The 288,358-nt window shown below is 41.8% G+C and overlaps 1 protein-coding gene and 1 long non-coding RNA gene across 3 annotated transcripts in view; one reads left to right on the top strand and one right to left on the bottom strand.

Annotated features, from left to right (window-relative positions):
• The window catches only part of GCC2 (GRIP and coiled-coil domain containing 2), a 120,410-nt gene extending 99,236 nt beyond the window's left edge, over positions 1-21,174 (bottom strand). Inside the window, exons 1-5 of the mRNA XM_089681284.1 lie at positions 21,104-21,174; positions 13,932-13,988; positions 6,625-6,709; positions 1,300-1,364; positions 730-834 (exon numbers count right to left, since the gene is read on the bottom strand). Coding sequence (XP_089537410.1) covers positions 730-834; positions 1,300-1,364; positions 6,625-6,709; positions 13,932-13,988; positions 21,104-21,109 — 318 coding nt within the window. The 5' untranslated portion in view covers positions 21,110-21,174. The remainder of the gene's footprint in view (positions 1-729; positions 835-1,299; positions 1,365-6,624; positions 6,710-13,931; positions 13,989-21,103) is intronic.
• Positions 21,175-62,348: 41,174 nt separating this feature from the next.
• Positions 62,349-250,240, top strand: LOC149459383 (uncharacterized). Of its 2 annotated transcripts, XR_016313291.1 has the most exons (5): positions 62,349-63,170; positions 145,052-145,084; positions 204,630-204,826; positions 205,771-205,953; positions 248,794-250,240. It is a non-coding gene; the product is annotated as an uncharacterized LOC149459383 (long non-coding RNA). The 2 variants fall into 2 exon arrangements; XR_016313292.1 differs by lacking the exon at positions 145,052-145,084.
• The last annotated feature ends 38,118 nt before the right edge of the window (positions 250,241-288,358 follow it).

The raw sequence follows: 288,358 nt of genomic DNA, 5'->3' as shown, positions 1-288,358 counted from the left end.
AACATGGCATGGTTGTTGGTGCCAAACCGGCTTGCCTGTGTATTTCAAAAACTGCTGGTCCACTGGGATTTTCACACACAACCATCTCTAGGGTTCACAGAGAATGGTCCAAGGAGAAAATATCCAGTGAGCGGCAGTTATGTGGACAAAAATGCCTTGTTGATGTCAGAGGAGAATGAGCAGACTGGTTGCTGCGACATTCAGACGGTAGGGGCAGAATATGGCTTAAAACATGAAAGCATGGATCCATCCTGCCTTGTATCAACGGTTCAGGCTGGTGATGATGGTGGTATAATGGTTTGGGGGATATTTTCTCAGCACTAGCAAGATGTACCTAATAAAGTGACCAGTGAGTGTAGATTGCCATATCAATCAAAAGTGTCTCAGTTTACATAAACGTATAGATAAACCATGTTTGACGAACTATGCATGGAAAGCAGAATGCTATGTGTTAATCACTGCAAGTTTTGTGAACCATTAATACATAACATACGTGCCAAAAACCTAACAAATAAAAAAGAAGTTCTGAAGTATTTCAGGTCTATATAGCATATGCGGTCTTGTTTAGAATAGACAGCTACTGTATAGGTGTTCTGATGGCCAGCTGGTTCAGCACACCAAATAATGTTTGCTATGGTTACTGAAGGTAAAAATTTGCACATTAAAAAAACCAAAACACTTTTTAATAAGTAAAGCTGATGGACTGTTAATAAGGTAAGTTATATTTACCTCAGCTTCTTCCTTTGTTTTAGCATATTCTTTCTTCAAAGATATTAGCTGTTGTTGATTTTCCGCTTTTTCCAGCAGCACAACATCCAGTCGTTCAGTGAGTGCCTAGAAGAATTAAAGTAATATATGTTGTTGTCTCAAGATCAAGAATCAACACAATTCAAATGTAGACATGTTGTCCAGTACATTGCTTTTTGGCAAAATTAGTTGCCTTTTCAGAAAGATAAACTAGCCTACAATTTTGCAGCACTTTTATGCTAACTCTATACTTTCCCTATATTGTAAACAGAATTAGAATTACTCCATACCCCAACAACCAGAACAAAATGACCAGTCTAGCAACACTGAACAGACTACTAAACACAAAATATTGGCACAACATTTACTAATTGGCAGTCCTATATACTGATGCCTATAGCAACACAGTTTACTGCATTGGCACTACACGAAGGCTACCTATATCTGCTATTACACAATAAGAAACAGGTTGAGAGAAAGTAAGAGATATAGTGGTAGAAAAAGAATGGTACTTAAATACAGCACTTGCATAAAAAAAAAAGAGCCTTTTACCTGCACAACACCATCTGTCTCTTCAACTGGTTTTGATTTTACAGTTTCTATTTCTTTTTCCAGCTCTGCAAATTAGATCAGGTACAAAGCAATGAGAAAAGCAGTGGAGAAAAAGAACACATTTTGACGCTTCATTATTAATGATATAATAAGTAGTACATTAGGGATATTCACTTTATAGTTAAATAACTGATCATGTTATGATCTGGATGCTATGTATAGTTTTCTACAACATGCCCCATTGCAATTCTTAGACGATGTAGACAGAGACCCGCTGAACCATTACCCTTGAGGAGCTAAAAATAAATAAATAAATAATATAGTCCAGACCCCCATTACAATAAAACCCTGGGAAAAGAGATTAAAAAAAAAAAAAACACAAAAAAAAACAAAACAATTTTCTTTAGTTTCTCCTCTTAGAACTTAATACTGCCTTTAATCTCTGATTTGAAGTAATTAGCTAGGGCACTGTTCCTCATCATCGTTGCCATTGTCATCATCATCAGACGCTGCTAAGGCATTCAGTTGTACAGTGTGGAAGTATTTTTGCAGGTTTTTGGTTTAGGTGAGGAGCTGATGACCTGCATTCAGCTGTCAAAACTCACAGCCAGTCTCTGGGTAAGGAACTCAAAACCATGAAAAACACTCAACAGGGTTGCCCATCACCACACCTGTTATTTGTTCTTACAACTGAGCACTTGGCATCAGCTTTTCACTTTGAGAGTGATAAAGCAGGATTTCAGAGGAAAGAAATTGTGTAAAACTGAGATTTAGATGCAGATGATGTGCTGCTGTTTCCAGGCAACACATCCTCTTCCCTTGCATCCCTCACAATTAATTTCATAAGTTTGGCTCACATCTACACTCCCTCCACTGGATCCTTTATCATATACAGTTAGGTCCATATATATTTGGACACAGGCACAATTTTAGTTTTTTTTCCAGGTATTTACCAAAACATATTCAAGCTATATAATGGATATGGTCTGACAGTGCACACTCTCAGGTTTAATTTGAGGGTATGTACATCCAAATCGAAGGAAGGGTTTAGGAATTGCAGCTCTTAAGAGTAGCCATCCCCCCTTTTTCAAGGGACCAAAAGTAATTGGACAATTGAATCAAAAGCGGTTTCATTGCCAGGTGTGAGCTACTCCATTATTTCTTCATCAATTAAGCAGGTAAAAGGCCTGGAGTTGATTCTCAGTGTGGTATTTGCATTTGGAATCTATTGATGTGAACCTACATCTTGTGTTCAAAGCAGCTGTCCATGCAAGTGAAACAGGCCATTGTAAGGCTTCAAAAATGAAACAAATCCATCAGAGAGATAGCAGCAACATTAGGAGTGGCCAAATCAACAGTTGGGTACATTCTGAGAAAAAAAAGAAGTGGTGAGCTCAGCAATATAAAAAGACATGGATGTCTACGGAAGACAACAGTGGTGGAAAAATCGCAGGATCCTCTCCATGGTAAAGAAAAACCCATTCACAACATCCAGGCAAGTGAAGGACACTCTCCAGGAGGTGGGCGTATCATTGTCAAAGTCTACAATCAAGAGAAGACTTCACAAGAGCAAATTCAGAGGGTTTACCACAAGGTGCAAACCATTCATAAGCCTGAAGAATAGAAAATCCAGATGAAACTTTGCCAGAAAACATCTAAAAAAGCCAGGCCAGTTCTGGAAAAGCATTCTTTGGATGGATGAAACTAAGATTAATCTGTACCAGAATGACGGGAAGAAAAAAGTGTGAAGAAGGCTTGGAACAGCTGATGATCCAAAGAATATAACGTGGTGGAGGCAGTGTGATGGTATGGGCATGCATAGTGTCACGTACCTGATTGGAGGCTGAAATGACGAGGTCGGCCTCATTTGTGTCACTAGCCCTGACCCCACTAGAAGTGGAACAGAGGGTGTCTAGGGTTCAGGGGAACAAGAGAGCCAGCAGATGTTTGCAGCTCTTGCAGTTGCAGACTTTGGAAGACTGGTGAACCTCTGATTTAGGATCAGTAGTGATATGCAGAGCTGGTATGGTAGATCGCCAGGTGTGCAGCAGAATAAGACAGGAAGCTGGGAAGGGAGACAGGAGCAATGTCATAGGAATAGCCGGGGTCATCAACGGGCGGACAGCGAGGTACCAAATCATAAGCAAGCCAAAGTCAAGAGCAGAGCCGAAGTCAGGAACAAGTATCAAGCAGGAGAGTAATTAGAGTAAGGTCAAGAACAAGCCAGGTCAGCAACAAGGAAATCACACAGGAATGAGCAGGAAACGGGGAACAGCTGAAGACCAATCAACACTCAGCACAGGCATCTTTTAAATAGTCCGTCTGGTGCCAATCTTCGCCGTGCGTGTGCGAGATTGCGCATTTCATGCGCATATCTATTTGCTAGCCGCCTCACGGGAAATCCCTTACACATGGCTTCCAGCAGCACAGGGTCATTGGTGTTTATTGATAATGTAACAATAAGACAGAAGTAGCTGGATGAATTCTGTAGTGTTTAGAGATATACTATCAGCCCAGATTCAACCAAATGCAGCAAAGTTGATTGGACAGCACTTCACAGTACAGATGGACAATGAGCCAAAACACACTGCAAAAGCAGGCACTTTTAAAGGAGAAGTGGAATATTTTGCAATCTCTGAGTCAATCACCTGATCTCAACCCAATTGAGCATGCATTTCACTTGCTAAAGGCAAAACTAAAAGGCAGAATGACCCACAAACAAAGAACAACTAAAGACAGCTGCAGTTAGAGCCTGGCAAAGCATCAGAAAGGAGGAAAACCAGTCTTTGCCTGAAGTCTGGAACCCATGGACATTACCAGTCATTGCCAGTAAAGGATTCTCAACAAAATATTAAAAATGAACATTTTATGATTATATTAATTTGTCCAATTACATTTGAGCACCAAAAAAAATGGAGGGACTGTGTATAAAAATGGTTGCAGTTCCTAAAATTTATGTTTGATATTTATGTCCATCCCTTGAATTAAAGCTGAAAGTCTGCACTTCAAATTAGTTTGGATTGTTTCGTTTTAATTTATTTTGGTAGCACACAAAGCCAAAAGTATGAAAATTGTGCCTGTGTCCAAATATATATGGATCTATCTGTATATTGCCCAGCTGCGCAGGAAAAAAAAATATAGACTTAAAGAGAAAGTCCAGGCTAAATCTATCTAATCCTAACCCTGCTCCCACACTCTATACTTACCTATTCTCTGGGCGCTCCGGTCTGTGAAGGGCTCCCAGCACTGTAATTAGGAGGGACAGCTGACAATGGATGCCCGATAGTAAGCCTATAGGTGATGTCTTCCCCCAGCCATTGCAGCTGTTGTCGCTGCTCTCTCCCCTCCCCTGAAGCTGCCACTGGGAGTCCATCTTGTGACTGGACCAGAGCTCCTTCAGGATAGGTAACCATAGACCTCTTTCTTGTACAGGTGAGGGAAGATTCACAATGCTTTGCTGCACTTTTACTACAGTGCAGCTAACCCGTGGTTTTTGTGTGGGTTAGCTACACTTTCTAATAGACTTCTATGAGATCCTGTGGTTTAAGTACAATTTCAAAAAGCGGATCAAAACTCCCGCATGCTCCATTTTGGTGAGCTTTCTGAAACTGTGGGAAATAATAGAAATCTATGGGAAAGTGCAGCTAACCCAAACAAAATCTGCAGGTTAGCTGCACTTTTCCCAAAACAAAGAGGGACTGCACTGGAGCAGTGTGAAGTTGCCCTTAGTATAAGAGTTAGAATGGGTTTAGCCTAGACTTCCACTTTAGGGGCCTTTCACACTGATGCTCATTTGTGCAAATTAAAGCGGGACTGCATCCAATAGGGGAAGTTCCGCTTTTCATCCTCCTTTCCCCTTCTCTCCCACAGCTTCAGTCGGCTTCCCACTGTGTGGATCACACTGCACTTTGTGAATGGTCCCACAGTCTCCTAGGACCTGAGATGTGTCCCAAGAGGTTGAAGGCAGGGAGGAGGGACAACTCCTGGTGGAATCGCCTAATCGATTACATCGTAAACAGGAGCATGTACCTGCCCGAAACTAGGTGCCCGCTCAACTCCCACCGAACACCCTCCCCTTCCCAAAATTAACTATTAATATTGTCAGAGGATGGAGGAGGATTCTTAAAAGTGGAACTTCCCCCTTTAGGGTGAAATTCCACTTTAAACAATTTTGAATTCATATATTTTAGTATAGTGCAGTTTCAACATCGATAGTAATATTTTTACATACAACTGGGTATAACATAAATACGCTTTGTATGTGACTTCTCCTGTGAGTCCTAAACAATGTTGTATTACACTTACTGGCAGACGACATGCTGTACGAAAAAAAAAAGAAGACATTTATGAAGCTGTACCAGACAATGCTTTATCTGAAGAAACTTTTAGGCTACATTCATACCAGCGATTTAGTCTGGTGCAAATTGTAGTGGCATCCTGCTGCGGCTCTGAGTTGCTAGATATGTCTGTTCTATATTTGTGGCTATTCTGCACAGCCACTGACTGACCGACTGACTGACTGACTATCTGCGGTGATCGCTGCTGGATGCATTTTATGTGTATTCAGTAATACAATTTGCACCAGCCTAAATTGCTGGTATGACTGTAGCCTTAAGGCAAAGAGGGAGGGTGGGTTGCGGTTTGTTTTAATTTGTAAAACCTTTAATAATGACATCTGATTAAAACAAAATAATAATTATACCAATAATGTAACATGTCATATTGTATTCAGTGGATGGAGAGTTAGAAGGGTGACATGCAAAAATGAAGAGACATTGGCCCATTTCCAACCAACCAGTAACATGATAGAAAATTTTCGGGTAGAGACTTCTACATGAACCAATGTACATTGCTGAAATCCCAGTATGTCATGCCTGCACAGCACATCCAACCCAAAAAAGGACCTTTTCTCTCTTTTTAAATATATATAAATTACAATATCCTAGCATGCTATCATTTTAGAGAAACTCAACTTTCAAATATAAACAAAAGTAAATAACATTATTTTTAAACAACTACACTGCAACTTGTGTACTGGGAAATAAAAACACTGGTATCTGGTTCCAGAAACAAAGATACTAATTTGCTACACAGTACACTGAGTACAGCATGCTTCTTCATTCTTTTGAAAGATACAGTTGCAGCCTTAGCAACAGTAACATAATGTGAACCTGTATTATGTTTAACGGTTGATTTCTCTCTGTGTTCTCTAAGTTGAGTGCTAAGGCATGCTCTCCCAACCAGTTTAAAATAGTACTTTATTGTAGACTGAAGCTATGATGTAGAAAAAGGAAATCATGGCTCTTGAACACACTGGCCTCCTACCTGTACATCTTAATTTTACTTTTTGAATAATCATCATCTGCTTCTTTGCAAATTTGATGAGGTCTTCTTTGGGCAGGGTGTCCAGCTGTAAAATGTGGGTTCAAATAGGTTCAGAATCAAACATATATAACATCACAAGTTAGTGTCAGACACAACTAGACACATTTAACAAATTTCATGGTGAAAATTTAATAAAAACTAAGTGATTAATACATTAAAATCTAAATCATACTGGCCTTATCCACTTGCCCTTCAGAGGATTTACCCCCCTTCCTGACCAGGCCATTTTTTGGCATTAAGGCGCTGCGTTACTTTAAAGGACAACTGCGCGGTCATACAACGCCACACCCAGGTGAAATTTATGTCGTTTTTTCCCCCCCACAAATTGAGCTTTCTTTTGGTGGTATTTGATCGCCTGCGCGCTATAAGCAAAATAAAAAAAAGACCAACAATTTTGAGAGAAAAAAAAACAATATTTTGGACCTTTTGCTATTAAACATATCCAGTAGAAAAAATAAAAAAATCAAATTTCATCAAAATGTATTCTGATATATCTTTGCCAAAAAAAAAAAAAAAAAATCCCAATACGAGTAAATTAATTGATTTACTTTACAGTTATAGCATTTATAAAACAGCAGTATAGATACTGGGAGGTTTTTTTCCCCCTACTAGTAATGGCGGCGATCAACGACTTTTAGCGGGACTGCGACAGGCATTCCGACACTGGGGGGGGAGGGAACTAACTTAGTGTCACTGACATCCCCAGTGACAGCAATACAGTGATCAGTGCTAAAAAACAGCACTGACACTGGGCAGGAAGGGGTTAATGTGAGTGGCAATAAAAGGGTTAACTGTGTGTAAGAGTGTTTTACTAGGGGGAGGGGGGGGTGCTTCACTGTAAGCACACTGATAGGGATGGCTGAATTGTGCACAGCCATCCAGAGCAGTGTGCCCGAGCTGACAGGGAGGAAGACTATTTGTGATTGTCAGCAATCATCAGGCGCCGGCGTGTAATCAATGGCTGGGTCCCAGTCATTGACATCCGCGGCCACGAATGGCAAAGCAGGTAGGGTGAGCGCGTGCCCCCTATCCAGAAATGCAAAATCATGTATATATACACACACGTGATTTTGTGCACCCGTGCTGCCGTGTAGCAGTATATCTGCTATATGGCGGTGTGTAAGCGGTTGTAATGGTCAGGAACACCAACAAGGGCTATTTATCCTAATGTCATGTCACACACACACGTCAAGGCAGGCGTCCATTGAGAGCGCAAATCACATTCGCTGGTGATGTCACCGGCTGCCACACATGTAAATATCTCCTTTTTATAGGCTTACCAGTAGGTACAAGATAAAAAAGTGGAGTTTACTACCGCTTTGATCACTGTAGCAATAACTTATCTGTCATGCTTTATACTAGCCAGCTGGTGTCAATGATGTGTAGAAGGAATGAGGGATAGGACTGACAACTACAGGCTTCAGAAAATTATTATTATTACTGCCGTATGACAAAACAGGTTTAAAAAAACAAACAAAAAAAAAGCAAACAACTTTCTGTTAATCCTGTTTTTTTACATCATTTACAACCACATTAATATGCTCTGTTTAGCCAAGAAAGCTGTCCTGACTTTAGTGCTATTTAGTAAACTTTTATGATGCTATATGGAGGTTGTACACATGCAGTATTACACGGATTATAACACACTAAAGGTGCAGATTAGCCTTCTGTGGATTTAATAAACAAATAAGCAGTTATTAAAAGCATCGGTATCATGACGGTTTTCTGGATTCTCATTTTTACTCCTATGTAGAATTAGTAAAAATCATATGATACAGCGCTTTGGCAATTAGTCGAAGATAAATAAAACTACCAATACTCAGTAAAATTATACATTTACCAACAAGTGGATAACCAGTAAGATAAGCTTGGGCAAATCTGAAAGACCATTATGTTTATGCCTGGGTTCACACTGATGTGGTGCGGAATTCGAAGCGTTTTCTATGCGAATTCCACACTGCATCACAATTGCACCCCATTCATACGAACCGCTGCGGCAGTGTATGTTAAGTTAACACCCCAAAATCGGTCAGCAAAACGCAATCTACAAAATTGGATTGCATGGGTGTGAATACCCATGCGATCCAATTTTGCACATGGCGTTTTGCGGATTCTACTGCATACTAAAAAAAGGGTCCTGCACCTTTTTGGTGCGGATGCGGTGCAATTTGAGCCATACAAAATGTATGGCTCCAATCGCACTGCACACAATTCGCATGTGATTTGCACAGGAATGCGGTGCGGCTGTGCGAATCAAATACGATATACCGCACCGCATGTGTGTGAACCCAGGCTAATGGTTAGACCGGCCAATTACATGTAAGAAGAAAGTGGATTCTGAAAGGCAAGAAGTCAGTGGGGACCTATCCCGCTGGAATTCACTCAAAAGGAGATTACAGCTTGAATGTGCTTGTGCTTTAAAAGGAGCCTCTCTCAACTGGGGTTCCATCTGAGTTCATCAGGTATGCCATGGTATCATCACTGAAAGGCATTCAGATCAGATCGAGCTGTCACTGCTCTGAACTGTACAGGTGAAACGCGAAAAATTAGAATATCATGCAAAAGTTCATTTATTTCAGTAATGCAACTTAAAAGGTGAAACTAATATATGAGATACACTCATTACATGCAAAGTAAGATAGTTCAAGCCGTGATTTGTCATAATTGTGATGATTATGGCTTACAGCTCATGAAAACCCCAAATCCACAATCTCAGAAAATTAGAATATTACATGCAATCAATAAAACAAGGATTGTACATAGAACAATATCGGACCTCTGAAAAGTATAAGCATGTATATGTACTCAGTACTTGGTTTGGGCCCCTTTTGCAGCAATTACTGCCTCAATGCGGTGTGGCATGGAAGCTATCAGCCTGTGGCACTGCTGAGGTGTTATGGAAGACCAGGATGCTTCAATAGCGGCCTTCAGCTCTTCTGCATTGTTTGGTCTCATGTCTCTCATCTTTCTCTTGGCAATGCCCCATAGATTCTCTATGGGGTTCAGGTCAGGCGAGTTTGCTGGCCAATCAAGCACAGTAATCCCACGGTCATTGAACCAGGTTTTGGTGCTTTTGGCAGTGTGGGCAGGTGCCAAGTCCTGCTGGAAAATTAAGTCAGCATCCCCATAAAGCTGGTCTGCGGAAGGAAGCATGAAGTGCTCCAAAATCTCCTGGTAGACGGCTGCATTGACCCTGGACTTAATGAAGCACAGTGGACCAACACCAGCAGATGACATGGCTCCCCAAATCAACACAGACTGTGGAAACTTCACACTGGACTTCAAGCATCTTGCAGTGTGTGCCTCTCCATTCTTCCTCCATACTCTGGCTCCTTTGTTTCCAAATGAGTTGCAAAAGTTGCTCTCATCAGAAAAGAGGACTTTGGACCACTGAGCAACAGACCAGGTCTGTTTTTCTTTAGCCCAGGTAAGACGCTTCTGACGTTGTTTGTTGTTCAGGAGCGGCTTGACAAGAGGAATACAACATTTGAAGCCCATGTCCAGGATCCGTCTGTGTGTGTTGGCTCTTGATGCACTGACTCCAGCCTCAGTCCACTCCTTGTGAAAGTCCCCAACACTTTTGAATGGCCTTTTCCTGACAATCCTCTCCAGGCTGCGGTCATCCCTGCTGCTTGTGCACCTTTTTTCTTCCAACTTCTTTTGCAATTACCTTTTGAGGCTTTCCCTCCTTATGGAGGGTGTCAATGATGGTTTTCTGCAAAACTTTCAGGTCAGCAGTCTTTCCCATGATTGTGATTCCTACTGAACCAGACTGAGAGACCATTTAAAGGCTCAGGAACCCTTTGCAGGTGTTATGGCTTAATTAGCTGATTAGAGTGGGACACTTTGAGCCGAGAATATTGCACCTTTTCACTATATTCAAATTTTTTGAGATTGTGGATTTGGGGTTTTCATGAGCTGTAAGCCATAATCATCACAATTATGACAAATCACGGCTTAAACTATCTTGCTTTGCATGTAATGAGTCTTATATATTAGTTTCACCTTTTAAGTTGCATTACTGAAATAAACTTTTGCACGATATTCTAATTTTTGGAGTTTCACCTGTACATCGGCACAGCAGGGACAGTAATCCACAGAGCAGTGGAAAGGGGACGCGCTTGCCAATTACTGACCTCCTCTGCCTTTCCCTACAGTGCAGTACCCACCAGTGCAGTTGCACGTACAGTACTGCAGGTTTTTAAAAGGCTATATGCGTGTGTATATATTTATGCATGTACAGTCAGGTCCATAAATATTGGGACATCAACACAATTCTAACATTTTTGGCTCTATACACCACCACAATGGATCTGAAATGAAACGAACAAGGTGTGCTTTAACTGCAGACTGTCAGCTTTAATTTGAGGGTATTTACATTCAAATCAGGTGAACTGTGTAGGAATTACAACAGTTTGCATGTGTGCCTCCCACTTGTTAAGAGACCAAAAGTAATGGGACAGAATAATAATCATAAATGAAACTTTCACTTTTTAATACTTGGTTGCAAATCCTTTGCAGTCAATTACAGCCTGAAGTCTGGAACGCATAGACATCCCCAGACGCTGGGATTCATCGCTGGTGATGCTCTGCCAGGCCTCTACTGCAACTGTCTTCAGTTCCTGCTTGTTCTTGGGGCATTTTCCCTTCAGTTTTGTCTTTAGCAAGTGAAATGCTCAATCGGATTCAGGTCAGGTGATTGACTTGGCCATTGCATAACATTCCACTTCTTTCCCTTAAAAAACTCTTTGGTTGCTTTTGCAGTCTGCTTTGGGTCATTGTCCATCTGCACTGTGAAGCGGCGTCCAATGAGTTCTGAAGCATTTGGCTGCATATGAGCAGATAATATTCCCGAAACACTTCAGAATTCATCCGGCTGCTTTTGTCAGCAGTCACATCATCAATAAATACAAGAGAAGCAGTTCCATTGGCAGCCATACATGCCCACGCCATGACACTACCACCACCATGCTTCACTGATGAGGTGGTATGCTTAGGATCATGAGCAGTTCCTTTCCTTCTCCATACTCTTCTCTTCCCATCACTCTGGTACAAGTTGATCTCGGTCTCATCTGTCCATAGGATGTTGTTCCAGAACTGTGAAGGCTTTTTTTTAGATGTCGTTTGGCAAACTCTAATCTGGCCTTCCTGTTTTTGAGGCTCACCAATGGTTTCCATCTTGTGGTGAACCCTCTGTATTCACTCTGGTGAAGTCTTCTCTTGATTGGTGACTTTGACACACATACACCTACCTCCTGGAGAGTGTTCTTGATCTGGCCAACTGTTGTGAAGGGTGTTTTCTTCACCAGGGAAAGAATTCTTCGGTCATCCACCACAGTTGTTTTCCGTGGTCTTCCGGGTCTGTTGGTGTTGCTGAGCTCACTGGTGCGTACCTTCTTTTTAAGAATGTTCCAAACAGTTGTTTTGGCCACGCCTAATGTTTTTGCTATCTCTCTAATGGGTTTGTTTTGTTTTTTCAGCCTAATGATGGCTTGCTTCACTGATAGTGACAGCTCTTTGGATCTCATCTTGAGAGTTGACAGCAACAGATTCCAAATGCAAATAGCACACTTGAAATGAACTCTGGACCTTTCATCTGCTCATTGTAATTGGGATAATGAGGGAATAACACACACCTGGCCATGGAACTGCTGAGAAGCCTATTGTCCCATTACTTTTGGTCCTTTAAAAGTGGGAGGCACATATGCAAACTGTTGTAATTCCTACACCGTTCACCTGATTTGGATGTAAATACCCTCAAATTAAAGCTGACAGTCTGCAGTTAAAGCACATCTTGATTGTTTCATTTCAAATTCATTGTGGTGGTGTATAGAGCCAAAAATGTTAGAATTGTGTCGATGTCCCAATATTTATGGACCTGACTGTATTTAGTGTGCGTGGTGTGTGTGTGTGGTGTGTGTTACTTTTAATCATGACTCCTATTCCTGTATGATCAGAACAACTTTTTATGGCTTGTTTATAATAGCAGCAAGAACTGTCCCCTCCTCGCCAACTGTTTTAACCACCAAAATGCAGCACCATCATACCTCAACCATGTGCAATGCAAGCAGTTGCAGGGTAGTCTCAGCGTGGCTTTATTCCCGACGTTGAGCTCTACAGGGAGTAAAATTCCTGCTGCGGCCGCAGTATGTGTATGACCCCAGCCGTTAAAAGGGGGAGCAGTTGGTGGATGGCAAAAATGTGGCTCAAGCACTTGGATTTTACCATCTCCCAAAATCACGTGTGAATGAGCCCTTAGGCTTGGTTCACATCTGTGAGGGCCATTAAATTTCACTGTGCTGCCCTAACCACAGAAAGCCACAGAATGGAGCAATCCTAAGCCCTGGTTCACACCGAATGTGATTTCAAAGTGGTGCAATTTGGTCCCATTTAAAGCGTGACTTCAGACACGTGCCATAAAAATATATTAGATGCAACTTCAGGTGCAATTTTTAAAATCACATGTTGCACCTGAAGTCACAGCGGTGTGAACCAAGGCTAAGACAGAAAGTGTAATACTGGCCAGATTGCAGGTAAACATAAAGGAGAATAGCACAACAAAAGAAAAATAATGCAGCCACCATGTTTAAGGATAGGTACGTTGCAAAAATTAAATATTCGTTTTTGGGTTCACATGCGCTTTAAAGTGTTACTAAACCCAGGAGCCTGCATTCACTATATCTGGTCTTCAACAGTACACAGAATATGGAAGTGCAATTATTTTAGTAAATATAAACTACTAAATACCCTTTCTCATTAGCAGTTAGAGCAGTCTTGTGACTTCAGCAGAGCGCTGAGTAAAGCTTCTGGAAGGAGTTTTCTTTCTGCTCTAGGAGGATGCAAAACCCCTGATCCTCTGTCTGCACAGTGCTGATTGGCCCTGTGCTGATCACATGCACTCTCCCAAGAAAAAAAAAACAAAACTCTAGCAATACACACCAAACTGAGCATGTGCATGTGGCTACAGGTTCAGTCTGTCTTATCAGGAGAACAAGAGGAGGGGCAGAGAAAACAGGATCCTTTTACACAATGTGGAGTATAAACCCTTAGGTTCCACATGAGTATAACAAGCATGCTTTACTGCATATACAAACTGATCTTACTGTTGTGGGTTTAGTAACACTTTAAAAAATAAACAGTGAATACAGCTACAGTGCAGAAAACATCTGCGGCATGCTCACAAAGTAAACACCTTTTAGCTTATTGGAAAGCATAATATAAAATGGAACACATAGAAATGTATTTACCTTAGACTTGCTGGTGCCTGGGGTAGCTGGAGATGACACTCCATCCTGACCAGCATCCTAGGTAACAATTAATCAGAAACATTAGGATTCAATATTATAAAAATGCAAACATTTACATAAAATGGCACCCTAGCCAAAATGTGTTGTTATAAAAGAAAATGGTTAGAATTTTCACCAGGCTTCTATTGCTTCCTGTCCTGAGACCCCATGAAAAGTGATGAATCTTCTCAAAAGGTAGGGAACTCCCAACTTTAGGCCAGAAAAAGTGGCACTATCAGTTTCTTAAGTCCTGTTCCACTGGCAACTTTCCCAGGACAGAAAGCAAGGAGGAATCTTCCCAATTGAGCCACAGATAGTAAACAAAAGTGACAGAGGTTCTAAATCTGCACAAAATAATAAAAAAGGCTTTCACTAGAATTCTACTTAAACTAGTACCATTATGTTTTAAAGATCAGTATAAAACATAAATTACATCAACAACAGGGATGATCCACTACATAGAAGCAAAACGTTTAAGATTTATACAATACCAGAATAAAATTAAATGATACATAGTTGTCAACGTATCAACCAAATGAGCTAAAAAACTTAAAACAAATAGAATTAACTCTAAAACCAGATAGGATAAAAAATTTGAAAAACATGGTTGTCCACAGTATCCATATTCCCTGCTTCATCGGGTAAAAAGATGAAATATAAATTAGTAACTATATGTAGCTATGCTGCTTTTGTTTCCAATTTTTTTTCTCCAGCATTTTTCTTAAATTGGAAGTGTGTTTTCTTCATTTCACCATAAGGGTCCATGCACACTGGGCTTAAAAAACACTGCTTCTACACCAGTTGTGTTTTTTCCCGCAGAAGCAGCTCAATTTTATCCTATGTGTCCAAGCACATTGGGACATCTAGAGGCATACTTTAAGCTCAGTGTTTAGATGCAGAAAAAAACAAAACCTTCTGGTTTGTGTTTTTGAGAGGAGTTTTCTGGCAGAAAAAAAAACAAAAACTTTAAAACACTCCTAAAACACCTGTACAAGAATGTTCTAATGCCAAAAGAACTGGTGTTTTTAACCCCAGTGTGCATGGACCCTAAATCACATAAAACCAGCAAAAAAATAGGTTAAATACTGAAGCCTTAAAGTGGTTCTAAAAGGCTGAAGTTTTTTTTACCATCCATGTTTGCTATAAATCTGAACCTTTACAAATCACTTTAAAAACTTCCCAAACCTCATGCTTATCCCCCACGCCTCCAATCCATTTTTTCTGGCAAAGGGAGGGGGGAACCTTTTTCTGTTCCCTGTTAAAGTGGTTGCAAAGACTCAAAGTTTTTTTACATTTATGCATGAAAGTACAAAACCTTATGTGTGCAGAAGCTCCCCCCAAATATCTACCTGAGCCCCATCTCGATCCAGCAACATGCATGAGCAGTGGCTCTCCAGGGCTCTCCCTCCTCATTAGTTGGGGCACTCCGGAGGAGGGAGGGGCAAGGAGATGCAGCGGGGGACCCAAGAAAAGGAGGATCAGGGCTGCTCTATGCAAAACCCTTGCACAGGAGCAGGTAAATATGACATATTTAAAAAAAAAAAAAAAAACAGCCTTCAATATCACTTTAAGCAACATTTTTAGACATTGAGAATGGATGCTAAGTTTACTTGAAGTAAATGAAATGTAATAAAGAATCATATACCTGTGTTAACATGGTTCAGAATTGCATGTTCATAAAATAGTTTCAAGCATAGGCGAAAGGTACAGAGGGAGATAACAGGGTTGAAAGTCTGTAGTAAATTACCCTAAACTACACAAAAGGTCTGTTGGTTGGGTTAGGAAAGCATGGTCCACTGTTCTACGTTTCTTCATCTACTGCACACAAAAAGAAAGCCATAGGCTACAACATATACATTATGTAAGAAAGAAAGATCCTGATCAGGTTTCCCTAATATCCAACAACCAACTAATGTCTTTGAGTGCATTTTTTTCTTTATGAATTCTGTATTTTACAGCAGAAAAAGGTTTTTACATATTTTCCAAAACATCTAACAGGATTATAACAAGGGTAATACTAAAAAAAACACCCAAAAGGGGGTGCAGTAAAAATACAGCTAAACAGCCATCTGCAAAAAAATGGGCCTTAAGTCTTATCATATATAAAAAAAAAAAAATACAGAATAAGAAACGTATATGTTATACATCCAGCAAGAAGGGTAGTGAAACAGGCGTCTATGCGTGCAATAATTAGAACAGAGGAGTCCTGTTCTGCAGAGTCCCTTTTGCCTTTGGGATACAGATACTCTTCTGTGTATAAGGTAAACTAGCATGCAGCCCAAATGTATACAATATGCTAATATTACTGTATATGAGTAAATAGTAGTCCTTAGTTCTTAGCTTTTTCATGAAGTATTTCATAAGTTCAAGCAGAACTTCACCCTCTTAATCAGCACTGACTATCTGTAATTCTTATGCTGCTAGTATTAGTAAATAGATAGGAATGCATATTATATTTACTGGTTTTAAACTTTTTTTTTACATTTCTTCAGTTACTGCTTGGTTTCCAGTACTATGTAAATGATGTCATACATCCCAAGAGTCTTCAGAAGGGGTTTTCTCAGCTAAGCACACCATTTTGCCTGCATACCTGAACTTAGGGCAGATGGATTCCAGGAAGTAAGTGCTACATGAATCATCTGCACTTACTGAAGTTGGCCATGGACAGAAATGCTAGAGGGTGTTTTTCAAAGCGATTTCTCTGCAAAATAAATCCTTGAGACATGCATGGATTAGTTTGCTCTGAATACTAAAAATTAATTATACAGCATTTTGGTTTATGGTGCTCAGATGCAGTGTAGTTCTGCATTAAAGCATATGTCAGGGCAAAATACAAAATAAATTTGCAGTGCATCTCTGTGCAGCCAGGTGCCCGCTGGCTCTGTGGTGTGTCCTCTCCACCATGTCCCTCCACTGTGTTGTCAGCTGAGAGGAGTGACATTTTGTTTGTCTGCCAGCCAGCTTCTCTCCTCTCACTTCGCTGCTGTGCCCCTATGTGCTTGCTTTGTAGACTGCATGGTGTCAGCCTGTCCAATTTTGTTTTGCTACACTTCTCAGACCCACCCGTTCTCACATCTCTACAATATAAAGGCTAATCATTCTGTAGTTTCAATATAAGTACTGAGAGAGCTAGGAAACACAGAACAGTTCAGAATTCCCGACACAATCAACAGATTTTTGTTTTTAAGTTATCAAACAGACATAGTAGAACACTTAGAGTGCAATATTTAAAAGACCAAAAGCAGCAAACAAGAGAGGTTCACACTTAGTATTTACATACACTTTAATCACAGTTACTGCATACATTTATGCCTCTTAGCAAAGATTACAAATGACAGCTATGGTTCTATAAATGTTTCTATGGCCTTAGATCAAGGTATGCATTATTTCTCTGCAAAAAGATTGCTACAAGGACTGCTTCATATGCACACAGACAGAAGGACTTAGTCTCCAGTACAAAAATACATTGAAAAGAGGGCTGTATGTAATTGTGCAGGCTTAAACTAGTTGCTATGGGAAACAGAGGACCAGCCGCACTTTTGTGTTGCAACAACAGACTGCTGTGTTGATGCTCTCCAATTCATTTTCAATAGCACCCAATTTTAGTTATAGCATCTACAAACTATGTCATTTAAGCACCTATAGATGCTATACTAGTAATGGCAGTGATCAGCAACTTGTAGTGTGACTGTGATAATATGGCGAGCAATCTGGCACTAACAGACACTGGCTGGGAGGGACACTAACGGACTGACACTGATGTTGCTAGTGACAGTAACACAGTGATAATACTGTAAACTGTACTAATGACACTGGGAAGGGACAATCAAGAGGTTAATTGTGTGCCTAAAAAGTGTATTGGGTGCTTTTTCTCCCTGTACTCAGAGTTGATTTCAGTGAAATAAACAGCCAGATCATAGTCTACGTACAGAGTTGTGTGTTTGTACACACAATACTCTCTGTGCTGTGATTGGCCACAGCTGATCAGCAGATATAGCACCAAAATTACTGTATGAAACCTGCTGACAAACTCGTGCTGTCTCCAATCACAGCAGAGGGCCCACGCATACCTGCCAAAAAACACAAAGTGCCTGGTTGTGCCTTCTGCTAGCAGTAAATATATTGTTAGCGGGTAGCAAGTGGTTACATAATATAAGCACTGTCTTGCAGTGTGGTGGAAAAAAGACATGAGGCGGGTGTGTTATATGGTCCACTGAAAATAAATTGGCATGATCAATGCAATGCACATCAACATGTATGCAAGTCTGACTGAGACTTAGAGAAATGGTCCTCAACCACTGGGACTGTGACCTTCCACCTGCTTGAGTGGCAGCTTTCTTAGTGTCAGGCAAAATGTTGGCCAGGCTAGGGCTGGTGTTGTCGATTTCACTTTTGAGAGCAATATCTGCCTGCTTCTCTCAAAGTCCTGGTCAGCCACTCTGTTCTCACTGCAGGGTGTGCTGCCTGCCCTACAGCAGAATGCTGTTTCCAGAAAGCATAGCCTCCCTGCAGGAGACCAGAACAAAGTTAACTGGTGCAGGCACCCTAGAGGAGTGAGATAAACCACTTTTACACAACCCCGAGCGAGATACAAAGGATTCAGATAGGAATTACAGCTAGGGATTTAGGGAAAGTATACCATCTTTCTTTGGGGGGAGATTAGTCAGGGGAGGGTGGGTTACCCGGCTCTCCCCGGGGCAGGGGTGGGCTGTTTCTATTCAGGGGGGATGTATGGGTGCTGTTGGGGTACTGGGTTTAGGGGGGTGGGGGGAGGATCTTTGGTGGGCTGTGGTTTTTTTATGAGGAAGTAGCTGTATGGGTGTGCATGCCTATTCTTTTCTGTAGTTGTGTATTCATGTTTTTTTGAAGACACCCTACCTTTATGTTTTGGTGGCACCTCCTCATGTACTGCACTGTATGGGTGGGCTGCCCAGACCATATTTGTTGTATCAGGGATTACAGCCAGCCAGTGCTGTCCAGGCTAGTGGCATTCATTCTGTGTGGATGAGAATATAGGTAGGGCAGAGTGTTTATGATACTGACTAGTGGTCATAGATGCATATGTGGGAGTTGCTGATGGATGAGAATAAGGCAACCCATAGATGATTTTCACTGTGTTGACGGGGGAAACCCTCCCTCAGCACTATTGTGTTCTGCCGGTAGGGAGACCTTCTAATCAAAAATGTTTTCCTGCTTTGGGTGGAATAGGGAAGGGTCAGGTGTAAAGTTTTCACTGTGGTTTTCTCACTATGGATTTTCATATTTTGCTTGTCTTGGTTGCCAGTCGGCCAAAAAAATGAGAAATGTAAAAGTCAGCTGTCACTAGAAGAGAAATCAAGGGGAATTCCTCCAATGGGCATAACTGGACTGGTGACAACTGTCTAAAGCCTTGGTGCCAAACCTGCAACCCTTTGACACATTTGTGTGGCCCTCGCAGACCCTAATCTGGTTTTCCCTATTACCTTGTCGTAGCATTGATTTGTAGCAGTCTCGTGTAATATGTCAAACAAATCCTATAGCACATCCGCAGTCACTGACCGCCTCCTGCACCGCGCCCGCAGTCGCTGACCGCCTCCTGCACCGCGCCCGCAGTCGCTGACCGCCTCCTGCACCGCGCCCGCAGTCGCTGACCGCCTCCTGCACCAAGTCCGCAGTCTCTGACCGCCTCCTGCACCAAGTCCGCAGTCTCTGACCGCCTCCTGCACCAAGTCCGCAGTCTCTGACCGCCTCCTGCACCAAGTCCGCAGTCTCTGACCGCCTCCTGCACCAAGTCCGCAGTCTCTGACCGCATCCTGCACCAAGTCCGCAGTCTCTGACCGCCTCCTGCACCAAGTACGCAGTCTCTGACCGCCTCCTGCACCAAGTCCGCAGTCTCTGACCGCCTCTTGCACCAAGTCCGCAGTCTCTGACCGCTTCTTGCACCAGGTCCGCAGTCTCTGACCGCCTCTTGTACCAAGTCCGCAGTCTCTGACCGCCTCTTGTACCACGTCCACAGTCTCTGACCGCCTCTTGAAACACGTTCGCAGTCTCTGACCGCCTCTTGAAACACGTCCGCAGTCTCTGACCGCCTCTTGTACCATACCCATAGTCATTGACTATATCTTGTGTATCTGCTGTCTCTGATAATACCTTTGGTGATGTTGAGGGCCACACTTGAGGCACCCACCTCAAGAAAGAGGACCACTACTGGTCTAAGGGCTTGTCTACACTAGAAAATGGGGACTAGTAAATCCCTGCTGTTGAGGTCATGGTTTTACTGCCCCCAAAACCACTCCCCTACTAGCTGCAAAGGGGTGTGTACATATGCCAACAATTATCCCTGTTGAACATGACCCATTTAAATGAATGGTTCCACATGACCAAGTGCAATGCACACAGCTGCCGCATGCTGGAGTGCAGTTCAAGGGGCTCCAACACCTCCTCATAGCTTATCAATGCTTGATTAGCCCTGGTTCATATATATGCAGTTACCCTGCCGCTGTGTTGTTCTGGAAAAGCAGCCTACGCATTTGAATGGGCTGCTATACCCACTGAAAATGCAGGAAAAAGGTCCCTGCACTTTCAGAAAATGCAGCTGAAGTTTCAAGTGCGTGGGGGTGCCCTTAGGATAAATAGTCCCCCCCACACATCTCCTATACTATATTATTATTATACAGTATTTATAAAGCACCAATAGTTCGCTCAGCGCTGTACAATACAAATATACTATATTGTGTTTTTTTCTGCATGTGTGGGAATTACACACCTTTGTACAGCTCGCTCCAATGTGAGCCTCACCTGAAGAGTGATCAAAATGCAGATCCCTCTTCAAACAGCAACACTAGCTCTAAGAGGATTTCCCCTCACTTCCTGCTGTGTTTCCAGGACAGGAAGTGAAGGGTAATAGAACACAGGAGGCCATTAAAAAAACAGTGGTTTTAACCCTTCCCTTACACTATTAAATACAAATATGTTAAGTACACATTCAGTGACGTCAGTTACAGAGAAGAACACTCTGACAAGTCCCAATAACATAGCAGATATCCCGATAGTGAACCAGGCAGAACAGCAGCTGTACAGTCACACATAACCTCACAGCTATGAGTCCCTGTACAAATACCCTGCACACGACAACCTACCCCCTATATACTCACCTCCATTTCCGTAATCACCACAACACTCAGACACTACAGGATCCCTCCACTTCCGGCTCCGTCACCTGCTACACGTAAAAAGCACCGACACGCCCCCTTTTCGAGTGACGGCATCACACTGTGCACCTCCTACCCTGATCGTTCTGGGCCGCCTCAGTGCAGGTCACGTGCTCGCCTGTGTGTAAAACTGCCTGAGAATGGGAGAGCACGTTCTGTGAATACGATATTAATGCCTGAAATTGTTTGGGAACCGTGAAGTAAAAGAATAAACCGGGTAGCTAGATACAGGAGGTGGGAGAGCTTACATTCACCATCAAGGGCAGACTGACAACTCATGGGGCCCCCGGGCAATAGGGGATCATGGGGCCCCTGTGTCCTTGGCCAAACTCAAAAAAGCCTATGAAAAAGGTACCAGGGGCATCTCATGGGGCCCCCTACTGACCCCGGGCCCTCGGGTAGTGCCCCTGTTCACCATAACACTCCCCCACAGAAATTCAGATGAGGTGTCCCTGTCATAGATGTATCATTTGGAGTTGGACCAGTGTTTCTCAACCTTTTTTCACTCAAGGCACCCTTAAAAATTATGGACAGTCTTGAGGCACTCCTAATAGTTTTATATAAAGCACAGGGGCGTCCCTAGGCAGGTGTGGGGGGGTGACACCTATCACACGGGGTCAGGGGCGGACTGACCATTTGGAAACTCTGGCACTGCCCGAGGGCCCTGGGTCAGTAGGGGGCCCCATGAGATGCCCCTGGTACCTTTTTCATAGGCTTTTTTGTTTGCGCAAGGACACAGGGGCCCCATGATCCCCTATTGCCCGGGGGCCCCATGAGTTGTCAGTCCGCCCCTGCACTGGGTGACACTGGACCCACTCCGCGAAAAGGTAAGTTTTAAAGCAAGCCAACGATCCCCGCAGGATGGATTGGATCTGCAGATTGAGGATAATGGATCAGAGTCCAATCCATTATGCTCCCCAATCCACAGATCTGATCCATCCTGTGGGGATTGTCGGGTTGCTTTAAAACTTACCTTTTCGTGGAGAGATCTGTTAACCCAGTATAGGTTGCAAGCCGACGATCCCCACAGGATGGATCAGATCGGTGGATTGGGGAGCATAATGGATCGGACTCCGATCCATTATGCTCAATCCGCAGATCTGATCCATCCTGTGGGGATCGTCGGGAGGGGGTGTCACCAAGTGTTACAGCACCTGGTGACACCAACCCTAGGGATGCCCCTGATAATGCAGCAACATCCACACATGTAGGACACCCCACGTTGGAGGTGATTTATTCTTCCAAAGCAAATACACTTTTGCAAACTGGTACTGACTAGTATTCCATTGTTTCTCTTCTCCCACAGTTTTTCTCCATCACTGAGCTAATGCGACCCCAGCACTGATGGAGAGGGGCAGGGGATAGTCAAACTTCTGTGCAGGCAGCTGACATTCTCCTCATCAACTGATGATGTCATTGGTTGTCAGGATGCTGGCAGCTAGAAGGTCATCATGGTGCACAATGAAAACCTGTGTAACTAAAAGGCAGGCTCATTCCACCCGCTGGCTTGTATACAAGTTTTGGGCAATTTTTAGACCTTTTGCCAAGGCACCTCTGAAGAAATCTCAAGGCACCCTGGTTGAGAAAGGCTGAGTTGGACCAAAGTCCCTCTGTCCCTCTTTTCCTCGTCATTTTGGGCTGATCTTTATAGTTGTATAGAAAATGCACTTTTTATCTTTCAAAAAGTATTTCCCAGTGCTAAACCTTTCATCCAATTTTAAATTGCTGCATCTGTAAATTTCGAAAGGGACGTACTAAACTGCATATTGGGATAATGGGATGATTGGCTGCAATGCTCAACGCTCTCATTAGGTGTCAGTATATTTTTATACATATATATGGAAATGATTTTGTTGTTACTCAAAATGTTTCTCTTTTCTGCAGTGCTTGATACTTTGTTTGCAAGTAGTAGTGGCTAATGTTTAACTCTTTAGTGAATATAGCGAGTGCTCAGAGAATCAGCAGCTGGAACACTTCAAGGGATCACTGGACCTCATGTCAGAAATATTATATATATATAGTGCAGCGCTGTGATATAGGTATTAAAAATTAATAAAATAGTTCATATAATCTTTGTCACAGTAATAACATCAAATATGTGCAGGCCTTCTCCTCATTAGGTGACTGGAATCAGATAGTAAAAATGTGCACTCACCGACCGCACATTTTAAATGCGCCTGTGTGTAATATCATCCAGAAGACCAGCCAGTCATGTTAGGGAGAAATTAGTATCCCTTAAAGATAATGACAGATATAAAATCGAATCTGATAAATTAAAATTGCATTTAGAAGGAGTAGAGAAGGAACAACAAAGTAAGAAAAAGAAGAAGTTCCTGAGGGATTTTAATGATTATTCCAATCAAGTGGTCTTCGATTGGCAGAAAATCAAAGACGCACTCCCCCCAGAGCAGGGTTCTGTGCCTCGGGTTCAGGATCCGAATCTTAATATAAATGGAAATAGAAATAATCATAATCAAAATAAAAAGAAAAAGAAAGGTCCTAATTCAGGGAGACAGGGCCCTCCTAATAACCGGGGTGTCCCCCTACAGGACGAAAATATAGGGTCTAGAGAATATTACCCGAACATCCCTATGCATCTAACTAGGGATGGGATGTATAGGAATGATAATGCCCCAAGGGATAATTATCATCAACACCCGCTTCCTCCAAGAACCCCTCAGAGGCCCATGGGGAATCCACAATATTATCACACCGAGTACTACCCACCACGGAGCCCTAGGGAGTATTACCCCAATAGGGGAGCTTGTTCTTACCCCCCTCGGGAGTATGGGTCTAACAATAATCAGAATGATCACTATATTTACAATCAGAATCGGCCTTATTATCCTAAGCGTCAGGAAAATAACAGACCGGGTAATAATTCCACGAACCAGGGTAGTACCAAACCCCCAGTACATCAAAACTCCCAACAACATAATCAAGCTAAACAGTCTTTTTTAGGGACAGGTCAACCACGAAAAAGGAGAGACATAGAAGGGGAAAGAGAGGAGGAAGGAGAACGAGAGGACACTCCAAAAAAGAGACGGGTTTGAAAGGTCAGGGTATTTTTAACCTGAGTGGTGTTGAGCTGACTAGTGAAGAGCTCGACCTTCTTGATAAAGGGTTAAAATATACCCCTGCTACACGGATGAATAAATTTAATACCTATGTGGATGTGCACAAATTTATTAGACAGCTGTCCCTCAAAAAATATTTTTTTAATAGACCTAACTTGGGGAATCAGTCTCCCTCGGGCATAGTTCACTCTAATTTAAAAAACGCATCCACCTTTAATCCCCCTCCACAATCACATTCCTACTTAAACGTCTTCAAGGAGAAAGTTTTGAGGGATCTGGAAAACATGCCTGTAAAACGGGTATACGATAACCCTAGTGATAGGTTGGCCACTAAGACTCTCCTGGAGAAGAGAGATCTTGTGATCAGGCCAGCTGATAAGGGTGGTGGAGTGGTGGTCTGGAATAAGGCAGACTATATGGGGGAAGTCAGTAAATTGCTGGAGGATGATTCCACCTATAGACTTCTACCTGGGGATCCCCTTACAGGTTATAAACAGTCTCTCTTAGCCATCATCAAGAAAGGTTTTACTAATGGAATTATAAACAAGAAGGAGAAGGCTTTTCTATGCCCGGTGGCCCCGAAACTTCCTATATTGTACATTCTTCCGAAGGTACACAAAGACCCGGTACACCCTCCAGGCCGACCCATAATTAGTGGGATAGGGTCATTACTATCCAGGATTGGGGAATATATTGATTTCCATCTGCAACCATTGGTTGCTGAGACTCCTTCATTTCTTAGAGACACCAAGCAGGTCCTGAATGAAGTTGACACAATAAACACATCACCTGGTATGTTTCTGGTTACAGCGGATGTTAGTTCCCTATATACCAGCATTAATCATACAGATGGCATGGAGGCTACTGACTTCTATCTAACAAATTGCAGTCACTTGTCGGGAATACAGAGGCACTTTATCCTTGATCTGTTACACTTTGCTATGTACCATAATTATTTTTGGTATAATCAGTCTTATTATCTGCAGATCAAGGGTGTTGCAATGGGGGCAAAGTTTGCCCCCAGCCTCGCCAACCTCTTCATGTCCAGATGGGAGGAGGATGTCATCTATGCCAGAGATTGGCCAGAACTGGTTTTGTATAAGCGATACATTGATGACATCCTCCTCCTCTGGAATGGAGAGGAAAGTGCGCTTAATAATTTTTTCACGACATTGAATAATAACACTCTGAATATTCATCTGACTTATACTTATAGTCGACACCAGATCGATTTTTTGGACCTTACACTTAAGAAAGATAATGGGAGGATAGTGACTGAGTCTTTCTTCAAGGTATCCGACCGTAACAGCTATATCCCTGTGAGTAGCTGTCACCATCCGAATTGGCTTGGTAACATACCGAAGGGCCAATTCACACGGATAAGACGAAATTGCACGGATCTGGGGACATATTGGTCTCAAGCGAATATCCTTAAAAATAGATTCCTTGAGAAAGGATATAAGGAACCTGAGCTTGATGAGTCTTTGGCGAAGGTTGCGGGCTTGGACAGGAAAGTGATACTTTCACACAAACCACAAAGAAAAAATGAGAGAATATGTCCTTTTGTAACAACGTTTTCAGTGCAATATAAACAGGTAGGAAAACTTATAAAAAAGAACTGGGATATTTTGAAGATAAACCCTGTCCTTTCACAAGCCTGAGATTATGTTTTGGAGGGCTCCGGCTATGAGAAATCGTATTGCACCAAATGTTGTGAATCCCCCTGTGAAAGCTTCTTTCTTCGGGGATTTAAAGGGATTTTACCCATGCAACAAATGTATTACATGCAGGTGCGACAATACTCGTAAAAAGAAAATTGACGAGTTTGTCTCAACATCAACTGGGAAGTCTTATGGCATTAAGCAATGTATAACGTGCAATAGTAAATTTGTAGTCTACCTCCTCAGTTGTCCCTGTAACAAGCAGTATGTGGGGCGGACAACCAGGCGCCTGCGGGATCGTCTGCGGGAGCACGTAGCCAACATCAAAAAAGGCTAAAAGGACCACTCATTGTCCAATCACTTCAGATTGTTTCATAATAGTGACCCTACCTCTTTAAAGTTTGCGGGTATAGAGATGGTGTCACCGTTTTGGAGGGGACTTCATAAGACCAGGACAGTCTCGCAGGCTGAGACCCGTTGGGTCTATGAATTATGCACTCTCTACCCTCATGGACACAATGTGGAGGTGGATATCAATTGCTTTATTGCCAATAGCTAGGACATAGATATTTCTCCCATTTTTTCAAGTTATAGTGTAGTGCAGATTTTTAAATTTTTTTGAGATAATTTTAAGGTTTATTGTTTATGGTTTTACCAATATATGCACCACCTTGTTGGGCCTCTCTAGTTTTTGGATAACGTAGAAAGCTATAAATGGCAAAATGGGATATTTTTCAGATTATAGAATTATTATATCTGTGTAATTAACACCTCTCTTGTGTACATCAGCCCTTTGTATACCATCAATGGGGTACCAGGATATTATGACCTATAATTTTGATTTTTATTATGCCAATAGAGTATGCCCCAATTCAGTAGAGGTGCACTTTTTTAAGATGTTTAAGATGTTTATATACGAATTTGGGATCCTTAATGTGATTTTTGATGTAGATTTCTCATGGTTTGTTATTTATGCCTAGATCTACTTTTTTAATTTCATCTATGGGTAACCGATTACAGCCCCTATGCCATGGGTATAATAACAATTATAAAGAGGGGTTCTGGCTTTTATAGCACCTTTTTGGTGCATTTCCACATATTTGGTATTCGAACAAGTGACTCAATGCTGGGCCTCTTTGTTTGTGGAGGTATGGTATATGCATACCTCTGTAATAGAATTATCCATCCCTCTAGGACCATCTATGGGGAACCAACATTGGAATATGTATCTGTCTCTCTATTTTTCGATTTCTCAGGCAGCAGCTGCTAATCTGCATAGCCTGCTGTGTTACAATCCATGGCAATATGGCGGCGATCGGGCGGCGCATGCGCAGTTTGACACTGCACAGCCACGATCCACGGCAAAATGGCGGCTATTCGCGCATGCGCAGTACCGCTTTTCGGACTCCGGACGATAGAGCGGGATTTTCGCGCATGCGCGAACCGCATTTAAAAGGAAGTCTTGCTGTCACACTGCTAGTGGTGTCCATCCTCTGATGAAGTGCATTTAGCACGAAAGACCTCAGGAGGAGCCATTAGCAAGTGTGACTTCCTGACCACTGAGACCACAAGGAGGTCCAGTGGTCTCTGATCTTTTACCACTGCCTGGTTAGTACAAAGTTTTTTGTTCTCATACTTACCTGTCTGCTGACTGGCTTATAGTGTATGTATGCACATGTGACCCTGGCTGTGTGTGTTGCTCCAATAAAGTTTTGAACCTACCACACTATTGGCGTTCCCCTTTTTTCCTTGACTCTCCTGTTGGAGGGTTGCAGATCTACACCTTCCAGTGTTGGGGTACCTGGAACCAGAGGGGGGATCCCGGTCTACCTATCATTGGGGGCGAGAGGATCTCTGGATCTGGAGTTATTGCTACACCCAAGGTTGATGTTGGCGCTTAAGAGGGGGACCCAGGTGTTTTTCTGGAGCTGCATGACTGGCTGGTCTTCTGTATGATATTACACACAGGCGCATTTAAAATGTGCGGTCGGTGAGTGCGCATTTTTACTATCTGATTCCAGTCACCTAATGAGGAGAAGGCCTGCACATATTTGATGTTATTACTGTGACAAAGATTATATGAACTATTTTATTAATTTTATTAATTTTTATTAATTATTAATTTTTAATAACTATATCACAGCGCTGCACTATATATATATAATGTTTAACTCTTCATTAACTGATATATGTGCAGCTGTAAAATGGCATCATAGTAAATTATACAGAAATAAAGGAAATATTATTCAATATATTAATAGGAATAGATTTACTGATTTCATACAGTACACGTATGTGTAAAGCACTACATGTTGAACTGTTTTATTAGGAACCTGGAAAATTATGTTTAAAAAACGAAGAAGAAAAAAAATGAAGATTAAACTTTACAAACGCTAAAGAAAGAAATAATGCATTTCTGATAACAATGTGGTTTTTATTGATCTGCAGGGGGATTATGACTGGAATATAATGGTTACACATCAAATACAAATTAAGTTTCACCTTTTTAGATAAAAATATGGGTAAAATTACTTCTGGGGATTATGGGGGGAATATCATGGTAACTCTTAACATATTTCGGATAAGCAAATGCATATAATTATTTTTCTACATGGGGATTATGGGTGCAGTTTTGTGGATACACATGCCAAGTATCATATTTGATCTATTTCTGAAAAGATTATGGGCATAGTTTTTTTTCTACATGGGGATTATGGGTGTAATGTTATGGTTAAACATGCCTAGGAACACATGTGGCCCCTTTCTGATAAGGATATGAGAATAGCAATTTTTTTAGATGGGGGTTCTGGAGGGATTATTGTGAATACACATGCCAAGGACCATATTTACCTATTTCTGAAATTATTGTGGGTATAATTATTTTTTAGATGGATATTATGGGTGGAATATCATGGTTAAACATGCCTAGGAACACATTTGATCTGTTTCTGATAATAATATGAGAATAGTTATTTTTCTACATGGAGATTATGGGTAGATAATTGCAGGTACGCATGCCAAGGACCATATTTGAATTGTTTCTCCTAAGAATATGGATATAGTTATTTTTCTTATTTTTCTATATGGAGATTATGGGTGGCAAATCATGGCTATACATGCCTAGGAGCACATTTGACATGTTTCTGATAATAATATGAGAATATATATTTTTCTACACGAGCATTATGGGTGGATGATCGCAGGTACACATGCCAAGGACCATATTTGACCTCTTTCTCCTAAGAATATGGGTATAGTTCTTTTTCTATATGGGGATTATAGGTGGAATATCATGGTTAAACATGCCTAGGAACACATTTAACCCCTTTCTGATAAGAATATGAGAATAGTTACTTTTCTACATTGGGATTATGGGTGTATTATTGTGGTTTAACATGCCTAGGAACACAATTGACTTGTTTCTGATAAGAATATGAGAATAGCTATTTTTTCTGCATGGGAATTATGGGTGTATTATTGTGAATAAACATGGCAAGAACCTTATTTCACCCATTTCTGAAAAGATTATGGGCATAATTATTTTTCTACATGGGGATTATGAGTGAAATATCATGGTTAAACATGCCTAGGAACATATTTGACCCATTTCTGATAAAAATATGAGAATAGTTTTTTTTCTACATGGGGATTATGGGTGGATGATTGCAGATACACATGTCAACGACCATATTTCTCCTAAGAATATGGGTATAGCTATTTTTCTATATGGGGATTATGGGTGAAATATCGTGGTTAAACATGCCTAGGAACTCATTTGACCCCTTTCTGATAAGAATATGAAAATAACTATTTTTCTATATGGGGAACAGAAATAGAAATAGTATTGTATTTTTTAACATGCCTAGGAACACATTTGACCTCTTTCTGATAAAAATACGAGAATAGTTAATTTTCAATGGGCATTATCGGTGTGTAATGATGGATACACTTGGCCAGAACCATATTTGACCTATTTCTGAAAAGATTATGGGCCTAATTATTCTTCTACATGGGGATTATGGGAGGAATATCATGGTTAAACATGCCTAGGAACACAGTTGACCCCTTTCTGATAAGAATATGAGAATAGCTATTATTCTACATGGGAATTATGGGTGTACTATTGTGGATACACATGGCAGGAACCGTATTTGACCTAATTATTTTTAAGTAATTATATGAGCATAATTATTTTTCTACATGGGGATTATGGTTGGATGCTTGCAGATATGCATGCCAAGGACAAAATGTACCTGTATCTCCTAAGAATATGGGTATAGTTACTTTTCAGTATGGGGATGATGGGTGGAATATCATGGTTAAGCATGCCTTGGAACACATTTGACCCCTTTCTGATAAAAATATGAGAATAGTTATTTTTATACATGGGGATTATGATGTATTATTGTGGATACACAAGGCATGAACCATATTTGATGTATTTCTGAGAAGATTATGGGCATACTTATTCTTCTACATGAGGATTATGGGTGGAATAGCATGGTTAAACATGTCTAGGAACATATTTGTCTTGTTTTTGATAATAATATGATAGTTATTTTTCTACATGGGGATTATGGGGGGATTATTGAGAATACACATGCCAAGGACCATATTTGACCTATTTCTGAAATAATTATAGGTATAATTATTTTTCTACATGGATAATATGGGTGGAATATCATGGAAAACATGCTTAGGAAAACATTTGGCTTTTTTCTGATAAGGATATGAAAATAGCAATTTTTTACATGTGGATTATGGGTGGATGATTGCAGATACACATGTCAAGGACCATATTTGACCTGTTTTTCCTATGAATATGGGTATAGTTATTTTCCTACATTGGGATTATGGGTAGAATATCATGGTTAAACAGGCATAGGAACACAGTTGACCCCTTTCTGATAAAAATATGAGATTAGCTATTTTTCTACATGAGGATTATGGGTGAAATATTGTTTTTTAAAATACCTAGGAACACGTTTGACCCATTTCTGATAAAAATATGACAATAGTTATTTTTATACATGGGGATTATGGTGTATTATTGTGGATACACATGGCATGAACCTTATTTGACTTATTTCTGAAAAGATTATCTTCTACATGGGGATTATGGGTGGAATATTATGGCTAAACATGTGTAGGAAAGTATTTGACTTCTTTCTAATAAGAATATGAGAATAGCTATTTTTCTACATGGGGATAATGGGTGGATGATTGTGCATTCACATGCTAAGGAATGTCTTTGACCTTTTTCTAATAAGAATATTAGAATAGTTATTTTTCTGCAATGGGATTATGGATGGAATATTGTGGATACACAAGCCAAGGACCATATTTTACCTATTTCTGAAATTATTATGGGTATTATTATTTCTGTATATGGGGATTATGGGTGGAATATAGTGGTTAAAAATGTCAAGGAACACATCTGACTTGTTTTTGATAAGAATATAGGAATAGCTATCTTTCTAGAAGGGGATTATGGGTGGATTCTTATGGATATACATACCAAGGGCCAGATTTGACCAGTTTCTGATAACAATATGTGTATAATTTTTTTTTCTACATGGGGATTATGGGTGGAATATCATGGTTATACATGCCTCGTAACACATTTGACCAATTTCTGATAAGAATATGAGAACAGTTATTTTTCTACAGGAGGATTATGGGTGTATTATTGTGGTTTAACATGCCTAGGAACACATTTGACTTGTTTCTGATAATAATATGAGAATGGTTATTTTTTTCTATATGGGGATTATAGGTGTAATATTGTGGATTCACATGCCAAGGACCATATTTAACCTGCTTCTCATAACAATATGGGTATAGTTATTTTTCTACATTTGGAACATGTGTGGAATATCATGCTTAAAAATGCCTAGCAACACATTTGACTTGTTTCTGATAACAATATGAGAATAGTTATTTTTCTACATGGAGATTATGGGTGGAGTTTTGTGAATACACATGCCAAGGACCATATTTGACCAATTTCTGAAAGGATTATGGGTATGTTTTTTTTTCTACATGGGGATTGTGGGTGTATTATTTTGGATACATATGCCAAGCACTATATTTGACCTATTTCTGATAAGAACATGCATATCATTATTTTTCCACATGGGGAAAATAGGTGTAATATTATGTTTACACACCACACATAATACATTTGACCTTTTTAGATATGAATATGGGTAAAATTACTTTTATTTATGGGGGAAATATCATGGGTACACATCCAGCATAAAATATGTAACCTATAGGAATATGGGAATTATTATTATTATTATTATACAGGTTTTATATTGCGCCAACAGTTTGCACAGTGTTTTACAACATGAGGGCAAACAGGTCAGTTAGAAATACAATTCAATACAGGAAGAATCAGAGGGTCCTGCTCACTAGAGTTTACAATCTAAAAGGGATGGACAGGTGATACAAAAAGTAATAATTGGGGAGGGGGGGGGGGTGAGTTGATACATAAAATAAATGTACAGTTGTTAGGTGGAGGAAGAATAGGCTTCTCTAAAAAAAAGGTTTTTCAGGGATCGCCTAAAAGTGTAATATACATTTTTTTTATGTGGGGATTATGGGTAGAGTGTCATGGTTACACATCCCACGTAATATACAGTCATGGAAAAAATATTGGCACCACTGCATTTCTGTCAGATAATGCACCACTTCGCCCAGAAATTTGTTGCAATGACAAATGTTTTGGCATTCTAATGTTTATTTCTTTTGTTTGTATTGGTATGACACAAAAAAGTGGAGAAACAAAAAGCCAAATCTGACATATTCAATGCAAAAAAAAAACCAAAATAGACACCCATAATCCCCATGTAGAAAAATAGCTGTTCCCATATTCTTACGAGAAACAAGTCAAATATGTTCCTTGGCATGGTTACCATGATATTCAACTCATAATCCCCATGTACAAAAATAATCATGACCATAATCTTTTCAGAAATAGATTCAATACGATTCTTGCCACATGTATTCACAATAATACAGCCATAATCCCCAAGTAGAAAAATTATTTTCTCATATTTTTATACCAAACGGGTCAAATGTGTTCCTAGGTATGTTAAAAAAAACAATATTCCACCCATAATCCCTTTGTAAAAAATAGCTATTTTCATATTCATATGAAAATGTGCCAAAATTACATAAATAAATAAATACTTGTACAATTCACCTCATAAAGTAACTATATATCAATATTCAAAAAGAAATTCAATTCAAAAAATATATAATAATTCAAAAAAGTAAGAAAAAGTCCCAGAAAAAAAAGTCCAAACAAAATTAATATAAGTTCAAACAAATTCCAAAAAATATAAGTATAAAAATGAAACTGGGAAATCCTTTTCAATCCTTCCTTTCTCACGATAAACCTCAAACAAAAGAAAATATCACATAGTGCATTATCTTTATAATATAATAAAATAAAATATTCGTGACGACACTCTGGTGATTATCCAATATGAAATATATTTTATTTTTTTTTAAATAATTAGTGTAAAAAGTGAACCAAGTGCATCAATTTAATTAATTAAAAAATATATAAATTAATTAGTGCAACACACTGTGTACTGTGAATCACTCTTCCAGTGCTCCAAAAACAAATCCACACTGTGCCACTTCTATTATAGTAAGGAATATATACCCTTACCAACACTCCTCCAAAAACCTGCTTTCAATAATTATCCTATGGATGAGATCCTCCTAAAGTGCTCCCCCAGATTCCACTGTATTCAGGGCACTATTCCAGCAGGATTTTCCATATCTCCATATCAATGGCACCATATAGATAGAAAGCATATGAGGGACAAATAGTGTAATACCGCCAAAGTAAAGTACAGAAAAGCTTTATTAAAACTGCTCACATTTCAAAAGATTTAAAACCGCTTCAAATACCATAGAAACCGCCAAGCTACCATCCAGGGAGCATCCAGGGACCGACACACAGTCTTTATCCTCTTTTCCCTTTAGTAAAATGGCCACCAGTCGACTTCCGGTTCCGGTATGCGTCCTGACGTCACAGCCCTTGACGCGTTTCGTCATCGACTTAATCATAAGGGATACGGACGTCAAGCTAGACAGTTCTATTTATAGTGCTCCTCCCTACAGCGTCCAAACAACAGCCGCCATATTAGAGAGGGGAATGGTGCCCTCACGCTCCAGTCCTATATATCGGGATATTACAGAACTACATACAGGATTTCACATGCGGAACAACAGCCGCCATATTAGAGAGGGGAATGATACCCTCACATTCCAGTCCTATATACCGGGATATTCCAAAGCTACATACGAGATTTCAAATGCGGAACTATTACATCTACTAATATTTTTTTAAAATCCTTATATTTCATGTCTGTAGTTAAAATAAAATATCCACACACATGATTAAATACATTAGTAAATTAATAAAAACTACTCTAAAACAACTATACAACTTAATAATCTTTCAGTACCAGAAGAAACCATGTATAAAAAAATATATATAAATATAAATAAAAATAATAAATCTATTAACCTCAAGGAGTCTAATCTTAACCCTAAAATACCCATTATATAAAATATACATACATATTACAATATTATAATACACCTATTAATCTTTCATATAATGGGATATACTTTTTATAAAATATATATAGGAAAGTGTATATATATATATACACATATCCAAGGAATATAATATCCAGTGGGCATAAAAATCTTTTTTCATCCAATAAATTATATATATAATGAATCTCTACATAATTTAGCATACCGAATTCATCGACTAAAATCGACTAACATACATAATCATTAAATTTACAAAAAACCATATCCTAATTCATTATTCAAAGAATCGGTATCCAAATATATATGTATATACATAAACTTATTAAAATAATTAATTAAAATATTTCAAGACGCTCCAACATGATCCCCCTATCTTTCCATTATCTAATTTATATGTTAAAACAACTATATTCACAACTCCATCAACCTGATCCTCATATCTGCCTAATAAAGATCAAAAATTTGAAATAAAGCAGTTCAGATCTATATCTACATTTAAACCTTTCGGTCTCAATGTTTGTAATTCATAGATCCAGAAGGTCTCATTTTTTGAAAGGGCTATGATTTTATCCCCTCCCCTCCAATGCGTATCAACCGTGTCAATTCCACTAAATTTTAGGCCACTCGGGTCACAGTCATGACGATCTCTAAAATGTCTCGAAAGACAATGATCTTTTTTACCCTTTTTGATATTATTGATGTGTTCACTCAACCTTTTATGTAATGGCCTCTTCGTCCTACCTATGTATTGTAAATGACACGAACATTCTAATAAATAAGTAACATAGGGGGTGGTACAAGTAATAAAGTTCTTGATACTGAAACTAATACCCGTACTACACGAAATAAACTTTGAAACCACCCTAGTCCTGGTATTGGTAGTTTTACAGATAAGACATTTTTTACAGGGATAAAACCCAATAAAATCAAACATATGTTTTTTGTTTACTATGGGAGGAGAAATAATGTTCTTAACATTTTTTTATATTGGATAATCACCAGAGTGTCGTCACGAATATTTAATTTTATTATATTATAAAGATAATGCACTATGTGATATTTTCTTTTGTTTGAGGTTTATCGTGAGAAAGGAAGGATTGAAAAGGATTTCCCAGTTTCATTTTTATACTTATATTTTTTGGAATTTGTTTGAACTTATATTAATTTTGTTTGGACTTTTTTTTCTGGGACTTTTTCTTACTTTTTTGAATTATTATATATTGTTTGAATTGAATTTCTTTTTGAATATTGATATATAGTTACTTTATGAGGTGAATTGTACAAGTATTTATTTATTTATGTAATTTTGGCACATTTTCATATTGTTATCTTATATCTTCAAGGGTGAAGGTTTTATTTGTGCTATGGGGAATTAAGTTTTGCTGCATATTGGTTTTTCTAATTTGTCACTTATTACACTTAAAAAAGTGGTAGTTATAGATATATTTTCATATTCATATCAGAAACAAATCAAATGTGTTGGTAAGCATGTTTAACCATGATATTCCATCCATAATATCCATGTAAAAAATAACTATACCCATAATCATTTTAGAAATAGGACAAATATGGTCCTTGGCATGTGTATCCACAATAATATACACATAATCCTCATGTAGATAAGTAACTATTCTCATATTTTAATCAGAAAGGGCCAAATGTGTTCCTAGGCATGTTAAAAAAAATATTCCACCCATAATCTTTATGTAAAAATGGCTATTCTCATATTCTTATCAGAAACAAATCAAATGTGTTGGTAAGCATGTTTAACCATGAAATTCCACCCATAATATCCATGTAAAAAAAAAAACTATACCCATAATCATTTTAAAAATAGGACAAATATGGTCCTTGGCATGTATATCCACAATAATATACACATAATCCTCATGTAGATAAGTAACTATTCTCATATTTTAATCAGAAAGGGTCAAATGTGTTCCTAGGCATGTTAAAAAACAAACATTCCACCCATAATCCCCATGTAGAAAAATAACTATTCTCATATTCTTATCAGAAACAAGTCAAATGTGTTCCTAGGCATGTTTAACCATGATATTCCACCCATAATCCCCATATAGAAAAATAACTATACCCATATTCTTAGGAGAAACAGGTCAATTATAGTCCTTGACATGTGTACAGTGAGGAACAGAAGTATTTGAACACCCTGCGATTTTGCAAGTTCTCCCACTTAGAAATCATGGGGGGGGGGGGGGGTCTGAAATTCACATTGTAGGTGCATTCCCACTCTGAGAGAATTTAAAAAAAAATTCAGGAAATCACATTGTATGATTTTTAAAGAATTTATTTGTCTTGCACTGCTGAACATAAGTATTTGAACACCTAAGAAACTGCAAGAATTCTGGCTCTCAAAGACCTGTTACTGTGCCTTTAAAAAGTCCACCTCTACTCCACTCATTAATCTAACTTAGTAGCACCTGTCTGAGCTCTTTAAAGACACCTGTCCACCCCACAGTCAGTCAGACGCCAACTACTACCATGGGCAAGACTAAAGAGCTGTCAAAAGACAACAGAGACAAAATTGTGGACCTCCACAAGGCTGGAAATTGCCAAGCAGCTTGGTGAAAATAGATCAACTGTTGGAGCAATTGTTAGAAAATGGAAGAGGCTAAAGACAACTGTCAGTCTCCCTCGGACTGGGGCTTCATGCAAGATCTCACCTCGTGGGGTATCACTGATGATAAGAAAGGTGAGGAACTACAAGGGAGGAGCTGGTCAATGACGTGAAGAGAGCTGGGACCACAGTTTCAAAGGTCACTGTCGGTACAACACTACGCCATCATGGTTTCAAATCATGCATTGCACGGAAGGTTCCCCTGCTCAAGTCATCACATGTCCAGGCCCGTCTGAAGTTTGCCAATGACCATCTGGATGATCCAGAGGAGGCATGGGAAAAAGTCATGTGGTCAGATGAGACCAAAGTAGAACTTTTTGGTCTAAACTTCACTCGTCGTGTTTGGAGGAAAAAGAAGGATGAGTTGCATCCCAAGAACACCATCCCTACTGTGAAGCATGGGGGTGGTAACATCATGCTTTGGGAGTGCTTTTCTGTGAAGGGGACAGGACTACTGCACTGTATTAAGGAGAGGATGAATGGGGCCATTTATTGTGAGATTTTGAGCAACAACCTCCTTCCCTCAGTCAGAGCATTGAAGATGGGTCGTGGCTGGGTCTTCCAACATGATAACGAGCCGAAGCACACAGCCAGGATAACCAAGGAGTGGCTCTGTAAGAAGCATATCAAGGTTCTGGAGTGGCCTAGCCAGTCTCCAGACCTAAATTCAATAGAACATCTTTGGAGGGAGCTGAAACTCCGTGTTGCTCAGTGACAGCCCCGAAACCTGACAGATCTAGAGGAGATCTGTGTGGAGGAGTGGGCCAAAATCCCTGTTGCAGTGTGTGCAAATCTGGTCAAGAAATACAGGAAACGTTTGACCTCTGTAATTGCAAACAAAGGCTTCTGTACCAAACATTAACAGTGATTTTCTCAGGTGTTCAAATACTTATGTTCAGCAGTGCAAGACAAATAAATTCTTTAAAAATCATACAATGTGATTTCCTGAATTTTTTTTTTAATTCTGTCTCTCAGAGTGGGAATGCACCTACAATGTGAATTTCAGACCCCTCCATGATTTCTAAGTGGGAGAACTTGGAAAGTCGCAGGGTGTTCAAATACTTCTGTTCCTTACTGTATCTGCAATCATCCACCCATAATCCCCATGTAGAAAAATAGCTATTCTTATATTATTATCAGAAACAGGTCAAATGTGTTAAACAAATGTATTTAACCATGATATTCCACCCATAATCTCTTTGTAAAAAATAACTATGCTATATAAGAATTTTAGAAATAGTTAAATATGGTCCTTGGCATGTGTATCCAAAATAATCCACCCATAATCCCCATGCAGAAAAATAGCTATTCTCATATTCTTATCAGAAAGGGGTTGAATGTGTTCCTAGGCATGTTTAACCATGATATTCCACCCATAATCTCCATGTAGAAACATAAATATACCCATAATCTTTTCAGAAATAGATGAAATCTGATCCTTGGCATGTGTATTCACAAAACAGCACCCATAATCCCCATGTAGAAACAGAATTATATAAATTTGCTTATCCGAAATAGGTTAAGAGTTACCATGATATTCCCCCCATAAACCCCATATATAAAACAATTTTACCCATATTTTTATCTAAAAAGGTGAAATTTAATTTGTATGTGTATATATATGTGTATATATATGTTTAACCATTATATTCCAGCCATAATCCCCATGCAGATCAATAAAAACCACATAGTTATCAGAAATGCATTATTTTTTCCTTGAAGTTTGTAAAGTTTAATCTTTATTTTTTTTTCTTCATTTTTTAAACATAATTTTCCAGGTTGCTAATGCAAAAGTTCAAAATGTAGTGCTTTACACATACAAGTACTGTATGAAATCAGTAAATCTATTCCTATTAATACATTGAGTATTGTTTCCTTTATTTCTGTATGATTTACTATGATGCCATTTTACAGCTGCACATATATCAGTTAATGAAGAGCTAAACATTAGCCACTACTACTGGCAACATAGTATCAAGCACTGCAGAAAAGAGAAACATTTTGAGTAACAACAACATGATTTCCATATATGTGTATAAAAATATACTGACACCTACAGAGAGCATTGAGCATTGCAGCCAATAATCCAATCATTCCATCATCCCAATATACAGTTTAGTACGTCCCTTTAGAAAGTCATTATAAAGGAATAGTAGCGATTAAAACAAAAACCTGTAGGTTTAAAGTGTTACTAAACCCACAACAGTAAAATCAGTTTATATATGCAGTAAAGCATGCTTGTTATACTCACTGTGGAACCTAAGGGGTTAATCCTCTGCATTGTGTAAAAACACTGTTTGATCCTGACTTCTCTGATCCTCCCCTTCTTCTAGTGTCTCCCTCTTATCTCCTGATAAGACATATCGTGTGGAGATACTCTGCACATGCTCAGTTTAGTGTATATTGCTAGAGATTTTTTTTTTACTTGGGATAGTGCATGTGATCAGCACAGGGCCAATCAGCACTGTCCAGACAGAGGTCAGAGGTTCTGCATCCTCCTAGAGCAGAATGAAAACTCTTCCTACAAGCTTTAAGATGTGCTCTGCTGCACACTGATAGAAGTCACAAGACTGCTCTAACTGCTGATGAGAAAAGGTATTTAGCAGTTTTTATTTACTAAAATAATTGCATTTCCATCTTCTGTGCAGGGGCGGACTGACAATTCATGGGGCCCCCGGGCAATAGGGGATCATGGGGCCCCTGTGTCCTTGCCCAAACTCAAAAAAGCCTATGAAAAAGGTACCAGGGGCATCTCATGGGGCCCCCTACTGACCCTGGGCCCTCGGGCAGTGCCTGAGTTTCCAAATGGTCAGTCCGCCCCTGCTTCTGTGTACTGTGGGAGACCAGGTATAGTGAATTTAGGGTCCTGAGTTTAGTAACAATTTAACTAATCTTTTTTTTCTATAATTCTCCTTTAAGGTTGTGTGTGCTATGTTACATCATTTTGGTAACAGGTGTCCCTCATTGCCATCTCAAAAAGTTGGGAGGTGTGCATACCTCTCTGGCGCATGGTTTTCCATCTTAACCACTTGACCTCCAGAAGGTTTTACCCCCCCCTTCCTTCACAACCACAGCATTATTTACTGGAGCTATTCAGCACTGTGCTACTTTAGCGGGTAATTGCGCGGTCATGCAACACTGTACCCAAATTAAATTTATATTTTTTTTTTTCACAGAAATAGAGCTTTTCTTTGGTGTTTTTTGCTCACCACTGGGTTTTTCATCTTTTATTATATAAACAAAAAAAAGGATACAAATAGCAGGAAAAGCCGGCAACTCCAAAATCATCACGAAAGCTTTATCAGTGATACAGGAGTGACATAAAAGCACGCTGACATGTTTTGACTAGTAACCTTGATCACAGCATGTGGTCACTCCTGTATCACTGATAAAGCTTTCATGATGATTTTGGAGTTGCTGGCTCTTCCTGTTTTTTCTATCCTGTATCCAGTGTTTGGAGGACAGTTTGGAGCCTGAGCATCCGCTCTGGATCCTACTGCTAACTCAGGTGTGTTTCCTGTTTGAGCACTGCTTCTCTGCTATCACATAAACGAAAAAAGACCAAACATTTTGCAAAAAAAATTTTTTTCAACTTTCTGTTATAAAAAATATCCAAAAAACTCAAATTTTGTCATAAATGTAGGCCAAAATGTATTCTGCTACATGTCTTTGGTAAAAAAAATCCTAATAAGTCTATATTGATTGGTTTGTGGGAAAGTTATAGCGTCTATAAACGACTGCATATATATTGGAATTTACACAGCTTTTAATTTCTGACGGCCTATCGCATTTCTTGAGGTGCTAAAATGTAGGACAGTATAAAAAAGCCTCAAATGACCCCTTTTTGGAGGGTAGACACCCCAAGGAATTTGCTACCCCAAAACACATTCTGCTACTTCTTCCGAGTATGGGAACACCACATGTGGGAGACATTTTGGCAGCTTAGCCATCTGCAAGCGCCCACAATTCAGTGACCACCTTTAGGCTTTTAAAGGGCTCAATTTCCTCATGACACTTCCTTAATACCATTCACAGTTTCGGAGGCCCTGAAATGCCAGGATAGTACAAACCCCCCCTTCCCCCCAAATTATCCTTTTTTGGAAAGTAGACCCTCAAAGGTATTTGTTAAAGAGGCATGGTGAGTATTTTGCAGATCTCATTTGTTGCCACAAGTTTTTGGAAAATAGAGAAAGAAAACAAAAATGTGTTTTTTTTTTTCATTTTTCAAAACCTTGTGACAAAAAGTACTTACCATGCCTCTTATCAAATTCTTTGGGCTGTCTACTTTCTTAAAATGAGTCATTTGGGGAGATGTTTGTACTATCCTGGGATTTCAGGCCCACCAAAACTGTGATAGGTAGTGTAAAAGTGACATGAAGAAATATACCCTTTGAAAACCTGAAGGTGGTCATTGGTTTTGGGGGCCTGTACGTGGCTAGGCTGCCAAAAAGTCTCACACATGTGGTATCTCCATACTTGAGAAGTAGCAGAATACGTTTTGGGGTATAATTCCACATATACCCATGTCATGTGTGAGAAATATCTAATTAAAGTGACAGCTTTGTTGAAAAAAATATTTTTTGTTGTCATTTTCCAAAAAATTGTGGCAAAAAATAAAAGCTTCCATTGACTCTCAGCAAATAGCTTGGGGTGTCTACTTTATGAATAGGGGTAATTTTAGGGGGGTGTTTGAACTGTCCTGTCATTTTATGCCAACATTAAAAGCTTCCACCACACAGCCACATCCACTCTTCTAATGTTGGGCACACATGTAATGTTATTTTTTTCATGCAGCCTGCCAGATTCCTTCATTCATATTGATCGATATGGATGAAGACATTTTTGCTAGAAAAAAGTGAAGCTGAAGAATAGGAGCTACCGCCTGCTGATCACCCTATGCTCCTAATGCTGGGAATACATGAACAAAAAATAAATAACCTAACAAATTCCTCCATTTACATTGATTGATGTGGATAAAGAAATCCAGGCCAGAAAAAAAGTGGAAAAAGTATATGCCAAAGAATTGGAGCTATCGCTCACTGACCTCCCCATGCTGTTAGTGCTTGGGAGTACAAAAAAAACAAACCTAACAGATACCTCATTTACATCAATCAATGTGGATGAAGAAATCTTGGTCAGATTAAAAGAGAAAAAAGTATATGCGTAAGCTTAGGAGCTATCGCCTACTGAGCACCTCAGGCTCCTAATGCTTGGGCATATGATTAAAAAAATAACCTAACTGATTCCTCCATTCACATTGGTCAATGTGGATGAAGAAATCTCTGCCAGAAAAAAGTTTAAAAAGCACATGCCAAAGCATAGGAGCGATCTGCTCACAGACCACCCCAGGCCCCTCATGCTTGGGCATACACAATTTTTTAACTGAGGATGAGAAATATACTCCTGGAGGCACTGATGTATGTATTCTGGGAGCAACACCCTGCTGCTGTCAGAATAAACAGATCAGTGCTGAAGCTGATTGGCATTCCTACAAAGTAAACAACAATGGTTAACAATAACATACAGTAACATAATAACATTAACACAATAAAACAACAACCTTTTTTTTTTTCAACATTTTTTGTAATTATTCAGAAGCATACATTTTACAGCCGTTTGTTTTAGGGCCTCTCAAAATACAATAGTTTTTTGACTATTTAACATCTTTCGAGACCCTTGTGTATGAATTGTGTACTCTAGACTGTGCCATGCTGTACCCTAAACTAATACTTCACTAGTATGTGGTAGCGAAGGAAGCAGTCCTCGATGCACAGACCAAGTTGGCCAGGACCGTATGGACAGAAAAAAAAAGGGTGTCTCGTCTTATTCCATGTCTACTACAGACATAACATCTTCTTTGGGGTGACCTTTGGAATGGAGTACCAGAGAGGACAGCTGGAAAATGCCTCTCATGCAGCCAACTAACTGCATCTGGATTTGAGGTTTGGGCCACAGCACCTTCTGGATACAAAAGGGCCATGATGATAGCTTCCTGAAATTTTAGGAAGGATCCACTTCTTCCAGTTTCTTTGTAAATGACAAAAGCATTATATACAGACCAATTGAAATAAATCGACACCTTTTTGTAACAGTGTCATACTCTGTGGAACACTAAATACTGCTTCATCATTTGGTCATTGAAGTCTACGCCTCCCATATTATTATTTTTATTATTTTTATACAGGATTTATATAGTGCCAACAGTTTGCACAGCGCTTTACAAAATATAAAGGGAGACAATACAGCAGCAATACAGTTCAATACAAGAGTGTTAGGTTGGCCCTGCTCCTTGGAGCTTACAATCTAAGAGATGCATGAAGATAAACAACCTTCAGCCTTTACAACCACTTTAATATGGGAGGAGTAGCCTTCAACAACCAAATGATGAAGCAGTATTTAGTGCCCTCAGCCCCCTCAATACTTATCTGAGCCTCATCGCGACTCACCGATGTGACTGACAGCCTCAGCCTCTGCCTACTCATGAGGAGAGAGAGGGGGCAGGGCCAAGTCATGGCGCCATGTGTGAATAGAGCAGCGAATGCCGCCATAGCAAGCTGCTTGCTGTGGGGGCACCCAACAGACAAGAGGAGCAGGGAAATCCTGCGGGGGACACGAGAAGGGGAGGATCCAGGTTACTCTGTGCAAAACCACTGCACACAGCAGGTAAGTATAGACATGTTTGTTATTTACTTGTTAGTCACTTTAACCACTTCAAGTCGAGACACTTTCATCCCCTTCCTGCCCAGGCCAATTTTCAGCTTTCAGTGCTATCACACTTTGAAGGACAATTGTGCGGTCATGCAACACTGTAACCATATGAATTTTTTAGCATTTTTTTTTAGACAGATACAACTTTATTTTGGTGGTATTTATTCAACACTGGGATTTTTATTTTTTTGCTATATAAATGAAAAAGTCCACAAATTTTGAAAAAAAAAGTATTTTTCTTATACAATTTTGCAAATAAATTATTTTTCTTCATAAATCTTGGCCAAAATGTATTCAGCTATCTTTTTAGTAAAAAAAATAATAACCCAAATTAGTTTATAACCAAAAATTATAATTTTTCAAAATTTTTTTTTACATTTTTATTGTATTTTTTTTATATTATTATTTATGGGTTTTTGGTTTTTTTTTAAACATACTGTCACCCTAGCAGTACAGTGTCGTTATAGTGACACTGTACTACTTGTGGGGGGTGATTAAATTTTTTTTTTCTTTTTTTACACTGATTGCTTTTACACCCATAAAGGCTGTCATTTCTATTTCAAGCAATCATTTCTATTTCTCTCTGTCTGCATTCTTGCAGCCATTGAGAAATACTGTGAGAGCTGTGATTGGTCACAGCTTGTCACATGGTACAAGGCTGTTGTGAATAGCCTTGTACCATGTGACCTCTGTGATCATTAGTAAGCAAGTGACATCTTGTTTTCTACTGCTTATGTGATCACTGATTGGCTAATCAGTGATCACATGAATCGGGACCTCACACAGAGGTCCTGTACAGCGATCGGTGCCGCGGGCTCAGGCGGTGAATGAGGGTGACGTTTAGAAACGTCAACCCACTTCGGTAGTGCTCCCGTCCGGCTGTTTATAGACATGGGCTGGAAGGGAAGTGGTTAAGATTTTATTCGTGGACACAGAGAGGCTTTTCAATGACACCAGATGCCGTCCAAGTTTGGACTGTTGTACCTGCGGGACAAAAGCATTTATCCTTCTACTTCACTGCGATAATTCACCATTCCACAAGCAGGCTTTCTCCCCTTTTCTAAGTAATTCTGCACATTACAGCACATGGTGCTGTTCTAACGGGAGCGTTTGCGTCTTGTCGCGTTGCGTCGTGGCAAGACGGACGCCTCCGGACGAGTCAGAAGGCGTTGAAGCCTCCTATTCTCGTCTATGGTGCCGCTCCGCAAATGCCCGGCCGGCGTTTGCGGTGCAGTTGCGACGCGGTTGCGGGGCGTTTGCGGAGCGGTAACACCACTCAAACTGCATTATAGGCGTTTGTGGGGCGTTATTAACGCTCGGCAAATGCCTAGCAACCACCGCTAAACCGCGCATGCGGCGTTTGCGGAGTGTTAAAAAACGCTCCGCAAACGCCGGACCAACGCTTGCCAAACGCTATCGGGGCGTTTGGCAAGCGTTGGTAAAACAGCCAAGTGTGAACAAGCCCTTAATGAGCTGTTTTGGAAAGCCCTGGCAATTAGGCCACAAAGTGCCACAGCAGCCAATTTCAAGATTGAGTGTCTAAAAAGTGGCACACATGTATAGAAGTTGTCCATGTACCGTACAAATGATACCCCTTCTGGAACAAGGGCGACACCAAATCCCATACTATCTTGCCACTGCTCCCCATGTAGTCTGGGCATTCGGGGAGCTCCATTTCACTGTCTCTTCCCTCATAAACTCTAAATTTGTATGTATAGTCTGTATGTATATGCCTCTCACAGGGTGTATACATTTTGGCCCTAGATCTGGCATGCTTGCTGGTGAGATACTGCTTGATTGCAAGGTGGCCAGTGAAATGTATGAGGGACTCATCTACACAGATGTTTTGTTGGGGCAAATTTCACATCTGCAAATTTCTCAGAGAGGTAGTTTATGAGTGGCCAAATTTTATAGAGCTTATTATATTCATGGTCACCCTAAGGACGACAGTGTATTATCACTAAAATGCAGGAAGCCCATTATTGACTGATATTGTTTCCTGGCCATTGCAGCAGAGAACTGGGTATATGATTAATTGGATCTGTGCACCAATATGACCGCAATTCATTATTTTTTGTAATGCCCATGGTAACGGTTAGGCCCAAAATTGTTTTACATTCGGAAATTGTGATAGGTTTCCATGCGAATGGTGTGGCAAGAGTTGAATTTGGATGGGCAGCGTTGTATTGTTGTGCATAAAGATTGCTTCGGTCCACAATCAATTGATACAGATCGTCTGTGAAAAACAGCAAAAAAAATTTGCTGTTTCCACCTGAATTCCAGGTTGGGCTGTGAATTGGGGGATAATGGTTGCTACTGAATCTAGGGGCTGTCAATCAGGATTTGCAAGCACCTCTGGAAAGACACTATGGGCTTTACAGGCCTGTGCACAATTTCTTGGCGGCTGCAGGACTGTTCTAGTGCTAGCCACTTCACCTGCTTGGACTGCACTTCTGGGACTCGCCACATCCCCATGATACACTGCAGTGCTGGTTTTGTAAAAGGCCAGGATATACTAGGCCGCTGGAGCTTGCCAGTCCACCAAAAGCACTAGTACTGGCACCATGTTTCATATGAGAAAAATCATGCATTCCCAGCCAGAGACGGACTGACAACTCATGGGGCCCCTGGGCAATAGGGGATCATGTGCCCCCTGTGTGAGGACCCACACTCAAACCACACCCAAAAAAAAGCCTATGAAAGGTACCAGGGGCAGCTCATGGGGCCCCTTACTGACCCTGGGCCCTCGGGCAGTGCCCGAGTTCCCAAATGGTCAGTTCACCCCTGTTCCCAGCACTTCAGCTACCTGGGGGTCAGGTACGCATGATCTTAACAGGGACCTCTTCTCCATTGTCTAAGCTCCCTGTCGGGGTGCCGCTTCTTTTTATAGGTTCATATTCTGAGCCCGATTCTGACAGTGAAGCATCTTCTTTGGGCAAAGTCATTGGCTAGGACCCGCTGACAAACTTGTCCTACAGCAAATGGCTACAGATGTTACCAGGGCTGTGTGTGCATGTGCCTGTGGACCCTGAAGAAAGCAGGTACAGTGCTGTACCTGTACTGGCCGCACAGCCACAGTACATTGCAAAAAATTCCAGTCTCTTGGTCTCTTCAATTAACCACTTGACCCCTAGGCCAACTCTGACATTTCTCACATACATGTAAAAATCTGCATTTTTTTAGCTAGAAAATTACTTAGAACCCCCAGGCAGCACTTTAAAATCCTTTACAGGTTACCAGTTTAGAGTTACACAGGAGGTCTGGTGCTAGAATTATTGCTCTCACTCTGACATTCACAGCAATACTTCACATGTGTGGTGCAATCACTGTTTACATATGCGTGCGGTACCAACGTGTGCACTGAGGGCAGAGGGCACTTTAAATAGTTTTTTATTTTATTATTTATTTTGCTTACATTTTTTTCCCACACTATGCCTTTATTTTTTTTCTGATCAACTTTATTGTTATCACAAGGGATTAACAATATGGGCTGTGACAGGCCCTCTCTATGGAGAGACCCTAGATCTCTCCTTTGGCTCCCAAAGAATCTAATCAAACCAAAATTGATCAGATGCTTTACAAATCGGTAGCAGCTTGTAAATAAACAAATCGAAATCGGAAATCTTTGTCGCTTCCAGTTTCTGACATCACAGAGTGGGAGGAACAATGGAAGTTTCTCCTGCTCTGTCTAGTGCACCTGATGCAGACAGTTGCATCAGTCCTGGGCTCCCCGGTGGGATGGGAGAACCTGGGAAAGGTGGTGGTGGACCCCCTTCTTCCGCCTGTAAAACTGATTAAGAAGTTGTACAGCCATTTGTTTTGCTCTTACATAAAATAGAATTGCTTGCAGAAAAGAACGATACCATGATCATGACTGTAGCTTCAGCCATGATCCTAGTATAGCCACCTCAGTACAAGGCAATATACTACATAACCGGACCGTGGTATTGAGATGGTTAAAGGCATGTTCCACATTTTGTAAGAACATGAATACATGCACCCATATTGAAAAAAGAAAAAATGTACATTTATCAAAGCCCAAGTTTAGTTATAAAAACCACAAGGGACTTAACTGACTATCCATGTCATGTGTCCCCTTGTTTAGTTAAAATTCTTCTCCTCCGATCCCCCCATGCCAGCCACCATAATCTTCCAGTGTGGTGGAGGTTAATAGAGCCACAAAACTTGTCAAATGCACTCATCAAGGGTTGCGACTTTGCTGAAGCTGAGCTCAGCACTTCTCACGTGTAAGTAACCGGCATCTCCCAGGGGCGCCCCCAGCAGAAGCAGCACGGATCAGTGCGAGGCTGAACGTTAATAATCAACAAGGGACGTCAATCAATTTCTAGTGACCTGTCACGGTGGATGTTGTACCTTCTGTGTAGAGTCCGGGCTGTTAGGCCATTGTGCCACTAGAATGATTGTACAAGGTGTGCTCCCAGCTGATTGAGTGAGTACCTGGAGGGGATCCTGCTATCGTAAACGCATATAATTGAAGGGGATATCACCGCTTTGGGAGGATATCATCTGCAGAGGAGATTTAGTAGTAATATAAAAGATTTATTCTAGGTGAAAAATTGTGTTATTTTTCTTATATTCTTGGAATATATGAACAAGGTACACATAAAGAAGTAGGGAAGGTAGCTTGAGGTGAGGCAAATGCTATTAGTCTGCCTGGGGTCTAAGGTAAGGTTATTACCCCTATACAAAACGGGAATGCGCATGCCCATGTACCAAAGCCCACAAAATATGACCTAACTTATTATGACTTTATTAAGTAATGTAGTTGTTGTATGTACTGTTTTTACTTACATGGAGAGGAAAAAGAGGTCCCAAAAATATCCAAATAATCTGAGGATAATTCTCACAAACAAATCATGGCATCAACATTACAGGGGTCTAAATTGGGTGTCATAATAATGCTTCTCACCAATGCTCCACATGTACATGAATGTATCTCCAAGGTTGAGAGTTCAAAGACACAACAAAACACACACACACACACACACTAATCCACCATCCCAATCCTGTTGCTGCAAATAGATCTCTGTGTATGCTAATGGAAAGAAAAAAGAGGTATTCATGGGATCCCCAGCCTAATCCCCACAAAAACCATATGAACCCACGAAAAAGTGAAGGAAAATTTGTGCAAAAAGTGAAAAAATACCTACATGTTTTGCTCAATACAAGCTTCATCAGGGGTGCCAGTAAATCATATAAACTGCAACAAACACCACATGGCAAATCGCAATTATGATATGTTTCTCCTCTATTTATAGATAATCAATAAAGTTATCACGCACCGTCATAATGTAATCACGTCAGGAGGTCTGCACATGGGCAGTTAAGTTTTGCCATCTAAAGACCAGCTAGGAGAATGCAAGATCTAAAAGCAAACCAAACAATAATTTTAGCAGCCCTTTTAATGCTGGCCTATTGGTCAACATAATTTCATGGCTGCATTTCCTGTTTTTTTCTATATTTAAGGGGCCACATTCTTTTATGCCCATTAACCAACATACCAGAACTACAGAATACAAATGAGTAAGCAAAAAACAGGTAAATAGTTGAAGAGCTATTCATAGAAGAATGGCGGATAGATAAAGCCTTCATTTAACTCGTGGAGAGTGCAATCCAAGACTAAATATCCATCTCGCCTCTGTTTTAAGCAGTTTCCTTTCCAAGTCACCTTTTCTCTGACCCAACTTAACCTGCTGGACAACCCAAAAACAAAGGCAATCCAGTTTGCCATTGTGCTCCTCCCATATATGTCTGGCAATTGGTCTGTCCCTTTTAAGTATCACATCGTATACATGCTCCAGAACCCTACTTCTCAGCTGGAAAATCGTCTTGCCGACATATAAGAGTGGGAAAGGACACTTGGCCACATATATGACACCTTCTGTGCTACAAATATAAAAGGATATGATGTTAATTATTTCAATAATTTTTAGGGTTCATAAAACTTTTCACCGTTGGTATGTACGTACAAGCCTCACAATGCCCACATTTAATAGCAATAGGTGCCATTCATCCATGTACCCACTTTCTCCTCTCTCTCAATCTGTCCAGAATTCAACAATGATTCCCTTAAGATGCTATTCACCTTCTCAAAAGACCTCTTCAAACTATGCAGCTTATATCCTCTCTTTTTAAACCGATCAAATAGTTGAGCACTCTCGGTTTGTAAGGTTCCCTCTGAAGAGCAATTCCTTCTTGCTTGCATGAGTTGCCCAGTGGAGATGATTCTCTTCAGAGAGGTGGGATGATGACTTTCCCAGTCAAGTAAGCTGTTAGTTGAAGTTTGTTTATGATATATTGTGGTACTAACCGTACCATTGCTCTCTTTCATTATTTTGAACTCTTTTAAAATTGAGACTATCTTTTTGAATGTTTGAAAAACATTCCTAACTCATTGTTGTTCAAGTGGGTTACAAAATCATCAAAATCTCCTTCAGACCCTGCCACAGGATGAACTCATCATCTATGAACCATGCCCATAACAAAATGTGTGATGTATAGACCTCCAAATTCTCTTTGAAGACCAGCGTCTGCTCCCACCACCCCAAAAAGAGGTTGGCATAGAAGGGAGCACATGCAGTTCCCATCACAGTCCCTCTCTTTTGTTGATATATCTTGCTGTCAAAAATGAAAAAGTATGCTCCAACATAAATCTTAGAAGTTCTAAAATGAACTCTGTATGTGGTTGGAAAGCAACACTCCAAGTTTTGAGAAAATACTCACATGACTGGAGGCTCAATGTATGATCGATTTTGCTGTATAGAGCCTCTATGTCTAGGCTAACCAGTAGTACAACATCAGTAAGAACCACACCTCTACTGTATTAACAAAATCTTGAACGTGGTGGCCCTCTTAATGATTATAGATAGAGGCAGGGGCAGAATGACTGTTTGGAAACTCGGGCACTGCCCTAGGGCCCGGGGTCAGTAGGGGGCCCAATGAGATGCCCCTGGTACCTTTTTCATAGGCTTTTTTGAGTTTGGGTAAGGATACAGGGGCCCCATGATCCCCTATTGCCCAGGGGCCCCATGAGTTGTCAGTCCGCCCCTGGATAGAGGAGAAGCATATCAGCGTCGTCATTTGCCATGTGGTGTTTGTTGCACTTTTTATGATTTACTGGCATCCTTGCTCGCTCATATTGAGCGAAACATGCAGGGTCTTTTCTCTATTTTGGTGCACTCATTTTCCTTCACTTTTTTGTGGGTTCACATGTGGGGAGTAGGCTGGGGATCCCATGAATGCTTAATTTTCTTTGTCCCTGACCCTTTACAAAAATGCAGTGGCTGAAAATGCATAGATGTTAAAAGAAAAGTGTAGGATTGCTTTTTCCCCCTAATTACATTTACCTAGGTGGATGCAGCATCAAGCCAATGCTGCATCTGTTCTCTGCTGGTTCTAAGTGTGAAAACTCGGCAATCATATGACTGCTGATCACTGAGTTCTCACCACAGTTCTCACTGGAGTGAGTGGAGGGCTGTGGAGGGAGTGGCTGGCTCATTCTCTCAGAGAATCCCTGAGAGGCTGCGCCAGGTGCCAGTCCAGACTCTGGGCTGGATTCCGGCTTTAAAGTTGGGATCTTTGCCCAGTCTGGACTGGCTTTAGCCTGCTGTCAGCTGAAAACGTGTCACAGGAGTGCTGAGCAAACTGCATATAATCCACAGGAAAAGTACAGCCAAAAGAGCTTTGACTGTATGTCTCATTTAAGCAGGCCTTAATTACTTTACTTTAAATTTGCATAATGAAAGTGGGCCATCAAGCCCTAAACCAGACTTCCTGACTTGCACCGATCCTCTGAAATGCGTCTACCACTGAGCTAAACAATCCCAATATCACAGTAAAGACTTCACATGAGACATTTCTGTGTTCTCAGTGTTCTAGCCTGTGTAGGGCCAGGCAGTGCATTTATCATCCTAGGAGCCAATGAGCTGTGCTGTGCTCACCACAAAGAGTAATGGCCTGCCAATATTCCTGCATAGAAAATGAATGACTGTAAAGATTTTTCCATCCCAGTGTTCCTCCTGAGGTTGCTAGGAGTTCCTTGAGCAGTGAGCAATAGTGATTTGATCTTTCACCTACACTGCCCAACAATGCAAGGGGGCAATTTTCCATTAACCACCAATGTGAAGGTTCACTTCTACACTGACCTCTAATTTAGAGGACCTCTTATATTAGGGTGTCAAATACGCTAGGTATAGAATATTAATTATTCTTTGATATTAAGCTTTCTTTAAATTATTGATCAATGTAATGTACCTTGAGCTGTAGGTATAATCATTTTAACCACTTAAGCTCTGGAAAATTCTACCCCCTTAATGACCAGACCATTTTCTGCTATTTAGCACCGCGCTACTTTAACTGGTAATTGCGCAGCCATGCAATGCTGTACCCAAAGAAAATGTATATAATTTTTCATACAAGTAGTGCTTTCTTTTGGTGGTATTTGATCACCACTGGGTTTTTTATTTTTTACGATATAAAAGAAAAAAGACAATATTTTTTTACTTTCTACTATAAACTTTCACTATACTAGTAACACTGGATAGGAAGGAGTTATTATCCAGGGCAATCTAGGAGTTAAATATGTGCCTAATTATGTGCATTATGTGTAAAGTGTTCTGCTTTTTAATGATGATCTCTTAGTTTCTCATCCCTACATTGCAGACATAAGAAACAGAGAAGTCCTTCCCTCTGTACAGAGGAGGAGGGCACGCCCCTAGACCCGGAAGCAGGCAGCGATATACGGGCTTGCCTTTGCGGGCCGCCTATCCGCAGCAGATTGCAACTGGGCAGTCTGAAAGTGGTTAAAAAGTGACCATTGTACTGTAATGTAGCAGCCCAAAGGCAACTGCATTTCTAAGCAGAGACTATGGCACTGTCCTCAAAAACCAGATCCTTAAAACCAGTCATTGTTCCTAAATATCAATGACATTTGGTAACTATGGAAGATAATAAGGAACAATATTTCATGATATCATAGAAAAGAGTTTTTACATTCAGATGAACCTTTGTTTTTGTTCAAATTTTCAGGTAATATTTATTACTATGTTCAATCTCCCTGATGCTATCAAACCATTCTAAAGTAGAAGATGGTAGAATGTATTGGTTAGCTAAGTGAATTCTACGCACAATCATTGCTGGAGTTCCCTGAGAACCTGAACATTTTTCTAGGGATCCTCAGAGGCATAAAGGTGGAAAAAAGATGAACAATCTCAAAACGAGGGATTTTATAGTAGATTTGGCCAGCACCTAAAGTGGAAATAGACTAACCAATTTAATAATTCCCAAAAAGAAATCTTGGTAGAAAGATCCCTCACTCGATCCAGCACTGTGCCCATCTGTAGCGGCTCTTCTTGCTCTCACAGGCTCTGCTGAGGCAGCTGAAGCCATTAGCTCCTGTTGCTGTCAGTCAAATCCTATGATAAGGGAGTGGAGGGTGGGACCAAGCCATGCTGTCTGTATCTGGGTGTTGCTACAATAGGAAGTGACTTCCTATGGTGGCACAATGAGAAAGGAAGGAGCCAGAAGCGCTGGCAGGGCACCTGAGAAGAGGAGGTTCAGGGTCGCTCTGTGCAATGAAATTGCATAGAGCAGGTATATATATCATATTTTTTATGTTTAATTTTTTTAAGTTTCCTTTACAATCACTTTAAAGTTGAACATTGGAAACAAAAAAGAAGGCCCTTGTAGTGGGGCTCCTGAACACTGCAATGATTAATGATTGTTTTGTCTGGGGGAACATAAAAAGCAACCATAATATTACCTTAGGCTTGGTTCACACCTACAGGTGTGTTTTTTTGCTTTTTCCCATGTATTGTGTATAGGAAAGCCCATTCACTTCAATGCTGCTTTGCTACTCGTGATATGTATGGAAAAGTCCCTCACTCTTTCAAAAATGCGGTGCACTGAACCACATGGTGCTGTGAAACCATATGGTTTGGTGCAAGCCTTTGCAAATGTGCGGGGGTGCCACTAATAATTAATGGCACCACCACTCATCTGCTAAAGGGCAGTGTGTTTCTGTGTGTGTCAGGAAATTGCACATTGGTAGAATGCATTGGTCTAGCTAGGTGAATTCTTTACATAATTACTGCTGGAGTTCTGATCACATGACCTTAGGACATGTTATAGCTGGCTGACCAGCATGTCTGCCCAGGGGCAGACTGACAATTTATGGGGCCCTTGGGCAATAGGGGATCATGGGGCCCCTGTGTCCTTGCCTAAACTCAAAAAAGCCTATGAAAAAGGTACCAGGGGCATCTCATTGGGCCCCCTACTGACCCCGGGCCCTCGGCAGTGCCCGAGTTTCCTAATGGTCAGTCCGCCCCTGTGTCTGCCTATACTCTGTACATCAGCTTCAATAGAGATAATGGCTATAACAAAACTTTGCACTAATGATCAAGATCCACAGAGTCTCTGACAGGTGCCTTGAGTTTCTTAATATTCTTGACAAACAATGTTCACCAAACACTGTGAAAATTGGACATACAACATAGAAATTATGTTTTTTTGATGGTGACAGCAGTGGGCCAAGCCTTTGCGGTGTGCATCAGCACAGCTTATAGTCTTGATAGGGAAGCAAGTGACATTGTAACAACACAAGACAACAGTTGGGAAACAGGGACAGAGCATTGTCACCATATGACAGGAAGAACCTGCACAAACATCTTCATGACAAAATCACCCAGCTATTAATTTAATGACAGCCACAGATTTGAAAAGAATGAAAAATACTTAACACATTAAAATTTGTAGAGATTTGATTGATAAAGTTTATGTATTCTTTAAGGAGGCAAGATAGCCAAGAGGGTAAAGTGTGAGCAATATACAGTGGTTAGATAAAATATAGAAACATTACATGATATGCAGGTGTGAAAGTGATGACATGTTTTACGTTGAAAGCAGATGTGATGTAACATTCTTTTGCTTCCTCTGTTTGATGAGCAGGGCTTTTTTTCAGTAGGAACGTAGGGGAATGGAGTTCCTGCACCTCCAGCACTAACTGTATGTAATCGCAAGGGGTGCTGGAGAGTCTATTGCTGCTGGCTGCTGGAGGAGGGACTGTTGTTTTGTTTCTGGTAGGGGATCTATTGTTGCTGGGGGCCTCATGTTGCTGGGGGGTCAATTCTTACTGGAAGGGATCTACGTTTGAGGAAGGAGTCTATTGTTGCTGACTGCTGGGAGATCAATTGTTCCTGGTGTGGATCTATAGTTGCTGGGGGAATATTTTGTTGTAAAGAGGTATGTTGTTGCTGGGGGGTATTGTTGTTGGGGGGTCTTTTGTTGCTGGGGGATATATTGCTTCTGGGGTGTATGTTGCTGCTGGCTGCAGGGGATCTATTTTAGTGCATTTCTTGTTATTAACACATTCAATAGAATTGACTTATCATCACAAAATGATACTTGGTTCTGTATTCTCTAAAAGGGGCAGTACTGGGAGGTGGGTAGGGGCTGGAACCAAGGGATGGGGCTCTGAGGTGGGTAGGGGTTGGCACCAAGGGATGGTGCTCTGAGGTGGGTAGGGGTTGGAGACAAGGGGTGACTCAGAAGGGTGGAGTACCTGCATCTGTTCTCTGAGAAAAAAAGCCCTGGTGATGAGACACTTATCTAACAGGTGGAAAGCCTCACTTTCGTCATTCACTGCATGTGCTGCTAGCAATACGGAGTCGTGTCAGAGCTTACTGAGCTTCAAAGAGGGCAAATTGTTGGTGCCGCTTAGCTGGTGGCTCTGTGACTGAAGTTGCCAATCTATTTGCCATTTCAAAATTTCAAAAGTGACTGCAGAGCCCAATCTCAGTCTTAGGAAGATATATTGTCTGTATCTACATTCTGAGACACAGAGCAGTAAGTTGGAAGGAAAAAGACTGCAATGCTAGAGACATGGACTTCTTTGCTCGTTTTTGTGGAACACGTGACATTTTTACATTGTGATTTATCAGTAATAGTGTAACTGTATAGTTAGAGCAACAATAACTGTGCAAAGCATGTGGGCAGATAACAAGATTTAAGCATTTTAATATTCTAATAGAGTACACTTTCTGAGTTAAGAAAAAAATCAAATCAATCACAAATATTTCTTTTACCAATGCACTATTTTTAAGCTAAGAAATAATTTTGTTGCCATCATTGCGCTAGGAGATTTAATAGCCTGTCTGTTATTTTCACACATTATTGATTGTGTACCACTTCTGCTTAAAGCCTTTTTCATCTGATAGATAGGACTAGAACTTCACCAACCCACACCTCTTAGAGCAGTGTCATAAAACATATTTACTGTTTCCCATAACAAATTTCTAGAGAAAAGTGACAGCTGTTGATGTATCTTAGTAAGGATGCTTGACATGATTTAGTGATTTCATTTTCTCATCTGATGCATAAGAATTGCAGGAACAGTGATGTTATACTTGCCTGTTTTCCATCAGCGATTCAAGTAATGAGTAAATTACATACCTGCAGAAGCAGATAATAAGATAGAAATGCCACATGAGCCTAAATTAACACACAGTGACTGAGATAAACAAGTTCTGTTTACACTATTTTATGAATTGTCAGACTGAAGGATCTAAAAATGACGTGTAAGAGAAACTATAAAGGGTTTGGGTTAATTCTATCAATTTTTTTCTTTTAAAGCTGATACGTTATTAGGGCCCATTCATACTGTTGCACTGCGTTAGTACAAGCATGTTGATGTGAGTTGCATTAAGCCAGCCTTTTCTTTTGAACGGGCTCGCTAATGCACCAAAAAAAGTGCATGTAAGGTGGAGTTCCAGCCGTTTTAGTGTTTATTAAAAGTCAGCAGCTAAAAAAACTGTAGCTGCTCACTTTTAAAAAACACATACTTACCTGTCCTGGGGTCAGAGCAGGGGCGGACTGACAATTCATGGGGCCCCTGGGCAATAGGGGATCATGGGGCCCCTGTGTCCTTGCCCAAACTCAAAAAAGCCTATGAAAAAGGTACCAGGGGCATCTCATGGGGCCCCCTACTGACCCTGGGCCCTCGGGCAGTGCCCGAATTTCCAAATGGTCAGTCCGCCCCTGGGTCAGAGGCGTAGCTAGGATATTTTGCGCCCGGGCACGAATGGCCACCTCATGACACCCCCCGCTTCATATGGTCCCTGTAGACACCCCCCTGTCCCGATCACATTGCCCCCCCCTTCATCCATGGCACTACTCACCTGGCTCGGCTCTCCCCTCGTCCCCTCCGGCACATGCCTGGCTCACTGTCCTCCTCTCCGCTCCTCTCCCGGCCAGCTCCTTTCTCCTCTCATAACTTACTGTGGATGGCAGACGTATCAGTTGACATGTCTGCTGCAGCCGCTACAGTGATCTTGTGACCTCATTTTGGTGCCCCTGTACCTTGGTGCCCCCCTAGCTACGCCTCTGCCTGGGGTCCAGCGATGTTCTCACCCACGCGGTCCCTTCTCCCCTTCTATCCGCCATGGTGCCAGCATCTCAACTGTGGACACCAGGCTGTGACAACTTGTAGATTCACAGCCTGGTGCCCACTGCACATGTGCAAGTCGCGCTGCACCTTCTAATTGGTCTGAAAGTTCCCAGGAGTCTGCGGGAGGGAGGAGGAGGCCAAACTTCTAGTTCACTTCACCATGGTGAACTGAGCAGGAAGTGGGAGAGAGTACCTGTCAAAAACGGGTATCCGCTCCCCCCCTCCCCTCCAAAAGGTGCCAAAATATGGCAGTGGAGGGGGGGAGGAGGCAAATAAGCGGAGCTTCCGCTTTTGAGTGGAACACCGCTTTAACATTTTTGCAGCACAGAAACACTCGGATAGATAGATAGATAGATAGATTTAGGGTATATTTTTCGCAAACCTTCCTGGATTTCAGCCTTAAACTGTGTTAAAACCTAACAACCTATTCGCCCTCTTTTGGTCTATTAGATTTATCATTAAAAGGTTTTGTTTTATGTATTTGACTTCCTGTCTGAAATTATGTAAGCTGATAACTTCTTATGCTGACTGTTATCAGCATTTTTTACAGGTCTCTATGTGTCTCTACAAAAAAACCTCCCTCTCTATCTTATTTAAAAGAAGAGAGTGGAAGGAGTTCTGTAGTTCTGTGCTTTCTGGCTAGGGTGTGTTTATGTTATAACAGGTCATAAACCTGAGATAACAATTGCTTGATGCAACCACACAACGTGTTCATGGTGGCAGGCATATGCCCGCCAACTGAGAGTTGTTAGGGGATACATCAATAAATCACATGATATTTGTCCAGTTCTTTACCAATTGCAAATTTGCAGCAAAAATTACAATAAAATTAATGTTACAGCATGCAAACACAATAAAATACCCAAGTTTTTGATAAAATATAAAAGATGATGTTGAATTGAGTAAACAGATACCAAATTAAAGACTCAAAATTGCACACACCTGTGCAATGGCAACAAACTACAGTACATAAGATCTTTTATAGGTGACGCTTTAGAAGCCTTTACATGTTTTTTATTGTAGAGTTAGCCATGAGTTATGGCTCTAAAATGAATGTGCTCACTCTGGTGTTCATGGTACCTCACTACCTCCCTTATGTGTGGTGCAAGTATTGCTACATGTGTTGGGGGGTGGGGGGTGGAACAGGGGTACTTTTAATTTATTTACAATTATTTTTATGTATTGTAACAATTTTTTAACTTACCTTTATTTCTATCACTGGGGGGCTAGTTTTTGGCAAGTGATATGTACTCTGCATAAATACATCAGGAGTCCATTTGACCTCCAATGTCTCCCCTGCATTTGTAGCTAATCAATTGTAGATTATGGGGCCCTTCTCACCACTGTAAACGTGACTGGGTGACTATAGAGCTGCCCAGATCACTTGTACTATACAGACGATCACTGGCTGTAAAAATGGTGCCAAGCTCATGATACAACATTAAATATTGTGCTCTTGTCAGTTTTGTTACATCTTTGTGAATTGCTAACTCTGCATTAATGGGACACTTTGGGTTAGTTTGTCATAATGATCCCTTATTGTGACAGTTTCTTATTTTTCAGCAACATATCAACTTTTAATATGGAGATCTTTGTATGACTGGTGTAGTTAACGTGCGTTAATACAGCTTTTTTGATCTGCTGATCTGATTTGTAGATCCAACAGTAAATACAGCTGCTACCGAAATGGTTAAAACAGAAATAAAAATAATACTGTAAGGTATGAGATCAATATGTTCCATATTCCCAAGGAAGCCAGTGACCCATAAGACCCCGCACTTGCAGCTTTTAATAAGCATCATATGTTTTACTACATTTTTCTAAAGTATTAACACTTTTTCTATATCATAACAAATGGCCTGGTGAATGTAATATCTTGTGAAGCCTTGTCTAGACAGTTTTATTCTAGTTTATGATGCAGAAAACAAGACAGATAGTAAGATTAAGTGCTTACATGTGTTTTTGTAAGACCCGAGGAAACTGGTTATAAATGGAAACCTCGTGTAAGAAAGCCCAGGAATAAATGCAGGGACAGATTCATAAATCATCAGGAAAAAAACGTAGACTGTCGCTGTGACATGAATTACCTTTCATGTCCATCCAATGTGAGTGTTTAAATTACCAAGGCTTAAAAAAATTACAACGGCTGGCAAAGTGGATTTTTTGCTGTTCTTCCAGGCAATGTGATGGCTGTATGATTCATCCACCGTTAATCAGAATATTGTATGTTTGCACACACGGCCTTTACCTAGAAGCTTTTTTCTGTTAAAATTCACAAAAGGGTTTTTTTTTTTTTTTCATTATGTATGTCTATATGCAATGAATTCTATGCATAGCTGGGTTAATATTTAGTTATGATTTTAATTTTTAAGATACATTCATCAGTTACATGCACATATGCAGCAAAAGTTTTAGCACATATCAGTGTTTAGTGGTAAATAACGCCAAAATTCAAGTTCATTTTATAAGACTGTCCAAGACCTTATTGGTGGAATGAAACCCCTGCATTCTATAGAGAGGCAATACCACTGTAAACTTAATTGTGAAGACTGATGGTGAAGACAGCAATTGTTTGATGCCCAAATCAGTATTTAACTGCCATAGTATTGTGATGTCATAGTAGTAATATCTACAAACCATCTTAAAACAGTAATATTTATGAGTCATTAAAAGGTAATAATACTTTAATTACTGATTTAAAAAAGCATTATTATATAATATTTATAGATACATGCTATGTTGTTCCAAAATCATTTTGTACATGGAGAGCATGATCAATGGACATTTTGGAATGTACTGATCACTATACAGAGAAAAAAAAAGATATGCCTAGCAAAAAACTGGTAAACATAGAAAGCTAGTAATTCATAAAAAATATCCAGATTCTATGGTTCACAATATGACCTACCCAATTTAGTTCAAAAGAAATGCAGTTGCTGGTGGGGTCATGAGAATGGGTGTACTATACAGTACATAAACAATCTCACATTCAAAATTGATCAAAGTTTGAAGCATGTGTGTCATACTTGGAATGACAGCAACAATTACTGCAAAGGACAGCCAAAGTTATTTTCCTGATATATGGAAATTCTGCTGTATCCTAGTTGGAGAAATACAAATGGATATGGGCCAAGGCACCTGTAAGTCAGTGCCTAGGACAGCAGGATTAGAGGAACAACCAAAAGCCTCAACGTGAATAAACTGTGATAATGTTTATGAGTATATTTCAGAACTGTAAGAGAAAGAGGGTGCAATTGGATGTTCAGAAAAGTTAGAATGGTCTCAACTGTTCAGAAAACCTGAAACCATCCCTTTTTCTCTACTGGTTGATGGAATGTACAGTTAAACAATAGATGTACTTAGAAATCATATAATATTCAACCTCCAATAGTACATTCAAGCAGAAAGTTTTACTAAAATAATTACATGATAGAAAAGGCTAAACTTGTAAAAGAGGACATTAGCATTCTGGTGTGCCTAGGACAAAATGTCTATACTTCTTTTATTTTGATCATTGACTCTAGATGAGGAATAACTTGCAACTAACAGTTATAGAGACTTTGAACAACAATGATATTCAAGTAAAGGTCACTTGGAAGCTTCATAAAAACAAAACGTGGAAGATCAAAATTCACATAATGACAACATGAAGGTATACCCCTATTTCTGTGGTGTTCCTGTAATTTTAGCTGTTTTCATTTCATATGTTTATGCTTCTGCTTTAAAAATCTTAATTAATATTATTATACAGGATTTATATAGCACCAACAGTTTATGAGGCTCTTTACAATATAAAGGGGGGGGGGGGGGCAGTACAAGTACAATACAGTTCAATACAGAAGGAATAGGAGGGCCCTAATCATGGAGCTTAACATCTAAAAGGAGGGGAAGGTGGTAAAAAAGATATTAGCTGCAGAGGATGATCAGATGGAGGTGACTCAAGTACAGTTCTTATGTAGAGGTGGGGTAGGCTTCCTTGAATAAATGAGTTTTCATGGATCGCTGGAAAGCGGAGCGGGTAGGAGCTGACCAGACATACTGGGGCAGGGAGTTCCAGAGGACGGGAAGGCTCTGGAGAAGTCTGGAGGCGAGTGTGGGAGGAGGTAACTTGGTCTTGGAAGGAGTGGAGAGAACAGTTTAGGCATATCTGCATATTTTTGTAAATATAAATATTTGCACATTTATATCTGCAGATGAGGTTGTGACGTAACTGGTAGTGATGTTGTGGATGGCTTTGTACGTTGTGGTTAGATTCCTCTGTAAGAATAAACTTTATATTATTTCGTATTGTTTTTTAGGGGGCTTATTTGGAATAATGTGTTCTGTATGTGAACATTTAGATACTTAAATTTACTGATATTCATTCTGAATATATTTTAATATTATTACCTGTCTATAAAACTGTTCTCTGGGACTGGCTCCAAAATATGTACAGCCAACAGGTTTGAAAATCAGCCAAATGCTAATTAAAGAGGTAAATGTCAGAGTCTGATTTATATTATCTTTTTCCTTCTGTAGCGACTTAAGTCACTGGAGTGTTTCTGTATTTTCAGTGTGAGCACAGAAATCTTTTACAAAATGTATAACTGAGCAGCATACTGCATGGCTGTTTATGACAAGGTCACTGGTACAGCTCAGAGAAAAGATGACAAAGCAAACTTAAAAGTGAATATAAAGCAGATAATCCGCAGGCTAGAACTTTTAATTTAGCTAATGGAAGTGTATTGCTGCATATACAGGAACATTTTAATATTGAATAATTGTTAGTCCAAACAACCACCATGTACTAACAGCAGCTCCAATGTCTCTTTCTGACTCTAATTGTATTTTTATTTATTTTAACATTGCAGTGCGTTCTTGCTAACCAGGCTATTCCTATATCTCTGTAGCACTCTCCTAATTTAGCTAGGCAGAGCTAGATCCTAATGGTTAGACAGGAGCTGAAAAGCAGCTCAGGAGTAATAGCTAGGGGTCAAATTGTGGTCAGGGCTGGGAGGCTCTACAAGTCAGCCCCTTTGGAATTTTCCTCTGTTCTGAGTATTTTGGAGGAGGGCTTTGGAGGCAGTAGGTGGGCCTGAGGAGTGGCTGGCTGCACTCTTGAGGGACCTCAGCCAATCCCCAATAGAAGGCTTGGCAAGGGGCTGGACTCCCTTAAAAAGTGCTGGAGCCTGCTCAATGGCAGGAGTCGGGTGGAAGAAGGAGAGGAGTGTGGAGAGGAAGATGTGAGGCTGGAGGAGGAATGCTGCCAGGAGGCCTAGTGGAATGGGGCCTGCCTGCAAACCTGGAACTGGAGAGGAGGAAAACGTGGAGCTCGTTGGCCCCCTGAGGGAGGACCACCTGTATGGCAAGGAAGGAGCAGCCCAGCGTATAGCCCTGGTAGCAGAAGCCCTGGTACAGGAGAGGATCTGAGTGAGTACACCTGCACCCCCTGGGCGGTTAGGGGAAAGAGCACTCTGGTAGGAAACCAGATTAGCCCCCTACTAGTGACTGTTCACCTATTAAAAGGGACAGGAGCTAGATCCCCTGCTTAGAAAAAGACCTCCAGACTGCTTGGTAAGGAGAAGTTCATCTAGGGTCTGGGGTGGTACATCAAGGAGATGCTGGCTAGCTCTCCAAAAGAGACTGTGTTGCAGAAGAGAAGCTTGTGAATAGTTCCAGGAAGGTTGTCCTCAGTTATCGGTTCCCTTGGGCATCCTAAACCCCTCTTGCCCTATCCCAGTTCTAAATCTCCTCAATAAACAACAAAACAAAAGCTCAAGGACTAGTTTCTGAATCTGAAGCAAGCTTGCATGAAGATTGCTGAATACCTGGCTGTGCAAGACTATAAGGGGTGAATTCATCAGCAACCCCTAAGGAGGTAGTGCGACATCTCAGACAAGTAAGTTTCTGAAAACATTTGTTTAAGTGTCACCTCTCCAAATATGCATGCCACAGGCCACTTAAGCCATGTACCACGGGTCTCCTACTGGATCCTCCTTTGCTCAGATCCCCCGCTCATGCTTTCTGCTCCTCCTCTTCTCAGTATTCTTTTCAATAAAAAGTGAGTGACGTGTGCATGTATTTTAGCAAGTTCATATACTGTACTGTATATACTTTTCTAAACAGTATACTGTATATTTGCTAACCATATATCAAATATATAATTGGTTAACAGGTTAAGTTTTTCAGCATACCTAATCAAAGCAGCGTGCTAAGCATGGGATGGCACACCAAACAAACAACAAGGCAGCACATGGGCAGCACAGTGGCTAAGTGATTAGCACTTCCGCCTAGCAGCACTAGGGTTGTCGGTTCGTATCCCAACCATGGTACTACTTGCCTAGAATTTGCATGTTCTCTCTGTGCCTGCGTGTATTTCCACCCACAGTCTAAAGACTTGCTGGTAGCTTAATTGGCTTCTGTCTAAATTGGCCCTAGTATGTGTGAATTTGAGTTAGAGACCTTAGATTGTATATTCCTTGAGGGTAGGGACTGATGTGAATGTGTAATAAAAATATGTAAGGCATTGCAAAAGTTAATGGCAATATATAAGTACACTATATTGCCAAAAGTATTGGAGCACCCCTCCAAATCATACTCAGGTGTTCCAATCGCCTCCATGGCCACAGGTGTATAAAATCAAGCACCTAGACATGCAGACTGCTTCCACAAGCATTTGTGAAATAATGGGTCACTCTGAGGAGCTCAGTGAATTCAAGCGTGGTACACTGATAGGTTGCCATCTGTATAATAAGTCCATCTGTGAAATGTCCTTGCTACCAAATATTCCACGGTCTACTGTTAGTGGTATTGTAACAAAGTGGAAACAACTGGGAACAACCGCAACTTAGCCACAAAGTGATAGGCCATGTAAAATGCCAGATCCGGGTCATGCTGAAGCACACAGGGCACAGAAGTCGCCAACTGTCTGCAGAGTCAATAGCTAAAGACCTCCAAACCTCATGTGGCCTTCATATTAGTTCCAACATGACTGTTCACCAGTGCACAAACCAAGATCCATAAAGACAGGGATGAGCGAGTTTGAGGTGGAGGAACTTGGCCTGCATGGAGTCCTGCCCTCAACCCGATAGAACACCTTTGGGATGAATTAGAATGGAGACTGCAAGCCAGGCCTTCTCGTCTGACATCAGTGCCTGACCTCATAAATGTGTGCTTCTGGAAGAATGGTCAAACATTCCCATAGACACACTCCTACACGTTGTGGACAGCCTTCCCAGAAGAGTTGAAGCTGTTATAGCTGGAAAGGGTGGGCCAACTCAATATTGAACCCTTCGGACTAAGACTGGGATGCCATTAAAATTCATGTGTATGTAAAGGCAAGCGTCCCAATACTTTTGGCAATCTAGTGTACCCGTAATAAATAAATAATAACATAAATAAGGCCAGGTACAAGATAACCTTTGACATAACCCATTGCCTTCTTACCAGATGGCCATGGCCAAAAAACATTCACACATTCCTCAGTAACTTCCTAAAAAGAACCTATATTGATTTATGATACAGAAAAAACTATGTTTACCATTGATATTCAGGCCTAAAAGAGTCTAAATATGAATTTTTATAAAATTTTCAGGTTTATTTCTTTGTCAGTACACACAGAGGAAACACAGGAAATACTCACAAGGAAACACACCAGCTGAAGGATAACAGGGGTTACTAGATTCTTTGTTGTGCTGTTTCACCATTGGTTGCTAGGGGATAGTATAACATAAAGCTAGAAGTAATATTATAATAGTAGCTGGGAAATGTAATTTAAAACAGGCTGGATAATTTAATGTTAAAACCTGCTGATGCCGATAAATATTACAACGTATAATGATACTAAGAAATCACAAGCTTTGGGTATTTTCCCTGTCCTTACTAGTGCTGGTACATTGTCTTAGTTTGTACTGGCTCAAGCTGCTAGGCCAAATTGGTTTCTGCGTCTGACCTGTATTGGCTTTGGCTTCTGATTCTGTCTGTTTGTATTGGATTTGGCTCTTAATTCTGTGTGTCTTATTTATTAGCTTTGGCTCTTGACATTGTCTGTCTGTACTTGTATCCTTTTGCTTTTGGTTAAGACACTTTGTGGTTATGGCTGTGTGTCTGCTGTGTGCTTGTAGTTAGTTTAATACTGCCAGTTAGGACTTTTCTAGTACTGCAAAAATCCAACCACACCATCTGTCTCAGTGGCATACTCCATGGCTGTTTAAGACAAGATCACGGGTACAGATCAGAGAAAAGATAAATATAATTCCAACTGCAACATTCATGGTTCGTGAGAAGACCAGGGTCTTCCTGTCCTCGTGCCTTGATGAGAACCATCTTCCAAGGGCTAAAACATTTAGTCCTCCCAATGTATTCACACCTATCCTTAGCCTATTTATTAGACAAACCCTAAGAATGAATCCTTTCACCACTGTAAGGAAATATGTCTTATTAACTGTCATCCATTTTGTATAATGCCTCCATTTTAGATGTATGAACAAGTTAGTTTCACTTGTAACTTCTTTCTCGTTTTGTGAAAATAGTTATATTTCACTGTAAATGGAACTACCTTATATGGTATCCCTCAGTTTCTGTTCTTCATGTAACTATATTGATAAGAATGGAATGTTTCATTGGTCATCCTAAGATTAAGCAACACCCACTGCGTTCTGTATAACAGTTCTTGTCATGCATTAAACTTTCAGAGATTTAGCTTTGGTGTCTGGAGCTTTATTTCTCCCAGGCCTGGTGGGAAAATAATCAAGGACATTATGGGCTGTAGACATAGGCTGATTCCTATCAACCACCAGATTCTTAAAACTCTACTTACCACTAAAATAAACTTCTCATTATTCCTAACCCTTGAAGAGGGCCTTGCATTGAGAAATACTGCCTGTTAGTTAGGCTATGGGACATCACTATTGTCTAAGTGAACACCTCTTGGACTGGACTCTATAATAAGAAACTTTTACTATTTGTTGTAATTCTTTTTCTTAGGAGCTTGTGAGGTCTACTTTAACCATAACAATAAAAAAATTAGCTTTCTATTCGGGGCGTGGCCTAACGCCGATGTGAGCGGACATACACAGTTCACCTGGGCTCCTCCATCCTAATCGCTAGCCGGCTGTGTCTATAGAAGAGTGGCCAGAGGGACTCCCTAAGCTCGGACTGTGTTTGGTGGGTTGGGCTGGGCAGAGGAAGACGCCAGGACCAGGAGATGTGGATGGATGCAAGCGGGAGAGTGGCTGTTGGTTCTCCGGGGTCCCAGGCGGTCTTAGTAGTCCTTCTCATGAGGACCCATCCTGCTGTCCGGAGACCCGTGGTCTGGCCTGGTGCATGGTGGGAGAAGGACTGGCAGTGAGCTCAGTTTCAGACCAGCTCCGTGGATCCCGCTGGAGGACTCACTTCATCTTCCCTTGGCTCCTGTCACTTCAGCTGGGAGGAGGTGAGAGAGCGGTAAGCCGGCAGAGGTGGAGGGATTGGAGAGGAGACTGGTGGATAAATTGAAGACCAGTGAAGAGGTGATATTAGTTTATCTGGAAGGGTGGACTGTGCAGTGTTAAACGAGAAGCAGTATGCCATCTTAAACTATGTATGAATAGGAGAAAATGACAAGGAAAAGGGAGATGTGGTTCAGGAGGCCAGTGGTACACAAGTACAATGCACAGTAAAAGATAAAAGTAAAGAAGTGGCAGCAAAATTAGAATGATTTGCACATAATTCATACAATCCGCCCCATAAAACTGGAAATGTGCAAATAATCTAGACAGTCATCTTCACCATTAACATCTTCTAAAGGCCCTAGTTTATATAGCGGCTCCCCTAAATTGGCATTAGTGCCCTGCACTCCAACTACAGCAGGAATGCCGAATCAGTCTACTTTGGAAGTCTCAATGATAGAGGAACCGTCATTGAGAAAATTATTGGTGGCAGTGAATGGGTGTAAATCTACTTTGTCTGAAATGACTGACCTGTTGAAATATATTAACCACTTGCCTACCGGGCACTTTCACCCCCTTCCTGCCCAGGCCAATTTTCAGCTTTCAGCGCTGTCGCACTTTGAATGACAATTGCGCGGTCACGCAACACTGTAGCCATATGAAATTTTTATCATTTTTTTGAGACAGATAGAGCTTTCTTTTGATGGTATTTAATCACCACTAGGTTTTTTATATTTTTGTTAAAGAAAGCAAAAACTACTGAAAATTGTGAAAAAAAAAACAGATAAAAATCAATAATGGTGGACGCTATGTATTTGTGTATTAGCAGGTACATTATGTATATTGATGAACAGGACAGAATACCTACACTCTACTATATAGGGTGATTATGGAGTCACGGTTGAGAGATATTTGGCGAGAATGACATCCAAAGGATCAAATGTTTTCATGCTGTTCTGGCACCTATTTGTCGCTCTCCAGGATAGATTTAGCACTGGGGAGTTACAGTATGATGCCCTTAATAATTGATATAAGGTATGAGGCTAGAGGTCTATCAGACCATTCTCCGTTGATTTTGACAATAAGGTTGGATCGTTATCAACAACAAAGGGAATGGAAGGTAAACCCCTATTGGTTACAATTAATAACAGCTGAGGAGCATATGAATAAAGCCCTGGGTGATTTTCTAAAAGATAATAGGGCTTCATCGCTCCAAAATGTGGTGTGGGATGCACTTAAAGTGTATTGTAGGGGGCTTATAATTGAGCAGATCTCTAAATTAAAAAAAACTAATAGGGATTGGAAACTGTCAATTATGAAAGGAGTGATAGAAGCTGAGAAAATGTATATAGAAGAGCCAACTAAGGACAATTTGGAGAGATGGAATGAAATGCAACAGATATATAGTAAAATTTCCTTGACAAGGGCTGAAAAGAAAAGCTTTTTATGAAACAACAATGATATGAAGAAGGAGAGAATAAAGGGCGCATGTTGGCCCTCCTAGCTAGGACTCAAGAGGGCACGGCAAATATGGTGACGTCAATTGGGACCGGGACTGGGAGGTTCACTATGTGTCCAAATGAGATTATAGATGTTTTAAAAAATTATCTTTCAGATATGTATAACTCTAAAATAGGGAAGGGGAACACGGATATGAAAAAATGTATCCAAGGTCTAGAAATCCCAACCCTTTCAAAAGGGGATAGAGATATGTTGGAAGCCCCTGTCACTATAGAGGAACTGCGAAACACAGTTTTAACTTCCGCCAATCATAAAACTCCAGGACCAGATGGGTTATCAGCAGATATATGTAAACAATATGGGGAAGTTTTACTTCCAGAGCTCCTACAGGTGTTAAATGGGGAGTTTGAGATGGGAGTATTGCCAATGTCTGTGACAGAAACCATAATTATTACATAAGGAGGGAAAGGATCCCCTGCAGCCCTCATTGTATAGACCAATATCCTTGCTGTGTGTGGATGTTAGGTTGTTAGCAAACGTGTTAGCCACTAAATTAGGAAAGATAGTACATACATTGATTCACACAGATCAGTCTGGGTTTATCCCAGGTAGATCCACAGCTTTGAATATTATGAGAGTATTTTTAAATTTGCAAATTCCAATGGAAGAGGAGGGATTGAGAGCTATTCTCTCCTTAGATGCTGACAAAGCATTTGATAGCGTGGAGTGGAGTTATCTGTGGCAGGTAATGTTGGCATTTAAATTCGGCCCGATGTTTATGAAGTGGGTGCGGCTGCTTTATACCCCCAAGGCAAGGGTAAGAATTAACAATGGGTTATCAGAGTATTTTTTATTGGCACGAGGGACAAGACAGGGATGCCATCTGTCGCCACTGCTATTTGCGTTGGCTATGGAACCTCTGGCTATTTCTATCAAAGCAGTGAGGGAGGTAAGGGGTTTCTGTAGGGGGAAGGTTGTGTAAAAAAATCTCCCTGTACGCGGATTACATACTTTTGTTCCTGGGGGATACAGGGCATTCACTAACGGTAGTAATGGATATTATAAAGTCTTTTGGCTCCTTTTCTGGATTAACCATAAACTGGGAAAAATCTATTTTGCTTCCACTGGACTCACGGATAGAGATAGTACCTGAGGGTGCTAGGCACCTACAGGTAGTGGAAATTTTAAGGTACTTAGGAATAAAATTAACAGCAAACCCCAAAACATATATTTTGAATAACTGAGTGCCCTTGTCATTGAAATTTACATAATTCACCTGTATGGATCACAGGAAAGTGGTTCAGGAAGATAGATACTTTATTTAGGGAATTGGTGAGGAAAGGAGGGCAGGCCAGAATATGTCTTCGAGTACAGTCCACAGGCTGCATCCAAAAAAAAATGAACATAGCATAAATACCCAACAAGGATCAGCGATGTACTGGTACATCACTGGTCTTTGAATGGTTATACCAGGATGATGCCTACAGCTGCAGGCATCATCCTGGTATAATTTCTTTCAGCCAGCGATCGGCTTTCATATAAAAGCAATCCTAGTGGCTAATTAGCTGCAGGATTGCTTTTACAAGCAGTGGGAGATGATGCCCCCCCCCTCCCCCGCTTCCTTTCACGACCTTCTCGGGCAGTATGGCGCAACCTGAGAATGCAGCCGGTGTTTCTGCCAGCTGACCAGAGAGCTGATTGGAGACAAGAATGGTGCCAATCATCTCTATAGCCTAAGAAACCAGAAGCTACAAGCATTTCATCACTTCAGTTTTGCAGGATATAAACAGCGCCATTTGTAAATTGGGAAAGCATCTGATCACACCGATTTTGGTTTGATTAGATAATGTAAGGGAAGAGGTGATATCTAGAGTCTGATAGACCCCAGATTTCTGAAAAAAGAATATATGACAATGCCCATTGAAGTTATAGGGGATATTTGCATTCCCTGTGATAGCATTAAAAGTGATAAAAAAAAAATGAAAGGTACAGTGTAAAAATAATAAAAAAAATCAAAATAACTTAAAAATAAAACTTGCCCCTCCCATGCGCGCACACCTGTGTGCACAAGCCCTATGTAAACAGCGGTTGCACCATACATGTGAGGTATCACCGTGCATGTCAGATCAAGGGCAGTAATTCTAACACTGGACCTCCTCTGTAAATCTAAAATGGAAGCTTTTAAAGGCTTTTAAAGAGTTGCCTATGGATATTAAAAATGTATGCAGTTTGTCGCCATTGCACGGGGCATGCGCAGTTTTAAAGCATGTCATGTTTGGTATCTATTTACTCGGCATACCATCATCTTTTATATTTTACCAAATAATTGGCCAATATATTGTGTTTTTGTGCATTAAAAGTAAAAAAAGTGTATTTTTAAAAAAAATTTGCTTTTGAAAAATTGCTGCATGAGTACTATGTGCCATACAAAATTGTAGTACCCACCATTTTATTCACTAGGGTGTCTGCTTTAATAAAAATATATAATGTTTGGGGGTTAAAATTAATATCTTTGCAAAAAATACAGATTTTTTTCATGTGAACAAAAAGTGTCAGAAAAGGCTTGATCTTCAGGTTGTTAGAAGAGTGATGTGTGGCATTAACTTCTAATGCTGGGCATAAAACGCCGCCACCCCACAAAATGACCCCTTTTTGGAAAGTAGACACCTCAAGCTATTTGCTGACAGGCATGTTGAATCAATAGAAGAATTTATTTTTTTACTACAAGTTTTTGAAAAATGAAAAAAAAATTTTTTAAATGATTTATTGCTCACACATGCCATGGGTATATGTGGAATTACTCCCCAAAATACATTCTGCTACTTCTCCCGAGTATGGGGGTAGCACATGTGAGAGACGTTTTGGCAGTCTAGCCAAGTACAGGACCCCAAAATCTAATAAGCACCTTCAGGCTTTTAAAGGGCTTTATTTCCTCATTACACTTCCTTACTACTTATCACAGTTTTGGAGGCCCTGAAATGCCAGGATAGCACCTAACCCCCCAAATGATCCCTTTTTGGAAAGTAGACACCCCAAGGAATATTGATAAGAAGCACTGTAAGTATTTTGCAGATCTCATTTGTTGCCACAAGTTTTTGGAAAATGAAGAAAAAAACCACAAACATATTTTTTCTATTCTATTTTTCTATTTCAAAACCTTGTGAGAAAAAATGAGATCTGCAAAATACTCACCATGCCTCTATTTAAAGTCCTTGGGGTGTCTACTTTCCAGAAAGGGGTCATTTGGGGGGGTTTAGTGCTATCCTGGCATGTCTGGGCCTTCGAAACTGTGATAGGTATTGAGGAAGTGAAATGAGGAAGTTACGCACCTTTAGGCTTTCAAAGTGGTCATTGGATTTCAGGCTCCTGTATGTGGCTAGACTCCCAAAAAGTCTCACACATGTGATATTCCCATACTCGGTAGAAGTATCAGAATGTATTTTGGGGTGTAATTTCACATATACCCATGGCTTGTGCAAGAAATACATAATTTAAATGACAACTTTGTGTAATTTAATGTTTTTGCCATTTTCCAGAAACGTGTGGAAAAAAAATAAATCTTCCATGGACTCAATATGCCTCTCAGCAGATAGCTTAGGGTGTCTACTTTCCAAAAAGGGGTCATTTGAGGGTGTTTGTACTATCCTGGTATTTTAGCACCTCAAGAAATGTAATGAGCAGTCAGAAAGTAAAAGCTGTGTAAATTCCATTATCTATACCATAGTTTGTAGACGCTATAACTTTCACGCAAAGCGATAAATATACACTTACTGGGATTTTTTTAACCAAAAACATGTAGCAGAATACATTTTAGCCTAAATTTATGGCAAAATTTTAGTTTTTTTGGATATTTTTTATGACCGAAATGAGAAAATATTGTTTGTTTTTCTTCAAAAATGTTTTTGTTTATAGCGCCAAAAATAAAAAGTGCACAGGCGATCAAGTACCACCAAAAGAAAGCTCTATTTGTGTGAAAAAAGGACATAAATTTAATTTATGTACCGTATTGCATGACCGCGCAATTATCCGTTAAACTAACGCAGCGCTGTATAGCAAAAAAATGGCGTAAATTGCAGTATCTATACCAGGGGTGGACAAACTTTTTGACTTGAGGGCCGCAATGGATTCATATATTGGACCCGGGGGCCGGACCAAGAGTAGATGAATGATGTGTATGTGTCATCCATAGTAAGTATAGTAATATTCCCCCATAGTAAGCATAGTAATTAATCCCCCATATAGTAATTCATCCCCCATATAGTAATTCATCCCCCATATAGTAATTCATCCCCCATATAGTAATTCATCCCCCATAGTAATTCATCCCCCATAGTAATTCATCCCCCATATAGTAATTCATCCCCCATATAGTAATTCATCCCCCATAGTAATTCATCCCCCATATAGTAATTCATCCCCCATAGTAATTCATCCCCCATATAGTAATTCATCCCCCATATAGCAATTCATCCCCCATAGTAATTCATCCCCCATATAGTAATTCATCCCCCATAGTAATTCATCCCCCATAGTAATCCATCCCCCATATAGTAATTAATCCCCCATAGTAATTCATCCCCCATATAGTAATTCATCCCCCATATAGTAATTCATCCCCCATATAGTAATTCATCCCCCATAGTAATTCATCCCCCATATAGTAATTCATCCCCCATATAGTAATTCATCCCCCATATAGTAATTCATCCCCATATAGTAATTCATCCCCCATAGTAATTCATCCCCCATAGTAATTCATCCCCCATATAGTAATTCATCCCCCATAGTAATTCATCCCCCATATAGTAATTCATCCCCCATAGTAATTCATCCCCCATATAGTAATTCATCCCCCATATAGCAATTCATCCCCCATAGTAATTCATCCCCCATATAGTAATTCATCCCCCATAGTAATTCATCCCCCATAGTAATCCATCCCCCATATAGTAATTAATCCCCCATAGTAATTCATCCCCCATATAGTAATTCATCCCCCATATAGTAATTCATCCCCCATATAGTAATTCATCCCCCATAGTAATTCATCCCCCATATAGTAATTCATCCCCCACAGTAATTCATCCCCCATATAGTAATTCATCCCCCATATAGTAATTCATCCCCATATAGTAATTCATCCCCCATAGTAATTCATCCCCCATATAGTAATTCATCCCCCATAGTAATTCATCCCCCATATAGTAATTCATCCCCCATAGTAATTCATCCCCCATATAGTAATTCATCCCCCATAGTAATTCATCCCCCCTATAGTAATTCATCCCCCCTATAGTAATTCATCCCCCCTATAGTAATTAATTCCCCATATTAATTCATCCCCCATATTAAGTCCCCAAGTCCCCCCTGTGTCAATTCACTTACCTTTGCTCCGCGCTTTCCTCTCGCCGTGTTCCCGCGCCGTTCCGGTCTTCAGGGCGGACTGTGAGAGGAGCCTAGCTCCCCTCCCCTCACGTTCGTCACGCTGCCCCGCATACACACATCCTGACAGCCACATCCGCGGGCCGGATTAAAAGGTCCGCCGGGCCGTAGTTTGCCCATTGCTGATCTATACCATAGTTTGTAGATGCTATAACTTTCACACAAAGCAATCAATATACACTGATTGGGATTTTATTTACCAAAAACATGTAGCAGAATACATTTTGGCCTAAATTTATAACTAACTTTGAGTTTACTATATATTTTTTTATAGCTGAAAGTAAAAAATATTGTTTTTCTTCAAAATTTTTGGTCTTTTTTTGTTTATAGCGTGAAAAATAAAAATCGCACATGTGATCAAATACCACCAAAAGAAAGCTCTATTTGTGTGACAAAAGAACGTAAATTTCATTTGGGTGCAGCATTACATAAGCCATCTCAAAAGCCGGAGACGCCGGCTGCTATCGGAACGTAGTGACGTCAGTCTGAAGCTCCTTCCTACGCGTTTCATCACTAGACTTTTGGTAATATAGTGTACATCAAACACCTACATAAATACAAAAAAAAAATCATTTTTGTACCTGCCTGACCCAGATGTCTTCTATGTCTGTTTCATTATAACATTTTAAATCCCAACTCCATAAAATTAAAAAAATGTCCACCCTTGCAGTGATGGAACCTTTGTGCAAGGAGGAACAAGATGAACACTGCCAGAGCCCTACAGAATTACCTCCAATAAGCCACTAGTGTGAATGTCTCTGACCAAATAATCAAAAACAGAAAAACAGACTTCGTGGACTGGGTAATGTTTAGGAACGTAAGGATGCCCCATCATTTGATTGAAATTAAAATTATCAACCTACAGAGGACTGAATTCAAAGACACCCCAAAAATTAAAGTGAAAAAATGATGCAGCATGCTTGTCCATTTTGAAATTTAAGTGCAGCAACTCAAAATGGTACTCAGTAGTTTGCATGGCCCCCCACATGCTTGTATGCATGCCTGGCAGCGTCGGGGCATGCTCCTAATGAGATGATAGTTTTCACTATATGACCACTTGTTTGCAACTCATGGCGCCCATTGACATTCATTGAAACTCCACTCTAGCCACCTCAAATTTGAAGGGCAATTTCTAAACTGCGACTGTGTTATAAACCACCTAGCGGGGCCCCTAACAGTCCACAGGACAGGATTCCCCAAGGCGCGGAGTCTAAGCCCCAGTCTGCTTGTTCACCAGAGCCCCTGATGGTGGGGATGGGCTTGGAGCAGACAAGGACCAGGTTGCGACCCCTGAGTACCCCCGTCTGTGGCAACGGGACCCGCCAGAGGTATGTGCAGGTAGAGAGCCTGATGTGAAGAGGTGGAAGACGGGATCTGAGCGGGATGGATGGATGGCAGAGTAGTAAGCGTGGTCAACGAGCCGGGTCAATAACAGTGGGGTCAGCGTAGTACAAGGCGGCAGGCGGAAGAATAGTCAGGTCACTTGCAGGGGTCGGCAACAGGGGTTCAGATCAGGTACGGAGTATGCAGAAGAGAAGTCAGACTAGCCAGGGAATCAGAGCAGGAGAAGTCAGCGGTGGTCAGGTGCAGGCAGGGTCAGCAACAAATCTAGGATCACAGGAACACAGGAACACAGAAGAGACCATACGGCAATGGGTGTTAGTGCAGGGCAGGTTTAAATAGTGCGCCCTGCCCTGCTATTGGTGCCGGGTGAGCGGCCGCGATCGCGAGTGCGCATGCGCGGCCGCCGCCGTACAGGTCTCAGAGTCCGTCGGATAGGATGGATCGGTGCTCCGCGCATGCGCGGAGTCACTTGCCGCCGCGATCCCTGACATTGCCCCCCCCTATGGGCATCCTCCGGATGCCCAACTGGCTTCTCCTCCGTGGGTGGTTGCGATAGAACTCCCGAACCAGTCTAGGGGCATGGACATTTTGGGCCGGTTCCCATGAATTCTCTTCAGGGCCATAGCCCCTCCACTTGATTAGGAACTGTGTCTGGCCGCCTCTTTTCCTGCAATCGATGATTGCCTCAACCTCGAATTCTTCCTGTTCGTTAATGGTTATAGGCTCAGGAGGCCTGGATCTTCAGTCCGGGAAGGGATCTGGCGTTGCTGGTTTCAGTAACGACACATGAAACACTGGGTGAATCTTGAAGTTTCCTGGGAGTGCCAGCTCATATGCCACCTCATTGATCCTCCGTTTCACCCGGAATGGACCCATAAATTTTGGTCCCAACTTCTTCGAGGGGCAAGACATCCTCAAATTGGTAGTAGCTAGCCAAACCTGGTCTCCTGGTTGCAAACTCAATTCACCTCTTCTTCTCCTGTCGAAGGCCCTCTTACTGTCTTCTTGGGCCTTTGACATGGCTTCTTGGAGCACCTTGTTATTGGTGGAAAAAAACTCTAGCATGTTCTGCGTAGCCGGGACCGGGCTTTCCGGAATTAGGTCAGGTAAAAATGTGGGGTGAAACCCGTAATTAGCGAAGAAGGGGGATTGCCCCGTAGCAGAGTGCTTCGCGTTATTATACGCGAACTCCGCTAATGGCAAGAGTGCCAGCCAGTCGTCCTGGAGGAAAGACGTGTAACATCGCAAGTACTGTTCCAGCGTCTGGTTTGTCCTTTCTGTCTGCCCATTCGTCTGAGGGTGGTAGGCCGATGAAAGGGACAGCTTGATTCCCAGAACCTCGCATAGTGCTTTCCAGACCTTGGATGTAAATTGGGCCCCTCGATCCGAGACAATGTCTTCTGGCACACCATGGAGTTTCACTACCTCCTTCACGAAAATCTGTGCTGTTTCCATAGCTGAGGGTGTATTTTTTAGCGGCAGGAAATGGGCCATCTTCGACAACCGATCTACAATTACGAAAATCACTGAATGATCTTGAGATAGTGGGAGCTCCACTATAAAATCCATGGAGATCATCTGCCATGGCCAATCTGGTATAGGCAATGGTCGTAGTAGACCCCAGGCCTTATTTCTGGTGGGCTTGTTTCTCTGACACGTGGCGCAGGTTCTCACATAAAGTTCACAGTCTTTCGCCATGTTTGGCCACCAGAACGTCCGCTGGAGTAACTCTAGAGTCTTCGCGTTTCCAAAATGACCTGCTAGAGGATGCTCTGGGGCAGTGCCCCAGTACTAAGGTTCAGATCTCCTCAGGTACAATGATCCGCCCTTCTTTCCAACAGAGACCCTCCTTAATCTGTAGAGATACCCCAGGTGGGCTTGGCATTCCTATGGATGCGGATTGAAGCCTGGAGCGTAGCTCTGACTGGAGAGCGAGGAAGTTTCCTGTGGACAGGATGGTGTCTGGTCGAGGAACTTCTCCTGGGTCTTTGAACATACGTGAGAGAGCGTGTGGCTTTGTATTCTTGGACCCAGGTCAGTACGTGATGTGGAAAGCGAATCTGGCGAAGAAGAGTGCCCATCTTGCTTGGCGTGGTCTCAGCGTTTGGCTGTCCTCAGGTATTCTAGATTCTTGTGGTCAGTAAAAATCAAGATTGGATGTAGGGCCCCTTCCAGTAGATACAGTTGTGACCAAAATTATTCAACCCCCACTGAAATTGAGTGTTTTGGCCAGTTTGACATTGCTTTTGATCATTCAGTCATCTTGCTTACATTTACATTAAAGAGGCACTTGTAGGTCAGACAAATATAACATAACAGTTATAATGAAATAACCACAAATGTCTTTTCTGTGCTCACAGCATTATCAGTTTTATTCAACCCCCAAGTGACATTCAATCTTAGTACTTAGTACAGCATCCTTTTACAGTTATAACAGCTTTTAAACGTGAAGCATAGCTTGACACAAGTGTCTTGCAGCGATCTACGGGTATCTTCGCCCATTCTTCATGGGCAAAGGCCTCCAGTTCAGTCACATTCTTAGGCTTGCGCACTGCAACTGCTTTCTTTAAGTCCCACCAGAGGTTCTCAATCGGATTTAAGTCTGGTGACTGCGATGGCCACTCCAAAATGTTCCAGCCTTTCCTCTGCAACCATGCTCTAGTGGACTTGGAGGTATGCTTGGGATCATTGTCCTGTTGAAAGGTCCAACGTCTCCCAAGCCTCAGGTGTGTGACGGACTGCATCACGTTTCCATCCAATATCTCCTGGTACTGAAGAGAATTCATGGTACCTTGCACACGCTGAAGCTTCCCTGTACCTGCAGAAGCAAAACAGCCCCAAAGCATGATTGACCCTCCACCATGCTTCACAGTAGGCAAGGTGTTCTTTTCATCATAGGCCTTGTTCTTCCTCCTCCAAACATAGCGTTGATCCATGGGCCCAAACAGTTCTAATTTTGTTTCATCAGTCCACAGAACACTATCCCACAACTTTTGTGGTTTGTCCACATGGCTTTTGGCATACTGCAGTCGACTCTTCTTATTCTTTGGAGACAGCAAGGGGGTACGCCTGGGAGTTCTGGCACGGAGGCCTTCATTACGCAGTGTGCGTCTTATTGTCTGGGCTGAAACTTCTGTACCCACATCTGACAAATCTTTTCTCAGTTCCTCAGCAGTCACACGGGGACTTCTCTCCACTCTACGCTTCAGGTAGCGCACAGCAGTCGAAGTCAGCATCTTCTTTCTGCCACGACCAGGTAGCGTTTCAACAGTGCCCTTTGCCTTGAATTTGCGAATGATGCTTCCTAAGGTGTCTCTTGGTATGTTTAACATCTTTGCAATCTTCTTATAGCCATTGCCCTTCCTGTGAAGAGAAATCACCTCTTCTCTTGTCTTCCTGGACCATTCTCTTGCCTTCACCATGTTTGTAACCACACCAGTAAATGTCTAGAAGGAGCTGAGTATCACAGTCATTTTAAAGCTGCCTAATTGGTGCTTATTATGCTTGATTGCTGCTCGGTGACATCCACAGGTGTTTTCAATACCTGATGGAAAGCACCTGTATGAACCTCTGTTCTTCAGAGTGGTAGTCTTTAAGGGGTTGAATAATTGTGGCAATGAAGAAACCACATAAGAACCATTTACTACTGTATTACATAAACAATTGATGTCATTTTAGTTGCATTTGGGTAGTTACAACGTCCTTGTAGGATTTGATTCTGAATACAATTCCAAATGTACACTATAGTCCCTAAACCCCTTTACAGCATTGGGGGTTGAATAATTTTGGTCACAACTGTACCTCCACTCCTCCAGCGCTGTCTTGATAGCCAGAAGCTCCCGGTCGCCAATATCATAATTTCTCTCTGCAGACGTCAACTTCCTTGAGAAAAATGCTACCGGGTGCATAATTTCCTTGGTTCCCTTCCGTTGGGACAGGATGGCCCCAATTGCGTTCTCCGAAGCATCCACTTCCAAAATGTACGGCAGGGAGGAGTCAGGATGGCTAAGGATAGGGGCAGTAGTAAACAGTTTCTTCAACGTCTCAAATGCTGCTTGAGCCTCGGGCGTCCATCGAAAACGGGTTCCCTGTTTGGTGAGCTGCGTAATGGGAGACACTAGGCCTGAAAAGTTCTTAATGAATTTCCGGTAGAAATTGGCAAATCCTATAAAGCGTTGTATGCCCTTCTTGTCTGTGGGTACTGGCCATTCTAAGATTGCCGAGACCTTCTGGGGATCCATCGCAACCCCCGTGGTGGAGATGACCAACCCCAAAAATGCAATGCTGTGCTGCTCAAAGCTGCATTTGTCAGCTTTCGCATACAGCCCATGTTGGCGTAAACGTTCCAACACCTTTCTGACATGACCCCTATGGTCTTCCAGAGAAGGGGAAAAAATCAAGATGTCATCCAGTTATACTACCACAAAAACGTCCAGATAATCTCGGAATATGTCGTTAATGAAATGCTGAAATGTGGCTGGGGCATTGCACAGTCCGAAGGGCATGACAAGATATTCGAAGTGCCCGAATCTTGTGCGGAATGCTGTCTTCCACTCGTCCCCCTCTCTGATGCGCACCAAGTTATATGCGCCCCTCAAGTCTAGCTTGGTAAATATGGCTGCCGTCTTTAACCTTTGGAACAGTTCTGGGACCAAAGGGAGGGGGTAACGATTCTTAACTGTAATCCTGTTCGAGTCACGGTAGTCGATACAGGGTCTGAGGGACTTGTCTTTCTCTTCGACAAAAAAGATTCCCGCCCCGGCCGGTGACGTGGAGGGACGGATAAACCCCTTCTCAAGGTTCTCGTCAATGTACTCCTTGAGTACCTCCAACTCTCGCTCTGATAGGGGGAAAATCCGTCCGAACGGAATCTCGGATCCGGGTAGGAGGTCGATAGGACAGTCATAGGCCCGATGTGGAGGGAGAGTGTCAGCACCCCGCTTACTAAAAACGTCTAAGTAGCCGTGGTAGGCCGGGGGAATGATCTGGACAAGCTCGGTGTCCCCGTCGATACAGAAAAGCGACTGGGGAACCACAGAGGTTGGGGCGTGACAATGTTCCTGGCAGTAAGATGATGGAAACTGGATAGACCCCGTCTTCCAGTCAATTTGGGGGTTGTGTGCCTGCAACCACGGGAGTCCCAGGATAACTGGAAACAGAGGGGATGCGATAGCATCCAAACGAAGGAGCTCCCGGTGATGGTTACCCACTGTGGTACGGATAAGTGGGGTCTCCTGGTCCACCAGCCCTGACTTAATACGTGACCCATCTGCTAAAAAGATATTAAGCCCGTGTTCCCTGGTCTGGAGAGGAATGTTCTGTTGGGTGGCAAAATCTAGATCAATAAAGCAACTACAAGCCCCGGAATCGATAATTGCTGTTGCTGACACGGTTCTCCCTGGGAGTAGAAAAGACACGAGTATGGCTACATAATTGGCATGATTACTATGTTTAGAGGAAACGGTAGAGAAAATGGAAGTGCACTTACCCAATTTCGCTGGGCAAGAACGCACCACATGACCAGTTCCCCCACAGTATAGACAGAGGTTGTTCTCCCGTCGTCTCTGGCGTTCCTCCACTGATAGTGAGGGCCGTGCCCGTCCGAATTGCCTAGGCATTGGTGTTCCCCCAGGATCCAAGTTCGCATCTCTTTCTGGCAGGGTTTGGACCGGGGTGCGGGCTAGTTCCCATGAGGGTCCTGGTTCTGGGCTTGACCTCTCTAACCTGCGTTCCCGCAGTCTGTGGTCGATCTGTATGACCAGGGTGATGAGATCTTCCAGAGAGTCAGGCAGATCCACCCTGGCTAACTCATCTTTAAGTGTTTCAGACAGACCCCTGCGGAACTGGTGGCGTAATGCGGCATCATTCCACCAGGTGTCCCCCATCCAGCTTCTGAAATCAGCTACATATTCTTCCACTGCCCGGCGGCCTTGCCGGAGAGAATACAGGGCCGATTCCGCGGATGCTGCCCGCTGCGGATCGTCATAGAGGACTGCCATCGTGTTGAAAAAGTCGGTCACGGACCCTAGGTGGGGGTCGTGGGTCTCCATCAGCCGGTGGGCCCAGCCCTGGGGCTGATCCAGGAGTAAGGAGATGACGAAACCCACCTTCACTGTTTCAGAAGAAAATGTCCGGGGCTGTAGGCTAAAGTACAACTGGCAGGCGTTCCGGAAGGCCCTGTTCGATCCCCGCTGAAGCGTTCCGGCAACGGTACTTGGGGCTCTGGTGGAGGCAACGTGAATACTGCCCTGCTGGGGGGTTCTGTTGGTTCTCCTGCTGCCGTGGTGGAACCCGAGCATTGGGATGGAGCCGCAGGTGCGGCCAAAGTCTGAATCCGGCCATCGAGGTGTGTGTAATCCTCCTGCAGCGATTGGACTAGGATTGGATTAGTGTCGCCAAATGCCGACATATGTCTTCCAGTGGGGATGGTCCTCTTCCAGGCTCTGTCATGGCCGTATGGTTCTGTTATAAACCACCTAGCGGGGCCCCTAGCAGTCCACAGGACAGGATTCCCCAGGGCGCGGAGTCTAAGCCCCAGTCTGCTTGTTCACCAGAGCCCCTGATGGTGGGGATGGGCTTGGAGCAGACAAGGACCAGGTCGCGACCCCTGAGTACCCCCGTCTGTGGCAGCGGGACCCGCCAGAGGTATGTGCAGGTAGAGAGCCTGATGTGAAGAGGTGGAAGACGGGATCCGAGCGGGATGGATGGATGGCAGAGTAGTAAGCGTGGTCAACGAGCCGGGTCAGTAACAGTGGGGTCAGCGTAGTACAAGGCGGCAGGCGGAAGAATAGTCAGGTCACTTGCAGGGGTCGGCAACAGGGGTTCAGATCAGGTACGGAGTATGCAGAAGAGAAGTCAGACTAGCCAGGGAATCAGAGCAGGAGAAGTCAGCGGTGGTCAGGTGCAGGCAGGGTCAGCAACAAATCTAGGATCACAGGAACACAGGAACACAGAAGAGACCATATGGCAATGGGTGTTAGTGCAGGGCAGGTTTAAATAGTGCGCCCTGCCCTGCTATTGGTGCCGGGTGAGCGGCCGCGATCGCGAGTGCGCATGCGCGGCCGCTGCCGTACAGGTCTCAGAGTCCGTCGGATAGGATGGATCGGTGCTCCGCGCATGCGCGGAGTCACTTGCCGCCGCGATCCCTGACAGACTGTGCCTTCATTTTTAATATTTCAGAGACATACTATGCATCAAAATGTAGGTCTGGGTCTTGTGATTCTTACAATATAAAGCTCTTCAGTGTAGGCTTTATAATTTTTTAAACTACAACTGTTTGAAGATGGCAACTGCCAGTGAAGTGAGCAAGTTAGAGCAGTTTGTTTTTAACCGCTCTTCTCTGCCCTTGCTGTAGAGTGAGTTGCCATAGGAACCCAAGTGTGTGAGCAGGCAGCAGAGTGACAAAAGCTGGAGTGTGAGCTGAAAAATAAAAGTTGAAATTCATTTCTCACTCTATCAAGCTTGCCATGTGCACTTTTTAAATTTGATCAATCAATTTGTTAGTGTAATGTTTACTATCTTTACTCACTCCAAACACTCCACACAGTTACTCTGCCCACTCCATAAAGTTACTCTGCCCAGTCCAACCTTTTCACAGTTACTCCAGCCACTCCAAACACACAATAGTTACTCAAGCCACTCCACCCAGTTACTCCGCCCACTCCAGTTGTAGACTACTGGTGGAGGCAAGAACACTTCACACAATTTCCCCAGAAATTGTAGCTTTTCTAGTTTTCTTATGTTCTGGGCCTGTTCTAGAGTGGGACAAATCTGGATTGAGGTGTCACCTGTATCAACACCTGTCTACAGCTATCCCTCTCACTCTCCCCTGAGCTTGCATTGTTGGGTATACAGGACGATGAGCAAAGGCCTTGCTATACTAAATTGCTCCTTTTTTACTTATTGTACTATGTAAAAAAGGAGATACTGTGTAATTGGACCTTCCTCACCCCCCCCCCCTCCTCATTAGCAGTGGTGTATTTACGGTGAGGCAAACAAGGCATTTGCCTAGGGTGTAAATTTTTAGAGGAGCAGCACCACTCCCCGGAAGAAGGGACCTGGTGAGCAGCTGCGGACTGACCCTTGCAGGGCTGCCATCAGAGGGATACCACCGATAGTCCAGTAGGTGGCTTGGACAGCAAGAGGATCGGTGTGATGGGGGAGGGCAGATGAAGAACGCTGCCCTGTGTATCTCCAGCAGCTGAAAGATGGTTTCTCCCCCTCTCCCTCCTGCTGTCTTTCTGCTGCTGGAGGGAGAGACTGACCTGGCCAGATCAAGGGGGTGCCCTGGTGTATTCCTGAGTGGCCGCTGAGCACATGAGACAGGATCACTGATAGATCATATGGGACTGCGCGTACACACACACACAATGATTACCACCCCCTACCTCCTCTTGGCTCTTTCCTCTCCACTTTTTCTAGGAAGTGTAATGGGGATTTTGGGAAGGGGGGTATTTGCTAGGAGAAATTGGGTGAATATATGCTAGTATGGGAAGAGAGAGGGAGGGAAGGGTGAGAGGGAAGAGAGAGAGAGGAAGAGGGGAGAGGGAAATAGAGAGAAAAGAGAGAGAGAGGTGGGGAGAGGAAACAGTGAGATGGAAGAGAGAGAGAGAGGAGAGAGAGAGGGGGGAGGAGAGAGGGAAGAGAGAGGGGAGATGGAGATAGAGAGGGAAGAGAGAGGGGGAACAGTGAGATGGAACAGAGAGAGAGAGAGAAAGAGAGGGGAGATAGGGAAGAGGGAGAGATGGGAGAGAGAGAGAGGGAAGAGAGAAAGAGAGAGAGAGGAGAGAGGAGAGAGGGGGGAGTGAAAGGGACAGAGATGGAAGAGGGAGAGGGGAGAGAGAGGAGAGAGGGGGGGAGAAGAGTGAGAGAGAGGGAAGAGAGAGGGTAGAGTGAGAGGGAGAGAGAGAGGGGGGGGGCGCAAGTGAAAGGGAGAGAGAGGGGAGAGGGAGAGATAGAGGGAAGAGAGAGAGGGGGGAGAGTGAGAGGGAAGAGAGAGGGGGGAGAGAGAGATAGGGATAAAGAGAGATAGAGAGGGACGAGAGAGAGAGGGCTGAGTGAGAGGGAAGAGAGAAAGAGGGGAGAGAGGGAAGAGTGAGAGAGAGGGAAGAGAGAGGGAAGAGGGAGAGGGAAGAGAAAAAGAGGGGGGAGAGAGAGAGGGAAGAGTGAGAGAGAGGGAAGAGTGAGAGAGAGGAAAGAGAGAGGGAAGAGGGAGAGGAAAGAGTGAAAGGGAGACAGAGGGAAGAGTGAGAGGAAGAGTGAGAGAGAGGAAAGAGAGAGGGAAGAGGGAGAGGAAAGAGTGAAAGGGAGACAGAGGGAAGAGTGAGAGAGAAGAGGGAAAGTGAGAGGGAAGAGTGAGCAAGGGAGAGAAGAGAGAGGATGAGAGAGGGAGAGAGAGGGAAGAGAGAGAGAATCATATATATATATATATACACACACACACACTCATTGAACTCTCGCTCTCTCATTGGGGGGGCGCACAATTTTTGTGTTGCCTAAGGTAGAACAAAACCTAAATAGACCACTGCTCATTAGTGTAAACCAGGGCGGAAAGTATGATAAGGTTTGGCAACCGTGAATGGCACAATAAACAGGTTATCTTGTTTATGTTTTCTTTAAATTGGTTGCATTGACCTTGACAGTGTAATTGATACCTTTTCTGGGAGTTTTCTCCCCCCCTCCTTTATGTGAACCCTGTCTCTGTTCTCCCTGCATTTGAATGGTTGCACTGCCTTGATTTGTATCTCCTGTTACATGTGTTTAGATACTGTTGTTGCTCTGTACTGCCTTGTATTGTTTTGTATGTTGCTATTACTGTACTATGCCATTATTACAATTAACAATGATCCTGAATGTTAAAAAATAGTACAATTTTCGCTCAAATTTCCCACCATTAGTGGGCCACAGCATCGACCGATTTTCGAGCGAAAATTGAATTTGAGTGATTGGGCATGTTGGAAGTATTTTGAAAAGTGAATGAATTTCTGATCAATGGTGGGAGAATCAAATGAGAAATGTAATTGAAAAAGAAATGAGCATGAGCTCTGACCTGGAAAGAAAATTCATTTCTTGGCGATGAAAAATTAGGAACATGAGGTGAAATTTTTAGGCTTAGTTGGTCTAAAACTCATTGGTGGCACCATCAGATTACAAAATGCACAAAATTTCTGATTTTTTAAAGAAAATGTTTGGAATTCGACCTATGTATGGCCTGCATAATGTTGTCATGTTTGCTCTGCCCCCCTTGGTGCCGCTGTTACTAGACATCCTCTTACAGACACACAGATCCAGAGAAGGGGAGGGGGGGGGGGAGTAGGACTGACAGGAACCCAAGCTTGGGAGAGAGTTTCTGATTTTTTGGAGTCTGTCAACGTGCCTGGGCGCAGCTTCAGCTCTGTTTTCAGTGGCAAAAGAAGTCAGGCATGGAATGGTGGATAAATTCTTCAGCATGCTGGCAGCCTGGTGTCCCCTCCCACACTGCGCCCAGGGCAGCTGCCCCTCTCCCCCCCATTGTCCCAGCCCTGGCTGTGATTGACCAATCACAGTTAGCAACACAATTGTATACAATGGATGGCAAGAAAGGGAGCCATCCATTGTTATGTGATCTGCTGTGATTGGTCACAGTGAGTACATGGTACTGGCAGTGGGCCAGTATAGTGACCAGTCAATCTGCAATAGCCCAAGCAGGAAGGTGTTAGGCATTTCTAGACCTCCTAAGATTTAGAGGTTTAACTGTGAGGTGAGCATATGTGAAAAGCATGGAGGAGAGGGTTTCTCACTTTGGTCAAAAGGATTCTGTTTGGCACCAGAAATTTAGAAGGAAGAGGAGTTCATGTAGCGGACTCTCTGCTATGTTCACACTGGACCTACAGTATATAAATGTTTTGAACATTTTAGACACTAATTGCATTGCGTGTTGGGATTGTATACTTTCTCTACATGATTACATGATGGCACTAATTTGAAGTGCGGTGTTTACACCAATTAATGTATTGTTTCCACCAGTGCATTGGTTTGGCACTGTCTAGAGCTGCACAGTTTAAATTGTCCTTATTTACACATTGGCTGTGGGTAAAAAAACTTGTTTATTTTCAGCATTGTGACTCCAGTTGTTGTGATAGTGACTGCCCCTTCCTGAGACATCTGTGCCTGGCCTGTATATAACAAAGACAATCACTGCGGACAATCTTCATCAGATAGCTGAACTCACTGAACAACTGGAATACACAGATGTCTTTATTACATGCAGAACGTTGTGGCAATACAGTAAGATGTAGCAGAATTGATATAGATGTGTTTAAGGAGGTCAAAATGACTATTGACTTTCCTAGCCCTAATGTGTGTCTTATAGGGTAAGGAAAAGAGAAATTACTTTATAAGAAGAGAGAGGAAATACAAAAAATAACAGGTAGTACAAATAATAGTCACAAGGTGGCAGCATAACCAAAAACAATTGACTAAAGAATGGTACAAGCTATATACACAAATTCAACTGCATTATCCATAGACTGTGGAGGCAGCACACTCCCTGTCTGGTATTGTCAAATACCACTATATTATTGACATAAATGATAGTTAAGAAAACAGAAATAAAAGTGCAAGTGTCATAGAGTTCAACGTGTGAATTTGACTTAATGTTCTTAATATATTCTCCTGCTGGATGTCCGAAAATTTCTTAATGAAGTACATATAAGAAAAGTTCAGTTCCCAAAAAACAAAAGCAGTACGAGTTCCATGATAGGTTGGATGAAAGTCTCTACAACACCTTGTCTTGCAACCTTCACACGCACATTGCCTATCTTGCAGGTAGTCCCATGTGTAGCAATCGTACCCACAGAGATGGACGCTGTTCAACCATTTTGCTCCAACCTCCATCTTGGCAAAGGATCGTTCATCTTGTACAAATATATCTTTCCTCATCCCCCTCCTTCTCTGCTCATCCACAGTGACATGTGGCCTGAGTGATGAGAAGTGTCACAGGCGGCCAAAGCACAGCAGAGGGCTCTGAGCTATAAAACCTCACGAGCTGGGTGCCGCACTGTCTAAGAAACTGTGCAATCTGGCACGTCGTAAAAGTCCCTCACTGAACTTCAAAAGACCATCCAAGGGGTCATAAAAACAGACTTACTTTTAAAAACTCACTTTTCATGTTAGTTGATATCTTCACGTAGGACAAAACTACCTAAACATGGAGCCTATATTCGGAAGGCTCAGTTTGAGGCCATTCTCCTGGCATGTGACACCCCTTAGCTGGCATACATAGGAAAGCAGAAAAGTATATCTCTTGAACCATTCAACTGCATATTTCATGTTTCATATCTTCCCGTTCCGCAGATGCGTCTGCATATTAATCTACCCGCGGGTGGAATGTCAAATGTACCTAGGAAAAGTTGTGAACCAAAATATAAGCTACGAGATATTCTGGTTGTACTTAGGTCTCCTCCCAACACCCCCTCCCCAAATAAGGCAATTGGTTCTTTGTTGTAAGGAGCCACCCCGCTGAGATTGTAGAAAAAGGGCTGTTATGCTTAGTGTGTGTGAGGGAAAGCAGAGTCTCCCTGTAACATCGAAACTGAGTGAGAGACCAGAAATCCTTTTTGAGCTCATAAGACTTGAAACTGCTTAAGCCAAGGCTTTTTGGCAAGTACTTTCTACCTAAACTTCTTTCTGTTATCTTTTTGCTGTGTTATTGCTCTCTGTATATTTATATATATATTGGCTACATCTTTTCTCTGTAAATATTTTTATTGCACCCTTTTGACCTTTTAGTAATAAATCTTTCCTTCTGAAAGTGTTGAACTGTTTCTAAAGCTCTTTAATGCAACTTAAGAATTTGTGCCGCTAAAGAGCGCTACTATGTGTGTTCAACCTTCTGTATAGCCTGTCTGCGGTTACAGTGGTATACGGATGTTTATCCAATCATCTTAGTGTTATTGCTGATATTGCCGAGTTTCCTCTTTCTCTGTACTAAAAGGAGGTGGTGGCAATGTGAAGGGTTAATTGCGTAATTAACCTGACCCAGTAACAATCGCGCTCAGGCTGCCGGGTGCAGGGTGAAGCTGGGCATGGCATTGTTACACACATGACATCGCAGTTTTAGATTGGCTAGTCCTTCGGTCACGAGTCTGGTGAGAAGGTCAGGGATCTGACGTTGCGATCTTCACACCATGGGTCAGTCTATTCTTTCAATAGGAGACTGAAGAAGTGAGTGGTTTTGTTTCTTCTGCATGATCCAGCAGGAAGTCTAGACCTTGTTGACCAGGAATAATTTGCAGAATCACTTGTGGACACTGGCTTGATGTCTAGATTTGCAGGATTGATGTCCAGTGGAGCATGATGAACTTCAGGCTTGAATGATTTCCTAATCCCTTCTACTCTATTGCTGACACAGATGTAGAAGAATTTTGTCTGGCAGTACATTATCCCAGGATTACATTTGATGTAATCTACCTGAATGTTGAGTTCACGTAGTATGGAGTCTATTATTTCCACAGCTAACAAAGTCCCAAAAGGTTCAAGCCTAGGAATTGTATGGCTTAAGTGCTAACTTAGCTTCTCAAACAGAAACCCAACATGGGTTTGATTGCAAGAGTCTATTATTTTAAGGTAGGCAACAACTGCTTTATCCTCACTGGATGCATCTGAGAAAATGTGAATCTTCTTTCTCTGACTTATAGTGAGATAAACAGAAGTGTGGCAATGTGGTATGTGAATCCCATTTAAGGCATGTAGAGATTGTTTCCAGGATTGTTTCCAGGATTCTCATTTGGATTATTTGTCAGTTAGCAGTGGCGAGTTCCAGTTCTTTGTAGTCTCTGGTAACTGTCTGTCTAAGTAAGGATGTATGCCTTGTATAGTGATGGGCGCTAACAACCCCAGTGGAATTTATAGAGAGAACAACGCGCATGGTAAATGGTTTGCATGTAGAGCTAATTTGAAAGCCAAATTAGTATTTTATTAAGTTCCACGTAAGCCCAGACTTCTCTGTACAGGTGGTGTATCCACTCCTAGATTTAATTCTTAAAATCACCAGGCTGAAAATGCTATCTTTTGGAGTCTGAGGTTGGATTCAGAAAGCACACCTTGTGTCCCCTTGAGTCTGTTTATTGCTTCCTCATCTGCGGGTAAGGATGTAAGTCCCTTGTCAACATAGAAGTCTCTCTTAACAAAATGCTGAGCATCTGCTCCATACTCACTTTCGCCATATAAAGCAATCCTTCATAGACTGTATGTTGCAACAGCAGGTGAGGGATTTTTACTGGAGATATGAACTTCCATGTGGTATTTAATAACATCATTGTTTATGTCATTGTCACAGTGCCACAAACCTTAGGAAGTTTCCATGGTCCTCTCTTACAATAAAACAATGAGACTTCTGTTTAATGTCAGCTGTAATTAAACTGGCTCTTTTCTGAACCTTATAAGTGCTCCTACAAGGTTGTTGGTTAAGTTAGGACCGGTAAAAAGGACGTCATTCAGAGATACACTTTGATAGTTGGCACTGGAGTAAAACCAGGGGCGGACTGACCATTTGGAAACTCGGGCACTGCCCAAGTGCCCGGGATCAGTAGGGGGCCCCATGAGATGCCCCTGGTACCTTTTTCATAGGCTTTTTTTAGTTTGGGCAAGGACACAGGGGCCCCATGGGTTGTTAGTCTGCCCCTGAGTCAAACACTACCTTGATTTGTTTTGGCTTATGTGGATGATACACTCTGAAGAAAGGGAGATACCTGCAATTGTTGTGTTCTTGCTATGTTGGAGCCAACTCAGCATGATCATTGTTGAATATCTTCTTAAAGACAACAAAATGGCCTTTCATTTCAGGCTTGTTCTTTAGTGTTCACTGGAATGAGACAAATCTGGATAAGATTGTCCAGACAATTATATGAAGGCTGGCCCCTTACAGCATGAAGGGATAAAGGTGCAACCTAACTGTTGGAGTCATGCATGAAGAATTCATTATTCATTACTCTGATGAATTCTCTGTTCTAAACTGACAGGGCTATTTTATTGTCATCAGGCGTAGTACAAAACATGGTACTCGCTATATTGTCATCACAGAGGATAGGAATGACATAGGGTACTTGGATGATGTCTATAGGCTTCTGCTTCACTTCATAATGATAAGGACATGGTTTGACGTTATTGGTATGTCCACTTCTTAGACTTCAGATGGTTTGTGAAACCTGTCCAAACACACTTCACCCACTATTACCCAGCCTAGATCAAGTTTTTATGCATCTGAGGCATTGTCAGGATCAATCAAAAAAGCTCCTAAACAGCCACAAAACACTACTTCCTCCCTAGGAAGTGAATAATCAATTATGTGTACTTTTTGTGATGAACTTCTAAATACACCCAATCTATCTTAAAGATTCAGTAAACCCACATATTCCAAAAGGTGATAATCAACTCTGAACCTAGAATAATAAACCACCCCACCAATATATAATCCGAAATAATCAAATATAACAATCAAAATAATAAAATAACAATAGAATAAAATAAAAATAAAATAAGAATAAATAAAATAAGTGTCCAAATCTCCAAAAAAATATAATATAATATAAAATAAATGTCCAAAATTCCAAAAAAAGTTCAAAGTTCTTTTTGTGTTCAGTGAAGCAAAACGATTCCCAAAAATACCTTGATATCCTCAAATAAAAAGAAAAATATCATAGTGTAATACCCTCAAACATAAATATATATATGCTTCACACTGTGCAAACTCAAATCACATCAAAAAATAGTGAAAAATCAATAAATTAAATAAACGTTTTTTTTGACTTTTCACTATTTCACTATTTTTTCACAAATTAATGGAAACCAACCAAAATGAGGTCAGACAGGAAACATGAAGATGAAGCTTCTGAAGCTTTTTTGGTGGACGGAAAAGTATAACCTTTTCGCTATCCAGATTGAGTCCCAGATACAAGGTGAGTGGACTTCAAGTGCAAATTCAAGATCCATCCAAATTCGTCCAGGATCTGATTTGCAAATGCGACATTGAAGGGATTATGTCTGCTAATTGAGATGCCAGGATCTTAGTTAAGAATATGTATTAGAAAAATTGGCCTATAAGATCCAGGAAGAGCATGGCTGGAGCTAGAGGGTGCAGGGGTGGGCTGCACCCCCCATATTTTAGCTCCCCCACAGGCAACTTAACCCCCCCATGGATGTTATGCCCAGGCAGGGTTGCCAACCCTTCATCAGGAAAGCTGGAGCAGATGGCTGCACCTGTCAAGTCTGTGACACTCACAATGCACAGCCAGTTTACTCCCGCTCTCCTCCCAACCACAAATAGGAGAGGAGAGAGGGCTCCATCTGTTCTACCTCCTCCTTCCCCTGTCCCCTGTTTCTGCCCTGCTCAGACTGCATGTCCCAGTGTGAAGCCAGTGCTGTGCATGAGAAAGGGGTTGTGTGGGCAGGAGATTTGAAGTACAGCAGCCAGGAGCTACATCATGGCTGCATGATTGATGCCCCTGTGCGAGTGTGCAGATACCAGCCTTGGGTAAGTGAGCAGCTCACTGAACTCTCCACATCTTACTCCCTTTTTTTCCACCATCTGTCTCCCTCCTCTGCTCTTCAAGGAGCTCCACAATTTTGCCCAATTGATTTAATGTCCAGTTGGCACTTAGGGGCAACTGAACTCTAAATTCTAAGAGGGAACTCTGCAAGGCTCTGATGTAAGGGGGCACTCCACCGGATTCTCATGTAACTGAACACTCCACTGGATTTTGATGTTAGGGGGCACTCTGCCAGATTCTGATGTAAGGGAGCACTCCACTGGACTCTGATGTAAGAGGGTACTCTGCCAGGCTCTGCTGTAAGGGGGAACTCCTCTGGATTCTGATATAATGGGCACTTTGTTGAATTCTGATGTAAAGGGGCACTCTGCTGGATTCTGATGTAAGGGGGAAGTCATCTGGATTCTGATGTAAAGGGGTACTCTGCTGGATTCTGATGTAATGGGGCACTCTTCTGCATTCTGATGAAGGGGGCACTCCACCAGATTCTGGTGTAAGGGGGCAGTCTGCAGGATTCTGATGAAACGGGGCACTTTGCCAGAATCTGATGTAAAGGGGCACTCTGCCAGATTCTGCTGTAAAGAGGCAATGTGCTGAATTCTGATGTAAGGGGGCACTCCACTGTCTTCTCCACTCTGTCAGGCTCTGATGTAAGGAGGCAGTCCACTGAATTCTAATGTAAAGGGGCACTCTGCCAGGCTGTGATGTAAGGGGACATTCCACTGTATACTGATGTAAGGGAGCACTCGCATGAACAGGAAAGGAGAATGAGCTCCATCTGCTACACCTCCTTCTGCCCCTATCCCCTGTGTCTGCCTCACCCACACTGCATGCCCCGGTGTGCAGCCAGTGTTCTGCTCTTCCAGGAGCTTTACAATCTTGCGCAATTGATTTAATGTCCAGTTGGCACTTAGGGATAACTGAACTCTGTTGTAAGGGGGGACTCTGACAGTCCTATTATTTGCAAGTTGTTCTTTCTGGAATGATTTTCAAGATCCTCAACTTTGCCTAGTAAGGATTGGTGTATCTTAGCTTGATGTTGAAGAACATCATTGTCATACTGTAATATGTCCTCCAGCAACGGGATCCTGTATTCAGTGTCTGTTAAGCACTTGGGACTATTCTCTGATCTCCCTACAAATCTTCTCAATCCCTGTGACACTGCCTTGTCCACTGTATCTGTTATGGTAGGAGCGAACAGTGCAGCCACTGGTTGTGTTAAACACGCATGTGAGGGATCTTCCCCAGTGCCTTAGGTAGCTGAGGAGTGAGAGCACTTATTGCCTTTCAGTGTGGAAGCAGTGTCTCTCATCTTGAGAGTGGGGTCCGGCTCCATGTTTTGCAGCTGCCAAGGTGGGAAGTGATATCAGGTGTGGGTTTGTGCCAAAAAGTTGTCCATAAGTCCTGAGGTAGCTGCAGACGGGCCCTCAATGGCAGCTCCCATGCAGGATTTGTATGCAGGTGTAAGCCAGTCTCATCACTCCTCCATAAAGGGCTGCCGGAAGCCCTTTATTTCTTTAATTATGACAACTGAGGTTGTTTGGGCTGTCTGAGTAGATAAGAAGCCTAGCTCAAGCAGATCTGGTGGTTTTGGGCTCTATATAAAATCCCAGTCTGCTCAGCAATTTTGCTCCACCCTGGAACCAGCTATTGTGTATGTGAGATTGGGGAGTTTGGAGTACCTATTTAGTGAAATACAGTGTTTGGTAAGGTATAGCCTGTGTGGCAAGAACTTTATTTGTAGAGGGTTAGCTGCCATGCCAGCAGAGGGTTGTTCCAGGTCTGTTACCTGCCTGTGTGTTAGTGAGTCATTAAGTGGCAAGATTTGCAGTTTTCTGTTTTTGATCCTGTACATACTGTATATAGTCTTTTTAAATAAAATTGCATGTGTGTTTCACAGAGAATTGTTATTTTCTGTGCCTGTTTAGAGTGTTGTGAACTCACCCAGTAAGTCACACACACACCACTGTTGAGCTAATTCAAGAGAAAAAAATATATATATATATATTTCTGTGCAAAAGTTTTTGACAGGTCTGAAAAAATACTGTACATTAAAAATGCTTTCAGAAGTGGAAGTGTATATATATATTTTTTTTTTATTATCAATTAACAAAATAATGGAAAGTAAATGAACAGAAGAGAAATCCAAATCAAATCAATATTTGGTGTGACCATCCTTTGCCATCAAAGCAACATCAAATTTTCTAGGTACACTTGCTCACATTTTTAAAAGGAACTTGGCAAGTAGGTTGTTCTAAACATCTTGAAGAACTAACTGCAGATTGCCTGTGGATGTAGGCTACCTTAAATCCTTCTGTCTCTCCATGTAATCCCAGACAGACTCAATGATGTTGAGATCAGGGCTCTGTGGGAGCCAAACCATTACTTCCAGGACTGCTTGTTCTTCATTACGCTGAAGATAGTGCCTAATGACATTGGTTTTTTGTTTGGGGTTGTTGGCATGATGGATAAGTATCTGCCTGTATTTCTCAGCACTGAAGACACCATTGATCCTCACCAAATCTCAAACTCCATTTGCAGAAATGCAGCTCAGTAAGTATTAGGTCTCCTTGGCCGACCACTGCATCTATGGCTCTCAATGTTGCTCATTACTTTGTTTTTCTTCAAAAGAGCTTGAACAGCAAATCTTGAAATCACAATCTTTGAAATACTTGCATAGGAGAGTATCACGTACCTGGTGATGGAGGCCAATGGAGAGTGGGACAGCGGGAGTCAGGCCCAAAGTTGCACAGGTCACCTGTAGGAGTGCTGGTTGGTGGTCCACTCAGAAGCACAGCTGGTGCACGGATATAGGTCTGCAGACAGGGGGCGCCTGTGCGTGGTATGCAAGCCCTTCCAGGATTTGAATGTTTACTGGGTAGTCGGTTCAAGCCAAGGTCAGGTACCAGGTCGGAATCAGAGCGGACGTAGTCAGATGGGAAAGCCGAGGTCATTCACAGAGGAGCGAGAGAGAGTATCCGTAAGCCAAGAATGATTATAAGGTGGGATAATTCAATACTGGGTCACTGTGCAGAGAGATGATTGAAATTGTTTAGATTAGTAAATTGCTTTAGATCCACTTTAAGGAAAACATATAAAATTAAATCAGGGATTCCTAAAACTAGACTGAAAAAAATTAAAAGACAGGAGTAGTAACAACTTTCAGCAGCAGAAATGTATCAAGATTCATTTATGCTTGCATCATTAAATACTGTAACCAGCAAATTCCCCATCTGGTGTGTTCACCTTTTGTACAAAAAACATAGCACCTTTTTCCTGAAAATGCTGCATTTTGTTTTTCATTTTTTAGGGACTAGTTAACAATTTTTCAGTATGTGAGATATTCATTGCACAATCAAATTAGAAGAAATAGCTCCCAGCAGTGGTAGCTAAAAAGGGCCCCTTAGTCCCTTTTCTCAGGAGGATATATCATTATTATTTTCTGGAATTTTTCTATTTTCTTTTAATGCATCTTTGTAACATATGCCATGCTGTAGGCCTGTCTTACTCAGATCATTTATTCAAAATTTGTAGAAGAAGGCTAATCTGATGTCACAGAATGTCACTCATGTGTCTATTCCATTTGTATGTGTCTGTAAATAGCACCAGCCTAGGTACTGATAGTCTGTTTACTTATGTTGACACAATGGTTCTCATCTGTCTTCAGTTCTTATATTATTCATTTGTTATTTTCATTATATGTGGCATACAAACCTTTTTAGCTTTATTCACTAGATCAAATGCTCTTTTTTTTTTTTTTTTTTAATCAAGCAAACGTTTATTGAGAGGAAGAGATATGCAGCCACATCTCACATTCAACAACAAAAAACCATAGGACAAATACACAAACGAATAAAGCATTATACAAATTATACAGTCTTTGCCGCAGGCAAGGAAAGGAGGACCAGCATAAGAACAACCAACATAATAAATTTACAAAAAGTAATTATTCCACCTCCTCCTCGTCACAAGTAGATGTGGAGTCAAGCCATCTCTCCCAAACTTTGTGATACTTAGCAGGGCATCCTCTATGCATATAAATGACCTTCTTATATGGTAAAGTACTATTTACTGCAGCTATCCATTGTGAAAACGTAGGCGTCAGTGCCTGCAACCACATACGGGCAAGTAGAAGTCTAGCCACAAATAGCGTCTCATGCAAAAAAAAGAGTCTGAAATTTGTCAGTTTCTGAGCTAGGAAGAAGTCCAAGCAGACACTGTTTAGGGCACAGGGTAAGGGGAGAACCCATTTCTTCATGAAGGAACTGGACCATCTGGGACCAGTAGCCCCGTATGAGGGGGCAAGACCATAATAAATGAAGAAAGTACTATCAGGGTCTCTGCATTTAGAGCAAAGTGGGCTATATTGCGGCCTGTATTTAGACAGTCGAATTGGTGTCAAGTAGGTTCTATGTATAATATATAGCTGAGTAAAAAGGTCCGACAACCTCGAGGAAACCATCTTAGTCGAAGAACACCTCCTCCCACATTTCATCATCCAGCTCCCCCACATCCAGCTCCCCCACATCCACCTCCCAGTGGGTTTTAAGGCGATAAGCCAATAATGATGCAGAAGGTAGGAGCAAAGCATTATAGAATGTGGATGTGAGTTTCTTAGATTCCGTGCTCATAATCACATCCAAGAGACAATTAGAATTGAATTGTAAAATAGAGTTACCAAACTGGGCCCGCAGAGCATGACAGAGCTGGAAATAGCGAAAAAACATAAAATTAGGGAGATCATATTCCCGCTTGAGGAAGATCCCACAAAGGGATATGGGAATGGATATGCGGAAGCTGCAACCTTCCAGAGGCCAAGGACCAAATTTTACAGTGATGATACAACAATCCCCTCCGGCCCCCCACAGCCACAAATTCCCCCCCCCCGCAGTAATAATTGAAAGGGATTAACAACCCAAAAGAAAGCTGGGGCACACACCAGTGCAAGGTATCTACTGCTATCCCCCTTGTCCAAATGGAAAAAATGAGATAACTGGGCTGCCAAGTAAGAAAGATTTATATCCGGTGCACTACCCCCCAGATGTTTTTTAAGAGCACGCCAGGACAATTTATGTTGGGTATTACCCCAAATAAAAGAGTTAAGCAGAGAGTCAAGGGACTTAAATACCCGCAGCGGCAAATATATAGGTGCGTGCCAAAGAATATAGAGAAGTTTAGGAAGAAGCACCATCTTAATCAAATTTACCTGTCCCATAACCCCTAGGGCAGGCATGTCCAAAGTCCGGCCCACGGGCCATTTACGGCCCGGGGTCGGTTTAATACGGCCCCCCAACAGCCCTCCCTGCTCTGTGTAATGTGGCCCTCCCACGGCCCTCCCTTCTACGGCAGACAGTCTTCTGCTGGAGAGCAGAGGGCAGTGCGCATGCCTGACTGCGGCACGTTCTCCCTGGTCTGTGTAAATGCGGCTGTCACATGGCCCTCCCTTCTGTGGCAGACAGTCTTCTGCTTCAGAGCAGTGCGCATGCGTGACTGCGCCGCGCTGGGAGCGACAGAGGGCGGTGACGTCAGGGCCGGGCTTCCAGCGTGAAGTGTGTTTCTCTTCCCCTCCCGGCTGCCGAGAAGAGACTTCAGCTCCAGCTACCTTTTTCACCCTTCACATTAGTGCAGGTAAGTTTTTTTAAAATTTATTTTCAATACATTGTGAAAACTCAGCTGTCAGTTGATCTTAATGTTATGAAATGAAAAGTATGTCGTTTGCAATTAACTTGGCATAAAATAATTTATTTGCATTTAATTGTAATGGTTCAAAGAATGTTTGGAAAAATGTTCGGCCCTCCACCATGTTCACTTCATCCAATCTGGCCCTCTTTGAAAAAAGTTTGGACACCCCTGCCCTAGGGGAAGACGGGACCAGGCCTGCTTTCTAGACTTTAGCATAGGATAAAGGTGTTCTAAGTTAAGTCGGGAATAATCCGCAACGTCACGAGAGACCACAATCCCGAGATAAGTAATATTACTGACCCTAACCAAAGAAAGACTAGCCTGTTCCTTAGTAGGGGTACCTAAATCTAAAGGGAGAATCTGAGATTTCCCCCAATTTATACAAAGCCCTGAAAACCAGCCTAAATCCTCAATAAGCTCAAGAGCAGCCCCAAGCGAAGGGCCCGCATCCTCCAGATACAAAAGCATGTCATCAGCATAGAGACTCACCGTCTTGGTCAATAGAGCGGAATGCAAACCATGGATATCAGGATGTAGTTGAATGGCTATGGCCAAGGGCTCCACTGCCAATGCATACAATAGGGTAGATAAGGGGCAACCCTGACGTGTGCCCTGAGAAAGGGGAAAGGAGTCTGACACCCGACCGCCCACGAGGATCCTAGCCGTAGGAGCGTGATAAAGTAGTCTAGGCCATTTAAGGAACTTGGGCCCAAAAACCAAAGTTGCGTAAACATTCCCATAAGTACCCCCACTCCACGGAGTCAATAGCCTTGGCTGCATCTAGGGAGACCGTGACCCTAGAGCCTGTATTAGTATGGGTATCTTGCAGATTAATGAATAGCCTCCGGAGACTGAATGCCGTATTGTTAGCTGGCATAAACCCAACCTGATCCGGATTAATTAAATCTAGTGTGACTTTATTTAAACGCAAGGCCAGAGCCTTAGCCAAAATCTTAATATCCAATTGCAGGAGAGAAATGGGGAGATGTGACTCAGGGAGTGAAGGGTTCTTCCTGGGCTTAGGGATAAGAACAATTAAAGTTTCACACATAGACTGGGGAAGATAGGCAGATTCAAAGATATGTTGATATAAAGAATGTAGACGGGGGATTAACGAATCCTGAAAATAAGTGTAAAACTCCAAAGGGAGTCCATCATAGCACGGCGCCTTTGAGGGGGACAGGTGGGCCATAACCTCGGAAATATCGTCCATGGAAATAGGAACCTCCAAAAGAGCAACCGGGGGGTGGGGGGGAGGGTAGGAAAAGGTATGGTTTGTAAAAATTGAGTGAGCTCATCCAGAGAATCATGAACTGTGGAAGAATAGAGATTAGAAAAAAAGTTTCGAAACTCCACCGCCACCAGGGTCTGGGTCAGTGATACTAGCACCCAAAGCGCCCTTCACAGAGATCATGACAGGGGGTCGAAGATCCAAATGGGCCAAGTATGCTAGAAGGTAACCAGCCCGTTCTCCATGTTTGAATATTCTCTGCCTAGTAAAAAAAGTATGTTGCTTAGCCTTCTCAAAGAGAAGATGATTGACCAGATGAGCCTGCAACCTGACCAATGAGCAGGCCTCACTCGAGAGTTTCACTTGAAACGAATGTTCTAGGTCAAGTAAACGCTCCTGTGCCTGTCGAACAGCCAAGCTGGATGTAGATTTGTATCTGGAGATGCGGGACGCCAAAACGCCACACGCATATAATTTAAAGGAGTCCCAAACAGAACCAAAGTCAGCTGAACCCACATTATCCGCAAAATAGCAACTCCAAGCAGTCTGCACATCCTCCAGATTTGGGATAACAGTCAGCCAGAAAGGATTCAACCTCCACATATAAATAGGGGAGGAAGAAGGCTGGCTGAGTGTCATCCAGTAAGGAGCGAGGGGCAAAACCAGATGCCCACCCACATGGATAGTAACGATTTAGATATAAATATATAATCTATGTGAGACATCGTGGAGTAGGAGGCTGAAAAACAGGAGTAAGTCCTAGTCATGGGGTGCAAATATCTCCAGGTATCCACCAGCGCAAATTCCGTCAAAAGCTTACCAGACCGGGTAACATGGGATGGAGTAGGAGTAGAGGGGTCATAATCCAGTTTATCTAAACTAGGGTCTATAATCATATTAAAATACCCCAGCCATACTGTAGGGATACCAGGATGACATGCAATGAACAACAGACCATCATTGAATACCGCAAACTGAAAGGGGGGAGGGATATAATATGCCAATAGCAACATTTCAAGATCATTAAGAACAGCATGTAAAAAAGGAACCTACCCTGCGATGTCAATAACTGAAAACGGACCGTCTTAGCAATCACTATGGCAACGCCATGGGAATTGGAGGTGTGAGATGGGGAAACAGTTCTCATTGTTTGAACACTGTTTGTGCAGAGTAAATTAAATGTTCTGGACTGACATTCTGCGGTTTAGCCACAAGATGCCACTGTTTTCCTAACACAGCCTCAGAATGCATAGCTATTTCTATATTCATGAAGCGGTGGGGTTTTCACTCAGAGTTGAGAGAACAGGAAGAGGAGAGAGAGGAGCCATGTTTGGAGGATGGTGAATGAAGGAACGTGTGAGCAGAGAATCTGATGGCATCCAGGTGTGAGAGCATCCCTCAGTAACCAGAGCTGCAGCTAAGTGAAGATGATTGTGTCCAAGACCCTGATCCTGTTCAGAGAAAGGAAGATTGCTGCCAGGAATGCTGATGAGAGCAGAGGAACAAAGCAACATACACTGCGATACCGCATGCTTGTTGGAGAGATATTTGTTCTGTTCAGAGTCACCAGTGGATGCAAAGCAGACCCGGGTCGGTAAGATCGTGCACGCACCTCATTTCAGTGTTGGCGCCTAGAGACTGAGACCAGGCCTATAGTTAGTTAGGGTCTCTGTTTGTGTCAGACCACAAGTGTTATTACTGATCATTGGAAGGACTTCATAACTGAAAGCGACATTTCACATTGGAGAGCTGATAAAATTCCACAAACTCAAGCCAGACTGGCGTTTTGCTCAGAAGGAATACTCAGGCACGTGCTACATGACCAGTTATGGGAGAGGGAATACTGTAGATTTGTGTAAGATTGTAAGCTGTTGTGCTGCACCGCAGGCTAGCCCATACCTTACACCTATACACTGATTCTTGCTCTTTTAGGGTAATAACGGGTAAGGTGTGGCAGCTTAGTTGTGCCCGCCAGTAGGTAAATTACTACACCTTCTACCTTCATCCATCAGGAGGCGCCGTGCTATGCAGCACAAGAGTCTCAGCCTTTGGGCTGGGTGTATGTAAATTTATTGTATGTTCTCAGCATTGGTGGTTGTGTTTATTTGCCACATCTAAGTAAAATTCTGTTGTGGCAAAAGCTGGTGTTGGGGTTGCTTTCCTCATCCGTGATTTCACTGTATCCTGGGGAGCCCACCTAGGTACATGGCGTACAGAGGTATGGGTAGCCTGATACAGCCAACAAATCCAGGATTTTTTAAGGGCCATCTGAAGTTGACCGGTGACGTTGGTTTCCACAAGGACCACCACATCAGCCCGCAGAGATTTTAGATGGGACATAACTGCAGTCCGCTTAGGCCGAGCTCTCATACCGTGGACATTCCACGTCAGGAACTTAAGGGAGGCCATGGCACTATAAAAAATAAAAGATTGGGCAGGCGAATCCTCAAGTGCAGGACAAAGCATACAATAGAATCAGGAGACAGTACCAAATACAGGTATACGCCAATCTGGGATATAGGTAACCAAGCCCCATACATTGCATATGATGATATTGTGAAATCAACAATGGACAGCACAACATTCCTCTCAAGTTTGCCAACACAGTAAAAAACAAATTGGAACAAATAAGAAAATATAGACTCTGGAATAACATGGAGAAGGGAGCAAAACAGTGCATCCCCCTCCAGTTGGCCAGGGAAACCACACATAATTGATGTTGCAAAATAGAAAATAAAAAACACCAGAGCACCAGAACACCAATGCCATATCTGAGTTCTACGGACAAAAAACAACATTCACTCCCAGGGCATGGGAGCAGAACTCCAGGTACTAGGGCAGCGAACAATTAGCTTAAAAGCAGTACACAACTCAGGCTGCAAGGTGTCCCATTGAGAGAATAAAAAAACAAAAATAAACCCAGGAAAAACAAAAAATAATAAAAAAATAAAATAAAGGAGAGGGGAAAGAAAAAGGAAAGAGGGGGAAGAAAAAAGAAAAAGGGAAAACATAACAAGAAGGAAATGTAAAATAAGAAAAAGAAGGGAGAGAGAGGGGAACAAAATAATACAAAGTAAAAAAAATTGAAAGAAGGAAAGAAAGAAAAAAATAAACAAACAAAAGAAGGGAAAAGAAAAATAACAAACAGGAAAAACAAAGAAAAGAGACTTGAGGAAGAAGGGAAGAGAAAAAGAAGACCAAGTAAAAGGGGGAGACACCAAACACCTAGAGAGGAAGGGCCCAGGACTCACAAAAAAGGGGATATAGGAGACAAGGAGAAAGGAGCTGAAGCTGAAACACAAAACATAGAAAAGGAGTCTGTGACTAAGACATTCTGGAATGGGATACTTCCCTTCTCCCTGGTAAGACGAAGAATAGTATCACGGTCCCGGTACTTAAGAAATTTAGCAATAAATGTGCGTGGTGGGGCCCCCTTAGGTGGAGGTCGAGAGGCCAAGCGATGGGCGCGCTCCACCAAGAAGGTAGGGGAAAATGCCTTTCTACCATAGGTAGTAGTAAGTAGCGACTCCAAAAAGGATGCCAGGTCGGAGCCGTCAACATTCTTGTGCAGCCCGACAAACCGGAGATTGCATTGGCGAAGCCTGTTTTCCATCTCATCCTGCTTTTGCAGCACCGTATGGAGCTGATGTTGCAGGCGTTCGGTGGTGACTTGTAATGGCAGCAAATTGTCCTCCACATGACTAAGCCACCTTCCACCTCCATAGCGCACTCTCAGAGTTTCTGTTAATCCTGTCAAATTAACGAGATATCGATCTTCACCTCCCCAATCTTAAAAGTTAAGGTACTCTGGCAGTTAGAGATTGCCTCCAGCACCTTGCTAGTGTCAGACTTCACTGGTTCCTCCGAGGCAGAGGCCTTGGCTCCATCTTCTACCGTGATGTCCCGCTTCCTATGGCGGAACTGATCGAGTTTACCGCCTGCGTCAGCACCCTTCTTTGGCGGGGACATAGTACCAGGAGATGTAGAAAAATTTAGCGCGGCAGGTGTTAGTGTGAGCAGGATAGTAGTTAGGATCAGCAAAAACGGATGATTCTCAGACGGAGCTCCCAGAAGTGCACCCTAAGTCATGCTGCTCCAGGACAAGCCCCCTCAAATGCTCTTTTTTATGTGTTATGTAATGAAATAATATTTTTTTCTCAAAGTACACTATGGTATTCATATTTATTATACTGTGCGTTTTTTCCTTAAAAAGTATTTTCAAATCTATTCATCTTCATAAAAATTATATTGTGACTGAGTCTAATGTTACCAAATGCAACATAGGGCATGTTGTTTCATGAATAAATATCACATGAATTGTGAAGTTGCCATTTTTTTCTACTGTCCTTACCTAGATCAATAATCACAATTTACGTCTTAACATATGTATTGTGCTAAAAAAGAAATAATTCAGATGAATGCATTTTGCAAGCTTATAAAAAAGTGAAATAAAATTAACCCAAAATCATTGCAGTTTCCCTTCAAAATGCAGTATGCATATAGGAAATTGATGAAATGTCTTGGTGGAAAATAAATTTAAAGAATTAAAGAAAAAAGAAATTGTGTTGTGCTGCTGCTAATCAATAATCCTGTTGAGAATCAGTAAATAATAACATGTGACAAAATAAATAATATGTGACAAAATAAATAGCATCAATATATATAGTCCATTACAAATTCTGATCACATATGAATTCACATATATAAATACAGTCTGTGAATTGTGCCGGCTATAATCCCAAATTACACTGCTATTCCAAGACGTAATGAACAAATTCAAAGTTGTGATCCGCCTACTGTTGAGTGAGCTCAATACCCCGGTGCTGTGAGAATATTCACTTAATGTGCATCACCACACTCATGTGTATAGATAAGAGCCTTAAGGTATTGATCTATTAGGTAAACAGGTCAAAGCATGCTTTTCCCCTTCATTGGAGGTCTGCATAGACATCTCAGTATTGCTCCCAGGTCTCCCGCTTTCCTCCACTGCACATACATTGTGTCTGGGTCCTATTGGATACTTTCCCACTGCTATAGTTCTGCAGGACAAAGCTCAAAACAAAAGGAAGCCGCCATAGTGCAGTATGTTGAAAAAAACAGCTAGTTTAATAAAATTTACACTCACATATAGATTCAAAACCACTAAAAGTAAATACTGATTCCATGTATTCACCATTAGACTTCCCATAATATCTCCAGTGTTTCGACTCTCCTGTCACCAAGCTCCTCCCTGAAAGAATTGACCACACTATCCTATATGTTAACAAGTATGTAACCTATTGGTTGTTGGATCTGTAGTCCACTCCTTTTTTCATTTCACATGTGTTATGCTGCTATAAATAATGACCAGCATATAGGTGACTGCCCCATATTTTTGCAGCATCTCAATATTTATATGTAATTTTGGGAACACTGGCCATTGTGTGGCATCGAAATACATCTGATTAATCACAATTTTTGTATTTGCTGGAAGGGAATGCGATTTTGTGAATGCATGACCAACCTAAAGGTACAGACATTAGATGGTGGTTGGAATACCAAAAAGTCTTTTGTAAGAAAGTTCTTTTCACAAAAATGCCTGTTCAATGTAGCTTAATATAGAGGTTTGGGCCTATGGAAGAAGGAATGGGTGTTCTCAACATACTACTTCATTGTTAGCATACCTCAGGGCTGAAAAAGTCAATAGTGGTTGCTCAGATAAACCCATTTCTTCCAGAAGACTTGTCTAAGGAATGTATTTCAGGGCTGAGAAGTGCATACAGATATACAATAGTTGCCAATATAATCATAACTGTCCACACAAGGCAGAATGTCTGTAGGACCTTCAGTCAAAATGTATGATAACCAGGTAGCTAAAATAATCTTCAGAGAGTAACCAGCTAACCTAATTAGCTATGCATTAATTCAGAACATTTTCAATGCTAAGACTAACAGCAGATGGTGCCTGTGCATCTATCATATATGGACTTGTAGTCAGATGATGCCTCCAGTGGGCTGTATGGATTCTTTCAACCCGTTTTAATTTCTCTCATTAGGCAGAAACGTTTAAACTGTGCTGAGCATAAAAAAGAAAATAATATTTCTCTTCAGTGTCTGTATTTAAAATGGTAAAAAAAATGTAAATGCAAATCACACAAGATAGCATAAGGAAATAATGCATTAAAATGCATTTTTGTTGGATAAAAACATTATTTTTTATATGAATACTTGTCACTGTCAGAATTTGTGATACAAATGCAGGATGAAATTTTGCATGAATTGGGCACCATGAGTGTGGCTGGTTATACACTAATACAATTCCATGTGAAAATTTTCAAATACTTGTTCAATATTCTAATATTCGAGTCAAATTGAAATTTGTTTTCAACTGTGGTGATGAAAAAAATTTGAAGGGGCAGGGTGGAATTTTTTTTTCGTATAAACACATTTCTAATTGTGAATTTTGTTTTTGTTTAGGAAAAATCATACATATTGTAATGAAACCTATTTTAACATATCTGTGATTATGTTATGATACAGGATTTATATTCAATTACATTCAAATCTGGACAAAATGTTAAGAGCTTTCAAACAAAACTAATTGGCATTAGAAAATTAGATGACAAGAAAGAACGTTCTAAGAATGTTCTAAGGATAATTTTCATAGGAAAGTGTATAAAATTCTACTAGGATATGGCCAGATTTAGTGTTTAGTGCGAGGAACCTGTCACTGCTGGCTTTTGGCATGGGGTTGAAAAAGTGTTAAGTAAGTACCCTGCACGCCCCCACCCAACCTTTAACCTGACCAAGGCACCTCGACCTCCCTTCAGTTGAACCCTAAAATGTAACCCATCCCACTTAATTTCAAACATAACCACCCCAACACTTATCTGTTAAAGTGGTTGTAAAAGATGAAGTTTTTTTTACCTTCATGCATTCTACGCATGAAGGTAAAAAATCTTCAGTGTGCATTTCCCACCTCAGCACCCCCTAATACTTACTTGAGCCCAATCCTGATCCAGCAGGGTGCATCAGAGCAGCGGCTGTCCGGTCTCTCCCTCCTCATTGACCAAGACACAACAGTGGGAGCCACTGGCTGTCAACCACAGCCAGTGTGGAGGGGCCAAGCTACACTCTGCACATGTTATGCAGCAGCTTCCTTGGGGGAGGGGTTCCAGAAGCACTGGCGGGGGACCCATGAATAGAAAGAATGCACTTTGCAGAGGTAAGTATGACATGTTTGTTTGTTTATTTCAAAAAGCTGAACCTTTATTATCACTTTAACATAGCCCTGAAACATTTGTTATTAACTAAAGAGACTCTGTCACTTTGCCTATTCAGGGAAAAGTTACAGAGCAAACCCTGTGTAAGATCGATGGTGTTGCACCTTACACAGGTCGATGATGTTGCCCCACTCTTCACATGGTAGTGTTTAGCCTAGTGATTTACAGCTCAGATCGGAGTACTGCATTCTGGGAGGAGGTGACTCCCTCATACTCAGAAGTAGTGTGGGGCTAGATGTTCGAGTTGAACATTAGTTCGACTTGAACATCGGCCATTCGTGTGTTCGCCTGCCATACTCCACAATGCACTGCTCCCTGACAGTGTATTGTGATTGGCCAAAGCAGTGCACCACAGGTCAGATGCACTGCTTTGGCCAATCACAGCTCATGATGACGTCCCGGTGCAGCTGCCTGACAGGAGCCAGCGTCGAGAGTGGAGCTTTTTCTTTTTTTACTTTTTTTGGGTCGACGGTGGCGGCGGGCATCATGATTGACGTTGGATCTACTTCTGGGGACATTTTTTATTTTTTTTAATAAAGGACATGTCAAAGACTGTCTACTGTCATTTTTTACTGTACACTTTTTTTTTTAGAATGAGTAGCTGTACCATGTACCCGATACTCATTCACATGGGAGGGGCAGGATCTGGGGGCCCCTCTGTTAAAGGGGACTTCCAGATTCCGATAAATCCCCCGTCTGTAGACCCTCACAGCCACCGGCCACGGTTGTAGGGTAGAGGCCCTTGTCCACATCCACATGGGGACAAGGTGCTTTGGATGGGAGCCCCGGTACCCCAAAGCACCACCCCATGTTGAGGGAATGTGGCTTGGTATGGTTCAGAAGGGGGGGTGCTCGCTCGCTCCCCCCTTACCTGACCTGCCTGGCTGCATGCTTGGATAAGGGTCTGGTATGGATTTTGGGGGGGACCTTGTTGGAAGACAACATGTTTCTATATCAGACATTTATGGATTCTTACTGCCTGATTATCAAAGAACCATTTGGCCTGTTGAATGTCATGTTAGAAAGTAATTACAACAGGGCGTGTATAACATAAGGCTGCATACATAAAATCCTAGTCCTGGGAGTTCACACAAACCCCCTAGCGGTGGGGCATTGAGATAAGAGAGCCTCAGCCCAGATTCTCTGGTGACATGAAGATTAAAAGGACAGATTACATGGCTTCAAGCCAAAAGGAAGAAATCGGTTGTGGACTGAAATGTTGACCTGGGTCATAGCATTGTTGGCAATATAGCAGTGCTCGCTGGTGGAGATGACATACTTCCAGGAGGATGGCTGGGGTAATACTATACTTCCTAATGGGTAGGGAGGACAGCCCCTTATGAGTTATGGATGTTCGCTCATTGGACGGAGAACTACACCAGGCAGGTCAATAGTGTGTGTGTGGGTGGTGCCTGAGAGAGCTTTTAAACACAGTTCTGGCCATGCTTCCTTCTCTCTTTGTTCCCACTTTCTACCTGGGACCCAGATAAAGGATACTCAGCTTTGAGGAGGAACTTGCGTAAAGTATCATCTTTGCTTTTATTTCTATATACTCTGTAATATTGATTTAGATTTCTCTGTTAGCATTTTACTTCCTTCATAAATAAATAAGACCTTGCTTCTTTGAGCATTGTGTTTGTTATTAGAGCTAATATTGCAGTATATTACATCCATCAATATTGTCAGAGCTTAGATATCTATATTAATTAATTATAGGGACCGACAAGATAGTACATAATTTTAATATAAATAGGGGGATTCCAGAAACACCACACCCACAATTTTTATTTCAGACCCCCACGCCATTTTTTTTTTTTAATTTTGGCGTAGGGGTTCCCCTCAAAATCCATACCAGACCGGAAGAGCTTGGTATGGTTGGGTGGGGGGACCCAATTGTTTGTTTTTTTTTATTTTTTTATTGCCACAATTCTTTTTGCATTCAGCTGTCAGTGGGGAGCTGAAACATTAAAGAATGTTTTTAGTAGCTGTACGGTATCTTACCTCATACTCAGATGCGGTAAGATTCCGCTTAGTGAACTGTCCCCTCTGTTCAATGTTCGCAGTCGAACTTTTGTTATGTTTGAATGTTCAACCAGGAACTGAACAGGGAGGTGTTCGGCCCATCACTACTCAGAAACACTGAGCATTTCTCGAGGGCTCTGACAAAGCAGCAAAGGGGCAGAATCTCTTTAACCCCTTGATGCCGATGTAACACAAATATGCGGCTTCACAGAACTGGGCTTCTTTCCGTGGTGCCGCATATTTGCGTACCTACGCGCTCCCAGCACAAAGACTGCGGTGTCACTGAGAGCCCTGGGTCCCATTCTACCGAACGGGACCCGGGACTCCCGATTCTGGGTCACATGATCGCTGTCATAGCCTCTGATTGGCTATCATAGTGATCAGTCACTGTACAGCCCAGCCCCCTTGTTTTTTTTTCCTCTCTATGAATGGAGGAGAGAGGAAAAAAAAGAGGGAACAGAGGCAGCTGCATAGTGACAGGGGAACACTGACATCTGGAACAGAGGCAGCTGCACAGTGACAGGGAAACACAGATTGGGACCCAGGCAAGGAACAGTGGCAGCAGGAAACTGACAGAGGGCAGGACACTAATGGGCACACTGCAAAGATGTCATTTTTGGAATTACATTTCCCCTCCTTGATTGCTTTTTGTGTCAGATGATACACCTCGGCAATATAGTAGACTGGACAGACCTAGAGCTCCTGAGCTGTCATTTCTAGAACCCCACCTCCATGGGCGGTACTACAGCAAGCAGGGATGAAAATACATCCCTGCTTGCTGTATAGAACTACAGAGAGGATGTACCAAGACCGGTGGCTGGGGGAATGGGAGGAATAGCAGCTGCTGGTCTTACAAACAGGAAAACAAAGAGAATTAACAGTTTCATTTGAAAATCAGGCTATTTCAAAACAACTACTGAGTGAAACAGAAGATGGATGACATATTTAATGAAAGTAGGCACTCAGCAAAAAGGACATGTAAAAAATGTTTTGCCCGGGGTTCTGCTTTACTGGATCTGATCTCAATATAGCAATATGCACGAGAGCAGCGGCTTTCCTGAGCCTCTCTCTCTCCTCAGTGGGATCCATTGGCTAGTGAGGAGGAGCAGGGCTGAATCGGGAGCATGCCCGCATGAGTGCCCCCATAGGAAGTGGCTGCTTACGTGGGCACTTGCTGAAGGGGTGGAGCCAGGAGCGCTGACGGGGGGAGGAGTAAGGATCAGGGCTGCTCTGTGCAAAACCATTGCACAGAGCATGAAAGTATATTATGTTTGTTTTTTTTTCTATTTTAACCTTTAGAATCACTTAACCTAGTTGATTCTTCTTTGTTGTGTTGAATGAGGGGAAGAGAGGAGGACTGAGACACTTCCAGAGTCCTAGTCATTTCCAAGTATGAAATGCTGAATCCCTCAGAATGTGGTGGAGAAGGAGGCTTATGCCAGGGTCTGGAACTCAGCTGAGCTCATAAAGAGGATTATCTGTTCATAAAGGAGACATATGTATTTAAGTATTAGGCTGTGTGCTGTCCTACTAATGGTTTGCCAACAGCTAGCTAAAAAAAAACTGACAGAAGCAGCATTGTGTTTCATCCCAAAACTGAATTTACTTCTGTGAATAGTTCTGTAAAACTGCAGTACAATTACATAAACTGAAGTTACAATATCCTTGTGTACGTCTCTCACAAATGCATACAATGAACACATTTCTTGCAAACAGCTACTTACAAAGCACATTAAATACATAAATGCAATTTGGATATATACATGACTTTAACAAACACAAAAAATGAACTTACAGGCATATATGTATCAAAGGGAGAATAGAGGAGAATTTCGCTGGTGTTCTTCAGGAAGCTAAAATGGCTGCAGCGGTAGATGGGAAATCTTTATTATTACATTCCCTATTCTTGTTGAAAGGAATAATAAACACAGGTGCAGTTGGAGTAGCAATAGATGACATACTACTCAACACAATGATGATATACAGAACAGTCCCTGCCTGGTACAAATATATACCACTACTATATATCTTTGAATTATGGTAATGTTTAAGTAGGTAACTCTTTCTTCTGGAAAAGGACTGCTATATCTGAGACAGGTATACTTTAACAATCTCCTGATTGATGATTTTAACCTCTGCTACAAACATCTCCTGTGGGACACATTTGATAATGACTGTTTATGCTTCAGTAGGCACAGATGTAAGTCTTGAAACTGAAAGGTGCAGCACTAAAATCTATATTAAATCCAATAATTGTCCGATAATAAAGATACTGATGTGTAAATCATAAAATTAGGAATAAATAATATAAAATATAAATGTTCATGAAGTGACAGTTCGTGCTAAGTGCCACTCAAATCTGTTGAGTACTCCAGTATTCAGTGATGTGCCAAAAGGTGTGGTAAAAATACGCATGTACGTTGTATAGCCAGAGGTCCCCTTTAAGGATGGAATGGATGAGGTAAGCCTGGTACAGGTTCTCCTTCCTCTGAATGGTGTGCAGCCCTATGGATGTTTCCTGGATATAGAAGGATCTATTCCTGCCAGAGGTCCCCTTTAAAGGATGGATGGGTGTTTACAGCGTGTAGTGGAAAACTCCCTCCTCCGGGTTCTGTGGGAAACTGCAGCAAACTTCCAGGGTGGGCTCTGCAAATTAATGGTTCTAAAGGACCTGAGTAATATACCAGTTAAACTCCCTCACAATAACCAATTTTTGGCTAAAGCAGTCAAATCGCTCCTTGACAAGAAACATCTGGTCATTAGACCAGCAGATAAAGGGGGGGTGGGTGTAGTAATCCTTAATAAATCTGATTATATGGTGGAAGTAGCACCAAATGTAATCATATGATATTCAGAATTTTAGATCATGTACATAGTGACGCATACTCAGCCTGTGTTGGCTCTCAGATATGAGGAAAGCATCTCCTTCAGACATGCAATTCTATTCGCTGAATGCTAGAGGTCTTAATATCCCTGAAAATGGTCCATGGTCCTCCAGGAACTCCACAGACATTGAGTTCACATAACATTCATACAAGAGACACACTGTAAGCAGACGACTGCCCCGACACTGACTAACTTCCCCACAATGTATTATGCCTCTAATCCCTCAACCAGGACAAGGTAAGTTGCTATTCTTTTTGCATGGACTGTCAAATTTTGTCTTGAGGACCAGAGGATTGATTCTCAGGGTCACTACATTTTCCTTAAGGGTACTATCGAAAAAATACCAGTCACACTGGCGAATGTTTATAGCCCTAACGAGAAACACATGGCTTTTTTCGGACTGTAGGTGAAGAATTAGCATCTTTTGCCTCTGGAATGTTGATCCTGGGTGGAGATTTGAATCTTTCTTTAAATCCGTCATTGGACTCTTCCAATGGTACCACGTCCATCCCTTAAAGGGCCGTTTGCTCTATAAAGCAACAACTTTCTTCTTCATGATACTTGCCGATTTCCACACCCGGTAAATAAAGATTTCACATACTTCTCAGTGCCCCACCAAAAATATTCCAGACTAGATTATTTCTTTATTACCCAAACAGATTTGTCACGCCTGTGGAAAGCCACTATTGAACCAATGACCCTCTCAGATCATAGCCCTATCATGATGACCCTGGACCTTACGAAACAAGGTCATACCCATAAAATCTGAACGTTTAATCCTGCTATGCTCAAGGACTTGCCCACGCAATAAGCTATTCATACAGTGCTTCAAGACTTTTTCCATAACAATAATACTACAGGGATCTCTCCTCTCACACTTTGGGAGGCTCACAAAAGTGTGATCCGCGGCGAATGTATTCCCCTAGCCACTAAATTTATGAAAGAGAGACAGGCGCACGTTTCTTCTCTACTGATGCAAATTCATGCTTTGGAGGCTGCACACAAGTAAACATTGGTTCAAATGACCTTAGCCGAGCTCACTTCAGCTAGGAAATTGCTTTTGGAGGAACCAGGGGGACAAACCCGATGTCATTTCACACTTAGTCATACCTTTTACTATGAAAATGCCAATAAATCTGGCAAACATTTGGCCAGGATGACGAAAGCTAAAAGGGCAGAGCTCACAATACACATGATTCATGATGCTAGAGGTCAGATGTTTCAAAAACAGAGGATATAGCTCACCAGTTCCTTCAATTTTATCCGAATTTGTATAACCTGAGACCCACCTGTGCATCAGATGCCCAGAATGAATGCAGACAGTGGCTTACCTCACAATACCAGAGTAGTAGTGGTTTACCGAACGTCTTGGAGTGGACAGCAGTGGCCCTAGAAAAGCCTCTCACTGTAGAAGAACTGGGGAGGCCATAACTTCATCTAAACCTGGGAAGAGCCCCGACCACGATGGCTTAACACTTCAATATTATAAGAGTTTCTTAGATGTCCTGGCACCTTACTGGCTATCAGCGCTCAATTCCCTTACAGATGGTCATTCTCTGTCATCGCATATGCTATAAGCTTATATAACCGTTATCCCCAAGAAAGGTAAAGACTCCTCCCAAGTGATGAATTATAGACCTATCTCTCTACTTAATGTGGATTTGAAATTGCACACCAAAATTTTAGCAGCCAGACTTCTTCCTTTACTATCACATCTGATATCTTTGGACCAAGTGGGTTTTGTCCTGGGTAGGGAGGCAAGGGATAACTCTGTAAATGACCTTAATAATCACCATTGGCTTACTAGTAAATCCTGTCCTGGTTTTTTCTTGTCCATGGATGCTGAGAAGGCATTTGAAAAGGTGGCATGGGATTTCATGAAGGAAGTTCTTTCTGCGATTGACCTGGATCATGATATGCAATCGAGGATTTCTGTGCCACCCGGTGCCACAGGCAAGAGTGTGAGTAAATGGTCTACTGTCGAACGCTTTCCCTATCTCCAATGGAACATGACAGGGGTCCCCCCTCTCCCTGATTCTTTTCATTATTACCCTCAAGCCCTTTCTGCCCAGTATCCGCTCTAATCCTGATATTCAAGGTGTACGTATAGCGGGCCATGAATATAAAACAGCGGCTTATCCTGATGATGTACTCTTCTTCCTTATGAAACCACAAACTATGCTTCCAAATCTATTACGTGACTTGAAGGTGTATGGGGAGATTTCCAACTTTAAGGTGAATCTGTCAAAATCTTTTGTTCTCAGTGTCTCTTTACCTTCGGACTTGGTCTCCAAATGTCAAGATACTTTCCCCTTCATATGGCGAACGACTTCTATCACATACCTAGGCATTCAGCTTCCCACTAATCTATCTGAACTTTATCCAAAAAATTTTTGCCACTCTTAATATCTCTCCAACAAGACATCAAGATGTGGGATAGGCCCAGGATACTGTATGTTATGCAATCGATCCCTATCTGGCTACCCAGTTAATTTTTTAAGAGCTTATACAACTTAATCAACTCCTTTATATGGAGTAAGAGACCTCCACGGATTAGTGTGAAATGTCTGGTACGCTCGAAACTCAAAGGTGGTATTGGTCTTCCCAACTTTAAACGATACCACCAGGCGTGTCATCTTGTTCGATTAGTGGACTGGCATATTCATGGTAAGACTAAGGACTGGATTTCCCTGAAACAAGTCTTTTCATTATACTTTCTGACTGCCGTCCCATGGAATACGCACTCTTTCCCGACAGATACCCTAAATGCACACCCTCTGATTGCGGAAACTTTACGATGCTTCTGGGTGCTGTGCAGCACCTCTGCCATATCCTCCATTCCTGGGCCCATGACCTTAATTTTTCAAAACCCTGAGTTCTTGCTGGGTCTTGCCCGAAGTTTCAACAAACGTGTGGCCTTCAACAGAGCCCTAGAGCTGGTGAATTCTTTGTCAAGGCGGATTTGTTTCTCAGCAGCTCCTCTCATCCTGGACAGAAGAGAAGACCTTCCCGGTAAATCATCCAAATGACTTGGGTAATCATACCCAAGTCATTTGGATGGTATATACATTTAGAGACAATCCATGTGGGCAGAAACACTATCAGGACTAGGAAAAACAGTCCACACATTATTTTCCCAGAATGAAGGGGCAAGACTAGCCAGGACATCTTCTTTAGAGACTGTATCACCTGCTTCACTCACTCTTCGAGGTTTTAAAACACCTGCTTCACCTCCTTTATTTGTATACGGTCCTTCAGGCTTGGAATGGAATCTTCTTTATCCTGCTTGCATGGATCCAGGTATTAGCTTGTTCAGTTAGGACAGCCATCCGGGTCACCGCAACCACTGTAGTTGGTGGTCCAAAGGGGTATTCTTGCTTCTTATTCCGATTCAGTTGTTTAATGACCACAACATCACCCGGTACAATGGAGTGGGTTGGTTCCTGTGAAGGCAAAGGAAGAGTGCAAGCTACTTTGCCATAAACACTGTTTAATTTGTCAAACACGTTTTTACAATACTCTTCCTGTATTTGCTCCAGGTCCCCTCTTTCTATCACTAGGGGCTTTCTAGCCCAAGGAGTGGGAAATAGTCTACCCATTAGGATCTCAAATGGAGAGAGACCATTTGTCTTAGAGGGAGTCATTCTGATCTCAGCCAAGTCTGCTGGCAGTGCATTTTTCCACTTGTGATAAGTTCCTCCTGTGGCCTTCCTGAGCTTGTCTTTGATTGTCCTATTCATTCTTTCCACTATTCCTGAACTTTGGGGATGATAGGGGATATGAAACTTCCACTCAATCTGGAGCAGTTTCACCAATTCCTGACATACCTTGGATGTGAAAGCTGGCCCGTTATCAGAATATATCTGAACTGGGCACCCCCATCTTGGAATTACTTCCTGAGTCAAGATTTTGACTACAGTCTTACTATCCTCTCTTGTTGTCACAAAGGCCTCTACCCATCTGGAAAACATGTCCACTATTACCAGCAGATACTCCCGTTGTGTACCCATTTTGGGCATGTGAGTGAAATCAATTTGCAAGTGTGTGAAAGGTGAGGAAGGATATTGCAAATGGTCGCATGCGGGTTTGTGAGGAACGTTAGGATTATTCCTTATGCATTCAATGCATCTGGCCACAAATCCCTTGCAAAGCAAAGGTATCTGCAATATAAAAATCTTTGGCTATCAGTTCTGCAGTAACTCTCCATCCTCTGTGTGCTATGCCATGGTACTGTGAAATGAATAAGGATGCACCTCCTTGTGGGATCAGCTCTTGGGAAAGTATCCTGATGGATGATTTCAATACAGTCATGTGGAGAAGGTACCTCATCACCCTCCCATTTTAATCTCAATAAGGCATTTAAAAGGGGGGCGGGCCGGAGGTAGGGGAGCCATATTTGATTACCAGAGATGAGTTACTAAAGAGGATAACTTCATATCCACTGAGTCGCTGGGCAGACATGTGTTGTGTGTGTAGGTTCTTTAACAAGAACATTATATGATGTGTGGTGTGTAACTCCATAGGATGACCCATTGTAAATGGTGTAGCCATCTCTACTGCCATGGCACATGAGGCCAGGGCCCTCAGACACGCATGTCCTGTACCGGCATTGGAACTACTTTGGAAAAGAAGGCTACAGGTCTCAGCTTACCACCATGCTCCTGTGCTAGAACCCCTGGCATGGTTTTACAGTTGTCCCTTGCAAACAAATGAAACATTTTACATTAATCAGGAAGTCCTAAACCAGGATCTGTTACCATTGCAGTTTTAAGATACACAAAAGCATCAACCATTTCATCAGACCATTTTACAAAGTCAGAGTTTTCAGGCGAGGTTGCTTGTCTCAGGATGTTGTCATAGAATGAACAGTCAGGTATCTATTGGCGGCAGTAACCAATCATACCCAAGAAGGCTAGCATATCCTTCTTTGCTTGTGGGCATGGCAGACCGACTAGAGCCACAGCTCGCTTGTGACTGATCCTTCTTTCTCCATGAGACAATGTGAAACCCAGGTATTCCACAGTTTTCTTACACCATTGCAATTTCTTTCTAGACACTTTGTGACCTGTCTGTGCTAAATGTTCAAGCGATTAAATTGAGTCTTCCTCACATGACACTCTATTAGAATGACAGAGCAATAAGTCGTCACAATACTGAATCAGGATGGAACCATGGCAGGGTGATCAACTCTGTAAGGTAGCCTGGAGCGCTATAGAGTAGACTGCCGGCGAGTCTATATAGCCTTGGGCTAAACGGCACCAGGTTAACTGGCGCCCCCTGTACATCCAGGCCAAAAGTAGCTGTGTCTCTTTGTCAACTGGGACAGAGAAAAAGGTGTTTGCTAAATCAACAACTGTAAAAAACTCTGCATCCGCAGGAATTGAGGTAATAGGAGATGAAACATCGGGTACAATTGGGGCAGTGGGGACTACCAGATTATTGATGGCCCTGAGATCTTGTACAAACCTATAGGTTCCATCACTCTTCTTTACAGTATTGATTGGCGTATTATAAGATGATATGATTGGTTTCAATATCCCTTGCTTCAAAAAGTGCTCAACCATTGGGGCTTCAGTGTGATCATCAGTGAGAAGTGGGAATGCTGGGACATTACCTTCCGGGCCTCCTCATGTCTGGTGTTGGTTCCAGGGTAGAGGGTAATGCACAGTGGCTTGGGAAGGGGGACCTTGTGTTTGCTGTGTCTGTTGTAGCTGTGGCTGTTGCTGTTGAGGCTTTGGTGGATGTGGACATTGATTCCTCCAGTGGCCCTCCTGGCCACAGTTGAAACAATGAGTGCACCTAACTCCCCCCTCCTGTCCTCCTCGTCTCTGTCCTGTCCATTTTGGTCTTTCTCCTCTCCCCCACTTCCTATACTCTCCAGTATTATCACGGGGTCTGGCATACACTGGGTTGTAGCGCTGCAAGCTTCCCTGATAATGCAATGCTGTAACCCCCTTCAAGTCAAAACAACCTGCCGCATCCTTCTCCATAGTCTTTCTAGTGAAATCCTTCACTGTTAAACTTGGCCATTCAGAAATAATTTGCTTCACCATGAGCCTGATTCATTCTTCAAACCAGAAATTAATGTTTTAATGAATAAGGGACCCATTGATCCTTCAATAGACAAACCTGCTTCTTCCTTCCACACTTTCATAAACCTTTTGAAAAACTCCACAATTTCTTCCTTACTTTTCTGTTTACATGCCACAGCTGTGGGGAGAGAAGACCTTTCACTAAAGACCCGCATCATCTCTGTTGTTAATTGAGTCCACATAGTATTTTGCCCAGCCTCAGTATTGAGTTCATAGGCACTGGCTGCTGTGCATGGTCCTTGTCATATGGAACTGATCATTTGCTCCTTCCCGAGGAAATGGGGAGGCGCTTCCCATTAGCTCAGTCCATTCTGCCAGATTATCTACAAAGGGGTTAACAAGGAAATAGTCTGTCCCACAGACCCTAGCTACATAAGTTTTACATGTTTCCCCAGGGTTGGGGGGAGGGTACTCCTTACTACCTTTTGATCCCATTCTACAAAAACAGTCAATTATGATTATGGTTTGCTGGCAGCCATTGTCTCACCTTACAAGGCTTTCAGCAATCTTACAACTCTATGAATGGCAATCTTATATTCTATATCATGCAGTGATAAAAGAGGTCAAGCAAAAGAGGTTAGGAGTCCCTCAGATCATTCACTCCACTTGGTCTTTCCCAAAAAGACCTATTTACTCAGTCTACCAAAGACAATTAGTACTTCCCAAAAGTACTGCAGACAAAACTACTGTTGTATGCCAAACACAACTTTCAGCAACTAAATTTAGCTATAAAGAGATGCAGTATTGTCAGAGCCGAGGCAAGAAGACACAAATTGCCTTACCTCGGATGATCACCGCATCCCACTGCGCTGCCACCATCTGCTAGAAAGGGGTTAATTTGCCCCTCGGATGATCTGGGAGACCCCTCAGAATTCTGGGAACACACAATAAAGACCAGAAGACAGGTAGGCTCTATGTGTGTTCATTTAATGGTAGCGTGTGATGGGATTAAATACAAACAGTTACTAAGGGAAGGATGGCCCTCCATCCAATCAGAATATTACAACCAATATCAATTCAATCAATCAAAGCATTATTAGCTAGGAATATTCCATAAAATGATCTCATTCTAATAGTTGTTAATATGTAACAGACTAAGCTAATTTCTGTAGTTTGCAGAAATCAAAGTTCAATACTTGTAGCTAGCTTAATATTAGAGAGATCGGCTCTGGTTGTCATGACCTATTAAAGATTTGAATAAACAGTGGCTAGAATAAACATTCAGTATTAATTAGACTAAAGTTATTAGCTGTGAGGGAGAAATTATATGTTGATATATCAGAATCATTAAAAGTAGCATAAGACAAGAAAAAGTGAGTAACCCTTTCCTCTACACCCTCGACTAGTTTTGACCAATAGATCGTCTTCAGGAAGTACAAAATCCGCCATATTGAAGAGGGTAGTTATACCTTTCAATCACCAATTGAATTTCCAATTATATTGCAGCTATGGCACTCTTTTTTTTTGCTATAAATGACTGCAACATTGCTGAATACAGCCAGTGCCAATCATAAACATACATAAACAACAATTTTATAATATATATATATATATATCATTTTGAAAAAGGTCACTGCATGATGTTCTTAAAGGAGAAGGTTCCCTAATGCATGTTAATACACACAAGTAGGGTAAATGCATTTATAAACAACAAAATTAAAAAATATATATATATTTTTTAATTATCCCTGCTGTGCCTCTGCATTCAGAAATAACTTTAAATGTTTTAATATGAAAAATGATGTATATTAATCTCAGAAAAAAATTGTATAAAATACTTAATATTAAATAATACCAAAATTGAAAACATTCTAAATTTAACCCTATCCATAATGTCATTATAGTGGATTAATTACCATATTAAACCATGACACTATGGGGGGGAATTACCCCCATATATTAAAGGTGCAAAATACTATATTTGCTGTAAATATCACTATGTGCCTACGTTACATATTTATATGTCAGTGGCGATCAAAATAAATGTAAAATACCCCAACAATATAAATCTATAAATTGAAAAAAAATTATATATATATTTTTTTATAAAATGTAATACAATTAATTTTATTTGTAAGTATCAAAAGACCTCAATATTCAGTAGTAAATACAGTTTCTTTAGAAATTTCACCAGAAAACAATTTAGTTCGATTTAACCCTTCTGGCGCTAATGTTTGGAGTTCATAAATCCATAGGGTTTTGTTTTTTGAAATTTCTGTAGTCATGTGTGATCCTCGCCAATGTCTATCTACTTTATCTATGGCAAGGAAGGATAAATGAGAGGGGTCTTTTTTGTGTACCAATCTGAAATGGTTGGTTACACTGTGCTTAGGGCAGTGTTTCTCAACTCCAGTCCTCATGGACCCCCAACAGGTCATGTTTTCAGGATTTCCCTCAGATGAAACAGCTGTGGTAATTACTAAGGTAGTGAAACTGATCAAATCACCTGTGCAAAATAATGGAAATCCTGAAAACATGACCTGTTGGGGGTCCATGAGGACTGGAATTGAGAAACACTGCCTTAGGGTAACCTTTTTTTGTTCACTGATCCTCTTTGTAAGTTTACGGGTCGTTCTCCCTATATATTGATAGCCACATGTACAGATCAACATATAGGTTACATGTTTAGTCTGGCAAGTGATAAAGGGTTTGATGTTATACTGTCTATATGTTTGATGGGACGTAAACGTTGTCATCTTTCTAGGCATTTTTTGAGTGGTTTTGCATGGTCCACATTTTCCACATCTAAAAAACCCTCCTTCTTGAAAAAATGAAAAAGAAAGTTTTTTTAGGGGGATTTGGAATATTATGTACCAATTTTGTCCTCAACCCAGGTGCTCTCCTATAGATGAATGATGGTTTTCTGGGGAGTATAGTTTTTGTGGGATCCTTACATAGGATAGGCCAGTGTTTCTTAAAGCTTCGCTCCACAGCTTTGTACTGTTGGTTAAACCCTGTAATGTAGGATAGTTCTCCTTTATTTGTGGATGGTCTACATTTTTCTTGGAGTAGAATGGCTTCATCCAGAGTACCTACTTTTTCTCTTACTATTCTAAGTTCATCTACAGAATAGCCTTTTTGTTGGAATCTCTTTATGAGGACATCAGTTTGTTTAATATAATCTTCCTGTGACAGGCAATTTCATTTAATCCTCATAACCTGTCCTTTAGGGATGACCTTTTTCCACTGAGGGTGATGACAACTTTTAACAGGTATATAACCATTCCTATCTGTGTTTTTGAAAAATGTTCTGGTCCCTAGTGTATTATTATGTTTGAATAGGGTGAGGTCAAGAAAATCTATAGTACTGGTTTGAATATTAACAGTAAACTTAATCCCATATTTTTTACCATTAATGTGGGAAATAAATTGGTCTAGTGAGTCTTTGTTACCCACCCATATCACCAAGATGTCATCGATATACCTCTGGTAAAGGTGTAAGTGAGGCCATATCCTTCAATAGATCTCTTCTTCCTCCCATTTATTGAGGAACACATTGGCCACACTGGGGGCATACTTAGCCCCCATGGACACTCCTTTTATTTGATTAAAGTATTGGCTGTCATACCAGAAAAAATTGTTGGTCATTGCTAGATCAAGAGCTTCCTGAATGAAGGTTTTTTGTGTTTGTGGAAGTTCAGTATACTTGTCTAGATCACATTTAATTGCTTCTATAGCATATTGCTGTTTTATATTTGTGTATAACGACTCAACGTCTATTGTGACCAACAAACTGGAGTCATCTACTTTGAGATCAGTAATTTTATTTATAACATCTTTGCTATCCTTTAGATATGAGGGACTTTTACTCACCAAAGGTAAAATATACAACAATATGCTATAAAAGCAATTAATTGGGTGCTAGGCAGCTGCAATATAATTGGAAATTCAATTGGTGATTGAAGGGTATAAATACCCTCTTCAATATGGCGGCTTTTGTACTTCCTGAAGACGATCTATTGGTCGAAAGTAGTTGAGGGCTTATGACACAACTTCCGCTGACATCACCTCCGGTATTTGGTATTTGGAACACACCCTGGAATGCGGTGGCCATCTTAATTCCCATTCATATTATACAAAGCTGAATACACCTAGTGCCAGGAAAGGCACTTTTTTTGTGAGTGGCATTTCTATTGTTTGACCCCATATTAAAGTTTTATCCAGTTTTACACTATGGGATGTCTGGTTTTGTTTTGATTTATGCTGAAAATATGAAATACTGCCTGTGGAGGAGAGGAGTTGCCTAACATTGATGCAGATCTAGTGGAAAGTTATTGGTTACTACCAGCAACCATGGTTATAAGGGTGAAGGAATATCATCCATCAGGACCGGATTGCAAACTGTCCCAAAAAGCCCCAAAAAGCGAGTGTGACTTACCTAGAGATAGGTGGTCATGAAATGACGGTGAGTTTACATCAATGTGGGGCACCAGTGTGAACACAGTGAAGAATTTGTCATTTCAGTATGGAGTATCACCATTAAAGATACAGCACTGTTGCACCAATTATTCACATGTTGGGACTGAATATTAATATTTTATTTGTTATTTGCTCAGTGTTATCACTTTAAAGATTGCACAGTTTATGTTGTCAATTTGTGACCTTAGCTTGGTTCAATTTTGAAATATACAATTACAAATATAACCACTCCTACAAATAAATGTGAAAAATATTCAACAAACAAGTGTGTGAAATATTAAACAAACTGCTGCTGTGCAATAAATATTCAAATCATGCAATTCATATCTCAAATTTACTGTGATAATTGTATTGCGTGATACAACATATAAAAAGAATGTCCACCATAAATAGCAAATTCGTGTGTCTTCTTATCATGCAACACCAAAACAAAAGGGTATTGTGTTTTTCCACCTCCATATAAATTTGATGAACTCACCAGAGCTCCAGGCTGGTAAAATTATAAGCCAGTTATAAGCGCGTGAACTCTGGGAAGGATAAATCAGCTATAAGCGTGTGAACTCTGGGAATAGGTACCTGAAGCAAAAACCACTTCTCCTCTCAGGCACCCTTCCAGGTAGCTCACAGCTAAGAGATCCTCCTTGTCTCAACCTTTCTGTTGAGCTTTCCCTTTATATCTCATAAGGTCCCATGGATCAGGAAAGAAAGAGGAAAAACTCCCATCGTGTAAAACCATATGGAATCTTTATAAAAAAATTGAAATCTCCCCTGGAGGACGTCGAATGACGAAACATGTAGGGCGGGGTTTCGATATGCGTCATCACGCATGGTGGATCGTAGTGTGAGACTGGAAGCATTGGCCAGAATCGATCCTTTCCTGAGATTGCATGTTATACTATTGTCAGTGGTGACACTCAGATATGTGAGTTTTATAGATTACATTTTTTAATCTAAGGGACCAAGTGCGAAGTACGCTGGGTTCCCTGGGATATCTAGCAAGCATTTTAAATATCTTTTGAGACTCTTCTCAGTTGCAGGTACTGATTCAAGCTACTTTGGGAGGTAGAGCTGGATAGAAAAGTTGGGTAAGTGTTCGCAATTACTGTCAGTAGAGGTACTGGGTTAAGTAAGAAGCTTTAATGGACCCCTGTGCCACAGGGAGTTTATGGTTGTCAGTTACTAAGGTAAGAGAATCATATGATGTAGAAAGATTAAAATTTGTTCTGCGTAGATATCCAAAATGTGTTGGTTGAAAAGAGTGGCATTGCTGAGGGTTGAGGAAGGGTTTTCAAGGGAAGCCAAGGAAATGCTGTCAGTGGAAGTGGAGAGGTATGCCTTTCCAAAAAGACCCACATTTTAAGAGTTTGACAGCATAGATTCCAGATCCCATTCGCTGCCACCACTATGGGACAAACAGCAGGTAAGCAAGTGTATAATCCATATGCAGACGTTCCTGCGTTAAAAATGGCTGCGTGTATAAGTGGGTACAATCAGGAAGAGATTGATGCAATCCTCTTCCCACCTGACTCTGAAAAAGCATTTGGATCGGATACAGCTACTGATTGATTAAGGGAAATCAAACGCTTGAAGAAAAGACAGGTTGATCTGGAGCTGCATGGCCAGACTCTGTCTGAGTACTACAGAGCAAAATTAATTCCGGGGGGTTTCCAGATTAGAAATCAGCCCACCATCGGACGTCATAAACAAGATTACTGTGAAAAATGGTATGAGGTTTCCACTCAGAACTCACTGAACTATATGTTACTAGTTATTGAAGAGGTCAAGGTTTAGCTGTGCCAAGTGAAACGTGAACTTACAGTGTTGGAATTACCAACATAAGATACAGAAAATCAGACCTCTTCCTTGCAGGAGATTGACAAAGAGATTACCACATACACCATAAAACAGAAGCAGTCTAAAAGGGACAAATTTAAACAGGTAAACCAGGAGTACCAAGAAGGTAGAGTTTACCCATGGCTAACCAGGATCTCTAGACCCAGGAGGAGACTACGTACTCGACCTCTACCCCAGAAGCCAACAAAAGGAAGCCCCCAGATTTCGTCTGAGAGTGAGCGACTAACAGAGAATCCTTCTACAGACAGTGAAGTTGGCACATCTGGTCGCTCCACAGCAATTGTTGCTGACAGTAGCACACCCCTTTTTCAAAGGGTCGGAGACGGCACAGAACCAGGAGGGGCAACAAGAGGTCATGGATACCAAACACGCAGCAACCGCCAACGCACGGGCAGACGAGTCCGGTAGTTAATCTATCATCCCGGCACATCACAAAGGGTGAGTCCTGTCTCTTATCTAAAGGTCTGTCATTCTCTCCTGTGTCAAGGTTTAATGACTTACATTTTGAAATAGAAATGTTCAAGTTTGAAAGGACATTGAAAATCAAACAGTTTTTTTATACACAACCACTAACTATGCCTTTGTCTACAGGTCATTTGTTCAAACTTAAAAGCAAATTCATGCCCCCTGGACAGTACCAATCCATTGATTGCTACATACGCACTCTGAAACACGATGTTCTCTCTGACATGCCCATGAGGAGATGCACTAATCTTAGTCCTGAGGAATTTAAAGCCCTAAGGACACTCAGGGATGATAAAAATATTATCATCAAGCCCGCGGATAAGGGCGGTGCTATTGTGTTCATGGACTATAAAAACTATAGGAAGGGCATGTTATCAATGTTAGCTGATACTAGCAGTTACCTACAACTCACTGTGGATCCTACACAAGGCATCATGAACACTCTAAGTTCTCTCATCAACATCAACCAAGCCAACGGCTGGATCTCTAATGAGACAGCTGAATTCTTGATGGACGACCACCCAAGACTACATGTGATATATGGGTTACATAAAATTCACAAGGGCACAAACCCTTTAAAATTTAGGCCAATTTTTTCTGGCACAGGGTCAATCACCCAACCTTTGGCTCAGCTACTGGACTTCCATCTTCATCCATTGGTTCAGAACCTGCCGGCATATGTCAGGGTCACAAGGGATTTTTTGAATAAACTCGGGGGATTCTTGGCATTTGATGTAAATTGGAAATTAGCAACAATGGACATATCGTCCTTGTATACAAGCATACCTAATGAAGCAGGTTTGGTGGTGGTTAGACATTTCTGGTCCGGATCGAAGGCCCAGAATCTTCCGTGTGAATATCTTATTTATTGTTTATGTTTTGTACTTGAAAGCAATTTTTTTGCATTTGAGGGGACCATCTATGCCCAACTATGCAGCACTGCCATGGGCAGTTCTGCTGCCCCCTCCTTTGCAAATCTGTTTGTTGGGTATATGGAGGAGCACAACATTTATGTCATGTCTTTGTTCATTGATCATGTCAAATGCTGGCTAAGATATATAGATGATATCTTCCTTATCTGGAAAGGGGAAACACCTATTTTTTATGAGTTTGTTGATCAGCTTAACGGCATCTTTCCTGGTATCATTTTCAACCCCGAGATATCCCCCAACAGTATTACATATCTTGATGTGAGGATCACTAACAATCAGGGTACACTGCAGACATCTGTGTTCTCAAAACCAAAGGACAGGAACACCCTACTACATTACCAGATCCCAAGCATCTCCGTGATAGCCTGCCTATCTCACAGTTCAAAACGGTGTTACGCATTTGTTCCTGTATGAGTGACAGGATAGAACAACTTGAGGCCATGTATAGAAAATTTGTGAAATGAGGTTATCCTACTCGAGTACTTGACCAGGCATTAGCCAGAGCTATGGCAGATTTTGAAGGCAGCCCTAGGGCGGCCAACAGGCCGCTCTTTATGCACGGCTTCAATCAGGCATCTGAGCATATTGAACAAGCGGTCATGCGTAACATGAACATCCTTAGAGCTGATGACACTCTATCACCCGACTTAAAGAATCCACCATTGATGGCACATAAGCGAGGTAGATCCCTACATGACTTATTAGTTCAAGCGGACTCTAGGACCAAATACGCTAAGGCAGTATTTAAGTTCTCAGAAAGACAGGGTTGCTATAAGTGTTACAATTGTAATGTATGCAACTCATTGATCTGTGGGGAATATTTCACACATCCCCACAGTGGGAAACATTACCAGATACAGGGTTACCTGAACTGTAACACCGATTACTGCGTTTATATTCTGAAATGCCCATGCTCACTAGTTTATATGGGCAAAACAAAAGGTCCCTTTAAGCGGAGATTTCAGAAAAACAGGAGTGACATTAGGACAGCTCTAGTCAAGAGTACCAAAGGTGAACCCATTGATTTGAGCAAACCCGTAGCAGTCCATTTTATTTCGGCAGGACACTAGGTATATGAATTGAGGGGCATGACCATCGAACACTTCAGTTGATCGGCGAGAGGAGGAGATCGTGACAACTTCCTCCTCCGTCGTGAAGCTTATTGGATCCATAACCTCGACACAACACAACCGAGGGGACTTAATACTAACACATCATATTTGTGCCTTTTGGATCGCAGATGAACTTTGGTTATGATGATTCCTCATGATTGAAGTGTATATAGTTTTGTAGATAACGTTTGGATTAGATTTTTCACATTTGCACTATTCTAAGTGGTTTCTCTCTTTCTCCCTGCAAGCAGGTGAGCTGTGTCACCCCTACACATTCCTTTTTTTTCCATGTCTAGCCTCTTTTCCATTTTATCACTCCCTTTTCTTCCACTTCTCCCCAGCTCCATTCATGAACTGATTATCATCATTCTCAGGGCTGGATCACACTATGAAGAACGAGATGCGTTCCAGATGTGTTTTTTTGTTTTTTCCCTGTGCGTTTTGACACGGTTTTTGGCATATCTGGTGCGTTTTAATGCATTTTTTATGCATTCCAAAGTGTTTTTTATGCATTCTAGTCCGTTTTTTTCACCTCTCTTTTTTATTCAATTTAGATGGGGACATGTGTGATACGGTGCAATTTTGGGTGCACTTCGGTGCGTTTTGATGCGTTTTGCTGCATTCCAGTGCAGCTCTGTATGAGTGAGATGCGGCGTGTTCTGCTTTTTATCTGCAGCTGGAACACACTGGAACTACGAGCACTGATGTGAACTATGACATTGACAATCATGTATAGTATACTACTTTATCTTTGGAAGCAGATGAAAAGTAACTGAAATGCATGTGGTGTGAACTAGCCCTCAATCTGTTTCCTTTCTGTTCTTTTTTCTTCACAGATCCCACCCATTGGTTTGTGTGGTGTCGGCACCATGTGTTTCTATGACACTGGCGACTTGGGTTTCCATGATAATGGTGACCGGTGCAGGAATGTCTTTAAGTGCATGCGTGAGTAGTAAACTCTCATGGTGCATGCAGGTGACATGCGTCGCTATGAAACTGTCGGCCACTGCACTAATAGGACCACTGTAGGTGTGTCCCCATTGCAGCTCACTTGGCATTCGGAGACACCCCCCCATATTTCTAGGCAACAGTCTTTATCTTCTGTCAGGGACATATATGCTGCTGGTCGTTGTTTCCAGAACCCAGCACTGCTTTCAGCTGACATTTTATTACAATTCGGGGAGTACCATGATACACGTGATCACAATGTTTATATCCCCGGGAATGCAATTTATGTACATCTGATTATTGTTTTATTTATTTTCGCAGTTTGTAATGTTTCTATTTACATTGATTTGAATACATTTTTGGAGGGAACATGACATCATTGGGCTGGGCCAATCTCATTTCACTTCACTCTGATTGGTGGATGGTTTTCTTAAACAGCAGGTAAGATCTCATGGTGTTATCACCAGTATGTGATAATAGTGCTATCAGCCTCACCCTACCTCAGGACATGGCTCCATATTTTCTCTTGGGAGGTTAAGAGTCTCCAAAATTTTAGGCAAGCCAAGGATCAGAGATCGACTGCCTTTCTGTTTTGCATGGCCCATAGTTGAAATGAATAGTCCTGGGGATCCTCTATCCCTTGCTTTAAGCAATATGCATTCCTTCTCTTTCTAAAAGTGGACCCCACATAGCACAGCTCTGGGTCTTTTAAGGTGAAAGTTTTTGGGACCAGCTGTTCTATGCTGCAATCTACTTCAACTGGGTCCCCAACAGGTCTGTCTAGTAATGCATGCAATAAATACAACAGCAGGTCATTAGGGCCTGTGTATTCCCCTTAAGCTGATATTATTTTGTCAGTGCCTGTTCTCTAGGTCATGTAGATGTGCTCATATTGATTCTAGTCTAAGCAATGTATAATGCTGTACCTCCCCAGAAATACCTTACAAGAAAACCAACATCACATGGTTTAATGTCCACAGATCAAAAGCCTATTCTTCAACAAGATGTCTTGCTTTATTATATTCCGTGATGACCATATAATATAATGAACCACCTCCTATGACATTGTTAACATGCACACCGTGTATCCACCACCATTCAATCCTGCGCTCACCTACACTTTTTGACCTGTCCTCTTACAGGTCAAAATTGCTTGTTTCCCTTTTGTAAGGGTCATTCACTGGTATACTATTTCCACTTTCTGTCCTGTAGTGAGCTCACACACAGACGAGTATCCCCATAGTGCAGTATGTATAACAATGTGGTTTATTAAAATAAAATTGCACTCACATAAATAGAAGTAGAACAGGCATAATTATAAACAGCGGGGCTGCGGCTCCCGCGTCCCTTCTGGTTCCTGCTCTCCCTGCGCCCTGGCTCTGCCTACACGCGTATCATCATGGTCATGTGACTTCCTCAGCAGTACTACTGAGGAAGTCAAGTGACCGTGACGATATGCATGTTCTACTTCTATATGTCGCAAAATTGTTCATTCCATGCCTAGAAGACTTGGTGCTGTCCTTAGAAATTATGGAGGTCATACAAAATACTAGATGTAGTAGTTTTTGTTGTGGAGTGTATTCATTTTTGCATCAACTAATTTGAGTAAAACTGAAGATTTTGTAATCTAGGTTATATTATTAACCTTACTTTCATGTAATGAGCTAAACAAATGTTCTATACAAAGAGCATTTTTCTTACATTTTTGTGGGATTGTTAAGGCAACCTTGAATCATATGCAAAAGAGTCACTTGTTAAAAGATTCACCATTTTATTTTAGCAAAAAAATATTTTTGTTGTAACACATTAAAGTGCATCACAAAATAGTACATACTTGACCAATATCAAGAACAATAGTTTATAACAAAGTATCTACTACACACATTTAGTGGTTTATGCAGTATATGCCCGGTGGTATCCCTCAAAAGCTGATTTCCACATTGCAACCCCAAATTTGATTGCAGATACAGTATATATTCAGCCTGGGTCCAATGCGTTTTGAATACATTAGTATAGATTCTTCTTCAGGGAAGGGATACCACTCTATAATAATAATTATGGTCAGTAAAACAACAATCAATACATATCCTTACAATTAAATAGCAATGAAGCAACCATGCAAAATGCATGACTTACATAACCACCACAAATAATTCAAAGAAGATGCTTCACTGTGTTTAAAAGGCAGATTTCCTCCATAGCCGAGGCCATCAAATGACGTGCAAGGACAACTGGTGCTGCATCAAAAACACTGTTGCAATGAAATTTATATATGTATTAGAGATGAGCGAATTATTCAAAAATTCGATTCGGCTGATTCGGCGAATTCGTGGAATAAATTTGATTTGAGTCGAATATATTCGCTGCGAATTTAACTTATAAAAAGGGTGTTTCTAAGCTTCAGAGAGCCTTTATATTAGTGCAGAACACTGTACCTTTAATTTAAATGCCCTTGGAGTCTGCTGGGGAAGAGAAATAATACTGTCAGTCAGTATGACATGCAGATGAGTGCCGTCGATCTTAGAATCACCGCACACTTCACTCATTTGGGCAGTCACGGGGCCAAAACCAGAGTGTGGAGCCACAGTGTGGCGGTGGAGGCAGCAGCAATGGGAGGCCATACAGCACCCTATGAAAAAATGGAACCCACCAGCAGTGTGAGGAGACCTGAAAGTGGCACATGGCAGAGTGTGGCGATGGAGACAGCAGCAATGGGAGGCCGTACAGGGACCCATGACACACTCTGGACCTGGCAGCAGCATGAGGAGGCGGTACAGGGGCCCATGACAGATTACAGGCCTGGCAGCAGCATGAGGAGTCGGTACGGGGGCCCATGGCAGATTACGGGCCTGGCAGCAGCAATGGGAGGCCATACAGCACCCTATGACAAAATGGAACCCACCAGCAGTGTGAGGAGACCTGAAAGTGGCACATGGCAGAGTGTGGCGATGGAGACAGCAGCAATGGGAGGCCGTACAGGGACCCATGACACACTCTGGACCTGGTAGCAGCATGAGGAGGCGGTACAGGGGCCCATGACAGATTACGGGCCTGGCAGCAGCATGAGGAGTTGGTACGGGGGCCCATGGCAGATTACGGGCCTGGCAGCAGCAATGGGAGGCCCGTAATCTGCCAGCACCCTATGACAAAATGGAACCCACCAGCAGTGTGAGGAGACCTGAAAGTGGCACATGGCAGAGTGTGGTGATGGAGACAGCAGCAATGGGAGGCCGTACAGGGACCCATGACACACTCTGGACCTGGCAGCAGCATGAGGAGGCGGTACAGGGGCCCATGACAGATTACGGGCCTGGCAGCAGCATGAGGAGTTGGTACGGGGGCCCATGGCAGATTACGGGCCTGGCAGCAGCAATGGGAGGCCATACAGCACCCTATGACAAAATGGAACCCACCAGCAGTGTGAGGAGACCTGAAAGTGGCACATGGCAGAGTGTGGCGATGGAGACAGCAGCAATGGGAGGCCGTACAGGGACCCATGACACACTCTGGACCTGGCAGCAGCATGAGGAGGCGGTACAGGGGCCCATGACAGATTACGGGCCTGGCAGCAGCATGAGGAGTCGGTACGGGAGCCCATGGCAGATTACGGGCCTGGCAGCAGCAATGGGAGGCCGTACAGGGACCCATGACACACTCTGGACCTGGCAGCAGCATGAGGAGGCGGTACAGGGGCCCATGACAGATTACGGGCCTGGCAGCAGCATGAGGAGTCGGTACGGGGGCCCATGGCAGATTACGGGCCTGGCAGCAGCAATGGGAGGCCCGTAATCTGCCAGCACCCTATGACAAAATGGAACCCACCAGCAGTGTGAGGAGACCTGAAAGTGGCACATGGCAGAGTGTGGCGATGGAGACAGCAGCAATGGGAGGCCGTACAGGGACCCATGACACACTCTGGACCTGGCAGCAGCAAGAGGAGGCGGTACAGGGGCCCATGGCAGAGTGGCGAAGCGTAAGCAGCTTAAATTGAAGGCCATACAGAGGCCTATGTTAAAAATAATAACATGTTTGGGGCATGATTCATGGCGGATTTAGTCAGTTGTGTCAGGAACTGGTGGTTTGAAATCCAGACTAATCCACGCCTGATTCATTTTCACAAACGTGAGTCTCTCCACACTTTGGGTGGACAGTCGTGTCCTCTGCGGAGTTACAATACCTCCTGCCGCACTAAACACGCGCTCCGATGCCACGCTACTGGCCGGGCATGGCAGCCTTTCAAGGGCAAATTCAGCTAGTTGGGGCCAAAGGTCAAGTTTCGTTGCCCAGTAGTCAAGGGGATTGTCTACCTCGGTTGGCAGGGTGCTGTCCAAGTAGGCCCAAGCCTGTCGTTTGAGGTCCTGCTCCAGGTCCACCTGATGCTGCTGCTGCTGCGGCTGGTTAGTAGTTTCCTCACTGCGCTGGTGAAGAAAGCTACTCATCGACTGCAGACTGAGGCAGCCGCTGCTGGTGGAGCTGCCACTGCTCCTACCACCCCACCCCTCCCCTGCTGCCATGGCAGCGGAACGCGAGCGCACAGGGCCCACAGTGTCTGAGGATGGACGTTGGCGCACAAAGGCAGAGACCAACTGACTACATAGGTGGTTTTTATAGTATGTTATTTTGGCCTCCCTCTCAGCAGGTGTGAAAAAGGCCACCATTTTTGAACGGTAGCGAGGGTCCAACAAGGTGGACAGCCAAAAGTCATCCCTCTGTCTGATGGTTATTATTCGGCTGTCGCTACGCAAGCAACCGAGCATGCTATGGGCCATTTGTGCCAAGGAATGCGAGGGACTCCCTGCCTCCATCTCCACAGCATACTGCCACGGTGCGTCTGGGTCCTCTGTCTCCTCCTCCTCCTCCTCTACCAGATGCTCCTGCTCCTCCACTCCTGTCCGCTGAGTGGAAAAACCACCCATTTCACTCAATAATTCCTGAGCACCAATGTCCTCCTCTACCTCCTCCTCTTCTTCCTGTCCTGCCCCCACAGGGGTCATGTGGCGTTGAGATCTGTGCGCCACGTCTACCGCACCCTGACCAGCCATTGTTAACAGCATTTGTTCCAGGACGTGCAACAGAGGAATGACGTCGTTCATCCCATAGTCCTGCCGACTCACGAATAGCGTGGCCTCCTCAAAGGGCCTGAGCAAGCGGCAGGTGTCACGCATGAGCTGCCAATGGCTGACATCTAAGTTACACAGGGGAGTACCTTTATCCGCTTGTAACATCAGGAAATCGGTGATGGCCTTTCGCTGTTCGTAAAGGCGGTCTAACATATGTAGGGTTGAATTCCACCTTGTTGCAACGTCGCAGATCAGGCGATGCTGTGGAATTCCGTTCTGCCGCTGCAGCTCAAGGAGGGTGTGCTTTGCGGTGTAGGAATGGCTGAAATGCATGCAAAGTTTACGTGACATTTTAAGGATGTCTTGCAGTGGGATGGTGGATTTTAGGAACCGCTTGACAACCAGATTGAACACGTGAGAAATGCATGGCGCATGGCACAACCTTCCTTGACGCAGAGCAGACACCATGTTCTTTCCGTTGTCGGTCAACATGGTTCCGATTTTCAGTTTGCGCGGAGACAGCCATCTGTCGATTTCTCTGTTCATTACACTCAGAAGTTCCTCCCCTGTGTGACTACGTTCGCCAAGGCATACCAGGTGCAGCACAGCGTGACACCGTTGCGCCCTGCACATGTGATATGCCGGTCGGGTAATGGGACTTGGCACGGGGGTGGCGGCTGAGGACACGGCGGAAGAAGAGGTGGTAGAGGCGGACATCTTTGCTGGACCAAGGACGTGCAAACGTGGAGGCAAAAGCGGCGTGACCTGTCCAAGTTGCTGGTGCGGCTGTGCCGGCACCACGTTCACCCAGTGGGCCGTAAATGACATGTACTGTCCCTGACCGTAGTTACAGCTCCACACGTCGGCGCTGCCGTGCACTTTGGCAGAGACCGACATGCTCAAAGACTGGCCCACCATCTCTTCTACATGTGAATGCAGGGCTGGCACTGCCTTTTTGGCGAAGAAATGCCGGCTTGGCACTCTCCACCGCGGCTCGGCACAAGCCATCATTTCTCGGAAAGGTGCTGAGTCCACCACTTGGAGAGGGAGGGACTGCAGCACCAGCAACTTGGACAGGAGGACGTTCAGCTTCTGCACCGTCGGGTGCGTGCTCGCAAACTGTTGTCTCTTGGAAACGGATTCCAAGAAAGACTGCTGACGGAATCCGTGAAGAGGAGTAGCAGGAGAAGGAGCATCTGAACGAGAGGAAGATGCCAACGAGCGACAACTCCCCTCAGCAGAGGTGTTGGAGCCTTGACTGGCTGATAGAGGGCGATTGACGTCGGGTGACGGAGCAAGTAACGGAGCGGGTGATGGAGCGGGGGCTGGGGCAGGCAGAACCGCCGTATCTTTATCACGGTTTTCCCAGGCCACCGAATGGCGACGCTGCATATGCTGACGCAACGCTGTAGTCCCAACATGGGCCCCCTTGCCACGCTTGACTTTCTGGCCACATAGTCGACATACGGCTACATTTACTTCCTCGGGCGGCTTGACAAAAAATTGCCACACCGCCGAGTAGGAAACTTTGCCCCCGCTACTCCTCACTGGCTGACTGCTACTTCCTCCGTGCACACCGGCACCACTACTGGCCGTGGTGGTAGGCTGCAGTGGAGCTGGTGCTCTACTCCGTGGCCGTTTGCCTCCACTGACACTGCTGCGACCCTGCTGCCTCCTGGGCAACCCACCGACTGTTTTGCTCGCTGCCAAGCTGGCACCCTCTTCTCCTGATGATGCGGAAGCAATAGCCTGATGACGACGAGGCTGCCAAGTGCGATCAGCCTCATCATCATCAATTAGGGTCTCCGCCTCACTACTAGCCCCCTCGGCTGCGTGTGGGTCAGGAGACAGACCTGTCTCTAGACCGGCTACCGTGCCACTCTCCTCGCCAGTACTTCTTCGCTTGGCTGCTGAAGAGGCGGATGTCTCCCCCCGTTCCTGACCGCCCTCTGTTAGCTCTTCCTCACTGTACAGTGGGGCTGAGCCCACAGCATGCGATACTTCGCTTGGTGAGGGAACACCAAAGGACAGGGGCAGGTAGAGGACACGTGATTTCAGTGGGCTTGCTCCCGGGCCATGCCAACTAACGGTTGTGTCTGACGTACCCACCGACTGTTGGCTGTAGGTGTCAGAGGTGACCTGGGAAGAGGAAGATGACCGAGCCAACCAATCGATGACGGCAGGGTTGTCGGTGGAGACACGACCGCTGGATGACACCGGGAGCACTGGCCTCTGGCTGCGACTAGTGCTGCCTCGACCCCTTCCTCTGCTGCCACGTCTGCTCGCTCCTGAAACATTGCCTCCTCTGCCACTCCTCTGCGTGTTGTCTGACATACTCTTTAATTCAACGATTCTGTGTCCCTGAGTAACAATTCTGTGTCCCTGAGTAACGATTCTGTGTCCCTGAGTAACGATTCTGTGTCCCTGAGTAACGATTCTGTGTCCCTCAGTAACGATTCTGTGTCCCTGAGTAACAATTCTGTGTCCCTGAGTAACAATTCTGTGTCTGTCCCTGAGTAACGATTCTGTGTCCCTGAGTAACAATTCTGTGTCTGTCCCTGAGTAACGATTCTGTGTCCCTGAGTAACAATTCTGTGTCCCTGAGTAACGATTGTGTCCCTCAGTAACGATTCTGTGTCCCTGAGTAACGATTCTGTGTCCCTGAGTAACAATTCTGTGTCCCCGAGTAACGATTCTGTGTCCCTGAGTAACAATTCTGTGTCTGTCCCTGAGTAACAATTCTGTGTCCCTGAGTAACAATTCTGTGTCCCTGAGTAACAATTCTGTGTCCCTGAGTAACGATTCTGTGTCCCTGAGTAACAATTCTGTGTCCCTCAGTAACAATTCTGTGTCCCTGAGTAACAATTCTGTGTCTGTCCCTGAGTAACAATTCTGTGTCCCTGAGTAACAATTGTGTGTCTTTGAGTAACAATTCTGTGTCCCTGAGTAACAATTCAGTGTCCCTGAGTAACGATTCTGTGTCCCTCAGTAACAATTCTGTGTCCCTGAGTAACAATTCTGTGTCCCTGAGTAACAATTCTGTGTCTGTCCCTGAGTAACAATTCTGTGTCTCTCAGTAACAATTCTGTGTCCCTGAGTAACAATTCTGTGTCCCTGAGTAACAATTCTGTGTCCCTGAGTAACGATTCTGTGTCCCTGAGTAACAATTCTGTGTCCCTGAGTAACGATTCTGTGTCCCTCAGTAACAATTCTGTGTCCCTGAGTAACAATTCTGTGTCTGTCCCTGAGTAACGATTCTGTGTCCCTGAGTAACAATTCTGTGTCCCTGAGTAACAATTCTGTGTCCCTGAGTAACGATTCTGTGTCCCTAAGTAACGATTCTGTGGCCCTAAAGTCTCTGTGGCCCTAACTCTGTCCCTAATACACAGAGGTCTGTCTCTCTTGAATGACCGGAGGCTAATGGAGAATTCTAAGATGGCCGCGATTTATAGCTCCACCATTACACAGTGCTGGCTGGCTGGCTGCTGATTGGCTAATGCGATCACATGTCATGAATGAATGCATTATGGGTCAGCGCGCCTTGTCTGCGCGCCTTCCCAGAGATCCCCGCTCCGTCGCCACACATGTCGCCGCCATTTTTGGGAAAATTCGATTCGTGCATCCGAAGTTTGCTAATTTTCGGATTCGGCGCGAATCGAATATTTCCTAATCTTCGAAACGAATTCCACTTCGTCATGTTCGATTCGCTCATCTCTAATATGTATAATGCTGTAAGTAATATGGAATCTTAAAAAAACATCAGATATATGGGATATAAGATAACGTGTCCTTTTATTGGACACATGAATAAAATAGTAATCCACCAAAATGGACTATATATTTGCGTACAATAAAAGTTGTATTATCTATATAGACAACACAAAATATATGAACTATAAAAATTTGAAAACTATTTTTATATAATCTGAATCATTACTGACATTTGACTCACCATAAACTTTGCAGCAATGTGAAAATGTTCAAGTCAGGCCTGGCTTTGCCGTTCAGACAATGGCCCTTCAAGGGGCCAACTGCATGCATAGATTATGACTGCTCTCAAAATAGGATTTAATATCAGAGACTGTATGTAATGATGCCAAAGGTGGCCTTTTATAGAATCCCAGGTGGGTGTGATGCATAGATTTCCTCCCATATGTAGAGTAAATCTACTAGAGAGGAAGATGGCGCCCATCATGCGGTCCCCAGCGTTCATCTCAACTGCGCAGGTGCAAAAGCACCATGCACATTGACGTCATATCTGACTCCGGAATGACATATTTCTGGACACCAGGAAAGGCGCCATGTTGGAGACCGCTGCTGACACGGAAGCACTGCGGACTGCACTGAAGTGCACGAGAGACAGGGGAAGGACAGCCACAAAAAAGGGTCCCCCAAAGGGTGTTTGTGGCTTTGGGGAGCAGTGGGGAGCCATCTTCCTCCCTGAATATATATCTGCATAAACCACTAAATTTTTGTAGTAGATACTGTGTTATAAACTATTGTTCTTGATATTGGTCAAGTATGTACTAGTTTGATGCACTTTAATGTGTTACAACAAAAATAATTTTTTGCTAAAATAAAATGGTAAATCTTTTAACAAGTGACTCTTTTGCATATGATCCAAGGTTGCCTTAAAAATCCCACAAAAATGTAAGAAATATTATCTTTGTATTGAAATAGGGATGATGGCAACCATACTCTAAATTACTCTGATTGACTTATTAAACACATGTTCTATAAAACTCAGTTTTGTCAAAATTGTGGAAATTGTTCTTGTATTCATTGAGATATTGATTAAAATCTTACTTTTCAAAAGGAGTGTACTCATTTATGCTGAGCACTGTGTGTGTGCCTATATATATATATATAAAATATATGCAGTATGAAAAAGACCCTCATATATCTCTTCCTATTCTATAAGGGGAGCCTAATAAAGCAAACTATGAGATGAATTATAAAGATCTCAATAGGAAGGAAAGTTGAAGGTGCGAAATACAATACAATATAAAATAATCAGAGAATAGAGAGTATGAATAAAGGCTGTAAGAAAAATTTCTAGAATGATGTGGAGTAAATATTCCTAAATTGTAACATATGCTGGACAGTAAAAATGGGGTGTATTGTAGTTCTGGCTAAAATACAGGAAAGAGTATATGGAAATCTAGTGTAACACTAACCCCGTAGGAGTTGGATTATTTTAGAGCTCCCTGTTGCTCTGGACCCCTCTCTGAAAGCCCAACCCTTGCTGACACCACAGTACTCTCTTAACTGGAATTATTTACCACCAGGAAGTAAACTCACACACTGATTGGAGTAAACTGGTAAGAGGTTTATAGCAGATTTAAATGTAGCTTGTTTACACAGCATAAACAAAATCAGCATATGCAGAGTCAGCTATCACTTGTGTCAACTATAAACCATGAAAAGACAACACTTATCACAGAATCACAGATAGTGTTAACAAGCCTGCTTTTCAGAAGCTAACCCAATACCTTCAACCTGAGGTGGCTTTACAGTCCCCAGTGGGCAACTAGAACTATCAAAACAGGCAAGGCTAGCTCACTTTGGGTCCTCAGGACCCGATGGCAGGGATGTAGCCTGAAATAAAAAGCTCTTTACCTTGGACGTAACCAATGTCCCTTAAAATACAGTGAAGAATCTTCTGTATGTGTGATAAGGCCCAGTTGGTGCACAATGAGAAGAAATGTGAATAGTGATTCACTGAAGAACAATGCAATAAAGCCAAGCAGGAACAGAATTCCCCCTAAAAGTGGCAGTGGAGTGGGGTAATGTCCCTTCAAGTGCACTGGTCACTAGTAGATTTGAAGTAAAAGGGTGTTGAGCTGGCAAAAGTAATTGTTGATACAGGGTACCTCCTCTCTGGACTGCAAGGCTATTGGCACAATAGGAAAAGGTGATCTGGCGTATCCTTGCAGGCTTTCTCTCTCTCCAGATCCACTCAGACTCTCCGGTCTTACCTATAGCATTATGTCAAGTAACCTGCTGGCAGATCAGCTCTTTGGATCAAGCAACAAGGTCAGCGATCAGCAGATTCTTCTTGCCTCCCTTCTCTCTCCTCCCGTTGCCTGATCTGGTTCTCAGGCAATCAACACACTCATCTCTCTAGATCTCTTCCTTCTCACTACCTGTCCAGTCTCCTGAGCTTTGATGTAAGCCCCTGCCCACACGCCAGCTCCTCTGGGAAATACAGTTTCCAAATGCACTGCTTCTTAGAAAAGTCTTGCAATTTAGCATACAAGTTACATAGGGCTGTTCTTCAGCATGTGAATGCTACTGTTCTGCGGGACACTGCCATCTTGCATTGGCTTCAACATCCTGCCTCAGACATTTATTGCAGGGTGTTACACTAGATATAAATGTATACCAAAATGGCAAGCTTAGCAATGATCTGGAGGTTCTTATGAAACCTAATTATACAGTATATAAAAAAAGAAAGAAAGGTAGATAAATGACAAAAAAAAAATGGATAGCCGGTATGTAGGAGCCAATGAGATGGTGAATCGATAGAAACTACAGAAAGAAAGAGTAGAAAAATGATAATGGTAATAGTACTGGTAATTGGTCAAAAACAGTAATGAAAATTCATAGGGGTCCATATTAATGATTCCAAAAATTGTTATTATGTGATAGATAACTGCCACTTAATAAGAAACAAAAAAACATGAATGGGAAGGAGAGGGGAAACAATCCTTGTACAAAAAAATCTAAATAAAAGGGACCAAATATAAAATGGGTCAGTGTTTTTATAAAAAGAATCTATGCTTCAATATGGAATAAGGACTTCAGGTTCTCCATTTAAACCTCCTGGTGACAGACTATTAAGTTTGAAAATCCAGTATGTTAGTCAAGGTCACCATACTGATTGTGTGGGATGTCGACTGCTATTTTTTTGGGCTGTGAAGTCATCCCCTCAAATTAGAGGAGGTTGGGAGCCATGTATTATGCTAGCCCAAAAGACTGTGAAGTGTGTATTTCAGCTAATGGGACAGATGTCTCCAGTTGAGACTTAGCTGTGAAGGTCACCTTGTGCCTTGGTGGTTTACTGTCATGATAAAGTGGCTAATTTGACCTTAGGCTCGTTTAAGTTGCCAAATACCTGGGTGATAAGTTTTTGTTATCTTTATGTATTAGGCTAGGCTCACAGCAACCATGAACTTCAGTGGCTTTCCTTACCATATATGATGTTGACCATTTTTATTTTTGTAAGTTTATGGAGATATATGGCTTGGCATTACCCCAATGTTATCCTAAAATGTGGTGTATAACTTTCTCTTGTAAAATGCTTTTCAATACAAATGATTGGAAACGAAAATCCAGTATGTTTTTTTTAATCTTTTTCCTTCAGGGAGGGTATTTGGTATAGATTGGATGGCTGTGACTGGCAGCAGAGAGGGGTCTTATCATATAAAGGAAAATGACAAGGAATATTATGTGTCAGAACTTTTTCTTTTACACTTCTCCTATGCTCTCCAAATCTTGTTAGGATAGTTCATCCCATAATGAGATATGCTCTTGATAGAACAAATTTTAGGGATCAAGGCAGAAGACATCGGGCCTTTCTCTTTGTCTTTAAGCTTGCTGGGAACAATAAGAATTTTATATTGCATTTTCTTTTCTGAAAACCCGATTTGGAGCTGACTGAAAATGTTCCTGTAATTTTGGATCATTCAGTACGATGCCCCACTGTTTAGAGATGGATCTTTTAATCGCCCAGTGTTTACTGTTGGACTGGGTGAGGAAGAAGGCTACTTTCCCTCAAGTTGTTAGGTCCTTGTGATTGACCTGAACTGTAATGAAGTACATATCTTGGTACTACTTCGAGAGGGCTTGTTCAATGTCCACCTCTTTATGACCCTTTGTCTCTTATAGTCCTTGATTGAACTGCAATTACACTTTAAGTGACAGAATTGGCTATAAGGTATATATATGATCCATCTTGCATGATGACAATTGACTCCATGCAGGTATTAAGTCCATGCAGTCGGCTTGAAATGTGTGCGGGAACAGATCTTAAAATGTTGATCATGGTAGAGTCTCAGATCCAAGAAGATTAGCGTGGTAGGATCTGTAACTAATGTGAAATTTACACCAAATGGATTGTCGTTGCAATATTTAAAGAACTCCTCAATGGTTAACATCACCTTCTCAAACTGTAATCACATCATCTATGTATCGGTCATAAAATGCAAGATGACATGAAAAAGGATTATGGGCCCAGATATAAAAATCCTCCCAGTATGCCATAAAAAGGGTGATGTAGCTGGGGGCAAAAGTAGCACCCATAGCGGTCCTGCGGATCTGCTAGGAGAACAACCTGTCTGTCCTCCAGTGGCCAAGACTTGTGCTGACACGCCCCCTGCACAGTCATTCACTGGGAAGATCAGTGTGTTTTTCCACACCCAGCTCTTTAAGCTCCCTATACAGCAGAGAACAGGGGTCATGTGATTTTTTGTATATCTATACACAAACATTGGCCTTTCTGAATGGATTGTTTTACAAGGTAAGGGTTAAACTTTAAAGGCAGGGAACTTCTGCTGTGCACTATACTTTACTTTTTAAAATAATGCTGCAGATGAATCAGGAGATTTAATTTCTACTTTATAAAATTTCAGTAAATGGTATATGGTTCATTTATATTACATCTGCTTAGCAAGCAAGAGCTTACTGCTCTCATAAATTTAAATGAAAATTGAAAGAATGAGTCAGAATAAATACTGTTTATATTCATTTGACAGCATGAATGAATATTTGCTTATTCATTTAAAAAATTAAAGTCACCTGTGAGGCTGAAAAAAACCCAGCAAATATTTACATTTTTGTCATTATTGTTCTAGCTGTTGCTTTAGTTTTCATTAGAAATTTGGTAAAACTGTAAGGGCCTAACAAACTCGTTAACTTGTAATGCAGTTACTGAACATCATGATTCAATGGGAACTGCATTAAAGATAAAATCCAGTCTGATAGAAGTATTTAGCTGTAATATGTGATGCCTGTTGCTGTTCAGGTATTCTTTTAAGCTTTTACTTTCAGGTATGGAAAGTACGGAATGAGCAGAAGATTCCAGAAAGGGTGGTAAGGGAAAAAAAGGGGGAGGTAAGACAGAGAAAAACTATAATGGAATAGAATGTATGCATGAGGAAGATTCAGTATCTCAATGTAGCACATGTAGGATTATGACAAAGAAACACTAAGTGACAGATTTGCATTAAATAGTGCAGTTGAAATTGCTAAAACAAAGAGACCAAAGTATACAAATTTCTCTTGAGTTAGGTGAGCTTTAGCAGCCAGGGGACCAGTGCTAGTGAAGGTCCTTCTGGGATGGTATAATTCCTTCCGCCAGCAACTCTGGAAGGAAGCGCTAGAGCGTGAGCATCTCTGCCAGAGAAAAATTCTCCCTTCCATCCATGAAAGGTACTGGTTGCAGTATGAAGTGGAGGTGATGTTATTGGGGGGGGGACAACCACACGAGGAGCTGACGGCTGAGTTAAGCAAGCTGGTCCGGGTAGAGATGCAGATGGAAAGAGCTACTGATGGAAGGCTTTGGCTATGGGGGCTTGCAGCTGTTGTATGGGAGGCTGTCAGAGGACCCTGACTTGGATTCGGATTGGTGTTTAAAGGAAATAATGGATTACAGAGACTGGGTGCTGGACATCTCAGAAGTGTTCTGGGCACAGGAAGATATAGAGGTCCTAGCTGTTCAGGAATGGGAGCTAGAGATCACCTAAAAATGGCTGCTAGACTCTGCTCAGCAACTGGGCAGGGTTCCCTTTGCCTATGACTATCGGGAAGTATCAGTCAACAGCGCTGAAGTGTCGTAGCAGAGTAAGAGTGTGCTTTGCCCACCTCTACCCGCAACTATGGAAGCGGAGCTCCTATGGCGGATGCAGCAAATGTTGACTCACCTTGACAAACCTTTTTCTGCACAGGATGAGCTTGGATAGAGGAAAGTGTATGTCAAGCAGCGGGATAGGAATATGGGAGATGAAGCAATGGCTCATCTCCTTAGCGGCAGTACAATGACCCGTGAACGACGGAAGCCATCTCTCCTTCCCAGAAAGGGCCCATGCCAGGGAGATGTCATCTTTGCAGCTGGATGGGTCTTCAGGAAACTGGGCAGCCAGCTCAGCTCCTCAGTGGTAATCCACGGGCCAGGAAGAGCAGAAAGCCATACTCCCTCCCCATGACAAGCCAACATGCATCCTCCCACCCCAACGGCAGATTCTCTGTCACGGGGAAGAGGTGGTCGTTCCTTCCTCCCTGCGAGAGCTTGAGGACTTGGAAGCGGAGGAAGTCATCACCTACCGTATCTTCATGGCTCCAGGGATTCAAGGCAAGCAGCCCCTCTCCCTAGCAGCAGACCAGGCCCCAGAACAGTAAAGACCTTCTAGCTGAAGTGCTGGCAGGCAGACAGAGGGCCCATGACCTCTGCCCCACATCTACTGATGACAACTCTTCCCTGCGACCAAGAATGGAGATCATGTGGACCGATTATGTGAGTTCACTCTGCCTGGCTAATGCATGTTCAGACCATTTGAGGGTCTAGAACCTGGGTTGTCTGCCTTGGGGGGAGGGGTGACAGGCCAGACTGGGACAGGGGCTTTTGAAAGGGACTGCAGACTAGCCTGCATACTGACTATGAGCCCTGGCACTTGAGGGGGATCTATTCTTTGGGAGGTGTGTGCCTTGGGGACCTTCGGAGTAGTTTTACTTTGGATTCAAGTCCATGTCTCCCTAAACACACAAATTCTGAGAACTGGAGGACCCGGATACAGATTTGGGGCCTCTGTATTTTGTTGGGGTATAGAATCAACAGCCCAAACCAGCACTGACTGCTTCAACCCCCTCCTAGACCCAAAGCAGAAGATTATAATTGTCTCAAAACAACCTGATCCTGGGGTCTCCTGCTGTTACCTGTGATGGGTTTATTATGGTGTTATGTGTTTACTGTTATAATGTGTACCTGTGTGTGCCTATCCTGTCTAGGTGTGAAGTATCTTTCTCCCATTGTGTAATTTCCCCATTGTGTGACTCACAGGTGTGAATTCCCATTGTTAAATGAATAACCTATTGTTTCTGGCTGCCTGCTAATCCTCCTGATGTGATTAGTCAACTTTACCTCATTAACTAACCATTGTGGGATGTTTACCCCAATGTGTAATATTTGTTTTTATTGCTTATGTGGGGACTGCCCCAATTTAGGAAGTGTATAAAAACCTGTATTTCTGTTCAAAAAAGCGATTCCTTTAGTTTTACCTCAACATCTTGTCTGTGTGTAATGCTTGGGGTAAAGGGCTGGTATTAAATATCTGTCTGTTGGAAGGGTTTCAAGGGCAGGAGGCACTATTTGGTGGAGGCACCCAATGGGTAAGTATCGTATGAAATTTACGTTGATTATAGTGAAAAATGAGCAGAGGGAAATGTTTAAAAAAAATGAACCATCTATAGCTATATTTAGATACTCTGTGGACCAACTCGCTAGGTGCACACAGGCCTTTCACTTTCTTCACTGTATACAGGTGCCTCCTGGTCCCACAATACATACACCTGCTCAGGATGCAACATTTTGAAGGGAACACTGGTGAGCTTGTGTTCCATTCCACCACACCAGCTAGGCTCTGCTACCCATCTCCCAGTGACAGAGCTGGTTCCGTACCATACAGCTAGGTCCCCAGGGTCTCGCAGGTCCCAGTTGCTGGGTCACCAACCACTCGAGAGGTAGGCCACAAACTGCTTCCCTCACTATACACAAGACCAGTCACCCCTGCCGGTACCAATCACCCACTCTCTGGGTATCATATATCCTTCTCTTGTGCATGTTGCCCCTAGCAATGGCATATCACCTCTTCACGATGTGTGTGTGCATTAAAGGCCCTGTTCTTCTATATGCCATTATCACCATGCTCCTCGCCAAACTATCCCATAAATGTGTAAACTCTCTTTATAATCAAAAATGTATCTCCATAATTATTGATGCAAAAATGCTGTACTGTGCAAAATGTGTCTAATGAACATCAATAAATGAAAAAATTAATCTATATTCTGTGCAAACCTAAATATTATTATGATGTTAGATCTCTCCATCCAACATCACAACAATCTCATATTTCATCAAAAAGTAATTATATACAAAAATCCATGCATATATAATCATACTATTGTAAGTAAGTGACTATAAAAAATTATATCCCAATTTCCAAAACGTCCATAAATAAATGAAAAAATGCCCTTGTTCAATCTTCTCATTAAACCTTCTGTGTTATGCAAAACCACCACCGCGTGAAATTCACCAACAGACAGAATGAATAAACTCACCAGAGCTGCATGCTGGTAACACTATAAACCAACTAAAATGCAGTTGACGTCGAACGAAGAAACGCGTAGAGCAGGGCCTTCGGAGGTGACGTCACCACGTACTGATGAGCTGCCGGTGGTTTTTAGACCGGAGTTGACCTGCTGGTATATGTACATGCAGTTTATGCGAGTGTCCGCTATGACACTTTACATTGTGAGTGTGACATATCTTTTAATGAAATTAAGCATCCTTATGGTTTTACACTATGAAGCTTCATTTCCTCTTATGGTTCCATGGGTGTATACAAAGATCCGATTAAGGAGTTGTAACAGTCAGTTGGCGTCTCTGCAGATCGTTGCTCCCAGAGCACTGCGTTTTAGCTGGTTTATAGTGTTACCAGCATGCAGCTCTGGTGAGTTTATTCATTCTGTCTGGTGGTGGATCTCACGTGGTATTGCATTTGAGGAGGGAAGAAGGGGAGAAGAGAGAGGAGGGGAAAATAAAGGAGAAAAAATAAAGGGAAGGTGTGGAAGGGGAAGACCCCTGGCAAAGGAGAGGGAGAGGCAAGGGGCATCTCTCTCCTGGGTAGGAGACTGGAAGGCGTGGGATTGGAGTCACTGGGATGTAGCTCATTGAGGTAGGCATCTGTGTATATGAAATGATGCCGTGGCCTCCAAGTTTCAGAAAACACTTCCTCCGTATTGTGCAGCGTGGCCGTGAGGTCTTCCATGTCCCGAAGCTCATTGACTTTTGTAAACCATAGAGCTTTTGTCGGCGGGTTGACATCTCTCCAGTGGAGGGGGATGCATGCTTTAGCAGCCTTCAAGAGTTGTATTGTAAGGGTGTTTTTATACTTCTAAGTGTAAGGTCTTTCTGTCAGGTGCAGCAGGCAGGCCACGGGGTCATTGTGTAGGTCGACTGCAGTGAGTTGCTTAATGATAGCAGTAGAAAGAAAATTTTAGATTGGGGAAGAGTGGTATTTGCAAGGCCACTGTTTATTGAGGACTGAGGGACATAGGGAATGCTAACTATACTGTGTTGCTAAACCAGGGATGGGGATACAGGGACATTTTCAGAAAGCAGGCAGGCAATAGTTGAGAAGCTTATTTGTCTACTTTTTTTTATTGTTCATTGAATGGGCAGACTTCTGCTAGCTTTTTACCCAGTGGCATAGCTTGACATATTTGGACCCCCTTGTGCAATATATGGGCCTTTTGCTTATATTTTGCCTGCTCTGGTTTCTTTTTTAGCTCCTTTTCAACATGAGAATGACATTCTAAATAAACTCTTTCTATTTTCAGGAGATGAGCCTGTACAACTGTGCAAGACTAAAGGTAAGGCTGGAGTTCAGTTTACTTAAACTCTATCATTGAGCATGGGGCTAGTGTCCTATTGACACTACCTTCTGTACCTTTAACCCCTCAATCCTCATAACCTCTCTTCTGCATCATTTCCCATCCCTGTCCAACTCCTCTAACCCCTCCAGGGTTACCTCTCCTCCAGGAGAAGAAATTTAGTTGCACATCTGCTGAATGTGTGAGTGACAAAGAGGACATTGGAATAGAGCTAGTTAGGTACTATGGCCCCCAGACACTGTTCGCACCTAATCCTTCTTTTCTCTTAAATTTGCATGCAGTCATCCAATGAAGAACATCCAGCATACAGACCATAACCATTTGTAGCACCCTCCTAGATAGGTTGCTTGGATGTTAGGTTAATTTAGTTCTTTTTGGCTGCTCGGTAATCAGTGGAGCAGCTTTTGATTTCAGCCTGAATATTTATTATGCTGCAGCCAACCCCTGGGAATGTGTGCCCAGTAGGTAGCTGTAGAGGGACATAAATAGTTTGAGGCCTGGAACAGTTGGGTTCTTGTCCTGTTGGAGAAGTTTCCAGCCTCAGGGGCTCTGCTCCACTGAGGCAGTTTTGCTGGTGTTCATTGAGCTAGGGCAGAGCTGGGGGCCTCCTTTTTGGAGCTATCTAAGCAGTCTCACCTAAGAATCTGGTCTGGTGGGCTCACTGAAGAGTGCAAGGCAGAAGCTGGAAGATATGCAGCTGTCTTGTATCATTATGAGTATTAACCCCTCACTCCCTAAAGAATGTTTGGTTGAAGCTAGGAACTGAGTAGTCATCCTGAAACATAGAGATGTCGGACGGAAACGAGGGGAGTTCAGCTGTCCTGGAGAGACATTGAGAGAATAGACCTCTCCAAGTGACTGAGTGCTGTTTTGAAGGATAAGTGCCAGCAGTACAAAGCTCTTTACTGAGACAGTTCTTACATGGTCCCCATTCTGGCCATTTCTAATTATGCTTGTCATAAAGACTATTCAGAGAATCCTAGCCTGGTCAAGAGTGTCCTCCTGTTACTATTCAATGTGCCTTGAGTACCACCCTCACCCTTCTCCCATTCCATGTTCTACAAGCAATAAATATTAAAAAGACAACCGCTAGATTGTTTATTGGAGCTAAAGTGAATGAACTGTTGTGTGCCTGGCTGTCTCTGCACTGTTTTGGGAAAGAACCAGTGAAACTTAGTGGCTCCTGCGAGGGTAGGGATACACATTCTTGTCAGAGCTTGATGGACCAGTCAGGAAGGTGCAGTTTGGAAGCTTTTTTCTTGGAAAGAAAAGTGACAAAACAGTATTGAAGATGAAAAAAAGCTCACTATGCCAGTTTACGTGTGTGCCTGTGTGTGGGAAAAACAGTGATGGTTTATGCCTCTGCGTTCAGCGCTGGACACAGATCAGTAGGGCTCTCTTGCTATTTTTAAATTTTTTTCTGAACACTACTTTATTAAAAAAGAAGGGTTTATTTTAAACAGAAGAAAAAAATGTTTCATTATGTTGGAAGAGTTATGTGAGCAATGCTGCTATATGTGATGGTTGTAAACGGTCCTCTAGTTGCCAAATATATAGTAGCTATCACAAAGGAGTAATCTACTGCACTGGTTGCAAAAACTACACATATTTGGAAACAGTATGGATAGGCATAGTTCTTTTTCTATGGTACTTCTTTTACAATGTAATGAATGTGTATGCTTGTGTTTTTTTTTGAGAGTTTACACCATTCAAAAGCAGTAGGTGGCAGTATTCAAAATAGAATTTAATTGATTTGAACAAACAATATTCAAATGCTTTGCAGACAAGTACAGATGTTACAATTGGACTTACACAGTTTTAAAAAAATATAGTCACATACTGTATATACTAGAAACTAGGTAACATACTAACTTCCTCATAAACATGTCACAGAATAATTCTTTAGTATCATACATGCTCATTTTGTTTATTCATAGTGCTTTCTGATGTCAGGCTGCTGCTCTAATTATGACCACTGCAGCAGCTGTCCATTGGGGACAACACCTTTAAAAATACTGTGTGACTTACCATGGCTATTTTTGTATCATTTATTAGATATGATCCTTATTGAATATGTACTTTGTTAGTTTCATGCTTCTGAGAACTACTAATATACAGTACATGCAAATTGCAATCTGGGGGATGTTGGGTGAATTAATGATGGCAAAAGCTCTATATATATTTCATGATCATAGATCATGCATGCAATGACAGCTTCTGAATCTAACAACATACTTTATTGTTTAAGAAGAGGCGTACACTCAAGAAATAATTTTGCCTCTGTAACAGACATTAGCGTGGCCTCTGCTGCCTTGAAAAGATTAAAGGATAACCAAACCCAAGGAACAAAAATTTTATATATTGCAGATTACCAGTCCTCAGATGTGGTGGCTTCATTTGTTTTCTTTTTTTTTTAGAACAATTTCAGAAAATACAGAAAATACCTGTTGATCCTGCCAGAAATGCCTTGTTCTTGTGTTCCTGTGTGCTGCATACAAGAATATCTTCTTTCCAGTGATCTTCTGTAAACTACCCATTCACCTGAGGAAGATGAAGAGGCTTAGACATGTTTGTAGTCCATATCAGGAGAGCATCCTAGGGTTACAACCCTTGTTTCCTCCATATATACGGTGGAAAAGTTATGCATTCACTTAAGGACAGGGTGTGCATTATTAACAGGAACACCACATGAAAAGCCAAAGAAGCCTGAAAAACAATAATGCAGCCACCACACCTAGTAAACTGAAACATATTGCATTTTTGGTTTTGGGCTTAGGTACACTTTAAGGTGGGATATAATCCTCTTATATAATAACAATAACAATAATAATATTATGTTAATGAAACATACAGAAAAATAGGGAAAACTATTAATTTGATGGTCATACTGAATGCCCCAAGGGTATCTCCTTGCATTTGGAAGAAAGTTTAATGTTAAAGAAAACCAGTTCTTTGCCCTGTTAGTGAAAAACTAAAATTTGCATTAATCCTCAACACATCCCCAGCATATACCTATTCCCTTTGCTCCCCATCACTTTGTTCAGCTCTGAAAGAAAAAGGAGTACCTGGAACCAGGGGCGGACTGACAACTCATGGGGCCCCCCGGGCAATAAGGGATCATGGGGCCCCTTTGTCCTTGCCCAAACTCAAAAAAGCCTATGAAAAAGGTACCAGGGGCATCTCATGGGGCCCCCTACTGACCCCGAGCCCTCGGGCAGTGCCCGAGTTTCCAAATGGTCAGTCCGTCCCTGCCTGGAACCTGCAGGTATCGAGGAGCATGGTAATATAAATCTTACCTAGACTTCCAAAAATGTATAGTCAAATAAAGGGAACAATCCAACAGGCACCAGGGGTCCAAAAGTGTTTTTTAAAGCAGTTTTTATATGGGATGATTTTTTTCTATTTTAGCATAACGTAATAGACATATATTTATTTCAGCTAAGCAATAGTAACAACCAATATAAACATTTTTTCATTTAGTATTTTTTTCCCTATAGATGGAGGTACAGGATCATTAGAAACTACAGGGGCTTTTAGAAACTAGGCAACATACTTTCTCATAAATACTTCACAGAATAATGATTTAAAACCATACAAGCTCAATTTGTTTATCTACAGTGCTTTCTACTGTCAGATTGCTATGCTATTTATGACCACTACAGCAACGTCCATTGTAGACATTAATGTGATCTCAGCTGGCAGGAATAGAGTGCTTCCTTCATCGATTCACACACTAATTTTATGTAGTGTTTATCACCTTATCCAATTTAGCAGGAAGACTGAATGCTGTATTTATTATTAACACTCATTCAAATTCAGTGTTTGTGGGGGCACTGTAAACTCTTTCATCATTATAATTATGTAAATGTTTGGTGGACAACGTGATAAACTATAAAGGTCTCACATTTCCTTCACTTGATAGCCAAAGATTGCACTTCCATTAGGCATGGCAGGCTTGTGTCAGGGTGCCCCCCTGTCAGGGACCCTTGAGACTGACAAATTCTATTGTCATTTTTGACAGCTGCATACTGACCTGTTGCAGGAGCAATGACAGTTGGTGATGTAAGCAAACCTGTAGCTTTCTTTATACTTGCATGGAAGTCCTATCATCACTCTTGCAACAGATTGGAATGCAACTGACAAAATGACAGTGGGTCGCTTCCATCTCAGGCATCCCTGACAGCAGCTCCTTGCAAAGGAAAACAGGTGAGGGGAATGAGTCTCTACCAAACATGCAACCAGAACACTCTAACCCATCCACCCTGTTCTCTCAAAAGAAGCCTTACTCTTTTGAGTGCTGAGATCGGAGATGCTACACATAAATAAAAGCTCAATTAACACATAGCCCCACTCCTACCTACTTCATTTTATTTATTGTATTTATATAGCGTTGTCAATTTATGCAGCCCTTTACATATATATTGTACATTCACATCAGTCCCTAACCCTCAAGGAACATACAATCTAAGGTCCCTAACTCACATTCATACATACATATACTCAGGCCAATTTAGACAGGATCCAATTAACTTACCAGCATGTCTTTGGAGTGTGAGAGGAAACTGGAGTACCTGGAGGAAACCCACACAGGCACAGGGAGAACATGCAAACTCCAGGCAGGTGGTGCTGTGATTGGGATTTGAACCAACAACCCTAGTACTGCTAGATGGAAGTGCTAATCACTTAGCCATCCAGTACACCACTAACAACATCATCCAACCTCTACCACTTATTTAGCCAGTCATCACAGGTGGTTGCCCAGTCTCTTCCAGGAGTGAAGACTGCTATATAAACTCTAAGCCCCACTTTACACTAAGCGTAAGTATAGCCAGGCAATTTAGAAGCATTTTGTTCACAATTGTATGCACATTTTGTACATTTGTACACACAACTTGTAGTTCAGGAGCAGAATGTCATGTTTATGGCCCGAAAGACTTTTAATTGGGAGCTTCTGAAAAAAACATGTAAACATACATTTTTAAAGTGTTTTATAGACACTCACATTAAAGTTTATGAGGCCGAAAATAGACAATTTTGCCCCAAAGAAGCTCATGTACTTTTTCAAACTTCAGGCAGAGAGTGACATTCAGATTTGAATGGGGGCTTTTGGCAGACTCTCAGGGAGGACTAGGTAAAGATGGCTATATACTAATAAAATCTAATTCAAACTTTTTAGTTTTAGCTAGGTCAAATCGTTGTTCTTTTCTGACTGTATTGGTGAGAAAATTTGAAGGAGCAGAATGGAAAACGTTTCTTAAATGAACAAATTTCTAACTGTGAATGTAGTTTTCATTCTTGAAATTACATTCATTCCAAAACTGAATGTTTAAAGGTAAAAATCCTCCACACTTAGCTGCACATTTAACCCTTAAGACCTTATGTACTGGACCATAACTATACAAATAGTAAGGACTATACTACACATTTATACAAATGTATAATTTAATGAGCATGTATAGCTGGTCCATGTTAGTATATATTTAGCATAAGAACATGTTTTAAGATATTGTTATTTACGTACATTTGTTCACATTTGCAAAAAAAACACTATACATTCATTTTCAGCAAATCAGCAAACGCTTCATTGCCTAGATTTCTTCAGTATGTATGGATTTATAATTGTATATTATTTCAATCTATATTCACACATTTTCCATGATAAGAAAGCTACATGATGGTAAATGAAGCAATAAGTGAATTCTTTACAGTAATCTGTCAAATGTAGGAGGATTAAAATTATGCTTGTATTAAAATGGGACTAGCTGCATTCATTCTCACATTTATAGGATGTATATTGTAGGCTGTACATAATCAACTTGTTATGTGGACATTACAAAGATCACTAGTGAGTTTAACATGACAATGATAAAGCACATAGTGCTGATGTTTAAATAAAGTAGTATTCTAAAATTTTAAGCTGTATGTACAATTGTATGAAAATTAAAATGTAAAATTTTAAGCTGTATTTAATAGACCATATCTAATGATGCCTAATTAGGCAAAGTAATGAAATTTGCATAATAGATACTTTTAATCTGTGTTGATTGATTTATGGCTACATACACCACCACAACATACACCACCACAATGGATTTGAAATGAAACGAACAAGATGTGCTTCAACTGCAGACTGTCAGCTTTAATTTGAGGGTATTTACATCCAAATCAGGTGAACGGTGTAGGAATTACAACAGTTTGCATATGTGCCTCCCACTTGTTAAGGAACCAAAAGTAATGGGACAATTGGCTTCTCAGCTGTTCCATGGCCAGGTGCGTGTTATTCCCTCATTATCCCAATTACAATAAGCAGATAAAAGGTCCAGAGTTCATTTCAAGTGTGCTATTTGCATTTGGAATCTGTTGCTGTCAACTCTCAAGATGAGATCCAAAGAGCTGTCACTATCAGTGAAGCAAGCCATCATTAGGCTGAACAAACAAAACAAACCCATCAGAGAGATAGCAAAAACATTAGGCATGGCCAAAACAACTGTTTGGAACATTCTTAAAATGATGGAACCCACCGGTGAGCTCAGCAACACCAAAAGACCCGGAAGACCACAGAAAACAACTGTGGTGGATGACCGAAGAATTCTTTCCCTGGTGAAGAAAACACCCTTCACAACAGTTGGCCAGATCAAGAACACTCTCCAGGAGGTAGGTGTATGTGTGTCAAAGTCAACAATCAAGAGAAGACTTCACCAGAGTGAATACAGAGGGTTCAACACAAGATGTAAACAATTGGTGAGCCTCAAAAACAGGAAGGCCAGATTAGAGTTTGCCAAACGACATCTAAAAAAGCCTTCACAGTTCTGGAACAACATCCTATGGACAGATGAGACCAAGATCAACTTGTACCAGAGTGATGGGAAGAGAAGAGTATGGAGAAGAAAAGGAACTGCTCATGATCCTAAGCATACCACCTCATCAGTGAAGCATGGTGGTGGTAGTGTCATGGCGTGGGCATGTATGGCTGCCAATGGAACTGGTTCTCTTGTATTTATTGATGATGTGACTGCTGACAAAATCAGCAGGATGAATTCTGAAGTGTTTCGGGCAATATTATCTGCTCATATTCAGCCAAATGTTTCAGTACTCATTGGACGCCGCTTCACAGTGCAGATGGGCAATGACCCAAAGCATACTGCAAAAGCAACCAAAGAGTTTTTTAAGGGAGAGAAGTGGAATGTTATGCAATGGCCAAGTCAATCACCTGACCTGAATCCGATTGAGCATGCATTTCACTTGCTGAAGACAAAACTGAAGGGAAAATGCCCCAAGAACAAGCAGGAACTGAAGACAGTTGCAGTAGAGGCCTGGCAGAGCATCCCCAGGGATGAAACCCAGTGTCTGGTGATGTCTATGCGTTCCAGACTTCAGGCTGTAATTGACTGCAAAGGATTTGCAAACAAGTATTAAAAAGTGAAAGTTTGATTTATGATTATTATTCTGTCCCATTACTTTTGGTCCCTTAACAAGTGGGAGGCACATATGCAAACTGTTGTAATTCCTACACCATTCGCCTGATTTGGATGTAAATACCCTCAAATTAAAGCTGACAGTCTGCAGTTAAAGCACATCTTGTTCGTTTCATTTCAAATCCATTGTGCTGGTGTATAGAGCCAAAAATGTTAGAATTGTGTCGATGTCACAATATTTATGGACCTGACTGTATATGTTAAAACAGTAGCATCTGCTATAAAATTGGACATCCTTACACAGAATTGTATTTAGACATAATGTCATAGACACAACTCAAAAATGCACTTTTTTGTACAAGCCCCACCTCTTGTAATCTATGATTATTTTGGTAAAAACAATAGCTAAAATGTACTATCAGAGGCAGTGTGTTGATTGTTTAATAATTATTAACATTATAGACTAGGGTTCTCCAAACTTTCTGAACAAAGGGCCAGTATACTGTGCTTCAGACTTTAGGTGGGTAGGAACTTGGCCAATGGAAGGAAAAAATGTCCTGGTGTCAGTGGGAGTAAACAATATCCCATCATTTGTGTCAGTAGGAGGAATAGTGCCCCATTGTTGGTGTCAGTGGGAGGCATAGTGCCCCATCATTGATGTCAGTGGGAAGAATAGTGCCCCAGCACTGGTATCAATGGGAGGCATAGTGCCTCATTGTTGGTGTCAGTGGGAAGAATAGTGCCTCACTGTTATTATCACTGCAGAAAATATTGACCCATTGCTGGTCTCAGTAGGAGGAATAGTGCCCCAAGGGCCAGATAAATGTATGTAAAGGGCCGCATTCAGCCTCGGGCCACAGTTTGAGATCACTGGTATAGACCACCAAACAAGACAAAGGAGAGATATTTTCATGTTCCATAACAACATAGTCAGTTTGACAATAGACACAAGTCCATCTAGTTCAACTAATAGATTGAACTAGACTGACTTGTATCTTTTTTTTCAACCTGACTAACTATGTAACTATGGACATGTTTAAAGAGCAAAGAAGAGTCTTTTGACCATAAAATCATAAAAGTACCAGAAATAATCCTTAAAATTAGATCATGAGTTCTAGCTGGTCTGCTTCATAATTCAAGAGATGCAGCCTGTGAGAAGGGGTTAATTGCAGAAGATTTTGTTTAACCATTATTAAGTAGTGTTTCTCTGGAGGTTGTTAGCGGTTCCTTGAGCAGGCAGCAGTGGTGGATTGATGTCCTGCCCAAAGGTGTCTACGTAGTCCTGGGGCCAACATCATTAGACAAACCAACAGCATGGGGCTATGAGGTCCTCTCCTCTTGTCCCTCAGGTAGGCAAACCACTGACACCAAAGAATATATGGTGAATATAAAGTATATTTAGCTGCCTCTAAGGAGGGCATTCTTCCCACTGAAAGGGTCATGAAGGCGGGACTTAACCAACGTATACCGAAAAAGTCAAAGGAATCAACATACTGGGGTACTTAATATGTTGTGACATACACACTTCTTCAAGTAGAAATGTAATGTCTTTCAACAAGGCACTTTTTCAGTAGCAATATAATATAAGTTTACAGACCATAGAATGACTGAGAAACCTTCCTTAGGAAGAGGTAGCCAGATAACTGGGTCACCCGTAGATCCCCAAAGTCCTTGCAGTTTATCTGGCACATGGTGGAAGAAAGTTTCAAGAAGCTGGCAGAAGAGAAACCCTGTAAGGTGGAACCTACTTTTTCCATTCCTGTCCAGTACCTCTCCCTAACACTGCTCCTACTCTATACCTAACAAGCAGAGAACTACAGATTGACCTAAAATAATGCAGAAACAGCTATGTAAGCACTTCTGCATCAAGATATATTCTGATAAAATAATCCCCAATGGTTTCCTGCCACCCTGAAGAAGTGAAACAGTGACACCTTTAAGTTGGTGGACAAACTGCAGCCCAAAACCTACCTACAGACACCTCTTCCATGGACTAATAATGTTGCCGTCTCTTTTCACACTACTACTAATTTGAGGGGTAACCATTCCCATTGATCACCAATGTAATGAGTCTCTACTTTACAGGCCACCAATGTACAGTAAGTGTGAATTACAATGGCCACCACTGACCACCTATCTAAGGAAATACTTCACAAACCATGAATGTAAGGGGGCTTCTTTCAAGTCACCACTAAGGCAAAGGGACATTACTCCATGACCACCAAAGCAAGGGGACACTATAATTTTCAGTCTCCGAGTTTCTTTTCTACTCGTTCTTTGTTTTATTTTATAATTATTAATTAAACTACTTTGTTGTACAGAGTAGGGTAGGTAGGTAGTAGGGTAAAAAAAAGATCTGCCTTTCATGTGAAATACAAGAAGTATACATCACATTTCATATTGTTATATTGTTTTATCTATTATTATATCTGCAGCTTACTGATTATGCAATGTACAGTGAGCTGTAGATATAATACATTTAGCATGGGTTCCTTGAGGCCTGAAAATTATTTCAAAAGTTCTAGCTGGGTGAAAAAGGCTGCTTTAATTTGTTAAATGTGATGTAGTCACAAAACATTGAGATTTGCACTGCAATAAACTCAGCAGACATAACAAAATGCTATAGTGTCTGTCAGTCTCTGCGGGCAGGGGAAGAAGTGTTCATGCACTGAAGTGCATACTTTGAGTACTTTGAGTACTGGTGGCACTGGACATACTAGAACTTGATAGTATTTTCTTGTGTTGTTGTGACTAGAGATGAGCGAATCGAACTTGGCGAAGTGGAATTCGTTTCGAATATAAGGAAAAATTTTTCCAAAAATGGTGGCGACATGTGTGGCGACGGAGCGGGGATCTCTGGGAAGGCGCGCAGACAAGGCGCGCTGACCCATAATGCATTCATTCATGACATGTGATCGCATTAGCCAATCAGCAGCCAGCCAGCCAGCACTGTGTAATGGTGGAGCTATAAATTGCGGCCATCTTACAATTCTCCATTTGCCTCCGGTCATTCAAGAGAGACAGACCTCTCTGTATTAGGGACAGAGTTAGGGCCACAGATACTTTAGGGACACAGAATCGTTACTTAGGGACACAGAATTGTTACTCAGGGACACAGAACTGTTACTCAGGGACACAGAACTGTTACTCAGGGACAGACACAGAATTGTTACTGAGGGACACAGAATTGTTACTGAGGGACACAGAACTGTTACTCAGGGACACAGAACTGTTACTCAGGGACACAGAATTGTTACTCAGGGACAGACACAGAATTGTTACTGAGGGACACAGAATTGTTACTGAGGGACACAGAATTGTTACTGAGGGACACAGAATTGTTACTCAGGGACAGACACAGAATTGTTACTGAGGGACACAGAATTGTTACTGAGGGACAGACACAGAATTGTTACTGAGGGACACAGAACTGTTACTCAGGGACACAGAACTGTTACTCAGGGACACAGAATTGTTACTCAGGGACAGACACAGAATTGTTACTGAGGGACACAGAATTGTTACTCAGGGACACAGAATTGTTACTCAGGGACACAGAACTGTTACTCAGGGACACAGAATTGTTACTCAGGGACACAGAACTGTTACTCAGGGACACAGAATTGTTAAATTAAAGAGTATGTCAGACAACACGCAGAGGAGTGGCAGAGGAGGCCATGTTTTAGGAGCGAGCAGACGTGGCAGCAGAGGAAGGGGTCGAGGTAGCACTAGTCGCAGCCAGAGGCCAGTGCTCCCGGTGTCATCCAGCGGTCGTGTCTCCACCGACAACCCTGCCGTCATCGATTGGTTGGCTCGGTCGTCTTCCTCTTCCCAGGTCACCTCTGACACCTACAGCCAACGGTCGGTGGGTACGTCAGACACAACCGTTAGTTGGCATGGCCCGGGAGCAAGCCCACTGAAATCACGTGTCCTCTACCTGCCCCTGTCCTTTGGTGTTCCCTCACCAAGCGAAGTATCGCATGCTGTGGGCTCAGCCCCACTGTACAGTGAGGAAGAGCTAACAGAGGGCGGTCAGGAACGGGGGGAGACATCCGCCTCTTCAGCAGCCAGGCGAAGAAGTACTGGCGAGGAGAGTGGCTCGGTAGCCGGTCTAGAGACAGGTCTGTCTCCTGACCCACACGCAGCCGAGGGGGCTAGTAGTGAGGCGGAGACCCTAATTGATGATGATGAGGCTGATCGCACTTGGCAGCCTCGTCGTCATCAGGCTATTTCTTCCGCATCATCAGGAGAAGAGGGTGCCAGCTTGGCAGTGAGCAAAACAGTCGGTGGGTTGCCCAGGAGGCAGCAGGGTCGCAGCAGTGTCAGTGGAGGCAAACGGCCACGGAGTACAGCACCAGCTCCACTGCAGCCTACCACCACGGCCAGTAGTGGTGCCGGTGTGCACGGAGGAAGTAGCAGTCAGCCAGTGAGGAGTAGCGGGGGCAAAGTTTCCTACTCGGCGGTGTGGCAATTTTTTGTCAAGCCGCCCGAGGAAGTAAACATAGCCGTATGTCGACTATGTGGGCAGAAAGTCAAGCGTGGCAAGGGGGCCCATGTTGAGACTACAGCGTTGCGTCAGCATATGCAGCGTCGCCATTCGGTGGCCTGGGAAAACCGTGATAAAGATACGGCGGTTCTGCCTGCCCCAGCCCCCGCTCCATCACCCGCTCCGTTACTTGCTCCGTCACCCGACGTCAATCGCCCTCTATCAGCCAGTCAAGGCTCCAACACCTCTGCTGAGGGGAGTTGTCGCTCGTTGGCATCTTCCGCTCGTTCAGATGCTCCTTCTCCTGCTACTCCTCTTCACGGATTCCGTCAGCAGTCTTTCTTGGAATCCGTTTCCAAGAGACAACAGTTTGCGCGCACGCACCCGACGGTGCAAAAGCTGAACGTCCTCCTGTCCAAGTTGCTGGTGCTGCAGTCCCTCCCTTTCCAAGTGGTGGACTCAGCACCTTTCCGAGAAATGATGGCTTGTGCCGCGCCGCGGTGGAGAGTGCCAAGCCGGCATTTCTTCGCCAAAAAGGCAGTGCCAGCCCTGCATTCACATGTAGAAGAGATGGTGGGCCAGTCTTTGAGCATGTCGGTCTCTGCCAAAGTGCACGGAAGCGCCGACGTGTGGAGCTGTAACTACGGTCAGGGACAGTACATGTCATTTACGGCCCACTGGGTGAACGTGGTGCCGGCACAGCCGCACCAGCAACTTGGACAGGTCACGCCGCTTTTGCCTCCACGTTTGCACGCCCTTGGTCCAGCAAAGATGTCCGCCTCTACCACCTCTTCTTCCGCCGTGTCCTCAGCCGCCACCCCCGTGCCAAGTCCCATTACCCGACCGGCATATCACATGTGCAGGGCGCAACGGTGTCACGCTGTGCTGCACCTGGTATGCCTTGACGAACGTAGTCACACAGGGGAAGAACTTCTGAGTGTAATGAACAGAGAAATCGACAGATGGCTGTCTCCGCGCAAACTGAAAATCGGAACCATGTTGACCGACAACGGAAAGAACATGGTGTCTGCTCTGCGTCAAGGAAGGTTGTGCCATGCGCCATGCATGGCTCACGTGTTCAATCTGGTTGTCAAGCGGTTCCTAAAATCCACCATCCCACTGCAAGACATCCTTAAAATTTCACGTAAACTTTGCATGCATTTCAGCCATTCCTACACCGCAAAGCACACCCTCCTTGAGCTGCAGCGGCAGAACGGAATTCCACAGCATCGCCTGATCTGCGACGTTGCAACAAGGTGGAATTCAACCCTACATATGTTAGATCGCCTTTACAAACAGCGAAAGGCCATCACCAATTTCCTGATGTTACAAGCGGATAAAGGTACTCCCCTGTGTAACTTCGATGTCAGCCATTGGCAGCTCATGCGTGACACCTGCCGCTTGCTCAGGCCCTTTGAGGAGGCCACGCTATTCGTGAGTCGGCAGGACTATGGGATGAACGACGTCATTCCTCTGTTGCACGTCCTGGAACAAATGCTGTTAACAATGGCTGGTCAGGGTGCGGTAGACGTGGCGCACAGATCTCAACGCCACATGACCCCTGTGGGGGCAGGACAGGAAGAAGAGGAGGAGGTAGAGGAGGACATTGGTGCTCAGGAATTATTGAGTGAAATGGGTGGTTTTTCCACTCAGCGGACAGGAGTGGAGGAGCAGGAGCATCTGGTAGAGGAGGAGGAGGAGGAGACAGAGGACCCAGACGCACCGTGGCAGTATGCTGTGGAGATGGAGGCAGGGAGTCCCTCGCATTCCTTGGCACAAATGGCCCATAGCATGCTCGGTTGCTTGCGTAGCGACAGCCGAATAATAACCATCAGACAGAGGGATGACTTTTGGCTGTCCACCTTGTTGGACCCTCTCTACCGTTCAAAAATGGTGGCCTTTTTCACACCTGCTGAGAGGGAGGCCAAAATAACGTACTATAAAAACCACCTATGTAGTCAGTTGGTCTCTGCCTTTGTGCGCCAACGTCCATCCTCAGACACTGTGGGCCCTGTGCGCTCGCGTTCCGCTGCCATGGCAGCAGGGGAGGGGTGGGGTGGTAGGAGCAGTGGCAGCTCCACCAGCAGCGGCTGCCTCAGTCTGCAGTCGATGATGAGTAGCTTTCTTCACCAGCGCAGTGAGGAAACTACTAACCAGCCGCAGCAGCAGCAGCAGCATCAGGTGGACCTGGAGCAGGACCTCAAACAAAAGGCTTGGGCCTACTTGGACAGCACCCTGCCAACCGAGGTAGACAATCCCCTTGACTACTGGGCAACGAAACTTGACCTTTGGCCCCAACTAGCTGAATTTGCCCTTGAAAGGCTGTCATGCCCGGCCAGTAGCGTGGCATCGGAGCGCGTGTTTAGTGCGGCAGGAGGTATTGTAACTCCGCAGAGGACACGACTGTCCACCCAAAGTGTGGAGAGACTCACGTTTGTGAAAATGAATCAGGCGTGGATTAGTCTGGATTTCAAACCACCAGTTCCTGACACAACTGACTAAATCCGCCATGAATCATGCCCCAAACATGTTAACTCTGCCATGTGCCACTTTCAGGTCTCCTCACACTGCTGGTGGGTTCCATTTTGTCATAGGGTGCTGGCAGATTACGGGCCTCCCATTGCTGCTGCCAGGCCCGTAATCTGCCATGGGCCCCCGTACCGACTCCTCATGCTGCTGCCAGGCCCGTAATCTGTCATGGGCCCCTGTACCGCCTCCTCATGCTGCTGCCAGGTCCAGAGTGTGTCATGGGTCCCTGTACGGCCTCCCATTGCTGCTGCCAGGCCCGTAATCTGCCATGGGCCCCCGTACCGACTCCTCATGCTGCTGCCAGGCCCGTAATCTGTCATGGGCCCCCGTATCGCCTCCTCATGCTGCTGCCAGGTCCAGAGTCTCTCATGGGTCCCTGTACGGCCTCCCATTGCTGCTGTCTCCATCGCCACACTCTGCCATGTGACACTTTCAGGTCTCCTCACACTGCTGGTGGGTTCCATTTTGTCATAGGGTGCTGGCAGATTACGGGCCTCCCATTGCTGCTGCCAGGCCCGTAATCTGCCATGGGCCCCCGTACCACCTCCTCATGCTGCTGCCAGGTCCAGAGTCTCTCATGGGTCCCTGTACGGCCTCCCATTGCTGCTGTCTCCATCGCCACACTCTGCCATGTGACACTTTCAGGTCTCCTCACACTGCTGGTGGGTTCCATTTTGTCATAGGGTGCTGGCAGATTACGGGCCTCCCATTGCTGCTGCCAGGCCCTTAATCTGCCATGGGCCCCTGTACCGCCTCTTCATGCTGCTGCCAGGCCCGTAATCTGTCATGGGTCCCTGTACGGCCTCCCATTGCTGCTGTCTCCATCGCCACACTCTGCCATGTGCCACTTTCAGGTCTCCTCACACTGCTGGTGGGTTCCATTTTGTCATAGGGTGCTGGCAGATTACGGGCCTCCCTTTGCTGCTGCCAGGCCCGTAATCTGCCATGGGCCCCCGTACCGCCTCCTCATGCTGCTTCCAGGTCCAGAGTGTCTCATGGGTCCCTGTACGGCCTCCCATTGCTGCTGTCTCCATCGCCACACTCTGCCATGTGCCACTTTCAGGTCTCCTCACACTGCTGGTGGGTTCCATTTTGTCATAGGGTGCTGGCAGATTACGGGCCTCCCATTGCTGCTGCCAGGCCCGTAATCTGCCATGGGCCCCCGTACCGACTCCTCATGCTGCTGCCAGGCCCGTAATCTGTCATGGGCCCCTGTACCGCCTCCTCATGCTGCTGCCAGGTCCAGAGTGTGTCATGGGTCCCTGTACGGCCTCCCATTGCTGCTGCCAGGCCCGTAATCTGCCATGGGCCCCCGTACGGACTCCTCATGCTGCTGCCAGGCCCGTAATCTGTCATGGGCCCCCGTATCGCCTCCTCATGCTGCTGCCAGGTCCAGAGTCTCTCATGGGTCCCTGTACGGCCTCCCATTGCTGCTGTCTCCATCGCCACACTCTGCCATGTGACACTTTCAGGTCTCCTCACACTGCTGGTGGGTTCCATTTTGTCATAGGGTGCTGGCAGATTACGGGCCTCCCATTGCTGCTGCCAGGCCCGTAATCTGCCATGGGCCCCCGTACCACCTCCTCATGCTGCTGCCAGGTCCAGAGTCTCTCATGGGTCCCTGTACGGCCTCCCATTGCTGCTGTCTCCATCGCCACACTCTGCCATGTGACACTTTCAGGTCTCCTCACACTGCTGGTGGGTTCCATTTTGTCATAGGGTGCTGGCAGATTACGGGCCTCCCATTGCTGCTGCCAGGCCCTTAATCTGCCATGGGCCCCTGTACCGCCTCTTCATGCTGCTGCCAGGCCCGTAATCTGTCATGGGTCCCTGTACGGCCTCCCATTGCTGCTGTCTCCATCGCCACACTCTGCCATGTGCCACTTTCAGGTCTCCTCACACTGCTGGTGGGTTCCATTTTGTCATAGGGTGCTGGCAGATTACGGGCCTCCCATTGCTGCTGCCAGGCCCGTAATCTGCCATGGGCCCCCGTACCGCCTCCTCATGCTGCTTCCAGGTCCAGAGTGTCTCATGGGTCCCTGTACGGCCTCCCATTGCTGCTGTCTCCATCGCCACACTCTGCCATGTGCCACTTTCAGGTCTCCTCACACTGCTGGTGGGTTCCATTTTGTCATAGGGTGCTGGCAGATTACGGGCCTCCCATTGCTGCTGCCAGGCCCGTAATCTGCCATGGGCCCCCGTACCGACTCCTCATGCTGCTGCCAGGCCCGTAATCTGTCATGGGCCCCTGTACCGCCTCCTCATGCTGCTGCCAGGTCCAGAGTGTGTCATGGGTCCCTGTACGGCCTCCTATTGCTGCTGCCAGGCCCGTAATCTGCCATGGGCCCCCGTACCGACTCCTCATGCTGCTGCCAGGCCCGTAATCTGTCATGGGCCCCTGTACCGCCTCCTCATGCTGCTGCCAGGTTCAGAGTGTGTCATGGGTCCCTGTACGGCCTCCCATTGCTGCTGTCTCCATCGCCACACTCTGCCATGTGCCACTTTCAGGTCTCCTCACACTGCTGGTGGGTTCCATTTTGTCATAGGGTGCTGGCAGATTACGGGCCTCCCATTGCTGCTGCCAGGCCCGTAATCTGCCATGGGCCCCCGTACCGACTCCTCATGCTGCTGCCAGGCCCGTAATCTGTCATGGGCCCCTGTACCGCCTCCTCATGCTGCTGCCAGGTCCAGAGTGTGTCATGGGTCCCTGTACGGCCTCCCATTGCTGCTGCCAGGCCCGTAATCTGCCATGGGCGCCGTACCGACTCCTCATGCTGCTGCCAGGCCCGTAATCTGTCATGGGCCCCTGTACCGCCTCCTCATGCTGCTGCCAGGTCCAGAGTCTCTCATGGGTCCCTGTACGGCCTCCCATTGCTGCTGTCTCCATCGCCACACTCTGCCATGTGCCACTTTCAGGTCTCCTCACACTGCTGGTGGGTTACATTTTGTCATAGGGTGCTGGCAGATTACGGGCCTCCCATTGCTGCTGCCAGGCCCGTAATCTGTCATGGGCCCACGTACCGCCTCCTCATGCTGCTGCCAGGTCCAGAGTCTCTCATGGGTCCCTGTACGGCCTCCCATTGCTGCTGTCTCCATCGCCACACTCTGCCATGTGCCACTTTCAGGTCTCCTCACACTGCTGGTGGGTTCCATTTTGTCATAGGGTGCTGGCAGATTACGGGCCTCCCATTGCTGCTGCCAGGCCCGTAATCTGTCATGGGCCCCCGTACCGCCTCCTCATGCTGCTGCCAGGTCCAGAGTCTCTCATGGGTCCCTGTACGGCCTCCCATTGCTGCTGTCTCCATCGCCACACTCTGCCATGTGCCACTTTCAAGTCTCCTCACACTGCTGGTGGGTTCCATTTTGTCATAGGGTGCTGGCAGATTACGGGCCTCCCATTGCTGCTGCCAGGCCCGTAATCTGCCATGGGCCCCCGTACCGACTCCTCATGCTGCTGCCAGGCCCGTAATCTGTCATGGGCCCCTGTACCGCCTCCTCATGCTGCTGCCAGGTCCAGAGTGTGTCATATGTCCCTGTACGGCCTCCCATTGCTTCTGTCTCCATCGCCACACTCTGCCATGTGCCACTTTCAGGTCTCCTCACACTGCTGGTGGGTTCCATTTTGTCATAGGGTGCTGGCAGATTACGGGCCTCCCATTGCTGCTGCCAGGCCCGTAATCTGTCATGGGCCCCTGTACCGCCTCCTCATGCTGCTGCCAGGTCCAGAGTGTCTCATGGGTCCCTGTACGGCCTCCCATTGCTGCTGTCTCCATCGCCACACTCTGCCATGTGCCACTTTCAGGTCTCCTCACACTGCTGGTGGGTTCCATTTTGTCATAGGCTGCTGGCAGATTACGGGCCTCCCATTGCTGCTGCCAGGCCCGTAATCTGCCATGGGCCCCTGTACCGCCTCCTCATGCTGCTGCCAGGTCCAGAGTGTCTCATGGGTCCCTGTACGGCCTCCCATTGCTGCTGTCTCCATCGCCACACTCTGCCATGTGCCACTTTCAGGTCTCCTCACACTGCTGGTTGGTTCCATTTTGTCATAGGGTGCTGGCAGATTACGGGCCTCCCATTGCTGCTGCCAGGCCCGTAATCTGCCATGGGCCCCTGTACCGCCTCCTCATGCTGCTGCAAGGTCCAGAGTGTCTCATGGGTCCCTGTACGGCCTCCCATTGCTGCTGTCTCCATCGCCACACTCTGCCATGTGCCACTTTCAGGTCTCCTCACACTGCTGGTGGGTTCCATTTTGTCATAGGGTGCTGGCAGATTACGGGCCTCCCATTGCTGCTACCAGGCCCGTAATCTGCCATGGGCCCCCGTACCGACTCCTCATGCTGCTGCCAGGCCCGTAATCTGTCATGGGCCCCTGTACCGCCTCCTCATGCTGCTGCCAGGTCCAGAGTGTGTCATGGGTCCCTGTACGGCCTCCCATTGCTGCTGTCTCCATCGCCACACTCTGCCATGTGCCACTTTCAGGTCTCCTCACACTGCTGGTGGGTTCCATTTTGTCATAGGGTGCTGGCAGATTACGGGCCTCCCATTGCTGCTGCCAGGCCCGTAATCTGTCATGGGCCCCCTTACCACCTCCTCATGCTGCTGCCAGGTCCAGAGTGTCTCATGGGTCCCTGTACGGCCTCCCATTGCTGCTGTCTCCATCGCCACACTCTGCCATGTGCCACTTTCAGGTCTCCTCACACTGCTGGTGGGTTCCATTTTGTCATAGGGTGCTGGCAGATTACGGGCCTCCCATTGCTGCTGCCAGGCCCGTAATCTGCCATGGGCCCCCTTACCGACTCCTCATGCTGCTGCCTGGCCCGTAATCTTTCATGGGCCCCTGTACCGCCTCCTCATGCTGCTGCCAGGTCCAGAGTGTCTCATGGGTCCCTGTACGGCCTCCCATTGCTGCTGTCTCCATCGCCACACTCTGCCATGTGCCACTTTCAGGTCTCCTCACACTGCTGGTGGGTTCCATTTTGTCATAGGGTGCTGTATGGCCTCCCATTGCTGCTGCCTCCACCGCCACACTGTGGCTCCACACTCTGGTTTTGGCCCCGTGACTGCCCAAATGAGTGAAGTGTGCGGTGATTCTAAGATCGACGGCACTCATCTGCATGTCATACTGACTGACAGTATTATTTCTCTTCCCCAGCAGACTCCAAGGGCATTTAAATTAAGGGTACAGTGTTCTGCACTAATATAAAGGCTCTCTGAAGCCTAGAAACACCCTTTTTATAAGTTAAATTCGCAGCGAATATATTCGCATCGAATCGAATTTATTCCTCGAATTCGCCGAATCGAATTTTTGAATACTTCGCTCATCTCTAGTTGTGACTACAGCGTGTAGCACCCAGTTATGGACTGAGATTTAGTATCTGTAATATCAAGAATGCTGTATAAAGAGTAATAAAAGGGTATACTGTTTAGGGTTAGGATTGTTATGAATAAATAAGGTATCTTTCTAACCAAATTTCTGGCAAACTGCTACAGTAAATAAACAATACAATTAAAATACATATATGGGAGCAGCATTTACTGGGCTTTACTTAATTCCTGACTTGGAGAGTGACAAATTTCACAATCTGAAGAATATATTTAAAAAAAATGTATTTTTTAAATATATTCTTCAAAATTTTTTAAACATATAAAAAAGTCATTTTAACATATATTTTTACATATATTCATAAATGCATTCTAAAAATGAAGATTTGTATATTTAAAGACATACAGTATATTTGAAATGTAGTTTTAAAAATATTTTTCATATATTTTGTAATAAAAAGCATTTCAGCATGCAGTATATATATATATATATATATATATATATATATATATATATATATAAAAATAAATATATTGAACATGGCCAAAATTGTAGTATTTCAAATATAACGCAATATGTTTGGGAAGAATATTTTTAAAATATATTTTAAATATATTTTTCTTCTATGTGCGTACTTCAGCTTGTGATGAGGATGATAATGTGGGCTTATGATACTGTTGTTATTTCCAGATGATAATTTATGGTTCTCATCTGCCTTAAATAATTTTTATGGTGTACATGGTTCAGACCTGGGTCTGCTGTTTACCCTTTTGGTGTCCAGAATTATGACACTAACTGTGACTTCAGATTGTCAATGATGTACCTCCTATTTCCAACTGTACCAACTCACTTTTCAATATACATTTGCAGTTCAATCCACAGCTGCAGGACAAGGACAGTGTGAATACCTTTACACCCCCCAAGGTCTATAAAGGAGAAGTCTGCTGGATGCAAGTTCTTGGCAAGTCTTCAGGGAACAGTTCATAGCTTATCTAACCCCTTGTCCTAAGATCAGATACCGTAACCAGGTGGGCTGGTATTTTGTTCACTTAGGGGACCAGGAGCGCCTACAAGTTGGGACTTTGCTAAAATCTACTTGAGGGGACTCAGAGCTCCTGCAAGCTGTCACTTTGCTAAAGACTGTCATGTTCTGGCTATAACTGAGTCAAATATCTGCCATTTTTGTAGTATCCTAGAGAAGGAAATTGTCCTCATTTGTTATTCTTCAATCAAGTTGGACATCCCATAACCCCATAATAAATTCCCTAATAAATAAAAATAAAAAACAAATCCATGGACTATTTCTTGTGTCTGGAAAATGTGTGTTGCCTGGCTGTGCAGGAAAAAAGGGGGACTCAAAGCCAGCGGCTCTCAAGAGGGTAGCACTACAAAATTCTTGCTAGACAGGATAGCCAACTTGGCCACTTGACTTTTCTCTGCACCAGCTAAGCAATTCACCCCAGCCTGTGATTGAATAGTGAAAGGGTTGCAGTGGACTGACAAAGTCAGGACTGGTCCCAAGTACTTCCCTTTCCCTCTCCTAACCTTATTGCTGCTGAAGGGGCTGCAAGAGGTTTTAACCAAGCTAAAATCAGTTATTTATACTTGCTCAATATAAAATATGATGAAAAAATGTGAATCATTAAAATAATTAACTGAATTCACTTTTATTTCTTAAGTATTTTTTTTTTCAATTAAATATAATGAAAAATGGACACTAGTGACACAGCAGCAAAAGTTCCATAGGTGCTTTAACAGATTTATAGGGAAAAAGTACAAATGGAATGTGCTGCCAAATGACAAACACAGAGGACAAATGATTGGCATACTCAATTGCTCTACGGCTGACAGACGTATCAAAAAAAAGCAGAACTTGTCTGATAAATAAAACATTTCTCAGCATGATCCACTTCTGAGAGCAGAAGGGCTGAATAATTAAAATTAGCTGTATTATGTTTGTTTGTTCCAGACTTTTCACATGTACTTTACTACTGCAGCCCTTCAGATTTGGTAAAAAGACACCAATACAAGGTTTCTCTGAACTATTGAGAAGGGGACCAAAAATCATTGCTGGTAATTTTGATAAGCAAAAAATTAGCACACAGCATTTCATTGATAATACAAAGGCCTGAGTGGCAATCTACCATGTCTGACCTTGGTTTATCAGACAAGTTAATGAAAACAATAGAAATATGAGCGCTGGGTAACAGTAGACCAGTTAGGTACAGAAAAAATAGGAGCAGCCAGCATAGAAGGGGAAACAACCTCAGATCCTCCAAGAAATGCCAGAAATAAAGGTACAAATGTGGCGCTCAATCATAGTTGCAACATATTGAAGATGTCTCAGAGTGTTAAAACTTCATTACTATAATATATACAGATTAATGTGACTGTTGTGACACAACAAGCAGTAATAAACCTTCCGTGACTGCCGTGACCGTGGTGTTAAATGATATTAAACAGCAACACCGCTTATTAGGTATAGATAATGCGGAGTGAAGTGACTGTGGATATACAGTAAACGGAAAAGTAAAATACGTGACTATTAAAACTGGAAGCAATGAGCATACTATGCACCAATTAACTTATAGGATATAGTTCATATGAGATGATGTGACTGTGGTGACACAAAGAATAGCCGATAACTTTCGTGACTGCTGTGGCTGGAAGCAATGAGCGTACTATGCACTAACCAGATAGCACAGATAAATGTGCGTTGGAGTAAATAAGACCTACTCCTCGGTACTCTGGGGGTGGGAACTCAGCATGCGGATGTGATCATCAGGCGGAGGTACTTCACCAGCTGTCATCTATCCAAAGCAGGTTTCCACATCTCAGGTTAGCTGTGTCCAGCAGTACAATTTCCAGCCATCAGGGGGATCATACGAGGCAGATAGGAGCCAGGAAAAGATCCTTCAGAACAGGAACTCTCAGTGCCAGATAAATGAGCCCAGAGAGAAAAGAACTCCAATAGTGTAGTATGTTTAATGATCAAAATAGGGGTAACATCAAAGTACAAGTAAGTAAACAAAACCAGCACTTACATCTGAGGTAGTTAGTAGTTAACATTCCATAAGAAAGCGTATCTCTCTAACGCGTTTCGTGTAATAACACATTTTCAAAGGGAGATAACCCTGTCCCAAGTGTGTCCTTAAATAGAAAAAGATCAAATGTGCTCATTCTGCACATCTGCGGCATCGCGGGCTTCCCGCGCATGCGCACTAGCGCGTACCGCCCGCGCATGCGCACTAGCTCGCGCGGCGGCCATGTTTTTGGCTTATAATGCATAGAGGACAAACAGCAGTCGCGCATGCCCAGTAAGACCTCCGGCGGCCATTTTGCCGTGGGTTAAAAACAGTACATCAATGAGGGATGTGCACAGAGCACAGGGGAATGTTCCTTCTAAATGAAAAGGTTTATCCGGGCATGTGGATGTCTACTCATTCATCTGTGGTGCAATGGGGTCTATGACAATCGATTACTCATCGGTAAGGCTATAGTATGATCCAAATCCCTATGCAGGGATCTAATGGGAGCCACAGCACCACCTAGTGACCAAATTGGAAAAGACAATATGGGGAAAAGGATCTCTCCTAAATAAAGCCAGGAAACATATATGAAGAAAATCTTCTAACAATCTATGATTAGTCATAAACGTCTTACAATAAGAAGAATCACTACCTCATAGTGACTGGATAATAATAGTTTAAAAACAATATAAAACATGTGTGTTAAAAAATTAAAATTAATGGAAATTACAATGATAGTAATCAATACCCTATTAATAAACCATATGTAAAAAGGTGAAAAAATAATAGTAACTGATGTCATAACGCTTAAATCCAGCATAAAGGCCTATAATGCCCAATGACAGTAATATAAACGTATGCGGATATATTAAAACGAATAATAGTGACCATAAAACTGTAAATATATGAGACATGGGTCACAAAGGTATTAGAATATAAAAAATATATAAACATATAAAATACACACCCACATGGGGTGGAACGAATAATCATGAGTATAAAAAATGGAAACAGATGAACCCAACTGAGGGGATATGGGATTGTGTGATGCTATTAACTGGTGTCAATGAAGCAATTAATATCGAGGTCGATGTTCAGGCCTGATGGTGACAGCGTTTGCAATAAATATATCCATTTCGTTTCTAGTTTAGATACAGCTCTTTTGCTGTATGTACCTCGCCATTGTTTTTTGATAACATCAATTCCCGTGAATTTCAGACAGTGGGGGTTTCTGTGGTGGTGTTGTCTGAAATGCATGGATACAGAATGTTCCTTAAACCCCTTTGTGATGTTTTTCAGGTGTTCACGCAACTTGTCTCTTAGCCTTCGGGTTGTCCTCCCTACGTATTGCTTCCCGCAGGAGCACTCTAAGAGGTAGACCACATGTGTAGTGTTACATGTGATGGTATTTTCAATGTCGAACGTTTTACCTGTAGCGTTCGATCTAAAAGATTTTACAGTACTTTTGTGTATACCATTACAAACGCATAACATGCATCTATTACAGGGATAAAAACCACTGCGGTTAAATAAAAAACTGGGTTGTTTGGGAGGATTAATTATATTAGGTGCCAGTTTGTTCCTGAGTGTTGGTGCTCTACGATAGGTGATTTCCGGCAAATCCGGTAACGTCTTGCCTAGAACTGGGTCGTTTTTGAGAATGGTCCAATTTTTCTTAATAATTTTGGCAATATCTTTGTATTGCGTTGAGAAGTTAGTGATGAATGGACATACTCTTTCAGCTTGGACTTTTGGTTTCATGGTTAAAAGGTCATTCCTATCCATATTACCGATTTCATTAATTTCATTTTCTAATGAAGTTGCATTGTATCCTTTCTCAATAAATCTATCCTTAAGAATATTGGATTGTGTGATATAATCTTCACGATTGGTACAGTTCCTATGTATGCGTAAAAATTGCCCTCTGGGTATATTGACTAGCCACCTTGGTAAATGGCAGCTGTCTTTAGGAATGAAACTGTTCCTATCCGTTGGTTTAAAATAACTCTTTGTAGAAATAGTGTTACCGGTATTAAAAAGTGTAAGATCTAAAAAATTACTAGTAAAATAATCATACTGAAAAGATAATTTAATATTTAATTCGTTATGGTTTAAAGTAGTAAAAAAATTCAATAATGTAAACTCGTCGCCCTCCCATAAAAGCAAAATGTCGTCTATGTATCTGCGGTAGAAAATTAATTGGGACCAGTCGCGAGAGTAAATGAGATCCTCCTCCCATCTTGCCATAAACAAGTTAGCTAGGCTGGGTGCGAACTTCGCACCCATGGCAACTCCGGTCCTCTGCAGATAGTATTTATTGTCGAACCAAAAGTAGTTGTGACTCATAGAAAAATCAAGTAGTTCCAGAATAAAGTGCTTTTGTGTTAGAGGGATATCATCGGCAGTGTCTAAATAAAACTCAACAGCAGCGTGGCCATCAGTATGTTTAATATTACTGTATAAGGCTTCTACATCCGCTGTTACAAGATATGTGGGATTGCCAAGTGTGATGTTCTTAATGTCTCTTAGGGCTTGTTTGGTATCTTTAAGATACGAAGGTGTGCTGCCAACTAGAGGCTGGAGAAAATAGTCGATATATTCCCCCACCCGGGAGCAGAGAGAGTCGATGCCACTGACTATAGGGCGTCCCGGGGGTTTAACAGGATCTTTATGTACTTTTGGTAGACAGTATAAAACTGGTAGCTTTGGAACTATAGGGCATAAATAGTTCTTCTCCTTAATATTTAAGATACCTTCATCAAAGCCTTTTTTGATGAGGTCCTTTAATAATCTTTTATATGGGATAACCGGGTTATTCGGTAATTCCCTGTAGGTATCACTGTCGTTTAGGATAACTTGTGCCTGGGTAATGTAGTCTTTTTTATTCATGATGACTACACCGTCCCCTTTATCCGCAGGGCGGACTATCAACTCTTTATCTTCCAGTAAATGCTTAGTAACTGAGTCAATACGTTTCTGATCATAGTATCTATTAGTGGACTTTCTAATTTTCATTTTTTGTAGGTCTTTGAGAACCATACTTTTAAAAATGGTAATGTGAGAGTGTGTCGGAGGATTAAATAGTGAAGCGTTCTTTAGATTAGAACTCTTAATGCTGTTAGGGAAAGTGTTATTAATTTCCCTTGTGGAAGGATCGGTCAAAAAGTGCCTTTTCAGGGATAATTTTCTCGTGAACTTGTGAATATCAATAAAAGTTGCAAACTTATTAAGTCTGGCTGGTGGAGCATATTTTAAACCTTTTTTAAGAGATTTAACTCATCATTAGTGAGAGTTTTGTCGCTAAGATTGTAAATCCCTCTGGGGACTACATCCTTCTTCTTTTGTCTGTTATACCTGATCCCTCCTCTTCTTCCTCTTCCCTTAGGCCCCTTTTTACTCCTGGGCCTCTGTCTAAAATACGATCTGGTTGCTTATTATGTTGAGGGTAGGAATTATTACGTTGGCCGTGATTATAATCATTATTGTAATGATTAGAATGTGGCTGTTCATTCCGGTGATTATTTTCATAGTGTGAATGATTATATTGAGTTTGGTTGGAATTATGATAGCCATTATGGTTATTATAATTATTCCTAGAGGGCGTTCTATGGTAAGGGTATTGTTATCCACTATTGTAATAGTAATTGGTTTGATAGTTAGAATTGTAATAGTAATTCCTTTGGTGTCCATTAGATGGTGATCTATGACGGAAATTAACCCTCTGGTTGTTATGATATGGTTTGGAGGGTGGTCCATTTCTGAATGGTGACCTTGGCCTAGAGTTATGGTGGCGCTTCGGTGGAGGAGGTCTATTCCTAACCTGTCCATTGGTGGAGGGTGATTGTGCTCTCATTGGTTTATGAGTGGGATAAGGACTATGTGGATTCCTTAAAGGATCAAATCTGTTGCCAATAGGAATATTGGGATAATGTTTAGGAGTATTGTATGAGAAGTTCCTTTGTCTAGTAACTGGTGTGTGTGGAGGTCTCGGGTTGTTATTAGTTTTGGTAGTAGTCATATTTGGAGGGCCTGATGTGTCCATGTTAGAATGGGATGGGACAAAATCATAATTATTAGCCTCCCACTTAAATACCATTTTTTCTTTATAATCATCACAATCCCTCACATATTTCTTCCTTTTCTTGATCCTTTGTTCCTTTTCAGTTTTGTCTAAGAGTAATTTGAGTTTATCTGACTCTTTTTTATAATCCTCTGTGTTCATAAACGGGACCAGTCTTTCGTTAGTCATATTGATTTCTTTATCCAAATGTGTCAATTTCTTTTTCTTTCTAAGTATGAGCAATTTGAGTAATTCTAGACCCATATTATTGAAAAACAGATACCATTCATTTTCACTATTGATATCATCAGTTTCCGGTGGAATGTCCCATCTTAACGAGCGGGGTACCATACTATCTTTAATGTACTTCTCTAGGAATGAGATGTCCCATAGTGTACGTATTTCTGATGTAGTATGGTTAGACAGATGTATGAATAACCCATGAAGGTCATTTGATCTATTATCATGGGAAAAAACATCTTCAGTGATAATAGATCGGTTTGACCTATATTCAAATATATCCATATTAAGAAATCAACGTGGATAAACACGCCCTGCTGCTCAATATATAAAGGTATAATGGAAGAATAATGAAAACAATAGAAATATGAGCGCTGGGTAACAGTAGACCAGTTAGGTACAGAAAAAATAGGAGCAGACAAGTTAGTCTAACTTTACTTCTTTGTGTTACACTGCCTCTTTAATTAAACCAAGGATATGTCTTGTTGCCTATTCAAAATCTGCACCATATACTGTATATACTTTAAGTTTTAAGTAAAGCAATTATTTGAACACAGTTCCTTTTAGAGTGAAAGTAAAATAATCATTACAGTTGTTGGCAAAGACACCAATTGACATTCGTAGAGTACTATTACATATAAATAGCCAGACTTAGGGCTTATTCACACTAAAGTGATCCGTTATTGTGCCCTAACATAGCATGCACTGACATGTGTTGCGTTAAGACAGCCCATTCAACAGGAATGGGCTGTCAACGCACCACAAGGAATGAAAAAACACACATGACCCTTTTTTCAAATGCAACACACTACAACACTGTATGTGAATTGTGGGGTGCTGCAGTATGTTATGCATTTACTCTACTGTAAAGTGTGTTGGAGCGCTATTCAAAATGAACACGACACATAGATGAAATATACTATATTGCCAAATATATTGGGACGCACATGAACTTTAATGGCATCACAGTCAATATTCAATATTGAGTTGGCCCACCCTTTGCAGCTAACTTCAACTCTTCTGGCAAGGCAGTCCATAAAGTTTAGGAGTGGTCTATGGGAATGTTTGATCATTCTTCCAGAAGCCCATTTGTGAGGTCAGGCACTGATGTCGGACGAGAATCCCTGGCTTCTAGGCTCCACTCTAATTCATCCCAAGGGTGTTCTATTGGGTTGAGGTCAGGACTCAGGCCAGTTAAGTTCTCCCACCCCAAACTTGCTCATCCATGTCTTTATGGACCTTGCTTTGTGCACTAGTTCACAGTCATGTTGGAATAGGAAGGGGCCATCCTCAAACTGTTCCCACAAAGTTGGGAGCATGAAATTGTCCAAAATGTCTTGGTATGCTGATGACTGAAGAGTTCCCTTCACTGGAACTAAGGGGCCAAGCCCAACCCCTTGAAAACAACCTCACACCATAATCCCCCCGCTACCAAACTTTATACTTGGTACAATGCAGTCAGGCAAGTACCGTTCTCCTGGCAACCGCCAAACCCAGACACATCCATCGGATTGCCAGACAGAGAAGCATGATTTGTAACTCCAGAGAACACGTCTCCACTGCTCTAGAGTCCAGTGGCAGTGTGCTTTACACCACTGCATTCGACGCTTTGCATTGTTGCACTTGGTGATTTAAGGCTTGGATGTAGCTGCTCAGCCATGGAAACCCATTCCATGAAGCTCTCTATGCACTGTTGTTGTGCTAATCTGAGGGCCACATGAAGTTCTTTAGCTATTGACTCTGCAGAGTTTGTGACTTCTGCACACTGTGCGCTTCAGCATTCGCGGACCCCACTCTGTCATTTTACGAGTTGCTGTTGTTCCCAGTTGCTTCCATTTTGTTATAATACCACTAAGAGTTGACCGTGCAAAATTTAGTAGCAAGGAAATTTCATGGATGGACTTATTGCACAGACGGCAACCTATCATGGTACAACACTTGAATTCACTGAGCTCTTGAGAGCAGCCCATTCTTTCATAAATGTTTGTAGAAGCAGTCTGCATGCCTAGGTGCTTGATTTTATACACCTGTGGCCATGGAGGTGATTGGAACACCTGAATCCAATGAGTTGGAGGTGTGTCCCAATACTCTTGGCAATACAGTGTATATCCCCAGCAAACCAACAAGTTTGTTTCAAAGTGCAGCTCTTTATTATTGTTTGGTCACATACAGTAGAAAAGCAATGTTTCAGGACCATGCAGGAACCCTTCCTCAGGCTCGTGAGACACACATGGTTAATCACATGAGCGATTCCATTATGGTGTGCAAGAGGAATATACATGCCTAGCATGTGTAATGGCGAATTAGCACATTTTGGTGTGAATGGGTCCTCAAAATGTATCTAAACCCAAGTACAACAATTTCATATATTGCAGTTTTCCTGTCCTGAGCTGTGGTGGCTGCATTATTTTTATTTTTTTTCAGGCTATTCCTTCCGTTATTTTCAGCTGTAATACAGAGAATAACATACTTCATGTCCTAGGATGACAATGTTTTCTCATTCAACTCTATCTATACGTGCTTGCCATACTAGAGCACTTTACTGATTTGGACTACAAGCATATCCTCCTGTCTTCATCTTCTTCACATGGGGGGTGGATGGGTTAGTAGTCTTCAGGAGAAAAAAATAACATTGTTTTTGCTTTCAAAGTGACAAGGACACTGCATTTCTGGTACGTACAATTACAAGGTATTTTCTATACTTGCTGGAAATGTCTTAATCCTTAAAATTAAAAATGAATGCAACCACCACATCTGAGGACAAGTAAACTGTAATGTGTTAAAGTCCAACTCCAGGAAAAAAAAAATTAAATTAAATAGTGCATCGTGCATCAATTACCTTACTCCTCAGTCTTGCTTCCAAACACCTCTTCCTAAGCCTGCAATGTAATGGATCAAAGTCACAGTTTCCTCTTTGAGGAAAGATAAGATCCTGTCCTCCGGACCAGACATTTTTCCCTGCTTATCTTCTTGGACATTGGTCCTCTCATTGTTTTCCTGCCTCTTGAGCCTACCAAGCAGCTGGAAGTGTTGCCTTCCCCAACATGAGGTGTCCATATCAAGCAGAAAGTAAATTGGACATCCAAAGAAGGATTCCAGTAAATAGTCAGAAGAAGAGCAAAGGATTTTCATACGACCATGGTTTCAGGTAAGTAAAATGGGCATTTAGATTTTAGGGTTTTTTTTCATACCAGTGGCTAGTTCGAAAGGGGTTGAAGGGAGGGATGGAAGGGGGTTTTATTAATATCCAGTTCAGCTTTAAAGTTTAGATATCTTTTACATTCTATGCAAAGGGGAAAAATAAGTTGCAGACTTTTACTTGCCTTTATCTGGCCCTGGAGACAATATCCCTCCCATTGATGCCAACAATGAGGCAATATTCCTCCCATTCTATGCATGAAGGTAAAAAAAAACCTTCTGTATGCTGCTTGAGAAAAGGATCTTCAATGCACAGAGCAGGCAAGTATAACATATTTATTATTTACAATATTTAAAAAAAACCAAGAGCCTTTAAAATCACTTTAATATTTTAGTGTAACTGTACAACACTGCTATCCCATCTGTGTGTGCACTCTTAGCTGTAACAAGGGGGTGAACCCCTGTTATGGAGGACAGATAGCTGGGGCCATTGGGTTATAGGTGGCACTTTTTTTAATTTTCTCTCATGTGACATATTCTGTGTGTCAGTGTGTCAGAAAGAAGCCAGTGTTCTGTGTTGTTTGCCTGGACTTGTTCACACCACATGCTTCGGAATGCAAGAGAACACACAAGAAATACACTGGAACACAGATGGCCTGAATTGAGCTGAAGAAAAAAGAGGGGAAAAAAACGCACCAGAAAGCATCAAATATGCACTGGAACACATGGAAAACACACTGGATTACATGTAAATGTGCAGAAATGCACAGGAATGTACATGTCCTGAATTCATATGAAGAAAATAGAGGGGAAATGCACCACAATGCATAAAAAATGAATAAACACATTGCAGCATTGAAATTGTGATGTGAACTGGCCCTAATTGTCTGTCTACCCCCTAACCACTTACACCTCAGACTGACACCCACTTACCCTCAGCCACTGACACCCCATAATGAACACTCACCTACCTCCAACCACTGACACTCACCTACCCACAACCACTGACATCTCAAATTGACACCCACCTAACCCCAACCACTGACACTCCAGTGTGATACCCACCTACCCCTAACCGCTAACACCCCAAACATGGGTATCTCAATGTCAGTGCTCAATGGGAGTGATACTAGAGCCCCAGCAATAGCGTAATTTACACATCAATCTTTCATGGTCTTAATGCACATTAAAGTGTAAGAAAAGCCTAACTATAAATATTCTTAAAAATGTTCCCTCCCCCCTCCTCCTACCTATCCTGTATAAAAAAGGTGCAAACTCTAAAATGCAGTGGAGAGAAGGGAGGACCATTAACTATGAACTATTAACTATGAGTGATGTCAAAGCTCATGGAATTAACAGCCATTTTTGAGTGCTCCCTTTCTCAGGGAAGTCAAAGCTGATGGATCACATGACAAGACAGGATTAAAAATAGGTAAGTACAGAAACCTTTTTTAAACAGGTTAGGCAGAATAGCTAGGAGGAGGGGGATGAGGACATTTATATGAATAATATGAATAGTTAGAGTTAGGCTTTTCTTCCACATTACAGCTGAATTCCAGGAATTCAGCCACATTGTAATCAGAAGGTCAGGCTCTAGGAACTACAGTGATAGCTGACTTCCAGGAGCTCTATAAACTTGTTAGATAAGATAAAAGAGATTGGACAGCACAGTGGCTAAGTGGTTAGAACTTCCACCTAGCACTGGGGTCATCGGTTTGAATCCCAAACACCTCACTACCTGGCTGGAGTTTGCATGTTCTCCCTGTGCCTATGTGGGTTTCCTCCGGAAACTGATTTCCTCTAACACGCCAAAACCATGATGGTAGGTTAATTGGCTCCTGTCTAAATTGGCCTTAGTATGGGTATGTATGAATGTGAGTCAGGGACCTTAGATAAACTCCTTGAGGGCAGAGGCTGATGTTAATTTAAAATATATATGTAAACTGATGGTGCTATATACAGTGTATGGTGGAGTGAAGTGGCAACATCACATGTTCAGGTTTTGAGCTAATTACTTCCAACTGTTATAGGACTTCTCATTTTGAGGGTCATATTGTTCTGGTAAACCTTTGATTTGGGCACTGGTGAGGGAGCACTGAGTGTGTATTTTTCACTTGGAGGAGCTTTATCTAGAGATTTATATAAAGATTACCTCACCTAATATTCACAGAGGATTTTGTTTTCTTTCCTTGCATGCACATTGTATTATACATAGATACACAGATTGGAGTGATATTTGTTTTGCCTTTTTTTGCTTCCTGAGCCTTGTACTTTTGTTTGATTTATTGGATATTACCATTTTGTAACTAATGGTGTGCTAAGTGCTGTTTTATTGATTGTTCCTTTTAGTGCAATTTTTTTTTGGTCTAAAGCAAGAACCTTCTGGGATTTAATTCATAGTGTACCTTTGCTTTTTACATAAGAACATAGATCATCTTTAAAACAAACAAGATATACCTGATCCAAATCCCTATAGCTAACTATACCAGAGTGCAGAGGGTCCCTCAGAATTTCTAGTGTTAATATGTGGTTAAACCCCTTTAGCTTCTGATGGATAAATGCATGTGCTAGCTATTGGGATTTGAGCACAAGTATATTGTTTGTTGTATTGTGGGTCAGTAGCCAGACCTAAACCTAGTAGCTCTCCCCCACTTTGTCTTTTCCCCTATATTGGCATTGTGTCCACAGTAACATTTGCGTAGGCAGAGTATGACTGGCCATAGAAGGATTACTTTGACAGAGTTAACCAGCTTAAACATGTATTGCAATATGTGTGAACTAAATATCCCTATTTTTTATTGCAAAGTCTGCTGGAAAGGATATATACCAGTGTGCAGGTGGTCCTTCATAATTTCCAGAGATCATCCTTAGACTTGTTTAAAATCAACCCACTCATAACAGATATTTCAGATTTTGGTAATCAATAGAGTATTCAGTCTTCTCTATCTTTTAGGGACCTTGGTAGTGTGATTTGTGAGCTTGTGTTACTATGGAAGTACATCAGCTTCAAATTCTAAATACAGGTTTAGTTTTGCAATGGTCATGTACTGTACATTGGGCACATGAAAAGCTGAATGCAGCAGCCATGTTGTTCAGGTCCAAAGTCACCATGCCATTTTGTCATAAGAAGAGACATAGCTGCAGTGACATTCACCCTTCCTCCCCTTTCAGTTCATACAATCACAAACTTTAGGCTGCATACCAGAATATTCTATTCAGATTCTTGAGAGGACACATGCTGACCCTCTCATGCCTATTATCAGAATCCACACTACTAGATGCCTTTGTAAAACTGTCCATTTCGCAACCCTGAGCGACCCTAAATAAAACAGATATGCCCTCAGATCACCCCCACTATAAATACCTTAGCAGGAGTCTTTAGCAATACACATTTCTGTCTGGGTAGAATTAATAACTTCAAAGTATTTAATAACTCATGAAATAGTAACAGTACAGCCAGAATAAGGGCATATTTACCTCCATCAGTTAATTAGTAACATTTTAAGTACAAACACCCCTATCTTAGACAATATGGGGTGCCAGCAAGACACATTACCCTTCCTAGGTAAAGTAGACATCCGTAACCTATTTATATAAATTTATTTATATTCATATATCAATATTTATATTCATTCTTAAGTTAATTGCAGGCTGGACCATAATATACAAGTTAGCAGACTGTAACAGATAGGTATTCAAAAATATTAATAAGTGTAGAAAACTAGATCTACACTAAGCTTAAGACGCCATCACCACTCACAATGTAGTCGGCGTGCGTTCCATATACCGAAAGCGGACGTGACATCACCGGACCTGGATGTGGCTGGACGCAATTCTGTCTCTACATGTTTCGCCAATCAGGCATCTTCTGGAAGCTCCAGGAGATGCCTGATTGGTGAAACATGTAGAATCAGAATTGCGTCCAGGAATTTCTCCTTCTTGATAACCTTGGATTGTGGAGTAAATAGGGAGACCATTGAGAAGATATACACTGATGCTCCAAACCCTTGAAGACACAAAGCGCATTAGCCCTTCTTTTAATTAAGGGGTCATGGATGGTTGGTGAGTGCAATGTATTAGCCTATGGTGGTGGAACACAAAGGATCTGCATGAAGCAATATATTGGGCACCAGATGATTATGCACTGTTTTTGATCCACACATTGGTGTGGGACTTTTGTTTATGGACTTGCTGATTTATATCACTTTAGGTTTTGTATGTTTTACCACAGTCGTAAGATTGTTTATATAGTATGTACAGTTGCAAGAAAAAGTATGTGAACCCCTTGAGATTACGTGGAGTTTTGCATGAATTGGGCATAAAATGTGCTCTGAACGTAATCTAAGTCACAACAATAGAAGAACACAGTCTGCTGAACATAATATTACACAAACATTAGATGTTGCCATGGTTTAATTGCACATAACATGTAAACATTCACAGTGCAGGGAGGAAAACGTATGTGAACCTTTGGACTTAATAACTGGTTGACCCTCCTTTGGCAGCAATAACCTCAACCAAACGTTTCCTGTAGTTGCAGATCAGACCTGCACAACAATCTGGAGTAATTTTGGACCACTCCTCTTCACAAAACTGTTTCAGTGTAGCAATATTCTTGGGATGTCTGGTGTGAATCGCTCTCTTAAGGTCATGCCACAGCATTTCAATCGGGTTGAGGTCAGGACTCTGACTGGGCCACTCCAGAAGGCGTATTCTGTGCTGTTGCAGCCATTGTTTTGTTGAATTACTTGTATGCTTTGGGTCATTGTCCTGTTGCATCACCCATCCTCTGCGGAGCTTCAGTTGGCGGACAGATGGTCGTACGTTTTCCTGCAAAATGTCTTGATAAACTCTGGAATTCATTTTCCCATCAATGACAACAATACAAAATAGGCTGTCAGGCCTAAGAGTGGAAGTTGAAGAATTTTCCCGTTTAACATCAGAACCAACTTGGGAGACGGTGTCCTTTTGCTCTGAAACTTGATCTGCTTAACCCAGGACTTTTTGTCAAGTGCTTATCTACCTAACTTTCTTTCTGTTATGTTTGCTGTGCTATTGTTCTCTGTATATTTTTATATATATATATATATATATATATATATATATATATATATATATATATATTGGTCACATCTTTTATCTGTATATTTATATATATATTGGTTACATCTTTTCTCTGTAAATATTTTTATTGCCCCCTTTTGACCTTTTAGTAATAATCTTTCTTTCTGAAAATGTTGAACTGTTTCTAAAGATACTTAATGCAATTTACGAATTCCTGCCGCTGAAGAGCGCTACTATGTGTGTTTAACCCTCTGTATAACCTGTCTGCGGTGACAGTGGTATACAGACAGTTATTTCAACCATCCTAGTGTTATTGCTGATATTGCCGAGTTTCCTCTTTCTCTGTACAAAAAGGAGGTGGTGGCAGTGTGAAGAGTTAATTGCGTAATTAACCTGACCCAGTAACAAGCGCAGTCAGGCTGCCGGTACATTGATTTGTGGTACAGTGAGCTGGAAAATCGTTGTGCAGGGTGCAGCTGGGCGTGGCATTGTTACGCATGGACATCACGGTTCTAGATTGGCCAGTTCTTTGGTCACGAGTTTGGTGAGAAGGGCTGGGGTCTGATCGTCAGATAAGTTGGCCTCAATGTACTCCTATAATTACCTACAATACCAACAGTGCCCACATAAGTTAACTAAGTATGCACACAAAGTCCGAACAGATCATAACTTTCCCTTAACATACAGTCCTGAGGAAGCTATATGAGAAATGCGTTGACCGTTGAAGCTGGACAAGCTATTAACACAATCTGTGTGGCTACACAATTAACTGAAAAGAGGAGGTTATGTATTTTTTGGAGGTATCTCTATTTTAATTCCCCCTGTTTTTAAATGTACGAAATGTCTCAATGTACTCTAAATTGTTTTACATTTATGTAGAATAATATATATATATTTTTTAATGAAACAAAGTGTGGGCTCATAAAGTGCCTATAAAGTCTGCTATTATACTGTCTAGGTTCCAGCAGTTGTTTTTTTTCATAATTTCAATTGGATGTGTCACATTGAAAGCTCTTAATATTCCTAATGCTGGGGCATGTTTTTTAGTAGAAGAGGGAGCTAGAGGGATAAAATTGGACACCAGTTTATAGTAAAGCTTCTCTATAATGATTGCTTAATTTAAATCCAAGTATGATAATGCACTGAAAGCAGCTTTCAATTATAGCAGATCAGGTGGTTAAAATGCTTTTATAAAAAACACTGAAAAACATATTCACAATAATAACAGAGGTACCAGATGACTGCTAAATTTCAATGAAACAGTCATCTTTTCATAACTATTAAAATAAATAAATGTGAGCGCATACCACAATTGCCCTTGACTAGTGTCAAGTAGCATACTGAAATAATACCTAGTGCACTCAAGGAGCAAGAAATGCATCTACACTGAATACTGGTAAAACTGTTATTGTAGATTTTATAAACTGCATGACATGTACATTTTAAAGCTGAAGTTTAGCTTAAACATTTTTTTCTCCCCAGCTTTAGTAAAATTACTTACCTGTAATGATGTATGTTTCATGATATGCGGCCTGCTGGATTCTGTAGAAATCTTCATTGCCGGATGCACTGTCTCTTCCTGATACTGAACATCTGGCACTGCGGAGGTTAACTTTTATCATTCACAGCATGCTCTCTCCCATTCACAGATCGTGTTATAGGTAGTGTAATTGGGTAAAATAACTTTTCACAGTAGAGGAAAAGGCAGGAGAAGCATGCCCCCTTTGGATCATTTTTGGTGCAGCTAAGCCTGGAGACTTAAAGCTATTGCCCCCACAGCACCAGAAGATCAGCAGCAGGAAGAGGACAGGGCAGCCTAGCAGTGAAGTTTTCTACAAAATCAAGCAGCCTGCACTCACTGTGCAATCCCTTGCATATACTTCCTCTGCCTTGCCACTCTTCAAGGGGAACACCCATTGACTGTGGATGATCTGTTCTTTACCTGTTTTTGAAATCTTTGTTCCCCAAGACATCACAGTATATGCGCATCAGGGCCCCACCTGTGCTGGCAGAAGCTAATGTAACACCCTGATATAATGCAAGTTGCAGGATGTTAAGAGAAACACAAGATGTCCTGCAATGCAGTGGCACTCACACTCTGTAGAACAGACTCATGTACTTTGTATGCTGAACTGCAGGACTCTGTTGGGGAGCAGTGTATCAGAAGACTACATTTCCCAGAGGAGCCGGTGTGTGGGCAGGGACATTTATATACAGAAGCCCAGGAGACTGGACAGGAAGTGAGTGGAGGGAGAGCTGAAGAGCAGGAGTGAGGAGAGGGTTGTACAGACTGCCAGAATACTGGATCAGGCCACAGAGCTATACAGGAGATGAGCGAGGAGGAATCATTGACCCCTAGCTTTGCCAACCTGTCCAGGGAGACATTCTTTCAGCAGGCAACCCAGAGCGCTGTGTCCAACTGAATGCTGCTGGTGGGATCAAAGAACCTGTGGGGGCCCCCATCTACAGAGAGTGAGAAAATGCTGGGACCTGAGTGATTCCACAGATCAAGTGAGAGAATTCTACATACCAGCAACACCAGCAGAACACTGGCATTCCTTTCAAATCTGCCAATTTCCTGCACAGAGATATTGCATATAGTTAACACATGTTGCAGTCTAGTTCCTCCTGGCCACTACTACTGAACACATTTGCAGAATAGTTCAATCATCAGAGCTTACCTCAGTGCATGCCCTCTGCAGGCTAAACCACATTGTTTCCTTAGCCATCAGGGAAGGAACAAGGAAATCACCTTTGCCATTGACTACTGCAGTCCAGAGAGGAGTTTCCCTTTGCCAACAAGTGCTTTTGCCAATTAACACCTTGCATCCTGCTTAGTGCATTAAAGAGATACTACCCAAGTCAAGTGCTACTTAAAGGAATATTACTTGTTCTTTCTTTTTTTTCCCCTTGTATTAATCTTTTGACGGACTGCCACCTTCATCTCTTCCAACTTTAAAGGCCTGGATCATTGCAGTGCACCAACTTGGCCCCAATGAGTGCGCAGACGATTCCTCCCTGCATTTAAAGGGATGTTGACTACCCTAATTAAAGAGCTCTTTTCCTATCTTAGATTTAAACCTTGCCATCAGATCCTGAGGGCCCAAAGTGAGCTAATTCACCCTTTGACAGTTTCCCTGCTCACTGGGGACCAGAAACACCTTGAGTTTCTGGGTTAACTTCTGAATAGCAGGCCTACCAGCACTGATTGAGATTTTGCTGTATGTGTTGTTTTCTTTGCTTAGAGTTGCTAAGAGTTATAATGTTACATACACACATATCGCTTTATGCTGTTTTACCTAGTTCACAGAGAAGTTTAATATAAACAACATATCAGTAATCTGTGTATGAGTCTATTTTCTGGTGATAATTTACTCTGGTCAGAAGAGTACAGTGGTGTCAGCAGGGGTTGGGCTTTCAGAGAGGGGTCCAGAGTGACAGGGAGCCAGAAAATAACTCAGCAACTCCTAAGGGAGTAGTGCTGCACTATCATCCATAATTGTATGGCCTGCCTTGAGGCAGAACTGGGTTGCAGGTACTGTGAGTCAAACTCTTGGGCCTAAGCCTAGCCCCTCTTGTTTTAGAGTCCTCAAGTGAATTAGTTTTTGCAATTATTGAAACTTTTTTTGATCATTTGGGCTGTAATCTCCCAGGTGGAGAGCTACTATTTATGCTTTGGTACTGCAGTACACACTCTTTCCCTAGAGGTATCTGGGTTGACTGCATTGTACCAGGTATTGCACTTGTCTTTTATATGCTAATATTGACCTACTGATTTACTGTGTTACTGTCCACTTTGGTTTTTCAATACAAACTGTTCATCTTCTAATAACCATTTTGTGCCATTCTTGTGGGAGATCCCTGCTAAGGTGTTCTGGTGGTGCCAGTAAGAATGAGGTTCCAGCAAGGACCAGAGAGCAAACAGAGGACCAGGGAACAAACAGAGGACCCCATACTACCAACGGCTCCTTATGGAGTTATGCTACAGCTGTCCCTGGATTTCAACTTTGTGAATCACTTACCTGACATCTGCATGTAGACAGAAAATTTGAACTCATTATGTACATACTTTCTCAATGTTACTAACTCAGAAAGTGCTAATGGATGTGGATCATAGGACAACCAGGGATTTAGTATTTTCAGAAAAAGATGCCAGCAATGGCAAGTTTCATACTTCGTTAGTACAGACTTTCTTTAACCACTTGCCCTCCAGACGATTTTTTGTGATATAGCGCTGAATTACTTTAACTGAAAATTGTGCAGTCATGCAACACTGCACCCAAATGAAATTTATGTCCTTTTTTCCCCCAAAAGGAACTTTCTTTCGGTGGTATTTGATCGCCTCTGCGTTTTTTTTTTTTTGCGCTGTATACAAAAAAAGACCGACAATTTTGAGAAAAAAACAATATTCTTGACTTTGTGCTATTAAACGTATCCAGTAAAAAAAAATTAAAAATCAAATTTCATCATAAATTTAGGCAAAAATGTATTCTGATACATATCTTTGCTACAACAAATCCCAATACGTGTAAATTAATTGGTTTATGTGAAAGTTATAGTGTCTATAAATGGCGGTATATATACTGGAATTTTTTTTTTTAATACTAGTAATGGCGGTGATCAGCGATTTATAGTGGGACTGAGGGACTGCGGCGGGCATTCTGACACTGGGGGGGGGGAAATGACTAACTGTCACTGACATCCCCAGTGACACTAATACAGTGATCAGTGCTAATAAAAAGTACTGACACTGGACTAATGACACAGAATTTCTGCTACAGGGCAGTGGGCAAGTGGTTAAAGTGAACCTATTATTTAGGCATACAGGGCAAAGCCACAGGCTCACTTTAATGATGGCAGCCTCAGTTGTGCCACTGCTTCATTCAACTGGGGAACAATGTGACATACCTGAGTATGGGAAGCATGTGACTCATTCACCTTCCTCCCTTTTGACAGCACTGTGGTATTGTGATTAACAACCCAGTAACCTAGCAAGTTCTTTTTGACTTACACTGGGTTTTTTTCTCCTCTCTCCTATAAGCAAATGGAGCTGCATGGGCAATGCACTGTACTAGCAGGGCAGAATTCCTCAGGTACAAGCCAGTTACGGCAGACTGTGGCAGTTCAAAAGCAACAGAAAGTGAACAAAGTCCAATGCATTAGAAAAAGTTGGACAAGCTCTTCAGAACACTAGCCAGTGTTTCCATTTTTTCTCAGTCCCACACTGATTATAAAGCATTGGAGGGGGAGCAAAGCAAGTCCCCAAGATCTCTTGGCCTAGGGCATAATGGTAGCCTCCTTCCAATCTTCCAAGCGACACTCTCCAGTGATACCAGACAGATCTTTGGCAGACAGCTCCCCTCACACAGCTTACTGAAGAACCTGGGTCACTCTCTCTCCCACTTGAGGCCCTTGGGTCACCCACCTGAGGCCACATGGCAGCAGGTGCCAGGAGAAGCAAGCCTGCCTGCAGCCTGTCCTGGTGCAATCCTCTCAAGGAAAGACCCTGATCCCACGTGCTCACAGAATATAAATACCAGCTCCCAGCATGCAATGGGGCCTCCCTCCCCTGTAATTGGCCAGGGCTGTATCAATATTCATGCTGTTCATTTGCCTACCTCCTGCCTATGTTCTGAAAGGCTCTCATAGCTTTCAGAAGACAGGTGGAGCTCAAGACAAACTCAAACAGCACCAGAGAATCATGAGTAGTCCTGACTAATCAAGTGCAGAACTTTGTTAAGCAGAATGCCAAACTGAATTTACCTAAGGGTCCTTTCACTCGGGGCGGACCCATTAGTGTATCCACTTGCTCAATGGGGGATCTGTGTGCTGATCTCTGATGAGCAAGCAGATGACAGGTCTGTGTCCGCTCTGCTGCTGCAGAATGTACACAGATACAGCTCGTGTCATCAATGGGTGGTTGGAAGGAAACGGACCGTCTGTCTGTTTCCATTTGTCTGCCATCCAATCCGATCCGATGGACGGAAGGGGAATGGATCCTCATCTGTCTCTTTTTTGCAGATTGGATTGGATGTCGGAGGGTGTAATCGGACACATGTCTATTTATATCCACCGCTCCATAGAGCAGAATGGAGGTTCAGATCGGGTCGGCCTGAAAAACGGGCAGACGGACCTGATTGGAATGTCCATGTGAAAGGGAACAAATAGTCTCTCTGTTAGGCAGAGAAATACAGCTATACAGCTATACAGTATACAACTGTACAAAATTGTAGCATCTATCTAGAAGGGTGCTACACCTACTCTGTCAATGCTCCACAACATCTTGCACAAATCACTACACCAAGTAGAGAAATTAAACTTACACAGAATGGAAGTTCTGCTTCCTCCATACAGTTCCACTTCACATCAATTAAAAAATAAATGTTTTGGTATTTTTTAATTTTCGAAGTGTCACTAAACTGTTGCAATATAAGTCCTCTCTATGTTACCTGCCATATGCTCCTGTGAGCTAACATCATTCTTCAGCCCTGGGGTTTCTGGGCTGCAATTCTTAATTTCACCTCTGTCCCTGGCAAGCACACACTTGTCTCTGAGACTCTACAGGAGTATCTGCCACATGCACCTCAACTTGGTAACATCATCATGGGACCTCTGTAATCCAAGCCTTCATTTCATCTCCAGCAGACAAACACTCTGAGACTCTGCATGAGTATCTAATAACATAAGAATGATCATTCTCCTGCTGTAGTAGGTAAAAGCAGCTTTTTAAATTAATTTTAATTTTATGGAAAGTTTAGAGGATGTCTTCGGTAGTGGTTCTGATGCTCTCCCTTCTGGTGAAAAAGGGTTTCCCTTGAAACAAATTGGTAGTTGGAGGAGTTAAAGTGATACTAAAGCTAAAAACTTTTTTACCTTAATGCTTTCCTTGCATTAAGGTAAAAAATGTTTTCTATTTCTCTGCCCCTCTCCCTTCTCTGTGTGAAGGGGAAGAGAGGAGAGAAAAGATCCAGCTCTGTACACCGCTGCATCTCTTCTCCCGTCTCTTACTCTTCACACAGCACTGGAGCAGCAGCAGGAGCCATTGCCTCCTACTGCTGTCAATCAAATGCAGTGAGGAGTAAGTTGGTGGCAGGGCTATGTCCTGCTGTGTGAATCTATGGAGTGTGGCTTGACAGCAAGCAGACACTGTGTGCCCCCATAGCAAAAAGCTTGCTATGGGGACACACAAAGAAGAGGAGGAGCCAAGATCACTGGCGGGGGACCCAAGAAGAGGTGTAGTGGGCCGCTCTGTACAATACCACTGCACAGAGCAGGTGAATATAACATGTCTGTTAATGTAATAAAAAAAAAATTAGACTTTAGTAACACTTTAAAGTGTTACTAAATCCGAAACAGTAAAATCAATCTGTATATGCAGTACATCATGCTAGTTATACTCACTGTGGAACTTGCATTGTGTAAAAAAGCTGTTTGATCCTGACTTCTCTGATCCTCCCCTTCTTCCAGTGTCCCCCTCTTATCTCCTGATAAGACATATCATGTGGAGACACTCTGCACATGCTCAGTTTAATGTGTATTGCTAGAGAGGTTTTTTCTTTTCTTGGGAGAGTGCTCAGCACAGGGCCAATCATCACTGTCCACATGCATCCTCCTAGAGCAGAAAGAAGACTCCTACTACAAGCTTTAAAATGTGTTCTACTGCACACTGACAGAAGTCACAAGACTGCTCTAATCGGCATATAGTGTAGTACTATATTTAAATAGGATATAAAACATTCCACATGGAAAAGTAAAACAAACAAGTATCTTTGACATACCAAGATGGCCGCCACTCCTAGTCACAGACACGGCGGTGTGATGTCAGCATGTAGGACTTTATGTAGTTATGTGATTTATGTGAATTGGGACTTTATGTATTTATGTGATTTATTTATGCACCGATTATTTATTAAATATGAATTATGGTGTAATTATTATTTATATTTATTATATTCATGAATTAAAGGTTTTTTTTTGAGTAGCGCAACACTTTATTATTCATTGTTTATTGATTGGGCGTGGGATCACTTGCAGTGGATGCAGCAACTCTTTATCTGACATTATTGTAGCTTTGGTAGCTCACTTAGTTATTCGTTTGTTATTGTGCCCCATCAGCTTCCTGCACATTGTAGTATAGGGGTGTTTGGCTTCTAGCAGATCGTTATTTACTCTTATAGTCAGGTAGATCCTTGTTATGAATGTAATTTTATCTTAACTTGGATTATGGATTATTTGTAGAGTTTGAGAGCTTGAGATGTATAAAAAGGGCAGTTTCAGGTCATGTAGAGCCAGACTAAAATGTGTATTGCTTCTAAATGATGTTATGATGGCCAATTAGGACCAGAACACATTACAGTATGCTAAGAGCACTACTAGAGGTTTTAAAACATGGCAATTTTGCAATAGAGCTTTAATAGAAATCTTTTGAATGGGTAAATTTAATTCTCTTTGATTCCTAAAGCAGGGATTCTCTTATTCAAATATTTACTTGTAAAAAAATATTTTCTTTCAAAAGTAAGAAAAAAAGAAACTATCAGATAAAAACGTAATTATGTTAAAATTATATGTAGTTCTAATATTATAGTTTCCCTTTAAGAAAAAAAAAGTAATTTGCAGCGTTCCAATATACTATATTTTGTTCTGGCACTGTTGTTTTCCCTAAAGCCATTTCAAAGTCTGTCTCTGAGGAGGCTTTTATTTACAGCTCTACAATGAAATGTTTTATTATCTTAGGAAAATGTTTTGCTACAACGTCCTCAATATCTGTGTAAGATTTATAAAAAATGTTTTTATGGGCCCTGAATCTTTCAACATATCTGAAACCCTTATTGTAAAAGTGAAAACTTGCTTCTTATCTAAGGTAAGGTGAAAGCAGTGCCAGGAGGAAGGGTGCTTTGTTTCTGGACTCATGGGATTAGCAGGGGTGCAAGTTCCAAGAAAGTAAAATGGAACCTTTTTGAGCTTCACTGAGATGTGACTATCCCAAACTTTGCTTGCAGCTAGAAATTCAAAGTAAAGCTTCAGATCTGCATTCTAGGATGGTGGTTCAGAAAGTACTGAAGTTGGTGGATCAGCGTGACAAACAGACAACATCTAAATGATCACATACCTGAATAATATACATCCAGTGAAAACAAAAGAACAATTTTAACCAATATTTTGATAAATATTTTACACAGTCTGTACATACAGTTATAATTTCTTTGGCTTATAAAGCTAAAAAATTATCTATGTTACCAGTAAACTGGTAAACCCCCCTTCAGTCTATTATAAATGCTGCTGCTAGACTCATACACCTTACCAACCGATCAGTGACTGCTGCCCCTCTCTGCCAATCCCTTCATTGGCTTCCACTAACCCAACATATGAAATTCAAAATACTAACCACAGCTTACAAAGCCATCCACAACCCTGCCCCTAGCTACATCACCAAGCTCATCCGCATATATCGCCCAAGTCGCCTGCTCCGCTCCTCCAAAGACATCTTCCTCTCTAGTTCCCTCATCACCTCCTCCCAGGCTCGTCTCCAGGACTTCTCCAGAGCCTCTCCCATCTTACGGAACACCCTACCACAGTATGTCCGGTCAGCCCCCACCCTGTCTGCCTTTAGTCGATCTTTGAAAACTCACTTATTCAGGGAAGCCTACCCCACCTCCACCTAAGAACTGAGTATGCTTGAATCACCTCCACCAGATCATCCCCCGCAGCTATCACTTTTTGTATCACCTCCCCCTTCCTTTAGATTGTAAGCTTCACGAGCAGGGCCCTCACATTCCGTCTGTACTGAAATGTATTGTAATTGGACTGTCTCCATTATATTGCAAATCGCTGCACAAACTGTTGGCGTTATATAAATCCTGTATAATAATAATAATAAAACTGCAATTTGATAAAATCTTCTTAGAGAGACATTAGAGGAGATGCACAGACTGATATGAACTATAGTCTGAAATAGGGTATCTTATTATCCTTATACTAAAACGCAACCTGTGAAACAATTATTGTGCTGTTATCAGTGTCAGGCTCCCTGTGCAACAGTTTTTACCATTTGGCTTTTGGTACCAAGAAAAGGTCAACATTCCAAATCTGCCTAGAAAGTTCTCTAACGTGCAAAGTGTAACTTAGAATAAGACACACTCTAACATAACATTTAACTGTCTCCACTGAATCCTTATCTCTTAGCCTAATACCTAAATTGAGCACTTAACTTTTATCCTCACCCCAACACTTAACCCCCAGCCTAACCCTTAAAGCTGAAATCCAGGCAAACATCTAAATACAAAGATGAATTACATACTGTATATAAAGGAGTAGTTTAGCCTGTTCAATGATTTATATTTTTTGCCACCCAGTCCTGTGATTTACTCAACTCTGTCACAAAACACAGGCCTTTCTATCAGGGCCGGAGACCCAGGGGCGTAGAGAAGGGGGAGTCAGGGGGGTCTTAACCCCCCGCCCAGAGGACAGTTTCCAACATTCCCTGCAGGCTGCAGCCCTCGAAATTTCCATTTGCCCGTGAGTGGAGATAAGGTGGAACCGGCGAGCAGTGCCGGGACTAGGGGTGTGTGGGAGGGGTGGCAGTAGTTGCTGTGACAAGCAGTGATTTCCTGTATGGCTTTCAATTAAGTAGCTGAAAGCCCCAGGAGGGAGAGGAGGAGACGTTGAAGCTTTATATAGCACCATCAGACATGATTTAGGGTTGCAAGCATATGAATACTTCTTGGGAGCTAGAGGAGGTCAGTCTCATATGAGGTTTGTCCTAAAACTCCATGGATTTATACATGAACATAATTATTTCTTTTTTGATTCTGGATCATTCAACAGTTCAGGACAGATGAAAGGTGGTATGGACAAAAAATTACAGGCAGAAGCAAAATGGATATTTCACCTCGGATCACTTGTACCCTGTGGTCTGAATGAGGGATTTACTTACCTTCCGTTTGTGTGTGATTAGATCCTTGACTTGCATCTATGTTTACTATAATGGAACAGATATTCTGTGTGGTTTATTTTAGGGGCACAGGCATAAGTGTGACAGATTATTGGAAGCTGACATCAGTCTGAAACTTGATGAACTGGAGGATTTCAGTACTCTTCTGGCTAGTTTTGGACAGCAGTGTAGAAATCAGACAAGTTGATATGATTCCCAGTACTCTCCTCACATTGTGGAAAATATAGGATATTTCACATGGTGCCTCGTAGATAGCCTTCTCCTTTTTGTCCAAAAGATGGTGAAGACCCAGTAGTTATAATGCAGGAAAGGGGCGAGCATATCAGATCTTTGGCTATAAATAGAGCAGAAAGTGGGCTTGGCCACCATTTTGCTGTTTGATCATGTGGTGGTGGCACACACATGCCACTGAATTATTTTATTTTACTTTGCTGCACCACTGAAGAAGCTCTCCATTTTGAAAGTGAAACATGTTTGGATCTTTGGGTTTATTTTTGTTTATTTTTCACTGGTATAATTTTGGTGTTGGTGGAGGACTGGTGACTCTTTATGACTCTCTATATGTCAGCTCAAATTTGGTGCTTAAGGGAAGTAAGCATTGGTACAATTTGGGGCAGCAACTCGAACAGTTGATATGTTGGGCTTCAGTAAGCTAGTTAATCCCTTCAGTACTCTCTGTGTCCTTTAACCTCCCTGGCGGTATTCCCGAGTGTAGCTCGGGGTAAAGTTTCAGCACCTCAAGCGGTAACCTCGAGCTACACTCGGGAATACTCTGCAGCGTTGCTCCAGGATCTCTTCTTCGCTTACCTTGTCCTGCGCTCCCGCGATGTCCCCCCTGCAGCGTCCCCGGCCATCTCCTCCGGCCGATGCTGGCATCTGTCTTCCGGGTTCCGTTCCCAGTGATGTCAGGATGTATGGGGCCGGAACGGTGGAAAATGTAAAAATGTGAAATAGTGTCATTCACTAAATACACTAAAATCACATAGTAAAACATTACTGTATCAAACCATTTCACATACATTTTGTCCCTACTGCTTTGTTCTGTGCCCTGCCTGCATTTTTACTGTTATTTCTGCCTGGAAACTGAGAAAAGTCCATGGCGTCCAAAAAGCGTCACTTTAGGTCAAAAGCGGTTTTAGACCAGCTAGAGAACAGTGATAGTAAATTAGAACCACTTGCAGAATTGAGTGATAATGATTCGTGGGGAAATTCGTCATCAGACACTGAAAACGATTTTGCGACTTTGCTCAGTGATGTGGCGCTAAATTTCAAATTTCAGTGTTTTTGGTTTGATTACATTATTGAATTAAATTTATTAGTATATTATTGTTTTTTATGATTATTTATTAAATTATAATTTATGATTTCGTGTTTCAAATTTTAACATACCCGGGATGTTTACTAGACTTTTGTTCGGACAGATTTCAGTGAGTTATTCCTAAAAATTACAGACCTACAATAAAAAAATACATATTTCCATGCAAAAATATGTACCGCCTTGAGCACAGAAATACTGACATAATCAGACTGCTAGGGAGGCTACAATAGAGCTAAGCCCTTATTAAGCACACAGTAGTGAAATGTGGCAAACCCCTTTGTGCTTATCCCTCTGCAACGTTGATGTATAGCTTTGTACATTCATTTACAGAGATATAAATACATTGATTAGAACATATCAGTGATGAGAGGCTTTATCTAAAGAGTGTGCTAGAGCCCCAACCCTTTGTGTTTATGCCTCTGCAACATAGATGTACTAACATGTGAGTTAATTTGCAGAGTCATAACTAAATTGACCAGGACAAATGAGCCGCAGTCAGTGATGAAAGGCTTAATTTAAAGAATGTGTTAGAGCCCCAGCCTCCATTTCTAAGTATTAGACACACACAGCAACCTGCTTGATTGCTTTTGGTGCCTCTCAAAGCAGAGGTGAAAGCATACCCCAGTATCCCAGAACAGGGGGCTAGTAAATGTAAAGAGGAAAGGATCGCTACTACAACCGACCAGCCCAGGTGAATATAGTCCCTATGAGTAAGTGGTTATGGGGTGAAATGCATCTGGGTGTGTAGTTTGGTGGAGACATGTAGGCTGAAGATACACTTTAACGTTTATTCACCTGGACTGGATGGGAGTAGTGGTGATCCTTTCCTCTTTATATTAGGCACACACAGTTTCTGTTGGATAATGCCCTTTTTTAAGTAACTCTAATAAAAGTTAGGTTTTAACCGTGTGACTTATACGGTGTGTGAGAAGGCGCACCATCATTTGTTTTTTGAAGACACCACATCATTTTGGACTGTGCAGTGTGACTTGAGCTGGAGTCTGCACACTGCAATGCACCACAGTGCCTGGCTCCTGGGAATTATGCTTGGGAGCTGAGTATGACTTGAAAACAGAAGGCAAATGCCAGCCCTGAGGAACACAACATCAGGTGCAATCTGTGAGTTACTTGATCCTGACCTGACCCCTGAACTCTCTGCATTACGTAATCTTGACTCCTGAACTTTGTGTGTTACTTAATCCTGATCCCTGAATTCTGTGTGTTTCTTAATCTTGACCCTGAACTCTGTGTGTTACTTAAACCTGGCCTCTCTGGCTACAAGGAATCTGGGAGGGGCTGGATACCAGAACCTGATGGAGAGAACCCAGCATGCTCATTTGACAGCGGAAATGAGAGCCCTTAGAAGGGCAGAGACTCAGATTCTAAGGTGCCACCTTTTCTTCACCAGAAAATGTATATTATATAGGGCGCGCTTGTTGGAGCCCAACCTCTGTAGCTGTAAGATAAAGGTGCCAGATGGATATCAGGGATGGATGGATGGGAGCAGTAACACTGAGGCAGCTCTTCTTAGAGTGGAAGCAAGGCTCTAATGCAGTAACAAGAAAAAGAAAGGAAGGCGCCTCTAAGTGCAGTATTGACAATTTATTTAGTAAACAATGGATAAATTATACTTACAAGTTAAACAGTTAAAAAGACTCATCGTGTGGTAATAGATCCAGGTGGGACATCCAGCCGTCCAGCAGCAAACTGTGTCTATAGGATCAGGAAGTAGAGGCCAGGATTTGCCTGTGCATCAAAAATGAAGCTTGGAGAGCAAAGTCAGATGTAGGAGGTGAAGGGGGCGGTAATGCATTTCAGAGCATGCTCAATAGGCTCCTTCTTCAGACCTTCATGACCAGGGCATTTTTTGCTATTCAGCACTGCGCTACTTTAACTGGTAATTGCGTGGTCGTGCAACACTGTACCCAAATAAAATTTATATTGTTTTCATACAAATAGGACTTTCTTTTGGTGGAATTTGATCACCACTGGATTTTTTTATTTTATATTAAATAAACAACATTTTGAAAAAAACCCCAATATAATTTCTTTCTGCTATAAAACATATCCAATAAAAAAAATAAAAAAAATCTAATTTCCTTATATATTTAGGCCAAAATGTGTTCTGCTACATGTCTTTGGTAAAATTTTATATTAATTAGCTTGTGTGAAAGTTATAGTGCCTACAAACGTTGGTATATACAGTGGGGCAAAAAAGTATTTAGTCAGCCACCAATTGTGTTCTCCCACTTAAAAAGATGAGAGAGGCCTGTAATTGGCATCATAGGTAGACCTCAACTATGAGAGACAAAATGAGAAAAACAAACCAGACAATCACATTGGTGGATTTGGAAAGAATTTATTTGCAAATTATGGTGGAAAATAAGTATTTGGTCACCTACAAACAAGCAAGATTTCTGGCTCTCACAGACCAGTACCTTCTTCTTTAAGAGGTTCCTCTGTCCTGCACTGATTACCTGTATCAATGGCACCTGTTTGAACTTGTTATCAGTATAAAAGACACCTGTCCACAACCTCAAACAGTCACACTCCAAACTCCACTATGGTGAAGACTAAAGAGCTGTCGAAGGACACCAGAAACAAAATTGTAGACCTGCACCAGGCTGGGAAGACTGAATCTGCAATAGGCAGGCAGCTTGGTGTGAACAAATCAACTGTGGGAGCAATAATTAGAAAATGGAAGACATACAAGACCCCTAATAATCTCCCTCGATCTGGGGCTCCACGCAAGATCTCACCCCGTGGGGTCAAAATGATCACAAGAACGGTGAGCAAAAATCCCAGGACCACACGGGGGGACCTAGTGAATGACCTGCAGAGAGCTGGGACCAACATAACAAAGGCTATCATCAGTAACACATTATGCCGCCAGGGACTCAGATCCTGCAGTGCCAGACGTGTCCCCCTGCTTAAGCCAGTACATGTCCGGGCCCGTCTGAAGTTTTGCTAGAGAGCATATGGATGATCCAGAAGTGGATGTCATATGGTCAGATGAAACCAAAATAGAACTGTTTGGTAGAAACACAACTCGTCATGTTTGAAGGAGAGAGAATGCTGAGTTGCATCCAAAGAACACCATACCTACTGTGAAGCATGGGGGTGGCAACATCATGCTTTGGGGCTGTTTCTCCGCAAAGGGACCAGGACGACTGATCCATGTACAGGACAGAATGAATGGGGCCATGTATCGTGAGATTTTGAGTGCAAACCTCTTTCCATCAGCAAGGACATTGAAGATGAAACGTGGCTGGGTCTTCCAACATGACAATGATCCCAAACATACAGCCCGGGCAATGAAGGAGTGGCTTCGTAAGAAGCATTTCATGGTCCTGGAGTGGCCTAGCCAGTCTCCAGATCTCAACCCCATAGAAAACCTTTGGAGGGAGTTGAAAGTCCGTGTTGCCCAGCGACAGCCCCAAAACATCACTGCTCTAGAGGAGATCTGCATGGAGGAATGGGCCAACATACCAGTGACAGTGTGTGCCAAACTTGTGAAGACTTACAGGAAATGTTTGACCTCTGTCATTGCCAACAAAGGATATATAACAAAGTATTGAGACGAACTTTTGATATTGACCAAATACTTATTTTCCACCATACTTTGCAAATAAATTCTTTCCAAATCAGCCAATGTGATTGTCTGGATTTTGTTTCTCATTTTGTCTCTCACAGTTGTGGTCTACCTATGATGTCAATTACAGGCCTCTCTCATCTTTTTTAAGTGGGAGAACTTGCACAATTGGTGGCAGACTAAATACTTTTTTGCCCCACTGTATACTAGGATTTTTAATTATTTATTTCTTATACTAGTAATGTCAGAGATCAGCGACTTATATTGAAACTGTGATAGTGTGGTGGGCAATCTGACACTAACTGATACTTTATGGGAACTGGCTAACTGACACACCAGTGACACTAGTACAGTGGTCAGTGATAATAATATATACTGTCGGTATACTAATGACTCTGGCTGAGAAGGGGTTAACATATAGGGTCAATCAAAGGGTTAACTGTGTGGCTAACAAGTGTAAAGTGTGTAGAGTGTGCTGATTTTTATAAGCAATGTTACTGTTTTTACTCCCTGCTTTGCAGGGAGAAATAAAAAAAACTGCCACATTGCTGTACTCTGTAGAGAGCCCTGTGTTGTTTACCAACACAAGGATCTCTTCTGTCATTCGCTCAGCTAAATAATGTGCCCCCTACCTGGAAATGCTGAATAATGTACATGTACATCCATGTATAATATGTATAGTGCTCAGCATAAATCAGTATACCCCAACAGATTTGTCAGAAATCTTTCCTTTCCTTTCAGAATCAACATTTTCTATAGGACACTATACTAAAACATTACTCCCACAAATGTGGGCCATTGATTGCAAACAAGATTTGTTAATTTGCACACAGAAAAAAAGTTTTTTTCTGAACAAATTTATTCAAGACCATGTTGCAAAAATTAATACACCCTAATGAATCTCTTAGGAGCAAAGCTAAATTTTAGACAACAAAATCCTAATTAACAAGAATTCAACTACAGGTGAGTCTAATTATTCATTAAACAGGTGTCCAGTAGACAGTTGATTATAAAATGGTGTTACTTAACAAAGAAAAACTCTTCCCATTTCAGGCTGTCAGCAATGGCACCACATGGAAGAGAAATGTCACAAGACCTGAGAAAGAAAATATTTTTTTTTACACAAGAAAGGTGAAGGCTACAAGAAGATCAGCAAAGCTTTACTTATCAGCCAGAATACTGTAGCAAAACTGATACAAAAATTTAAAAAAGATGGAACTGCGACAATCACACAGAAACATCTAGGCTGTCCACAGAAGTTAACCCCTCGAAAAGAGCGTTTGCTGTTGCAGTTAGCTAAAGAAGTAGAACGCCAAACTGGGGTGATTGTTTCCCGTGACACAATACTGCAGAGGAATGACATGCATGGGTGTCATCCATGAAGAAAGCCTCTCTTAAAGCCAATGCACAATAAAGCCTGCCTAGAATTTGCCAGGGCCCATGCTGAAAAAGAAGACTACTGGGACTCTGTACTCTGGAGTGATGAGACCAAGATAAATGTTTTTGGAACTGATGACTTCAAAACTGTATGCCGTTGCAAAGGTAAGGAGTACAAAGAAAAATGGTGCCTACATGGTGGTGGCAGTGTCCTTCTGTGGGGCTGCATGAGTGCTGCTGGTGTCAGGGAGCTACATTTCATTGATGGTATTACGAATTCACAGATGTACTGCTCTATATTGAAAGAGAAGATGCTACCATCACTCCGTGCCATTGGTCATCGTGTACTTTTCCAATATGACAAAGATCCACATCTAAGGACACTGTTGCATTTCTGAAGAACAGGCTGAAAGTGATTCAGTGGCCAAGTATGTCTCCTGATCTGAACCCAATTGAAAACCTATGGGGAATTTTGAAGAGACAAGTTGAGCATCACTCTCCATCCATCTTCCAGGCTTTAAAAGAGGTAGAATGGAAAAAGATAGATGTTGCAATACGTTGCCAACTTGTTCATCCCATGCCTAGAAGACTTGGTGCTGTCCTTACAAATCATGGAGGTCATACAAAATACTAGATGTAGTAGTTTTTGTTGTGGGGTGTATTCATTTTTGCATCAACTAATTTGAGTAAAACACGTTATAACACGCAATGTTTTTCCAGTCTTCTATTGTCCAATTTTGGTGAGCCTGTGCGAATTGTAACCTCTCTTTCCTGTTCTTAGCTGACAGGAGTGGGACCCGATGTGGTCTTCTGCTCCTGCAGACCATCTGCTTCAAGGTTCGACGTTTTGTGCATTCAGAGATGGTATTCTGCATATCTTGGTTGTGATGAGTGGTTATTTGATTTACTGTTTCTATCATCTCGAACCAGTCTGCCTGTCCTTTTCTGACCTCTGACATCAACAAGGCATTTTTTCCACACAACTGCAGCTTGCTGGATATTTTCTCTTTTTCGGACTCTTCTCTGTAAACCCTAGGGACGAGGCACTTTGGTATTTACTAGGGTAACGAGCATTGTCTTTTCCTTTCCACCCTCCTTTGTTCCATTCCCAGCAATTCAATTAATTGTAAACTCAAAGCCAGACTGAAGCCAGGAACCAGTTCTGCATTCTCCAAACTGGGAGACAAGACCTCTTTGTGTTCTTGAAGACACCTGGATAAACAACATCTCAGATGGCTAGACATGGGATTTGGTTTTCAGAAGTAACAAACTAGAGATCCACTCCCTGCTCTCTCACTGGTTCATGTCTTCTAACCTTCCTGTATCATCACACATAATAGCAGGCCTCCTGGCAGCCATTGCAGGTCTTCTGGATCAAAAAAGCTTTTTGCCCAAGTTCCTGTGGTGGAAAGGTTTCAAGGATTTTATTCCAACCTTTTTTTCAGTTCTCAAGCTGAAATTGGGCATCTGCCACATCTTAGATCTCAAGGCCCTGAGTGTCTTCATTTAGCCCAAACATTCTACATGCATTCCACCAAGTCTTTGATAGCCCCCTCCCATTAGGGAGTCTTTCCAATCTCTGCAGACATCAAGAATACATAGCTGCATATCCCTATTTTTCCAACACATCAGATATTCCTTTGCTTTGCTGTGGGTCCCCAGCGTTCTCAGTCCATGACCCTGCTATTCAGTCTTTCTTCTGGTGTGTTTACCAAGGTGCTAACTTCTGTACTTTTCAGATCATGCTTCCAAGGCATCCCCATTCTGAGAAATCTGGACAACCTCCTCTTGAGGGAACAGTCAGTACATGCCCTAAGTGACAATGTGGAGCACAGTTCAGGCCTTGAAAAGATGTTTATGGATCCTGAATCTTCAGACGTCTGCATTGGAGTCATTTATTAAGTATCTAGATCTGATCCTAGACACAGCTTAAGCCTGAATTTTTTCATTCCAGGTGTCAGATGAATACATCTGGCACTGAAGACAAGGTTGTTTCTGGCCAGGTTGCTAAGCAATCCAACTCTGGAATTCAGGAAATCCTTTCTTCTAATCTCTTGGAAGTTCCTCACAATAGATGCCGGCCTGGATAGAAATCCTAGAAACCTTGTTGGTGCAGGGGACAAGGACGTCAGAATAATTTCATCTCCCTATCAACATTCAAGAGATCTGGGAGATTTGGTTGTCTCTACGTTGCTGGATATCCTGACTGTCGGGTCATGTGATCAGGATCCAGTCAGACAACACTAAAGCAGTTGTGTACATAAACCATCATGGAGGAATCAGAAGTATTGCTGTGACAAGAGAGTCAAAAAGTTTTATGTCCCTGTTAGAATTTTATATTCCAGCCTTGTCTGCTGTTTAGATCTCAGGACTGGATGATTGCCGGGGAGAATCCCCCTCACTGCTAGAATTTGAACGTGGTTCTTTCAGCACCTCAACAACTGCCTGCTCTCCTTGTCATCACCTCTGTGAGGCCTATTTCTTAACTGGTAGCTTTGTCTTGGAAAGAACTTCTCCTGATTTTACATAAAGACAAGGTATTTTTGAGGCCAATGGGCTCTTTTCTTCCTAAATTGGCTTGAGCCTTTCACCTCTAGCAGGACATTGTACTTATATCACACTTACCCCAGTACATCAGAAGAAGGCTTTCCTTCACTGTCTGGGTGTAGCTTGTGCTGTCCCTGTCTACCTCACAGCCAGTGCTTCCTTTAGAAAGTCTCACTCATCTTTGTCAACCTGGATTGCCCCACAAATTGCAACCAGCTTATTGTTCCACTATTTCTTGGTGGCTCACACAGATTATCTTTAAAGCCTATAGTCTCAAGGATTGGATTTCACCCTTTCCCGTCAAAGTGCACTAGATCTACTAATGCTTCTTGGGATTTTCAATATCAGGCATTTGCTTCATATATTTTCTAGGCTGCCACTTGGTCTTCTGCTCACACATTGTTTTTGGCACTGTTTTGTTATAAAATTTGGACTTGCTGGTAGTGGGAGTGATTGTACCAGGCTGGTCACTGTTTCTTTATTTGCTAGTGCCCATATCCTTCTGTAGTCAGAAGCATTACCCAACTGTCTCTAAATCCTGTGTCATTCAATAAAAGGAATTTATGGCAAAAATACTTTTTAATAGATATCCATTGGCAGGCAGAGATGACATTCAACACAGTAAGTAAAAATATCAGTTAGCTCCATACCTTCTTTGACTTTTGGCACATGTAACGTTTTTGTTCTTGCTAGTTCCAAAGGCTCAGATGGAAAGAAGAATGTTAGAGTATGGAGAATGCTAGAACTATGTACACATTCAATTATGCTATTTTGATACCTTTAATTTGAATTGAACAAATATTAAATAAAAATAACCTTGTGTTTATCAGCATGTTTCTCTCATGACAGGTTTCTTTTAACAGGGATAAATCTCAATCTATGTTTGGCCGCTCCAGCTTGACAGAAGCCAAACTGACTTCTGTTTTTTCTTAGTCAGTGGCTGCAGCCAATGTACTGCAGCTGCTGGTCAGTGTATTCTGGCATCAGAATCTCCTCTGTCAGAATACAATATCCCAGTGGGAAGAATTTCTCTATCTAATAAGATAATAGTAAGCAAACTTAAATAAATAAATAAACAAAAATACAAAGTCCAATACACCTAGAGTCCAAATAAAGTCCAACTTAAAATCCAAATCCAAAGAATTCTTGCAAGTGATTTCCCAATAAATCTTTATCCCCGAATCAGATTGATGGTATACTCCAGAAAATCTTCATATACCCCAGCATAAATAAAATCAGCATAGGATCCATAATAAAGATGAGATTGCCTCCAAACATTGTTCTACCATCTTCTCCAAACACTTTCCCATAGACATTAAAATTTGATGAAAACAGCTTCCATATAGTGAGATAGTCCAAAATAACCCCACTCCTCAGCGGTAACTCTTTCTATATGGCCATACCACTCTGAAGGAGAGCCAGGCAAAGAATGGAAGTCTCCAGGGTTGGAATAGCTGCGTGTTCCAGAACCTAAAATGGCCACCACGGCACTTACGGAAAAAATGTCAATACGTCACCATGTCACGTGCCCCGGACGCGTTTCGTCACATCCGGACTTTTTCAACAGGGATAAAAAAAAAGTCCGGATGTGACGTGGTGACGTATTGACGTTTTTTCCGGAAGTGCCATGGCGGCCATTTTGGGTTCTGGAACACGCGGCTGTTCCAACCCTGGAGACTTCCATTCTTTGCCTGGCTCTCCTTCAGAGTGGTATGGCCATATAGAAAGAGTTACCGCTGAGGAGTGGGGTTATTTTGCACTATCTCACTATATGGAAGCTGTTTTCATCAAATTTTAATGTCTATGGGAAAGTGTTTGGAGAAGATGGTAGAACAATGTTTGGAGGCAATCTCATCTTTATTATGGATCCTATGCTAATTTTATTTATGCTGGGGTATATGAAGATTTTCTGGAGTATACCATCAATCTGATTCGGGGATAAAGATTTATTGGGAAATCACTTGCAAGAATTCTTTGGATTTAGATTTTAAGTTGGACTTTATTTGGACTCTAGGTGTATGGGACTTTGTATTTTTGTTTATTTATTTATTTAAGTTTGCTTACTATTATCTTATTATTTATGTACTTCAGGGGAAGGAATGCTAAGTGACTTATTGGGGTTTTGGTAGAGGAAGTGAGTGCTATTGTTTGTAAGAATTTCTCTACCTACCTTGATTGTGAAGATGGAAGAATCCATCCATGGCCAGCTTTAGTGCCACTACAAATCAAATAGGAGTTGGATAACCTGAATGGTGATGCAAACTTCTGCATGCTCGTTACACTGAACATGAAAAATAATGCACTGTACAGAAACTGTAGCATTTATCTGGCCATGGGTGAATTGAAATTCGGCCAGTTAAACAGGGACCAGCCAAATTTCATTGATTATGTTGTCGTTCCTGTTCAACAGAAGTCAATTGTTTGATTAACATCTGCCGATCAGCAGTATACTTGTTTTTTAAAGCTTGAGAGCAAAACAGGATTCCTCTATCCATGAAACAGGATTCCTCCGTCCACAAAGCAAGGTGCACAGAGGAGTTCCCCCACTGAAACATTGTATTCTAACAGCAGGACGTCATGACGCCCATGTCCCTGGCATCCAGGCCCTTTCACACGGCCTCACCACCTGGCCGCACCGGACACACCAGACCTTTCTGCAGACCTACTCATCTACGGATGATCACACAGCATGCCCCTACATCTCGACCCAAGCAGCGGGAAGACAACGCATTAGCAATCGGCACTTGGATGGGTGAGCGGACTTTGTTCTCCGACTAAGGCATTAATATACTTGGGGAGTCCCCATCAATTGATATTGCTTGGCTGAGCTATACATGTCAGATGTCCATGTCTCTATCACTGGCACACAGTGCTTCATTACAGTTTCGTATATATGCTCATCCACTGCCTATTGCACTATTGATCTTGTCATCTCAACCCGCCATTTATATATTGGCAATATTGCTATTACCACCATTATCCATGGATAACTAAATGAATTATCCCCTATGGGATCGATATGGGTCTGTTATGCATCTATATTATCTCATTGAGGATTGAGGGACTCTTCTGTGTTTAAAGTGAATTGTAACCGCTGCCTTCTTTGAATATACAAGTGTACCGTTCTGGTCATCTATTCACATCCATCCACTGGTTGTCATTTTGCCAACTTTGAGAGAGCAGCATGTCGCTTTATCCAATATCTCAGTGACTATCATCCACATATGAGGATTTTTGAGGACCGCAAGGGTCTATCATACATGCATGTAACCCCTATGAGAACCCATCGGGTCTGCCTCTACTATCAAGAAGTTTGATTTTGCCAGTCCCTTGACCATCCTTGATTGACTCTAATGTCCACATTATTCATCCATTATATTGTCCTCATCTCTTATTGATCCCAATTAGGTGTCATTGACCTTATGGTCCTACACTTTATTGGTTATCTGAGTGTGTCCCATGTGTGTGGAGTGTGTACCTGTGTGCCTGGGTGGATGTTTTACTATATGGCAACGTTGTCATGATTTTATTGGGCAGAGTGGAGGGCATTGTTGGTTTTTTTGTACTTGGTGTATTATTTTCAATAAATACAGTGTTTTTATCCACAGATTTGTTCTCCTGAGTACTTCTTTTTCAGTGAGTTATTTACTCACAGGGATTCTTTTTTACATTCTAACAGCAGGAGCCAGGGGCAGACTGACCATTTGGAAACTCAGCACTGCCTGAGGGCCTGGGTCAGTAGGGGGCCCGATGAGATGCCCCTGGTACCTTTTTCATAGGCTTTTATGAGTTTGGGCAAGGACACAGGGGCCCCATGATCCCCTATTGCCCGGGGGCCCCATGAGTTGTCAGTCCGCCCCTGAGCAGGACCCAGCGCTGTCAAAATACACTGGTCAGCAGCCATTTCTTTTTTTGTTCGTTATGCCAGCTGGCTGAGCAAAAAACTACTCATCTATGTCCAGCTTTAGTCCTATGTTGGGCAAAAATTAAAGGTTCACCCAATTGCCCCCCAATATGGTTAATTCTACTAGAGTCACAAAACAACCAGGGATAATACAGCCATTACCTGATCGAGACACAGCTTGCATGCTTTAAAAGCAAATATGCTAAATTATAGTCAGTTTCTCATATAATGTAAAGGTATGTGAAAAAAACAGCAGTTTACACTAAAGATTGGGCGATTTGGAATGGTGCATCATTTGCGCAGGACCTGGGATACTTAGCCATGCCAGTGCCCTGTGTCTACAATTCTATTATCCTCTTATGCAGTCTTTACTCATATTAATAAATTACAAGCAATCAGTAAGACTCTGTATGTAGAAGAAGAGTGTGAAAACAATATTTTATTTCATGCAGCCCCTGAAATTAATTGATGATTCCAGTGTCAGTAGATGTTATGGCTTGAGCCTCTTATTTTGGATGACGTATTGTTTTGTTCTTCTCTTTTTCTTTCAGATAACACATCTCATGAATTTGCAAGACTGGGTTCATTTGCAGTCAAACCAATGTGTATAATTTTATCCTTCTCTTCCTGAAAATGTTATCTTCCCTGTGATGGAGTTGCAATTGTCATAACAAATCTGACCTGAAGGCATTGTGTCTTCTTGTGCAGGTCTTGCTTCAATAGTCTGGAACTTACAAGTTATTTAGAGGTAAGTCAGCACAGTCGATTTATTTGCAAGAGTTATAGGACAGGATACATTACATCAATGCCTATATTTTGAAATAATATTTGCATATTAAACATTTGCAGAGTTAATAAATATTGATAGAAACAATATTATTTCTTCATTTTATGCAAGAAAATTTTCCATCAACCACAGTTGCAATGTTTTGTTTTATTTAATCAGAAAAACCACAAGTAAACTGATCTAGAAGGCACTCGCTTGTTATGCAGTTGCATACCTTATACTGTATATCCCTAATAATTTATCCTTGAATTTTCTTCCACAATGTTTTCCGGGCACACAGATCTCAGGACATTGTTTGTACTGTTAAAGTAATCACTAAATGAATTGAATCTATTTTGTTCAAACACTGTTTATCATAATCAAATGCTGTTTTTAAATACTTGTGTTCACCTTTTCCTGCATTTGCTGGATAAGAGCATTGCTGATCTCCTGCAACATTTTTACAGCCACTTTCAGTCTGCATGCATGCACCCCAGGAACTGCTGTATATTGTAACAATAGTGACATTTAGTAAAGCCCCAAACTATGTGACTTGCATGGGGGAGTCGTACTGAACGCAGTGCCACCCCCATTTCTTTGGAATTCAGTAACAAAATGGTCAGATTTAAATCTCATGTTTGTGGTGGGTAGCCAGAGAAAGTAACATATCACAAAAAAAACCTCACTAGAAAACAGCTTAGCCTAATACACAATGCGGGGAAAATTAGATTTAATACATAGGTGCCATAAAATCTCTATTAGCAGTATCATTGATAGCACTTAGCTCAGGGCCTGCAAAAGACTCCTAATGGCCCTGTCATACATTTTTATAAACAATCTAGTTAGGAATACACTTCTTTCAAACTAGGATAGCAACCTAGTGAACTTTTTCTGTTTCTCATACTTGTTATTTACTTCCTCATCAGACTACACTTCTGTGCGATTACCCACTGTACCAGCAGATGGTCCCCCATCCCTGATGAACCCATCATTCTGAGAAAACTAGGAGAGAACTAAACAGGAAGCCATCTCTCTGCGCCAATGTAGCAGGAGCTGCCAGCAATCTGCTGAATGTAACATGGAGAAGAATGGTGTCAATTAAACAAAAGGTGGGAAATGACATGGACTTTCAATGTATTGTTCATTTAAAGTGACAACTATTTCTGCGCCAATAAAAACTACAAAGTCTAAACTGCCGCTGTGCAATGTGAAAAACCCAAATAATACCAAATATACATAAACAGTGCAAAAATAGACCTCTAAATGAAATAAAACTTTTTTACATAAAGTGAATAATACTAATAAATATATCATAAACCATAAATTAATAGTGAATGTCCCCACTAATAATAAACACCAAAAGTCTGTGTATGATGAAAATAGAAATTTCCAAAAATTCTTCAAATGTAAAGAAGCTTCCACCTTCCACCCGTGCAAACCACATCAAATGCACTCACCAGATATTGGTGAATGAGAAGCCTTTAGGGATTTTAAAGGGATCCTAAACCCTCTTTAGCATCCACTCTATGGAATTCTTTACCATCAGAATAGGCTCCACCGTTCAACCGGGAGAAAAAAATCTCAAACAGTGTAATATTGCCAATCAACAATATAATTAAAAGTAAAGATTAAGGCCACTCACATGTCAGCAACTTTAAAAAGCACATTTATTGAAACCATGGTCTCCAAATGGAAAACGAGCACTTTACAGCCCCCTAATTCAGGAATCCCACATCACAGCCACAGGATAAAGCAGAGGATCCACACAGACCAGCACAGTTCCCAAAGATGGCCGCTGGAATGCACCGCTCAGCATGCGCTCCACTCACCGGAAATGACGTCAGACGCACGGAGACAGACTTAAGACAGACACAGCAGACCCAGACGTTCTTAGTCTCTCTCTGTCCCCCTCCCTTCTCGAGGTTTTAGTTTCGCAACTTAGACATAGTTGATGACATATGAAAAGTGACATTATTTCTATTCACTAGTTTTTAATAACATCTCGCACCACCCTCTTTTTTATCTTCTGTATAAAATAGAATGTAATAATAAATCTTGTTAGAATGGATACTTTAAAACACAGTGTTTGTGCCCTGTAAATCTGTTCCTGCAATTGCAGAGTTAACTTTTATTTTCAGTGTCTCAGCCAGAAATTTTCCATAACAAGCTGAACTACCTTGCTAAACTCTATCTATATCTCATATATACTGCTGTGATGGGGTTACCCTCATAACAAGTAGTTACCGATTAGTTAGGCACCAAACAGTCCTATATTACAAGGTTCAGGAGGCTAATAAAACATATTAGATGTCCTAAGTAAGAGATACATATTTGGTTTCAAATAAATAGTAATTTTATTTTGTTAAATAAACAGGGTTGTTGAATTATAACATCCAGAACCCAAAACCCAAATCAGAACTATATATAGATATACGTAGAATGCTTGGCACCAAGGGTGTGTCTGCTAATAATAATAATAATAATAATAATAAAATACTCTAGCACACCTCTAAGATCCTTCAGTTGGGTATCAATAGATTTTCTACATCCTATCCCTGGACAATCAAATGCTGCTGCATTTGACAACTGCTTCTCTCATGCGACAATAAAACTGTGAAGTATACTAAGAGAGTTATGTTTCTGAGGCCAAAATCTCTGATACATCCAACTGCATGAACTCTGCAAGAAGATTGGCATCTTTTATACTTTTACTCCCATTTATCTGTTTCTTATTGTCTGTTTTATAATATATTTTTCTGTAAACATGTTCAAATAATAATTGAAACATATTAAGCTAAAACTCTGAATTCTATAATTAGAAACTAAATAAATGTCTCTGTAGGGAGCTACTGTATTGTAAACTCTTTTACATTCCTGTTTGAACGTGGCAGCGAATGATACATTTTCTTTAAATTGCAAAATTGCGACAGCGTTTTCTGTTAAATAAGTGTTTTTCTCTTAAAACATGTAGTGGTGGCTGATGTGTGCTTGTGTGTGTTTGTGTGCATAATAGGTTAACTGCATACTTAACCTGCCCTAGTGATTATCACTGTTTACCTGGCCATAGTTGGTTTGAATCTTGGCCGGTTAAGCAGGGATCGGGAACACAATAGCTCCTGTGGTTGCCGGAAATAAAATTGCCTTAGTCTGCAGGTCCTTAGATTGATTTTCCAGAGAAGGAAAATCTCTGCACAGGTGGGATCTGAGAGTGTAATTGTCACACATTTCATTTCTCAGGACAAGTTTCCTGATGATAATAGCAATGGAACATGCCAGTGCAATGTGCTTTGGCATGGCTGCCTATAGTCTACATTGAAAGCTTTGTGATAAGATGACAATGCAGGAGAACAACTGGTGGACTGAGACAGCATTAGCATCCTTTAACAAAAAGTGTTTGAATAATGACCTTCATGGCTGTATCACAACGTTTTATTTTAATCACTTGCCCTCCAGAGGATTTACCCCCCTTCCTGACCAGGCCAATGCTGTACCCAAATTAAATTTATGTCCTTTTTTTCCCATAAATGGAGCTTTCTTTCGGTGGTATTTGATCGCCTGTGCATTTTAATTTTTTGTGCTATAAACAAAAAAAATTGACAATTTTGAAAAAAAAACCCCACAATATTTTTGACTTTTTGCTGTTAAACATGTCCAGTAAAAAAATTTAAAAAATCAAATTACGTCATAAATTTAGGCCAAAATGTATTCTTCTACATGTCTTTGCTAAAACATATCCCAATACATGCAAATTAATTGATTTACGTGAAAGTTATACAAATGGCGGTATATATACTGGAATTTTTCTTTTTTTCTTTTTTATACTAGTAATGGTGGCGATCAACGACTTATAGCAGGACTGTGGTGGACATTCTGACACTGGGAGGAACCTGACTTAAAGTCACTGACATCCCCAGTGACACCAATACAGTGATCAGTGCTAATAAAAAGCACTGACACTGTACTAATGACACTGGGCAGGAAGGGGTTAACATCTGGGGCGATGGAAGAGTTAACTCTTTGCTGTGTGTTTTTTACAGTGTGCTGTGTGCTGTACTTTATTGTGTAAGCATGCTGCTTTGTATTGCTCTGCTATGCAGAGCAATACAAAGCAGTGTGCTGGAGCTGACAGGGGAGAGATCTGTATTGTTTACATACAAACCTCTCCCCTGTCAGTGATACTCAGCGATCGCCGGGTGGTGGTGGGGAATCACCGGCCGGGACCCGGTGACTGACAGCTGAAGCCACCAATGGCAGCACGGATAGGGCCCTACCCTACCCGGAAATACAAAATCATGTATTTATACATGATTTTGCGCAGCCCTGCCGCTCTGTAGCGGCAGTGGTTAATGACAGCTGCAGGATTAAAAATACTGAAAATTACTTTTGAAAATACATTAACATGTTAAACTTTATATGACATTTTAGTGCTTCTGATTACACATACTTTAAAGAGAAGCTCACTGCTCACCCTTAAATTTAGATATGAGAACACTGTAAATTCTTTTCTGTTCACTCTTTGCCAAAAATGAATTTACAATGGGCTTTTTTTATTTTTGGCTGGAGTTCTGCTCTAAATTCATCAGCTAAGACTTACATATAATGTATTAGACTTGGGAAACCAGAGATGATTATTCTGGTCAACATGCTATATTAGGTATGTTGGAACTGACTCTAAAGCAAATACAAATTTCATTAATAAAAATCTTTTTGTCCATATTGTAAGTTTCAGTTGCCATGTGTCTGTTAGGTGACATCAGCCATGATGTAGTGTTGCATTTCTGGAGGACATGATAAGGGTAACAATGACACCGATAGGTTTTTGTTTTAGATACCTTTTTTCAAGCTTGGCTTAGCCGATCTTACATATATACAAGTTTGCAGCATTCTGATGATTTTTCATCCTGAAGATAGTCAAATTGTGCTTGCATTCAATTGCTCATTAAGGTCTAGGGCATCTTTATGATGACTGGCTGCTATGGGTTTATGTGGTTTACATTGCTCTTTGCAAGTGAGCACAATGGTAATACTCATTGTTGTGTTCCAGTAAACTTTATTGACATAATTACATTTACATAATTGAAGGACAAATGTTAAAGCTGAAATCATCTACAAAAATACACAACTCTAAAATGGCATGCTCTGAGAGATTGTATTTTAAGGAGAAGGAATTAAATATCTTGGCTGCATTGATATGCCTTTTCACTGGTCATTTTGAATTCAACCTCCCTGTATTGGAAACATAATGTAATTAACATTGAGGTCTTTGTGGCTCTTTTTTGAGAAATTAAATACTATGACTCACTAGGGCATTATCTGAACAAACCTCTCAGGATAATGACTTAATCTCAGAGATTGCTATCTGGCTCCATTCCGACACAGCAAAGAACTAAAAGCCAACCATTAATCTTATTTAGGAGTCCTCTGGAAATTTTCCTCAGACTCTCTTATACATCCAAGAAATAAATCCCTGATGTGCTAGCTTAAAGTTAGCAATATTTTAGTGTGCAGAATTAGCACATGTAGACCTTAATGCAGATCACTGATGGAAAATTATTTTTATTTTTATCTTATTAATAAACAGATGCAAGAAATTTGATCTTCTTGTAGTAAAATTATAAGACATCTGAAATACATTAATGTGATTATTTAGATAAAAATAGACTACCTTAAAATTATGGTAGTTTATACATAAATTCATATTGCTCAGAAATGCTCATACATTCATATGCTGTTTACACATGCATTTGATTTTAATTTGATGTTTTTAAATAAAGATGCTTATAATGCAAGGGTATCAGAAGATATTCAAAGTCCAGGCTTAGTCACATTCATGACAGACAGCAGACAGAAGTGCAAGGTAGGGCATGGTAAACTCACAATAAACAGAAGAGATACATATACAGTTGTGTTCAAAATAATAGCAGTGTGTTGAAAAAAGTGAATAAAGCTCAAAATCCTTCTAGTAGCTTTTATTTCCATACACACAAATGCATTGGGAACACTACACATTCTATTCCAAATCAAAACATGAAGAAAAATATATCAAATTTGTGTTGTTCCTCTAAAAAAAATGAAGAAAAGTGAATATTAGACTGTTCAAAAAAATAGCAGTGTTTGTATTCTTCTTTACAAACTCAAACATTCACTATATAAACTGAAAAATGTTTGAAGATTTTGCTTTCCTTTGAATCAATTCATATTTAGTTGTATAAGCACTGTTTCTGAGAACTGCTGTACATCTGTGTTGCATGGAGTCAACCAACTTCTGGCACCTGTGAACAGGTATTCCAGCCCAGGATGATTGGACTACATTCCACAGTTCTTCTCTATTTCTTGGTTTTGCCTCAGAAACTGCATTTTTGATGTCACCGCACAAGTTTTCTATTAAATTAAAATCCGGGGATTGGGCTGGCCAGTCAATGTGCTCTTTGGCAAATTGTAACCTCTTCAGCACATCTTTTTTTCAACAGTGGGACTTTGCAGGGGCTTCTTGCAGATAGCTTGGCTTCACATAGGCGTCTTCTAATTGTAACAGTACTCACAGGTAACTTTTAACATTCTTTGATCTTCCTGGAGCTGATTGTTGGCTGAGTCCTTGCCATTTTGGCTATTCTTCTATCCATTTGAATGGTAGTTTTTCGCTTTCTTCCACGTCTTTCAGGTTTTGATTGCCATTTTAAAGCATTTACGATCATTTTAGCTGAGCAGCCTATCATTTTCTGCGCTTCTTTATGTTTTCCCCTCTCCAATCAACTTTTTAATCAAGGTACGCTGTTCTTTTGAACAATGTCTAGAACGACCCATTTTCCTCAGAATTTCAGAGAGAAATGCACTGTAACCAGCATGTACAACATTTAAATAAGGGCAATAATTGCCACCTGTTTTTCAAAGAATGAATAACCTCACTAATAGAACTCCACAGTGCTATTATTTTGAACATGCCCCTTTCAATTAGTGATTCAATTACACAGAATCAGCAGCATGCATGTCATGACTGTTGGGTCTGTTGGATTTCTATTACTCTACTACACCAGCTAGTAAATTATTTGCCATGTAGAAATATCATTTCTACCAAAAACAGTGATTGATCAGGTTAGTGATGTCTGACTGCTATTATTTTGAACACAACTGTATTATAGTACAGGCTGAGATCAAGGCAGGCAGCAGACAGGTTTACACCAAGGGTCTCCCAACTTTTCAAATTGAGGGACCAGACTGTGGCCAGTTAGAGTAGGAAATGCCCCAGCATCAGTGGGAGTAAGCTATGTCTCAGGCTTGGTGATAAGTGGGAGTAAATTATTTACATGGCACCTGTGGTCAGTAGGAGAACTAGTGCTCCAACATTGGTATTAATGGAAGAAATGTTGCCTCATTGTCAGAGTCAGTGGATGGAGTGGTGCCTCATTGTTGTTATCAGTGGAATAGTGCCTCATATCAGGATGAAAAATAGTCTCCAAGAGTTGGACAAACACATGAACAGGACCCCATTTGGCCCATGGGCCATAATTTGTAGACCACTGGTTTACCCCATAGAACAGGACAGGTTGCACTTATAACTATATTATAGGACAGTGTTTCTCAACCTTTTTTCAGTAAAGGCCAATTTTAAAATTATGGACAATCTCAAGGCACCCTTTAACATTCTGCACACTCTCAAGGCACCCCATTCTAAAATGTAAAAAACTATTCTAATAGTTTTACATAATGCAGCATCATCCACACATGTAGGACACCGAACGTTGGAGGTAATTTATTCTTCCAAAGCAAATATTCCTTTGCAAACTGATACTGACTAGTATTTCAGTATTTCTCCCTTAGTTTCTCTCCCTCGCTCAGCTAATGTGACCCCACTGCTGATAAAGAGGGGCAGGGGAGGGGCAAACAAGGATGCTGTGCAGGCGCCCAATGTCCTTCTTATAAACTAATGATGTAATTGGTTGGTAGGATGCCGGCAGCTGGCAGGTTGTAAAAATGCACAATGAAAACCTATGGCTTTGTGTAACTAAAAGGCAGGCTTAATCTATCTGCTGGCTTGTATACAATTTTTGGGCAGTTTTTGAGCACATTGCCAAAGCACCCCTGAAAAAGCCTGCAGACACCCTGGTTGAGAAAGGCTATTATAGGACAAGTTGAAATCTAGGCAGAAAGCAGACGCAAAAAGAGTAAAACAGCTATGTCAGGATAGGCTACAGACAAACTACTGTAAGTCACTAGATACTGTCTTTTGATGGTCATTAAAAATGGATCCATGTGCAGCATCTGCTTGTTTTCTATTGATAATCAGGGCAACACAAAAGCTCTTGTGTCACACACTGTGGTAGTGGGATAGAATGGCCTATCTTTTTGCAGGAGGCCATCTAAGACCAGTTCTAGCGTTGGAATTGTCATTTTTTTTTTAATTCCTATGTAACCCTTTTTTTAACATTTAGGTAATCTTTATAAAGTTATGAGTTTATATCATGTGATGAGTTTAGATTTAAATTTAGGTAATAGTTATAGGAATGATAACATAGTACATTTTGTTATATTATTGGTATACAGATGCAAGATTAGCCTAAAAACTCATTGAAACTCAAGGTAAATATTTTACTAAAACAAAATCTGATTTTAAGCTTCGCTGACAGAGCAGCTTTAGCTGTATAATTCTAACAGATGGCATCTCTTGAAAGTAATTACCTAACAGCTCATAATAAACACTGGAAGATGTATGTTCAATGCACATGTTGCTACACAGCTGTTGGTCAGTACTTCCTAATTAATATATTTTGTCCAAGTACTTTAATTTTGCTAGTGTATCTAGGTAGATCATTTCTATGATAGTAGTCCATGTGGAAATTGGTTATTGTGAAATCAGCAAAAGGCTACTTAATAAGGTCATTTCAATATTTACCTTAAAGTAATTATTGGGGCAATATGTTTACTGACTTGTGATATTTGACTGTTATTGTCTTTTATGTACAGATTTGTAGCATCTCAGCTTGTCTGTATGGCTTCCCAGCAGAGCAACTGCTGAGAAAAAAAATCTCATTCACACAGAGAGTACATCTTGATAAAAATATTCAGTAGACTTAATAGAGAGAAGCAGTAAGGGGCTGTGTTACTTGGATCTAGTGTGCTGTGGCAACGAGCTGCAATGGGATCACAAAAGACAGTCCTCACCAGTTCCTATTGTGGTGCTTCCTCACTAGCCAGAGCACTGCTACGGTTTTCTCTAGCTGTTTTTGGACCAAAAATGCTGGGCTTATTTGGATAAACATATCTTATATAAAGCCTATTTAAAGTAAGTGTGTCTTTAAAGTGCCAAAAAAGGTCCCCTGCAAAAAAGATTGTAAATGCTAACCTCTCCCAACACAATGTACCTACAGTTGTGACCAAAATTATTCAACCCCCACTGAAATTGAGTGTTTTGGCCAGTTTGACATTGCTTTTGATCATTCAGTCATCTTGCTTACATTTACATTAAAGAGGCACTTGTAGGTCAGACAAATATAACATAACAGTTATAATGAAATAACCACAAATGTCTTTTCTGTGCTCACAGCATTATCAGTTTTATTCAACCCCCAAGTGACATTCAATCTTAGTACTTAGTACAGCATCCTTTTACAGTTATAACAGCTTTTAAACGTGAAGCATAGCTTGACACAAGTGTCTTGCAGCGATCTACGGGTATCTTCGCCCATTCTTCATGGGCAAAGGCCTCCAGTTCAGTCACATTCTTAGGCTTGCGCACTGCAACTGCTTTCTTTAAGTCCCACCAGAGGTTCTCAATCGGATTTAAGTCTGGTGACTGCGATGGCCACTCCAAAATGTTCCAGCCTTTCCTCTGCAACCATGCTCTAGTGGACTTGGAGGTATGCTTGGGATCATTGTCCTGTTGAAAGGTCCAACGTCTCCCAAGCCTCAGGTGTGTGACGGACTGCATCACGTTTCCATCCAATATCTCCTGGTACTGAAGAGAATTCATGGTACCTTGCACACGCTGAAGCTTCCCTGTACCTGCAGAAGCAAAACAGCCCCAAAGCATGATTGACCCTCCACCATGCTTCACAGTAGGCAAGGTGTTCTTTTCATCATAGGCCTTGTTCTTCCTCCTCCAAACATAGCGTTGATCCATGGGCCCAAACAGTTCTAATTTTGTTTCATCAGTCCACAGAACACTATCCCACAACTTTTGTGGTTTGTCCACATGGCTTTTGGCATACTGCAGTCGACTCTTCTTATTCTTTGGAGACAGCAAGGGGGTACGCCTGGGAGTTCTGGCACGGAGGCCTTCATTACGCAGTGTGCGTCTTATTGTCTGGGCTGAAACTTCTGTACCCACATCTGACAAATCTTTTCTCAGTTCCTCAGCAGTCACACGGGGACTTCTCTCCACTCTACGCTTCAGGTAGCGCACAGCAGTCGAAGTCAGCATCTTCTTTCTGCCACGACCAGGTAGCGTTTCAACAGTGCCCTTTGCCTTGAATTTGCGAATGATGCTTCCTAAGGTGTCTCTTGGTATGTTTAACATCTTTGCAATCTTCTTATAGCCATTGCCCTTCCTGTGAAGAGAAATCACCTCTTCTCTTGTCTTCCTGGACCATTCTCTTGCCTTCACCATGTTTGTAACCACACCAGTAAATGTCTAGAAGGAGCTGAGTATCACAGTCATTTTAAAGCTGCCTAATTGGTGCTTATTATGCTTGATTGCTGCTCGGTGACATCCACAGGTGTTTTCAATACCTGATGGAAAGCACCTGTATGAACCTCTGTTCTTCAGAGTGGTAGTCTTTAAGGGGTTGAATAATTGTGGCAATGAAGAAACCACATAAGAACCATTTACTACTGTATTACATAAACAATTGATGTCATTTTAGTTGCATTTGGGTAGTTACAACGTCCTTGTAGGATTTGATTCTGAATACAATTCCAAATGTACACTATAGTCCCTAAACCCCTTTACAGCATTGGGGGTTGAATAATTTTGGTCACAACTGTATCTCCGCTGCATAGAATCTGCCAGGATGCTAACACTTCTGGAGTGTCAGTTTATAATGGGCAATACAGTGATGGATGGCAGGATAGTCAACTATAGACATGTGTAGTTTGTTTCGTTACACATTCGAATTCGGACAAATTTTTCATTATTCAGATGTCTCCGAATTTCCGAATTACAATAGTAACGAATCCAAAATAACTTAACGAACTTTTGACAAAATCAAATTTGAATACGATAGGAATAGAATAGAACAGAATAGAAAAGAAGAACATAGAATAAAATAGAATATAACTGTCTTCCAAAATTCAATATCAAATTGAATGAATTTGAAATCAAATAAAATAGATTAGAATAGCATAGACAAGAAAATAATAGAATAAAATAGAAAGAATATAACTGTCCTCTGAAGCTTAAATTTCAAACTGAATAAATTCAAATAGAATAGAATAGATTAGAAAAAAAACAAAAGAATAGAACAACATAGAAAGAATATAACTGTCTTTCCAAATTTGAATTTTGAATAGAATAAATTTTAATTAGAATAGAAAATATTAGAATAGAACAGAATAGAAAATAATAAAATAGAGTAGAATTGAAAACCAATAGAACAGAATAAAATAGAAAGACTATAACTGTCTTCTGAAATTAGAACTTTGAATAGAATTAATTTGAATAGAATAGATTAGAATAGAATAGAAAATAATAGAATAGATTAAAATAGAATAGAAAAAAACAGAATAAAATAAAATAGAAAGAATATAATTGTCTTCCGTAATTAGAATTTTAAATAGAATAGATTAGAACAGAATAGAAAAGAAAAGAATAGAGGAGAATAGAATAAGCAATAGAATAGACTAAAATGGAAATAATATAACTGTTTTTCGAAATTCAAATTTAGAATAGAATAAATTTGAATTCGAATAGAATAGATCAGAATAGAATAGAATAGAATATAATAGAATAAAAAAAAATAATAGAATAGTTTAAAATAGAAAGACTATAACTGCTTTCCGAAATTTGAATTTCGAATAGAATAAATTTGAATTCTAACAGAATAGATTAGAATAGAATAGTAAAATTAGAATAAAATAGAAAAGAATAGAATAGAATAAAATAGAAAGAACATAACGTGTCTTTTCGAATTTCCAATAGAATTAATTCAAATAAAATAGAATAGAAAAAAACAATAGAATAGAATAAAATAGAAAGATTATAACTGTCTTCCGAAATTCAAATTTTGAATAGAATAAATTTGAATTCAAATAGAATAGATTAAAATGGAATAGAATAGAATAGAAAAAATCAACAATAGAATAGATTAAAATAGAAATTAACAATAAAATAGAATATACAGAATAGAAAATAAGAGAATAGAAAAGAATGGAATAGAAAACAACTATAAAATAGAATAGAACAGAATAGAAAGAATCTAACCATTTTCTAAAATTCGAATAGAATAAATTAGAATTGGAATTGCAATTCAGATTTGGTCTAATTGAATTTGAATACATTCTAATCGAATCCGAAAATGAAACGACATTAATTCCGAAAACAAATTTCATGAAACAAAATTATTTAAATAACGAATCGAAGTGAAGTGAATTTTGTTCATTCTGCACATGTCTAGCGCCAGCAGACTTTCTCCCCCTTTCTAAGTGGGGTGTTAGCAAACTATTGGGGGGAGCCCATGCAATTAGGTTGCATGGTGCCACTGTAGCCAATTTCTGTTATGGCAAATGTCTAAAAAGTGGCACACTTGCATAAAAGTTGTCCACGTACAAATGGTATCCCTTATGGAACAAGAGTGACAATAAGTCCCACACTATCTTGCCACTGCTCCCCATGTAGTCTGGTCATCTGGGGGGCTCCACTTGACTGTCTTTTCTCTCATAAATTCTATATTGGTATGTATAGCCTGTGGCCCTTTCACAGAGCTTATACATTTTGACCCCATATCTGGCATGCTTTCTGGAGAGATTTTTCTTAGTTACAACCCTCTGCACAATGCTTTACACCCTTTCTTGCAAACAGGGATTTTTAGTTCACATGCATTGCAATGCATGCTTAAGCTGGCTAACTGTGTCAAAGTAATCCCTCTCTGGCCAGGCCCTACACTACACTACACTACACTACACTATACTACACTACACTACACCACACTATACTACACTACAACAACCTACACCACTGCACTTCAGTACAATACACTACTCTACACTACACTATATTACTACAGTACTCTACGCTATGCTACACTATGTTACTGTACACTGCACTACTCTATATTACATAGAAGCCTAGACACAAAGAAAAATAATGGCAGAAAAGGGACAAAGTGCTCCATCTGGACTGCCCTATTTTGTAATGTTTTTTTAATTTTTTTTAAACTTTTTTTCAGTAATTACACTACATTACTATATACTACACAAGTCTACGCTACAGTACAATACTCTACCCTACGCTATGCTACACTACAATACACTACACTACTCTACTCTGCACTATTATATGCTACACTACCTACACTACACTACCCTGCACTATACTACACTACACGGTAGCATGGTGATAGTTGTGCTGCCCTCTTCTTTGCTATTTAAGAAGATGATCTCCGGTTCTGTTGGAAACAAAAAAGACACAGATTAGATCAGTAACTAATAGAAAACCAGAAGGGGAACACCATCCATGTCATACTCAAAGGAGAACAGAAGGGCCCCAAATTCATCATCTGCTGGGTTGGCTGGATCCCAATCATCTCATCATCAACCTGTAGAAGAAACAGAAATATGCTTAAGTAATTACAATATAAAAAGTCAGTTCTATAAACAATCACTTTGTTCAGAAATAGTAAAAATGCTATATTTTTTAGCAAAAGGAGTGTGATGCGTACTTGAATGGGCTGAGGAATAAAAAAGGGCAAGTAGAGTTCTGCTCCATCCACTGTCCAATGCAGCCTGAATGGAATTGGTGGGAGCAGAGTAGTTGCATAGTATCTTCTCTCACTTCAAGGTCCCCAAGGCAGATTGCACAGATGGGCCTGTCTTCGCATTGCTGGTCACTGGCTGGTGGTCTCTCTGCTTTTGGTTCAGCAGCAACGATGCATTCCCTCGATGAACAACTTCTTTGTCTGGAGATGGCATTCTCTCTTCTCTCCCGATGTGCTCTGGAACAGGTCCTGTTAGCTACAAGGGAGTCTTGGCCTGTAATAACAACAACTGGAGTTTTAATAAATAGTAGATAACAGTGCAGTGTTATAGTACTAGTAAAAACCACTAACAGTGTATAAATAATCAGTACATATATAAGTCAATATAAATGTCCAGAATGTCTGCACTCAAATCATTTGTGCATTAACACATTCTAATGGGCAGAATTACTTAGTAATCTGGCCAATTGAATGTATTTATGCTCATACGTACATAGCATGGGTGCGTATATATATATATGTGTGTGTTTGTGTGTGTGTGTATATATATAGGTGTGAAAAGCCTTATAGGGGGTACTCAGGGCTGCTGTTAGAAACCACAGGGCCCCATACAGCCAACCTGACAGCCAACTGGACCCTTCCCCTACTCTCCATCCTGAAGGATCCTATTGTATGCTTGCAGCTGCCAGCGGGAAGGAGAAGAGTGAAGCTGGCAGCACTGCGGGGATAGGGGGGCCTGGGGCAAGGGGGAGTCATATGATGCACAGGCAGGGTGATCAGTGCAGGGGGCAATCACTGGAACTGATCCCCTGTATGGCAGAGAGAGCCATTCAGGGGATCAGTTGCAGTAATTGATCCCACCATGGCGATCACCTTTCGTGCTGCCTGGGCCCCCCGTTTGCCTGTGCCCTGTACAGGAGGACTGGTGGTACTGCTGTGTATATACTCCAGATCTCTGCACTCTGTACCTTACCCACTCTTGACTCCTGCACATTGTATATTACATACACCTTACCCCTGCACTCTGTACAATATCCACTCCTGACTTATGCATTATGTACATTATTTTTACTCCTGCACTCTTTACATTGGAGCCATTTACCAAAACTTTACGCTGATCATAAAGTTACAGCTAAACTTTAAGGGTTTTCAAAGGTTAGACATGTTTCTCTAAGTGTAAAAAAAAAACATACACACCCACTACTGAAAACCTGTGTAATCTATTTTTCATTAGATTGTTTCTTACTATGTTTTTTAACCTCCTTGAAATGCCCTCATGAGCTCCCAAACCTTGCAGTTTCCTGCTTACTTCCTTTTGTTTGGCATAAGCATGTACTGTATACTGCTCTATGCACACTACAAATCCCATAGTCCATTAGGCCTTCTCTTGTACACAGACAGGAGGAGGAGCCAGGGAGGAGGGACACCTCTCTGCATGAGCTGCGCTGATGATCTGAGGTCTGCAGTGAGTTTAATATGGATGAAGAATTACAGGGGAGCTGAAGGGAGAATGTCACCAGCACTCCGAGGATCACAAATATTGGTCCAAACGTTTTAATGAATATCACATAGTTACAGCAAGGCAACGTTTTGGAGTCTCGCAGGACCCCTTCATTAGGCATGTGTTGTTACATGTCTGATGAAGGGGTCCAGCAAGACTCCGAAATGTTGCTTTCTGTAACTATGTGATCGTTCATTAAAACTTTTGGACCCGAACTGGTGATCCTCGGAGTGCTGGTGACATTCTCCCTTGCTGGTTCCAGCCGACGGTCACTGCAGCACCCAGTTATACACACAGCCATTTTTAATACAGGAACGTGTGCATTTGGATTGTACACTTATAGGGGAGGGGAACACAGCGACCAAGAAGGAGGTGGAGGGGGGCAGGTAACAAGAGTGTACACTTAGGGGGATGATTTGGGATTTTGTACACTTATTGGGATTTTTTTTTAACAAAGAGCAGAATACATTTTGGCCTAAATTTATGAAGAAATTTTATTTTTTAAATTTTTTATTGGGTGTGTTTTATAGCAAAAATTCAAAAATATTGTTTTTTCTTCAAAATTGTCAGTCTTTTTTTTTGTTTGGAGCACATAAAATAAAAAATGCAGAGGTGTTTAAATACCACCAAAGAAATCTCTATTTGTGGGAATACAATGACATAAATTTCATTTACGTACAGTGTTGCATGACTGCGCAATTGTCAGTTAAAATAACGCAGCACCTTATCACAAAAAATGGCCTGGTCAGGAAGGGGGGTGAATCCTCTGAAGGGGAAGTGGTTAACACCTCACAACTAATATAGCCAACACATTTTGAGGATCAAAACATATTCCCTTCATCAGGGCTTAGGATCTAGTCCAGGGGTGGGCAAACTTTTTGACTTGAGGGCCGCAATGGGTTCATATATTGGACCCGGGGGCCGGACCAAGAGTAGATGAATGATGTGTATGTGTCATCCATAGTAAGTATAGTAATATTCCCCCATAGTAAGCATAGTAATTAAACCCCCATAGTAATTAATCCCCCATATAGTAATTCATCCCCCATATAGTAATTCATCCCCCATAGTAATTCATCCCCCATATAGTAATTCATCCCCCATAGTAATTCATCCCCCATAGTAATTCATCCCCCATAGTAATTCATCCCCCATATAGTAATTCGTCCCCCATATAGTAATTCGTCCCCCATAGTAATTCATCCCCCATAGTAATTCATCCCCCCTATAGTAATTCATCCCCCATATAGTAATTCATCCCCCATAGTAATTCATCCCCCATAGTAATTCATCCCCCACATAGTAATTCATCCCCCACATAGTAATTCATCCCCCATATTAATTCATCCCCCATATTAATTCATCCCCCATATAGTAATTCATCCCCCATATAGTAAGTCCTCCATATAGTAATTCATTCCCCATATAGTAAGTCCCCCATATAGTAATTCATTCCCCATATAGTAAGTCCCCCATATAGTAATTCATTCCCCATATAGTAAGTCCTCCATATAGTAATTAATTCCCCATATAGTAAGTCCCCCATATAGTAATTCATTCCCCATATAGTAAGTCCTCCATATAGTAATTCATTCCCCATATAGTAAGTCCCCCATATAGTAAGTCCCCCATATAGTAATTCATCCCCCATATAGTAAGTCCCCCCCCCTGTGTCAATTCACTTACCTTTGGTCCGCGCGTTCCTCTCGTATTCCCGCGCCGTTCTGGTCTTCAGGGAGGACTGTGAGAGGAGTTCGTCACGCTGCCCCGCCTACATCCTGGCTGCCCCGCCTACATCCTGACAGCTGCAGAGTCCTGACGTCCGAGAGGAGGGAGGGGGGCGGCCATCCGAGAGGGGGGGCGGCCATCCGAGAGGAGAGGAGGGGAGAGGAGGAGAGGAGGGAGGGGAGGGGAGAGGAGGGAGGGGAGGGGAGAGGAGGGAGGGGAGCGGGCGCCCGGCACACAGGAGAGCCGCATCTAAATTTGTAAAGAGCCGCGGCTTGCCGACCACTGGCCTTGCGGGAGCCTAGCTCCGCGGGCCGGATTAAAAGGTCCGCCGGGCCGTATACGGCCCGCGGGCCGTAGTTTGCCCATTGCTGATCTAGTCAGAACTTGAATGGACTCAGTGGATTGCAATGGATTTATTCTCTATTCATCTGCAAGGGTAAGAAATAACTGGATCAGTCAATCATCAAAAGTGCCATTGTTAAAGGCAGTAATACCCATTACTATTTGGTGTGCCACTCATTCTGTGGATCTGTGTTTCAAATTACCATGGACAGGCTTGTAGCAAACAAGTGTCTAAAGTGTCTAAGAAAAGAGGCAGAAATTGTTACATCTACATTTGTTCTAAGTTAAGTAATCAAAGTACTGAGCACAAAGAATCATTTTAACAGCCAAACAACTAGATGAAGAGGACAGCAATATGATTATGTTTCTCACAACTATCATCATTAGAGACATGTAGGCGTTGATTTACTAAAGGCAAATAGACAGTTGCTCTCTGCAAAGTGCAGTTGTGCCAGAGCTTAGTAAGTGAGGCGAAGCTTCACCTTGCAAAGAATACCTAATCACATGCAAGGCAAATAAAAAAACAGCATTTTTGCTTGCACATGACTGGATGGTGGAAGTCAGACGAGCTTCTTCTCATTTACTAAGATCTGGAGCTACTGCACTTGCACAGTACACAGTCTATTTGCCTTTAGTAAGTCTCCACCATAGTGTTTGCCATTGCTGAGCTCCTTTTGAAAAAAAAAGCTAGTTGCTTGGCTATGCTCTGCTTCAGTAACTGAGTCATAGACCCATGCCTAACTTTCTAGTAGTCTTGAATGGTACCCTAAACTCCCACATTGTTCATAATATGTAATGGAGACAGCCAGTGAACTCCCTCTGTACTCCCAGTTGAAAAGGTGTCTAGAGAAAGTGAGAATTTTTCTGGAATCCTCTGTAGCAGTTAGACAGGTAGTGAAGGATGTGCTTCCTGCTTCTCGACTGACTGCTCTAGCAATGAACACTCTTCAGGTCTATAAGACAGCAGCAGGGGGTCTTAGCACCCATCTGGCTCACATTTAGCATAAAGGGGACCCTAAATACCAGAATGCTTGTTCAGCTGCACACTTACACATTTAGTTTGCTTACCCATTTATACAAGAAGTGGAATGCAGAATCAGGATGTCAGCCAAATACCTAACATACAGTATTTAGAAGAAGAGGATAGAAACACACACACACACACACACACATATATTATTTTTTATTATTATTATTATTATTATTATACAGGATTTATATAGCGCCAACAGTTTGCGCAGCACTTTACAAAATGAAGGTAGACATTAAAGATACAATACAATTTGGTAACATTTACAGTACAATTTGGTAAAAGAAGAAACAGAGGGCCCTGCTCGTTACAGCTTGCAATCTAGGAGGAAGGGTTGAGTGATACAAAAGGTTATAGCTGTGGGGGATGACCTGATGGAGGAAATAAGCAATTTACTAGTTAGAAGCCAGATAGGCTTCTTTAAAGAGAACTGTTTTCAGGAATCATCTGAAGGTGGATAGATTAGGAGATAGTCAGACAGATTGGGGTAGGGAGTTCCACCTCCTTTCCGTACACTAGCGAGTCCAGAGGAGACCATCATGGGAGAGGCAGCAGGAGAGGGAAAGTCAGATTCATGAAGCCAAGTTTCCATAATTGCAAGCAGGTTAAAGGAGTTTGTGATAAAAAGGTAATGGACAGAGGTGAGTTTATTACAGACAGAGTGGGCATTCCAAAGGGCACAGGAAAAGGGGAGGGTGGTTCTAGGAAGAAAAGGAATAGTAACCAGATTGTGTGGGTTGCGGCCACTGTTAGAGGATAGAGCGTGCCGGGTGTATTGGTCAAAGGAATATTGGAGTATGACTTATATGGAGGGACAGGTCCCAGTGTCCTGGAGGTTTTATTAGTATGTGGGCTCAGAATTTGCAGCAGTTGATGAATACAGTAATAAGGTGAAGACAGGAGTGAGGGTGATATATATAAGCTGTGGGGTGGAGAAGAGGGGTGAAGGACAGAGAGTTTGAAGAGAGAGGATACAACTGTAAGGAAGGAAGAGTAGGGAGTGTATGTTACAGAGTGGTGAGATGAAGAAGCAGACTGGGTAAGATGAAAGAGCTGGATGGGGAAATGGGTCACCTGTAGTTTGATTAGTATTTGGAGTTGTCTGCTGTGGTTTCTCGCTTTGTGCATTCGCTGAAGTGTAGAGCCGAAGCGCAATGCTCAATACTTAAGCCACGATCAATACTTTAGCCAAGATGATAGTTGCCAATGCTACCTCTGGCTGTGCCTCCCCTATGGAAGGCCTACATTTATACTGAGTTGGGTGGGGGTATTGCCAATTAATCAATTAGGAATGCATAGCAGAGACACATGGCTAGCAGGGCAAACTTCTCACACCAAAACAGAACTACAAGAGACAACAGAGCAGGAAGGCAGAGTTGTAAAGATTAGGATCAGCTTAGAAATTTGGGTTAGACAATAAGAGCAAAATAAGCACCACAGTAATATGGGCCAGAGTTAGAGATTTTGGAAGCAGTAAGAATTACCAATAAGAACACTGATAGTTATGAATCAGCTTCAGTTAGAGGTGGATTTTAAAAGCAGTATAGATTACCATATAGCAGTGCAGGGTGAATTAGCATTCATACTTGGCATGGGTGATAGTACAGATGGATATTGCTTGCAGACATTTACCTGTGATGGGGTAGAGAAGAGTTATTCAGATGATGTAGAGCCGAAGTGCAATGCTCAATACTTAAGCCATGATTGATGTTTTAGCCAAGATGATAGTTGCCAATGCTACCCCTGGCTTTGCTGCCCCAGGCAGTATATATATATATATAAAATGTGTGCATTCCAAATTAATGGCACTGTGAAACATTAATATGTATAAGGTGCATTACCATACATTGCAGTGATGCACATGTTTTTCCATGCTGGTGTCAGCGAGCCCTAGGAGCATGTGTTCCTACTTTTTTGCAATTAAAGTGATACTAAACCCAGGACCTTGCATCCACTATATATGTTCTCCCACAGTACACACAACATGAAAGTGCAATTATTTTAGTAAATATAAACTGCTAAATACCTTTTCTCCCCAGCAGTTAGAGCAGTCTTGTGACTTCAGCAGAGCATTAGCTTAAGCTTGTAGGAGGAGTTTTCTTTCTACTCTAGGAGGATGGAAATCTCCTGACCTCTGTCTGGACAGTGCTGATTGGCCCTGTTCTGATCACATGCACTCTCCCAAGAAAACAAAAAAACCTCTCTAGCAATACACACCAAACTGAGTATGTGCATGCCTACAGTTCAGTCTGGATATAAATGGTGGCCGCTTGAAAAAGGGGAGGAACAGAGAAGAAAGGATCAAACAGCCTTTTTACACAATGCAGAGGATTAACCCTTTAGGTTCCACAGTGAATATAACAAGCATGCTTTACTGCCCATACAGGCTGATTTTACTGTTGTGCATTTAGTAACACTTTAAGGACATGCTCAGGCATGTTTTTGGATCCTAGTCCAAACCCACCTAAGCTATCTCACCAGAAAACTGTCAGTGTTCAAAGTTGATCTTAAGTGGCTGAGCCATTCCCCACCCTGCAGCTGCGCACATACATGCATATGTGCAGCTGCAGGTTGGGGAGTGCCTCAGCCGCTTGTAAGCAGGTTGCAATTTAAATTAGGTGCTGCCTAAGCATGTCCCTCCTAAATGCAACAGTCACAGTGAGTCTGGGTTCACACATATGCGGTGCGGTATATCGCATGTGTTTCGCAAAGGACCACACCGCCTTCCTGTGCAAATCACATGCAAATTGTGTGCGGTGCGATTGGAGCCATACATTTTGTATGGCTCAAATTGCACCGCATCTGCACCAATAAGGTGCAGGACCCTTTTTATGGTCAGCACTAGAATCAGATCGCATGGGTATTCACACCCATGCAATGTGATTCTGCACATCGCACCACGTTTTGCGGACCGATTTTGGGGTGTTGTTAACTTAACACACACACCTGCAGCAGTTCGCATGAACAGGGTGCGATTGTGATGCGGTGAAGAATTTGCACAGAAAATGCTGCAAATTCCGCTCTGCATTAATGTGAACCCGGGCTGACAGTATACATTGGAATGATGACAGTTATTGCTCAGTGTACACGCTGTATGGCCATCCCTAAAGTTGGAGGCCCACCTTAAGGTCAAATATTCCCTGACGGCAGCTTCAGCCTTGTCCCCTGGGCATTGATGGAACTGTACAAACAAATGTACCCCAAATGTGAAGCAAGTGACCCTGTTTAGGGTGCCTAGCATAGCTCAGAAGGACCCACCCCGGGAGGGCAGTCCTCTTATGTTACCCAGACTTGGCACCCAACGAGTTAGGTAGAGGGAAAACATGGAGCAAAGGTCGATCATCACCTGCCGCCCCCTAACTACACCTATAATTGGCTTTGTGCAGTGAAAACTTTCTGGTGAGATAGGTCAGGTACATTTGGACCAGGATGCAGACACATCTGAGCTCATCCCTATTATAGGCCACCAATGGATTGACCAATATGAATACCCAATTAACCAAAATGTCAAAATCATCACTACACTGTTTCAGTACCAGTATGACTTAACAGGATATCAGTATCTTGGTTTTATCTTCTATATAGATAGTTGTGAATAAAACAGCTGAAAAAAATCATAAGGATTGTAATTTTTTTATTAAATAATGGCAAATCACAAACACCCAAACTTATTCAAATAGGGAGTTTTTTGCTGTTGTTTTTTTTCAATCAGAACATGAAATCGAGGTCCAGTTACTGACAGTGTTACTTGCATTACATCTGAAACATCAACTAGATTTCTGAACTTTGATTCAGGTTTAATAATGCAGAGAATTCTGTTTCATTGTTTATTATTTAGAGATCCAGTCCCATACCCTCACCATTTGATTCCCTACCACTAAGGGGTATAGGTACTGCAGGTTTCCATCTCTTTGGGTGGCCAGTTCCCGAAGTCTCTTTACTTCACAGCCCAGTCAGTCCCAATCCTATTATGAGAAGAAAGCAAGAGTTAGCCTGCAACCTGAAGTGTACAAGAGCAGAAGAGAGGACTATCTGCTTGTGTAGCAAGGAATGAGGTAAGTATTTGTACTTACAGTATTCCACACTCCCAAACCAGAGTCAAACAAGAATTCTGCCAGGCAGTTTGGAAGGACACCACTGCATAGGTACATTTAAAAGCAACCCAGAGCTGGGCGTTAAGAAATTATTGAAGATCATGTTACTGGAAGTGTTATTGGGTAATTATTACTAGAAAATTATTTCCTAAGACTTTGGCATCAATTGGTCAACAGTCAGGTAAATGAAAGAAATTCAGTATCATTGCTGCGCTATTGAAATGTGTATTCTACAAAGATCAATGCAAAGATGCCCCATAAAATATATGAAAAGATAATAAAAACATCTGTGGCCACTTAGTAACATCTGTGATTATAGGGAAAAGAGTACTGTGAAAGGTTTCTTCAAAAAACATTACTACCTTGCTGATAACAGCCTGCTTGGTAGTTACATTTAGCTGCTGAAACAACATTCTGTTGACATGAATAGCAAAAGTTGCGCTTGCTGGCCATTCTCTATTAACAAAATAGAGTCTGCTTGAGAGTTGCTTAGCCATTCATGGAAAGCTTTGTATTCTATAAATAAATACAAAGCTTCCTCTAATTGGCTAAAGTGGAGATGGGCTGATGATGTCTTGATCTCCTCTTTAGTTAATTAGAGAAAACTTTGCATTCATTCACAGAATACAGAGCTTCTTGTGAATGGCTGTGCATTGCTCAGCCTGACTCTGTTTTGTTTCGGGATTGGTACAGAAAGTCCCCATTCCACTGCTGGAACCCAATACTATACAGTGTGCCAGGCTACACACAGTTAATAAAGCGCACTTGTTGGTGCAGTAAGTAGTACATTTGGGCCAGCCTGACTAAACCAAACTATTTAAAGGGATATTATACATGGAGTTAGGCATTAAAGCAAAACATGCTAAAAATAGATATGAAACATTTTTTTTTATACAGCATTAGGTCAAAATACACATAAAAAGTGATGAGTATCAATTAGCGGAGTTCCACTAGTTGGTAAAAATAAAGATTTACTAGGCCCTTTATCAATAACCTTGATTATTTTAATAACTTGTTCAGTAAAGATGTTTCTTCAACACCAATTGAAGTCACAGAGATAGCTGTCAGATGAAATTTATACTGATACATTTTTGTCTTTGTTTTCCTGAGCATACTTTCACTTTCCTGTTTGTCTAAAGCTGCCATACGCTGTATGAATTTTGTCTGGTTCCCAATGTACCAGCTACAATTTGCTTAGTGGATGACCCTGTTGTCCCCCCTCCTGTTCATTATTCTTCAATCGAAAAATCAAAAGAAAATTGTTGGCTGAACACAGGGCTGGCTGTCAAAATACAATAGCTGCAGTGGGAGATTCATCCATCAGCACTGTATAGCATGAATGAAGGGATCCTTTTAGATGTTTTTCATTTAGCCCTCATACAGCTGAAAAAAAACAAACCTATATGTGTATAGCTAGCTTAAATTTTAACATGCTGTTCAAAAGCATCAGTTAGACCCAATGTACTCTGTAATAAATAATCAGTGTTGGTTAGACATACCCCCTCCCCTTCTCTGCAATACAAGTGTGAGGCTACTTGTGCTGAGAGGTGTGACTGTTACTCAACTCTGCCAGCAGAGAGCACTGCAGTGTGAGGGCAGGAAGTAGAATTGTGAGTACAGGGCTATGAATACAGTAGATAAAATGGCATGAGACTTTAACCACTTGCCCTCCAGAGGATTTACCCCTCTTCCTGACCAGGCTATTACTTGTGGTATTTTAACTGATAATTGTGTAGCCATTGCAATGCTGTACATATATGAAATTTATATTATTTTTCCCCCCACAAATAGAGCTTTCTTTCAGTGGTATTTGATCACCTCGGCGGTTTTTATTTTTTGTGCTATAAACAAAAAAAAGACCTTCAATTTTGAATAAAAAAAAACAATATTTTTGACATTTTGCTATAAGACATATCCAAGAAAAAAACTACAAAATCAAATTTCGTCATAAATTTAGGCCAAAATGTATTCTGCTACATGTCTTTACTAAAAAAAATCACAATACGTGTAAATTAATTGGTTTACGTGAAAGTTATAGCATCTACAAATGGCGGTATAGATACTGGAATTTTTATTTTATTTTTTTTGTACTAGTAATGGCAGCAATCAGCGACTTATAGCAGGACTGCGGGACTGTGGCGGGAATTCTGACACTGGGGGGGAACTGACTAACTTAATTATAAAGGTATGGTCAGAGGTTTATGATTATTAGATTCCGCTGCACAAATATATGTGCTGTCCAATAACCAAAGAGCAAAATGTCTAAAAAATATGTGAAGAGAATGTTCGCAAAAAAAAGCAGTTATATATAAGGACGATACGGTAAACCAACACATGAACAGTGTATAAATGCTTTATTAATATCAAAAAGTATATGCATACTATATCAAATGTTGCACATAATGGAACTGACTACATACATAACCATCACCTCACCTCAGACAAAATAATCTGTGTGACCTAAAACAAAAATTAAGAATGACATCATGGTATGGCCATATATGATGTAACAGTTGCTAAAATGACAGTGCCAGCCGTCTCCTGTCAAACCTCAGCAAACACATAAGGGTGCACCACAGGGATGTACTGTAGTATGAGGAACTATTAGGTATATTATTATTATTACCAGAATTGCCTAGTAGACAATGCTATTTTCAAAATGTGTCACTGGAAATGTGATATATAGGCAGTCCAATCACAAAATAGTAGTGTATGAAAATCCAGAGTGGAATTGGATATGTGGCTCAGTTCAGTAGATGGCAAGATGGCTTTAGTAAGGCATGCATATGCAGCAATATTGCCATTCACTAATTGTATGCAGTGAGATTGAGTGATAACATGAAATCTCAAATTGCTGCTAAACACAAAACAAACCAGGGTACTCCATTATGTATAGTCCAGTGTAACTGAACTGACAGGATAGTCCTTGTTGGTAATATATGGCCTTTGTGGAGAGCAGCAACCCTATGGTTAGTGGTTTACCGTCCTTTAAACAGTGCCGTTGCACATGAGTAGAAAGGGTATGTACACTCACCACCGGTCCTTACCAAGAGTATGGGAGTTCACCCTTGCTGCAGATAGATATGTCTTCATGGAAAGCCATAAAGGAGATTGCCACTGTGAGCTTGAAATCCTTGTAGGTGCAGCTGGATAGTGACCAGCACCACCATGTAGTAATCCACACAATAAAAGACTTGCAGCCGTGATGCCCCGTACACTTCCCGGGAATGGGTGCGTGACCTCGACGGATCGTAGCCAGATGTGACCTCACTGACTAACTGCCACTGATATCCCCAGTGACACTAATGTAGTGATCAGTGCTAATATAAAGCACTGACACTGTACTAATGACACTGGGCAGGAAGGGGTTAACATCTGGGGCGATCAAAGGGTTACCTGTGCGCTGTGTGTTTTTTACTGTGTGTTGTGTGTTGTGTTTTACTAGGGAGGCATGCTGTTTTGTATTTCTCAGCTGTGCAGAGAGATAAAAAACAACATGTCCATGCTGACAGGAGAGAGACCTGTGTTGTTTACACACAGGTCTCTCCCATGTCAGGTTTACCTGATGATCGCCGAGTACTGGTCGGGAATTGCCAGCTGGGACCCGGTGATTGACATCCCTAACAGCCAACAGCAACGTGGGTAGGGTGGTGCACATGTCCCCTACCCATAAATGCAAATCATATACACGCACGTTCCTAACCCCAGAAACCACTAAACAGCTCATCCACTCCCTCATCATATCACGAGTCGACTACTGCAACTCCCTCCTCACTGGCCTGCCTCGCCGCTGGCTATCCCCGCTTCAGTCGATCCTGAATACGGCTGCCAGACTCATTCACCTTTCCAACCGCTCCATCTCGGCCACCCCCCTCTGCCAATCCCTCCACTGGCTTCCGATTGCGCAACGGATCAAATTCAAAATCCTAACACTGACGTACAAAGCTGTCCACCATACTGCCCCGAACTACATCACTGACCTAATATCCAAGTACCGCCCAGCACGCACACTCCGCTCCTCACAAGACCTCCTTCTCTCTAGTTCCCTGGTCTCCTCCTCCCATGCCCGCCTCCAGGACTTCTCCAGGGTGTCACCCATCCTCTGGAACTCCCTGCCCCAACCCATCAGATTATCACCTACTCTCCACTCCTTTAGGCACACTCTGAAAACCCATCTCTTCAGGGAAGCCTACCCCACCCCCTGCTAACTTGCCGACTTCCTCCACTCTTCCTACCACTCCATCCCCCACAGCTATCTCCTCCTGTACCACTATCCCCTCGCTCCTAGATTGTAAGCTCGAAAGAGCAGGGCCCTCGATCCCCTCATGTTTTGCATTGTATTGGTATTGTTCTGTCACATGTTCTGTCCCCCTTTGTAATGTACAGCGCTGAGCGAACCATTGGCGCTTTATAAATACTGTATAATAATAATAATAATATATATATACACGTGATTTTGCGCAGACCTGCCGCCCTGTAGCAGTGCATCTGCTATAGGGCGGAAGGAAAGTGCACTTTGAATTGAAGTGTTTATTTATTATTAAGACTTAGATGAAGATCAAACTTTGGGAGCCAGTCCTGCAGAAATACAGGCAATTTGTTCACCACCTACTGTGTTTTCACAATTATGGTTATTTACAGGTAACATAGAATCAACCTCATACTGAGGAATAAGTAGGCATGCCTGTTTTTTTATACACCATCTAGGAAATAAAGTGTCTAAATCAGTGTCTTTAACACTTTTTAATATGAATCATTATATATTAATATTCCAAAACATTCACCGTCAGGTAGTGATCCTCATCAGAAAGCATCTGTTTGTGCAGTCTCCAGACGCAGTCAGTACTGTGCTTTTCAAAGAGCACAGCATGAAGGCATGATGAACTGTCATAGGAGCCCCCCCCCCCCCCCGTATATAGGTACCCCGTGGTCTTTAAACAGATATAATACCATTTTGTGTTAACAAATGAAGCAAAAATATGCTTGAATTAGATGAAAAAAATTAACAATACCGTTCACTCTGTCACTACCATATTAATAAAGGAATCATCTTTATCTTAACTCTGACTCGTCTAGCTTGCTGCAACCTCGGTAAACATGCTAGGTGACATTTGTCAAAGTCTGTTCATGGAGACTGTCTGCAGCTTATAGCATCTGACTATGATTAACAGTTTAGTTGTGAAAATAAAGTGTGTTGATCAAGGTTATCCATCAACGCTCATTTGTAGAGACATGGAATAAATTAGGTGAATAAGGTCAATTGGAGCATTTAAAAGCCAATATTTATAAAAGGGAGTTCCCATTTCCAGAAACAAAACGTATTTACAAATAAATATTGCTTGTAGCATGTAAGCATGACCTGCTACTGAACATATGTTGGGATATTACATCCTGGTGCGACGTGTCATGCGATTTGGAACTGTCAAATCACACGACAAGTTTCTCCAGGGCTTAATATCACAATATATGTTCGTTAGTGTCACGAACGAGGGATTGCTGCCACCAATACGCGACGATTCCACGATCGCTGTCACCAATATGGGACGACCGTGGCGTCAGACCCCAGCCCTTCTTACCAAACTTGTGACCGAAGGACTAGCCAATCTAAAACCGGGCTGTCACGTGCGTAACAATGCCACACCTAGCTGCACCCTGCACAACGATTTTCTAGCTAATTGGACCACAATCGAAGTACTGGCAGCCTGAATGCGCTTGTTACTGGGCCAGGTTAATTACGCAATAAACACTTCACACTGCCACCACCTCTTTTTGTACAGAGAAAGAGGAAACTCGGCGATATCAGCTATAACACTATAACGATTGAGATAATTGTCTGTATAAAAAGGTCACCGCAGGCTGGTTATACAGAGGGTTAAACAAACACAGTAGCATTCTCTTTAGAGGCAGGAATTCGTAAATTGCAATAAAGAGCTATAGAAACAGTTCAACACTTTCAGAAGGAAAGATTTATTACTAAAAGGTCAAACGGGTGCAATAAAAATATTTACAGAAAAAGATGTAACTAAGATATATATATAAATATACAGAGACCAACAGCACAGCAAAGAGATATCAGAGAGAGGTGAAAGGGTTAAGTTACATGCCAAAGTCCGGGGTTAGCAGATCCAAGTTTCAGAGTGAAAGGGCACTGGTCTCCCCAGGTGGTACTGATGTTAAAATGGGAGACGTTTTCAACTTAGCTCTCTTAGGCCTGACAGCCCATTTTGTAGTTCCCCAGCAGGGGGTGTCTCTGAAGTCAAGGACCAATACCCCGTTTAGGGCGTGGAGGTCTGGGCGGATACCTCAACTAGAGCCAAAATCTCCCTTAACTCATATTTTGGTCCATAACTTTCCTTCTGCACAAGTGACATTCCACCCGCGGGTAGATTATTATGCAGACACGTCTGAGGATTGATTAGATATGAATTATGATATTATACACTGAACGGTTCACGAGATCTACTTTTTGGCTTTCCTATGTATTCAAGACAAGGTGAGTGACCTACCAAAATGTACGTCTCCTCTTAGCCAATCTGACGATATGTCCGGTTTTTATGTAAGTCTCTCATATTCCAAGATATGAGACATAGGGGAAAAATGGATTTTAACAAAGGTTATCTGGTCGTGTTTCTTTGGAATGTTTTTTGAACTCCTGGGAAAGCTTGCCTTATCTTATACGAGGTGTTACATTTTACAAGTTCTTTGGACAGCGAGGCCCCGGCTCCCTTGGGGGTCCTATAGCTCATAGTCCCCCTGCTGGCTCTGGCCTGTGACACTTTTAACACACACACGCTGTCATATGTCACTGTGCCTCTCAGAGAGGGAGGGGGAAAGAATGAGGGAATAACATGGATACTCTTAACAGAATGGAGGCTGTGTCCTTCACTGTGTGTATGCTGGGTACAGGTAGCAGGTCATGCTTACATGCTACAAGCAAGTCTCACCCTATTGCCAGCAATGGAACCGTTTATATCGCTGTAATTCATGTGGCAGAAATTATGAAAAAGGTTCCTGTACTACTTTTTCCCAATTTCATTGTGACTTGCATAGACATCTGTTTATGAATTCACAATCTGCAATGAAATTGACAGTGCACATCGCACTGATCTGCGCTTTGAAGTCGCACTGAAGTAGCATGATTTCAAAGCCACATTCAGTGTGAACCAGGGCTAAGGTGATATTAAACTTACAACTATTAAATCCCATTGATTGCTTCAAATATGTGGTATCAACAAAAAGCTTATGTTTCTCATTTACATCTTATATGTGCTCCATGTTGTAGTGGTCTTGCGATCTTTTCCCACGTGTTCCTGTAAGATCTGTAGGAGGAACATCTGGGAATCTGATGACAAATCCTATATACATCATATAAGGAAGTTTTTACTTGCTTCCTGTGTCCATACAGCACTGACTGGTGCTGTAGTGGTCACAAGCAGGGGTGGACTGACCATTTGGAAACTCGGGCACTGCCCGAGGGCCCGGGGTCAGTAGGGGGCCCCATGAGATGCCCCTGGTACCTTTTTCATAGGCTTTTTTGAGTTTGGGCAAGGACACAGGGGCCCCATGATCCCCTATCGCCCGGGGGCCCCATGAGTTGTCAGTCCGCCCCTGGTCACAAGACATGGAGGAGAAGAGAGGAAAGGGTTGGCACTGAACACTGAACACACTGAGTATCCACCCACAGATATGACTCAATATTCACATGGGCTGTCAATACTAGGTTAAAGGAGGAATGGCTTTCTCCTCACTAATACCAGAGCATGAGCAATACAGGTGGAATGGACGATCCATAGATCTGATGCTGCAGTGGAGACACAGAGAAGAAGGTAATGCCAGTGAACAGCAAGATCAACCAAGTTTTTAATACTCTACATATGATAGATGTAGTTATGATCAAAGTGCTTCTAAAGTTAAAATGGTGTGATGGGATCAACTGCTATGGAGGGCAAAGGAGAGATCTGGGGTCTACCCCAGATCTCTTCATAAAGAAGACCTGTCATGGCCTATAGTATAACAAGGGATGTTGTTCATCCTTTGTGATAGCAATCAAGTTCAATAAAAAAAATTAAAGAGACAATGTAAAAAAATTTAAATAAAATAAATCATAAAATTAAAGAAAAACATTTAATGCACCCTTGTCCCCCAGTTTTCATGTGCAAATGTGATTGGCATGTGGGTTCCACACACATACAGTCATGGCCAAAAATATTGGCACACCTGCATTTCTGTCAGATAATACACCACTTCTCCCAGAAAATTGTTGCAATTACAAATGTTTATTTCTTTTGTTTGGACTGGTATGACACAAAAATGTGGAGAAACAAAAAGGCAATTCTGACACATTCCACACAAAACTCCAAAAATGGACTGGACAAAATTATTGCACCTTTTTCAAAAGTGTAAGAAATAATTGCATTCCAAGTTTGTGATGCTCCTATAATTCGTAATAAAACTAATCTGTATCAGTTAACATGTGCTGACAATGTAGAAATCACACCGGCAACCAGTTAAAATGGTGACAAATTGACTCAACCTTTCTGTTGTGTGTCTCTGTGTGTCACGTGGAGCATGGAGAGGAGAAAGAGCAGCAAATAATTGTCTGAGGATTTGAGAACAAAAATTGTGGAAAAGCATGAACAATCTCAAGGTTACAAGTCCATCTCCAGAGATCTTAATGTTCCTGTGTCCACATTGTCAAGATGTTTACAGCCCATGGCACTGTAGATAATCTCTCTAGACATGGACGAAAGAGAAATATAGATCAAATACTGCAACAAAGGATTTGTTCACATGGTGGCTAAAGAACCTCGATCAGCTTGCAGACAAATTCAAGCTGACCTTCAGGCACAGGGTACAACTCTGCCACCTCGCACTATAAGTCACCATCTGAATGAAAAGGGACGCTATGGTAGGAGACCCAGGAGGGCCCCACTGCTGACACAGAAACATAAAACAGCCAGATTGGAGTTTGCCAAAACTTACCTGTTTTGTTTTGGGGTTACTTTGCTGATTCAGGCACTGGAAATCCTGATTGTGTGCATGGCATTATGAAATCTAAAGACTACCAAAGAATTCTGAGGTGCAATGTAGGGCCCCGTGTCAGAAAGTTTGGTCTCCGTCAGAGGTCATGGGTGTTATAGCAGGACAATGACCCAAAGCACATGTCAAAAATCTGCCAGAAATGGTTTCAGGCAAAGCTCTGGAGAATACTTAACTGGCCAGCAATGAGTCCACATCTCAATCCCATAACACACCTGTGGAGAGATCTCAAAACAGCAGTTGGGAAAAGGAACCCTTCCAATCTGAGAGACCTGGAGCAGTTGGCGAAAGAAGAGTGGTCCAAAATTCCAGTAGAGAGGTGTAAGAAACGAATTGAAGGTTACAGGAAGCAATTAATTTCAGTTATTTTTTCCAAGGGGTGTGCTACTAAATATTAAACTGAGGGTGGCAGTCCATCTTTGGAGTTTTGCGTGGAATGTGTCAGATTTGGCTCTCTTTCTCCACTTTTTTGTGTCATACCAACACAAACAAAATAAATAAACATGAGAATGCCTAAACATTTGTAATTGCAACAATTTTCTGGATGAAGTGGTGCATTATCTGACAGAAATGCAGGGTGCCAATATTTTTGGCCATGACTGTATGTAAACAGTGATTGTACCACACATGAGGTATTGTCGCAAACATAAGTGTTAGAGCAATAGTTCTAGCACCAGACCTCCTGTGTAACTGTTAGCTGGTAACCTGTAAAGACTTTTGAAGCGTTACCTATGAAGATTTTTAGGTACCCTAGTTTGTTGGCATTCCAGGGGCGTACACAATTTTCAAGTGTGCTGTGCTAGGTATTTCTTTACTCTCTGTAACATCATCTTTTATATTTTACCAAATATTGGATATTATATTGTGTCTGTGTGCACTAAAATTCATTAAAATGTATTTTTTTTTAAATTTGCATATGATAAACCGCTGTGCAAATATTGTGTGACATAAAAAATTTGCTATACCCACCATTTTATTCTCCAGGGACTTTGCTTTCAGAAAACATACTGTTTGGGGGTTCTAAGTAATTTGCCAGCAAAAAAATGCAGATTTTTACATATATGTAAGAAATGTCCGAATTGACCTGGTTTTGAAGTGGTTAAATAAACATCATGCCAGTCACAGATGAAATTGAAATGTAAGTGCCAAAATCTCCAACTTGTTTAACACTGAACTCCAGGTATAATCTTTTTTGCATACTCATTGGTCCAAGTATGTAAGTATGCATACCTTATGCCTGAGGGGCTTTTGGGGAATCTGACAATCACTGTAGTAGTAGTTAGTTGGCGCTTCTACAGTGATAGCCATGATAATCTGGGTTCTGCTATGTGAGTAACTGCCCCACTGCACACTGACTACAGAGGGTCTCTTGCATGGCACTGACATAATTTGTAGAAGCTCTTGTATTTTTTTCAATGGATACAAGGCTTTCTCAAGTTGGACGAGGTGAGGCAGTGACTCAGTGATCTCCATCTAGTCCAAGCAGAGAACACCTTAACATAAAAACATACAAGGTGTTCTATGAATGGTTGAAGTGTCGAATGAGCAACCCTCTGTGGTCAGTGTGCAGCGGGAAAGCCTTTCACACAATCCCACAAGCTATCACTGTAGAAGCACCTACTGCTACAGCAATTGTCAGCTTCCACAGCAGCCCCTCAAGTATAAGATGTGTATACTTACGTTGTGCCAAGCTAGACCAATGTAAGTATGCTATAAAGATTATAGCAGGAGTTCAACTTTAATTGCCTGTCATAACCAATGGTCCCAGCTTGCCAATAACATTGGCAAAATATAAAGACAGGAAGACAGGGTGGGGGTGTTGGGGCCGAGTAGGGACTAGCTTGGAAGACTGCAGGATAGCATACTTTTGTAGGGGGTCCCAATTCCCACCTCTATTTCAGTAATGGACAATAAGTGATTTAAATACCTAAGATGACAGACCCAACCGAGACAGGGGATTTTGGAGGGGACTGCAGGCCAGCCTCTTGCCTACTGACTATGAGCCCTGGCATCTGAGTTTTCTCTATTCTTTGGGAGGTGTGTGCCTGGGGGGGGGACCTTGGAGAAGTTTTACTTTGGATTCAAGTGCATACAGTATCTCCCCGAAACAGATTTTGACAACTGGAGGACCCAGATACAGCTTTGGGGCCTCTGTGCCCAAACCAGCATTGACTGCTTCAACCCTCTTTCTAGACTCAGAGACTCAGATGTTAATATAATCAGCTGAAAACAACTTGATGCTGAGGTCCCTTTCTGTAATCTGTTTATTAAGTTGTTATGTGTTTACTGTTGTGTACTTGTTCCATTGTCAGTTGAGTTAATTAAGTCACCTATTGTTTCTACCTGTTGGCTATTCCTGCTGGAGGTTCCTACATGATGGGATTAGTCTTGTGTCAACTTTACCTCATTATCCAACTGATGTGGGATGTTTATCCTAATGTGTAATATTTGTTTTTATTATACATGTTTAAACTGCCCCTATTTCTGAAGTGTATAAAAACCTGTATTCTTGTTCAATAAACAGTTGCAGTTGCACCTAAGCTAGTGTTGTCTTGTCCTTGGGTGCAATGCCCAGCTATAATACCTTGGTCCTGTGTCCCAGTGGCGAGGAATCAATTCTCTGACAGAATCACCCAGGCGGGGTGTCAGGCAGTCCATCACACCTAATAAAGAATATTTTCTAATGCTTTGAAGTTAAAATAGTTATTGTATGTATTCTTGTAAATGTGTGTTACATTTTGCTGTATCCATCATTTATGTCATTCCTATGTCATCTTGCAAAGTCTGTTCTATTTCCTCTCCTCTGCATTATTAAAAGTCGAAGAAGTTGGTTCTGCTGTCTGAGGGAAATCGGAAACAGGAAACCCTCTGTAGAAGCTACTTACATTGTTTGCCAGGAACCAGGCATGTAATAGAGTGATTCTTTGGCCACCCTAATTCAGCCTCTCTCCTCTTTTACCAACCTCTTGTTACTTTTTTTACTTAATGCAACTGTCCAGTGGCTGAAGAAGACCAAGTCCTTTTATTATCCAATTTTCCAAATTTTATTTATGCTCTGAGTCTATAACAGCAGATCCCTTATATCCTGAAGAAGGGGCAAAAATGTGGCCCTTGAAACGTGTTGGCTATCATGTTTGCAATAAAACCCCTTTTTTTGGATTTCAACTTTTCAATGTCTTACTCCAATATTCTGTTCCAACTACTGCAACCACTGTATGTGATATTTTTAATTTGCAATTGCAGAAAGTTAGCTTTAAAAAAAATTCTAAACTTTAGTTCTGCTGTTAGAAAAATGTCCTTTGGTTGTTATAGTTTGTCTTCTGCACCTAATGCAGACCAAAGATTGTGTGATCTTCTTTCCTTCCACCATGGGTGGAAGGAAATAAAATTGCTCCATTCCCCATCAACACAGTCAGTGTTCTGCTGATGGGGAGGCTTCCCTGCAGAACACAATGGTCACTTGCAGGTGGCTATAACCGCCAGCAATGATCACATGAAAGAAATCGTATCAATAGATCGATTTCAGTACAATCAGCTTGCCCATAGATGGATCGAATCTTGGCTGGTCCCTGCTGAACTGGCTGAGATTAAATCCATCTATGACTGGCTTAAGTGTGTATTTCTTTATCAGTCTTCCTGTGTTCAATACTTTGAAGGTAATTACATTTTGCTGTTTTTTGCTAACAGCAATACTGTTTATGCACTTACATACATTTGTATGGTTTTGGCTATGCCTATTTTCATGTTGTATGTGTTTTTCATGAGCTATCATTTCATCCAGGCCCATCATATGATCAAATAGATGGCAAATAAGTGAGACAAAAAGATGGAGACCTATTTTCCTCCATATTACTTTAAACAATTTTCTCATCCTTTTATCTGTTCATATTGTAAGCTAAAAGGATATTTAATAATAAGAAAACAGATTTCCTGTCTATGACCAGCTTGAGGCATATGAGCCACTATCTCATCAATCAAGGAGATGAATGATTTTCCTTCTTTTCCCAAAATTGGCATGTTACCGGACCCACCATTATTCTTTTTACCGACTATAGTGATTTGTTGATTTGCTGAATCTTCAGTGAAAGAATCATTCTGTATTTACCAGAAAAAAGGATAATCCTCTTGTTATATACCTTAAAAAAATAATAAATTCACATCTTATTTGCAGGTTAAAGAATATGCATTTATTATTTTTTTAGGTGCAATCTCAGATGCAATCTTAGGCTCCCGTTTTCTCATTCGCAGAATTCTGTGAATAAATGATGTGGTGGGGTGGACGGTGCCCCCCGCAGCTAAGTTTAAAAAAAAAAATTGTGACAGCAAGTTTGGGGAGAAGATCCCCAAACTTGCTGTCACTAGAGGTGGCGAATAGGGGAGAGGCTACAGCGGTGGGAACATGTTACATGTTCTACCCTAAAAATGGGTGGAACATGTAACAGGTTCCCAAAGATGAACTTATCCTTTAAAGCTGAACTATGGGATAAGTAAATACACTGCTCAAAAAAATTAAAGGATCACTTTTTAATCAGAGTATAGCATCAAGTCAATTAAACTCCTGGGATATTGATCTGGTCTGATTAAGTAGCAGAGGGGGTTGTTAATAAGTTTCAGTTGCTTTGGTGTTAATGAAATTAACAACAGATGCACTAGATGGGCAACAATGAGATGACTCCCAAAACAGGAATGGTTTTACAGTTGGAGGCCACTGACATTTTTTTCCCTACTCATCTTCTCGGACTGTTTTTCACTAGTTTTACATTTGGCTAGGGTCAATGTCACTACTGGTAGCTTGAGGAGATACCTTGACCCTGCAGAGGTTGCACAGGCAATCCAACTCCTCCAGAATGGCACATCAATACGTGCCATTGCCAGAAGGTTTGCTGTGTCTCCCAGCACAGTCTCAAGAGCATGGAGGAGATTCCAGGAGTCAGGCAGATACTCTAGGAAAGCTGGACAGGGTCAAAGAAGGTCCTTAACCTATTAGCAGGACCAGTATCTGCTCCTTTGTGCAAGGAGGAAAAGGATGAGCACTGCCAGAGCCCTACAAAATGACCTCCAGCAGGCCAATGCTGTGAATGTCTATGACCAAACAATCAGAAACAGACTTCATGAGGGTGGCCTGAGGGCCTGACATCCTCTAGTGGGCCCTGTGCTTACTGCCTGGCACCATAGAGCTCGATTGGCATTTGCCATTGAACACCAGAATTGGCAGGTCCGCCACTGGCGCCCTTTGCTTTTCACAGATGAGAGCAGGTTCACCCTGAGCACACGTGACAGACGTGAAAGGGTCTGGAGAAGCCATGGAGAATGTTATGCTGCCTGCAACATTGTTCAGCATTATCATTTGGTGGTGGGTCAGTGATGGTCTGGGAAGGCATATCCATGGAGGTACGCACAGACCTCTACAGGCTAGACAATGGCACCCTGACTGCCATGAGGTATCGGGATGAAATCCTTGGACCCATTGTCAGACCCTATGCTGGTGCAGTGGGTCCTGTGTTCCTTCTGGTGCACTACAATGCCTGACCTCATGTGGTGAGAGTATGCAGGCAGTTCCTGGATGATGAAGAAATTGATACCATTGAATGGTCCCCACGCTCGCCTGACCTAAATCCAATAGAACAACTCTGGGATATCATATTTTGGTCCATCCGACACCGTCAAGATGCACCTCAGACTGTTCAGGAGCTCAGTGATGCCCTGGTCCAGATCTGGGAGGAATTACTCAAGGACACCATCCATCGTCTCATTAGGAGCATGCCCCAACATTGTCAACATTGTCAGTCATGCATACAAGCACGTGGGGGCCATACAAACTACTGAGTACCATTTTGAGTTGCTGCATCATCCCTTGTGCTAGAAGGAAGGATTGTGGGGGATTTGTGGTAGGAGAGGGGATTGGAGGGGATTGTGCTTGAAGGGAGGATTGGGGGGGGTTGGTCTAGGAGAGGAGATTGGGGGGTTGTGCTAGAAGGGATAATTGGGGGGGGGGGTTGTGCTAGGAGAGGGGATGGAGGGGGTTGTGCTAGAAGGGAGGATTGGGGGGAATTTGGGTAGGAGGGGGGATGGGGGGAAGTGCTAGGAGAGGGAATCGGGAGGAAATTTGTGCTAGGAGAGGCATATGGGGGATTTTGTATTAGGAGGGGGATGGGGGGGAAATTGTGCTAGGAGGCGGGATTGGGAGCAGATGTGCTAGGAGGGGGGATTTGTGCTAGGATAGGAGGTTTGGATGGAGAAGAAAGATTTGTGCTGGGAAGGGTAATTTGAAGGGGGGATGTGCTAGGAAGAGGGATTGGGGGGATTTATTCTAGGAGGGGGGATTAGGGGGAGAGGAGTGCTAGGGTGGAAAATTTGAGGGGAAAGAAGATGTGTGCTAGGAGGGGTGAAGTATAACTATAGGTGAAGTTTATTTTTTTTGTTACATAATGATGCAGTGATTAGATGTAAAGAAAGCAAATAACAGGCCTTTCATGGCAAGGCAAATGACCAGATTATGAAAAAGTGTCTTCTAAATTTTTGATTGCTTTATATTTGCATGATTGCTAATCGTTGCAAAGAATTTCTCACAATTGAACATTTTTCCACAAAAAAAGGTTCTTCTTCACTTTAGCAACACTTCCATATTATCATGTTAGCAATACTGGCATTTGCCAGAGGGACTTGCCTATCTGAGAACGTTGTGGGCTATTGAGTCTGAGCTAGCTCTGTGTTTCAAGCAGTGAAATTCACTGTACATACCTATCCTAGAGGGCAAACCTTTTGAGTCTGAATAATATACCGCTATGATGGTGAGGACTGTTACTGTGTAAACAAGTGTGGTCATTTACCTTATCCTGGATCAGGGGTGGACTGACAACTCATGGGGCCCCCGGGCAATAGGGGATCATGGGGCCCCTGTGTCCTTGCCCAAACTCAAAAAAGCCTATGAAAAAGGTACCAGGGGCATCTCATGTGGCCCCCTACTGACCCCGGGCCCTCGGGCAGTGCCCGAGTTTCCAAATGGTCAGTCCGCCCCTGTCCTGGATATTGGCTTTTATGGAGTTCTGCACTGCTTTTCTAAGCTTGCATTATAAGTGATTAATAATACATGTTTGGCAGTAGTTTGTAATCCATTTTAAATTAAATAAAGCAGATTCCATGTACTACACAATGCTAGCGTGCTGTGGTGTCTGTTTGGTAATTAAGGCAAATCCTATCTCTGAGCAGAAATTGACCTCTGTCCCAGTTTACCCTCCACTGCTACAATGCTTTTTATTTGTTTTATCATATTAAAAAAAACAGCATATAAAAATATAAAAAGATTAAAAAGTATGATGAATCTTATACTTACCTAAGTTTGCTGTCAATGACCCACACTGGCTCAGTTTTCGTGTGCTGGCAACTTATAATAGAACACTACAAATATATCTGAACAGGCTTTTGCTGATGTCATACTCTTCTGGATTCTGAGGGAACTCCATCTCTGAACAGAAAATACAGAAGTGATGTGGACAACTGAAGAAGGACCCCCCCCCTCCCTTTTACATGGAAGAAAATAAAATATTTGGGACAAAAACAGCACATACTGCAATGAGTAAAATGGGCATTTAGATTAGGTTGTTTTTATGTTTCAGTGTTTAGTTAGATGCGGGTGGGGTTAGGGGGAGTAAAGTAGATTGTCTCCCATGGGACTTTAATGTAGCCAAAACTACAAAAATATATAAAATAATGAAAAAAAAACTTTTATTGTACAAATCTTGTGCGGATAAAAACACTCAATAAAAGCAAGTTGACAATGTAAACTCTGCTTATTGAGGTGTACATTCATAAACAGTGTACGCCTAAATTCTGGGCATACAGTAGGTTAATACATATACAGTTGTGGCCAAAATTATTCAACCCCCAATGCTGTAAAGGGGTTTAGGGACTATAGTGTACATTTGGAATTGTATTCAGAATCAAATCCTACAAGGACGTTGTAACTACCCAAATGCAACTAAAATGACATCAATTGTTTATGTAATACAGTAGTAAATGGTTCTTATGTGGTTTCTTCATTGCCACAATTATTCAACCCCTTAAAGACTACCACTCTGAAGAACAGAGGTTCATACAGGTGCTTTCCATCAGGTATTGAAAACACCTGTGGATGTCACCGAGCAGCAATCAAGCATAATAAGCACCAATTAGGCAGCTTTAAAATGACTGTGATACTCAGCTCCTTCTAGACATTTACTGGTGTGGTTACAAACATGGTGAAGGCAAGAGAATGGTCCAGGAAGACAAGAGAAGAGGTGATTTCTCTTCACAGGAAGGGCAATGGCTATAAGAAGATTGCAAAGATGTTAAACATACCAAGAGACACCTTAGGAAGCATCATTCGCAAATTCAAGGCAAAGGGCACTGTTGAAACGCTACCTGGTCGTGGCAGAAAGAAGATGCTGACTTCGACTGCTGTGCGCTACCTGAAGCGTAGAGTGGAGAGAAGTCCCCGTGTGACTGCTGAGGAACTGAGAAAAGATTTGTCAGATGTGGGTACAGAAGTTTCAGCCCAGACAATAAGACGCACACTGCGTAATGAAGGCCTCCGTGCCAGAACTCCCAGGCGTACCCCCTTGCTGTCTCCAAAGAATAAGAAGAGTCGACTGCAGTATGCCAAAAGCCATGTGGACAAACCACAAAAGTTGTGGGATAGTGTTCTGTGGACTGATGAAACAAAATTAGAACTGTTTGGGCCCATGGATCAACGCTATGTTTGGAGGAGGAAGAACAAGGCCTATGATGAAAAGAACACCTTGCCTACTGTGAAGCATGGTGGAGGGTCAATCATGCTTTGGGGCTGTTTTGCTTCTGCAGGTACAGGGAAGCTTCAGCGTGTGCAAGGTACCATGAATTCTCTTCAGTACCAGGAGATATTGGATGGAAACGTGATGCAGTCCGTCACACACCTGAGGCTTGGGAGACGTTGGACCTTTCAACAGGACAATGATCCCAAGCATACCTCCAAGTCCACTAGAGCATGGTTGCAGAGGAAAGGCTGGAACATTTTGGAGTGGCCATCGCAGTCACCAGACTTAAATCCGATTGAGAACCTCTGGTGGGACTTAAAGAAAGCAGTTGCAGTGCGCAAGCCTAAGAATGTGACTGAACTGGAGGCCTTTGCCCATGAAGAATGGGCGAAGATACCCGTAGATCGCTGCAAGACACTTGTGTCAAGCTATGCTTCACGTTTAAAAGCTGTTATAACTGTAAAAGGATGCTGTACTAAGTACTAAGATTGAATGTCACTTGGGGGTTGAATAAAACTGATAATGCTGTGAGCACAGAAAAGACATTTGTGGTTATTTCATTATAACTGTTATGTTATATTTGTCTGACCTACAAGTGCCTCTTTAATGTAAATGTAAGCAAGATGACTGAATGATCAAAAGCAATGTCAAACTGGCCAAAACACTCAATTTCAGTGGGGGTTGAATAATTTTGGCCACAACTGTAAGGCATTCTCAAACATTCTTTGCCACAGTTCCCCAAAGAGTTTCGATTAATATATAATCTTCTTCAGGGGGTAGTAGAAGTAAACAAATCACCAGAGTGAAGAGTAAAAGTCATTCAGTATTCACCTCAAAGGACCCCAAGGCCCAAACAAGCCCATCATCAAAGCCTACAAAGGGCCGGGATGGCTCCCCAAGGACAGCAAAGGCAAGCAAACACCTGTGAAAAAAGTCCTGAATGTAAAAATCTTGGATGACAGGATACACAAAAGAAAACATCATTGAACTTCAAGCATCTGCCTCCTTGTCAGGATCACAAAAGTTGCTGTCACTCATGTATATGATCTGCTACAATCTCCTAAATCTCAACCTCAAATTGTGAAGTTCAATGGTAGTTTCTTTCCTGTATCCTGTTATCTAAGATTCTTACATTCAGGACATTGTTGGGGATGTTTGCTTGCCTTAGCTGGCCGTGTGGAGCCATCCCGGCCCAATGTGGGCTTTGATGTTGGGCTTGTTTGGGTCTTAATATTATTATTATTATTATTATTATACAGTAATTATATAGCGCCAAAAGGTTTGCTCAGTGCTGTACATTATAATAGGGGACAGTACATGAGACATTACAGTAGCAAAACAAAACACGAGAGGTTTGAGGGCCCTGCTCTTTTGAGCTTACAATCTAGGATCTTGGGGTCCTTTGATGCCTATACTGAATTACTTTTTCTCTTCACTCTCATAATTTGTGTACTTTTACTATCCCTGATGAAGATTATATATTAATCAAAACTCGTTGGGGAACTATGGCAAACAATTTTTAAAATGCCTTATATGTATTAACTTGTTTATGAATGTACATGTCAATAATCAGAGTTTACTTGCCAATTTGCTTTTATTGAGTATTTTTATGCACACAATTTGTACAATAAAAGTCTTTTTTTTTCCTTGTATATATTGTTGTAGTTTTGGCTGCAATACAATCCCATGGGAGACAATCTTCTTTGTAATTTAGCTAAAGAGACGTGGCAGCTCTTGACATATGGGTGTTTCACCCATTCTTATTAACAGGTTAGGTGGAGTTAGGGGATTGTTCCCAGTTTTAATCCAGAGTTGCAGGGTACTTTCCTCTAAGGGTCTCTAAACATCTGTGTGAACCTGCTCTCCATTTAAAATGATCTACCTACGGTATCTTTATTACAACGTGTGCCATTGCAATGTGAGCAATTACTGGTCTACCAGTCTAGGTAGACTTTCATATTAAATATATACAATTATTCTCTGTTGTATTTCCAATGAGCTATTTGGGGATTTGTATCTAGGATAGCAGGGTTATAGGGGTCAAACTCCAAAATGTACAAAATGTAGCAGTATTACTTATTTCTTTATATTTGTGGCTACCTCTGGACATTTTTAGGCAAATTCAGCAAGCACTGCATATTATTATTATCATCATAATACAGTATTTATATAATGCCACAATACCATACAATTAAAAATAATAGGATTTTGAGGGTTCTGCTTATGAGACCATACATTCTAAAAGGGTGTTGGGGTATGGGGGTGTGGGAGGGGAGTCTAGAGGCGATAATACAAAAGGTAATAATTGTGAGAGATGAGCTGATGGAGAAAGTAGATGTCCATTTGTTAGATGGAGGTGGGATAGAGATTAATTTTCAGGAATCACCTATAGCCAGACAGAGTAAGAGATAGCTGGACAGATTGGAGTAGGGAGTTCCAGAGAATGGGAGAGGAGAGCATGTAGGGACATGACAAAGAGCTAGAGAGCAAGAGCTCATGGCAGGAGAGGACATTTTGGGTGGTATTTTGAGATGAGGTTGATGATGTAGCTGGGGGGAAGAATTGTGAATGACTTTGTATGTTAGTATTTTTAATTGTATACGTTGGACAAGCAGAAGCTAGTAGAGGGATTGACAGAGAGGGGTGCCACACACTGAGCTGCTGACAAGGTTGATGAATCCGGCAGCAGCATTCATGATAGACTTCAGAGGGGATAGCTTGTGTAAAAGTGGGCTAACAAGAAAGGAAATGCAATAGTTGAAATGAGAAATAACCAAGAAGTGAATTAGTAGTTTTGTGGTGCTTTTTGTTGAAAAATGGAACATTTTGAATATGTTACAGAGCTTAAAGTGTTACTAAGCCCAGGACCCTGTATTCACTATATCTGGTCTCCCACAGTACACAGAACATGGAAGTGCGATTATTTTAGTAAATATAAACTACTAAATACCTTTTCTCATCAGCAGTTAGAGCAGTCTTGTGACTTCTATCAGTGTCCAGCTGAGCACATGTTAAAGCTTGTAGGAGGATTTTCATTCTGCTCTAGGAGGATCTAGGACCCCTGAACTCTGTCTGGACAGTGCTGATTGGCCCTGTGCTGATCACATGCACTTTCCCAAGAAAATAAAAACCTCTCTAGCAATACACACCAAACTGAGTATGTGCAGAGTGACTCCACACAGTATGTCTTATGAGGAGATAAGAGGGGGTCACTGGAAGAAGTGGAGGATCAGAGAAGTCAGGCTCAGACAGCATTTTTATACAATGCAGAGGATTAACCCCCTAGGTTCCACAGTGAGTATAACAAGCATGTGATAAATGGCTATGTAGCAATTTGTTTGATCTATAGCTCTGGCACCCAACATATTGCTCACTGCCAGTGCTCATTGTGTGGCCTGTTGTGCCTCAAAAATTAGTGGAATGTTACTCACTCAATCAACATGGACAATTTTTAATTCTTATGATGCTAGTATTAGTAAAGTAGGAAAGTATATCATATTTACTTGTTTTAAACTTTTTTTTTTAATATTTCCTCAGCTACTTCCTGGATTCCATGCCTAGGCAAATGTGTCATACATTCCAGCAGTCTTCAGGACGGGAGGGAGGATTCTCAGCTTAGCCAATGCCTGAGCTAAAGCGCAGATGGATTCCAGGAAGTAAATGCTACATGAATCATCTGCCCTTACTCAAGATGGCCACAGCCAGAAATGCCAGGGGGTGTTTTTCAAAGTGATTTTTCAGCAAAATAAAACATGGAAACATGAATGGATGGGGGAGTTTGCTTTGAATAATAACAATGAATTAAATAACATTTTTGGTTTGTGGTGCTCAGATGCAGTGCAGTTCCACTTTAAGGTTCCATTTTAGGCAAAATATTACTTTTCTGCCATCCCTCCCTCCCTATTCTAAACTATCCTGTAGGGTTTTTATTATTCTGTACACAGTGCAGCAAGTTACAGCCACCCCTCTAGTACCCTTGTTGGTACCTTTTTTTTGGGTGCAGAGAAACCCTAATCCAGCAATTCTTTGTACCCCTTGATAGCCAGTCCCGCTACCATTTCCCCTGGGATGTCACCCCCTCTTCTGGTTCCCATGAGGGCCCCACCACTGGACAGCTGATAGGAAGTATCCACACCACACAGGCAGTTATGTGAACACCCAAAGACGGATCCTGCTGGAAATAAGTATAAGAGAAGGTTTGGGCATCACTTGACCATGTCTTCAGCTAAGCAATCAGTAAGATGGGGGTGGGAGGGGGGCTATTATCATCATGGGGATGGGTTTTAAGCCAGCTGCTGCGGCAATATGTAGTACTGGGTTAGCACAGTGGCTAAATGGTTAGCACTTCCGCCTGGCAGTACTAGGGTCGCTGGTTTGAATCCCAACCACGGCACCACCTGCCTTGAGTTTGCATGTTCTCCCTGTGCCTGTGTGGGTTTCCTCCGGGTACTCTGGTTTCCTCCTACACTCCAAAGACATGCTGGTAGGTGAATTGAATCCTGTCTAAATTGTCCCTAGTATGTGTATGTATGAATGTGAGTTGGGGACCTTAGATTGTATGCCCCTTGAGGGTTAGGGACTGATGTGAATGTACAATATATATATGTAAAGTGCTGTGTAAATTGACAGCGCTATATAAGTACCTGAAATAAATAAATACTAAAACCACTGCATGTCACTAACAGGCATGGACCAACACAGAATCAGTTAGCTCCTGGCCCTCTGCTCTATAGCAACATTGGACTCCTTATTATTGTAGAAAATGATAATGATGTCAGCTGCCACAGCATCAGGATTTTTTGTCCGTCTAACTCTGCCTTGCCTCTTCCCGCAGAAACAGACTACTACAAAAATGAGCTATTGTTGTAAGGGAACATAGGGGGTCTGGATTGGGTATCCACTGAAGAGACTTAGACCCCCCCCCCATTTAAGAAAAAAAAATCTAATTTAATAATAAATGCACAAAAGCAGTTAAAAATTCCATCTGCCATTAATTCCTAAATTATAGGTGAAATGCTCTAAATGACATTCATGTTTACTGCATGAAATTGAAAACTTGTTAACTCAATGTCTTCAGAATTTTAGTGATTTCAATTCTGTAAAAATGTCATGTTAATTTATGTCAGTGTGAAACTTAATCACTTAATCTTTTTCTAATGTTACATTAAAAGATAAGTTCACTTTTGAAAAAATAAAAATGCATATTTTTCAGCAGGTAAAAAAAGTGCATTTATTATTTTTTTTGCTGAGGAGCCTGCAGAGCATTGCACCCATGATCAGCAGATCAAGGGTGCAATCTCAGGGGCAGGCAGTTCTTGGACTATGAGAGCACTCACCAGTGCTACAGTAGAGAACTACAAGCCGTCAGCCACAATGGCTGCTGTTACTTGTAGGCGTTACTTTACAGGAAACTGTAAATGAATGACATGGCCGTGATGGTGCAGTCCCATACGATACGATGTTTTCAAACTGTGACAGTGGGTGCAAGGAGAGGATCCTCAGTCCACTGTCTAAGGGAAGGGGGGTTGGGGGGAGAGGGTACAGATGCTGCAACTTGTTACATGTTCCACCCTAAAACCTTTTTCTGGGTGCATTGCAATGTAAATACATTGGGATATAACAAGGGGAAAAAACTCTCCTCAATTAAAACTTCAATTTTGTTAAATAGCCAGCTTTGGGAAAAAAACTGTGCAAAGTACGCACTATTTGTGCAAAATAAAGGTAAAATACTTAATTTTAACATCCTATTAGTGCCATCCTCATAACCAACACTAGGCCATTTACATAAACAAAGCTATTGTACGGCCCTCCACATAAGTCGGGGCCACATGTTTAGTCGCTCATCATAAATCTATAGTCTAAATATAGACTTTTATACACAAACATTGTAGTAATGAATTAACAGCTACTGAGGTGGAAATGGGGGTAGCCTGGGGTGTGGTCCTAAGAAATGAATGTAAACTGTTCAGTGATGCTACAATGCATGCTCAATTCTATAGAATAAAATGTAAAACAAAAGTATTGCTTAGAACTCATGTGTATCAAAATGCCTTAATACCCTAATTTTCAAGGAGCATCTGGAAGGCGTCCTTTAGCCCTTATGTGTAATAATGTCTTTTATACCATATTGATATGTTGTTAACATTTTTCATTGCACTCAGGTAAAGGACAAAAGATAAAAATGCATGCAGTACAACTTTTACTCATCACAAACATGTGATGCTGCATTACTGAGGCAAACTGTATCTTAAATTAGACTGCCATTGTACTTATTCAGGGAAGCATTTTATTTAGCATTTGACCTTGACGTTAGACGAGATGGCTGTTACACAATAAATTCTAATGACAAAAGAAGCCACATTTGTTATATTTGGTTAAGTGACATCAGCAGCCAATCTCAATTGAATTAAACAGGCAGCAGAGGAATTGACCCTGTGCTCATCCATCAGATTGCCTGCCAGCATCTGAACTTAATATCTGAGCCAGACAACTTCCTTTAACTCTTTCAGTATGCCATTACATTTCAAAGGACAAATATTTTCTTACAGGTATAAAGACGCATAATCACCCTTCCTGGAAACCTACTAATGTAATGATATGAACTGTCTACTTGAAGGAACCCTGTTGCTGAAAAAAAGATTTAATTTGAAAATAAGACACTTCCTACTTATCTGGGCATTGGCTTTCATTGATGTCCAGGTTAAATGTAGCAGTATCAACACATTTTTATATGCTTAACATCTTGTGAGAAGCATTGTTGGATGAATAGGAGATTTTAGCATTTTTGAATGTTGGACATGCTGGAAAAAACATTAACAATCTTTGCTTAACTGATGACACTATGAGGTTGATTTACTAAAACTGGAGAGTACAAAATATGGTACAGCTCTGATTAGAATCCAATCAGCTTCCACGTTTTATTACCAAAGCTTAATTGAACAAGCTGAAGTTAGAAGCTGATTGGCTTCCATGCACAGCTACACCAGATTTTACACTCTCCACTTTTAGTGAATCAGCCCTTATGCACATAGCTGAAAACCCAAGAGCCTAAGAAAGTTAAAATGCAGAGTAATTAAATGCTAAATGTCAAGAAAACTAAGATTGTTCATGGTGAAGGTATAGCAATAGTAGATGGTTTCTGTCTCCTTTGATCAATCTGAAGTCCAGTCCTGGAACTTTGAAGAGCAAGAATGAAAGACATAGAAAGTATCATGAAAAGGTACTGATTTGTCCATAAGAACAAAAATCAGAATTGTATAGGTCTATGGTATTTTCTGTCACTCTCTTTACATGCGAAAGATGAACAATAAAGAAGCAAGATGAACTTTGGTGATTGGTAAAGAATACAACAACGATTGTAAACAGCAAGGAAAACAAATACGTAAATGGATTGTTTAATAAATGATACCCAGCTTTCACTGAAGCTTTATTATTTTAGACATATGAGAATAACCAACTCAATGGAAATGATGAGGGAAAAAATAATAACATGGCTGGATACAGTCAGAGAAAGTATCAACATGCTATTGCGAAACTTGTCATTCTTTTCTTCTTTCATACGTATTCTTCTCTATGAACTTTCTTTTATACTTTCATACAAACAAATTTTTCTCCACTTCTATCCTGAATTAATATTTTATATATTGAAGAAATACACAGCATTAACTATATTTCTTACACTAAACATTAAACACAAAAAATATTACCACACAACATTAAAATTACCCAAATACCTACAATTATCCTATTCAACGATGGGTACATATTTCCTAATAAACAGTAAATCCTTAAATACTTGGACCTCCTGAAGTCAGTAACACATGCACTTCATCAAATTGTAGGTTTCCTCTCTAGTGATGCCTTCTCATCCTTTCAGAGCAGCTATCTTCATTTGCTACTTGTTCAATGTTGTCTTCAACTTGTGAAATGCATGTTGAATTATTCTGAACTCAGGTGACTGACTTGGCTATTGAAGAATATACCACTGCTTTGCCCAAAAAAGCTATTGGGTTGCTCTCATACAATGAGTTGAGTCATTGTCCACCAGTACTGTGAAGTGTCACTCTGTCAGTTTTCCAGCAAATGGCTGAATCTGAGCAAAGAGTAAAGCCCTACATCCTTTAGAACTTATCCCACTGCTTCTGTCAGCTTTCTTATCATAAATAAATACTAGTGATCCAGTTCTGCTGACAGCCATACATGCCAATGTCTCCATATGGTTTGCTTCAGATAATAAGCCATTTTTTCACTTCCATAGTCTTTAGATTCTTTTAACTGCTGGTCTTAGCTTCATCTGTTCAAAGAATATTGTTCTGGAACTGGGTTTGTGTTGGGAGTGGTTACCAGAACTCGGCAGCCATGTGCTATTATGTGAGCATCTTCAAAGATACCCAGTCCAGCACCAATTGTCCGGCCATTCCTATATTCCATTACAGAGGTTCTTCCCAATTAGCACAGGTTCAGTGGTTGACAGTGTGCTTCCTGTGATGTGCACTCATTGCATCACCACTGCACAGTGCATTTCAGAGCTCTCCTTGTTATTGTTTTGGGCCTCAGAAGTATCCAGTTCCCTGTTAGAGTTACAGCTTCAGCTGCATTTTACCCTCACCCTCATGTTCATCTTCCTGCCTTCATTTTCAGCTGCATTCTAATCTAGTCTTAAAGTGGTTGTAAAGACAGAAAGTTTTTTACCTTATTGCATTCTTTGCATTAAGGTAAAAAACCTTCTGTGTGTAGCTCTCCCCCCCCCCCCTTTATACATACCTCAGCCGATCTCAATCCAGTGATGTGCAAGAGAGCAGAGATTCTTTCAGCTCTCTCCCTCCACATTACAGTAGATTGGCTCCTGCTACTGTCCATCATGGCCAGTGAGGAGGGTGCAGGGGCCGGGGCCAAGCCACGTCCATAAAACACAGAGCCTGTTCGGGAGTGAGCATTATTCAGCACCCCTATAGCAAAAGACTTGCTTTGGGGGCACTTGGTGGGTGGGAGGAGCCAGGAGCACCGGCAGGAGACCCGAGAAGAGGAGGATTGGGGCTGCTCTGTGCAAACCCATTGCACAAAGGAGGTAAGTATGACATTTGTTATTTTAATTTTTTAAATGTAGCTTACAGTCACTCTAGGCTACACAGTTTCTGTCTCTGAGTTTCCTACCTTTCAATTTTAAGTTTAGCTTCACAGTACCATAGTTACCAACATTTCAAAAAAATTTCCAGGGAGAATGTAATTTAATTAGGGATGGGGCATTCAATCAAAATAAGTGTAGTTCTAAAAGAGGCATATTGTTCACCTATTGTACAATTTAATTCTAAAGTTCTGTATATACAAGAAAATGTTTGGAGAGAGTGGCCACCAGGACAGAGGAATGGGTTTCTCCAGTGGGGACTCTGACAGCAATAATCTTGGTAGAAGGTCTTACTCTTTTCTATTCAAAACAAAAAAAATAGGATTGTTTGGGGTTGCCTTTACCACAAGTGAATGGGCTGCCCTATGTTTCTGCATGTGAATTGTGATTTTTAAATCCTTAAAGGGAACCAGTGTTCCCACTAAGCGATGTGTGAATGGGGCATTAATGAAAAATAAAAAATCTCAACTCTATCCACCATTGTGACAAGAATGTTACAACTGATCTGCATATAATATAGTAAAACAGCCTTATGTGTATAGAAGAACAGTTGTAGTTCATAGTATAATGTTTTTACAGCATGCATTTGCAGGATTATATAAGTTTATTTTCCTGTTTTCACTTTTGTTGTTCAGATGACGCTACACACCAGGGGGCTGAAATTTTCTAAACAAATAATCAGTTCACTGTCCTTCAGATCTAAAGCCCCGTACACAAGATGAGAATATCGGACAAATGGTCATCCGTTTTTTTGCATGCTAGTCTCAAATCAGAAGTGAAGAGCTTACTAAAGTTACGAAACTTTACAACACAATAAAAAGTCAGATGTTATGTAATGTATTTGTATTTTATTTTCTGGCAAAAACTGTACCTGTAACTGTAAACGAAATTGTACGATCTGATATTGTACAAGAAAAATTTTTGTGCTTGTCCCTTCAAATAATTTCAGATGAAAGCTGTGAACTAACGATCACTTCCAAAGCGGTATTTTTCATACGATTTTCTGATTGTGTGTACTAGGCTTTAGGGGGGGAAGTGGGAATAAAAAATACTCCAAGGCTTGTATGCTGTGGGAGTAAAACATGGCCTAGTGCCATTGTTTATGTTAGTGGGAGGAATAGAGCATCATTGTTGATGTCAGTTGGAGAACTAGAACCCCAACGTTGGTGTCAGTGGGAGGAACAGAGCCGCATTGTTGGTGTCATTGACTTTTAGACTGCATTCATACCTGATATGTGAACCAGGTGTAGGAATAAAGCTCCATCGTTGGTGTCAATGGGAGGAATAGAGCCCCATCATTGGTGTCAGTGGGAGAAATAGAGCCCCATTGTTCGTGTCAGCGGGAGGAACAGAGCCCCATCGTTGGTCTCATTGACTTTTAGGCTGCATTCATACCTGGTGTGTGAACTGGGTGTGAATGCAGTCGAATTGATTGCCTGTCACGCGACAAGCAAGCCAAAGAAGCTCAAGTACCATTTTTTTTACACTGAGCCAAGCACATTTGTTGGCACATGCTTTGCATGTTTTGTTGTCCATGACAAAACATGCAATAACTATCTGTATTTGAGGTGGTATTAAGAAAAAATAGCACCACAAACACCACATGTGTTTTTTGTATTTATCACGTGTTTTCATGTCGCTCAGGTGTGAATATAGTCTAAAGGTGCAGAAGCATTGGCACAACACCCAAACAAATATGTTAATTAGCACATACTAAGTGCTTCAAGGACCAGATGTAGTGCTTTCTGAGGTGACTCCCGAGGCGACTAAAGAATAATAAAAATAAAAAAACACCCTGTTTAGGGTGGGTGTTACATGATTGATACCTGGTCTTATGGGTGTAAAGGGATGGCTACATTCTCCCACTCATCTGCTGACATAGAGCTATCAGTAAAAAAACCTTAGAGTGTTTGTTACTCCAACATTTCATATTCCTGATATGTGTCTGCTGTACCATGTACTTGTGCTAAAAAGTGTCCTGTTCTCTTTGTATTGCTTCCTTTGTGTGAAATACCTGGTGATCCTCCCAGTCCCCCTGCTTTCCTATTAAAAACTGACCACACGCACATCCTTCTCAGCATGATCAGTTTTCTGGCTGTGTTGGGGGGCACAGCCTGCTTGTCCTCCAATAGCCAAGTCTTGTGTTGACATGCAACCCTGGACAGTATGAAGATCAGTATTTGCACTTTGCTTCCTGCTGCCACACATCTCTGCAGTCTCAACCTGCACCTCTTACACAGCTGGGAACAGAGCTTATGTGATAACCTATAAAAGTAAAAAAAAATATGTATGTATTATTATTAATGTTTTTTTACATTCATGTTTTGCCTTGCATTTTTGTTTTAAATGGAATGGGTTGTGCTACAAGGCAAGGGTTCACATATACTTTAACCATTAATTCTAGTTTGCTTTGTTATATTTGCTGATAGGAATAAAAGTTTGCTGCTGTTATAGAAAATCTCCTTATGGTAAGTTGATCTGCTACTGCTTAGAAATCAAATTTTCTCTCGTGTCTTCCTTGAGTATATTGATACAAATGGAGCTGCGCAACTCATCCAGACATACCAGGGTTGCATTTTTCATTCAGCTTTTTTTCTCAATTAAACAAGCTACAATTGCATTACAGATGACTGTGCTGCTGGAACACATAAATATCTCTACTCCCTGCTGTGTATCTTGCGCTTAAATGAGGTAAACAAAGTAATCTTGGCTATGAATACTGCAAGAATTGCACTTTACGGAATAAAAAAAATATATTGAAATCACTGTTAAAAATGATTGGACTCATTTATTATCATTTATGAATGTTAGTATATTGGACACTAGCTTTTGGACTGATTAGAGCGGGATTTGATCTTGCGTCAAGCCTTTATTGATGTATGTGTCCCCTTTGGGGTGTCCCCCTGTGCTTTCTGTGTGGTACATCTTTTAGGTTGGGATACATATTACAATGAAAAAGTGCCAACATTCTAAGTCTTTCCCCAATCTGTCCAAATTTATAAAGGTTTTGGCAGGAGTTCCACTATTTCCATTTGTTGCAAGTAACAGCTGGAGTATTTAATTACAGCATATGTGTATAAATGATTCAGGATCATGGAATGGCCTGGTTATTAAAGTGACCTAAGCAGGTTTACCTGCAAAAGTACAGAGTGAATACTGAGCCCTGTTCACACCTATGCTATATTACAGGTGCTGGCCGATGTTGACGGCTGTTCATTTCTATTGTTCTATTTCTTTGCGTCTTGGAAAGAAGTACTGGTGTTTTTTTAGCATGAAAATGTGTATTTCCAGCCCCAAAGAATTCAATACAGCACAAGAAAAATGCATCAAAAACACAAACAAAAAATGTGAAAATGCCAACGCACAAGTGTGTGTGTGTATATATATACTGCATGTTGAAATTTGTTCTTAATATATTCCAAAATATATGAAAAATAGTTTTAAAATACATATTTTTTTAAATCTATTCTTCAGATTTGTTTTAACATATAAAACAGTAATTTCAACATATATTTTTACATATATTTGTAGATGCATTCCAAAAATGTAGAGTTGTATTTTTAAAGAGATACAGTATATTTGAAAATGTATTTTTAAGAATATTTTGCATATGTTTTGTAATAAAATAGCTTTTCAACATATAGTATATATATATATATATATATATATATATATATATATATATATATATTGCCAAAATTGTAGTATTTCAAATATATGTCAATATATTTGGGAAGAATATTTTTAAAATATATTTCAAATATATTTTTCTTCCATGTGGGTATGGGTTACTGCACTTAGAAGATAGTTCTTTCCTTATTAAAGGCTTGGTTTTATTACATGAATTTGCTAATAGTATGTGACCGCTATGGTATGGTTTCAGTATTTTGTCTATCAACACAAAAATACTTACCAAACACAGCTAAGGCAGAACACAGTGTCACCTTTTTTCAAGCCTAGTCTATTTTTTACTGTGATAGCAGTGACAAGACAGCAAACATTACTGTATAATGGCAGCCTGGTAAATTGATGGAACACTAACTGACTGGATGACTGGACTCTGATATAGTCTGCTTTATTTTACAAAACCGAGGTTGCTCTCATTTGTCTCTATATTGTACATGCTCACTCAGTAATTTAATTGACATCATTCTGAGTATTTATACATCTCAAGAGGTAATGTGCCCTTATTTAGTTTAATGGATTATATTAGCTTGGAGCCTGGAGTTCAGCTGTCAACTGACTAGAAAAAAGTGCTGTACTAACGTCACACACAATTTACTTGAATGAAAAGGTGCAATTATTCATTAGACCCTAATAGCACCAAATAGGTAAAGAGATATGCTTAGATAAGCACAATGCAAGTAAATCTCGAAAAATTTATAAACACCATTCCACTCAAGCTTTTATGTTAACTGTTTGAAATGTATACAGTGATTATTACAGAAACAGAATGTGCAATACTTCAGATTTTGAATTTTGTGGTATCATTTTGTTTTTGATCTGAGATGCAATATAGCACAAAATAAAGCAGATTTTTTTTTTAACGGAGATGCATGGCACATACATGTTTCAATGGTTTTTCTGAAAATTCACTTATACGTAAACCTTGTTCTTTATAACAAAATTAAAAAACAATTATAAAGGATAACTGATCCAATCCCAAAAATCAGTATTGGCTAGAATAAGATGTTCAATGAAAACTCCAGAGCTGTGTGCACAATTGTTAGGCAAGTTGTATTTTTGAGGATTATTGCTATTATTAAACAACTACAGTGCCCTCGGTCAATCCAAAATGTTAAACCTCAAACCTGACCATTTAAGAAAGTAAAAGTGAGGTTTTTGCTTTCTTAGGAGAATATCTATGTGTGCACAACTATTGGGCAACTATTAGTGTGCAGAATTATTGTGCAACTAAATGAAAAACAAAAATGTTCCCATCTCACTTGTTTATTTTCATCTGTTAAAGTGAGAATAATAAACAAACAACTCAAAATTTACAAATAAACATTTCTGACATTTAAAAAAAAAAAGAAAAGCAGTGACCATTATAGTCACCCTTCTTTTCAATAACAGTCATAAGCCTTCCATTCATGGAGTCTGTCAGTTTCTTGATCTGTTGACGATCAACTTTTTGTGCAGCAGCAACCACAGCCTCCCAGACACTGTTCAGAGAGGTATACTGTTTTCCTTCACTGTAAATTAAGAAGGGCCCACAAGTTCTCAATAGGGTTTAGGTCAGATGAGGAAGGGGGCCATGTCATTATTCTTTCATCTTTAAGGCCTTTACTGGCTAGCCACGCAGTGGAGTACTTCGATGCATGCGATGGAGCATTGTCCTGTATAAACATCATGGTCTTCTTGAAAGATGCAGACTTTTTCCTGTACCACTGCTTGAAGAAAGTGTCTTCTAAAAACTGGCAGTAGGTTTGAGAGTTGATTTTGAGTCCGTCTGCAACCTGAAAAGTTCCAACTAGCTTATCTTTTAAGCCTCATGTACACAGAGTGTTTTTTCAGCCACTTTTAGGAGTGTCAGGTGTTTTTTTTTACTGCTTCCAAAGGGCCCTCTATGTTGTCCTATGTGTCAATCCACACATAGACTTTTGGAAACTTTTAGTAGCAGTTGCATTTTCCAGCAGGGAAAAAAACTCAGGGCCAGTGTGTCTAGGAACAGCAGCATTTTGGCAGAACAAACGATTGACGCTGCTAAACGCATCTAAACAGTGCATTTAACACTTGAGCATTAATTAATTTCAATGACCAGAATAAATTTTCATTCTGGTCAATGAAATAAATTAACGATCAAGCTTTAGATACTTTTACAAGTATCAGGTGTTTTTTCTGCAAAAATGCTGCTGCCAGATGGACAGCTTTTAGGAGAGTTTTTTAACATCCTGTGTGCATGAGGCCTAATAAAACCAGCCCATACCAGTTCCCCACCTCCACCTTGCTGGCGTCTGAGTCGAAGTGGAGCTCTGAGCCTGTTACTGATCCAGCCACAAGCCCATCCATCTGGTCCGTTAAAATTCGCTCTCATTTCATCAGTCCATAAAACCTTTGAAATATCTGTATTCAGATATTTCTTGGCCCAGTCTTAATATTTCAACTTGTGTCTTGTTCAGTGGTGGTCAGGTTTCAGCCTTCCTTACCATGGCCATGTCTCTGAGCACTGAACACTTTGTACATTTTGGCACTCCAGGTAGGTTGCAGTTTTGGAATATGATATACCGGCCTCCTGGATCCATACCCCGCTTCCTGGATGACTTCTCCTCCTGGCTACCCTTCTTCCTCTCCTCTGAGCTACCCACCATCATCCTTGGGGATTTCAACATCCCTGTCAACCTCGACAACCCGGACACAGCCTGTCTCCTCCACTTAACATACTCCTTTGCACTTGCACAGTGCATACAATCCACCACCCACTCCGACGGTAATATCCTTGATCTCGGCTTCTCCAACCGCTGCGCTCCCCACAACCTCACTAGCACCCCCTTCCCTCTCTGTGACCACAACCTGATCACCTTCTCTATCTCCTCGTCCTCCAACGCCTACCCCTCCAAATGTCACACTACTACCAGCGGTAACCTCCGCAACCTTAACCCTGCCTCCATCCACTCTGCAGCTGATCAACTCCACGACCGCATCCTCCCCCTGTCCTGCCCTGACTTGGCTATGACCGCCTACAACAACGCGCTCTCAACAGCCCTTGACTCACTAGCGCCTTTAACCACACGCAACATCAGACCCCGACCGCTGCTGCCCTGGCAGACTGATCACACCAAAACCCTCAAACGACACAGTCGTGCCCTGGAGCGACTATGGCGCAAAACCAAATCCCAACAAGCCTTCGCCCGCTACAAATCTGCCTTCCACACCTACACCTCCTCCCTCCATGCTGCCAAACAAGCCTACTTCCTGACCCTCATCAAGGCCCTCTCCTCCAATCCTCGCCGACTCTTCTCCGCCTTCAACTTTCTACTCTCTCCACCCCCACCTCCACCCAGCACCTCACTCACTGCCCTTGAGATTGCCAATCACTTCAAAAACAAGATTGACACAATTCGCAAGGACATCGCCGCAACTCACACGCCCTCTCAACCCGTCCCCTCTCACACAGCTACCCCCTCATACCCCCTCCCCCTCGACATAACCAGCAGGGACTTCGTCGCTGCTCAAACTCTCTCCAACCCCCTTCACCCTCACTCAGCTACCCCCTCATCACCCCTCTCCCACGGCCCCACCACTGCTCTGACCTCCACTTCCACCCCACCCTACATTCCTCATACTGAAGCTCCCCCAACACTCCACACCTTTGACCTTACTACCATCGAGGAAGTCTCCAAGATCCTCTCTGATGCCCGCCTCACCACCTGCCCCCTCGACCCTATCCCCTCACAACTCCTACGACCTCCCTCCCCCTCTATCCTACGCTCCCTCACCCACATCTTCAATCTTTCCCTCTCCTCCGGCACTTTCCCCTCCCCTCTGAAACATGCACACATCACCCCCATACTTAAAAAGCCCTCCCTGGACCCCAATGACCCGAACAACCTCAGACCCATCTCCCTGCTCCCATTTACATCTAAACTCCTTGAGCGCCTAGTCTACACCCGCCTATGCTCTCACCTCAACGACAACAACCTCCTCGATCCCCTACAGTCCGACTTCCGTCCCCTACACTCCACCGAAACTTCCTTACTCAAACTCTCCAATGACCTGCTAACCGCCAAAGCTAATGGCCACCATTCAGTGCTCCTACTCCTTGACCTCTCTGCGGCCTTCGACACAGTCGACCACCCCCTCCTCCTCAAAAAACTACACTCCCTCGGCCTCAGAGATTCTGCTCTCTCCTGGCTCTCATCCTACCTGTCACAACGCTCCTTCAGCGTTACCTATAATGCTACCACCTCCCCCTCACTCCCCCTCTCTGTTGGGGTCCCTCAAGGCTCTGTCCTCGGGCCCCTTCTCTTCTCCATCTATACCTCCTCCCTTGGCCAACTCATACACTCTCACGGCTTCAACTACCACCTCTATGCCGACGACACTCAAATCTATCTCTCAACCCCCACCTCACCCCCTTGGTCTCAGCCCGAATCACACACCTACTGAGCGACATATCAGACTGGATGTCGCTCCACTTCCTTAAATTGAACCTCCCCCAAAACTGAGCTTCTTGTCTTCCCCCCAGCCCGGACACCACCCCCCATTGACTTCTCCGTCACATCCAACAACGCTACCATGAAACCCGCCCCGGAAGGCCAGAGTACTTGGTGTCATTCTGGACTCCAACCTATCCTTTCAGCCCCAAGTCCAATCTTTAACAAACTCGTGCAGACTCCACCTCCACAACATCGCCAAAATACGCACGTTCCTAACCCCAGACACCACTAAACAGCTCATCCACTCCCTCATCATATCACGACTCGACTACTGCAACTCCCTCCTCACTGGCCTGCCTCGCCGCTGGCTATCCCCGCTTCAGTCGATCCTGAATACGGCTGCCAGACTCATTCACCTTTCCAACCGCTCTGTCTCCGACACCCCCCTCTGCCAATCCCTCCACTGGCTTCCGATTGCGCAATGGATCAAATTCAAAATCCTAATGCTGACGTACAAAGCTGTCCACCATACTGCCCCAAACTACATCACTGACCTAATATCCAAGTACCGCCCAGCACGCACACTCCGCTCCTCACAAGACCTCCTTCTCTCTAGTTCCCTGGTCTCCTCCTCCCATGCCCGCCTCCAGGACTTCTCCAGGGTGTCACCCATCCTCTGGAACTCCTTGCCCCAACCCATCAGATTATCACCTACTCTCCTCTCCTTTAGGCGCACCCTGAAAACCCATCTCTTCAGGGAAGCCTACCTGACGAAGCTGAGTGAGATACGCCCATCGGCGAAACGCGTTGACGTCATAAGTCAGATACGTCACTTCCGGTCATGCGCACTAGGTGGAACGCACGCTGACCCATAAGGAGGAAGCCATCTTCACAAGCCATGAGGCAAGCCTAAGCAGCACAAGCGCCGAGAAGGGGCTGGAACCCGCGGTATATCGGCGGATGTCAGCGGTGGTTCCTTGGCCGCCTTGGCCCTGTATGGCAGTACCTATGAAGGATTTCTCTTTCATTCCCGTTATCCATAGCACAGGTGGTGAGTGGATTGTTGCAGGACATTAGATATATGGTCCTCTGTGATCTATATGACCTATATATCTTCTATAGAGTGTGAGCTCTGTCAGTGACTTCCCACATATTGTTTGTTTCACTACAGGATGGGGACATCATGGTGCTTTGTATAGGAAACAAGATATACCATATATATTTCAACAGGCAGAAGAGTCCTTGGGATGTGTCTTGTTTTTTCCTACAAAAAGTGGTGTATAGTCCACATGTAGTGGTGAAGAAACCATTTCAAGCAGAGTGCTGCTGTGTGCATCTTTTCTTCCATCCTGGAAATAAATGGGGCATATTCCCATCCAAGAGCTCTAGGAAACAGCTATCTATATTACAGATGAATGGGCCCCAACCACTTGTGCCGGCACAGGAATGTATTGTACAATATATTTGACATTTATGTCTTCCTTCATACAGGCCTGAGGCCTGCTACTCTCCTTTTTGACGCATATTGTGCTTGCTCCATTGCATACATGTGAGATATATATATTTACAGCATAATTTTTTGGATTTTTTGATAGGGATTTGCCATTATGGTTATTGTTTAATCCCTTATATCCTCTATTATGGTATGCCCATGGCATAATTTTTGGATACACCTCCCAAGGGAAGTGTTCACCTGTGTGTTTGTGTTGCAGGGACACTAGACTCATGTAGCCATTTTCCCTGCTACACATACATTTAGACCGGTTTTTGTGTCATTTTAAATGGTTTTAGGTCTGTGTGTATTGTCTCATACTGAGGTGATGGTAAACCAGGGCAAATGCCCATATGTCATATTCATTTGTGTGTAATAAAGCATAATTTTTGGAAATTATTCCCTTAGTGTCACGTTCTGTTCATTATGTAGCCGCTTTTCTGTGAATCTCTTTTCACAACCCTCCTTTTTTGTAAGCCTACCCCACCCCCTGCTAACTTGCCGACCTCCTCCACTCTTCCTACCACTCCATCCCCCACAGCTATCTCCTCCTGTGCCACTATCCCCTCCCTCCTAGATTGTAAGCTCGAAAGAGCAGGGCCCTCAATCCCCTCATGTTTTGCATTGTATTGGTATTGTTCTGTCACATGTTCTGTCCCCCTCTGTAATGTACAGCGCTGAGCGAACTATTGGCACTTTATAAATACTGTATAATAATAATAATAATAATAATGACAGCACTTGAGGACAATGGGTTCCTGGTAGCTTCACGTTTGATTTTTCAGAAATATTTTGCAGATAATTTGCATCTTTTTCTCAACACATTTCTTGTGACCCTGTTGACTATTTACAACAAAACGTTTAATGTTTCTGTGATCACGCCCCAATATTATAGCAATTTTATAAGTTTTGCATCCCTCTGAAAGACTTTTTACAATGTTCTCCTTCTTGGTCCATTTTGCCTGAGAAAAAGAAGCTACCTAATAATTATGCACACCTTGATATAGGGTGTTGATTTGCTTCAACCCCCTCCCCCCATTACACAAATACACATCACCTGATATGCATAAATCCAATAAGCATTCAAGTTTATACAGCTTGGAGTTGAACAATATGAATAAAAATTATGATTTGGTCAAACTACTCACTTGCCTAATAATTGTGCACACAGTGTAGAGGAATATGTTTGCCCCCCACAAATACATTAGGACAGCCCTGTCTAACCAATTGGAGAACCTGGCTTTTCTAAAACTATGAACATTGGAAAAAAAATAAATCTCTTTGTTCTTGCCAAACGAAGACATGCTCATAGTTCAGAGTTGGGTAAACTTTTAACAGTTTGCTCATCTTGACCTAAAATGAACGATCATACCACAGCAGATCAAGTTTCGATTTAGATTGCCACATCCATCATGCATGCAAATAATTTACCTTAGCCTATGCACAGTAGGTTTTTCAAACTCTAAATGTCAGTCATCCTTCTCAGTAATGTGAACCCACAGTAGACAGCTACCCAAAGCTATTTACTGACTGTAAAAGAGCACTTTTTCACATCCTTTTAGAACTTCTACCTGAGCAGACTGAATATCTGGTTACTACTCCTGGCTTGACTCTTACTGTGACTGCTTCCTAATTTTCACATTTTGCCAATGGAAACTCCTGGTTCCCTTTTATGGGAAAAGTTATATTTATTAGTTGTGATAAACAGACATAAAAGCTCTGAGGGAGCTCAGCTACATCACACACATGAGCAGAAATTTGGTAAACAACATTTTTCTGGCACTATGGCCTTTTAAGATGACCTGCACCAAATTAAAGAATTCCTGACACCTGTTTAGGCAACTTTAATGGCACATGTAGCAGATTCAGCTACGTCTTACTACTACTTCAGTACTTTTACAAAGTGGCACAATGAATGCACCAGATTCAAAAATGATTGCCTCCAGTTTGTAGATAACAAGGCTGGAGGTAATTAAGACCTATTCTAAGTTGGTGTACAGAGATAGGAAGAACGCCTGTCTCTGTACGCTTTATAGCAAAGCTACATATTGTCTGCCATTACCTTCTTTGCTAGCCCGGGGAGCCATGTTGAGCTGTAAAGCTAAAAACTGATGCACTAAGTCTGCCATTGCTAAAGAATACTGTTTCTGGAAATTCTGCTGTTCCCCATAGAGGAATGATACCTGGAATGAGGTACTTGTTTAGGTCATGGACTAGGTAAGCTCAGTTGAGCAGAAGCTTGTTTTTACCATTTATGCATGTAGCTTGTGTCTGAATGCCTGTACAATATATGCGTAATTTTCCTATCTGATTTATTAAACTGCCTGTTTTAAGAGTTGGATGTTTGTTGCCTGTATGTTGAGTCTGATCCCTAACAATATTTATGGAATACAACCATGTGTAATCATTATCTATGCAGGCCATTCATCAAAGCACCTTATAGTGATTGTATTTTACAGATACGAAGTCTCTCCTCACAAGACTTTTACTATGTACAGACTGATTGTAGATGATAGAATCTTGTTGTGGCTAATTTACCTAATTTTGGCAGTTGGCCAATGGCCACCAGTCTTGTATATTGGCCATGCTTAATGACAAACAAAAAGCCACTACACGATTCTGTGCATGAAATTCTTTCACAGAAATATGTTACATAATGGGAATAGGCCAATGATAAACTGCAGTTCCCTTTTAAGAACCTAAAATGCATAAAATCAGCAGCATTCATACATAAAACACCACATTTTGGTAAAATATACTTCAGCTGACTACAGTATAATTGTATCAGATTTTAAGAAGCCACTTCAGGCTAACATTTCCATTATTCACATCACATTGCTACATCTGAAGCACAATTCTTTGTTCTCGTGTTCTATTAGAGGCTCTTGAACTAAGCAACTGAAGGCTTTTTACATGAGCAGAGTAGCAGACATATGGTGTCCTTGCCATTTATTTGCTGGTCCCCAGGCAGGTCTGCAGCCTTTATAAATGATAGGCTTATCAAGGCTCTTGCTCTGTAAAAGCTCCCTAAGGAGACATTTCTCTGGCAGTTTGCCATTGTATATTTAATGCTTGCAGAGATGGAACTTGGAAATCACTTCTCTGAGCTTTTTTAAGCTTATAATCAATAACTTGGGTGTGCATAATATATATTTTGCATGGGCCATTAAATCGTATGGTTAATGAAAGCCAATTTATATGGTATAGAATAACACTGCTCTATATTAATGTTTTTCATTCTGTTATGAAACATATACATTATGTACAGTTTTATTCAGAAAGTATATATCCAGACATTGCCCAGGAATCTCATTGCTGGATTTGCTATGGTATGTTGGCATTTACTTATTCTAACTGCTGCAATTCAAAGCTCTTTATTTGTTATATTATGACATTAAGTTAGATAAATATGTCTGATATCTTGGATGCTTGGCAAAGCAACAGGTTCACTAAACTGCACTTCCCCAAACCTCTTTCCACCTGAAACAACAGCAGCAGCACATACTCACCTTCTCTTTGCTTCTCAGTGACTTGTTGGCAACATGAGTGAACTGAATGCTATCCAACTAAAATTTATGTTTTCTTACTTGATGTGCAAGCTAGTACCCCCTTATGGCTACTGAATTGACCACCTCACCAGTCCTCACACCAAAAGGAACATGTCTTCACACCTGCCAGGGAACCCTGTCCCAGCCTTTACAAATAATAATTTAAGGGAAATAGTGCAGAACATTGATTATCCTCCACCATTTCTTATACACCTTACCAGGGGTGGACTGACCATTCAAGCACTCGGGCACTGCCTGAGGGCCCGGGGTCAGTAGGGGGCTCCATGAGATGCCCCTGGTACCTTTTTTATAGGCTTTTTTGAGTGTGGGCAAGGACACATGGGCCCCATGATCCCCTATTGCCCAGGGGCCCCATGAGTTGTCAGTCCGCCCCTGCACCTTACTCTTGTCTTGAGACTTTAGAGCATAGAGTGGAGATATTGAATATTTTGCAAAGCCTTGCACACTTGTGGTCCAGACATGGTCCCTGAGAAGCTCTGTTTCCCAGTGGGCCCCAAGATAGGGTCCTTACCACTGAAAAAGGCAAATCAAACGTCCATAAATCCACCCCTCAGACAAGGGATTCTATCATCAGCCACCACCACTCCTTCTTCTGATCTGGCTGCTTTTCCTTTTTTTTCAGATCTTATATCTTAAGCTTACTTCACTATCACCATAATGGTCCATAATGGTACACTTCATTCCACATTAATATTCAATAATATACATTTAACTCTTGTATAGCATGACCAGATCAGACATTAGTGGTAATAAATAGCAGGTTTCTCACAAATAAATAGTACAGCATTTTTAGGTGTGCAAAGGCTGTTACCAGACTTTCTTTTCAATAAAGAGTAGTAAAGCTTTAAGAAGCTATATAAACTGTGGCTTCGGCTGTGGAAGCATTGGACATACCTGTAGCTTTGTCACTACCCACATGGTTATTGGTGTGTCTCTCGCTCTCTTTTTCTAATGCTCGGGTCCAATAAGTTTGGATAACACTCTCTGCTCAGCAGCAACTACATTGTTGCAATTGTGGCCTATGTATATGTATGTACATGTACATGTAGACAGCAAGTGACTGCTAAAAGGCTGCACAAGATCAGAAGCACTGTGATACAACAAAGGATGAAAAAAACAATGAAAACAAGTATTTATTTTTAAAAATATGTCAACTGCTTGAAACACAGTACTTTAGCAAACTAAATGTCATTCAATTAGGAACATGTTATGATCTATTTGTAACACATTAGACAAATTAAAAAATGTGTGGAATTGCTAACTAATTTGGTAATAATAGAAAATGTAATAAACAACCTTCTATAGCTAACTTAAATGTGACTTTCACAAAACATTCACTGGTGAAATGGAAGACATACAAGCAGCGAATGTTGTTAGATTCACTGCGTTATAAATTAAACTTCATAGTGTTCCCACACTAAACCATTTATAAATTCTCAAATCTATTTAATGAAAACAGCACACAGTGTGTCTGAGGGCCCCTAACAGTTTGGATCACTCTTCTACAAACATACAATTTCAATGGTACACATGTATCACATGTTGATATGCATAGTGAATATAAAGTATTTAACAAATTGTACAATGATGTTCAATGGGTGTAGAGTGGTCCAAGCTTGCAGAGCACATTGAACATTCAACTAATGCTGCTTTCTATTCTGAGAAGTTGCCATAAGGAATGTACACATTTACCATGGTATGATGGTCCTTCAAGAAGATAAAATGTTGACATGTAAATGCCTTATTGCAACTACTTAGAACAGAAAACAGCATTAGTTGAATGCTGTATGCCAAGGTAAGCAACAGGTCAAAAAAGTGTATGCCATGGTGTTAGAGCAAAAAAAAAGTGTAGGTATTTATCACTGGAAACCTGTTTACAAGCAGCAGTATACGAAATAAGTTATGCAATTGTATCTCTGCATGTGCACTTTGATACTCACATAGCTCTGAAGCTTTGTTCTTTTGCGTACATGTAAGATCAAAAGACATTGGAGAAAATCACATCTTTATTTTAATGGATAAGGAATGTTTGCAATAGCATTTTCATAAACTTTCCTTACCCTTTTTTCTACTTCCACTGTGCTGATCTAACCCCCCGTCCCCTTCTCAGCTGAATACTTACAAGTTCCAGCACCAAGTCCACCAGTGTTCTATTGCAATATTTATCTTTAGCTCGGGGTCAGCAACCCATTGATCACAGTCTTCCTTTCGACCGTGGGAAGGTGATAGGTAGACCGCGAACAGATCCTTCTCCCCCCCTTGTCCTCCAGCTTCCTCTGCTGCTGTTATCCTCAGTGCACAGAAAGCCAGAAGTCACTGCTTTGGTGGAAAGTTGGGGTGCAGAAGTTACTGCTATGAGGGATTTTTAACCACTTGCCTACCAGGCACTTATACCCCCTTCCTTACCAGGCCAATTTTCAGCTTTCAGTGCTGCCGCACTTTGATTGACAATTGCGCGGTCATGCAACATTGTACCTATATGAAATTTTGATCATTTTTTTCTCACAAATAGAGCTTTCTTTTGGTGGTATTTAATCGCCACTGGGCGCTTTACTTTTTGCGCTATAAATAAAAAAAGTGCAAAAAATTAAAAAAAAAAAAAAGTTTATTTGTTTCTTTTATAAAATTTTTCAAACAGGTATTTTTTCTCCTTCACTGATGTGCGTTGATGAGGCAGCACTGATGGGCACTGATAGGCGGCACTGATGGGCACTGATAGGCAGCACTAAAGGGCACTGATAGGCAGTACTAATGAGGTGGCACGGATAGGCGGCACTGATAGACAGCACTAATTAGGGGTCACGGATAGGCGGCACTAATATGCAGCACTGATAGGCGGCACTGATAGGTGACACTGATGATGGGTACTGATAGACGGCACTGACTGGCATCACTGCTGGGCACTGACTGGCGGCACTGACTGGCACAACCCCTGGGCACTGACTGGTGGCACTGACTGGCAGCACTGCTGGGCTGCACTGGTGGGTGGCACTGGTGGGCAGCACTGGTGGGTGGGCACAGGTGGGTGGCACTGGTGGGCACAGGTGGGTGGCACTGCTGGGCACATGTAGGTGGCACTTCTGGGCACAGGTAGGTGGCACTGCAGAGTGGCACAGGTGGGTGCACTGCTGGGCACAGGTGGGTGCACTGCTGGGCACAGGTGGGTGCACTTATGGGCACGGATGGGCGGAGCTAGTGGGCGCACTGCTGGGCGGAACTTGCGGGTGGCACTGCTGGGCACCGATCATCAGGGCACTGATCATCAGTGGCCCTGATGATTGGTGCCGATCCTCGCTCTGACAACTGCCGGTTCTCGGCAGTACTTTCCTCACGATCTGACAGCGTGAGGAAAGTGCAGCCGAGAACCGGCACTTGCATTTCCTTCTGATCAGCGTGTCATTGGACACCGCTGATCAGGTGGTAAAAGGCCGCTGTGATTGGCCTTTTACCACATCACGTGATCAGCTGTGTCCGTAGGACACAGCGATCACGAAGATCGCCGGGTGCGCGCCCCCTGGGGCGCGCAGGAGAGCGCATTCTGGGAGGACGTCATATGACGTCCACTCAGAACTGGCCGGCCGCAGTGAAGCCGTCATTCGGCTATCTGCGGTCGGCAGCTGGTTAAAATACCTTTCCATAGGAGGGAAGAAGGGGGAAAGGACACTGCTGGTAGGGGGCTATAGGTTACTGATATGGGGGAAAGGGGGGCAGGGGACCTTACTGGGAGGGGGGACAAGGGGACTAGAAGTCAATGCTATGGGGGAAAGGGGGTGCAGAGGACACTACTGAGGGGGGAGGTGATGGGAAGAGGACAAAGCTCTGGGCAGGGCCTCCCCCATAGCAGTGTCCTCTACCGCCCTTCACATTGCCCCCCAACAGCAGTGTCCTCTGTCCCCCCTTTCCCCCATAGCCCCCTACCAGCAGTGTCCTTTCCCCCTTCTTCCCTCCTATGGAAAGGTATTTTAAAAATCTGATTTCCCAGAAAGTGGCTGGGGATTGGGATTTTTCTGCCCCCCTACCCTGGTGCCCTAAGGCAGCTGCCTAAGCCTAGGCCTAAGCACCTGCCTTTCGACGATCCTCTTTATTGTCCTCCTGGAGCAGCTGAAAGCTAGCATCTCCTCCTTGCCCTCCCACCAGCGCACAGCTGCTGCGGAGAAAAATCTAGTGTATTGGTTCTAGTAAACACCTCCTCCGCTGCCCCTCCCATTCTTGTTCCTGCTTTTTTTGCTGCTTAACCCCTCCCCCAAGTGCCCCTTCTTTCAACAGGGTTCCTAAAAAAATTGTGAAAAATATTAAAAAATAAAAATGAAAAAATAAAAACTACTGACACCATCCACTGCTCTACTGACACCAACCTGTGCCCTACTGGCACTGTCCACTGCTCTACTGACACCATCCACTGCTCTACTGACTGACACTGACTGACACCAACCTCTGCCCTACTGACACGTCCACTTCCCTGCTGACTGACTGACACCATCCACTGCTCTACTGGCACCATCCACTGATCTATTGACTGACACCAACCTCTGCCCTACTGACACCATCCACTGTCCTGCTGACTGACACCATCCACTGCTCTACTGACACCATTCACTGCCCTACTGACTGACACTGCCATTTTTAAGGTAGGCTAAGTTTGTATTTTTACAGTGATGTTTGTTTTTTTTTTATTTTTAAACATTTTCCTTGCTATTTAGTTAGGCCTTTGCTAATTATTATTTTTTTTTCTTTAAATGGCTTGAACCCCAGTGATCTCTTCCATGTTGTTCAGGTAGATCTCCACCTCTCAGATGTTGCCTACCCCTGCTGTAGCTGGACCCTCTACTTTTTAGGCTGCCTATGAGTGCATAGTATAATCACATAGACTTTTGTATGACCAGTGCATGGCTGAGAAACGGGCAGGATACAGCACAATAAAAGAATAGGAAAGGTGGTAGAAACCTACTGGAAAATGCTGTTCAAAGGTTTCCTTACCCTTTAAGAACACTACTGCATAGGTGGTGAAAGCTTGTCTGCACACATCTAGGGTGCATAGTAAAAACAGTGAGGATACAATTTGGTTGTCCACGTATGATCTATGCAACTCATAAGCTTTAAAACATCAGGACCATAATTTAATTAACGATTACTGTATTTACTTAAATCTCACATTACCTGTCTTTGAAACAGCCATATATATACCATTTTGTATTGCACATTTACCTAGGTTCACCAACCTGCATGTTTTGTACAATTTCAAGAAAAGGTAATATAATTATTGCACAGCATGTGTGTGTTGCACTGTCTATTAAATTTATAAGGTATACCAGTAGATAAATGCAATAAGTACCAGTTTATAATCTTATATCATTATTTCCAGTTTTTCCTATTTCACAGTCACAGTACTAGGACCTACCACAAACATGGCACAGTGCTGTACATTTACATGGCAAGGCCCATGGTTCATCCACATGGGTAGGAAGAATGTCTGTCCTTTTGATTTGGTAGGCCCAGAGACAATGCTGCCAACGTACTGCTAAAAGCAAACAAAAACATGTTTCTAATTGTCCATTGCAGTGCCTTGAAAGCCGTCCTCTAATACCAGCCTTACATTGTACAATTTATCATTTGGTTTGTGGGCTTTTGTCTCTAAACAGTGAAAATGATTATATTCAGTGCTGTTAGAGTAAATGTAAAAGCCATTGATGTCTACAAATGGTTGCAATGAATAATATATAAACTCTTAAAAGGTATTCCAATAAAGAGTATGATAACACCAATATGCACAACTCACAGGAATGCATGTAAGACTTTTTTCAGCTGCCACTAATCCAACCTTCCATTGCCATATGTCATGACAAATGATTCTGCTTTACCCTCTGATGTTGTCAGTAATTTCCATTGACTTTCCCTGAATAAAAAAGAGTGTGTCTCTTTAGTGTGTATCTGTTGCTAGGAAGCAATGAGTATCTGTAACCTAAAATGTAATTGAACTAAAATCAAAAAGTCCACTCAGTTTACCTTTTGAGACGTCCCTGATCCAGTGAAAGCTGGATTTGTGGACGCAACTCACATACTTCTTGATAGGTCTTCTTCTTAAAGTGGTTCTAAAGCCTAATTATTTTTTACTTCAATTAATTCCCTTCATTAAGGTAAAAAATGTTCTAGTAGCAGTATCACTCCCTCCTTATACTTAACTTAAATCCTCACTTGACGGGGGCGCTTTGATTTTTTAAAAATGAATATTTATTTCATTTATAACTTTTTTTACACTGTCCCTTTAATTTTTTTGATCAACTTTATTGCTATCACAAGGAATGAACAACTTCCCTTGTGATAGCATTGGCCATGACAGGTCCTCTTTATGATGAGATCTCAAGCCTCCAATGCAGCCATTCTGACACAGATTGGTCTGACTGGCTGATTGGCTGCTGGCCAGGTAAACAAAGAACTAAAGCCAGAAATGACGAAGTCCTTGCCCCTTCCGGTTTCTGGGGGTCAAAGAAAGGGAGGAACTACTCTGTCTGTGTAATACAGCTGATGCTGCTGGTCAGAGTGGTCCTGGGCTCTCCTATCTGATCTGAAGGCAGCCTGCTGAAGTGATTGAGTGGCTGTACTGTAAATCACTCCTGCTTTAAAGGGCATCGGCTGCTGTAAATTTTGATCCTGGGATGATGCCTACTGGTGCACCCAGTATAACCACTGAAAGCCCAGAACATCATATGATGTCCACCTGGGTGAAGTGGTTAAAAGAAATAGGTTAAGGAAGGAGGGGAGGAAGCAGGAACTTGGAGAAAGTAGGACAGAAATAGGTAGGGAAGAAGAAAAACAGGGTATACAGAAAAAGCCTTAGTTCAACCAAAAAGTGAAAGGGATATGCAGCAGAACTCTGCTTAATTGGCCACCAGTCAGGACCTAACAAATAGCAGGACCAATGGGGATTCCGATTTCAGTTTGGAGCTTGTGCCAGATCCTGTCCAAGACCTGCAAGGGGATCAGAAGCCTAACGATTGCCTCTGCTGTGGCAAAGAAGGGTGGCCAGTCTCTGGGGATGAATTATCTGCAGCATTTGCAAAGTCTACTAGCATCTCCTGGCCTCTGCAACTCTAGTAAGGGAGTAAGACCTCTCCTCGAAGTGAAGCTCGAAATTTCCATCAATAACGAATGTAGCTAGACTGCAAAATTTGCACAATAGGTTTAAACTCCCTCCACCTTTTATTGGTCTCTGGAGATAGGTCCATGAACAAACAGTAAGTAAATTGCAGGTATAGCTTTAAAACGTCAGGGATAGACAGTCACTGGCCACTTGTTAAAAGACACTCCTTGGTGTGATAATAGTGTAGACGAATTATCTGTCTTGTGGGGGACTCTCTGGGGCCCTTCTGGAAACAGCTTAATGGATTCTATCAAATTTGGGTCAATCTATGAGTACATCTAGTGCTTGCTCCTGGAATAGAGCAGTCACTGTTGATTGTAAGTCCACCATTTGTTCTGGCATAGCCTAAAGTTGGGCCTGTGGTCACAGTTTTTTTAATCCCTTAGTTGCATCAGCAGTGGGAGGTTGGCTGACTGCAGGTGCTAGATTTCTTGCTTGTGCCAATAGATGACAGTACAATTATTGTTGTAGCATAACTCCAGGGCCGAAGTACGCTTGCCAATGTCCTGGATTGCCTTAGTCATTTGCAATATAATCTGCTTCGAGACCTTATCCAAAGCCTTGTTCAGTGTAGCCTCGAACTGCACCACCAATACTTGCGGGTTAACCTACTCTTTTTGCTGGGTAGAATTCTCATCCTCCAGAGCGCATGAGGGCTCCCAAAGAGCATGTTTCCTCATCCATGAGGACCGTTGTCTGCAGAATGCATGGTCTAAGGCTATTCACAATTCAGTTTGGCCTGTCTGGCATACCAAGTCATCATACCACTTTTATGGCCAATAACTTGCATATAAGCCTTCAAATGGGCACTTTTGATTTACAAGTTCGAGTCCCATAGACTTGCATTATGTTCGAAGTTCGCTGTTGAACAGGGGGGTATTCAGCCCATCACTATCCCTAACGATACTGGGAACAGCCGAGGTGGTAGTCCATGTAAAATTACACCATCAGGACTGTACTCTTTGCAATTGCAAGATTAAATGTTGATGCTTACATTGTCTCCTCATGTTCTTCCCTTCCCAATAGGTTTTTAGATGTTCCAGGACAATGATTTTTGACCTATCTGGATGTTCATTATTCTCAGATCTACACAGTTTTGGATTAAACCTGTTAGTAATTAAAGTGACTTTAGTGCTCAAATATGTGAGTCCACACTATGTGCAGTGGTTAAACAATATGTTCCTCAAGGTGTCATTCTATTCAAATTAACTGAGTCTTTGAGCTATCGCTATCTTGCTACAATTTGATAAATTACAGGGACTTTTGATGATTTGATTGGGGAGGCAGAGCGAAACCCAAGGGCAAAAATGTAATATATTGCAGCTTACCAGTACTTATTTGTGGTGAAATGTGTACATTATGGTGCTGCTCCAAGCTGTGGATGAAAAGAAAAGAATCACCCCATTGACAAGTGAGAAGAGGGGAGCATGAGTCCAAGCGATTCCAGTGTCAGCCAATACAAGTGAAGAAATGGCCTCAGCCGCCGTTCTGGCCACCCCCTCTAATACGTTTCACCCCACCCACCAGGGGCTTGGTCACAGAGGTAGAGTTATTTGTGCTGGCTGCACTAGTTTTTTTCAGATTAAGTACATTTTCTGAAAGTACATAAAAACACCTGTTGATCTTGCCAGTCTAGTACCACTTTCTGTGAGCTGAAATGATATATTAAACAATATTATCAGCATTCCCAGCTATCTTCTGTGACTTGAACACCTCCACCCTATATAATGGAGATGAGGAGAGTGGGAAATGTTTGTAGTTCAAGTTAGGAGAGCAGCCTAGATGACATGCTGCTCCTCCATAGATACATTACAGCAAATGAGTGTTGTCATCTGAGGACAGGAAGCATGTTACTGGCAGGATAACCAGGCAGAAATAAAAATAAAGCAAAAATGACTGAAAAAAATAGGAAACTAATGCAGCCACCACATGATGACTGAATGACTGATAAGCTGCAATATGTTTCATTTTTGTTTTTGGGCCAATATACACTTTTTAGACACATTCAGCTTTTGGTAAATAATAGCTACAGCACACAATCTCTACTCTGTCAATTGTAAAAGGTACTAGAGAGCAGTAGTAAAAGCAAAGGCTACAAGGCAGTGCTCTATATTGAAGAGTAATACAACAAAATCCCAGTAAGCTACCTCTAATTTACAGCTGAGGCCCTTGCATGTGAGTGAGGAATATAAGGACTCTGCAATCATAAATTATGTGCAGGCATAACAGTATAAAGAAAAATGAAGTATGAACTTTAATCAACCAAAACTATTGATTTCTTCTGTAGCAATTTGTTAATGTTAATGAGGTAGTCAAATATATTGACTATCTATATTGATTTATGGGACAATGTTCACAGTGCATTTACGGATTTGCTACAGAAAAAATACCATACTGGAAAAGACTTGTGTACTTTGATGTTATATTATGTTTTTAATGGGTGAGTATAAGAAGAGGGATTTTTTTAAGAGAGCGACTTGATAGAACATAAGCAAATATTTAAAATAATAGAAAAAGTGGTTAACCACTGTTAAAAACCTGATTTTATGTTATTAAACCTACAGGAATAATTATTCAGTTCTGTATGTCTACCATTAATTCTTGAGCCCACTAATGAACATTACTATTTACCTCAATATAAATGTATGCTGTGTAAAAGTAGCATCATGGGTAATGCCATCCATCTGATGTGGATCTCACACAAGGTTTAGCTTCTGGCTTTGTAAAGAGCAACAGGGGAGTGCATGAAATCTAAGCATCAGTGTATCGGGGACTGTTTTTACAAAGAGGACTTGTCACTTTGCCCATTTAAGCTGTATTGGCAGATAAAAACTTTAAGCTTTCCTGGCTACCATGTCTTGATGGTTGCAAAATCTAACACTCTATTTACATCATCACCTATAAGAGACTGGATAGGCTGTAGCTTTATCCTACAATATATAAATGAATAAAGTGCAGTGCTAAATATTAAATAGCATCACTACTGCAATAAATATAAAAACTCAAAACAAACAATGTGTGTATAAATAATATCAATGAGTGATTAGGTGACATTGAACTGTAAGCTGGATTTACTATCTCCCTTTGACTGGATTTTACTATCTCCCTTTCACTTGATTTAAATGTGTACCAATAAACGTACTATAACTATCAGAATACCTGTTTGGTGGCTTCATTTTGAGCCATTTAAGGTGGAGTAGTACGTTTGGTACAAAGCGGTGCAAAGTGGCTAGATTCGCTAAAGGAGTTATCCCTGTGTCCCTGTGTGCTGGATTGGTTTGCTGCGAGGTCTGGAGTGCTGTGCTGTGTGTGTGTGTGCCATTGGAGCCCCCCTTCCCCCAGGTTGTGACCAGATCCATGATGACCACCAGGGTCCCTTTCTGGATATGTTATTTATAATATGCGCATTTAACTTCTGGTAATTTCAAGCACACTTCATTCCCTTTACCACGAGAAGTCACCTGCACCGAATATTGATGTCACTAAAAGTGCTGGAATTCCATATTGATCCATAGTTGTTCTTATCCATTCACAAGTTCACTGGACTTTATTTGAAACACCTTATTATATGTCGTTATTGATCTGTTTTATATCTCATATGGTTATCGGTTATTCACGTTACTTTTTGTCACTTTATTTATTGAAGTTTTGTTCATCCATTCACTTTTGTACTTGTCACTCTGTTGACAATTTTGGAGTTCATTAATTTTGCGCAATTGAATATCTGCGCGTTATGCACATTATTATCACTTTATTTCTAGCGCTGCATATATTTTTTCTATGATTTATTTGAGGATTAAGGGGTTTATCCTTCTATGCTAGCAGCTGTTTTGTTTTGTGCGCTCACTCATATTACTTGCTTTTATATGATTAGGTGATATGATGCATAAACATATGTCCATCCAATAATATAGCAAAGTGATGAAAAAAATCAATAAAAATAGAAACAAGTGTCCATAGCACTACAAGACACAGCAATGATAATGCTGAATATCCAAGTAAGTGCTGTGAAAATCCAGTGAGAGAATCCACCACCGCTATGGCTTTGCACTCACAAGAAAGCTACTAGCATAGTAGCAATAATGCTGATCCATCAGATGAATACTTACTGCATTATAGCTACTTTACTAGTAGCTTTCTGGTGAGTGCACCACCAACACAACTCCAGACATCACAGATAGAAACAGTGTCAGTATCACTTTAGAAAAAAGAATATTTGACTCATCACCCGCCACAAAGTTAATCTTTTTATTATACAGCCAACCCATGGTCAACCCATGGTGACAGGGTCACTTTAAATACTTCTAGTACTACTGACAGGAAAAATAAATGTATTTTATCTCTTTATATTATACTGTACACATCATACATTAAGCCTGGGTTCACACTGATGCGGTGCAGAATTCACGGTTTCTGTGCGAATTCCTCACTGCATCACAATCGCACCCCATTCGTTTGAACCGGTGCGGGTGTGTATGTTAAGTTAACAACACCCCGAAATCGTTCCATAAAAGGAGGAGCAATGTGTAGAATCAGATCGCATAGGTGTGAATACCCATGCGATCCGATTCTAGTGTGGACCAAAAAAGGGAGGGTCCTGCACAGGAATGCGCTGCGGTTCCTGTGTGAATCACATGCGATATGCCACACCATACAAGTGTAAACCCAGGCTAAGACATAATAGTTATAAATTATTATATTAATCTAAAAACAGTACATAATTTTTTTCCAAACAACATTATAGACAAAGAGGTTTTGCAGAAGAATCTCAAGTGTACAAAAAGCATTTGAAAATGGGCAGCTCAGTGGCTAAATGGTTAGCACTTCCACCTGACAGTACTAGGGCCATCGGTTCAAATCCCAACCACAGCACCACCTGCCTGGAGTTTGCATGTTCTTCCCGTGCCTGCGTGGGGTTCCTACAGGTACTCCGGTTTCCTCCCACACCCCAAAGACATGCTGGCAGGTTAATTGGATCCTTTCCAAATTGGCCCTAGTATGTGTATGTATGAATATAAGTTAGGGACCTTAGATTATACGCTCCTTGAGGGTTAGGGACTGATGTGAATGTGCAATCTATATGTAAAGCGCTGCATAAATTGATGGTGCTATATAAGTACCTGTAATGAATAAATAAATGTCTACAGTTAGAGGTACAATTTACAGAAAATGAGCAGCATATATGCACATCTGATCTATGTTGTCCCTTGTGCTCAGTCCAGTTTCTTTTACAAAATGTATCATTCAAGAGCAATACTTAGGTGTTTTTTCTGTACGGACATTTTAGAGCACACAGCAAAATACAATGATCCCGGGCAGCTTTTTGAGAGGTGGAAATTACATTAAATATCAATTAAATACTTATAGATGAAAGACAAATAAAGTAGACGAATGATAGCATAGAGTAGAATTGTTTTTTAGAATTCCGAAAAATACATTTTAACGTTATTTATTGATTATTTATCACATAACATTTTTATAAAACATTTTCTTTTTTTTCACAATATAGTAAATAGTCACTATTCATCATAGTTGTACAGTAAATATATACTGTATATAGTGTATTTGTTTTTAATAACAATAACGATCAAAATAATGCTACAGATAAATGTCAGAGTACTGACTGATCAAATAAGTGTTTCTTCAAGTGAAATGTCCTAGTTAAAACTGAAACCTTACATTAGCATTTATATATGTTATGACATAAACTTAACCACCTTGCCATGTCTTGCTGATATATTGCATCCAAATGTCACACAGTCAATTTATTAATATATTGTTACATTATCGCAAACTGTCTACAAGAAATATTTACAGTTCACGTTCTATTATTATACTATATTTTATTAATCTAACATTATTTTTAGAAGGCTTACAAAACCAGTACCAAAAACAAATATGGAAAGGTAATTCACTTAGTTAGGCCAAAGATTTGCATATATATAACTTGACCTTTTCACCCTTTCTGGGATTTCACAATTAAATTAGAAATGTACTAATTTGCTTACAGTTCTAACATTTCATTATTCTGCCTACCTATTAAGTCCAGACCGAACAGTGATACAAGATACACGAGGGATTGTTAGGCATTTTCATAAGGAATTGAATTTTAAGAACAGCTTACATTTTATTAGGGGTTTCAAGTTTGCTCAAATACACTATATTAGTAAAAATATCTATGCAGTAAAAAAACATAAATTACAAAATATGGTAAATAGAATTAATGTGACTTTATTGCTCAAATATGTGAGTCAACACTATGTGCAGTCTTTAAACAATATGTTCTTCAAATAATATGTTCTTCAAAAAATCTTCATCAACCAAAACGATACGTGCTTGACCAACAAAATTCACATGACGCGACCTTCTGTGCATGCCCCCTTAAGTGCGCTCACATACTGCATGTAAATGAATCAAAAAGACAGACAGGATAGTGCAAGCACCTAGTGCATTACCAAAGGTTTAATAAGGATAAACACTAATCGTAGCAAATGGGTACTTACAAGAGTGGAAGGTATAAAACCACGAGGTGCCATACAGCAAGGGCGTTGCGTATCCGAATAATAAAACTTGCTATACTGACAAGCTGCTGCATTTTGGGGGCACACCCCCTTCTTCAGAGCTAAGCTTTAGCGTTCTTGAGAAGGACCCTTACGGTCCTTCTCAAGAACAGTGTAAAAGGCTTGGAGACACTATGTTTTCTAAAACCTTTGTTTTTAATATTGTTTATATGTTCCTCTATGCATATGGCTAATTTCCTTGTTCTTCCTAAATATTGTCACCCACATGTGCGCTCAAGAACGAATGTCACATGTATGCTTTCACATAAAACAAAATAATTTACTTATATAATAAATATAAGTATTGTATTAAATACTTATTTATTTCATATGTCCATGAGGTGGTAAATTACCTAAATGTGTTTTTTTCTCCTTTCCTTGTTTGCAGCTGTTTTACAGGGGAGACATCTCCTACATCTAAAGAAACTAGTTTGGTCAAAAAGCATGACAGTTTTCTTTGGAGGGTCAGGGATCATGCACTAGCTTGGTTCTTAGTGCTGGAGCTTTTTTTAATAAATACATTTAAGCCAATAAATAACATGTTTAAAAAATTCCTTCAGCCTTCCTATATTGTTTGTTATATTATGTAGAAAAGCACACATCTAAGTGTTCATTTGCTTGTTCCTTATTCTGCAATCTAAATTGATTTGAGATCTAAATTGGTTTGATTGAGATCTAAATTGGTTTGTTTTAGTTTTTTGTGCAGTCACTGTGTCAAGATTGACATCAGTCGGACTGCCTGCATGGGGATGCACAGAACACTTGTGCATCCCAGTGCGGATAAGCACAGCTCTCCACAGCTGTGCACTTTAGTATGCCCCATATGAACAAGACCTTAGTGGTTTTCAAAACAAGTAACCAGAATAGAGTATCACCCTTTCCTGATCATTCTGTTGACAAAAATTCTCTAAAATTCAGAATTTCCTATTACTTCCAGTGCTAGTGACAATGGACACCGATACGAATAGAATGTGAATAACCCCGGCAGGAACACAGACAAAATAAAAACTTAACAGAGGGTCTAACCCTTCCCCGCTCTATCCAAAACTAAATAGATACACTAATAACGTCTAATGTTCAGAATAGTGGTTCAGACACAAATTCCCATACACTGTATATGTTGAGTCACTGGTGGTCACAGTCATCAGGTGTATTCAGTATTAGTGGCTGGTTAAAGCAACTTTAATATGGGAAGGAAAATAAATGAACAATTATTAAAAGCATGAAAGCTTACCACCAGAGACACTTCATATTACCATTTTTACTACTCACCACTAATACACAAGTTGATTTTTATTCAGTTCTTATGTATGGCCTAATTTGAGTACACAAATAATGTTCCTTAACTAGATTGCCTGCCTTAATCTCTTTGACAAGATGAGAGTCCATAGTCTGTGAGGTTCTTCAAGTTCATACCAATAAGATGACATGCTTTGGTTACCCTGCATGAATGTTTGCTGGAAGGACTTGTATGGATGTTGTCTCCAGATAACGCTAATACAAAGTCTGGACAGACCTGCTTCTGACATAGTTCCCCCTAGGATTAGTGGACTAAAATGGTAATGATACAGTATATGATGGGTTCCAAAAGTTTATGTCTTGTGGAACAAATGTCATTAGAATTGCCAAGGAGTTTCTACCTAGCAAAAGATTGTTCTTTTATTGAAAATAGGCAGTATTTTTATCTAACTTGACCTTGATTCTTAGATTTTATATCTGTAACATTAGCTAGCAGTCACATTATGCCACACTTGTAGTTTGATATGTGCAGTATACGTGGAGCATCTTTACATGGCCAATGCTCTAAGGAAACGGATATTATTAGTATGTGTTGTGATCAAATTGGAAATTTCTTTTTGATTGCTTATTTAAAGCATATCTATAGTCAACAATTAAAGCAATTTTTTTTGTAAATTACCAAACATGTCATGTTACCTGCTGTGTGCAGTGGATTTGCACAGAGCAGCCTGGATCCTCTTCTTCTCGGATCCCCTGCAGGCTCTCCTGGCCCCTCCCTCCTGTTGGGTGCCCCCACAGCAAAGAGCTTGCTATGGTGGCACCTGTTGCTCCGTGTGCCCATCTCTCTCCTCATTGGCTGACTTGCTGTGATTGACAGCAGCGAGAGCCAATGGCTCCCACTTGCAGTCTCAGTCAATGAGGACGCAGAGACCTGTAGAGTCTGTAGTGCATCTCGATGGGACTCAAGTAAGTATTGAGGGGGCTGGGGTTGCTGCACACAGCAGGTTTTTTACCTTCATGCAAAGAACGCATGAAGGCAAAAAACCTTGACCCTTTACAACCGCTTTAAAATCATATATTCATTTCAGATTGTATTTGTATTATTTGTAGCCCACTCCTATTAATTTGAACAAACTTAAATTTGTCAACTTTGCGAAGATCATCACACATTTACTTTTTTCATTCTATGACATGTATTCACTATACCTCACGAGGAGTCACTGCTCTGTCACAGAATTTATAGAGCCTGCCTTCTGAACTACAGAAGTGATAAGAGAAGGTGTTTCAATAGGTGGAGTCAGTACAGAAATCACTGCTTGCAGGCAGCAAGGTACCATAGGATATGTAGGCAGCACTCATAACATGAAAGAAGATCTTGCAAGTAAGCTTATACTGGATTGACAAATATAACTATTGTATTGCTAATAGAATGCTAATTTTGTAAAGTGAAAGTGTATGCTGTAGCCAAAGAATGTCTTTAATATTTCTGATAGATCTACATGGAATTCAGTTATGTAAACCTCTGATAGCTCCTTTCTCTTACCTGGGATTCAGTTTAAACAAGTTGTTAATTAAATGTCATGTATGTGTATTCTAATAGATCAAATGCACTGAATATCTGCGGAGAATTTTCAAATAATCATTAAAGCTAGTGGGGTTACCATGAGTGGCATCTATTCATATTTCTAATTTTATTCAAATGCCATATACTGTCTTCCTTATCCTTAAGGGATTGATGCAAATAATCTTCCAAAAGTATGAATATCAGGTAGGCAACTTAAGACAATATACATCAGTAATAAACAGGTATGGATATATATATATATTTATATATAGAGAGAGAGAGAGTATATACTGTGTGTGTATATATATATGTATATATATATATATATATATATATATATATATATATATATATCTATCGATATATATCTATATATATATATAGATATATATACAGTGGGGATCGAAAGTTTGGGCACCCCAGCTAAAAATTTGTATTAATGTGCATAAAGAAGCCAAGGAAAGATGGAAAAATCTCCAAAAGGCATCAAATTACAGATTAGACATTCTTATAATCTGTCAACAAAAGTTAGATTTTATTTCCATCATTTACACTTTCAAAATAACAGAAAACAAAAAAATGGCGTCTGCAAAAGTTTGGGCACCCTGCAGAATTTATAGCATGCACTGCCCCCTTTGCAAAGCTGAGGCCTGCCAGTGTCATGGATTGTTTTCAATCATTGTCTGGGAAGACCAGGTGATGTCAATCTCAAAGGTTTTAAATGCCCAGACTCATCTGACCTTGCCCCAACAATCAGCACCATGGGTTCTTCTAAGCAGTTGTCTAGAAAACTGAAACTGAAAATAGTTGACGCTCACAAAGCTGGAGAAGGCTATAAGAAGATAGCAAAGCGTTTTCAGATGTCAATATCCTCTGTTCGGAATGTAATTAAAAATGGCAGTCATCAGGAACAGTGAAAGTTAAAGCAAGATCTGGAAGACCAAGAAAAATATCAGACAGAACAGCTCGCAGGATTGTGAGAAAAACAATTCAAAACCCATGTTTGACTGCACAATCCCTCCAGAAAGATCTGGCAGACACTGGAGTTGTGGTACACTATTCCACTATAAAGAGATACTTGTACAAATATGGTCTTCATGGAAGAGTCATCAGAAGAAAACCTCTTCTACGTCCTCACCACAAAAATCATCGTTTGAACTTTGCAAATGAACATAGAGACAAGCCTGATGCATTTTGGAAACAAGTTCTGTGGACCGATGAAGTTAAAATTGAACTTTTTGGCCGGAATGAGCAAAGGTACGTTTGGAGAAGAAGGGGCACAGAATTTAATGAAAAGAACCTCTGTCCAACTGTTAAGCATGGGGTTGGATCAATCATGCTTTGGGGTTGTGTTGCAGCCAGTGGCACAGGGAACATCTCACGAGTAGAAGGAAAAATGGATTCAATAAAATTTCAGCAAATTTTGGATGGTAACTTGATGCCATTTGTGAAAAAGCTGAAGATAAAGAGAGGATGGCTTCTACAAATGGATAATGATCCTAAACACACCTCGAAATCCACGGGGGATTACATCAAGAGGCGTAAACTGAAGGTTTTGCCATGGCCTTCACAATCTCCTGACCTCAACATAATTGAAAATCTATGGATAGACCTTAAAGAGCAGTGCGTGACAGACAGCCCAGAAATCTCAAAGAACTGGAAGACTTTTGTAAGGAAGAATGGGCAAAGATACCTCAAACAAGAATTGAAAGAATCTTGGCTGGCTACAAAAAGCGTTTACAAGCTGTGATACTTGCCAAAGGGGGCAGTACAAGATATTAACTCTGCAGGGTGCCCAAACTTTTGCAGACGCCATTTTTTTGTTTTCTGTTATTTTGAAAGTGTAAATGATGGAAATAAAATCTAACTTTTGTTGACATATTATAAGAATGTCTAATCTGTAATTTGATGCCTTTTGGAGATTTTTCCATCTTTCCTTGGCTTCTTTATGCACATTAATACAAATTTTTAGCTGGGGTGCCCAAACTTTCGATCCCCACTGTATATATATTGTAATGGGGTTAGCTCGGCAGCGGGTGTGTGACCCTCTGGATGAGTTCACAACACAAAAACGGGCACAGCAAAACAGCAGTTTAGGTGAGAAAACAAAGGTGCGGTTTGTTTACACTATTTACAAGAGGAAAAACATCAAAACAAAAAGAAACATGAAAATAAATCCTTGTCAATTTGGCCACTTACTATACACACAGCTTCTCTCGCTATCAACTAGGTGCAGCCTTGTGCTGCACCATGTCCCTATCTCCCTGTTATTTAGAGGTTGGCCACACAGGCGTTTGTCTCACCGCACAGACAGATATGAAGCTCCCCAGTCTACTGAGACACAGAACTGGTTCCAGGATGGAGCAAGTCCCTTTGTAGGCTGGGAAGTTTTATAGAGGCCCTAATGAGCCCACTTGATGACGTCACTCAGCTGGTCCAGGCTGGGAAAAGATCCCCACTTTAAAGTCAGGATCCAACCAGATGTCTGGATCAGCACCTTGCTCAGCCTCTCATTGAGCCACTGAGAACCTGAGCCAGCTGTTCCTGCCCCCTCCACAGCCCAGCGCTCCAGTGAGCGCTGGGGCGGGGGCAGAGTAGACAGTGGTGACTGACAGTCACCGCTCTCTGCTCCAAGTGGCAGGGAGAACTGAGTGATCAATGGGGTCTGATCATTCAGTTCTCACCCTTAGAGTTGGCGAGGGACAGATGCAGCATCAGATCGATGCTGCATCCACCTAGGTAAGTATGATTTAAAAAAAAAAAAATTATCTTTTAATTTAACTACCATGCACAGCTGCACCAGATGTTGCACTCTCCAGTTTTAGTAAATCAACCCCACAGTATATACTGTATACCATGAAAGTACATGAAATGTACCCTTGACATTACCCACTTCAAGAGATTGCTTAGTGGTGCCCAGTAGTATAAAGCACGCATCAATGCCCCTTATAGATTCTTAAAAAAAAACTCAGTCTTTGCTATGTGTCCCACTGTGTTGTCAAATCTGGAATAGAATCATAATACGAGCACACTGATTCCAAGCCTCAAGGTTTGTTTATAGTCCAGGATCCAGGAGCATATACCATTTTGTTCAGTGATCAAATCTCTGTTTACTACTCAGAACATGACTGAGGGACATGCAGAATATCGAGGCTAATACTTACCACCTAAACCTTAAAACAACCACCCCTTCAACCCTACCCACCTAAATAACCACGCGACTCTCCTTTTGGTGTAAAACCAGCCATAGAAGCCCATTTATTTAACATAACTTTTACATAACACTTCTTACAGTACAATCAAATAATAACTGCCAGTAATGATCCCAACCGGGTCCAAGGTCTTCGAAGGCACTGTTACTCACATCAATAACTCGATGGTATCTGAAACCCAATAGAAAGACCCCCCCCAGCCGCTACTACACCACCTCGGGGACATACTACAGTTATGTAGTGCCAGATACAGCCAATGAACTCCCAAGTTACCAACATGACCTTATAATTGGGAAGGAATACCCATACCTACGATGGGCCCAACCCATAATCCACCAAATTATCACTCCAGCACCGCCTTCAAAGACACAGCGACCCCTGCCACAGCACACGAGTGTAAACTCTTACACTCGTGCAGACCCTCAATGCCTGCTGGATACCGTCCTGGAGGCCTAACGACCACAAGTCAATGCCTACAGCATTGAGATGCACTCCATCCGCGCGCAAATACCGCCAGGACTCCTCCTCCAACTCACGATGACAGACTGCTAGGCCACTATTCCACACAAACAAAACGCACCACCTCCCTATTTACCTTTATCCGGGCCTTGATAAGTTTGTCGATCGAACGGGCCAGGAGCCAAGAAGCATGGGCCACCATGTCAGACCAGACCGTAACAGTCTGTGGGAAAAAGGACCGAAGGCGCAAAAAAAATCGAATTTAATGTCTTGGATCACCTCCCGCATAGAGCGCAACTCGAGGTCATTGCTGCCTACATGCCACACCAGAACGTCTAACCGGGAATAACGATGGATCTCAGGTACTACCCTGGCCCACAACATCCCCGGCACACCAAGCCAACGAAGCCTGGCCGCCCTCCTATCAAAACCCAATTGCCGACCCTCTTGCCGAACATCCGCCCGCTTAGCCCCCCCAAAAGACATAAGAATGGCCCAGGATCCACACCAAACGGACGTCAGAACCTGCAAAAGAACCACAAAATCTGCAAAGAACACCCTCAATGACACCCCCAAAACATAAAACAAAACAATAAGAATGGACAGTTACAGGTACCTCCAAGTCAAAAACCAACACAACCAAAAG

The sequence above is a fragment of the Staurois parvus genome, unplaced genomic scaffold (assembly GCF_062004578.1).
Source record: "Staurois parvus isolate SC_StPar_1 unplaced genomic scaffold, SC_StPar_1.0 ptg000262l, whole genome shotgun sequence".
Taxonomy (NCBI): domain Eukaryota; kingdom Metazoa; phylum Chordata; class Amphibia; order Anura; family Ranidae; genus Staurois; species Staurois parvus.
This window is presented reverse-complemented; position numbering and strand designations above follow the sequence as displayed.